A 242,941-nucleotide genomic window follows, 5' to 3' on the forward strand; every position below is an offset into this window, starting at 1 on the left:
AGCCTTGAAAACACAGTTTCCTAGAGGCTGTCCAAGAGAGAAAAGACCATTAGATCTCTCAAAAGACACAAACGTTTCCAAAATTCTTGTGGTGTCAGAAGTAACGACATCTTTCAAAAGACTTAATGACACTTTGTGTTTCATTATTTTTTATCTGATTTGATTCTGTGCAAGAGCTCAGTTGGGAAGGGAGTTTCAGTATGGTAATGATGTAACTAGGAAAAAAAGAAAGAAGCAAGGAAAAAACTTAATGTCTGTTAATACCTAAAATATTAATTTGAGTTTCAAGACCAGGAATGTCGTTAAAGATCCAGTATAGCTCTGGAGTATTGCTTTTCTGCTAGGCAGCCAAGCATGAAGATGCCTATTTTCAACTCTACTTTGCATGTCTACCACTGGGCAAGCAGGGCAATCCCAAGATGTGGCTGATTACCCGCCAAGCTGGCATAGTCTAGGCTGATCATAGAAACATCGAATCATTGAACAGTTCGGGTTGGAAGGGACCTTCAAAGCTCGTCTAGTCCAACCCCTCTGCCATGAGCAGGGACATCTTCAACTAGATCAGGTTGCTCAGAGCCCCGTCCAGCCTGGACTGGAATGTCTGCAGGGATGGGGCATTTACCACCTCTCTGGGCAACCTGTGCCAATGTTTCGCCACCCTCATTATTCCTTATATCTAGTCTGAATCTACTCTCTTTTAGTTTAAAACCATAAACCTTTGTCCTATCACTGCAGACCGTACTATTAACAAAAACTCTGTCCCCAAATGTGGGGGTCAGTTACCAGGAGCTGGAGAGGAAAAGGCAACAGAGTGACAGCCTATGACTGTGTAACTCTTCATTGTCACTGTTTTGGCTTAGATATCTTTCTTACCATTAGTTAGTGGCTAGGGTTTACTACCGAGATTTTTATTCATGTTCTGGAAGCAGGAGAATGGATTGAAGCCAGCTATGTTGGAGTACAGGAACGTTATTTTTCTTAGCCTGCGAGATATCTGTAATTCACTATTCAAGGTCTGTTACAAGGAGCACCTATAGCCCCTGATGTTAGCTCTTTAGATTAAGCTTAGCCAGCTTATGGTTTTATCTTTGAGTATCTACATATAAGCCACTGGTGTCTCAGCTGCGATGGTGGCTGTCACACAAGCACATGCCCTGTTGTCTTTATCCAGATACAACTGAGGTTGTAAACTCCCTTGGGAAATACGATGATGCAGGATAAATCTTTGTAAAGGCAACCTTTTCTGGTATGTTTAACAATATGAAGTCTGTCACATTCCTGCTCATTGCCGTATTTTTAAAATGTCTCAGTTAAATGCCACTGAAATGAAAGAGGTGAACATCATTACTTCAGGTAACATATTACATGAAAGACCAGTAATGTGTTCTGCCTCCAGGAAGATCAGCAGCCTCAGAAAGCTTGTTCTACTTCTGTGGCTCTTAGCATTTGATTAATTTAAACAGAAACAGATGTTAAATTCCAACTCTTACTCACATTCCCCAGCAGCACGTCTCCTACGCTGGGGCCACCGCCCCTGTCCTGAATGCTGGAGCACCCTGAGGAAGGGACCCTGGTGGCTGTGGGACTTTCCTCCTCAGGTCTATGTAGAGCTCATGAGGCCTGGGAAAGGGAGTCCCACAGCAGAGTCCAACCCATGCCAACAGCACTTCAGGGGGTAACACCAGTGTAGGTGAGCATGTCCTCTATCCCAGCCCCATGGCCTCTGAACAGGAACACTTCATGTCTTGGCCTCCATCACAGTGCCCTGGGAGAGGAGCGCGGAACGCGGCAGGGGTGGCATGGGCAGGCTCCTGTCCACCAGTGCTGTGCAAGGAGCAGATAAGGGACAAGGAGATAAGAGAACAGAGCGTTGTCTTCAGTATCCAGGTGGCCTGGAAGCCTGATCTTGTTGCAGCCCCTGGGAGATAACCTGCCATTTTTCTGTGCCAGCTGTGTCTGTCCCTGCCTGGAAAGTAACACCTGATTTATGCTACCTGTCTTACAGTGTCAACACAACGCATTAGGTGGATTTTTCATATCATATTTGCAAATATATAAATATTTCATATGTCATCCAGCCTGTGTTTTGGTCTGGAAAGAAAGAAGGAAAGCATTTGTTACGGCTGAGTATTAGTACAAACACTGTAGATTAGCGTGGAAGGAGATTTGTATTTCTAATTGTCATAAAACATCTTGTCTCCAGAAGCTTGCACTTCAGGGTGCCATACATTTTTATATAAATCAGTATGCTTGGACAAAAATCATAATTCCACTACTGGAAATGCTGTATTCTTGTACCAGCTGCCTCGGGCCTGACTGTAGAGAAACAGGAATAAAGAAAACAGCCCTTGAAAGCTCAAGATTTCTATTCTAAGAGCCATGCCAAAAATTTGGAGTGTTTTCTCAAAGTTACTACAATTGTTGGATTCTTCATACAACTGAGATGCAAAGCAAGTGCTGCCAATTCTTCTGACTCCACCAAAAATCTTGTGGTTATGAGACTGTCTTTAAAATGTTGAATTTCAGGTTGTTATGATTATAGTAAAATCTTGGACTGTGCTGTTTTTAAAGAAGCAAGTTTCTGCTGCCCATAGCTCCAGAAAAGAAGCTGCAGCTATACCTTTGGTATAAACAAACAATGCAAAATAAATAGTAGAAATGCGTCTTTTCTTTCAGTTTTTGTTTGTTTGTTTGGTTGTTGTTGTAATTTATTCTTTCTTTCTAAATCTCAACAGTTTAAAGTCTATTTTTTAATTTAGCATAGCCTGTCTGATGGTGCTTGGACACATGCCACCCACAATCCTGCAAACTTTGTGAGAATAGGACCATGTGTGCCCCATGATTTGGGGGCAACCACTGCCCATGTGGTTCCCTTCTGTCACCCGCCTACATCTCTAGTCATCAGGCTTTATACATCAACAGATGGTTTCAGCCTTGCCTTCATGGGCGTCTGGAGATGGACTGCTTAGCCGTGGAGAGGTCATTTCTCACCACTTACGAATTGTCACGTGCTGGAGTAGGTGGACAAGGAGGACATCACATCCGTGGGCTGTTGGGTTTCAAAAATGCTCCCACCACCATTTCCAGAGCATGACGAGAAAGAGATATGAGAGGATGCAGAATCTCTCTGAGCTGTGAGGTCTCTCTGATGGTCACCCCTCTCTCCCTTCTCCCCAGCACACAGTGGGACCAAACTCATTGTTTGAAGGTGCTAAGCCTCTGGAAGCAAAAGTGGATGGTATGTCCTGTGCGAAGAGCCATCTTTGTAGCAGCTGAGCTTTTACATCCAATCTCAATCAAATGGAACGTGGCCAGAGATGCAGGAAAATGCAAAATAATCAGGGAGAACTATGACCTTTATCAGCCTCAAAGGCTGAAATTATCATAGATTCTGACTTTGTGGAAGTTTGAGCAGATTCATCAACAGTGTTTCACCCACATGTGCATCAGAGCTACACTTCTGCTTCTGCAACAGGCACTGAGACCGTGGCAGTGTGCAGTCCCAGCAGTGGCCATGGGCTCCCTCCCAGCCAGGCCTGTTCTTCTGACAGCAGATAAAAGCCCGTGCCATGAACTGCGTATGCCAAATAGCACAAGAAGGAGTGCTGCCTTATAGCACTGCATCATTCGAATTACAGCTTTGCATCACCAACTTGATGATTAGATTTTAGCCCTGCCTATGCCTGTGCAATCTTCGGAAATCAGGAAAGTTTAAGAAAAATATTTTTTTCTTGCTTGCCTACTTCTGCAGTGTTGCAGGCACCTGCCTTCTAGTCACTGAAATGAGAGAAAAGTTCAGCTAAGTACTGCATTATCTGTACTACAAAAAGTTCAGCAGCTGTTAAGAAAAATTCAGAGATCAATTACTTTCAGGAAAAGAAATTATCAGTTAAATAAAATGCTTACCAGGTATTCCAGGAGTTTGTTGTTTTCTACATTCATGCCACTGTAGCTGCAATCATAGACAAGAGAAAAGCATCTTCACTCAGGATTTTTTTATGTTTTAAGGTAGTTAAAAGTAGCTACTTCCTTCTGCAATGGATTTCTGCTAGATAGATACTAGACAAAACACACTTTTAACTACCTAAATATTCTGTTTGTTAATGCACTGGTTTATTTATAATAGGCTTTTCCTTTTCTGAATCAGCATTTTAATTTTAAAAGGCTTTATCAGCTTCTGGTGCAATGGATTGTGGAAGTAATCGTAGCAGATGGACTTTGTTTATTCTAAAATCCTTCAGACTAGTGTCGAGCACTGGGCTAATATGTGCTTGAACCTTAAGGATTTTGTGTGCTTATGTGTGTACACGTGTATTCATGAATATAAAATTTTCACGCACACAGTTCCTCTGTTACAAGAATCTGGGAACAAGAATGAGATTTTGGCTACAGTCACCGCTGACAGGTGTTTGCTAGACTTAGTCTTGTCTGTCAGATTTTGTGCTGCAATATTAGCAGATTGATAGCTGGCAGCTATCAAAATACAGGTTAAATTAGAAGCATGAAAGGTGGATGTTACCTGAGCTGTCCACATATCTCAAACTAAACAAACAAACAAAAAATTTTTTTTTAAAATCTGTCTTTATTTAGTTAGACAAACTTGGTAACGGATTCAACGAGAAATTTCCCAGTGGGAGCAGAATAAAGTCAGCCCATCTGCCTTGGGGATGACAGAACAGGAAATTTTTCTCATGGGATCTCAGCATTTCCCTTTCCAGTCTCAGCCATGCCAAAGCAGCACTGAAGTGTGCAAAAATACAAGTAGGAGCCCTGATCCTGTCTCCTGAGCTCGTGCACCTCATCAGTCTACATGCCCAAAGTGGCAGTGAACCTGGAGGCAGCATCCCTACATGCTGTGCAGGGAGTCATCTGGTCCATGTCATTTCCTTTCTAGTTTTAGTTGCTGATAGAAGGAAAGTCGTTCTTTTTCTGAAGGATCTTCATTTTATTTGCAAGAATGTCATTATATTGCCTACCACTGTCACATGTTTAGCTGTAAATACAATTCAGTCAGGATAAACTATGTGCTATACACCCCGCCCTCTGTGAACTGTACAGACAACTTAGATGTCTTCTTGTTAGATGAAATCAGGAGAGATGAATTGTACTCAGAGTCACACTCTCCTTATTTGGCCTGACAATCAGGGATTCTTTAGGTTATGGGTGTCCTAGAAATAAATTATTAACATTTTTTAACATTCAGAAGGCTCGAAACTAGTTCATCTGGGTGCTTAAGCAGAAGATGCGTCAGCAGGAGACCCAACTTCCTCTCCAGGTTTGGGGAGGAGGCACCCAGCAGCCAGCACACTGTGCCAGTCAGCAGCTGGTCTCTTAGTTGGCAACAGCTCTGTCACACTTGCCTGCAACTTGTTTTGTTTGCCCTTGGCTACTGAACTGTGGCTTTTTCCCCAATCAGAGGGAAAGCCCCATGCTATAAACATGGGCTGAAGGCCTGGGACCTCCCTGTGGTGGGTTGACATGTCGTTGGCAGGGGATACAGCCCCTGTGAGGTGCTAGAGACGTGGGCAGCAGATTGTCACTCCCATGCCGTGGCAGCTCCATGGAATCTGTCACTGTATGGGTCCGAGTGTGCAGCGAGCTAACTGGGAGCAAGTGTCTCAGCTGCCCAGCCATGCACCAGGAGGATCAGAAACACCACACCCTGCCTGGGCTGGTGGATGGGGAGCAAAGCATCGAGGAAGCCTGCACCCAGCCTTGCACCTGGGAGTTGCTCGAGCTTCCCAGGGCAGCCTGTCCCTGTGCAGCCACTCTGGCCGGCCAGAATGCCCATGGCTGTTCCTCAGCTGTGAGTGATCACTGCAATGTGTTCCCCAAATCATGAAGTCAGGGCTGCTCCACTCAAATGACCATTGGTTCTCATATAATATTAACCTGTCAGCTCCACATGGGCACTGACCACTGATTGCAGCAGGCAGGATAACCAAAGCTTTAGCATCAAGAATAATTTCCTACTTTATTGCATAGCACTGAATGATGCATTAGAAAAGAAAAAGAAAAAGAAAGGAAAGGGAAAAAACCAGCAACATGCAGATAAGCGGTATGTTTTATTCCATAAATATCTGAAATACATGACACAATACCTGAACAGATATTTCTCTTCTCTGGAAAATAAGATAAAAAGATCTAGCACAGTCCTGATAGAAAAATATTTAATAAATGAGATCATTTCCAGTCAGATTAGTTACCAAGAGATCTGAATGTGATCAGCACACTTCAGACAAAGTGTCTGAGGAGATTGCAAGCATAACTAGAAAAGAGTAGCTATTGAAATGAAAACAAGCACAGCTCTTTCACAAGATTGTGATTCAAACAGTCACAGAAAAACATTACAAAATGTTCTGGGAGTAGCTCACACTAATTCCCATGTCCTAGCTGACAAATACACAGGAGCTGTAGATCTGATTCTTTATTGTAATTTTGTTAATTCCTTCTCTTTTAAAGAATCTCCTGTCAATAGTCATTCACTCATCACATAAATGTTTTCTCAGGAAAAAAAAAAAATGACTGCGTATTATCTCTTTAGAAATATGCTTGAAAGCCAGTCAAATTGCAGAGGAGGTAGAATTCTCCTTTTCAAAAGACTCAGTGATTCACGACTTTGTAACCTTCGACACCTGCAAACACAAAACGTTCTGCAGGTAACAAGTTCAGGCAGATATAAAACCTCACATATAAGATGTTCCCACAGTTCAAAAAGTGTACTTTCACACTAAAGAGCAATCACCCCAAATTGTTTCTTGCTATAGGCTCATTTCGATAGCTCTATCTCATTCAAGATAGTAAAACTAAAACCTGCCAGAAGTCAAAATCCAAAAAGCACCAAACAAGATATATGCTTACTTAAGCATTGTTCAGCTGATACACAGAAATAGCCTTTATGCTGAGGCATTGCATTGGTTCTGTTGTATGCACCCCAAATTACTAGAGGCTGGTGAATTTGCAGGAATTGGTCTCAGGTGGCTTTGTCATGTAGCAAGAGAGAATGCCCAGAAAGGGAAATTAGGGTACAGAGAAACATGAAGTGAGATCTACACTCAGACTGCCTTGCTAATGGTGCTTGCACCTCCTGGCTTGGCTGGACACTTCAGCCTGTGCTGTCACCCTCTGACTCTGCAACCTGTGGAGGACTGACAAGCTTCCTGAGAAGGGTCAGAAATTGATCTTTGGAGACATTGTCTTTCTTCCAGTCCCTGTTCAATGCCTTGCAAATACACAAGTGAAGGTACTGTCAATCACTCCTCCTGGCCAGATGTCTCCAATTCCAAATCCTGGCGTAGACATCATATTACCCTGGACTGATGGTGCAGTGCCCTGCCCCTGCTGCCTGCCCTGGCACTGGCTACCTACACTCGTGGGCAGAGGGTTTCACTATGAGAAATAGCTCTGGTGGACACCACTGATGGAGCCATGCCCATGCCTGTCCAGACTAGCATTGGGTGATTCTTCTTTCTGTGAACAAAAAGTAAATGTACGCTCCCATGTGTGGTTTCCCTCAGTCCTCTTATCACATATCTAAGGTGAAGACTGAACTCATAATGATGCCTATTTCTCATAACACTGCTCACAGGACTGAAAACCACTTTTGCGGTTCCTTAAGAAATATCCCCAAATATTTAGAAAATTGCACTGACTGCCCTAGAGATCGAACAATTCATTAAGAAAAGAGACAACAAGCAATGCATTTTTCTCATGACTCAGGAGCACAAGGTACCTGCAAAGCTGTCTGATGCTGCACCCCTCATTTCCAGCTCTATGGATGGACGCGCAGCTTCACAGGCTGGTCATACAGTGACAGCAAGGACTTTGTCAGCCTGGCCAGGCACCTGCAGTGGCACTACCAGTACTGCACTGCACTTGTAGCGTGTGCCAAAGGCATAAAGCAGAATATAAATACACCTGCCTCCTGCTGCTGTAAATTACACTTACATCTGTGCTTGGCATTTTGGCTCTCAGTAAATCAGCACCACCGAGGCAAGCAGCAAGCAACTTACATTTGAGAACAATTTTCCTGTCCTTCCTCTCTGTTGCCCTGACACTACAAATTGAACTTTGATTGCTTTTCTTTGCCTGTGTCATATATAACTCCGTGAGGCCTTGCAGACTCACATTGCTTGCTCTGTACAGTTGAATGCAGCAGGGACACACACCTGTTTGTTGATCAAGAGGGTACATGTGGCCAAGCACTTCCATCTGCCTCCTGGGACTGTCTTTTTGAAGTTGGCAGTGGCTGCTGCTAAGCAGAGCTCTGAGAAACTATGCAAGGTGGTGCAGCACAAGATACAGTCAGGTTTTTCTCCTTCACTGGAAGCACACTGACAGACTTACCTTGATCAGAGATTAACTTCAGGTTTTCAGGGGTTTTTGCGGGTTTTGTTTGTTTGGTTGGTTTTGTGGGGTTTTTTTGTTGTTTGGTTTGGTTTGGTTTTGTGGGGGGGTTTTTTGTTTTTTTTTTTTTTTAAATCTAGAGCAACATTAAGATTTTTTTCTCTGAAGCAGTCAAAAAGTTTAATATGTTACTAAGTTGCATGAAGCAGAAGTAACCAATAGTATTCTAGAACATGTTTTGGTATCACCAGATAAGCAATAATGACTATCATAAATACTGCTGAGATCATATAGTTACTCCAGAGGTCAAAAAAAAATACTAACAATTCGAATGATTTTAACTTTAACCAATTTATTCACAGTTCTTAACTACAAAATCTGCTAGTTCATTGCTTTGGCCAATTTCAAATAATGTTTTATCTGAATTTGAGTAATTGTGCAAGGGAAAAGAATACGTGTCTCCCTCAGCCAGTCTTAGGAATGAGCATGATGTTATTTCCAGGTTTTGTTTTAACACTCAAAATAATCGCTTAGAAGCTTAAAACTGTTTTAGAGTCTGAGATTCTCTGTGATGATTTGCAAAACGGAAAACACACAATTAATGTTATTTACTCAAAATAAAAATGTGATTCCTTGAGTTACACTGGAAAGATTGCTGAATCTACAGGGTAACTTCTAGTCAAGAATTTTCAAGAAAAAAAAGAAATGGCATCTTGGAAATGAGCCTTTCTGTCCTTCTCAGTTCATCTACCTAACAGAGATGAGGAAAGGTGTCTGTGTGACTGATTTCAGCCTGCTGGTACTTAGACTGGGTCCAATTGCCAAGTGCCCAGGCTCACTGCACAGGGAGAGGAGTGCTGGCAGAAAGGGCTGTTAAGCTCCAAAAACCCTCCAGCAAATTTTCTTCTCAGGAGGAGTGCTGGGGATTTTAGGTGTTCAGTGAAGTCATCAATAAGCTGGAAGAGAGATGAAGCTGTCTACTTGTCTTCAGCTGCCTACATCCCATACAGGATTTGCAGAGGAGAACAATTTTTTTCTTTTTGGATGCTTGCTATAGGCTTCCAATGCTGTTTTACCTGATAGACAGTGAGAGGACATGACAAATTTCTCTGACCTACTTTTAGAAAAGGTTTTTAATGTTTTTTGTTGTAGTATCAAAGTCTGGAGTTCAATGGCTCTAACTGAATTCTTTATCCTGCTGGCATTTCCACCAGGCTCTTTCTTACTCTAAGATCAAATCTTATTGCACTCCTTTGATATTTAACTGCATCCACTAATGATCTGCACTGATCTCCCCGTATTCCTGTAACGACTGCTCTGCTTCTAAAACGCTGTTCAAGTTGCAGCCAGGATTTGTTATCTATAACCAATTCTTGTTCTCCAAATGTACTATCATGTTCACATTGTTGTTAGCTCTTATACAAGCTTTGATCTAATCTCAAATGATACCAGCAATCCATGAGCTATATACAAACCACTTTTCTATGGAGCTGGTAATTAAAGGAACATTTTTTTTTAATATCACTGAAAGTGCATTGTAAAGCCCAATGCATAAAAATTATTTGATAGTGTTGGTGGTGAAGGACACATAGAAAACTTGATAGCAGCAATGACACTGCACAGTATAAACCTGTTTCATGTGCTTTAAAGAACACGAGCAAAGTTCAGTTTTTCACATCAAATCCTGTCCACTAGCTGGACTATATGTTATGCAATACCAACACTCTCCCCTCCAAAGTTCACAAGGCTCTTGCACTCATGTGGTATCTGAAGCCTGAAAAGTGAGTCTAGACAAATCAGCAGGAGCTGCTAAACTACAAATGGAATTAAGTGAATATAATATACCCTCAGAAATATAGTAGTGTAAGTCTGTTACACAGTATGGAGCCAGAGACCTGAAATGTACAGGTTGAGTGTTAAACCCAAGCTTGTTGAGGAGCTGAGTCCGGGAAGGGAGACTCAGAAAGATCTCCTTGTGTCCAGAGGCAAAAGCTGCTCTGCCATGGCTGCTCCTTGCCATCACCCATATGCCTGCTTGGGGGCTGTGCTTGCCTTTTGGCCAAAACTCTTGCAGAAATCTCCCACTGGCAGCTATTTAGGCAGCTCCTTTTGAACACGACCCCATGCTCTGAACTGCTTGCATGGCCACTTTGCCTCCAACTTGCTCCTCCTGTTGTGCAAGGAAAGCATCACATGTGCTGCCTAGTGAGGTCTGCCTCCATGAAGATGGGAGGAAGGAGCTTCAGAGCTTTAAGCAGTAGCTGAAACCCTTCTTCTAGACCTTCCTTGCAGTCTCTCCCACCTACTGACCTCGTATTGGAGCTTATATTGGAGCTGAAAGTGTTAGTAGAACTAAGCATCCAGGAGGATTTATTTAATTTAAGTTTGTTGAAATCATTTCAAGGCTTCTTTTATTTGAAAGCAAACAGAGACATATACATATTTTTAAAATCCTTATTACTACAGTCAGTGAACATATTTTATCTCATAGTTACTAGAATGAACTCCCTTTATAGGCAAATGAGTCATGAAGATAAATCAGAGAGAAAGGAAAAGACTCCATGTCTGTCTTAACACTGGCCATTGAACTAACAGATGTAATTAAAGACAAAGGCTAGTGAGCTAAAGAGATTAAAAATTAATTACCAGCATGATTTTTTTAGTGACACGTACTAACTTTGAGTTGCTTCCATCTATTTTGTTAGCATGAGTCATATATCTGAAGCAATGTTGCTTTCACACCTTATGAAAAAAAACAAACCAAACCAAACCAAACCAAGAAAACCCACACAATATTTTGTGACTCCCAGAAGATGTTCATCAAGAGTTTGTCTGGAATCTACTGGTGCTACTGTAGTGGAAATTAACTAGCTATGAAATTATAAAGATATTTTAAAAACCTTACTTTCTGAAAAGCTGTTTATGGGAAAAGGCTGGGTCCTGAGAAAAAAATGGGCTTATTGCACTTCACCTACTGCTTCTCATAGCACTATGTATGTGTCTTTTAATAACAGGACACAAACTCTCTTCACTCTGCCTATGGATGTACCGAACAACTATCTCCTTCTGCAAGAGCTGCCTGGGCCTGAGTTCTTCTGGTACATGGAGATTTAGGCTTTATTTCACCCATTGATGAAGCCTGCCCAGTGCTTATTAATATGATGTTCAAATTTTCAAGATCTACTTCATATAAACATATTTGACAATTTTGAAACTTATACAAAGAGGAGAGTTTGATGCTGTTGAAACATCAATAACGATTTTAGTCAGACCACACAATCATGCAGGGATGTTACTTTACACTTTTTTAATGAGATAATTCAGTTTCCTTCCCAAACTATCTTCTGAATTTTTGCACCCCATATGCCTAGGTATGTTGTGTTATAAAACGAAATTAAGAGTTGGAAATATTTTACAAAATGAAATTACTTATAGTATCTTAGCACACAGAAAATATTTACCTAAATCTTTGGTGGCTAAAAATACTTAAAATTTTATTCCATATTTCTGTGAAGTTGAATTATCTTTTGGTGGCCTCAGGTAGCGAGGCTTAATCCAGTGAGTAGGCAACAGGTTTCTCTGGTGAAACAGAAAACTTCATTGTGTGCAGCTGAGGGTATTCCCCTTTAGGGCATAAGTCTCAGCTTGTGTTCTGTTTTTCTATTCCCAGGTGTAGAGGAGCACTTTGAAATTTGGATAAATGCTTAAAATATGTTTTAGTAGATTTACCTAGGGACATTAAGGTCATAGTAGTTGACTTTTTCCTCATGGCTTTACGAAAACTCCTTACGTGCAGCTGCCTATCTATCCCATCCCCATTGAAAGTTTCTGGGTCCCCAAATGCAGTGCAGTGACATGAGTGACGCCTTATGCATCCTGCACTGCAGAGGGGACCAAGGTCTCTGGACTGGTGCAGGGGATGAGAAGCGATGAAGTGGGTCTAGTGCCAATGGGTTGCTGAAGGGCGGAAACTCTGCCAGTGATAGGGGCCAGCTCGGAGCAAAGCACTCCCCGCATGCTCCTCTGTGTCCCGCTGACCCCATCTTGCACTCAGAATGGACGCCACACCAGGAGCTCTGTTGGATGCTCGGTAATTGAAAGAATGGGAAACACAAGTCAAGGAGAGGAAAACCAGCAGATTTTCGTTGCCTGTATTTGTATTTCAGAAGATTTCCTGGTTGTGATTGTAAGGTAAAATGAACTAATCAAATATTAATAGCCATGGGTGATGATAATTTGCTTCAAGGTGTTTATTCATCAATTAGAGTTTAGCACAGTGCCTGAAATATAGCTAGCCAGGAAGCACGCAGTCGCTATAGTTTAAAATACGCCAGTAAAAATAAACAGTGATGAATAAAATTGTATATACAAGCATTTTTCATGCCAGTGAAGCCTGTTCTAAAAATCAGACTCGTTTTTACTGACCTGAAGCACAATGTCTTTACGAATTCCGTGCTGGGGCCATTTCAGTTGACCTAAATGACTACCTATTCGATGGACCAGAGAGAGGCAGGGAGATTGTATGAACATTGCCTAGGATGGATTTGCTGGATCTGCTGTGGGCAGGAGGCTGGACTGTCCCTTCCTTGCTGTTTGGGAATATGTGTTTTCTCTCTTTCCACTTTCACAAAACCCTTGGAGAGACTTTGATCTGGGGTTGGTTGTTTGGATTTTGTTCATTTCAGAGGAAAGTGCTCTCGAGCTTGAAACCTTTTATAGAACATAATTTTTTTATTATATTTTCTACTCATGGTGTACAATATTATGTGTATACACATGCTACATTGCCTTTTATAATTTCCCTTATTGATAAAGTCCTTGGAAAAAAAAATTAACAACTATGTAAACATTATTAACACTGTAAATTAATTGATGACCCCAAATTTAGCTTAAGATAGTCTAAGATAATGTACCAAAGTAGAAAACTGCCCTTAGAAAATATGGTATCACCTACAGCTGAGACTTGAAGTTACTTCATTACCATGCATGCTGTTGTCCAACAAAGGGACACCCAACAGAACCACTGAGTCTGAAGTATGGAAGAGTTTGGGTTATTTTTCAAAGTTTTTCATATTTCAACTTGATGTAATGCAGAGTACTAACCATATAATTGCCAATATTTAAATGTTTGTGAATGTAAATTTATGTGAACCAAGCTTTGCAAAAGGCTCTGATACTCTCTGGAGAGCTCATCTTTGTGCCTGCAGAGTAGAGTGCTAATCAACACAGATGATGAGTTGATGGCAGATATTTCAGCACGCAATAACTCTTAAAATCACATGTTCTAGGATATTTCAGATAAGCTCTGTTGATATCATTAAGATACAAGAACTACACGACTTCAGAGGTGGCTAAGTGGTGGCAATTATGATCTTAATAAGGACAATCAATCTTCTAGTGATAATGCATTCTTGCCTTAGAGCACTTAGGTTCTCTCTATCTACCTGTCAAAAGACATTCATGAAAAAAATAAAGAACTAAAAAATTATACTGTACACATGAATGTATGATAGATAATGTTTTTTATTTTGACAAAAACATTTTATTCTAATGCCAAGGATTTTCCCAGTGTTTGTGTTCCAATTTTCGGATGCATTGGCAAAATAAAGTAACAGTGAAATCAGGAAAAAATGTAAACCATCTCTGTCTTCCATCATGATTATGACTGATTTTACTCATCATTTGAGGTACAGATCAGATGCAAAATAACACAGAACTGTGAATACTGATGACATCACCTGGGAAGTTTCTTTATAGCGTATAAGGAACAGCGCACATTGGCAAGCAATTCTTTATTATTCAATTCTCTGAGCAAAAATTAACTTATTTCCAAATAAAATTGTATGTGTTTGGAATAGAATTTCCTTTACTGTGAAGTTCGCAATCTTTTTATTTTCTGCTGATTTCTGAGCACATTCCAAATTTCTCTTTGAAAATGTGTTCATAACATTTCTGAACGAAGGATCATTCCCCATATGACACATCACCTGTTCCCTTCCCTACTTCTTGCATTTTTCAGCGAGTCCTCAGCAAACCCTGACGGACCCAGCTGTGATGTTGACAAGATCTCCTTGATCATCTCCCGTTGGGTTCAATCTCATTGTTTTCAGGCAAGGCTTCAGCATCTGCTCTTTCCCCTCCCCCTTCCCCCCCTCCCCGCCCCCCCTCTTCCAAATCCTAGATGTCTGCAGATCTATATGAGTTAGAGGCAGAATTATTCCAAGGTCTCTTATTTGTATCACAGAGATGCTAAGGGGTCAGCAGTTACACAGTTCAGACAGCCACTGCTATGCCTGGAGGCTGCTAATGCCCAAGATAATCCTTGGTAGTCCCTTAGGTAGTTTTTCAGTCTTTACTCCAAGGGTTTAGGCATGCACGATGTGTACAATTCACACTTTGATGTCATCTCTCGTTGTTAGAACTGCTCCAGGTAAAACCACTTCATTCTCCTTTGCTCTTTAACAAGCCTGTTGCAGCTCCTTTTTAGCACTAGAGAATTTTTGGCAAGTTTATCTATCAGCAAGTTATCTAGATACACACACACAATTCCTGTTCTTATCACAAAGGATGTTCTTGTTGTTTTCCTCCAAACTTGGCTTCTGGATTATGAGGAAGTTACAGCTTGGTGGAACTTTTTATTCGTCAGATTCCTTGTGACCTGCTCACTGGGGCCAGTAGAGCCGTGAGAGCTCAAGAAGCAAAGACTTTTTTTCCCCAAAAAGCACAAATGGCTGTTGATGCATTGCATTTCCCATTTCAGAATACATATCACTCTCAGTCTCAGACTATCCCCTTTTGCCCACTTTACTCTGGTATGCAAGCAGCAGCGATCTCAGCAATAATAAACTTCCGTGTCAGTAGATGATTTCTCAGAGCAGCAGGCATCTTCTTGTTCTTCTTATTTGCACCTGGCATTTGCATGTCTGCAGCTAATGCAACACAGTTAATTAGCACTGTACATCTACTTCACTTTCTAAAGTGCTTATTTTAGAAGAAAATCCTTTATTCTGTCTCTCATAGAGGAGCCTGATGATTTCATAGATATTTCTGCCTTCAGTCACTGTTGTCATAGAATCATAGAATAGTTTGTGTTGGAAGGGACCTTCAAAGGTCATCTAGTCCAACCCCCCTGCCATGAGCAGGGACATCTTCAACTAGATCAGGTTGCTCAGAGCCCCGTCCAGCTTGGCCTTGAACGTCTTCAGGGATGGGGCATCTACCACCTATCTGGGCAACCTGTTCCAGCATTTCACCACCCTTTTAGTAAAAAAAAAAAAATCCTTATATCTCGTCTGAATCTCCCCTCTTTTACTTTAAAACCCTTACCCTTTGTCCTACTGTAACAGGTCCTGCTAAAAAGTCTGTCCCCATCTTTCTTATAAGACCCCTTTAAGTACTGAAAGGCCTCAATAAGGTCTCCCTGGAGCCTTCTCCAGGCTAAATAACCCTAACTCTCTCAGCCTTCCGTCATAGGAGACGTGTTTCACCTCTCTGATCATTTTTGTGGCCCTCCTCTGGACCCACTTGAATAGGTCCATATCTTGCTTATTTGGTACAACCCAAAAGTCCTAATTTTTTCACTGTAAGAAAGCCAGGGCATTTCTGAGGACACTGACTATGAAGTATTGCACTCTCATTCAATTCTTTGGTCATGTCCAAGTATGGTATATGATTGCGGAATTGGGCATCTCTCAGAACTTATATCAATATTTAACATGAAGTGGTATTAGGGTTTTCTGTAATTATGTGAACCATAAAGGTCTTCTGTGCTTACTTGGCAGGGGATGGACAGGCTCTCTATTTTTTCTCCTTAGCTTCACAGAGATGACATTTACACTTTGGAAATAAAAATTGTACAAGCTATAAAATGCATTAAAAAATCACAACCACCACGTATTTCTGAGCAGTAATAGTAGAAGTGCAAACAAAATTGGTATTTTGGCAACCAGTTGTTATTTCAGGCATTGTCTTTGGGAAACCACTTTCGTGCAAAGGTTGAGCCTTCATTCCCCAGCTCACGGACCAAGTGCTATTTGATCACATTACAAGGTGAGGCTTGTACACTGCTGCAACCTGTGACACTGCAGCTCCATGGATCTCCTCCCCTCCCACACTCACTGCTGGCATTCTTCCTAAATTTTAATAAATGAAAAGGTTTTAGCGAGTGTGGGCTGATAAAGCCTGAAGCAGTCACTGTCACCCGTCTGCCTCCAGCCCTTCTGGAGCACCCGGGACAGACTGACGCGAAACCCAGTCGGTACCGAGCCGGGCCCAGGCACAACGTTTACCTGGAGGCAGCGTCGGGCGGCTGTTTTCCCCCAGCGATCCCCGCCGCCTTCCCGCTCCGCCGGGTGCCCGCACCGCCCCGTCGGGCCGGGCCCCGCCCGAAAGCCCGAACCGGGCGGGGGGGCGGGGACTGGAGGGGCGTGGCTGAGAAAGACCCCTCCCCTAGGCGGTAATCATTGGTGGAGGCTGTGGGGGGCCCGCCCAGGGGCGGGTCCGGGGCGGGCGGGACGGGCGGCTCTGCCCGCCCCACAGAGCCGGGCCGGGGCTGGAGCCGCCGCCGCCGCCGCCGCCGCGGGAGGGCGGGAGGGAGGGAGCGACCGGGACGTGGGGCAGCGCCATGGCCGAGAAGTACGACGTGGTCGTGGTCGGGGGCGGCATCTCAGGTGGGTCCGGGGGGGCGCGGCGCGGCCACCGGGCATCCGACGGCCTCTCTGGGGTCATCACCCCGGGAGCGGTCCCGGGGCCCGTTCTGCGCCGGGGACAGCGGGGGGACATGGGTGCCCCCGGCTGAGCAGCGCGGGGCCTGGGGGCGGCGGGTCTGGGAGTGACTTGTTCTCGCGGCTGGCCTTGGGTGATGGTCTTCGGGGGCTTCAGATACATTGGAGGGGAAAAAAAAGAAAAAGGAAGAAATATCGAGGTCGATATTTGAGGACGTATCCTCTTCTTTTTGCATTGACGAGTACTTCGTGCTCACCAGAAGAGAATTCATAGGAAAACTGACTTCATAAATGTCCACAGGTGTAGGAGAATGCAGGGATACAGGCTGGGATTTCTGCATCACAGGAAATATGATATTTTTAAATTATGGGGGGTTTAGGTTGAGCTTGCAGTGCTGGTGCTTGTATTCTTTTGATAAATACTGCAGAAAGTCATCTGGGAATCTCTGTAAAAACACATTGGGTTTTGTTACTGTGAGCTGTACTCCATAGACAGCCAAATTCTCCTGATGCAATGGACTTGGAAAAGTACTTTCCAAAATACTATTCAGATTCAGGTCTATTTTAACACTAGCAAGTGCATTGTGGCTTCTGATTGTTGTCCTTAAAAATTAAGTAATTATTCTTATGGAACCTGATGATACCTAGGATGAGAATGTTGGTATGTTGGATAAAATCTGTGTTTGGTTTGTCCACCAGATAAACACTGTGTTAGCAGCTTTGGCCAGGTTTCACTTTTCAGGGAGTGTTTACTTCACTAGTGATTCAGAAAAGATGAGTTATTTGACTGAGTGACTTCAGTGATACTACAGCCATTATTGCTACAGCTAAAATTAGTTTTTATTAGGACTGAGAAGGTGTCCTTTAATCTGCAGTGTATTAATAAACAAACCAGCAAATTGTTTATTTAATTGCATGATTTCACTTGCGAAGACAACAATAATTGTTTAAATAATTATTTGTGATAGTGTAATTATATAAATAATCTGTAGTATCGCTGAACAGAAAGAAAGATTTTGGACCCAGCTTTCTTGCTTTTTAGTTTTACCAGATGCCTGGGTGTTTTCCTGCTAGCACAAGCATTTGGTCTTTGTCTTTAAGGTTCCTGTAATGCACAGAGTGCCCTTAGGGAATTACCACCCATACTGTGGGCAGCTCATGGCAACCTGATCTTAGTATGGTTATTAGGACTCTTGGGAAGCTCTTTTTCCGTTTAGGATACCTTGCTCCTCCAGCTTTCCAACCTATAGCAGTGTTTCGGAAAACGCATTGAGCAATTCTAAGTGATATCTTGCCTCACTGGTACAAGAATCAGTAAGATACTTCAGAACACTTACGCCTTGGACTAAAGCCTGGTGTGGGGTCTGAAATGGAGCCAAACAGGAAATTTCAAGGCGTTACAGTCCCAGAAAATTTGTCAGTGGTATTAGGAAGACAAATAAACATGTCACAGCACTCTTGGGGTACAGGAACATTTTTCTTGCCAATGGAAACCCTTATGTCATACCAGTGGCATAGAAATTGGTCTTTGCCTATTATGAATTAGAACTGACATCATTTTAAGAAAGCAGCCTTTGAAAAATGAACAATTAATGCTTTATTTCATAATTAATCCATCTTTGTAATTCCTATCAGCTCTTAGTTTGTTTTGCTTTTCACACAGCTTCTCTATCGTTATTGTTCCTGTACAAATACACCTACACCTCAGTTCTGTAAGAGGTTAGACAGGGCTGCTTTCTGGTCTTAAAAAAAAGTAATCTGCATCTACAATTTTGGTTCTGGTGAGACAAATAGTAAGACACACTCCGGTATGGACAGGGTTTTGCCTTCTAAATGTCTCTGACTCCAGTCTTGACTTGCTGCTGCTTATTTATCTGAAGATATATTTGAAATTGCCTCATCTGATAAGATTACTGTCTTCTCTCCTTCTACTATATTTTTAAATACTCATTACCTGATACTTGCAGGAAAGGATGAAAAACTTTGGCATAAACTGGTTCTTTACTAGGAACACATGAAATGTGTTTCAGGTATAAGCATGCTACTTGTTATATTGTAGGCTTCCCAGTGGTAAGATTGTGGCTTTTAAAAATATTTGTACAAGATTTGGAAAATGAAGCTCAAATCCTGACTGGCATCTCTGGAGATATCTATTCCTTAATTTGAAGCATGGTCATGAGAGCCAGTTTCTGTACAGCCTAAGGCACAGGTCTCACCCATGCTCCTGGTCTCTGTACCCACGTGTCTGTACGTGGCCCTTCACAGAGACACAGAACCCGCTCTGCCTGTAGGAAGCTGCAACCTGGGAATGGAGGGACCTTCTGCAAAGAGTGCTTCACAGCAGGGAAGCTCTTGGAAGATGAACTTGGCTCTGGTGGCATCTACTGCTGAGATTTGTCTGCTGTACCCCATGGAATCATGTCTGAACTGTCCAGATGGCATCAGCAAGTACGTTTGGACCCCTACAGAGAGGGAACTGCAGAGCTTAGGCTAGATTCCTCTTTTTATATGGGCGTGCATGTTAAAAATGTGGATGGTGGCCAGGAAAGCCCCCAGGCACATGTGTGTATCATTCTTACTGGATAGTGTCCCCTATAGCACAGTTAATATTAATTATAACATTTTATACTCAAACATATTAGATAAACTGATGCCTGAAGTTAAAGACTTTCCCTATACCCACGGGGGGTTCTTGTTTGTATGCCCTGAATATTGCTCCCATTTTCTATTTATAGAGGTTTTCTACTGAAATGAAGAGGGTGTTCTGGCTTGAATTGATTTTGACCTTTTTCTTCTGCATTTGCTTTCCTGTGCATGTTTCTTAAACACAATAAGCTGACAGCCTGTGATGTGCCATGGACGCTTGTCTGATCAGTTGGCAGGACTGTAACCCTGACATCTCATCAGACAGTCCTCTGATGCTTGGGTTAAGGGGCTACATTAGTTGAGGACTAGGAGATTGTCAACCTCTGTGTGGACTAACTACTGTATTGACAGTTTCCAGAAGCTGTCCGTTTTATGTAGCAAGTCACTGCCATACTTATGACACATCATCCCCGTCCCAGCTCCATTACCCATTCCCCAAGCTAAGACCATAATTACAGGGAAATTCAGATTTTGGCTCCATAGCCCTAGGATAGGGCATACCCGCTTGCTCTGAGACAAGACATGGGTTGTAAGGAGGTCTGGGATGCTCTGTCACTCCTTGGTAACTGCTCATTAACAACTGGGCAGCATTAAGTGCTTGGAGAGTTTTGACAGAAACCTCAGATATTTCAGCTTTTGAGATCTAGAAAATGGCTACTGCTTACCTGGAACCTGTAATTCCTCAAAACTTTCTAACTGACCTTATTGGGGCATATTTTCACATGGATAACAAAATGTGCTACCTCCTTGCCAAATTTCAAGTTGCTGCTAGAACTTCCAAAATAGGGGGAAAAAAAGCCAACAGTTTTCAAAATCAAAGAAGAATGATTGTTTCCTGAACATTTAGAAATAGCCAGCCAATTTTGACTAAGATTTTCCAGAGGGGAAAAAAAAAAAAAAAAAAAAAAAAGGATCAGCTGGAAAAATACACTCTGAAAATTCAAGCTTAAGTAGTTCAAAAGTTGACAAAAAAAAACCCCAAAACAATGTAAGCAAAACACCCCAGCTTTTTCAACATGAAGCTTATGGTACATTCACATGCCAGCCTCATCTTACACGTGAATTTCGGACACTGGAAGCCCAGTTTATCAAAAGATGGCATGGAGAATTTAAAATGTTTGTCTACGTAATGCAAACCAGAGACACGTCAGATAAGAATTATGTCCAGAAGCTTGTATGCAAGTATTTTTTGGAAGAAATTTCAGCACATCATGTTACAAACAGAAGACACAAAGGAAACACAGCCATAATTGAAACTTGCACTGCAGATTATCATTCTTTGACACGGGCAGTTCTTATTTCCAAATAAAACCACACTTGTTCTTAGCTCAAAACAGGGAGATCTGATGGCTCAACAAAATAGACACACAGATTTGCCAGCCACATGCAGGAAACAGCACTGTTTTCTGTTACACTTACAGAGCGGTCCCAGGGCCACAAATTGTAGGAGAATCTGGGTTGTAAAAATAGTAGTAATTAGTCTTTATATTGAAACAAAACATATGCTATACTATTAAGGGTTGGTTTTTTTTTTCCCCTCTTCATGGAAGAGCACTATGCGTTGGCATCTCCTGCTCCCTGGTATGTGATTGACAGCTCTACCACTTGAGCTACCTACGCATTGGCTGTAGTCTCTGAGAAAGACTGAATGATGAGGAAACGCAGATTTTCCTTGCTTGCTATAATGGCACCACAACTTATGTTGTATACTGCTCTGTTTGTTATGACAGCATGCCAAGCTGCTGGTGGGTGGTAGTGTCAGATAAACTGTCAAGTACACAGTTACTGGTAGAAGATATAATCAGCCCCACCTGTGTAAATCTAGGGTAGTTTTCAGTAGATTTTTTTTCTAGTGTTACTTCTAAATTTACCCAGAATTTGACTTGTAGGAATGTCATAGCTGTTTCCTAAAATGTATCCTGTGTTCATCTCTTTACATCTGCCCTGTGCTGGGCTCTGGCTACCCTGTTTCTTCCATTTCTTTCTAGATCCAAGAGGAAAGCTAATAATTGGTGATAATATTGTCACTTGATACCAGAAATTCCTGTAAGCCATTTTTTTGGGGATGCAGAAATAAATATAAATGTTTGACAGAGCTCTCAGTTCCCCATGTACTGCTTGCAAGCTGACTGCCGTTATGCGAATAGTTTACAGCAGGAACAAAACAATCAGACCCCTATATAAAATGTAATAGATGTTATGTACAATACTCACAAATAAGCAGAAATACCAGTTTCCATTTGCCATCTTCTACATAATATGTTCTAATCTTTTGCTCCTAAACATGCAAAACCTTATGATGTGGGGCATGGATTTTGGTTAAGACACTCCTTTGTGTTATGCTCAGTGCTAGATGTTTAGTTTTGGCCAAAATATGGTTGTGATGTGTTCATTATACAACCAGATGTAGAAATATTATTTTTTTCTTCATCTTTCATCATATTCTTTGTGTGGTTTTCTATGGCATATGCATCATTTAAAAACATTGTCTAAACCAGGGGGTACCCTGTAGAGTCACAGCGGCTTCTGCTCCTGAGTGAAGAATGTGTCAGGTTTGTTTCTGGCAAAAACACAGTGTACACTACCATGATTCATAGGTTAGCAAATTCAGAGCTCCTAAGAGAGCGCTGTAAACCTATGGTTTATCCTCGAGGAACAGATTTTGCACCATGCCTCAGGCTTAGGTGAAAGGTGTTGAAAGGTAGGAAAGAGTATTAGGTAGGAAAGAGTATTAGCTTGGTAGGTCTGAAGTTTTAAGAGTGTGATTTACTACAGCTAGCTAAAGAAATAGCCAAGTAGTTAGGACAGGTCTCTAAATATTCTAGTGTAACAAAACCAGGAATGGGACAGATATTATGTCTTTCCCAGGAATACCAGTGCTGATGTTCTTGATATTTGTGGTAATGATCTTGTTCAGTTTTGCAGCAACATTTTTTCACATACGTATTTAGCTGAAGATCACCAATTAACTGGCAAGAATTTATTCTGCATACTGACCAAAACAGATATCAACAGTTAGAAAATGTGCATAATTATCTTAGATGTTTTCATAAAGTAGAAGGAATCAAACCATCATCATTTTAACTGGTGCTACTCGTTTTAATATGTAAGGGGAAGGAAGATGCTCCATTTCTAACCCTGTGCTTATACTAGTTAACTTTTTTCTGCCTTTGTTTTGGGGGGCAGGAGGACAGTTTTTCTGGGGAAGAGTTGTTTACTGCAATGGGCTCCGGGCTTGAAAATCACAGTGCGGGGGTACGGAGAAGTAGATTCAGCCTCGGGATACAATTCCTTCTTCCTGCCCACTGTGTTTCTGTTAACATTGCCCATGAGAATCTGTCTTTGTGCCCTTCAGAACAAGGCTTGCGTCTGTTGAAAGTGTTTAGACAGTAGCACCATTGAAAGCAGTTAGAGTGGCTTCATCTCGGTTGGACAATGTACTCTGTAATAGAAAATATTTATTCTCTTTTGGTTGAAATATCTGGTGAATCAACTGGATTATTTTTGATGGGGCGGGGGGGAAGGAATTTACTAAAAAGAAATGGAAAACATTTACCTGAAAATTACAAAATAAATAAATGCAAACTCATCCCCGCTATCAAGTATTCTACAACAAGGATTGTGAAAGAACATATGGAAAGATAAAATACAGTTTCTGACAAACAGAAACTTAGTGATGTTATGCTATTGGGCAACACTGAAGTAGAAATGAGTGTAGACTTGTGATCTGCACTGTATATTCCTGCTGTTTTGTGCAAATTTAAGGGGCTGTAATTTAATCAATACGTTTTTTTCATTTTCAGTGGCATTTTTAAGACTTCAAATCCTTAGTCTGTCAAGGAAAACAGTTCTTTCATTCTTACTCTGTTGTTGTTGCCCATTAGTGATTTCTCTGGTCAGTTTGATGTAACTGAGTACATTTTAACTATATTTTTAAATTTATTTAAGTACTATCATGTGTACAAAAATGCCAATGAAAAGAAAATCGGAGGGTGGGGGAGAAGGAGAAGAAGGAGGTGAGGGAGGTTTTACCCTACAGTCATAGTAGAAATGTTTTGTGTCTCTTAATTGACAGGTTCATGTTTACTTGGCAAAGAGACTTCTAGTTGAATAATGAGAGCTGATTCAAAGGTGACTGTTGCCAGATTTAATTACTCAATTGTGTTTGGAAAAAGTTAAGTCTTCCATCAGGAAAGCAGTAAAATTAATTGGAACATTAGCATGCTGTTACAGTGGAACTTTAATAAGGATATATCAACAGTTGTCTCACTTTACTGATGTATTATGAGAAAAAAAAAGTTTAAAAAGTATTCCCCTGCTAAGATTAGAAAAATGTAGCGATTTTCCAGAAAGATTTTTTTTTTCCTTATGTTATTCAGTTAAAGCCTGCTAGAACAGTGCAATAATGGGTTAGTAGTTAATCACACAATGTAATTCTCCCACTCCATGTGCAGTATGGTGGATTAACAAGGATTTTACAAAGGAATGTTGTATTAATTTGGTTTTGGTAAACTTTCAACCCGATGGTGGGTGCATAAAAGGCAAATGCACTTTGTCAAAGAAGCTAGCAAGTAAGGAAGCAACGTACCTAGAAAACCAGCAGACAGTTACCTTTTCAGTAGTAACAGGTAATTTTCTCTGCATTTGTTTTGGTGTGCTTAATGTAATACGTATGTAGTGGCTTCAGTTTGAAGGGTTAAAAGGTTAATGGTGTCAGAATATCATCACTCTCCTTCACTGCCCTTCATTACCCTGTATGGCTACTGCTCTGGCATGTTTTGGAGATGCTCAGCATACATCATGTAAGAAGTGCTGTCTGGGAAAGATGCTGGTGATTTTTGCTTCCAGTCATGGTATGTCAGTGAATCTATTTGATGTACTGGATTTACAGAGCCTAGATTTTGAAAAGCAGAATCACTATACTATTACTGTAGAGTTACTATCACACTTTCAGCCTCACCTCCATCCCTGGAAAGGTGATGGAACAGTTCATTCTGGACATCATCTCCAAGCATGTGGAGGAAAGGAAGGTTATCAGGAGTAGTCAGCATGGATTCACCAAAGGGAAATCATGTTTGACCAACCTGATTGCCTTCTATGGTGGTATGACTGGCTGGGTAGACGAGGGGAGAGCAGTGGATGTTGTCTACCTTGACTTCAGCAAGGCTTTCGACACTGTCTCTCACAACATCCTCATAGGCAAGCTCAGGAAGTGCGGGCTGGATGAATGCACCGTGAGATGGATCATGAACTGGTGGGATGGCAGAGCTCAAAGGGTTGTGATCAGTGGTGAAGAATCTGATTGGAGGCCTGTAGTTAGTGGGTTTCCCCAGGGGTCAGTGTTAGGTCCAGTCCTGTTCAACCTGTTCATCAATGACCTGGATGAAGAGACTGAGTGCACCCTCGGCAGGTTTGCTGATGATACCAAACTGGGTGGAAGGGTCGACACACCAGAAGGCTGTGCTGCCATTTAGCGAGACCTGGACAGGCTGGAGCACTGGGCAGAGAAGAACCTGATGAAGTTCAACAAGGGCAAGTGAAGGGTCCTGCACCTGGGGAGGAATAACTCCAGGCACCAGTACAGGTTAGGGGCGGACCTGCTGGAAAGCAGCATTGTAGGGGAAGGACTTGGGAGTTCTGGTTGTCAACAGGTTGACCATGAGTCGACAATGTGCCCTTGTGGCCAAGAAGGCCAACGGTATCCTGGGGTGCATTAACGAGAGTGTGACCAGCAGGTTGAGGGAGGTTGTCCTCCTCCTCTACTCTGCCATGGTGAGGCCACATCTGGAGTACTGCGTCCAGTTCTGGGTTCCCCAGTTTAAGAAGGACAAGGAATTACTGGAGGGAGTCCAGCAGCAGGCTACGAAGATGAGTAGGGGCCTAGAGCACCTTTCTTATAAGACTAAGAGAGCTGGGTCTGTTCAGCCTGGAGAAGAGAAGGCTTAAAAGGGATCTCATCAATGTTTATAAATATCTCAAGGACGGGTGTCAAGAGGATGGGACGGGACTCCTTTCAGTGGTGCCCAACAATAGGATGAGGGACAATGAGCACACACTGAAGCACAGGAGGTTCCATCTGAATATGAGGAAAATCTTCTTTACCTTGAGATTACCAGAGCACTGGCGCAGACTGCCCAGAGAGGTTGTGGAGTCTCCTTCTCTGGAGACATTCAAACCCCATCTGGACACATTCCTGTGTAATCTGCTCTAGGTCAACCTACTTTAGCAGGTGGGTTGGACTAGATAATCTCCAGAGGTCCCTTCCAACCCTAACCATTCTGTAACTGTTCTGTAACCCTAGTATTGAGGCAACTTGGAATTACTCTCATAAACACTAGTCTGATAAAGGCTTCCTTAAAAATAGGGAAATATTTCCCACATTATGGGTCTGAATTGGGAAGCAAGCTCAGATGTCTTAAGTCCCAGTCTTGTGCAGTATCTGTAGAGTTGAACATTTCTCTCCTATGAGGTTGAGACATGCTTTGTTTTATTTTCCATCAGACTACATACAAAATTCAGTATTGTTCAACATCTCTGTTTCAGCCATGGTCTATGTCTGGTAGTCTGCAGATTGGCATAAATTCATCTTAGTTTCCTTTTTTTTTTTTTTTAAACTGTATATCCAGTGTTTTGATGCACTTGAAACTACTCTGCTTGATAGGATTATGACAATTTTCTGAAATGAAAGCAGCAGTAGTATGATCTGTAGCAGCAGTAATTCTGAGTCCTTGATAGCACTGCAAAATCAATAGGAACAGAGCTCTCCTGAATGGTGCCTTCAGACGGGGAGCTTGGTGTGAGATTGCCATAGAAACCCTTGTGGAAGATGTGTAAGTCATCTTGCCTTGTTTATTCTCATCTAATAACAAGTGAATTTCTACAGCCAGATACTTCAAATGAGACATGGTTTTGGCAGTCTCCTTTCATCTTTCTGAGGCAAGTAATCTATTTCTAATTCATAGAATTAGAGTAATATCTGGAAAGAGCATGGCCAGTGATTCGGAGTGGTTTGCAGCTTTATCTCTAGGCTACACTTGGAGGAGGTGGAGGAAGCAATGGGGCACAACAGAAGCCTCAGCTGTGACAGACATGTCTGTGGTGCAGTCATACAGGAATACACAGGTGCCTTTTGAAATACCTGGCATGAGTCTTGGCTGTGGCCTGAGACATCACAGCCCAGTACTGGATTTGGCCCTGTATGGCGTGCTCGCAGGTCATGGTGGATATCCACAATATCAGCCTTGAGAAAAGAAAGCTTACGGGAGACCTCATCACCAAGTTCCAGTATTTAAAGGGTGGCTACAAAGAAGACGGAGACTCTCTTTTTACAAGGAGTCACACTGAAAAGACAAGGGGCAATGAGTGAAAGTTGCTCCTGGGGAGATTCCGATTGGACACGAGGGAAATTTTTCACTCTGGGAACAATCAGCCATTGGAATAATCATCCCAGGGAAGTGGTGTATTCCCCAAGGTCAGACACTTTCGAGACTCCACTGTACAGGGTACTGTCCAGGCTGTGCTTTTGCCAAGAAAGGGTGGACCAGATGATCCTTGTGGACCTTTCCAACCTGGTGTTCTATGATTTTATGAATATCCTAGGGCCTTGTGGCTGGTATCAGAGCCGACATGCTCTGGAGGACTGTCGTTTTAGAGCAGCACTCTCACTACAGGAGGCCCTTATGGTATGAAGGTCCTGCCCTCCCCCTTGGCAGCTCCTGGAAGATGCGTGATGCCCTCTGGGGAAGTAGCGGAGGTGAGAGGCTAGCTCCATGTGGCCTGAGGGGAGCTGAGCAGGCAGGGACAGGGCAAGGAACCGCAAAGGAGAGGATCTCATTCCTTCCTGTCTCTCATTCTCACCCCATTGATCAAACAAATAAATGTTCTCTCTCTGGCATCCAGTCCTGTAGAGGGTACTGGAACAGCAACAGAAGTCTTGAAAATTCAAGTTATGGAGAAGATAAAGGCAAACTATGCCATCTATTTGGAGGTTAATTGTGTATCAAAAGCACATAGGCTTCACGACCTGTGGGATGCTTAAGATATACCTGTGGAAGCCCCTGTATCTGGTGCACTTCGGTCACACCAGAATGGAGCTGAAAAGTTGGGTTCAACAGACAGTTACATAGAGCTACTCCATGTGTAGGTGTTGTTGCTAGCCCTTCATTTTAAAAGAAACGTGTTTCCATGCTTTAAACAAAGAAACGTGTAGTAATAGTATTTTTTACCAACATATTTTGTCACGTTTTTATTTCTGAGTCGGGCTCTCTCCCAGTTGCCAGTGAGCCATCACTGTCCAAATGTATCTCTTGCCGTTTCCCAGTCTGTGTAGCTCTGAAGCCCTTTTTTGGGGGGGATCAGTGTCTACGGTGGCACTTGGGTTAACAATAATGAAACTAAAAACCTGTAAGGCTGTAATGCAAGAGGTACAGTTTAATAAGAAAACAGGTTAGAGAACCTCAGTCATGTTACAATGTGTTCTTCATCCTTTAGCAGTCCTTCTTTATTTGGGTGTATCATATAATTAAGCTATAAACCCGTAATAAGCTCAATTTCCAACCAAGTCCATTGCAACTGTTATTCTTCCTAAACAACCATGGCTTGAATATAGATACCGTATACTGCATGAAATGATAGCCTCATACAGTGAGGATTTGCATTTTTTTTTTCACACCTAGGCCAGATTTTTGCTGGTTTATGTTCCATAGGGTAACACACGAATGCACTGTGCATTTTTTCAAGACTTGTATCTACAGTAAACTTTCTTACAAAAGAATTACCCACTCATGCTGGAGTGCCCAGTGGCACTTACACAGAATAGAGAAATTCAGGCTTTTATTTTATACATGTAGAAAATCCACTTTTTTGTGACAAAACCCACTGTATATTTTGAAAAATCATTTTTCCTCAAATTAAAAAAAATATTTGTAAGAAAATACTGCAGTTTGTGTTTGCAACATTGTAGACTTGTGTCTTTTATGTTTGTATTGGGGACAAAGAGAACATTATCACTGAAAGGATTGAAGAATTTATTACAAAAAAATTGTAAAACGTTGTCCATAGACTTCCATGTAGAAAAAAAAGAATCAAAAATTACTGAAAGAAATTAGATCAATTTATAAGATGTTTGCTTCATTGACAAATGGTTTGCATTTAAAAAAAAAAAAAAAAAAAAACCACAACAACAAAAACCAGAATATTAAATAGATGGAAGAATTAAGTATACTTCTGCTGCAGCAGCAATCTAAATAATATGGTGCAAGGATGTAAAATTATTTTTAGATGAGTATGGAAATCACGTGTATGATTTTTGTCAATGTAAGACATTTGAACTTCCTCAGTTCTGGTTTCCAGTGAATGGTATTCCACTTCCCCGTTAAAAGCTCACATGCACAGAAGTTTATGGGCGATTCTGTATTGTTCTCAGAACAGATGAGTGCACTTAATGCTGCCCAGAACAATTCCTCTCCTCTGGTCTTTTCAGATGTGCATTCTCTGTAGGCTCAGAAACAGTTGTTTTTAATCACGCTTCAAGGTAGAACAATAAACATGAATATAATATTATTATTCCTTCCTGCAGGGTATCTTGGAAGTTCTGATCAATAAGGCTGGCTTTCATATACTTAAGGAGGGGAAACAACTCCAAAGAAATAATGCCTCAATGCCAAATTGGCCTGCAGGGCAATGGGATAATCGGATTTCACAAACTCATGATTGCTTTTTACAATTTCAGCTTGCATTTGTCAAAAGCAAGGAGAACTCCTGTCCAATTGAATTTTCAGTTGTTTCTAGTACCTGCCTCACAAAGTCCCATAATTAGATGATTTTTGCTGTGACTATGATTCCTTTTATAAAGTATCTACATACAGCCTGTTTGATTGCCATGGTCAAACCCATGCTTAAAATGAATCTTGACAGTGAAGCAGGCTTTCTTTCTGCATGTGAATGAGGACAACGGATAGCAATAGAGTGGAAAGTTGATGAATGAGAGAAGTTGGAAGCCTACTTTGCTGAAACATGCCTATTTAGTGTATTGTTACTTCTATCACTTTAGCGCTGCAAGCCCCACAAGCTGGTTTCTACCTTCCTATATGCTGCACAAATGAAGAATAAGATGTGTGTCCCTTAATAATTCTGTTTTTAAAATGCCAAAATGCTAACCCGAAGGAGGAAACTTCAGTCTGTGAATGCTACTTATGGAGACAAATAGTTATAATTGCAGCTAAGCAGCAGCCACATGATTTCTGTGGTAAGACACCATGATATGTTTCTGATTTCTCTCAGGAATTTTTGAGAACAGTATTGAAATCTCTGACTTTGAAGCTTTGGTTCAGTTTTTGACCATTAATGTGGCTGATTGCTGCCACTTGCTTTAAAGCACTTCCTCTTTTTCTGGTAGGTTTGTCTGCTGCCAAATTGCTGTCTGAGTCTGGGGTCAGTGTGGTGGTTCTTGAGGCCCGGAACAGAGTTGGAGGAAGGACGTTCACTATCAGGGTAAGTGCTTCATGAGATGCTTGACTCTCACTTGTGCTGGTCTACAACATGGCAAACATCACTCCTATCTTAAAGAGGGGCAAGAAGCAGGACCCAGGGAACTACAGGTCAGTCAGCATGAACTCAATCCCTGGGAAAGTGGTAGAGCAACTAATCGTGGACACCATTTCCAGGCACGTGAAGTACAAGAAAGTTATCAGTCAGCATGAATTCACCAAGAGAAAGTCATGCTTGGCCAACTTGATAATTTTCTATGATGAAATGACTGGATGGGTAGATGAGAGAAGAACAGTGGATATTCTCTACCTAGACTTCAGTAATTCAACACTGTCTCCTGTAAGATCCTCATAGAAAAGCTGATGAAGTATGGGCTGGTTGAGCAGACAGTGAGGGGGACTGAAAACCAGCTAACAGCCTGGGCCAGAGGATTGTGATTGCTGATATGAAGTCTAGATGAAGGTCAGTAACTTGTGGTGTACCCCAGGGATCAATACTGGGTCTAGTCCTGGTAAACGTCTTCATTAATGATCTGGATGATGAAGGAACTGGAGCATCTGTCCTATGATGAAAGGCTGAAAGAACTGGGACTGTTTAGTCTGGAGAAGACTGATGGGGGATCTCATCACCGTATAGAAGGCAGGGAAGGAAGGGTGCAAAGAGAATGGAGACAGGCTCTTTTCAGTGCTACCCAGTGGCAGGACAAGAGTCAATGGGCAAAAACTGAAACACAGGAGATTCAAACTGTCTGAATACTAGGAAACACTTTTTTACTGTGTGACCAAGCACCGGCATGGGTCTCCTAGGGATGTTGTGGCATCTCCCTCCTTGGAGATATTAAAAAGCTGTCTGGATGCAGTCCTGGGCAACTGACTCTAGGTGACCTTACGAGAACAGGAGGGATTGGACCAGGTGACCTCCAGAGGCCACTTCTGATCTCAATCATTCTGTGATTCCATTGGGTTTGACATCATTAGCTAGGGTAAGAGAGGGAGAAGAGTTCGCAAAGAAGACAGGTGTATCAAGTTGCCATCTCTTTTGTCACGTAACAGAGCTCTGTTTGGACAGGTTGCATTGCAATATATGCCAGTGGGCTTCTCTTGACAGGAGGTGCTTTAAAATTGGTCCCTAAGCAACTCTGAGAGCCATCAAATGGGATTTGGGTGCCTAACCAGAAGTGTGTAGTGCCATTTTGGCTGTCCTAGGATACCTTGCCTGGCCTCCAGCTGCAAGTCTTCTGTGGGTTATGAGTCAAATTTGTCAGCCTTGCACAGAAGTCTTGGATACCTTGGGGTGTCTAAAATGGTGTTAAACATCTGTATTAAAGTAATTGAATTCCACCCACATAGTCCATACTCTTTGTCTATGGCAGGATCTGTTCTGCCTTTACAGAGTGAAACTGTCATCTGAGATAATGAGTGTCAAAGCATTTCTCTTCTCATTTCTGCCTCACTTTGCATACTGTAAGAGGCATGGTAGCTAAGAGCCCTATAAGAAGCAGCCTGAGCACAGCTAGACGTCATTACAGCTCAGACATACATTTTAACATGGCTGAAAATTATCTGAAATAACACTCCTGCTTTTAAAACTGAACCACGTCTCGATTGCCATTAACAAGCAAATGAAAGAAACAAGAAGCCACCTATGCCACAGGGCAGCATAATACAGACGTTACCTCTGCTTCCTACCCTGGAAATAAGGGAGATTTAAATTATGTCAGATGACATTGCTGGGGAACCAGAGATAAACAGTGGTGTTTCAGCAGAAATCATTGTGTGTGAAACATGGAGCATAAACACCGTCCTTCTGTGACGCTGAGAATGCCTAGCTTAAAATGCTCACTATAAACAGTCTTAAAAAGAGTTACCATCTTGGGAAATCAGCCTGCTTGTAATAATATGCGTCCCTGAAACTTTTTGCTTTCTTCCTGCTTCCCAAGTGAGTGCGATGCTTGTCTGAGGGGTGTGTGGAGCACCTTCGGTGGCAGGCATGGCTGGGTCTGCTAGCCAGAGTGCACCAGGCTAGAGCCAAGGTGTGCCGTGCTGGAAAGGAGATTACTCTCCTTGAATATTGCAGTGCAGTGCTCAGCATTTTCAGCATTAAGCCTAAGTAGATATCTACAGAGAGAAAACAAGCCTTGGTGCTGGAGATGGTTTCAACTTGAGAAATGTTTTGCAATGACAAGAAGAGTAACATGAATGCTGAAAAAGTAGGGTTAGACTTAACTAAAGTATTGATTTGGTTGGATATTTCTTCATATTGTCATGTCTTTTGTGAGACTAAAAAGCCAATACTGAAAACTATAGTGAAATTTAAATGAATTAAACCCAATTGCACACATGTGCATTACAGAGTGAAGACACTGTGATCTCTGTGTCTGTCATTACAGAGCTCAATACTGCCTACTTTTATAATAAGTCAGTCAGTACACTTTTTCTCCTGTGCATATAGTTGCAGTGCCAGCCAGTATGGAATGATACTTTCTACTTCTAGATGTTTATATTGAGGAGCTTCCCACCTAGCTTCTGATTCCTGTATTCTTTCTTTTGACAGAACGATCAAGTCAACTATGTAGATGTTGGTGGATCATATGTGGGACCTACCCAAAACCGGATTCTCCGATTGGCAAAAGAGTTGGGTATTGAGACCTATAAAGTCAATGTCAAGGGCCATACGGTCCATTATAAGGGGGTAGGTATTGCATCTTTCATTTTGAGATACCTAAAGGTATGACTGAGCTTTGGAAGTCAGTGACAGTCATTAAGGAGGTTTCATTTAAAACTTGCTTTCAGTAATCTGGTAAGCACCTGCTTGAAGTGTTGTTATTCTATTTTAACTTGGAAGTGGGATCGATGGTACTTGTTTTCTTTTGAAAAGTGTTCAGAAAATTGGACTCACAGCAGTTAAAAAATTTGGGATACATTCAATGCCTGATTGTCTTTGGACATATCCTTTAAATAATTTTTTCCTGAAATTTGGAAAATAATTGCTCTGAAATAAAAGCTATATTTAAATAAGGAAAACAAAAATATCGTTGGATACTACTGAATGACGATACTAGACAACAGTATTATGGCACTAGCCTGGGAGCAGTGCAACATATTTGCCTCACTTATGTAACTAGATTCACAAAAGATCCCTCCCAGTCCTATAGCTTGGGACTCATCTTGCTTACAAGTGGATGTCTGGAAGTTGGACATCTCATCTGTGACTCATTGAGATTCTCTCTCTAGCTAACGGAGAGAACAGGCACCTCCCAAGGCTGGCTGCAAGCTTCACATTTGAGATGTGGGGCAGTGGAGGCTCAGATGACCACTCTGGAGTGTGTACTGGTGTGGCTGAAGTGATCTGGAATGAAACCTGTCTTCAGAGGAGCCCTTGTCTTAGTTCTTTAGCTCACCAAAATTTTGCTCAGGTCCTAGTCAGGACCTGCTGCCCAAACCAGTGCAGAGGGAGATGGATGGAGAGTGACGAAAGATCCATAGATATTAGGTACAAGCATCTGTCTCCATAACTCACAAACTACTTTCCAAAGACCATCACTTTTTTTTTTTAATATCCTTTAAATTTGGTACTGACGAGACTCTGGCAGAACAAGGCAGAACAACACCATATGATGGATCCTTAACTGGTTTAATTTTTGTTCTCACTTTTTCTTCCTAGGATTAGAGCGTGGCATTCATACTGCAAAGTTTTATCATCTGGTTCTGTAACCTCTCTTTATTGAGCAGATTCATGCCATGCACTTAAAATAGTCACATCTTAAATAATTGCATAGCCACTGCATAATGCTCAAAATGTTATTTTACACCACCTGGTGTAAAAATTGGTGTAATTCTATAGCAAGTGGGCTAGGCTGATTTGTACCAGCTAAATGTTTGGGCCACTCTATTTAATTTAAGCTCAGACATGGATCTCTTAGCATCCTAAAAGGCACTTATCTTCTGTATGTTAAAATAAAGGCTCTAATGGGTTACAGTAATTTAAGCCCTTAATCCATTTTGACACTGAAGCTGCAGCTTTTTTTTGTCCCACATTATATTATGCATGTCCTTTCTAATGACCATGTAATTTCCTAAGTCTTCTTTGAATTGGAAGCATGTTTCTAAGCAAGGGCCTGCGTTACAAGCTATTCAGCTGGATCACGAGCTGTGGATCAATTCTAGACTTGACACCATGGTTCTGACGGGCCAACCAGTGTTCCCAAGGAGATGTAGTCATTGGAACAGGGTGACAGCAAAGGGTTTTTAAGGTCTCCCAGCATGGACAGATGCCTTTTTTTTAGGGATCTGTTGTTGAACCCTCTCTTGCGTCCCACTTCTACAAGCCTATTGAAAACCATCTGTGCAGTCCTGGCTTTTGGCTGGGCTGGTGAGCGCTCAGGGCCCTTAGGGCTTGCACATTTTACTTACCCGCTGGCACACCGTTATCATGCTGTGATGGTGAGTTGGCCAAGAAGGGATTTGTGCTCTCCTGGCTATAGATGCACCGCTCATGTTCATTAAAAATGCTCCAGGAACCCCAACACCTGTGGTATTTCCTAGATGACCGAAAACGTGTTAACAAGGAGGTGATTTGATATTAAAGGATCATTGCCTCAAAATTAAATATTAATCTGAAAGATGTATGTGTTCAGCTTCTTGGGCTAATATGCTGTCAGCCATGGGCAAGCTGCTGCCTTTCAGGTTTGAAAAGTATTGCTAAAACTTTTCTCCCTGCCTCTTCATCTGCTGTTTCTGTCAGTTGATGTCTGTGGGGGATCGTGTAGCTGGGGCCAGACAGGAAGGTCTCTTCCCAATGGCATTTCCCCAAAATCTGCAATGTTGTGCGGTTTTGTCAAAAGTGAGAGGGAGAGTGTTTTGAGGAATGACTAAACATGGCTTTAGATTTTGTTGTGACAGACATTCAACTGTATATAATTTCCAGCATCCTCAGATTAAGAGATTTTTAGGCTCTTGTTTACCATACTAATCGATTCAGTTTAGCTGTTTCTGAAGATTTTCAGGATACTGCTTGGATTGAGTTGGGTCAAAGTGGAGAAATGGTTTATCCATCCTAGCAGCGGAAGCAGCCAAGAGAAAGTGGAAATCCCTGAAGGGATTTCATGACCTTCTTTGCTCTGAAAAGAATTTTTCCCATATGCGTGTGGAAAAATTCCATGTACTGCGAGCTTTAAAAAACACGTTGTTTCGTGTGGGCAGGTTTCCTTTATAGTTACAGTTTATTTGAAAAAATCCAAATATGTAACTATTGTTTATCTTTTTTTTTTTTTCGCTTGTTCATTCTTTCACATCAGTTAGCATGGTAACGTGGACTGCTTTGATGTCAATCAGGAATTTGTTTGTATCCTGTCGTCGTAAATCTGTAACTTCAAACTGTACATTTTGTTACAAGACCCAGACTTTCTTTCCAGCCGAATTGCTCCGCGGCTACTTCCCGTAATTCACCAAGAATGCTTTAGGACTGAGAAAAGGCAGATGTGCTGGAGTTCTTCTTGCCCAGAAGAGGCAGGTAGCTTTTTATTTTTACAGAGGTCCTTGAAGGTCATGCTGTGCTCTATTTTCACCATCTCTTTAGTAGAAGACCCTAGAAAGTAAAGGCATTAGGGTCTTGGTGTGGTATTAACTGTCTCACATAACTGCAGTCCTCTCACATCGATCAGCAACACCCAGCTTCAGTATACATAAGATTCGTAAATAAGGACTGATTTTTCCTTATTTGTTTGCTTACGATTTTCAGAGCAAGGTAACACTTGACAAAAGATGAGCATTTCTATGCAATGCTTCACATTGGCCATCTAGTCTTTTCTTTCCATTCTTTAGGTTTAAGATTAAGAGATTAGGGTGCAGTAGGGAAGTCTGTGACTAAGCCTGTGCAGACCTCCACAAATGTGCAGTTCAGACACAGGAATCACAGACAGTCCAAAGCACTGCAATGCTCTCAAGGCTAGACCTGTTCAAGCAGGTCCTGAGCAGGGAAGGATGCCCACTTGAGGACTCACACCGCAGGAAGCAGCTGCTCTCGCTGTGTGTCCTGTGCCCAGCCCAAGGGCAATGTAATCCCTGCTCTGGGGCTTGAGGGATGCTCCTCCTGTGCATCCTGATGTGTTGTTTGTCCTCAGCACAGTGGGCAGGAGCCAGACTTTCCTCTCTCAAGGCTGGGAAAATTGTCTGCTCCTCTTGCACAAATTGAAACTCAGGGTGGTGTCGCAGCTGGGGCAGTTTGGGCTTGATTCCTATAGTTATGGCTATCAGCCACAGCATAGCCCTGGGCAGAGAAAAGACAGACCTTGTAGAGCATGTCTCTCTCTCCTGCCTTCTTTCCGACCACTGAACTACAGTGCTTAGGGATATTGTTTCCTTTGGATTGATGTGGGGTAACTAATCCAGGCAGGCAGCAGGTCTCAAATCTGAGGTCTGCAGGAAAGTGTTCGACATACCAGGAAATAAAAAAAAAAAGTTAGATAAACTCTGTGGGCCAGTCAGGCAGCCTTGTGTTAGTGTGGGAGCAAAGCCAGTGGGTTATTTGCCTTTCAGTTAAGAAAACAGTAGTTCTCAAAATAATATACCCACAACAGTATAAACTTGTTTAAAAATGGAATATTGCAAGACCTGGCCTGCCTACAGTGAGCTTCTCTGTGAAACACGCTGCCAGAGCTCCTCTGCTTAGTAGGGAGACAATATTAAAAACACATGAATAACTTATCAGCCCCAGGTCATTTGGGCTAGATTTATTCCCTGCGGAAATACTTGTGCAAGAGAGTGAGTTGTAAAACTGATGTGGTTAAGGTTGGTTGGCTCATGCTCTCTGATGGACAATGGGAATTTCTCTCCTGGAATTTGTTGGAATTGGGCTTTCCTCTGATCAGCTCCCACCTCTTAGGTCCATCCCCCCTGCACAAGGAGTTAGTGCGCCTGTGAACTGTTTCAGGCTCTCTGAATTCAATTTTGGCCTCTTCCAGGTCTGTTAGCACTTTTGTATTTTTCCAGCTTTTCCTGCCCTTGGTCTCCAGGCTTACTGAAGTTATGGTGTTTTGAGTGCAGAAGAGAGCAACAAGTAGTGCAACTTTAGGCTGTTAAATATTGGTTGGCATTTCATAGTTCTCAGAGGATAAAATATGTTTTCCCATTGATCTTCCTGGGCTATGCTATTGACCAAAGATGTGGGGATAATATTTTCAAATCAGTAATGAATGGCTAGTTCTTATTTAAAATAGCAGATAAGTGAATATCCGATGTGATACATGTCATACCAGTGGCTGAGGTTGTAAGATATCTTGATCAGTTCGCAGCAGTTTGTGGTCCTGGTGGCCTACAATTAGTAGAGGTGGAAAAGTTGGAGGAAGATGTTAGGTAGCCAGGCAGTGGGCAAGTTCTCTCACCAGTTGACCCATCTGCAGCAATCAGGATAGTTTGGGAGTTTCTCGGCCTGTAGCTGTTGAACACAGTAGAGTTAATGCTGGGAGCTGGAAAAGCTGTTTGGTGCAAACCTCATCGCAGAGGTACTGAGTGCGACTTTTCTTGGGCTGTTGTTTCCAGCAGTATAAGAAATAGGTTTGGCTGAAAACAAGAGGAGAGAGCCTTAGAAGAAGTTACTTTTTTTTACTTTCTCTTTAAAGAAGTGTTTGGGGGTTTTTTAACTAAGCCTTTAATAGGAGAGGTGTTTGCAAGTTATACCACTCAGTACAAGCACAGTCACTATCGAAAAGCTGTGTGAAAAGAGCTCTCACCAAACAGTGAAAAACTTTGGGAAGTTTTTGCTGCTACTCCTGAACAGTGGGCTTATCTTTTCCCTTGGTCCCCTTGCAATATCGACATGACAGAACTGCAGTAATAACTTATTTTCACCTGTTGTTGGGTGGCCTGGCAGCATTGCATCTTATCTCTGCTTAAGGGCAGGATTCTTGGTGTTAAAGCACATCAAGGAAGACACAGTGATGGCACGTGCATTCCTGATCAGAATACAAAGTCTAGCAGTAAATGAACTTTGAAAGAGCGGTATTTTATTATCTTTTTGAAAAAGCAAAATGTGCAATAAAAAGAGAGTGATTGGCAATATAGTACTGCGTTTTATCAGGATTTCCTTGTTTGATACAGTGTTGATTTATAACAGTAAAAGCTGTAGCATGCAGTATATCTCTTTGCATATGTTTTTTGGTCCTCTTTTCTGTGGCTGAACACACAGTGCTCCAAACTGGCAGTGAGAAATTGTGCTCAAGGAAAAGAAAGAGGCAGTGTCATACAGAGGATTCCCTTGCTGGTAGTTCATAGGAGCACTTTCTCTGTTCTTGCCACGGCAGAAGTGTGTTTTGCATCCACATATGCACCTGGAGAAGGCTGGAGCAGCATCCGTTGCCCACCTTCCTCCAACACAGCTCTCTAAACCATAAAGAAATGGGCATAAAAAGAGAAAAAAAGTATGTGGTACACAATATTAAGATTATATAATCAGAAATACAGAGGTAATCAACCACCTCCATACTCATCCTGGTGACTTGAAAAGAAAACTCAACATTTGTTGGAAATTAAAAAAAAAAAAAAAAAGAACTTTAAGCACTTGGATCTCAAGCTGAACTAAGTGCTGAGATTGCAACCTTGTGCCACGCTTGGCCCAGAGCAGAGATTACTGTGTCCAGACTGAGCAGGAGAGTGTGTTTGCTGCTACCCTCACTGAAGATGGTGAGGAGGTAGAGCATAGAGTGGGCCATGGGCCTAGGTGGACACCAGAGCTGGGGCACCACTGCAGCCATCCTCTGGGGAGTGAGGGAGCAAGCGGTGTTGGCCATAGGAAGATTTACCCCTGTGCTCTTCTCTGCCTCGTTGTACCTGCCCTGGGGATGACGAAAGTTGAACATGTCAGAGTTTAGCTATTTTACTGCTTTTGTCAAATCTGAAAGCTCCCTATGGTCTCAGAATTTCACCCTGCACCTTTTATTTTCATTATGATCTTTGCAGAAAAATGTTCTGAAGAATATCAGAAACTCATATGCGTTGGCACACACATACACAATTGTCAGTGGGGAAGACCGATAAATTCTCTCTCACCACGTGTGGGGAAGAGGCGTTTAGCTTCTCCTTTGTGTCCCCCTGTCCCTGGGTCACCATCTCACACATCTGCAGCACTGCAGCCTATCGCTTGGTCTGTGACTCCCCCCTGCCAGGTGCAATGGGCTGGCACAGTATACATTGCCCTGAAAAGCACATTGCACACACATCTTAGCACCACAGCTCCTACCTGTTGTGGTCCAGCATATTTGCTGCATCCTGCCACATGACCTCATGCCAACTTTTGACACACCTGGAAGAGCAAACCTTAAAAGTGTCTGATGAGAAATTTGTCATTGGCTTGCATGGGGGAAGGTTCAAAGCAATTTAATAAGAGAAAATATTTCCTGCTCATCCGACCCTATTTCAGATTAAAGTTATCACAAAGAACCAGCTGCTGTTAGATTGTTTCGCTTATCATTATATCACAGGATTATCTGAAACGGTCTGTATTCCTGTTGCAGCTATGTGTCATACACATTGTAAGTACTGATACCATTTTGCAACTGTATGAAGTTTTTCATCCTGCAGCCCAAAACTTTCTTTTTGGCAATTTTATTTTTTTTTAGGCTAGGCTTCTCCTAAGATACTTGGCATAATAAACAGGTATGTTTGCTTTATATAGGTGAGGTGTACCTTAAAGGTGCTTAGATAGTTTAAAATGCATTCAATTTTAGACCCATGAAATTTTAGGATGCACATTTCAGCAGGCAGGCAAACATTAGATTCATTAATATGTAATAATGAAGAATATAATGAAGAATGCTTAGGAACAAGGAATATTACCTCCTTGGCCATTGCTTGAGTCTCCTTAGTCCAGAATTTGACAGCCTCCTCAGAAGAAATGTACCCCTCCCCAACCCCTCCGAATAAAAAAAAAACCTTATTGTCCTTTTTAATGTCAGCCCGTTTTTTGGCACTTGCACTCTCACACTTAGCTTCATGCATTCCATTGCTTACATGCATATGCAGGGGAAAAAAAAAAAAAAAAAAAAAAAAAAAGGAAAAAAAAACCCAAAACACTAGATCTTTTGGGGCAAAAGGTCAATCATGAGATGACTGAGAATTTTTTGTTCTTGAGTAATGAAGGTATGCTCCACTGTGTTTCAGTTGCTTATGTTCTTATATGTATTTTAGGGAAAGTCACGCTATATCACAGGTATTTCCCCTTCAACATGGAATCCCTTAGTTTATCTGGATTACAATAACTTGTGGAGGACCATGGACAAGCTGGGAGAAGAGGTAGGCTGTGAAAATTGCTAATGTTTCGTACAATGCTCGTGTCACCATGAGTAAATCTGGTTTTGTATTGATTTGTTTCTGCTAAGCTTTTTTATTCCTTCTTTAATATGTGTATATATATATACATACATACATACATATATATATAAATCCACCAGGAAAGATATCTATGTTGCATGGGAACTATCAGGAACAACAGGTCTTCCTTACCAAGAAGGGGTTGGATTAGATGACCTTTAATGGTCCCTTCTAACCCAAACCATTCTATGGTTCTATGAGTGGTTACAAAAAGACCTGGAGGCATCTAAGATATCTGAAAAAAAGGAAGTTTAACCTCAGTGTATGTGTTTTCTCATGCCAGGGCAAACCATTCCATGAGCTGGGAGTTGAGAAGGGTTTTTCCCCTTCCCCTGTGACAGCCTTTTGAGTAAGGATGATTCTTTTTTGTAGCTGCCTAAGTTGGGCTCCAGTTTGGCTTCATAGTAATTTTATTTCTAAAATTCTTAAACAATAAATGCCTTCAAAGTTCAAGCAGGACAACTGCAGATCTTCCTGTGTGCAAAAAGTAGCCCCTGGAGCATCATGCTCTCTTTCAGATATTTATCAGTTGCCTTATAATCTGGCTGCAGACCAGAGACCCTACCTTACAATACCCTTCAAGCATAACTAACTATATTCCTGCAAAGTTCATTGGGTTTATATGGTTTTACAGAATCAAATTTGTGCATGATACTACACTTTTTTGTCAAATAATACATATTTTTTAAAGATTCAAATACCTGATAGTGTCCTCACATCATGGTACTTACATGCAATGTATTATTATTAAGAATTTAACTGTCTAAAAATTATTTAATAGTATCTAGATATTTTTGCTCCCTCTGTAGTTAACAGAAAGTCATAGGGGCCTTCCGATACACATCTTGGAACTGACTGAATCTCTGACTGGAGAAAGACTTTTTCCTTCAACTGTTGGAGGACACCAAGACAACTACTTTAGAATAGACACCTCACTTCCAGACAGCTAAAGGCCAGATGAGCCCCAACATAAGGATATAGTTCATTGATCAGACAAAGCCAGATTTGGTGGTCATGGTACAATTCATTCCCCAGGTGTGAATAGAAACTATTCCCTTTAGTGAATTTATTCCAAATTTGCAGCCCTGTGCAGGGGACAAAAGCAACTCCTGGCCAACATATCCATCATTTCTGTGCAACTAACTAGTATTGACCAGGCAATGATGTAGTACTGAATAATTTATTGAATATTTTGCTTCTGTCTCCAGATTCCCCTTGATGCACCATGGGATGCTCCACATGCTGAAGAATGGGACAAAATGACCATGAAAGAGCTGATAAATAAGATTTGCTGGACCAAGTACATAACTCTTTATTCACTTTGAAATCCAGCTGCGGAATTATGGTGGCTCCCTGGCAAATTCTGGGGTACAGCTGAGTAAAGGTGGTGAGAGAGCAGGAGGTGTTTGAGATGAGTCTGGTCTTTGTGATGGGCTGTTGTCAGGCAGTGGGTGAGGACCTTTGGAGTATAAGGTGGCACACAGAGCTTCAGCTGGCTAGCAGGGGGGATTAAAGGCACTGGGGAACCCTGGGGTTTGCCTCAGCAGGCCCATGCACAGCAGAGTGACAGCATGTGCTTGTCTCACCATGCATTCATTTCCCTCAGTTGGGGAATGCATGCCTTTGTCTTTAGGAAGAGCAACATGTAAATAAAACTCCACTTTGTAGGTACGAATAAAGGTCACTTGCAGGCACAGAAATGGAGGCAGGAGGAAGCGAGGCGGCTTCCCCAGCCACACGGCAGGCTAGGAGCTGAGGAGTGATGTCCTCTGACTCTTGTCTGTGTCCTCTCCAGTGCAGTTATCATATGTGTCTGTCTGTACTGCATGAGTTGCATCACCTGTATCATGGATAGGACAAGAGGCAATAGCCCCAAGTTGTGCCAGGGGAGGTTTAGATTGGATATTAGGAAAAATTTGTTCACCAAAAGGGCTGTCAAGCGTTGGAACAGGCTGCCCAGGGAAGCGGTTGAGTCACCATCTCTGGAGGTGTTTAAAAGACATGTAGATGAGGTTCTTAGGGACATGGTTTAGTGCCAGTGTTAGGTTAACGGTTGGACTTGATGGTCTTGAGGGTCTCGTCCAACCAAAATGATTGTATGATTCTATTCTGTGATTCTATGGAGCACGCTGGTGCTACTGACGCACCAAGAGCAGCAGCCCCTGCCAGAGGGCAGCTGCTTCTCAGCGGTCACTCCATGGATGGTGGCAGGGAGAGACCCGAGGAGTGGGCAGTGCGCAGCCTTTTGCTCCGAAAACTGTGCCGCTCCTTGTTTCAGCAGCATTGCCTGCTGGGCCTCCAAAACCCTTGGAGAGAAAGCAGGCAGCCCAAGTAACCTTTCTTGTTGCCTTTCACCTCCCTGGCTGCTGCACTGCACCTCCCAGGGGCTGTCCTTGAATGCCGCCCAGTTCTCCTGGGCCTCTTTGTCCTACACGGTAATTTCCCACGGGAACCTGCCAAGCAAGTCCTTAAGGAGGATATGAAATCTGGTCTTCCAAAATCCAAGGTTGCAATTCTGCTGTTTATCTTACTCCTCTCGGGATCCTGAACTCCATAGTCTCATGGTCACTGCAGCTGCGGCTGCCCTCACCTTTCCATCATCTGGCAGGTCTTGTTTGTGAGTAGCGGGTCCAACAGAGCAGCAACCCTAGCTGGTAGGAAGATGGCCCAAGGTGTTGTATCACCTAGAAAACAGGTGATGTGTTTTATATGTCTATGAGGCACCATATTGTATGAATTAAAAAAAGGAACAATGTTAAATATGAGGTGACAACAAGTGAAAATACTCTTTTCTGCCTTTCCTTTTTCGATTAATTCTCTTTAAAAGGCAAAGAGACGTGTGCTCCTATGAGCACTTGTGTCCCTGCTTGCTGTACCAGCCCAGTGCAGAATACTGTAGCGCTCTCCTCCCTTGAAGTCAGCACCTTTTATTTGTGTGACTGTGCTCTAATTGCCCTTTCATTCTGACTGTGGTTTAGCACTGTGCCTGCAGCTTCCTGACCAAAGCTTTCCATTTGAAATTTATTTTGCTGGTTTAAATCTTGCTCCAGCTCCATGTGAAACAAGGTACAGCCATTTGGACTTTCTCTGGCTCTCTGTGGCATTGCAGTTTTCTTTACAATTAATTTTATGAGCCATTTGCCTCCAAACTCAGCTACTTTGAACTACCCTTTCTGTTACAAGTGCACTGACTGTTCCTCTTCTAGTTTTTACTGTTCCTTTTAGTCAGGGAGCCAGTGGAGTATGAGCGGAACTGGGTTTATAGCGATCTCCCTGTAACACACTTCTCTGCAAGACTGCTTCTACTGCCAGTGGTTTTGTGGCACTCCAGTTTTAATGGATGTGCTCAGCGGAAACACACACAAAAGCCCAGTAAAAAGCCATTTTAGAGCTTCAAGCCAAGCCAGATCTTTGCGCACACACAGTTAAAAACTGTACTGCCCTAAACAGAAAAGCTCTTCTACATTTTCTGTATTACTTGGGTCAAGATTATAAAAGAAGATTTGTTTGTCATGTGTCAGAGATCAGCACCTGCTGATCCTGGAGACCCTCTTCAGATTCCTCAGGCCTGAACCTGCTACAACCGTTCAGTGTCTTGGTGCTTCCAGGACTGTGGCAGAGGGCTCTTGCATGCAGGATGTTTTCATATCCTGGCTAATGAAATAGAGGTGGCTGGACATCATACCCAGGGAAGTGAGGTTATAAAACTTTATAAGTTACATATTTTGGCCCAGATAACTTGCACAGTTCCTCCCTTTAGCAGATGATTATAAATTCATGCTGGTTTATGAAACTTCGCCCAAGTCAAAGAACTTTCACCTTCTTTGCAAAATAATCTCAATTCTCTTACGCAATCTGTAGCCACAAATGAAATAAATGTGAATAACCAGGTCCTCATTTCCTGCTGCTGTAATTCTGTTTGTGTTCAGAGGACTTATTGTGGTAGACAGCTGACCCTCTTCTTATATTTGTGGCAATGATTGCCAATTTGGTTTCTCTGGGTTGTTTACCGTGTCTGATTCTTGGTTTCACAAAAGATCTACGCAGCAGTGTTACATGGGAGACGGAACGTCTTGGCTGCATGGCTAGTTGAGTTCCTCGGGGCCCATCAGACCTTGGAAATGATGTGTCCGATGAGCTCCCCATGGAGGAAAAGTGCAGAAGAGTTTCACTAACTGGTTACCAAATGCATTCTCTTGTTGAGAAAAATATTTGTTCTGATGAAAGGAATAGCAGCTGGGAAACTATTTAAACAAATGACTAAGGTGAAATCAGTGGGATTTCAAACTGAATGAGTAAACGTTTTGGGAGGGAGGGAGGTAGTGATACAAACCTGCTGAAACAGTCTCTCTACAGACTAAAAAATGAGACAGATACAAATCATCTTGGCTTTTCTGACTTCGGGAAAGCAGCCCTTGTCAAGAATAACAAAGAACACCCTGAAAGCAGTCAGGAAGTCACATTTACTCACTGCCTATTTTGGCTCCTGTGTCTCATGCAGAGCTGCTAAAGAATTTGCCACTTTCTTTGTGAACGTCAACGTCACGTCTGAGCCTCATGAAGTCTCCGCTCTCTGGTTCCTGTGGTACGTGAGGCAGTGTGGGGGCACATCCAGGATTTTCTCTGTCACCAATGGTGGCCAGGTACAAAATGTCTCATGTTCTTCCTCCTTTCTTGAAACCGTAAGGAGCAAGTGGAAGGTTGTACCTGTCAAAGCCCTGCAATTAATGAAAAGAGGATGAAACACCAAGTCCATGTGGCACCAGAGACAATCATGTCTTCATGGGGTGGAACAGCCCTGTTGGCTGACTCTCTACATTGAGGAATTTTATTGGCTAGGCTTTGGGATAAATTGGGACAATTTAATCAATTTTTTTTCTGTATTCACTTCAGCACAGCCCTTTTGTTGCTGTTTTGTCAGTTTTTTGCCAGTGTGCTTTCTGTGGGTTACTTAGCACATATGAATGTTTTCAAGAGTTGAAAGCAAGTGTACTTCAGAGTGAAATATGGTTTTTTGGCATTGAAGCCTCTAATAAGTAGAGTTGGAAGTAGATAGCAAAAGGCCCTTACTTCTTTGGACAGCTTACATGACAGCATGTTTTATGAGCTACTTCAGACTGTTTCTCACCTTGGTCATGGCAGGTGCCTGGTTGCCTGCAGAACACATGGTTTTCATGTGATTGTTCTGGATGAAGTTTCAGAAAAGGGGAGAGGGGGCTGTCAAAGTAATTTGGATGTGGTATGTCGGCACCCTTTACTAGCCTCCTACCTCAGTTAACACAGCCTCAGAAAGCATACACAGCATTTCAGACTTAAGCTACCACAACAAAAGTGAAGACAGTACTACACTCTTCCAAGTGTACCGGGATAGGGAGACATTAAGAGAGGTTTCCTGGAGAGATGCGAAGTCTCCATCAACATCAGTCCTTTGGGGTAAGAAGAGGCAACTATGTGTCACGAAGGAGGTAAGTAGAGCTAATGCTGCCCTGAGGTAGGAGAAGGACCCAAGAGTTTTCCTCCTCAGGAGCCTCTCCGCCACATTTACTGTCCCATGTCAGCAACTGACACTGCAGGAAGAATTAAAAATGAAATCAATCCCAAAATGCAGGTAAAGAAGACCTGTGGAGAGGAGAAAGCTAGCCTGGGAGGAGCACATCCTTTTCTTTGTGCCTGGGTGGGGCAAGCTGTCTTGGTTTCCACCATCCTTCCCTCTCCCTTTACCGCAGTCAAAATCAATTGAACAAAAATGCTAAAGCTTTCTGACTTAGCAACCGTGATGAGTCATATAAAACTTCTTCAGGCAGCCATTTCAGTCTTTCAGGACAAGACTCTGTGGATCCTTTCCTCCCTGCCAGTACCAGCATCTTATACGTAAAAGTGAGCTGCTTGATATAACACTGGTGGCTGGTAGATAAGAGAGAGTTAGTGCTTCCCCTGAGCCCCTGCACAGACATTGCAAGGAAATATGTGTCACAGATCGTGCTTTTTTCCAGACAGCAATGTCTTTCTGCCCTCTCAGGGGCTGATAAAGCTCGTTGCCTGCTGCACTTGAGGCCAGACCCAGTTATAGACCTGTCTTGCGTCTGGGCTGGTGCAGGCTTTTGCTGTAGAGATGCAAGTCGGTGTCTTTGTCACACATGAGAGCAGCACGGTGATGGATAAAATACTCAAAACCACTTTTTCATGAAGTGTTATATTTATACTAGCTAGAATACATGCATTATATTTGTTTCTTCTCTAGGTTTCAAGAGGCTTTAAGCCAGATAATTGAGGAAGCCATTGCAAAAGTGGTTTACGCAGCAATCCCTACTGATGCTCAGGTTTATGCCTGCACTCTTCTGAAAGTCTGAACCTCTTTGCGCACCCTTAGGATTTGCAGATTTGGCCTGGAGTTTCTTTATTATGAGCAGAAGTCATATTTAATGTCACTGTGATTAATGCTGGTGATTTTTTGTTTGTGTTTCTTTTCTGTTTGTTTTTTAGGAGAGGAAGTTTAAAGGGGGTTCTGGTCAGATATCAGAGAAAATAATGCAACGCCTCAAAGGCAGCGTTAAACTGGAGAGACCTGTGGTCCGTATTGATCAGACAGGTGATAATGTCATTGTGGAGACTCTAAACCATGAGATATATGAGGTAATTTGATCAGAATAAAAGTAGAGTACGCATTTAGTAGGGGGATATATCTGCTGTAGCTCTTAGCCAGATGTAATCAGGAAGTACGCATTTGTGTGCGTTTATTTCTCAGACTATGCTGACACTCTGTGAAACATGCTTTACGGTTATTTATGACTGGGTCTATTCTTGGTGTTCTGCTAGGTTTTTTTCTGCCATTACTCTGCCTTTTCTACCTTAACTTTTTCTGTGATTATATATTTTTAAATTTTAATTCTGCATTGAGACCATTTCAAAGAAAAGGAAAATAACATTTGTGTTCATGTCTAAGTTTGTGGTTTGCAGAACAACAAAAAAGACATTTTAAATGCCTTTAGTGAGATTTTGCCTCTGTGCAGTCATGCTGTGAAATGCTCCATCAGTACATGATTACCCACAGTGGCTCCCGCGGGGTGGCAGCTCCCTTCTGCACACAGAGCCCAGCCTGCCGTGGGGGTTCGTGCAGGACCCTCATCTCACTGGTGGCAGTGTTTGGAGGATATTTAGAGAAAGCTAGCAGAAAGAGAAGGAGTTGTTTGGCAGAGAAGCTGGTCTAAAGATGTCCTGAAGGGAGGACTCCCTCCCCCAGGGATTTTTAAACCCTGGAGTTAAACCACTGGCTTCTCCCTCCACTCAGCCAGAGTGGCAGCCAAGCTGGGGGAGATGAGTTTCCTGCACTCGGTGGCCCCACCGGCATGAGAATGCCTGAGAGCAGCAGCGTTTGTTGTGATATAGGGTCCCCCTGAGACCTGAAGCAGAGTTTCCTTCATCCCACCAGTCAGACACAGGACCTGCGAGAAGGATGGAGCATGTTCAGGGAAGCTGAAATCACCATCAGTGTTGCTTGTCTTGAAGTAGTATCCCGTAAATGTACACAGAAGTGATTTTATTTTTTTTTTAAACCTTATAATTTGGACAGCTGTGGGTCATATTTTCCTGGGAATGATAAAAGGCAATTTTACGTATGCCATATGATCTGTTTTGTCCCTTTTCCTCACCTGTCTCCAGCCAAGTTTCAACTCTGGTTCTGTAGCGTCCAGAAAGCTATCAAGAATCCGCTAACCACAAAATATGTTTTTCCCAGGTTTTTTGTTGTTTGTTGTTTTTGGTTTTGTTTTTTTTTTTTTCTGAAATGGCAGAATTATTTTGGTCACCTGGAAATATCTATCTGCAAAAGCCAAGTAGCAAAGTCTGGTGTGCGAAGCTGTTAGCAACTAGTAAGAGTGTCTTTTAAATGTGTTCTGTAGGGTGAGCTCAATGGGAGGCAGCACATTGTCTGTACTGACTGTGTTTTACATTTCAGGGCAAGTATGTGATCAGTGCTATCCCACCAATCCTGACGACAAAGATTCATTACAAACCAGAACTGCCACCAAAAAGAAACCAGTTAATTCAGCGTTTGCCTATGGGGTGTGTCATAAAATGCATGATGTACTACAGGGAAGCCTTCTGGGAGAGGAAGGGTATGTGGAGAAAGTGAAGGACTTGGGAACCTCATGCTATGCAAATTTTGAAGCTCTGCTGCCTATCAGAGGATAAATCCAAGGTGGGGGGGTTAAATGTGCAAAACCCCAAAACCAAACACACACAAAAGTGAAAGGTAAAGCTCCTTAGAAAGGAGAGCTTTTCCTCCAAGTTTGAGTACATACCTTGTCTGAAAGATGAGTCCAGACCCAAATAGGATCCTGAACCTCCTTGTTGCTAGCTGAGGATGGCCAACTGAAAGAACAAGCAAGGTTTCCTTGGGAAGTGTTGCTGAAAGCTGCAGTGCACAGAAGCAGTGACCCTGCAGCAGCAAGTCCCTGCTTCTCCCTGCCAGAGTTAAGGCAGCCAAAGAGAATTTACAGCAGATGACAAGGAGAGCTTAAGATGTAAGCAAGACCTTCCCCTGTTTTTAATCCTCTGTTCTACAGACTCAATGTCTCAGAGGACTAGAAAGAGTAGGTTAGCTTTTTGTTTAAGTCAAGATATTTTTCCATGTGCTGCAACATCATGTGTTTCTCAGCTTTAACTGATACCATTTCCAGAACTATTTGTACGAACAGATTAGTTTCCACTTCCTGTGTAATGATACTGAGAGTTGCACCGGATGAGAATATCTCTTAATTAAAAAAACACCATTTTGCGTATTTGGGGCATAAAACAGCCACCAGGATTAGAAAGAAACTTAGGCAGGTTTATACGTTGTTATCTATGTGGGATTTTTTGTGTGTTCATCTGAACCATGTACTCATGTGATACTAGTTTAAACAGCCCATGTTTCTGCTGCATTACTTTTATGTGACACCATTCCTGACAGACTTATCATCAGCAAAATCAATACAGTGTGTAAATGTGAGCCTGCAGTGACCAGATGTAATTACACTAGTTTTTGTCACTGCTGTTGTTTTGGACAAAGTTGCTCATGGAATGAACCATCATAGTTCCTGCTAAATCCATTTATTTTTAATGTTTATTGCCCCCAATATAGAAAGCCAAGGGGACTTGCAACAATCCACAGAAATTCCTTGCTAAGTAATAATGGAATTTTAATATGACTGTTATAATTCTGTGTACAAAATTTCCCAAAGTCAGAGGGAAGAGAGGTGAGAGACTTCCAAAAATACTTCAAACATGTAGGTATTATTGGTGATGAAGGAATTACTGTACAATTCCTTTTATGAATAATTTTCCTTCCTCATTACTATCAGAAACAATGATCTTCAACAGATTTCTCTGACAAAAATTTTGTTTCCTTTTCCCCCCTCAGGTTATTGTGGTTCCTTCATTATCGAGGATGAAGAGTCTCCAATTGGAATAACCTTAGATGACACAAAACCTGATGGATCTTTCCCTGCCATTATGGGGTTAGGAGCTTCTAGCCCATAATTACAGATGTGTATTTCTTTTTGTACAGAACCAGAGGAGGAGGAAGAGGGGAAATGGCCAGGTTACATCAGTGGTGCCCACTCCTGCGGTCTTCATAGGTGGAGGAGAGCACTTCTGACAAGCTTCTTGTGCCTCTCTAGCCTGTATAAGCTTTTATGTGAAGCTTCTGCTACAAATAGCCCAATACAAAGGAGACAGTTGAGGAGGAGTTACAGAATTCAGCTGTAGTTCACTTTAAGCATTCAGTTAATGGGGTTTTTTTGCTGTGGAGTAGATTTAGAAATAAATCCCTTTCCTACCTAGCTTTGTGAGCCTGTATTCAGCTTATGTTGGGCCTTGTGTTTAGCGCCTGGGCCAAAATGAAAATGCAGTTGTCTGATAAATCCTCATTTGCCTCCTCTCCCTGTTGAGCTGAGGCATGACAACGAACATCAGCTGGTGGTTGAACGGAGCAGCAGCTGTGTAGTGAAAAAAATCAGGATTCTGAAGAAACTGCCATGTAAAAAAGTTGTAGTTTGTACAAATAGATGTGAAAACATGTAACAGCATTGACTAGATTTAAAATAGGTTAAGCCAGTATAAACAAACAATCTTTACAAATGTTTCCACTGTAATCTGAAGTGACACTGCCAAAAAAAAGCCAATATAAATGTCAGGCAACTACTCCTGAAGTATCTGGCAAGGAAAGCTTGCCACTTCTACTAAACTGTGCATGTTTATGAGCATGTTCAGGGCATAAAAACTTCCATTACCTGAGAGCAATAAGCCTTCCTCAAACCCTATATGGCAAATAGTTTCCTATTTTCTCCTTGTGGATTTGTGCGACTTTCTAAAAGAGTACAGGAACATACTTCGTCCCCCAGGTATCAGCACTAAGGTCAGATGAGCTAACCACCGAATCTGTTTCCTTCAAGCTGAATAAGTATTAATCCCAGTTCTTACAGGACTGGTCCATGACGCTGTGTGGTGCTTGTCTGAGCAGCAAGCTCCCATCACTTACTAACACCAAATGACATGAGCAGTGATATGGCCAGCTGTCTGCAAGACTTCAAAAGCTCAAGAAAACTCAGGGTCTCAGGCCTTTTGGGTCAGACCTAGGTATAACAGAGTAGGCAGCGCAGGCTAGTTTGCTGGACACTGTCATCTTTCTGCCCACTTTGGGTATAACTTCGCTCTCCTGAGTCAGTGGGGATGGAGAGTTCATTCCCATGGAGCAAAATGAGGCCAGTGCTGGCAGCTTTGAAAACACACTTGAAATCCACAGATTTCTCGTCTGGTAGCTGCCAGGCAGTCCCCTGTGCCTGCCCCCTGGGAATGCGTGTTCTCCCTTTTAAGTAACGCCCCAGGATAGCCCGCACAGGCCTTTTCACCCATGTGACCTGTTAAATGATGAGGTACGATGCAAAAATGTCAAGCCCATTACGCACTGGTAAAATGCTTTGCCCATGTTTTCTTAGAGTCATTTCAAGCAATAGCTTGTGAACCACCTGGGGTGCTGACACTGCGTGATATTTGTATGCTGTATGTTTCTTTTCAGTTTCATCCTTACAAGAAAAGCTGTTAAACTGGCTCATCTCAGTAAGGAGGAGAGGTAAGAGTTCAGAAACTGTAAATATTTCAGAAAAAAGTCAGTTCTTTGGGATGCTTCCCCACAGGAATAAGTGTGTGGATATGTCTGTATATGCATGTATACACAGACTCAGTGCAACTACTAATACTGGAAACTGGGGCAAAAATTGAGATTTTAGCATAAACAGGCCAAGACGCTAGTACTAATACCCATCCAGGTATGGATATTTCTGAGTTTCCAAGTCCTACCCACTCCTCCATGTTGTGACTTATCAGCTCCGTGTCTCTACGTGGACTGAGAAGATTTTTCCGAAGATTTTCCCAGGCTGCATCCCCACTGAATGATGCTTCACCCAAGGGATAGAGGGAGCACCAACATGCGTAGTTTTGGGTGTCCTTCACATTGAGACTGGGTGATAAAACTTTTAAACTTATGTGTTTACAACAGCATGGTTTCTCCACTAGTCTGTGAAATGAAAAAACAGTACTTTCTAAATGTGATTTTTGGTACACATGCAAGTGAAAGAGGAGTCTTGCTTAGGAATGTGAGTTGTATTCTCCAGCTCATATTTTGTTCTCAGCTACAGTAAATTTGTAGGGATTTCATTGATTTATATTGCTTCTCTTCTAGTCTTACACCAGTGAACATGAGAATGAATTGGCTCTGAATCCCAAAATAACTGTACAAAGATTTATTTTTTCAGAGCTCATTGCCAAAAATCAACTTTCATTTCCCATTCCCTGGGTCCATTTTGGATGTCACATTTAGGCATCAGCATTTGAAATATGTATGTTAGGATAATAACTTGAAATCAGACTTGAAAACAGAGCCAGACCCAACTTGCCAGTGCATTGCAATAAATGTGATCTTTTTATAAGAAGAGCAATAGCTGAGAGGTTATTTTCCCACCTTTTTTTTTTTTTCTGACTGTGATTTTATTTTCATATAGGAAGAAGAAGATCTGTGAGGCATATGCCAGGGCAATGGGGATGGAAGAGGCTTTACATGTAAGAGATGAATGCCTGTTTTCACCTCTGTTGTACAGTAATGTTGCTCCTTTGTTGTGGAGGATGAAAGCAAAATTTCTGGTACCTACAACATACCTAAAGTTGCATGTTGTGCCATACAATCTGTACTCCCAAGGGGAGGGCAGCAGCATGTAGTACAAGAACAAAAGAGCTGCCAGTCTCACTCTTTATAAGAAAAGAGAAGGCAGTGCATGGTTTTATTTGTCCTGTCATTTCCCCTGGGAGGCTAGTGCTTCTGTAAAAGTGCAAAGATTTGTTTTGTGTGGATGGATAGCATTAGCCAGATGACATGGCACTCCTTTGACAGGTATCTTTAGCCTGTTTTTCCCTTTTCAAAAGAAATTTGTTCTTTATTTCCAGTTTCTCTGCCACTGTTTCACTCTCTATTGTTTGCTAATACTTACAGCCTGTGCATTATGAAGAAAAGAACTGGAGCATGGAGCAATATTCAGGGGGTTGTTACACATCCTACTTCCCACCAGGCATAATGTATTCTTATGGAAGGTAAACCAGAGAACACTTTGCTTTCTAATTGACATTTCGTAGCTCATGTATCATATTATACCTTATGCAACCAACTTACAGAGTATGTAGTATATTGGAGGAACTCCAACCCTCTTTCCGCTCCCCTACTCCCCAGATAACAAGGATCTTGCTATTGTCTTTAGTAAGAGCAGAGTTTCTCTTGTGACTTCCAAGGAAACAAAACATAGTAACAAAGGAACCTGCTAGAGTCAGGAAAACTTTCCCCAGTAGGTTACTTACAGTATTTACCACTACGTAGTATTTGCTGTAGTTCCCTTTATTGTTTTCTAGGGCCTTGAGGGCACACATCTTGGACAGATGAAGTCTCCACTGGCTGTGTAGGTGGAGCACAAGGTTTTGTTGAAGCCCATAGAGTCACACCACAAGGGGAAGACACAAAACCCTTACATTAAAACTCATTCTCTCCTCCCACTCAGCAAAGCCTCCCAGACCCTCCCACACAGAACTGCTGGTTTCCTAAAGGAACGTGCTAGATAATACTGATTAATACTACGTATATCACTGAAAAGCATGTGGAAAGCACAGTTCAGCACATAATAGGAACAACCAGACAAATCTTGTATCCGTAGCCAAAGAGCAGACTAACCATGTAGCACATCGCAGCATGAGTTCCTTAGCATGTCCATCGCAGAGTTACACGCTGCTTCTGTGCCAAGATGTACGTGGGAAGAAGTCAACTCATGCGTGGCCTCTGCTGTTGTAATCTATCTGAACACTTGGGTGACGATGGGGAGGCCTCTGAGCCAGGGACTCTGGAATCAGGCAGACAGGGGAAATCTAATCTGGGGCTTGATGGGAGCCCTTAGAGCAAGAACATCTTTCCATGGGAAAGGGCTTATGGCTGGGTTGACCAGGATGCTTGTGCAGCTTTGCACAGCTGAAGGACTGGCTTATATGACCCTATGGGCTGAATGCAACTCCCTGAAAGCTTCAGCTGCCGTCCCCTTTTGGCAGGACTTGCAGACAGGCATGTCCAGCTTCCAAATAGAAGCTGGTATTAGTGACCATCACTGCAAAAACATCATTCGCATCCCATTTTAATGGCAGGAAAACAAGAAAGCTGCCATGCAGAAGACATAAATCTTATCAGCTGCACTGCATTTCTGAGGACTGTTGGGATTATTCGTTATCCCAGCACTATAATAAGGCTCATATTATTTTGCACAGAAACTGGGCACGCTGATTTATGTCTTAGATTTTCTCTCTCTCAGATCTTGAGTTCTGTGTACAGAAGCAAGTAGGTGGTCCTGCGGGGACAGCTTGTTGCACCATGCTCCCCAGCCCGGGTGTGCAGGAATTCTGGAGAGCTGAAGTTGAGTGCTCCATCAAAGCTCATAAATCGCTTTTAGAAGGATCATTGCCTTCCTGTTACTTGTCATCTGACATTCTCCATTTGTTTTGAAGGATCATTCGCCAGCCCATTGACAGAATCTACTTTGCTGGCACAGAGACAGCTACCCAATGGAGTGGATACATGGAGGGGGCCGTACAGGCAGGAGAGAGAGCAGCCAGAGAGGTACAGACTGTTGGTTTGCTTTCCACATGTCTATTAAAAGGTTAAAAGGATTAAGTACAGCTCAGAGGGTCTGATTTTGTGCATCAAACCCTGTAACTGTGCGGAGACTCCTAGAATTGATGGGGAAGAATCCCAGAAAAGGATGTGAGCCAAGGCCATTTTTATTTTTAAACTTTACTTAGTTCATTATTGAATGAAGTGAAGCTGAGAATCTCACCTGAATCAGAACATTACACAGTGTGTTGCTGCACTGGAGACTTAAAACAAAGTTCATGCCATATACCTCATGTCTAGAGGAAAAAACCCGCGAACCAGATGCTGCCCTTAGATATACTACCATGATCCCTAGCAAGTTAATCACTGTATGCTAATGACTAATTTAAGTCATTACAAATGCTTGCAGCTATTTCCTGTGCAGCAATCTGGAAATCTGAGCATTGTTCTCATTTTTGATCTATCCCTCTGCTTCTCCTTTTACATGAGAGTACCGTTAGCTCGGCTTTATGAATTTGTAATGGGAGGCTCCGATAATGTCTAAATCTCCTCAGAATGACATGCGTTGGGCTGGGTTCCCAGTCACAGTGAAATCCCTTTGCAATGGTCTGGAGGGAGGGGAAAAAAGCATTAAAGGGTGTACGTTACAGTTATGACTGCTGTATGGCAGAGCTATACAGCCATTATTTAAGGGAAAAATCACCCTTTGCTTCCATTTGACAGAACATCATATTCACCTTATAATCTTAATTGCTTGCTCTGTTTCAAGTCAACTAATTTTTCTTTCTCCATGCCTGTGAGCAGTAGGTAGAAAGATGGTTGGCTTTTTATTCTGGAGACATTCATTTGCCCCTGAGAACCTTCGTGATTGTTAAAATCAGTTTATTCTCAAGAAAAAAATCTCTATGAGCTTTGTACGGCCTGAATAGCCAAGAGATAACTTCATAATTGTATGCTTTGAAAACCCCAGAATTGTATCTCTCCTCTTTCTAGTTTGTGATTCAAGCAGCACCACTCCTAACAGGCTTTGTGTCCTGAGTGCATGGTGGTAACCTCACCTTGCTCGTTCTGAAACTGTCATGAGAAAAATAATTTTTACTTGTACTCAGTAAGGAATTAAAATAAACATCTGGAGAAGCTATAGTTTGTATGGATTTCTGAGTGAAGTGCTACTTTTTATAAATGGCTCTGTGAAACTGTCCTTTTTTCCTTAAAACACTGGTTAGGCACATAGCCATTTGATCACCAGCTGTCTTATATTTACACAAACTATCAAAACTGCCTTCGTCTTCTCTCTCTGCTGATATAAACAGAGAAATTGTTATACATTTTCTGGTACAAAGCACTTTCAGTTAGTCATAGTTATGCCTTTTATCAATGTCACCTTGCTTAGACTTGCTCTGCTTTTCCAAAACTGAAAGTAGTGTGGGTTTAAATTTTTTCTCATGTGGTACAAATATTTTTTTTCTTTTAGATATTACACTGTATGGGCAGGATCTCAAAGAATGAAATTTGGGTGCCAGAGCCAGAGTCGAAGGTAAGTTGGACTTTCTCATTGTCACCCGGCCAGGCACGCACCCCTGCTGTCCTTGCGTCAGCAAGGTTTGCGTTGCTGATGGTATGCATTTTTTTCCGCTCATCTGAGGAATATTGTCACCCCTGTCTGAGGGGTGGATGGCCAAGAGCCAGGGACAAGGACCTTGAAACCTGGGGGACTGCAAAATGCAGGAAATTAGCCTAGTTCTGCCCAGTCCCAGGCCATGGTTTTAAGCCAAGTATAACCTCCTTCCAGTCACAAGTAACTCCACCTTTGCTGTCCTGTGGACAAGAGAAAATAAGCATTTCACAGCCCTGACCTTCATTCACCCCACCTGATCTGAACCTCGGGAAGAACGCGTGATTTTCCCAGCCTAGTAGAGGATGTTTGCCACGTCCCCTCTCAGATGGTGAAGTAGACCTTGTGGTGGCACCATCTCCTCTCTCTCCCAGGATGTCCCAGCCCGACCGTTCACCACCAGCTTCTGGGAGAGGAACCTGCCGTCAGTGCCAGGACTGCTGTGCCTGCTTAGCTCGACCGTGTGTTTCACCTCTGTGGCTGCTGCAGGGCTGTTTGCCTATAAAAAGGGACTACTGGTTCGAAATTAGTGGGGACCACATGTCCAGTGGAAGCTGCATACTCTCTCTTCTTTGCTTTTACCAGATGAGTGTTACTTTTGGAGAAAAGTGGCAAGGACATCTGGAAAGACAAAAGTTGTTCTCCTCATGATTTTTCTTTTTAGTACCGTAATTAATGAATCACATCTACTGCAGTTGCTACCAGTGAAACAGAAATAAATCAACTGTGAGGGAATTTTTCAAATGTACATTTTCCTTGTCCATTTATTTTGATTAGACATGATAATATTGATGGTATATTCCTAACAGAGGGAAGGCAAAATGCAGATCACGCCTCTCTCAAAAGTCAGAGGCCTTGGAGAATGCCTTCGTTTCCACTCACTGTTTTATTTTTTTACCACATGAGATAATAAATACCCTTATGTATTCACCTCAGTTAGCAGCTCAGAATATCTGAGGTTATTCTCATAACATCCCCGCTGCACAGAAGGGATTAGCATGCCAATCAGACACAGAACTGCCAAATTAATTTTCAAATGCATTTGATTAATTATTAATCATCGCAACGTGAAACTTAACCATGAGCTCGTTGAAAAGAGGTAATTAGCACGAAGCAGCTTGCTAAACAGCGAGAGAGGAAGCGTGAGTGGACTTTATTCTGCCCGCTACCGAGCAAACAGCCACGCTTATCTGTTCTGCAGGGCGCCTGTGTCGGTGCGGCACGGCCGCAGCACGGCTCTCGGTTGCTTCCTGGCCCAAGAGCATCCAATCCAATCCAACCCAGTGGTTCGCTGTTAAAACGGAGTGAAGTGAGTTTACCCAAGTTGAAGCCCCTCCAACTCGCAGCAGGTGCTGGCTGTTATTCTTCCGAATGGCAGCAGCTTCCTGGCTCCTGGTCAATTCACTGCCCCTCCTTTTGCTCCTAATCTATACCACCTTCCTCCAATAAGGACAAATATATTTGGGGCTTGGATTACTGCCTTGTAAATTACAGTAATTAGATGCATCTGTCTGTTCTGCTCTTATTATGTACATGACACACTTAGAATAACCACCTTAGTGTTTAACTGAAGTCTGGAATATATGTTTCACAATGTACCATCATTATATGCGATCTTCTTGCCATGAAATGTGAGCGTTGTATGTGTCCATGAACTCAACTGTCATTGAACATGGGTGAAATGTGCCTTTCAACGCTCCTGAAACCTTGATAAGAGGAGCTCTTCTATAAAGTTTTCTTCAAATTCTTTCTTGCATTGTTTTTTATGAGTTTGTGGAAGGTGCTGTTTCTCTGCACCTGTGTTAAATCACTAGGCTCACCACATGCAACAGCTCTGCTCAGTATGATCCATATATATACCGACAGAAATACCTACCTACCCAAGAGAATTCTGCTCCTGGACTTTGCTTCAACCACATTCATATGTCTGCTCACTTTATTTGTACAAAAGCCTTGTAGACACCATAAGTGCAGACCAATCTCAGCCTAGGTGCTGGTGGTCTCCAAAGCAGAAGCCCTTCCCAGAAGGAAGGGGAGCTTCAGGCAGCCCCTTGTTATCAGATGTGAGGAGGTGCTCACAGTGCCAGCACTAAGCACTGCACAGAAAAGGTTGTATAGACAGTATATGTCTCCTGAGCTACTCTGTTCTTTGTTTGAAGCCATTCTGTGTGAGGATTAACCAGCTGTTACCCGTTTCTCTGGGGGAAGAAAAAAAAAAAGCCTGAACAGATTATTTATAAGGAGACTATGTAAACTTTCAGCTTCAGCTTTCACATTTACCTTGAACTTACACATGCACTTCAAATTACCCACACTGGAAAGGAGTGAATAATCTCAGTAGGAAGCAGCAATGTTGGATTTTGAACATAATAAACTATAGTATTAAATGCTCTTTTAAAGGATTTTTTTGACAGGTCGCTTGACAGGTGGTTTAGCAGCCACCTTACTAATATTTTAAGGGGGCAGAAAAGTGACTAATGTGAATTGCTCTTTGACTCAAGGGCTTCCTGCAGAATGTTTTCTCCCCAGCTCCAGCCATTACAGAGCAGGGATTCCTGTGCTCGGGAGCACCCCTGTGCACGCAGCCTGGCACAGCCATGGTGTCTGCCCGAAGCCTCGGAGAGGGGGCACTGGCTCGCTCCTGACAAGCCTTTTGTGGCGTGAAGCAGTTCTGCACCGTTACACACTCCTCCCAGGGGGATATTTCCACTGCCTGAAAAACACTTTCCATAGCTGTTCAAAAATACTCATCCATACGTGTACTTGTGGCAGTTGGAGCCATTAATTTTTGTGCTCACTCAGAACTTGACATTTAAATTTCACAGCTTCTGTGTGCATGTGCAAAAGGCACCCCAAATAATCTGGAATACACCCATGAGCCAATACTGTCCACCTTCACTTTTCACCTTATCCACGCACATTTCTATTGCAATTTGCTAGGATTTTGAAGTGTACGTTCAGTTTGGCTGAACTAATCTCATACTGTTAAATAATGTTCCCCACTTCGCAGTGAAAAAGCACGTCTCACTGCTGTGGGAGTGGTAAGCAGCAAATGAAATGAAGGAGGTTGATAAAAAACGGCATTTCTGAAACTCCTGCAGCTCCCAGGCACCACGCTGCTGCAGGGAAGGGGCAGCATTTGTCAGAGATTATAGACCGGTTTCCATCCTGCTTTAATGCCCTTGCTGACAATCAGAACAATTTCCCTGTTTAAACATTAAACATTCAGCTTAAATATTAAACAGCCAGGCATCTTTCTTAAACCAATTTTGAAAGAGAATGGGACAGAGTTTATCACCGCTGACAACTCTCCAAGAGAGCCGCTGCCGCTATTAAAACCGTGAGGCTGAAGTACTGTGGAAATACCTTTTTTCTGCTGTAGACCAAGCAGAGTCCTCACCCGGGCCACGGGGTGGGAAAGCCTTTGGTGACCTTTTCTGAGCAGGGGTGCTCAGTGCCCCAGTTGGTGGAGGAAGAGCCCTGCACTCCCTTGGCAGAGGTGGGAGATGCTCTGTCCTCTCAAGGTAAGGGGTGAGACGGTAGAGGCCAAGGTCATCACCATCGGGGCGGGAACTGAATTGCATTCACATGCCTGGGAAGCGGGAAAGCCTCAGGTGAGAAGGCTGCTGTTGATTCTTGGAAATAAAGCAAAGATCAGAGCAAGCACCAGCAGAATGAGCAACAGAGGGAAAAGAGAGAAAAAAAAGTAGACTAAACCTCCATACTAGCAGTGAAATAGGAAGCACCACAGAGCAGACAGATCAGGCAGTCTGAAATAAGCAAGTGGAGATGATGCATGTGAGAGAACCTGCCTCTTTTTTAATTAAATTGCTGGTTTTGCTTACAGATACCACAGCAGCTTTGCCAAAGCCCCTCACCACATGTCACGTAATTGGCCTTTCAACACCTTTGAGAGCCACGGAAATCGGCACTGGGGTTGGGATAAGCCTCCTGTGAGACTCCCGTGCTTCCCACCTCCTTTCTGCCCCGCTGCCCTCAGCGGCAGCTCCCGCCTGTGCAGGGCAGCGCGGCTGCCTCCTCCCTGGCTGCCAGCTGCCATCAATCAGTCCCACGGGGACAGGGACCTTGAAACAGGACGGCTGCTGGGCTGTCAGGAGCCAGACAGTCAGTGCAGGAGGAGAGCCACCAGCTGGCTTTTTTGCACCATCAGCCCAGCGTGGCTTTCTGTCTCTCATCACCTGCCTGTCACACATCCCCAAAATGCCCAGCATGGGACCTGCAACCCAAACACCTCTGGCTGGAAACTCACTATATGAGATGTCTGGGAAAGGATCACCATCACGAGGAGAAGTGCTGGGCTGCAGGGGCTGCATGCTTTGGCTCAGTGGACATGAACTTCCCCCGGGTCAGGCAGCGTCCCTCCAGCTGTGCTCATCGCGCGGGGCAAGGAGGAGGCCAGACCAGATTCACCCGGGGTGCTAAAGGAACATCCAGCCTCAAAATCCACTCTGAGCAAGCAAGTGGTTGCAGCCTACCTTGGTCTCTTCAATAGTCATTCACCAGCAGTACTTTCCAGTCCATGATTGATCCAGGCCCCAGTTTCATGCTTGATCTCTTTTCCCAGGATCAAGCATACTTCCAATCACTTGCACAAATTAGCATTATGTAGTTGAATAAAAATATCACCCTGGGAGATATGCCAATGTTGTACAGTCTGACAGGCCGTAATGTGCAGGTTTCCCACCAGCTGGTTGCCACATGCCATTGACCAGGTTCTGTTGCCTGACAGCAGAGGCTTTCCCCAGCCACAAACCATGCTGGGAACAAGCTGGAGGCTGGTCTTACATTCTCTGCACAGAGCTCAGCTCCAATTCCTGACAGCAGCATCAAGAAATAGAAAAATGGACGAATCTCGAGACTCCTCTTCTCTGGAAACATTATTTTAGTCAGTAATTTTCCTCTGGGGCTGTTTCTCTTCCACAGAGCTGTTGGAAATAAACAAGTTGGTTTTTTTTTTTTTGTAAATGATCCCTGGAACAGTTGCTTTCCACACACAGAGAGAAAGCAAATTTCGTCTTGGTGAAAATCCAGAAGGGGAAATTAAATGTGCTCTTTGTTAGTGAACTGTAACTTTTTATTTTCACATTCAGCTCCTGGACTTGGCAATCAATGCTTTGGGCTCCAGTTGCAATTCTTGTTCTGTTCTTTATTTGTAGCACATGGCTTCCTAGTTTCTGTTTTCTGTTTCTTACTCTCTTTGGGGTTTTGGGGAGGTTTGGGGCTTTTTTGGTTGGTTGGGTTTGGTTTTGGTGGTGGGGTTTTTGTTTGTTTGTGGTTTTGTTTGGTTGGTTTTAATTTTATCGGGGGGGGGCGGGGGTAGGAGGGCTGACTCATGTAGCAGAGACAGAATAACCCAGGTCACAAAGGAGGAGCAGGGAGAAAAAGTTTCCCAAGTGAGAGACATTACTTATGAGAGGAAAGGGCAAGCGTAGGAGAGCGGGGCTGGACGCTTGCTGGGTGCCAGAGGAGGTCATCAGGGTTGGATGATGACCGAGCTGCCCGTCTCCTCTTCCAGGGATCCCAGGAGACGTGATGTACCCTACCTTGATCCATGAACGGATCAGACGGCTGTGAGTTTGCACTGCCTGTGACCTTACCAAGCACAAGATGATAATAAGGCGGACGTCCTTTGCCATTTCTATAGAATCATAGAATCATTTTGGTTGGAAAAGACCCTCAAGATCATCAAGTCCAATCATTAACCTGACACTGGTACTAAATCATGTCTCCAAAGAACCTAATCTATGCATCTTTTAAACACTGCCAGGGATGGTGAGTCCACCACTTCCCTGGGCAGCCTGTTCCAACGCCATCTTCCCACTGTCACTCTCTCTCTGTGAAATGTAACTCTGAGCTCTGCTGCCACTCAGTGCAACAAGAGAGCTTCCACTCCAGATGGGGTTGAAAAATGAAGCAAAGGATGTAATTACCACTTGTGTTGGGGTTAGGACTTCCATGGCCACACCTTTCATTTGAAAACTCCTTGGATTTTAGCCTGAGTACAACCATTTTCATCAAAACTTTGGTTAAATCCAGGATGTCTGGCCAAATTACAAAAAGCAAAGCCTAGCACTTGGGGGAGGGGACACAACTGGTAGCAGACACCAGCTGCAGACAGCTGTGCTGATGCATGGCCTGCAGCCCATCTGCTGCACAGCCACATGCTGCAGTGGGGCTCAAGGCTGAAATAAAGGCTGCCATCTCCTGGCTACATCATAGCAGTATTTTATCACCTCACAAACAAAAACGTGGAAAAAGCTTAACACTGTGATTTGCAGAAAGGTCTCAGCGGGTATTTCTGCACTAGTTCTTACCATTCCTGTTGGGTACCCAAAGTATTGAACTCTGGAATAGAAACACGTGAAAGGAAAGAGATGCAAGTGCCCAGCTTCAGACCCCAGTTCTCACCTGTCTCCAAACTCTGACATGCCACGTTGGAGGAAGCAGAGAAAGGCAGGCTCCATTCCTGCAGCCTCTGCTTCCAGCACTAGTCAGTCCCTGGCAGAAATCAGGGTGATGAAACAGCTGCTCCACCACCCCTCTGCTGGCGCTGCAAGACTTCCTCTGAAGTCTTCAGCCTTGTCTTAAGCCTTTTCTTAAGTCTTAAGTCTTAAACTTGAGTCTTCTGCTACTTGGCAGCATGAAGGAGCTGGGAGAAAAGTGTGAGCACAGATCCTAAATGTAACAGAATACTCCCTTCCTCTAAGAACGGGGTTTCTTTGGGAGCAGTTTGCTTTGCGGATGTAGGTAGAGGTGTTGGCTCAAATATGCGACCTCTGAAAAAAGCAGTCTGGCCAAACTCCAGCTCATAAAGAAATGATTGGGAAATAACATAGTTTCTAATTTAGTTTGATATTCTCATTACACTTTGGGCTGAATTGGCAAGTGGAAACTGGTGTAACATCTCCGCTCAATTTTGATTAAATGCAAGCATCCATTTCAATTGTTTAAGATAATGACTGCACAGCCCGATGGGACATCTCACTGCCTCAGACCTGGAATAGAAGTTTCTGCATCTGAAATGATAATGTAACTTCTGCCAAATGCAATGCTATTGTGCAAAGTGTTTTCTTACAACTTGGAGCATATGCAAATTGGGAGTCAACAGCCTGAGAGCCAATAAGGATGCCTCAGTGCATTATTAATACACTTCCTTTTCTCCCTCCCTTCCCATCCAAGCATTAGAGCATATTCAAGTGCAGTGCTGAATCTCATTAGGCAGTGGTAAAGGAGCGAATTGAGCCATTTGACAAACCCAGTCACCAAAAGACTGGTGTTTCTGCTGGGTACTGCTTCCTTAAGTGCTTTTTCAACAACGAGTCTCTGCTGCTGCAGGTAAACGGCACTCGTTGAACCCCCAAAGTTGCTATTGGTGTTCAATGACTTTATGCCCTTGGGCAGGTGAGGCTGGTCTGTATTTGCTCAGACCCTTTCTGCTGTAGGTCAGATGAGCGGATCACTCAGATGAGATTTATTTTCCCCCTCGAAATTGTGGGGATGGAGGGAGTCTACAGACTATGTGGATGCCAGAGTAAATGGAGCTGGATGGATATTGATTAATTCATTAGGGTCATTCTGCTACGGAGGAATTGTAAAAACTGCTAACAGAAAAACCCCTGTGCACATAGGAAAAAACAGCCCTGGGTGAAAGCTAATAACCCTTTACTTCTAAATTAGAAAAGGTATCTCTCACATTCTGTCAAAACACAGAGTGAGACTGTCTTTACCTACAATGGAAGTAAAAACTCAAAACAACTTTGTATCTTTCAGTATGGCCTGGAAGAATGGAAAACTGGGATGAGCTAGCATGGCACTGAGTAAAGACTCAGTGGAGAAGACCCTTAGTGTGTGTTTCACATCTTATCAAAGCTATTTAAAATTCATTTTGAGCTTTTTCTAGCCTAGCTTCAGAACAGCTTATTGTTACCGACTGTACAAATCATGCAGACTAAAATCAATTTACAAACCCTCTTACTCAGGTGTGTTTTTCTTAGTGCTTAACTTGGCACTCAGCTGCTAATTGAAGGCTTTTCTAGCAACCACTGCTAAATTCTGACTAGAATATCATGCCTTTGTTTTTCTTTCCAATGGCCAACAAAATCATTGTATATCCTGCCTGCATAAAGGACAGCTATGGATTAGCACACTACATATGCAGTTACCTATTAACATGCAATTTATTAAGTTGCACAACAGCAGATCCACAGGGCCTGCATTATCCTTGTTTGCATTTTGCCAAAGCTAAATATCCCAATAAAGCACTTAAGTGCCTAAGTGCAATCAGCAGCTGGTGGGAGGTAGAAGATGCCTGGTTCGGTGTCCAAAGCATGTCTGTGCCACCTGCGCAGGGCTGGTTTGGGACATGTGGCCTCTGGAAGAGCTGCCACCTTCTGGAGCAGCAGCTGGAGGCCAGACAAGGTGCCCTTACGGTTTCTGAAAGGCACAAGGCAATTGTGTTTCGGCTCTTAAATTGCTCTCTAGGTGGGCAAAGTATCATTCACTCTTTGAAAACATCTAACCTTGTTATTAACGTCTTTGCAGAACAAGTGAAACACATGCATTAGATAGGTATGAGTTAATCTCATCTATTTGAAACACGTAACTGAGATACTGAAGTTACAAACCCCATCAGTTTAGATATCCTCCAACACTGAGAGTGAGAGAGAAGGAGGTGTCCATAGGGCTCCTCTGGTACCACATGTGTTGAACCACCAGGTGAGGAGCCACTTTCTCCCCACTTACCCCACAAAGAAGGACCAGGCAGACCAGAACTGTGTCTTGGCAGTCCCATTGATGGAAGAACCCCAGATAAGGTGGCAGAAACTTGGGCCTTAATGCATTGGTCTAAATTAAACAGAAAGCCTCCCCTTGTTTCCAGTAGATACCAAACTGTATCTTAGTTCTGTAAAACCTGAGGCAAATTTTTGTTTCCATTCCTGGATTTTTTTTTTTTTTTGGGTTTTGAGGCAACTCTACAGGCCAAGGTACGTTCATCCTGTCTTGAGCCAGAAGGAAAAACTCATCAGTCCCTCAAACATTTCAGGATTTGTTTCAGATGAGTAGAATGGTATAATCATATGCATATACAAGGTGGGAGGAAGAAATGATCCTCAGTTCTCATACTAGAAGTTAGTTTTGCATTATTTAGCCAAATAATTTGCAAACACATAGCTGTTCTATCCTCTCCTAAACAATTAGAGGAATTTTTAATTGTTTTCTCAGGAAATCATATATCTTCTATTTCTTTTGCATTAATCTGTCCAAATTAATTTTCTGTACACTGGACTGCCGCAAATAATGAAGCGTTCCCCTGGCTAACATAGTTTCTTTTTCATGCACACTAAAAGCTTTGTAAATAAATTAACTAATAATAATAATAATAATAATATTTCAGTACCTCCTCTGGGATGCCACAGGATATGTTTGAACAAAGGGCAAGAGGTAGTTCAAGTCTGACCCAAGGCAGCAATGTTTAAGGGTCATAACCATTTGCGAGTTGCTCTGAGGGCCTGTGAAGTGCATTGCTGGTTCTGATATGTTTCTTAGGGACAGATGCTTTATGTATAGCATACAAAGGATTAGTTGAGGATATTTGCTTTCATGGTGGTTGTGTTCCTTTATAACTTGTAAGTAATACTGAAAGTTGAGCCTATACAAAGAGCACTGTGTGCTTTTGATGTGTTTTTCACATGGATGGTTACGCTTTTTCCAGTATTCATAGGCTGTTTTTGTGAAACACAGGTCCCCTCCCAAGGCCAAATTTGTTCTTCGGTTACATTATCTCTCTAGCACTGACACTGAGCTGCTGGATGAAATGAAGCCAGTGATTTTTGTCTTTCTCCTAGATTTTTTTATGTTTACACCATATAGTATTTGGTACAATGTCTGTTTCTTCCCATGTTCAGTTACAGCCACATACCATCTGCCCTTGACTCTTATGAGCAGCTATAAAACGTGTCTCTGCCTATACATGCTCTGGTAAACAAGGTGCCATGAGACGGGTACTTTCATGATGGGGACACTCCAAATCTACTTAAACTTAAAAATTTGGTTTTATTGCTGTAAGACAGTTGGCTGTCTGTAAGTCAGGAAGAATTATTGCCAAATGTGGTTTGATTTTTTTGGTGTTTGGTGTTTTGTGGGGGGTTTTTTGTTTTTTATTTGGGGTTTTTTATGGTTTGGGATTTTTTGGCACTTTTGGGGTTTCATTCAGGTTTCTTTTCCTTTACAGAGATTGCTTTACTGAGAGAAGCTCAATATATCTCACTGGCTTCAGTATGAAATTTGAAATGTTGTATTACTAAGTAATGCTCACCCTCACAACCAAGTCAAAAGGGGCTTCCACAAAAGAAAAGCCTCAAACAGTAAACGTGACATGACAATATTTATTGATTCTAATTAAGGTTAAAAAAAGTTCACAGCTGTCAGATAAAAATATCTGCAGAGACTATTGAAAAGGGAACTTAAGAAGGAAACCAAGGGAGACAGTCACCACAGAGGCACTTGAGAAAATGCTACAGTTATAAAAGGCACAAATTCATCACACACACAGCATATATATTCCTGCAAAGTGAAGTTACTTTTTTTTTTCAAAACACAGAGGCAGGCATCACTGAACACTGACCCATACACAACCACAGGAGACACGCTATAAGTGGCAGTCTATGACAATGCCTAAGCAATTTGACTGTAGAGCTACTTTGAAAGTAAAATGGCTTTGGCCATCTCGTTTTTATCTCTGTTGAAGAACAGACTGTAAGATCAAGGTGATCTTAAGGTTGGGAAAATGTGAAAGGGAATGTTAGTCCACTTAATCACAGGTCATGTTTATTTGGGAGCATTTGTATTCTGTGATTTAAGCGGGTTTGTTTCTTGCCTGAGAGCAGTGGCAGATCTGTTATTTAATCCTGGCTCCTTTTTGCATCCAAGTACTTTTGGAGGACATACAACTCCTTCTTCCTCAAAAATATTTTTTTTCATGTCTCCAAAAAAAATAATTTAAAAAAATCTTTAAATTTCTGCACTACTGTAAAGTGTCCCTCAGTGAAACGATAGTCTCACTGAGGACAGAGGAAGATTATTTTAATAGAAGTCCCTAGCTTCTCTTCCAGGCCTTGGGTTCCAGTGATAGATGCTTAGACATACACTTAATTGTGATTAAATATTTTTGTTTTATTGACAGCAGGTGTGCTATTTGAAATCAAGATCTGCACTGAGAAAAAAATATAAGGTACTAGTTCAAGGAAAGACAAGAGGCTGCCTCAGGTTGATCACTTCCTTGTTGTTATCAAGTAGTTCACACAATTAGCTTTCAAGTACTTTGGTTAACACAGATTTTTGTGCCGTGACTCTACATCCTTTACAATATACAGTTGTACAAGCAAGTAACCTTCTTTTTTTTTTTTTCCCAAACTCTTAAGAGCCTTACAAAATATACGTGATAACACAATCAGTTTGTAAGAGACAAATACAATTATTTCCATGATTGTTCCTATAATACATTTTATGAAGATGGCAAACTGATGGAACTTTCATGATAGCAGATTTCTCATCAAACATGTTAATAAATTAAGAATATAGCATGACTGATTAGCTGTTAAACGAGACTCTATTCCTCTCTTTGAAGAGCTGGCATGAAGGAATTTTAAAACCTAAGCCGGTGCTCACAGTTCCCTCTGCCCATGGGGAAGCAATTTGATTCTCTACCTACGTTCGTCATTTTTTCATCACCCTGGCATCCACATACACAAAGTACCACATATTCCTTTTATGTGGAAGATGTCGAGAAAACAGCAGCAAATCCTTCTTTCTAATCCCATAGTGGCGACAAGCTCCACAGTATAATAGCAGCAAGACACGGCTGTAAAGACAAAGAGAGCATTACAAATGATTAGGCAGTCTGGAAGGAAGAAGACAGAGACTTTCGCGTGTTAAAACAAATGTTGCAATTCAGACCTCCCAGCTCCATCAGATTTGTCTAGAAATCTCAGGGTATCTAAATTTAATTTGGCATTCGAAGTCACACTTATTTTTAGTTGTGGCAGAATAATATGAAAAATGCTTTTTGTGGTTTTTTCCAGTTTTTTTTTATTTCGAAACTAAGAATAAGAAAGGTTTATAACTATATACACTTTTTTTTTTTTTTTTTTTTAAATTGGCCAATCTCATAAAAGCTTTGGTTATGATTCAGTTCAGTTCTAACTATACCTAACTTCTGTTTCTCCTTGGATTTTCTGCCCCTGGGCACACAACATTTTCTTGTTAGACTGGAAAAAAACTTTGCCAGATTCAGGAGCAAAGAAGAGAAAGATACATTTTGGACATGAATAAAACCTATTTATCCTCATTGGTCTAACAGATCTGCTCCCCTTTAGAGACCTGCAGAGTATTTCTAGGGCAGAAGCAGGACTTGAATTCCAAACAGTTTTGGCAGAGGAATCATCTGCAAATGCAGCAGTTCGTTATATGTTAAGTATGTATTCACTGTCTAGCACTCAGAAATAATGGGCCAAGACTTTAGAAATGTCTTCCCAAATTTAGGTTCCTATGTTTATTTCTGGCCTGAGAACTGTCAAGGTTGCAAAAGCTCTAAACTCACACAGTTCCCATTCAGCTTTCGGTTCCTAATTCATTTAGTAAATAAATCACGCAGAAAGCAAGCCATGTGGAAGCACTCTGTGGCAGGCAAATGTCCCAGCCAATTAGTGCTCTATGCGACACAATGAGAAAGGCCATATGTACACTGCTGCACTGTTCTTCTGACTTGAAGATCTTTATGTCTGAAAAGTTCCCCTATGCATTTTAAAAGGCCGTTATGAGGATATTCATTTGTGATAAAATCCAAGCTGCTGCTACAAGATTTTTAACTGGCACATCAAGTTAAAGAGAATTAAACCTAAGGGCCAGAAACTTCTGTGCTGCTCACAAATATTACAGCTTTATAAGTAGTTCAGTGGAGTTCCCTGGGACTATTTGGAGAATGAATTGCTGCTCTGCACACACAGGATCAGGTGCTAACCCAAAATGTCTGCCTGAGACTAGTGATACAGTTCTTCTACCCTCTGCTCACACCTGTTGCTGAATATACTCTTATTATACTTCCCTCCACGGCTTATTACTGCAATGTAACTTTTTATAGATAAATCATCACAGGTGGAAGGCAGAAGGGCAGCAAATGGTCTCAGAAAAATTCCAGACATATAACTTTTCTCAAGCTTCATGTGCATCAAATGCCGTTTTCAGTTATACCTGGGACTTCATGTTTTGTGTCAGGCAGATGTAAAACAGCAGAAATACCTACAACAAGGTATCATGATGTTGACAGGTAGGCATCTAAGGCTTTGGTGGCTGGTTTGGTTTTTTGTTTGTTTGGTTGGTTGTTTTTTTTTTATTCTTTTACTTTTGTTTTATATTGTTTTAAAGGTACCAAGCTAGGGATGGCAGAAGCACTTGCATGTGACTATCCCATCCATGGTTTCCTCTGATCTCTCTATCATTTAGATCCTTGATTAGTTACCAAAAGTGCACAGTCAGTACAACACAGAACAGCAGGCAGATGTGGAAGTGCTAATCCCATCAGTATGGTTGTTAGGAGACACAAGCTCTGAATCAGCTAAGCTGTGTTCAGCATGAAGCAAATGTTGGGGGGCACGTGTGGTTTTTGTTGTTGTTGTTTGGTTGGTTTGTTTGGGGTTTTTCTGTTTTGTTTTGGTTTATTTTGGGATGGGGTTTTTTTAATGCTAATGCTACGTTTTCAAGTCCATTGTGCTCTACCAGGCAAGAGACAGCCTCAAGGTTTTCAAAGTATAAATTTAAGTAGATGAAAGAAACGAAGGAGATTAAAAACATATATCAAAGAGGTTGGTTGGTTTGTTTGGTTGGTTGGTTTTTATGCACAGCTTTACAACTTCCTGGCATAGGCAGAGGTTAATTTGCTCTCTTGGTATCTTAGAATCATAGAATCATTTTGGTTGGAAAAGACCATCAAGATCATCTAGTCCAACCATTAACCTAACACTGTCACTAAACCATGTCCCTAAGAAACTCATCTATGCGTCTTTTAAACCCCTCCGGGGATGGTGACTCCACCACTTCCCTGGGCAGCCTATTCCAATGCCTGACAGCCCTTTCTGTGAAGAAATTTTTCCTAATATCCAATGTGAACCTTTCCTGGTGCAATTTGAAGCCATCTCCTCTCATTGTATCACTTGTCACTTGGGAGAAGAGACCAACACCCTTCATGCTACAACTTCATTTCAGGCAGTTGTAGATGGCAATAAGGTCTCCCATGGGCTAAAACAGGACCTTGGAGACAAAGGGATGTCAGACAGGGTGAAAAAGGTTTGAGACGCTGTGTCTACACATTAGCACGAGGTTTCCTGTTCACGCCCAGATCAAACAACCTGGTCAGCCATACTGCTGCACACATTGGCTTTAGTCTGGAGCCCACCAGTTTTCTAGGCAGAGGAGATCTGATCCTGAACAGGGATGGACTTTACTTGAACTCAAGAGCTCTGCCGTTCCAGGCAGTGTGAACACAGCCAGGGAGCCCAAAATTCAACTCCATTGCCAAAGGCAGTAAAAACATTGTCATTCAATTCACTGTAGGACCAATATGCCCCTGGAAATTCTAACAACATATGGCCACACTTGCAGAGCTCAGATGGATAAATTTAGACCTCCACTTCAAAAGGTAGCCTGACTTGTGCCTTAGGTACTGCCTGGGCTCTAGACATGTGGGTGAAAAATAAAAACACTGAAAAGATCCTCACCAGCAATTCACGTGAACTACTTAATTATTGTTTAACCTATGGATTTCTTTTCTGAGTCTACCACAAAGGAAGGCAGAAATTCTTTGTTTACAACTGGATATACAAGTGCCTAGGAAGACCTGGAGTTCAGGGTCTGGTTCAGATATAAGTGTAAAAAGAACTGGAATTCGCATCAGAACAGGCTTCCTAGAAGTATTTTGTCACTTCTGTTCTGAGATCTGAATAAAAACCGCAAGGTTTTATGCTTGGCAGGGAATCCTAGAAATTCAACAACAAAAAAGTTAATGCCAGAAGCAGGCGTGCATTCAAGGGGTTCTTTTTCAACATGGATCCCCTTCCTTCACCTCTCCCCTCCAGCCTTTTCTCTCTGCTGCTTTCTCCTCTTCCTCAGTCCTGATCTGATTTTGGAGACAGGGAAGCAAATGTCAAAAAAAACTAAAAAAAAAAAAACAAAAAAACAAAAAAACCAAAAAACCACAAACCACAAAACCCACTCAAATGTGAGGCTTTGCATTGGCACCCTTTTCAGTTTCGAACCAGAAGTCCCTTTTTGTAGGCAAATAATCCTGCCACAGCCACAGAAGTGAAGAAAGTGGAAAATCCAATCAGCTTTAGCAATCCTGGCACAGATGGCAAGTTCCTTTCCCAGAAGGTTGTAGTGATGGGCAAAGCTGGAACATCCTGCAGGGAGAACAGCCATTATCAACACAACATCTCCACTGTGAGAGGTAGGATGTAAATCAAGAGATTCTTGAAGTAGAAACTGAACTGGGTTGAAGCAGTTCATGTTGTGAAAAAGCAGAGTGTATCAAATTTTTCTGGTCAGTTAAGGGGAAGAGGAAGAGACACACAGAAAGGATTCATAGCCCAGCGAAAAAGATCCTTCTGATCCCATGTTACAGAGTTGTCAAATAGGTGCCTTTTCTGAATTTCTGTCATATTCCTCTTTAGGGAGGACAGTTTTGGTAAGGAAAAGTTTATTGTGCTTTTGCTTTAGTGAACCTATATAAAAACAGACAACAAAATTTAATCATATCAGAAAAACAGAAAAAAAGTCCATTTAATCTACAGAAAGACTTACAATTGACTCAGGTTCTGGCTTCCAAATTTCACTGTCTGGGATTTTCCTCATAGCAAACAGTATCTGAAAACATATAACATTTTTCTAGTAAGTATCACTGAAAGGGAGAAAGAGCTTGCTTCAATTTTTGTTTTTAAATTGTATGAGGAAGGTAACAATTGACTACATAAATCTCTGTGTATTCAAATTCTAAAGAAAACTTGACCTTTCTACAACTCATTTGTGGGGGGCCTGATATTTAATAAGACATTCATCCTAGTGGAAAGTAGAAACAGTAACAGAAAAACCTCTCACTGCTTAGTCCGTGTGAGATATCAGAACTTGAGTAGTCCTACTGAAACAGGGTAATATGATTATGACTAGGAGTTAGGTATACACTCATAGCAAACCGAGATGTGCATAAACTGGCTACTGCATGGGCAAGCTGTGTAGCCAGGAGTAGCTTGGTTTGCAGATTTTACCATGGTGTAGGAAGAGGAACAGAATCCTGTGAGAGTGATGACAAATCACCACTTTCAGCCAGAGAAAACCAAGACTAAAAAAAAAAAACCTTCACAATGGAAAAGTAACCATTCAAAGTATCAAAGATATTAGAGATGAGCAGGATAGGAAAGATTATCTGAAATGATAGTCATGAAAGATAGCAAGATTAACTACTTCTACAGTAAAATAAAATTGAGGTGGTGATATTAATGTTTTTCCTATTTCAGGTACTTGTAGATTTAACAAGATTTGCCATCTTTTATGGTGGGTTTTTATTTTAAACAAGATTCACAGACCCTGTCAGCTTTTCAATACAAGAGAGTGAGAAACACCCTCGCATTGGATTTTAAACATATTTTCCTTTCACAAGTAAGTGAGAAAAGGGAAACAGTAGATTTTTTACGAGTCAAGCTCATTTGCCAACTTCCCTGCTGAGGCCTATGGAGGTTCTGCTGTAATGTTCTACCTCTGGAGGTTTTCAGGACCAAGTTAGGTACAGGCTTCACAAATGGGATAGTTTAGGGACAGTTGATCCCTGTATTTTGGGGCAAGGATATGGAATCTCCAGATCCCTTCCAGGCCAATTTCTGTTTAATGACTGCAGTTCTTAGCTGGAAGGTTCCCTTCACCTCATAGAACAAAGGTGAAATTTCTTTTGCTGCTCCATAAATCATAATATTCCCGAAAACAGTTGAGAAATTTGCAATTTTTTCAGAAGCAAAATATTTAAGTCTTTCTTTAAGGACTTTATGCAAGGCTGCCTCAATGACATGTCACTGTGTCAATGGTGTTGGAAACAGCTGAGGAAGGGACTGGCTTGGTCTGCAGAGATGCAGAACTGAGCTGTTCCTAGTGAGGCTAATGGCCATGATCTCTCAGCATGATGACTAACAAAGGGCTCAATTGGGAGAAAAAATGACTACGTGAGAATTCAGGATTTCTGTTAAAGAAGAAAGGATTTCCTTCCTGGAAACAGAGAAGAGTTTGATGAAATAGCCCAAGTCTGTCCTAAGCATTCCAAATCTAAATGCAAAACCTTCATCCTTTTTGAAGCCTATCCCCTTTGCAGGGATTTGCATCAAGATTTCAGAACACCTGAAGATGTCAACACTCAGTTCCCATCTCACTGCCAAACAAAAGATCTTCCATTTTCCAGAAGAAATTTGACAGTGTCCCATTTTGGGCTTGTGCCTGTACCTCTCTGGCTGCTCTTTCTCCAGCCTGTACAGCCCCCTCCATGTACCCGCTCCACTCTGTGGCTGTCTCTGTGCCAGCGAAATAGATCCTGCCGACAGGCTGCCGAATAATCCTGGAGGGGAACAAGCAGTAAGTCACATCAGCCATATCAGAAAAGATAATTTGGATCCTTGGGTTAGTATTAGAATAGAAGTGTTTTAAATAACAGCGAGCACTTAAACATGGTAACTTTGGGTGAGTTGAGCTGGAGTCTGCATTATATTTTGTAAAAATTTACACTGCAACTCTTTCAGTGTTATTTCTGGCAGTGAATCTAGTGCTCATAGGTATGAAGGACAATCAGCTTGAGATGAGACCTATTGTATCTCACAGTTTCAGCCAGTGTCATAAATACCAATGCGAGGCATTACTGGCACAGTATAGCATTCTGAAATACATCCCCATGATATCTAAAGTAATAAACAATTTTTTTAAAAGTAATTTTTAAAAAATTACTCTATTTTTGACAGAATTTGCAATAATTATCATTAAAATTACTTTAAAAACTAAGGCTTCCATATGCTCTTCATTACAATTGCTTTATTGTTCTAAGTTATTTTTAAATTGTGAAAGCTTATACTTCAAAAACAGGGCTATGCCACCACATTAAAAACTACGTATCTGAATCTGATAACTTGTCTGGCTAGTAAGTCTTTTTCTTTTTGGCAAATCTTATTTTCATGCAAAAACTTGTGTCAGAGAGGACTGTATACAATGGCACACTGATTAGTGTATTAAGACTGTACTGCCAAAAGGAAAGGAACAGGCCAGAGAAATCACTCATTACTGTCGATGTTGGCAGGAATTAACTCTCGTCAGTATTTATAAAATACCAGCTAAAGATGTACCAGAAACAGTAACATCAACCTCAAATACTCGAAGCCAGTTTTGTAAACATTGTGAAAACCTCCCAACTTCCTTCAAAAAACCTACTCAGATGTATTCACTGAATAATAAAAGTGAATAAAAACCCCTAATGATACCGTACTCATCCATCATAATGTCCAACTGAGACAAGTGGAAGGCTATAATATCTTTTTCAAATATTCCCCAGTGATCTTAAAGGTATAAAGTGAACAGTGACAGAGGATTTATGACCCTTTCTGAGGATATTTGTTAACTTGGTCTTATCTTACTACTCCAAAGCCCACTATAAATAGACACTGTACCTTCCATACTGAGTCATTATGCCTGGTGGGAAGTAGGCTGTGTAGCAACCCCCAGAATACTGCTCTTCACACCAGTTCTTCTCTTCATAATGCACTGGCTATAAAACAGAGACTAATTCACTGAAGGAAAGGACAAAGTCCTGAGGAAGCTAATAAAAGAACTGAGGAGACAGCAGAGGAGAATAGCATATGATTTGTTGCATGTCAACATCTGACAAGATGAGCACATTTAACAAGACTCTTAATGCAGCATGGATCCAACACAATAAGCTGTAATTTTAGACACTGCTAGCTATTTTTTAAAAAAACTAGATAATCTGGCCACTGTAGAACATAATCCTCTTAATCTGTCGATGTAAATTTATGCTTTCAGCACAAATTTATGTTTTGAGCCATTTAAAGCAAAATTAACCTCTAGTGTACACAGGTATAGTACTTGTAACATGTACATTGGATAGAAATATATACTGTTAAAAATGCAACATATGACACTTGCATGGTTCTGCATACAACGTCGTTGTGTTTTAAAAGATGTCATTTCAATATTGCTGTCTACAAATTTAACTTGCATAGAATTGCCCTTAAAGGACAAAGGGCATTGATCACATAAACTAAGTGTGAGATCACAAATCCTGTCAGTTATTTACCATTACAGGGAAGAGAAGGCAAGTGAAAGGCAAAAAGAAAACCACATGCAGCAATGGAGCCTAGCAACTAGTAATAGAGAAGAACCGTTATGCTCTACGTAAACTGAGGGGGAAAGGCAAACCTGTCACAGCTGAAAACAGTCGAGATGTATAGTGGCAAACACTGTGAACACTATACATGAATCTGGGCAAGAACATATCTGCCTTTTAACCATTTCATAAGCTCGTTCTTATCCTCAGTGTCAAACACAACCCAAGATATGACATAACCTCCTCTCTACTTCTCTACAGAGGGCAGCAAGCGCGATCCCATAGCAGGTACCTTTTCCAAAACACTATGCAGCACTGTGCTGGAGCATGGCGGCATCCCAGTTTCATTCTGCCCTTCCCCATTTCAACCAGTCTGACAAGAGAATCCATAGCTTAGATTGTTTGCTTACATGTAAAGCTTCCTCTGATCCGAGAACCTTTGCATAGAGCTCACATAGCCTCGACTTCCTGCAAGAGAAAAGCAATGTAAGACTTCTGTGTAATGAAAGAGAAAACAAACCACCTCTAGTATGACCTAGTTTCAAAAGAAAAAGTATTAATATCTGCATGAACTTGAGATTCCAGCTTTTTGGGATCTATCCTAATTGCTCAGCCTCTGGATCACTAGAAATAACTCACTCAAACTCCTGTGCTGCATAAGTGCTGGTTTTACCAGCATCTATGCAAGCTGTTCCCTTAAGATATGTCTAGCAGCCCAAATTCATATCTTATCCAAAGGTTCTCTAGGCTGTCAGGAAAATAAAGTAGTAAGACATTGCACTTTTTTTGTCTTGATGTATAGTCTAACTTACAGTTTGTTCCTACAAAGATCCAGGTACTGACAGCCTGAGGCTCTCAGGGAATCAGTACTTTATTTCTGTATCTATAAAATTTCCTCCTGTTTTAGTTTATGAGTCTATAAATCCATGAATATACTTCATTCTGTAGCAAACCCCAAGTACAGTTAAGTTTGTTCCTAAAAGCTTTTGGGTCTTACTGTTTACTGTTAGCCACACTGCGCCAATTCCCAAACACAAGAAGATCAAGATGAAATAATAGTTAACAATTGTGAAATACAAACCTGCAAACACAACACTGGAAAGATATTTACTTCTGGAAGCAAATCCTGTGCTCCACAGAAAGCCATGCTGAGCACAGAAATACAGCAGTCCCAGGTCACTAACTACCTGGGCTACACGTCAAGCTATATAAGCTTATGAGGAAACCACATCTATACTGCTCTATGAAGCAACTCAGCTATAGTCAGGAGCAGCTGAACTCAAAGAATGTTATAAGAAAGGAGATGAGGAAAGCCTGTGCTCTGCTTTTTCTCCACATGTGATCTGCCCTTCAGGGAGCCTGGAAATGGTAAACCAGAGGCTGGTAGGGATTCTCATGTACAGCCAGCTGCAGGGCTCCAAGAAGGTGCAAGGTCACTGCTGTTTGCTAACCACATTGCAAATACAGATAAAGTTATTTTAAAATACCTGTGCAAAAGAAAACATTAAGCTTCAGGTCAAGGGCATCTTCAGACTCTTAAGAAATTTCGACCTTGGAAGGAATTATTCATCAATAATAGGTAGTATTTGACAGGAAAAAAACCCAGAAATGCAGTTTCTAAAGGACTGAATTGTACCAACAGTAATCTATCCTGAGGTCATTCTCCCTAATAAGAATAATCCTTGAAGATGAGCTGGTCTCTGTGCAATGTCTGCACTTCTTGTCCTAGAACAATTTAAATAAATACTTATTTATGGATTTATGGCTAATGCTAGCATGAAACATTTGGAATATGCAGTGAGTAAAAAATCCTTATTTCTTGGTTTTGGACTCAGCTGTGAAATTGCTACCAGCACTAAATAAGAGGAATGTTATGCCTGGAGCTACCTAGGTAGGGTCCTGTTAAGAGTTACACTGTGCCCAGTGTGGAAGCAGCATACATGCAGACACTCAGCTCGTTTCACTGGCCTCTTATTCCAGAGCAGTGTGTGATGCCATCACCTTCGTTGCACAGCTGTGAAGGGCAGGGCACAGTCTAACCACAGTAATTGCCCATTGGCACCTGGCCTGGGAAGACCAGCTGGAAGGCAGCAGTGAGTTTTTCTTCCTTCAGTCTGGCTTCATTAAAATGGTTTCCATCCCCATGGCTGTTCTCAGCCATGATTTAGGATAGCTGCCATGGACTCTACATCCTACTCTTAATGTCCAAGCGTTACTGAAAACCTTACCCAGCCATCAACATGATAGACAGAAAGCCCAGCTTGTGTTGACAGGTGAGCAGAGCATCTCAGCGAGATGCATCCTCTGTAGGGTGCCACAAGAAGCCTGTCCTCAGAAGAGATCCCTCCCTGCAAACACCATAACCCCCATCTAAACAACACAAACTGGTTGCACTCTGAGTGTATCCTGGGAGAAGGTCCAGGCTTGTGCTCTGCCTCCTCCTGGACCATGATTTCCACTGGAAGGAGACTTGTGCTTATGTGCAGGACAGAAGCTGCAAGGCAGCCCAGTGGGCTCCTGCCTTGGTCGACTGTAACCAGGACTTGAGGAGCCAGAGGCACCCCTGCACCAGGGTACCTCTATCGGGTACCAACTCAAGCATATTTCATAACTGCAAAGTCCTTCCTAGTCTAAGGTTCATTCCTCAAAAGATAAAAGTTCAAAATCCTTCTGTTTACAACTTGGCCATAGTCAGCAGCAGAGTCAGATAATTGTGCTAATGACATTAACGTCCAGGGGAAAGCAACCTTTCCTTCATGGTGTCGTGCAAACTGCCAGGACAGCCCTTCATTTCACAGAAAGAGAAGCTGAAATACTGAAAATGCTCAGCTGTATCTAGCGTATTGGCACACAGCATAAGACACCATTTGGTGTTTATGATGGCTTAAAATGCTGGGCACACTGGATTTCAGAATACCTACGCTACTTTTATCATCAGCCACCTGCTGGGGGTCTATCTCAAAGCCTGAGTGCTGAGGAAAATGCTGACTTGTCCATTCCCGCCAAATTTGTGGTACCAGGCTGTCATTTGAAAAGACTGGGACATTAACAACCCCATTTAGACCCATTATCCACAGATTGCTAGACTACCTGCAAAGCTAATCTGAGATGACTATGCCTTCTATAGTTAAACTAGCTGTTACTGTAAAAATGTTTACTTGGACACAGTATTCCTTGTGACATGCTTTAAAAACAAATGTGTTTTCTCCATGTCAAAATAAGGCTCTCCTCATATCCACACTCTCTACTTTTAGCTTTAATTTGATCAGATACTGTGAATCAGTGTGATGGAAAAAACTCATTATTTTGTAAATTCTATTTTAGTAATAAACAAAAGAGCACCACTGTATGCATAGATTTATTTCAATAAGACAGTAAAAACAAGCTTCATTTGTGCCTGAAGGGCATTTTTTCCCTTTACTGAGGGTGGAGAGCTGGAGGCAGCTTTTTGACCTCTTTGTGATGCAGAAGTCTCATTCATGGCAGCTACAGCAACCCCAAGGTTACACTGTGTTACAGACACTGAAAGGATCCTCCAGGGTGATTAGAAAAAAAAAATCAAGCTCAAAGGCCAAAACTGTCCTTCTTACAAGTTTTCAAAGAGCTTGGTGCACTTGCAGGAAGCCAGAGAGGCCGCGATGGGGATGGATGAGAGTGGCCCTGAACGCTTTCCAGGGAGGGTAGCAGAATGTTTACGCTGCTTTTACAATTAGCAGCTTAGAGCAGTTCTTTTGCAAAAGCCACGTATAAGCAGAGCAGCCCAGCTGGAAAATGAGAACCGGGCCCTGAGAGTGTCCAAAGGGCAGGGGCTAGCTACCACATCTGCTGGCTGGTGGGAGGAATTTTATGGGGTCTTCATCCAAAAACACCTACAAGATCTTCTTGCTTAAAGTGACATGTCCTCCTACAGTTGCAAAGTTACAGACAACTTCCTTCAAATCAGTGCATATTTTTCCTGCTCTGGTGATTTGTAACAGACATTTTACTTGAATTCCATGCAGATCCCCAGTGTTTGTACCTACCTTTCTTCTTTTGTGAGACCTGTCAGTCTTCTACATTTCCGAGCAAGAATGAAGCTGTAGGAAGACCACAAACAATTTACTTCCATTATGTTACTACATTTCTTGCATTATTTAAAATGCCAATACCTCATGGTGGGGTGCTGTGATTCATAATATTATCTCTATCCAAAATATCCATTTCATCTCCCTGCATAATGTTATACGATCTGCCTGCTGCTTGCAGAACTCACTGTGAAAGAAACCACTCTGAGATTCAGGTTAAAATATTTGTATGAGCTGTTTCCCAATGACCTTAATTTTATACAGCAGTGCATGTAGGCGTATAGCAACATGAGATGAAGCCTGGGATTGAACTGTAATTTATTGTTAAATAAACTTTCTAAGGCTGATCATACTCAAACAAAACAAAACAACATAAAACCAAAAAAACAAAACAGAACAAAATATAATTCTAGAGAACAAATTTTTGGGAGGCTAAATATCTGGAGAAAACTTTACATTTCTGTAACCATCCCCTTTTTTCTTCTGCGTCCTTTCCTCTTCTCCAATTTCGTACTTTGCCACATAAAAAGGCAAAAGATGACCGTGAGAAAAAGAAATACAAAATTTCATTTTTTTAAATTAGCATTTAAATCATAGAGAGAATTTTTTTAAAAATAAAAAATCAAACATATTCCCCACACACTGATAAACTCAACTCTCTAAATATTTTTAAGTATTTCCCTTCAAAGGTAGAAGGTTTTATTTCAATTGTTGCCTCTAAGACAAAATAAAAAGGCATCGACTAGACACCTTCTACGTCTCTTACCCTATTATGGCAGGAAAGCTGCCATCAGGCTTAGTATCGTCAAGTGTTAAACCAATTGCAGCATCCTCATCTTCAATGATCATGGTACCACAATACCCTGTTAAGCACAAGGTGGAAAAGAAGTGAGGATCCACATATCCAAACACAGGAACAAGCTGACAAGAAGTTGCGAAATACTCAGAACTTGACTGGAGAAAGCCCTAAACAACCTGATCTAAATTCACTCTGCTTTGAGCAAGGCATGGGACTAGATAACACCCAGAGATCCCTCCCAGTCTCTATCCTCTGATTTTATGATTCTAACACAGGGAGATATGAAAACAGATGGAAGGAGAACAAAGAAAAAGTAAAGTGATCCCCCTCAAGTGACAAAGACTAGTGTGCTGCTCCCTTGCTGATCTGCAAGGCAGTGTAGTGTAGTGTTGCCTTGAGTCAGAGAAGTGCTAGATTCTCCCTAGAAGAGAAAGTTTAGATCTGAGATGTTCTGACAATTAACAATCTTTTTCAAGCATCTTTAAACCAGCAGGACAATCAAGGAATCTCCTGATGTTGAATTCATTATAGAAAAATAAATTATTCTGCAACCTGATTAGCAAGGTAATTATTAATTGCACAGAAACAGACTGCTCTCAGATACTGAAGATGTTCAAATGCCTCTAGCACAGTTGTTTCCATATATGACGTTTATGTCAGACATAGGAGGAGATATCAGTACATTGTTTTGAAAACACAAATGTTTTTGAAATAAGAGTTTGAGGAAAAAAAAATTGTTCTTAAAACAACAATGTGTTAGCAAAGCACAGCACACAAACTGTGGGTTCTACTAGGAAATGGGAGTCACCTCTTGCCAGTCCATCCCAAACCCAATAGCCACAATCCAGAACTCTTACAATAATTAACAGAGATGGAGACTGGGTGAGATTTGTAGACAAACACAAATGTGGACTCATTATAACCCATAATGAGAAATGGGTGCTATTACATTGCAGTTTGTCATATTTTCAGTAAGTTCTAAAAGAAGTCTGAGGAATCATGATAGAAGTATTCAGCATGTAAAGGGAGTCCAGGATGACTAGCCCAGCTGTCGGTATCTATGTGGAGACAGCTCCAATTAATCCTGCCCAGTGCATCCAGAAGGCAGAACTTTTGCAGGCTGATAACTGATGGGAAAAAATCTCTTTTCGTCACACATCACTTGCACCTTTACATTACTGCGCAAGTGGGAGAGACTCATCTCACACCCAGTTGCCACTGAAGGAAAAAGAGAGGACAGCAGAGAACAACCAAAGCAACAAGCAAGAGGCATGAGTTCCCCCTTCATGCCTACCTCCTTGTTTTTATTCCTCCGTCCACCCTCTCTTCCCAACCGATCTCTCAAGTTTCTCAAACAGGGAAAGGCAAAAATGGCATAGCAGTGTATGAAGTCTCCTTCTAAGGTCCAGCATCCTCCAAACACAAAGTCTACTCCATTACCATGTACCCTCTTCCCTCTCTCTGTCACTACTATACCATTCAATAAAAACACAATACCCTTCTTCCTCCAAAAAGTTTCCTTATAGTACACAATGCACTTGATGACTGAGCCCATGGGGATTCGGTTGATGAGCTGGTTTCTCACTGGGGGCAAAGGTGGGTTGAAATGAATCTTCAAACAAAGAGCTGGGGGAATCGCACTGATCACATATTTGCCCTGGAAAAGAAGCTACATGTAAGCCAAATGCATTCTCTACTACTTCATCCTAAGTATACTGCTCTAATGATCTTGGCAGACATCTGGGGAAGCTGCAGGGTGTATCTTCTGAAGCAATTTTGGGATTTAGCATAAGAATTGCAAAACTGAAACCTCACAAAATCCTGGTTGTTAAACAACAAACAAGCATTATATAAACAGCCATCTGTTCCAATGATGGGCACCTGCTCTTTCCCCAGCACTTGGAAAAAAAGCCAGTGGAAAGATTTTCCATGTTACAAGAGTCCTTCAGTCTTCCTTCCATCTGGACTTCTCTGTTACAACCTGGAAGCAAAGTCTGAAGTGTTTTTCACAGAGAGTTTACTACTAAGCTACATTCTTCTGTTCATCTTAAAACTATCCTTTAATTCAGAAGGTTACTGAATACTAGAAGAGATGTTAGTGAAGGAAAAGTTCAAATATGCACTTTGCTTTTCAGGCATCACTTTAAAGCTCTATCATTGCTATTACTCGGGGACAATGAGAAAGTGTGACTTTCTGTCACAGTCACTTTAATCTCTGCTGCAATTTTGTACAGGATTTTGGAGAAGTCAAAAACGAAAAGCTAAAGGTTTTCTAGCCATGCCAGAACAAACAACTGCTTAGTGTTAAAGGTTTCATTACCTCATATAATTCATGATCTAAGGTTTCCACTACAACGTGTTCACTCGACTGGTCGATGCGGACAACCGGTTTCCTCAGCTTCACCCGGCCTCCCAGGCGCTCCATTATTTTCTCACTGATCTGACCAGAGCCTCCAACAAACTTCCTCTCCTGAAACAGAGAAAAGAACAACTTGGCAAAGCAGAATCAGCAGAGTGGTGCTTATGAAGCACGTATCATGGCAAACGTTTTGCTTGGCAATCTAAACAAATCCCATTCTTCTGTTGTTATCAAACCATTTTAGGCAAGTTCATCAGTCTCACTTGGAAAACATATTCACATTCCTTTCTCTTTTAGTGAACTCCTCAAACACTTCTCATATTTGACCACTAGCCAAAAGTAAAAGTATCAGTAACCTCAGGAGAAAATCCCTTCTCATGTGGTCTCCAAATGGATTGCACAGACTGTGAAATATGTTTTCCAAGTGAGACTGATGAACTTTCCTAAAATGTGAGTCAGCAAGACTTCTGGAAAGTGCTGAAACTTTTAAACTTTTCTCTGAGTTCACTCTTATCTCTGCAGAAGTCTGTGCATCAGAAGTAGGAACCCTCGTCCTCATCATAAATAACAAGCTACAAGATGGAATCTTAGAGGCGCAGGAGCAGGCTATCCCTGTGTGCCGAAAGACAAGCCAGCGGGGAAGAAGATTGGCTTGGCTGAATAGAGACCTTTGGCTGGAACTTGAGAACAAAAGGAGAATTTATAACCTTTTGTAGAAGGGGCAGGCAACTCAGGAGGACTACAAGGATGCCGCGAAGCTATGCAGAGAGAAAACTAGAGTGGCCAAAGCCCAACCAGACCTGAGCCTGGCTACTGCTGCAAAAGGAAACAAAAAAATGCTTCTATAAATACATCAGCAACAAAAGGAGGGCTAAGGAGAATCTCCACCCTCTGGTGGATGTGGGAGGAAACGTAGTGACAGAGGCTGAGGAAAAAGTTACAGAATCACAGAATGTTAGGGTTTGGAAGGGACCTCGAAGGATCATCTAGTCCAATCCCCCTGCCAGAGGAGGAACACCTAGATTGAGGTTGAGGTACTTAATGCTGCCTTTGCTTCAGTCTTTAATAGTCAGACCAGTTGTGGTCCAGGTACCCAGCCCCCTGAGCTGGAAGACAGGGACTGACAGCAGAATGAAGGACCCATAATACCAGGGAAAATGGTTAGCAACCTGCTACACCACTTAGACATGCACGGGTCTATGGGGCCAGATGGGATCCATTCAAAAGTACCAAGCGAGCTGGCAAAGGTGCTCACCAAGCCTCTTCCCATCCTTTATCAGCAGTGCTGGCAAAGCGGGGAGGTCCCAGTTGACTGGAGACTGGCAAATGTGATGCCTATCGACAAGAAGGGCTGGAAGGAGGATCCAGGGAATTACAGGCCTGTCAGACTGACCTCGGTGCCAGGGAAGGTCATGGAGCGGATCATCTTGAGTGCCATCACATGGCACATACAAGATAACCAGGCAATCAGGCCCAGTCAGCATGCATTTATGAAAAGCAGGTCCTGTTTGACCAACCTGATCTCCTTCTATGGCAAGGTGACCTGCTTAGTGGATGAGGGAAAGGCTGTGGATGTTGTCTACCTATTGTTCAGTAAAGCCTTTGACACTGTTTCCCACAGCATTCTCCTGGAGAAACTGGCTGCTCATGGCCTGGATGTGCATACTCTTTGCTGGGCAAAGAACTGCTGGATGGCCTGGCCCACAGAGTTGTGGTGAATAGAGTCAAATCCAGTTGACGGCCAGTCACAAGTGGTGTTCCCCAGGGCTCAGTATTGGGGCCAGTTCTGTTTAATATCTTAACTAATGATCTAGATGAGGGGATTGACCGCACCCTCAGTACACTTGCGGATGACACCAAGTTGGGAGGGAGTGTTGATCTGCTAGAGGGTAGGATGGCCATACAGAGGGATCTGGACCAGCTGGATTGTTGGGCTGAAGCCAACTGTATGAGGTTCATCAAGGTCAAGTGCCATTTCCTGCCCTTGGGTCACAACAACCCCAGGCAGCACTACAGGCTTGGGGAGGAGTGGCTGGAAAGCTGCCTGGAAAGCTGCCCAGCGAAAAAGGACCTGGGGGTGTTGATCAACAGCCAGCTGAACTTGAGCCAGCAGTGTGCCCAGGTGGCCAAAAAGGCCAATAGCATCCTGGCATGTATTAAGAATAGCGTGGCCAGCAGGACTAGGGCAGTGATCACTCCCCTGTATTCGACACTGGTGAGGCCCCACCTCGAATCCTGTGTTCAGTTTTGGGGCCCTCACTACAAGAAAGACATTGAGGTCCTGGAAAGAGTTCAGAGAAGGGCAACAAAGCTGGTGAGGGGTCTGGAGCACAAGTTTGATGAGGAGCGGCTGAGGGAACTGACTGATTTTAAAATCTTAACAGTTTTAATCTATGGAAGCTTGCATCTTTGAGAAACCAGCTCTGGGCTACATATTCAGCATTAATTTGAAGAACTCTGCACACTTGTACAGCCAGCATTGCCATCTCCATGAAGTGGTAAGGCTTGCTTCAGCCTCATGACAGAAATAAGCATAGAGTAAAACTTTCTTTTTCCAATGTGAGTAAGCAAAGTATGTGTTCTAGCCAGAACTCAAAATGAAGTCAGAGTCAGGAACTAATACAAATCTACTGATCCCTGAGCTGATGCCTTCAGCACAGGAACAGCTTTCAACACTAGTTTTGCAAGATCCAGATTAACATGTAAATGAGTAGAACTAGTTATCAATGTGCTTCTGGCTCAAAATCATGGGTGTCTCAGTTGGCCCTCTAAACTAAAATAAATCAAACAGAAGAATGAAGTTAAAAGAGGGCCTGTCACAAGTCACAGGTGATGGCTGACAGTACCTGCCCTCCATTGGTTGTTGAGAATATCCTTGTTGTGCCCCCACACTGCTTCACGTACCACAAAAACCAAAGGGCAGAGACCTCGTGGGGTTCAGAAGTCACATCCACATTCACAAACAGGGTTGCAAAACTCTTGGCAGCACTGCAATAACACAAGAAATGAGTTCATTTAAAAACTGAAGAAGGGTGACAATCTTGTTCTGTAGTAATGGAGAGACTACCTTTGGCAACCTCTTCTTTCACTGAGAGCAAAGGATTCCTTAATTTCAGTTAAAGTAGGAAACAACATAAATTCCTCTTATGCAACATTTAAAAAAAAAAAAAGTTAATCAAGCACAGCTGTATTCCAGCAAAAATTAGTGCTCCAGGGGAAGCAAGAGCCAATGAAAGTTCATGTCACTTTATGCTACTAATACAAAGTTAGCTTGTCACCCTAGACTCAGGATTAAGGGAACCAAGCCCTCTTGTCTTCACTGGACTCCAAAACCACCACGTCCTCCCATGGTTCATGGGTTACATCCAAGATCTGCCACTCTGTTTGCACCTGCTGAATGCCTGCCCCACAAGCACGCAGCATAGGGATTATTCAACATTTGTCATAAAAAACTTAGGGATCTTGTCTAAGCTAATTATCTAAGCTCTCTGGATTAGTCAGCATCCCCTCACTGCCTGCTCCTCTACTGTGCTCAGGAACGGTGCTGCAGCTGGAACACAACAAGGAAAGAAATGCAAGTAAGAAGCCATAATTAAGGAGACAGCGTGTAAACATTCATGTAAAAGTCTGGGAAGAAAAGGGAAAGAATACTTTTGGGTGCTTAACTCAGTATTTTAAACAGTGTTCTGGTAGCCACAGAAGTGGAAAAGTGGCCTGTCTCTCAAAAAGAATCACTGTTTTATGTCCTCCAGTTCGTGCTTTTATAACAGCTCTACCAAGAACTACTCTATAAACCCATATGAGGTCTTGTGGTGCACTAAGACAGAGATAATTAAGGCTCAGGAGACATTCCTCCTGTTAGAAGTAAACACTTCCTCTGCCCTTACACTGAGGAGGAGTTTAAAGTGACATGAACAGGACCAGAAGATGCTCAGCTTAACTGTGCTGTGATTGACAGCGATTGAGATTCTATAGGTATTTTGTATGTCAGACATCAGGCAATCAATAACTTCCAAAACCAGTACAGAATCCATTTTTAGTTGCTTCTTACTTTTTTTTTTTCAGTTTTCTAACTTAAAAAAAAATGATGAAAAGTGAAAAGTGTCCCTCAAACATACTATTTCAAACAGCCGTAGATCTATACAGAAGAAAAGGCATCTTCTGCCCTTTCCAAAAATGCAAAGTCCAGCTGAAGAAAAAGCTGATCCAATTTCTGAAATGAAGTTGCATTCTGGCTTCATTCTTGACAGCCAAAAAAAATAAAGTATTTATAAATATTTGTATATTTATAAAAATATTTATCAATATTTGTCTGTATAAACACATACTGTAAAATATGACAACTCTGAAAGGTATTTTGTCTAATGGGAGAATTATTATATGTATTAGTAGATGCATTAATATTTCATAAGCAGAAGTTACTATATGGTGATTAAATTCTGGTTTCTGCTGCCTTCTCCCATTGCATTTCAATTCCCCATTTTCTCCTGGTGTTTTACCTGGAAATTGCTGTATGATTTCAACCAAGAGCACTCAGGGTACTTCCAGCATGCAACTCTAGCCAAAAGCAAATCTGTACAGTCTGTTAGATGAGAGGAAATAGCAGAAGATTACCCTTCTGGATCATTACCTTCCAGGGTGGGAAGTTTCTACAGCATGTTATCTAAGTCTTGAACAAATTGGGCAAATCAAGCTGAGATGCACATATAAAATCTCAAAAGCATCTTGGAATTAAGGGAGGCTGACAGCTATACCAATATTCAGGTAAAATGTCAAGTCTTGTTCCATCAGAGTTTGAAATAATATGACTGCCGTCATGTGAGCTATTGACTGGTGCATGGTATTTTGCTAACTTGTACAGCTCCTTACCAATCAGAGGTTCAGGTGGCCAGCAGAACCAGCAGCATATGTTTCTCTTTGGTTTTACTGGATAGGGATGGTGATACAAATGAGAAAGTCTTTCTATATGCTTTTTGCGCAATTGTCACTCTTGTTAAAGCAAAATAACCAGAAGATGAAAAGTTTTTGGACAAGAGTCTACTGTCCATTAACAATGATCCTGTTGCTCTCTAGAGGCTGGCTGAAGCCGTAAAAATGCCCCTGTCAATGACAGTGTCAGCTTGAGTGGGTGCTGGCAGGATTCTGCACTAGTGTTGGGTGCTTCGCAATTCTAAAGAGGTTGCTGTAGAAATCCATCTTCTTTACAGCGAGGCAGATTATTTTTTTTTTTTACTTCAGTGCAAAGAAAACCAATCAACCTGTTGTTGAATGGCAAGTAAAGAAAAATTGCTTTGATGTATACATAAAAACAGGAAGCATTTTCAGTTTCCCTGAGAGGTATGTAGTGCAGCAGTTAAACAATAGAGTGGTGGGTGTTCAAGTGATTTAGTGCTGTTTCGAGACAAATGTTATTTTTATAGCACTTCAGCAAAATCATCTGGTCCAGAAGAGAATAAATGTGTGTTGTTCCATCAAAAGTTTTATTCAAAAACCTGCTGTAGCCAGACCATTTTTCTCTTAGAAGTTAAACACACCATAAAGAGAGGAAAAGTGCATATAAGAGACGAAGGTACTACCTATGTCTGCAGAAGTAACTCTCCCCAAATACATTTTCCTTTAATCTTTATTTTAATCTAAAATGTCATGGAAATATAACAGAACACATTGTGTGTGTGCTGACAGGTGGTGTGGTCCATTATTATAAGATTTTCTGACTCCATTTCTTTAAAAACGCTATATTCTAGTGGTAGTTACATCTGTTTGCAAAGCAGTAACAGATATTTGGAGCTCTAAGATACATAAATATAAGGTATTATATTTTGTATTAAGGAGTTTCTTACTTCGTCCAGCAAGTTTTATCTATGAAATCTTTCATAGTCATTTTGTCCCATTCTTCTGCATGTGGAGCTTTCCATGGTGCTTCACTGGGAATCTAAGGGCCAAAAAGGACATTCATCAGCAAATGAATGAATGGCATAAGAAAGAGTCAACAAACACAACCAATCACAATCAATCTCATCTTTACATGGTAATTCAGCCTGCAAATTCCTAGCAGGTAATACAGTGAACCTGACAGAGGACGCTAAAAGTTTTTTGTTGTTTAAGTTTGTTTTTTTTTTTTAATTTAAGAACAATTTTAGAGTTAAGAACTTTGCCTAGAAAGGCAAAGCACAATGCTGGGAAATGTCTCTGAGTTATTACATATCTCTCCCATTCATCTATGCAAGTAACAGCAGCCTTTTCTCAAAGTCAGTTGATGGAAAACATACACTACTGGTAACAAATTAAAATGGCTGAGCTGAATTTGAGAGTGGAGAAGGGCATATGTTTGAGGTCTACAAGTCTCTTAAAATATTACTTACCCAATCATCAGGCAAAGTGCTAAATATCACAGGCATAAACCCTCATGTTCATATATCCAGAAAAAAACAAAGGTATGACTGCAGACAGCCTGAGTGGCACATCCTTCAGAAAAGCTTGCCCAGATGCCACCTATAACATGTACTCTGACCACGTACCAAAATGCGTGGCAAGATGCTGCTCTTCCACTACCAGGTTTGTTCAAGCTAGAGCAACATGGCCTATCTGCATCCTAGTCCCATCTTCACTCTGACCCTCATGGAGACAAAGCTGAGCTGAGACAGCTGCAATTCCTCATGCCATACCTCCTTTCCCATTTCATCCATGGTCCTCCAAAGGTTATTGTAGTCCAGGTAGGCCAATGGATTCCACATAGGAGGGAACGGACCTTTAAAGGGGTAAGACTTACCCTAAAAGATGAAAAACAAACAGAAACATCATAAAAACTAAATACAACCATAATCATGGCTTCTATGTGTGGGTAGCTGCACCAAATGGTTAAGTGTTCACTGGAAGAAAGCACAAGTTTAATCAATACATATAACAGCTTCCAACAGGTCATGTCTGTGTGTATACATAGAACAAGAGGCAGAGGGCACAAAATGAAACACAGGAGCTTCCATCTGAATGTAAGGAAACATTTTTTCACTGTGAGAGTGACAGCAGTGGCACAGGTTGGTCAGAGAGGTTGTGGAGTCTCCATCTTTGGAGATAATAAAAAACCACCTGGACATGGTCCTGGGCAATATGCTCCGGGTGGCCCTGCTGGAGCAGGAGGGTTGGACAAGATGATCTCTAGAAGTCCTGTCCAACCTCAACCATTCTGTGGTCCCATTATTCCACATGTGCAACTTAAGTTTGATACATAGTTGAATTAAGTCTGTTGTGTGCAGAACTGATGCTGCCTTGTATCTTCAAAGCTTTATATTGGCCACTTCTGGGCAACAAAAACTAATATCTTGTAGTCGAGTCACAAAGATCAGACCAAAAAAAATGAGATGGAACAGCATTGTTCAACTGAGATGAAAAAATGGCTATTTGTTATTGCAAAAGAGAAACATGTTACATTTTTTTCTCCTAAATGTTCATTAAAAGACTGAACTGTTAATTGTATTTGGTGGGGTGTGGTTTGGTTGGGTTTTTTTTCAGCGGGGGGGTGTTTTATTTTCTTTCCTTTCAAAATCAGACAAAAGCAGCTGTGATGAGATTTATTATACACTAAAATCATAGCTCAGAGACCTTCCTGGAAAAAACCTGGTTTCAGCTAACCTAAAAATCCTCAGCCCTACAGAAAATGTAGCATTTACTAATAATGACTCATTCTTCCAATCCAACACCTCTGGCCACAAATTCCATAGAGGGATAGTGTGGCCAATACAAATGTCCCAGTTACATCATTATCCGTTTAATAGTTAAATTTTATATATCTACATATCCACTACTAGATATTCAGAAAGTCTAGGTGAATTAAGAGTGGAAGACAGGTAATTTGTAGAGCTATTTTATTTGTATAGGATTTCCCTGGCTGACTATATGGATGGAAGCATAACAGCTTTAAAAATTCATAAAGAAATGCTCATTAGCATTATGTAGTCATTATTTTTTTCACAATGCATTTTGGACTCCATAAAACAGATAAACGATAAAGGCCATATTGTGTGCCACAGCTGATTTTTCAAAGCTTATATTACATTATGTATTTAAGTTGGCACTGTATCAGCATGAATGTCAATCCATAGAAGTACTAACTTCTAATAGATATTTGATGCAATGCCACACCAACCCAGCAGTAAAACCAAGATATTTACACTGGCTTCAAAAGAAATAATGCATCAAGATTTAATATTTAGAACCAGGTAACAACAACACTGTGTCTTGTTGATGAGAATTATCTGAAGACCACTTACTCAAATAAGTGTCAGGCTTGATTTGATTTAGTTTCTTTATTAATAATGTGAAAGAAGGAACAAAAAGCACATTATTCAAATCTGCAGGTATTTGTAAGCACCAGAAGAGACAATAAAAGGGTACAAAGCAATCCTGAAAGACTCAAAACTTGGTCTAGAAACAACAAAATTAAATATAATCTTGAAAAATGCTGGCAAATAAATTTGAAGATTTCTAATTCAAAGGGAGATATAGTTAGAAAGCAGTAAGGCCAAAAATCCAATGTAAGGATAAGAATAAGAGAATATTAGTTTACAAAGAACCCTTAACAGGTTAGAGAAAATGAAGAAGAAACTGCTTTTTCACCTTGTCTTTGTACAGACACAGGACTCTAATGGAATCCTTATCAGAAACACCTAGGTAATGAATGTTAGGAAGAAAGCAAAGTATGGGAGGAAAGGAATTATTTCTTTGGTACATGGACATATATAGAAGTAGTTGCAAAACAGCAGTTTCATTTTGCAGTGCTTTTGGGGAGAGATTATGGTTTGCAAACTGCCAAAACATCAATTTTTTGAAAGTTTTCAATCGGAAGTTTTGTTGTAGCCAGAGTAGATCTCCAGTCACTTCATGAGCCAGAGGTACCAAGGTTGAAAACTTAGCATTTCCGATTTAAGAATGTACATTACAACACATATTCACAAATACTGCAGAAAATGGAGGTTTGTGTTTGCTTTGGGTTTTGTTTTGTTTTGTTTTTTTCCATTCAGCATGGAACAAATGTGCATTTCTACAGCTCTTATGCTCAACCATCTGAAAATACATTAATATGGAATCAGAAAAACATATACCTGTAGATGGAGATTAACTCAGAGAGTTTGTTTCATCAGAAGCATTTGGTCCCGACAGAGACATGAGAGTACTATATGGAATCTCTTAACATGAAATTAATTTGGACTGGGGCACGCCTTCATATTCTGCTGCCAAAGGGCTATGAAAGAGCAGCAAAAGCTCTTAGACTGAGTACCTTTCTGTCCCAGCTAGTAACATCTGAACCATATTAGTAATCACTTTTTAGCTTTTCTGGACACACTAAAATCCCATAACTAACTCCTATGGCGACAAAGTCAGTTTTACTGTGCCTTCTTCTGAATGCTGGAGCCAGCCTTCACTAGTGCAAATACTGTACAGGTATTCTAAAGACAGAGCACTTCAGTTTGGTTCTAAGTACCTAGCATTTCCCAGATAAAGATTTGTGAAACACATATACTGCTGTGCTCAAGGAAACCAGGACAGCATCAGAATGGGTTATTCCAATTATTGATTTTGTTCTGAGCTTCCTGCTCTGCCAGAGGCAATCCTAACTGAGTTATCCCCTCTGAGTTAACTCAAGTCTTATGAATTCCCTGTGGTGCTTCCTCATGAGCACACAGCTAAGAAACACACACACTATATATATGTATATATATATTTAGTATTCTTCTATTTCACTGCATTTGAACTGCTGAAAGGGAAATCTTGGGTATGTCTCTTGTGCAGAAATCTGGGGTGACAAGTCTCATCAAGCACAAGAAGAAACTTCAATGTGGAAAAATAAAAACAATCATAAAAGTGATGGAGTCTCCTGTGAAAATTACTTTCAAGAGCTCCTAAGACATTACCTGAGGCCCCATCCTTATTTCCTACACAGGCAAAACTCCAGGAGCTGTCAATCAGAATTTTGTTTGAGAAGAAACTGCAAGACTAAGCTCTACATGGAAACAAAAATAGCAGCACCAGAGAAAGACTACACATATCTCTGAGTCGTCTCCAACAAACTGAAACATTTCAGCTCTACTTCTGTTGAATTTGGACTTTTGCAAAAACAATAACCTTATTGATATTTAGGCAAAATTTTCCTGTTTCTATTTTATTGCTGGGAATAGCATTCTCCACACCTCCTGGTGCTGTATAACCTCTAAATAAAAACAAGACAGAGATGAAAACTACGCTTCAAGATGCACAAAACATTTCCTTTTCAAATATTTTTTATACCTAAATGAGAGCAGTATAAAGACAGCAATAATAGCTACCCCTTCTGATCATTTGACCTAATATTTCAACACCAGTACTATAATGCTCAGAAGATTTTTGGGGGTTTTGGTTTGGTTTTTTTTTTTTTTTAGGGCTTAGTACTATTTAATATAGGCATATATATTTTTTAGAAACTTTCATGATGCCACTCGCAATGCTTCAAAAAGCAGAACAGCAGCATCAGCAGCTGCAGATCTACCTGCTATTGTGTGGGTCATTTGCTGCTTTGCTGCTCACAAAGGCTATTGCTGCACTATGGGTTAATGCATACTGAAAAAACTGAAACTGCAGGGAGAAGATTCATGCAACCCAGCTGTCTCAGGAATAAACAAACTGGGAAATGAGAAATCCAGTGTTTGACACAAATATTACAATTCCCAATAGATTTTCTCATCCATCTGTTTCATGTCAACCAAGGTTTGGCTTAGTTACACTGGACCCATGTAATGTAAGTAGTACAGAAATAAACTTTCTGCATACATCAGCCATGTTTCAGGTCAAATAGGTAAACAGTGGGTTATTATAGGGGGAAAAAAAACCCCACAGCATAGCAACTGAATATCAGCAGCCCCTTGAATATCAGCCCCAACAGCTGGGGGACATAGGGACTGGATTCCACGCATTTTGCTGGTTAGCTGAGAAAGGACACGCTTTGCCAGGAAATATCATCAGCATCTCAATGCAGAGCAGGATCCCAGGAGAAAGTCTGCTTTTGCAGGTGCAAGACAACTTCAGGCTCCCCTAAACATTATGTACCCAGGTTGTGCCCAGGTGGGATGCAGTGCTGTGAATTGAAGCCCCTGGTGCCAATGATCCATGCATTTTTTTATAGCATGGTATAAACATCTTGTACACATAGTCACATAGGTTTACAGGCATGTAGTGCCCTCTGCTGATTCACAGCACTGGTACATCACATACACCTTGTTCTCTCAGCTTAAAATCCTAGTAACGTCATTCGGATGAAGAACAGAAACAGGAAGATGCAAAGTTGTGAGAAGGAAAATGAGAAACAGAAAAGCATCACTTCAGGCTGTAACTCAGTACCTGTCTCAGATCCTTAGTTCCCCATCTATTGCCATCTGGAAAATTACACTTTTGCTTTGGGGTTTGGTTTGTTTGGGGTTTTTTTGGTTGATTTTTTTGGTTGTTGTTTTGTTTTTAATCCATAGCATTTAACAATATGTGTAATCATAATTCTCAATAAAACACAGCAACTAGCTGGACCAAGTGGTATCTCCAGCTCCTGAGAAAGATACACAGGCCTACTTAGAAAACTGTAACACCGTTGGGCTTCACTGAAGTTCCTTTCATTGAGATACTGTTCAGGAGCTCATATATTCATCTGGTTACTATACTGACAGATATCCGAAAGGTAAAAAGATATATAGGTTAGAAAATATAAATGCAGAACAAGCAAATCTGGATAACTAATGGTGCAAAGCCACAATAGTAAGACATGCTAAAATATTCTCTAAATATGTTTCAATATCTAATATGAGATCATGAGCTGTGGATGTCAGAGTGTTTTGTGAAATTTGGTCAGTAAAATAATTCCATTTTAAGTGTAGCGTAGCCAGAAACATTGTCTTAAAACAGGCATCCTGAAAAGGAATGGAGCTAACTGGGAACAATTTTTTTCTGCCGTATTATAGAAATAAAGTCCATCTTCACTTTGTCACAACATCAATCATACAATGGCTGGAATACTTATCTTATCTGAAAAAGGCAGAATGAGGGAAAAAAAAATTAAAAAAACCAACACTGAAGTGATTTTAAAAGGGAAACAGAGGTTCTGCTTTGAATTTAAAAATGACTATAACTATTTGTTCCAATCATCTTAGAAAAGAGTTGACTACGTCTCCTTCGTACTAGAACAGGATTTTTTGTTTTCAGACATAAAGAATCACTTTTACAAAAAGCATTCAGGTGTCTTATGAAACACAGATTTATAGGGACTTAATTTCTAAATATTCTTTGAAACTGGGCCTGTATGTGGCTTTCAACACCTGAATTAAACCTGCCAACAAAGTGAACAAAAAAATTAATAGAAAACTTCTCTGTATTTCTAGAATTAGTCTTAAAATATCCCTCCTTCCCCTCCCAAAAGCAGATAAATGGGCAAAAATAAATGAAAACAGGAGAAAAAAAAGAAGAGGAGTTTCATCTAGGAGAAAGCCGCCAAATGACCTCTGCTCCCAGATAACATAACCAAGCAGAGAGGGCACACACACTCTCTCACAACTAAAACACTATCTTTAAAGAAAAAGATAATGGTGGGCTCACTAGTTTTATTTCTGAGATACTCCAGGTTATTACATTTCTTACATTAAAAAAAAAGAGACTTTACATAAAATGTTACAAGTATGTGAAACCCAATATGCTCAGCCAGCTGTTTCTGTATGAAATATACATTCCTCTCTTTTTCTGTAGACCTCAATCAATTTCTCAAGGGAAACAAAAATTGGTTCTTACAATTGGATGCAATGGAAGCTTTTCTCCCAGCAGCCTGCGTTAAATAAGCTAGGTGGGAGCACAGCTCCTTTTCTTTATCCCCTAGGGAACAGACCAAAGGGTCTGGAAGGGCTAAGACTGAGGCAGTTTCTTTCCATTTCAATATCATTAAGAAATACATACTTTATTTCCAGCTCATTTTTCTTACTACTTTCATCCTCATTCTACTATTAGGTCACAGCTGTCAGTCAATTTTCCTGATCAATAAACTTCCCTTGCGAGAGCTTTCTTTACAGTTCCCTTTGACAAAGATCAATTTGCAGATTTGCTGTACATAATCCCTCTTCTTTTAGGCTGCTGTAATACAAATATTATCCATCTTCTAATTAAAAAGACCTAATTACAAACTTCATACTTGCAATTACTGCCAGGTGTCTGGCACAAAAAAGCGAAGATGACCCTTTATTTACAGCGCAGGTCTAATGAGACTGAAACAAGACCGGCCTTTCCCATACTCCTGCCAACTACTGCTCTTCCTTCCCAGCCTGGGGGATATCCCCTGTGGGACTCTGGAAGATGCTTTCACCAACTGCAGCCTATTCCATCCTCAGACTCACTTTTGAGGCTACCAGTGAGTGCGATTAATGACATAGCATCTTGTGACAGGAATGCCTGCATCCTTTTATGCAGTAAAGAGTCAAAATAACATAGATCTGCACTGCAGTAATGACACATGAAACTACCAAAGCCCTGTAGTAATTTAAGCATCTTTGAATTTTCAAGGCACCAGATGCCTAGCTTCTTAAAGATTCAGATGTATTCTTCTCAGTTCCCCAAGTTCTCACTTACAAATTGTCAGCAAGAAAGGGAAAACACAAAAGATGTGATGCCATTTTGCCTCGCTTAAATTGATGGCAACTGAGAGCCTCACGGACTTTTCATTCTCTGACTGTGTTCTAATTAAGATACAGAAAGAAGAATGAAAGCAGTTTTATCTAGTCTTTCAAAAATCCATTTAAGCTGTTACACTACATACTACAGACAATGCAAGGAGATACTGCCCTTAGATTCGCAGAGAAGCAGGTCAAAAGCTTAAACAAATCATATTGCTTAGCTTCAGTGCATATATCACTGATATCACAGAAGAAACACCACTAAATTCTATAACTTTTGATACAGCAGTAACTTCTCAAGCTGCTAATTAAATCCCAAGACAACTGGATCATCACATTTTTTATTCATGAACAAGACCACAGCAAACTGCGTTTTAATAAGTACAATAGTCCTGAAAATGAATGACACCCAAGAGGGCTGTAATTTTTTTTTTTTCTGCAGATCTCCTGTAGATAAGTATGTAAACAGCTAACAATAGTTCAGATCTGTGGTCCTAGTGAAAAGTATTGTGTGCATAAGACTAAATATTCACCTTCAGTGATGTGCTGCAGACTGGATTCACATCAGGATTCTCCCCAGGGACACCAATTGCATGTGACAGTTGTGCTAAACTTGAAGAGTGCACAACACGCATTTGCACGCCTCTAGCCAGTGCTGCTGGCAGAAGAATGGGTATGAGAAAACTCCATTCTTTTACAGGGAACTTAACTGAGGTAATGAAGTAGTCAGCAACTCACTGTCAAGAGCCTGTCCGGTGAGCAGGGAGGGGATGCTGCATGTTTCACCCAGTATTTTAACCTGAAAGGCCTCCCTGGATGCGCGAAATGCCAAGCCTGCCTTTTGGTGCTGAGGAAACAATTAGCAGGACTTCCCTCGATTGCCACCACAGGAGGAACGTTTCGGGTGTCAAAATAGCCAGCTACCTAAGCCAGCTGTTAGCACCAGCCACACTCTGCACTGAGACAACACAGAGATTAAAAGGAATAAATGTCACTACCACTTTGTAGCAACCATGCTATAATCTGAGGAGTTTCCAGGAACCCATGGAAAGTTCTGGTGGAAAAAAAATCTGGGAAAAAACTGACAAGGAGCATCAATGGCAGTGTGGGGATCTACCACAGGCTAGTGACTAGATTTTGAGAAACAAGCTTTATTGGTCTATTGTGGCCAGTAAGAGGAGTCTTTATGTTGCCAGGTTTTCATGCAAGAACTCCATCAGTGAAAACGGGACCAGAAGACCAGAGAGTGTTCAGCTGGCACCACAGCAGGACAAAGGGTAGATCATCCTGACTGTATATGAAGGAATCAAGTTCTAAAAGAATTATCTGGCAAAGCAGCCATATGAAGAAATGTTTCTTTACACAGATTTAGGGTAGCAGAGTAAACCAGCTCCACAGTTATCTTACTTAGCAAAGGAACCTGTGTTACATTTGATAACATCTGATTAATTTTTGGTTTAAAATACAAGAAATTTATGTGGCTATTGGGACTGCACAAAAGTGCAATTTGAATTAATCAAGAAAATATGTTGATAATTAAACCCTCACAATAATTGACATGTTTTCGTATTTCAACATTTATTTCCAGGGACTGTTACATGACAAAGGTAAAAATTGCCTGGAGTACCTGTACTTTGGTTTGTTTTTCTAAGATAAAAGCTGTCATTTTGGTAAGGAAAATGAACACCACCAATCAAAACCTGCAAATCTACCTATCTAAGGTAGGGCCCTGAATCCTCTCTTGGGCAGCTAAGGAAAAGTTTTAAGAAAAAAAGTTGTAAGAAATGTTTTACATCTGCTTGCCAGTCCAATGGTAGCACTGTTAGGAGATGATGACTTCTCATATAGTTCTGCTTTTGCTTCTTAAATCTGGATTTATGAATCTAACTTCACTTATGCTATTGAAAAGCAATGGTGTTCAGACAGCAATTTGCCTACCAAATACTACTGGCAGAGCTATGCTAATTTTCTCACTAAGGCTGATGAACCAGTATTTACACAAATGAAAAGAGCATACTAATCTCCTTTCAAACACCATGAAAAAGGCTGCTTAACAAGTAGAGGGAATGAAAAAAAAAGTAGGGCAAGAAATAAAATTTGGAGTTTCTCTAAAGATACGGCACACAATATAAGTGAGACCAAAAATAATCTCACAATAGAACATGACATTAAAAAAGATTAAACAGGAAAAAAACCACACAATGCAATCAAGTTGGTAAATCCTAATTAGCAAAGACCCACCCAGAGATCAACAAAATGCATTCTTTTCATTTTGTAGTACAAAGAAACTGCATATATTACTTGCATTAAAAAGCCTCTAAAATGAATTTAATTAGCTATGAAAGGCTTGATTTTGCCTTTGGGTATACGTAAAAACAGCCGCTGATTTTACAAGTTGCACTGTGATGCCTGGTTGTATAGCAAAAGGAGAATTAAAATCTTTAGGTCGTATTGCCTGTCTGGGTTCAGAGAGGATTTTGTGGTCCAGAATTTGATGACACTTGGCCACAGTCCCAAAGTTTAAGTCAGCAGGCAAATTCAAATTCATGTGGGGCAACAGACCTTTGTATATTTTGGAATCCGATCTGCAAGATACGACTTGAGAGTACTATTTAAATTTCAGGGAGCACACAAGAACACTGTCCATTTTCAGGGAACGCATGGGCAAGCCACATGGCTGAAAGCAAGAGATCTGTATGGAATGTATTACAGTTACCTGAAATACAAAAGGCTGAAGATTATTACACTGATCTGGCCACAAAATAATACATAGGATTACTATGTACTGTTCATCTTCCAATTCTTCAACTGCAAGTAGTTCTTCAGCTATGATAATATTTTTCTCATCAGTTCTACCAGAGCAGAAGCAATTGTGGACAGTTACCATAGCAAACCACTTTGAGTACACACTTCTTTCTTATAACAATTGTATGGGAAAAATATTAGAAAACATATGGCAGACCACCTTTTCTCTACTGCTGTTTTTAAATCTGTCAATGTTTTCTTTAACCTTCGATCAAACGCCAGCTACTATCTGGCAAATATTTTACCAGTAATTGCACAATGGCTTTTCATAAGCGTATAATGAAACGCAATGTTAATTTCCTCAGGACTAACATAGAAATTTTCCCTTCTGTGGGAGTGCAACAGTGCTCTATATTAGGAAAGTAGAAAGGATGCTCTTTTGGAGAAAGCATAGTACAAATACCGAGAATATGTGGGCCTTTTAACAGCTTTTTAACATGGCTGCCCTGTTTCAGATTTTTAACAGATTGTTTAGATCTGCCTCCACAAGAATGTTTGACTCCTAGAACCTTTTGCAATTACTGTTACAATGCCTTTTGCTACTCTGCATGTTAGTTTCCCCATCAGCAAAATTAGACTTAATCTCTTGCAATTCTTTCAGTCAGGACAATATTAATAATTGCCACTGGTTTAGGTAGCCCATCCTGAGAAACTTTCACCATGACTGAAGATACTTCTAGGACTTCTGACAGGGACTTTCAGACACCTTGGGCAGTGTACATGAGAAATGATCTGTACAGAACAGTCACAGTTGTACTGCTCATAACCAATTAAGCTTTTTGAGAGCTTTTAACTAAAAGCTTAGACCTGAACCAAGGTATCAGCTAACAGGATCTGTCTACAGGATACATATGTATATGTGCATGCATATATAGTCATTTGGATGAGTTCTTCATTACCAACGTATTTATTTTTTTCCGAGAAACTCAGATGATGCATACTTAAACAGGTATATTCCACTGTAGCAATGAGAGATGAGATCACTACAACTTGCCTGTCTATAGCAGCATGTTTGAGAGCATCTTACCTTGACATGGTGTATCAGGTGCTCAACTTCATTCACTTTATATGTCTCTATTCCTAACTCTTTAGATAACCGCAAGAGACGATTTTGTGTTGGCCCCACATAAGCTCCTCCAAGGTCCACATATTTAACATGCTTATTCTAGTTTATCACACACAACACACAAAGGGGGAAAGAAAAAGAAAAAAGATATATATTAAAAAAATATAAGCCTTTTGTAAACAGCATGCAACTTAAAAGAGCAACCCAGAGGAATTCTTTAAGTGAAACACTCCCAGAGCATTTTGACCAAGATTCCTCTTCCCATGGAAAACTTCAGTTATTTGGTAGAGTTCTGGTGTGGTGATTACCGAGAATCTCAGATAAGGAGTTCATAACCAGGCAGAGAAAGAAGGACAGAGTCAGAGACATCTGTGCAGCTCTTGCTCAGTCAGGCATCTCCCCAATGACTAGTTCAAAACAGACTGTACTAGGAAGTCGCACAGGTAAGATTTTCTAGTGAGCAGACTGGGACAGGGTCTCCAGAGTCGAAGTAGGGCAGAAGGTAAAGCAGTGAAGGGAGACATGCTGGTTCTAGTTCCCAGCCACCCCTGCCATTCCTCCAGCCTCCATGTCTCCTCACGGCACTTGTTATGGTTCAGCTCAAAGCTCTTCACAGCATAGTTCACAGCATAGCTAATCATGTTCTCCTTGCTGGAGGAAAGAACTGATGACTCCAGCGACTGCAGATCACACAGAAATATTCCCTCCCCGGCATCATGCCAGTCTTTCCCTACTCTTTCTAGTACAATATCAGGAAATTTCCCACCTGCTAGTGCTCTAGAAATATATGTATAATTATACATATGTATAGTATATACTATATGTATTTATATGTAGTATAGATGAGTTTGAAGATAATTACCCTTACGGTGAAAGTTCTTCCACCAACTCTGTCATTGGCTTCAAGCAACACCACATTCAAGCCTGACTCAGTCAGCAGTTTGGCTGCTGAGAGACCTAAAAAATAAAAAGAAAAACAATATAAAGGATACTTCTGTATGTGCACCCTACGGCTTTTGTGACTTGACATGTTAAACACTAAAATAGGTATACATCCAAATACTGAATTTTTCATTCAAACACTTTGCTGGAGGGTGAGGAATGTCCTGAATTTCAAAAGCTTTCATGAAACCTGTTGTGTCTGCTTTCCAGCTCTGAATATTTTAAAGTACATTAGCAAAGTTCCCATACAGTCAGGTCACAGGTGTCTTCTCCTGAAGAACACGTGGTCTGACTCCAAAGAGTGTGTGCTTGTGTGTGCCAACAAAAAGAAGCAATATGGGTAAGTATCCAGAAAAAAAAGTTTCATTCCTCATCCATTTTCTCCGTACACTTTTATTTCCACCTTTCAATTCTTGAAGCTGAGACACCAAGAAAGGGAACAAGGGGGAACACAGGAGAGAACATCTCATTTTAATTCTGATGCCATAAATCCTCATAATTACAAAGGAAAATATTAGTGCCAGACCCTGCAGCAAGTATATCGAACCACTATAGGAATGAAGGGAACTAGAAAGGGTGCACAACATAGAGGGAATACAGCCCACAACCTCTAAACTTAAGATCACCTCTGCCTTTCCTGTTGGCACATATAAACGGAGATTTGTATAAACGGAGGTTCTTATTTTGGACACATGAGTGAATTTCTAGTGGGATGGCAAGAGAGATATTCTAGGGGGTTGCATCATCCTCTTGAATTGGTAGGATGTGTTGAAGAAAGTTCAACACAGACCAGGCTAGAGGCCACACTCATACATCATAATTCAGCTATCCTTTCTGGCTCCCTGCCTTGTCACCATCAGAAGACAACCAGTTTCCTCTCTGTGTCCTAGTACAGGTTTTTGAGAAGGAGGAGTCCAAGGAGATTGTTCCAAGCATAAGGCAGCCATGGAAGAAATGGCAAAAGCACTCACAGGAAAAAGAGATGACCCAAGCTAGCATGACATGACTGAATGAAATGATAATGAAGAAAATATAGTAGCCCTGGATAGAGAAAGAGTATTAATGAGAGCTACTAGAGGTGCTACAGAACATCCTGGTTGCCAACTAGTGGCTTAGGAGTAGGTCCTGTTCCCAGGACTGCAGTAAATCTGTTGCACTATGCTAGTTAAATCACTTAAGCTCTTTGTTTCCTCATCTGTAAAAGAGAGACAATGGTGTAGACCTTTCTATCTAAAGGATTTGACTTTTTCTGAAGAAAAGCAGCAGATGTTACCATTAAAAGTTCATACTGTCCTGCTTTTATTTCTAGCTTCATAGGCTTATTTATCTTGGCTTTTCACATACATGTTAGTGAGAAAAACAGAAATGACACTGATAAAGGTCTTTCCACACTTCCTTATTGAGGAAATTATATTGCAAAAACATCTGGCTGTATCAGTGGCCTTGACTACACTCACAAATATTAGAGGATACTAAAGAAGAACAAAATACAGAAAACAGTCATGGTATGCAAACACAGACCACCCCTTCAAAAAACTTGCAAAAAATAGACAACAAAACTCCTAAATAAATATAGCTAACCAGTTAAGGGAAGGAAAAAAAAAAAAAAAAGAAAGAAAAAAGTTGCGCTTCAAAAGATACAAATATTTCACCAGTTGAGTGAGGATCAATAGTAGTTATTAATAATTTGCAGAGTGAATACATAACTTGAAGGCTGTCGTCACTGCAGGTTTCTGTTGGCCTATCATGCTAACAGGTATTGACTAATCCATTAATAACATTCAGTTACCAACACTGATTAAGGAATACAAAATTTTACTTTCTTTATTAAAATCTAATGAATAAATATTTCAGTACAGCTGGGAACAAAGGCAGTTCATTCCCGAGAGCTGAACAGATAGGTCTCGAGACTCAACTGGAACACAGTCGACGCACACAGGCATCAGCCCAGATACCACCTCCTTGTTTCCTTACGCACCTTTTATCCATGCTATTGCACCTACCCACTATTTACTCCCTACTGTTTATTTTGGGGCACATGCTACCTTTTTTTTTCTCTCCATACATTCCCAGATACACCTGTTAGAGATGGATAATAGTTTACTCTTTCCCGGTACAAATACAAAAAACAAACAAGCAAAAAAACCCAACAGTGTGGAGGGGAAGACTGGGCTCTTTAATACCTTGCTGCCCCATGCCCATCCTCCAGCAGATCAGATCTCTATAGAGGAAGATGTGTCCTTGGGGCTTCACTCCATAGTGGAAGTTGCAGTCTATAGGCTTCCCAGACTAAGCACCACCTGACCACTTACTCCTTTTCCAAGGCTGGTGATCCACACCCTTCTCTCACCTGCATGACAGCTCTCTTTTGGTCCAATATTTGCTGGAGAAATTATGCAAATGATTGCTGACAAAGGCAGGGAACATAGCCAACCTCTAGCTCCTCCACTCCCTCATCACTAACGGAGATGTAACTGGGGAAATCCGTGGAAGAAGTGAAGGCAGAGGCTCAGGAGAGTCAGATGGCACAGCAAAGGACCAGATTAGGTCTCATGGCATGCATAATGCAGGATAAGGCAAGACTGCTGTCACAGACACCACGTTACAATGCAATATTGACAGGCAGGAATGTTGATATTTTTGGTATCTCACACATTTGGAATCACAGTACTGTCACATCAACCCATACCTGTTCCCTGGAGCTGGACTCAAGATCCCAAACTGGGTCTTGAACTGTTATTATAGTAACAGCAAGAGAACTGGATGCTGCAGAGGGAGAGCTCCGAGTCAAAGTGATACAAGGACAGATAAGGTGCCAGGAACAGCAACAAAAATATATTAAAATGGAAATGAATACTAGCACATGAATATTGGGGCATGAGGTTGAGGTTTGCATTTCAGAAACTAAAAATTGCTGCAGGAAACTCCTATAAACCTCTTTTCTGGGCAAGAGTCAAAGTGGCCTCTCTGTGCTTAATACCCCAGTTGTCACAAGCAGAGCATGCAGGAGGTCTGTGAAGGAAAGCCTGGAAAGATCTGTCATACATGATATAAGATATAAACTTCTTGAGATGTTTAACCCTTCACAAGTTTCACACATTTCGGAACTGCCTCTGCCTTACCTCTCACGCCTTTGCACATCACTAACAAAAAGTAGATCTTCAACACTGTCCGTGTTGCTCACAAGCGAGGTAAACAGCCACATTCAAATGTTAAGTTCATCCAAAAATGGGACTGATGCTGTTGCTACTCTCATTTCATCCACAATGTTTCGTCACCCAGTTGCACCTTTCACACCTCCCCAGGAGCATTTCAAAAGACACAGATCTGAATTGCAATACAAGGGCTCAACCACTTTCATCACCACTTCGCAGAGGACAGCAATTGAGTCCAGTTTCCATTGCAGGTCAGCCTTCCCCAAGAGGCAGAGAGCCATCTATATAGCAGAAAACGTATGGTTAAGCAGCACCTGCAGCTCTTTTCAGAGAATCGATAGGCAGGTAATTACTGTAAACAACAAAGAAGCCAAGATGATCAATCTTATTTGAAGCCCCAGACAGAAAATACCTTTATGTTTAGAGGATGTTTAATCGTGCAAGCCTTCATCCGTTACCATGGCAACCCAGTACCCAACTGCAGCCACTCAGAGATATCAGTGAGAGATTGCCTCCCCCAGAATTTTATAAAGCAAGTTCAAGCCACAAAAATAATTTCTCCATCATGTAGCACTTCACATTTACACGGATCTTACTCAAATGTAATAATCACAAGAATTATTCAATCTTCAGTGACAACTTATTTCTTTCCTGTTTGACATCTCTGTACCTGTGAAACATCTTAAATTGAACCATTTCATTGAACAGGTTTGTTATAACCTCATTTCTTAGCATTAAAATCTTTCTTACATTAAGAGAACAACTAATTCAGATATTATTAATTTTTAGAAGAAAAAAAATCTTAAATTTCTATGCTAGGGCAGAATCCAAACTCACGTTTCGATTGACGAATGTGACAAGAGTTGCATTTTCCATCTGAACTGCATGTATTACAGGCTACAATGAGGCCCTAGAGTCAAATATAATACATCTGACTACCAAAAAAAAAATTCAAAGTAATTTTATAAAAAACTCATCGAAATTTTGTAACACCAGTCTGATTCTGCCTGAAATCAGCAAATTTACAGAAATATTCTTTTACAGAATCACACACAGAATCACAGAATGTCAGGGATTGGAAGGGACTTTGAAAGATCATCTAGCCCACTCCCCCCATTAGGAACACCTAGATGAGGCTACACAGGAATGTGCCCAGGCGGGTGTTGAATGTTTCCAGAGAAGGAGACTCCACAACCTCCCTGGGCAGCCTGTTCCAGTGTTCTGTCACCCGCACGGTGAAGAAGTTTCTTCTCAAATTTAAGTGGAACCTCCTGTGTTCCAGCTTGAACTCATTGCCCCTCATCCTACCATTGGTTGTCACTGAGAAGAGCCTGGCTCCATCCTCCTGACACCCACCCTTTATATATTTATAAACACGAATGAGGTCACCCCTCAGTCTCCTCTTCTCCAAACTAAAGAGCCCCAGCTCCCTCAGCCTTTCCTCGTAAAGGAGATGCTCCACTCCCCTAATCAGCTTTGTGGCTCTGCACTGGACTTTCTCCAGCAGCTCCTTGTCCTTCTGGAACTGAGGGGCCAAGAACTGGACACAATATTCCAGATGAGGTCTCACCAGGGCAGAGTAGAGGGGCAGGAGAACCTCTCTTGACCTACTAACCACCCCTCTTCTAATACACCCCAGGATGCCATTGGCCTTCTTGGCCACAAGGGCACAGTGCTGGCTCATGGTCATCCTGCTGTCCACCAGGACCCCCAGGTCCCTTTCCCCTACACTGCTCTCTAACAGGTCATTCCCCAACTTATACTGGAACCTGGGGTTGTTCCTACCCAGATGCAAGACTCTACACTTGCCCTTGTTGTATTTCATTAAATTTTTCCCTGCCCAACGCTCCAGCCTGTCCAGGTCTCGCTGGATGGCAGCACGGCCTTCTGGCGTGTCAGCCACTCCTCCCAGCTTGGTGTCATCAGAAAACTTGCTGATAGTACACTCAATTCCCTCATCCAAGTCGTTGATGAATATATTGAATAATACTGGCCCCAGAACTGACCCTTGAGGCACTCCACTAGATACAGGCCTCCAACCAGACTCCGCCCCATCGACCATGACCTTCTGGTTTCTTTCCTTCAGCCAGTTTGCAGTCCACCTCACTACCTGATCATCCAGTCCACACTTCCTCAGTTTAGCAGCAAGGATGATGTGGGAGACTGTGTCAAATGCTTTACTGAAATCTAGATAGACCACATCCACTGCTCTGCCATCATCTATCCACCTCGTTATGTCTTCATAAAAGGCTATGAGGTTGGTCAAGCACGACTTCCGCTTGGTGAAGTCATGTCGACTGCCCCTAATGACCCTCTTATCCTTGATATGCCTTGAGATGGCACCAAGAATAAGTTGTTCCATCAGCTCTCCAGGGATGGAGGTGAGGCTGACTAGTCTATAGTTACCCGGGTCCTCCTTCTTGCCCTTTTTGAAGACTGGAGTGACATTTGCTTTCCTCCAATCCTCAGGCACCTCTCCCATTTCCCAAGACTTAGCAAAGATGATGGAGAGTGGCCTAGCAATGAGTTCAGCCAGCTCTCTCAGCACCCATGGGTGCAACCCATCTGGACCCATGGATTTATGGATGTCCAGATTGCTTAATTGCTCCCTAACCCAGTCCTCATCAAAGAAGGCAAACTCCTCCGTTGCCCTGCCTTCCTCTGGGGCCTCAGGGGTACGGGGCTCCTCAGGACAGCCTCCAGCAGAGTAGACAGAGACAAAGAAGGCATTCAGTAACTCTGCCTTCTCTGTATCTTCTGTCACCAGGGCACCCACCTCATTCATCAGTGGGCCTACATTGCCTCTAGTATAAGTTTTGTCTGCCATGTATTTGAAGAAGCTCTTTCTGTTGTCCTTGACCCCTCTCGCAAGGTTTAATTCTAAGGAGGCCTTAGCTTTCCTAGTTGCCTCCCTACATCCTCTGACAATAGCCTTATATTCTTCCCAAGTGGCCAGCCCCTCCTTCCATGATCTGTAAACTCTCCTCTTCCACTTGAGCTTGCCCAGCTGTTCCCTGTTTAACCACGCAGGTCTCCTGGCTCCCTTCCTTGACTTCCTACGTGTCGGGACTACCTTAGCATTTACCTTAGCATTTCCACAAAAATTTTACTAGGAAAGAACATGATTGTAAGTTGCATCTCTAATACATCTCTAAATTATACCTCTATCTTCTTCCATTTAGTCATATTTTTTATAGGATACTTCTCTCATTCTCTGGTTGGCTAGAGAACCAATACACAATAGCAAGCCCATCAGCAAGATTTTATTTCTTGCTCAGGCTACACTCAATTCCCTGGCAGTGTGCAAGGGACAGGGTGGGTAACTTGGAGAAGGATAGATTATAAAGCTGTAAAATAATGTTTACTTCTGAAGGCATTCCCACAGGTCCTGATGTACCTTCTCTATTATTCACCACTTTATCATATTCCCCTAAGTTTATTGTCTCCCTTTTAAGAACGACAAAAAAACCCTTTTATCTCATATATGCAATTATAAACATCATCTACAAATTTTAAATGTAAATTCATGTAGAGGGCAAAGAAAGAGCCTCTAAGACACTGGCATTCACTTAATAGCTTCTAAGGTGGCTGTCAAAAATTCATTTACTTTATAAACTTTAAAATGTCTCTCTCTGACCAAAACTGTAAGTTGAACAGAACAAAATGCTGCCATCATCCTGGTACTGTACTTACTTGCAGGTCTTACTGCAGAACTTCCATGTCTCACACCTGGATTTCCTCAGATTCATGAAATTGACTGATATTTGTCTCTCCTCCTCTTTATTTATTTATCTTAACACCAAAGATATGTTTACAAAGTACTGTCCATGGTGGTTTTAACATTTGTAACAGATGCCAGGCACTTGAGACTCGCATACAAACATTGGCTGTACACATAGGTTAGAAACATCCAAGATTTACAAGAGACAAGGAGCTGATTTTTACCTTTGTTGTGCCTCCACAACTTGGATATACATCTGTGAACAAGCTCTGCACTGGCTTGGTTAATTGCTGACAGCATCCCCCTTGACAACACGTGTTGAAGCAGGGGCTAACACCTGGTTTTCCCCAGTGTATTTATTTGCAGTGTGGCAGCTGCACACCCAGTCATCCTCCAGGCAACCAGCTCAGAGCCAAAGGGCTGCTGTAATTACCTTTTAAATAAAGCCCAAACTGCTGAGTTTCTTGAGGACTTTTTCCTTGCTCTCAAACTGTTCAGCCACATCTAAATCACTGCAGAGATGTCGCATAACAGATGCTGCTTCACCCAGACCCAGAGGGCAGAGCATCCCGCAGGACGAGAGTCTGAGCCTGAGCACTCTTGATAAAGTCCAGGGCAGTAAAAAAGATGTAGCACAAGGTTCAACATGAGGAATTGCCACAAAATGCACCTTGAAAATGGCGTAATGACTCAGCTTGCTGAACAAGCACTGTCCTCTGCCCTGGGATGAATGAAGAAAATGTTTCACGAGACTGATAGCAAGAAAAGGAAACATATCGTAATTTATTATACATAAACATGTAAGAGTTGAGTTCAGGGTCACTAAGGTAAATGAACTCAAGTATTTCTTAACATAAGTATTCAAAAATATTAGTCAGATCACGTTTGTCTATCAACATTTAACATCTTGAAGTTGTTATTTTAGAAGTCTCAAGATTTGTATTTGTCTTCTTGATTTTGTGTCTAAGTCTCATTTTTACCAGAGGGGCCAGGAATTTAATTTCTTTTCTTAATGAAGTGATGAGTCTCACAAAAAAAAAAAAAAAAAAAAAAAAAAACAACAAAACACAAAAAAACCCTGAAGTAGCTGAAATGTTAAGAAAAAACAGCAAATCTGTCAAAACCTACACAAAGTTATGGAAGCCAGCATTGCTGTGGGATCACATCAGGAACACAACTTCCCTCACTGTTAGTTGTCTGCATACAGTAACCCTTACCTACCATGTCTGACTCATAATTTCTCAGAAATACATACAAAATGCACATGGCAAATAAATGAGATTGACCAAAACCGCTGCACTGTACCCAGTGAAACAAAATGCACCTGTTTTAAGACCACAGAACTTCTGAGGAGAACCCTTTTGTTAGTGGTCAGCACAATTCCAGCGTTTGACCCAGGATAACAGGAAGAAATGGAGAGGAGTATGGCCCAAGTAGTTGAAGTAAATTTTGGGAGATGCAGAAAAACACTCCTTCAACCCATAATAGTGTCAGGGTAAGTTTCTACCATCTAAAAATTAGATCAGTTGATGGAAGAACCTTGTTTGCTCTTGCTTAGACCTAATTACTCTCAAGTTCAAATAAAAATCCTCCCTGTTTATACTCAGAGTTCTCTGACCTCCTTTTAAGAGACATTCCAAAAACATCATTTAAGTTCAGTGCCACCAGCGCAATAGAGTTTGCATCCTGCTGTGATACTGATGAAGAGCAGAACCAGAGAATAGGCATGTACTTATCTGCAGCTAAGCAGCCATTTTGCACTGGTGGGTTTTCTCCTTCAAATCTTCCACAGTTTCTTTATTGCATTACAGTGTTATAAACTGCAGTTTAATAGCGTTGGTTTTGTTTGTGTTGACTGTTCTAATGAACAGAATCCGATTACTGCTCTGCCACTGAGTGATTGAACCTGGCACTGGTCACCTTTACCTCTGTCACTCATCATTAGCCAGCTAAAATGTTTTAATTGAAATAATGGCTTGAGACAATAATGCCTGTGAGGCATTATAGATAAGGACTGTGAGGAAAAAAACAAAAACAAAACCACCACACCACAACCATGGACTGGGGGTCTGGGTGAGTTAAGGTGATACAGCATTTTTGTAGCTTTCCTCTTGTGAAGAATACTATCCATTTATAAATTGAAGGGACATGCTCAGAATTTTAACGAGAGCACTACAACAGAGATAGCTAAGAGCACACTGCTTGAAACAGTTCACAACAGGCTGGCACAACACTGTCAAAAATGTTGAGCATGCACAAGAGAACAACAGTCAGTTTTCCTGCTTCATTGTTTTCTTCTCTGCAAGACAAGGTACACAGCACACAGATTGCTCCAAGAATTGCCTAGGTGACAATACTTCTGAAAAGCAAAGAGCTACAAGGACAATGAGCTACTGCAATCCGACAATACCTTATATTAACCTAGCCTCTCACCTAAATCCATATGTTTTCATGGGGAAGGCAACCTTCTAACTTCTCTAATTTGGGCTACCTTTACAAAGGTGCTTTAGATACCTCACTCAATCTCACAGAAGAAAGATATAAAGGTTATAGTTCAGAACCTAAAAACATCATAGAGCTGCATGTCTGTAAATTGTCACTCTTGGTTATTCTCAATGCCTCACCTCCATGTGCTGAACAGTACAGTGAAAGGTATCAAAGCAACTCTTTTTTGATGCAAGTTGTCTGACTGTGGGAGGGGATACTCTCTCTTCGTAAGCTGTATCACTGTGCAGCAATGAATGCCATTAAAACTAGTATTACTTGTCTACAACATTAGAGAATTTAAAAACAAACAAACAAACAACAACAGTTTCAGGAACCCTGAAGGAGAAATAAAAGCCATTATCAATCTGCCTATAAGTTTAAAATATACATTTACATAAAATATTTGTATAAATGACATAACACTTCTGCCTAGGATATAGCACTCTATGAGCAAATATAATTTATTTCTGTTAGCATTTAATTGTCTAGGTGAGGCAATGAGTTTTCCTCTCTGAGCACCGGTTCTGTAAACTCGCACCAAGGTTAGTATGAGCATCCCCATGAGTTAGTGCAACTTTACATGAACATAAGCTCTAGTACCAACTTTCTGTGATCTCTCCTCCCTCACAGTGCTCCCAGATGATTCATTTGCAGTATTTATCCAGCAAAAACCCAAACAACAACCAACAACCAAAAAAACCACCACACCACAACCCCAAAACACAAACAAACACACAACCACACATCCACATTTAGCACGTCCTTTGTTATGGCCCCAGGATACATTGAAGAGTTAAAGTTGATTGCGTTGTTATTATTATTATTATTATTTTCATTATCATTATTATCATTATTATTATTATCTGTAGTGCAGTATTATCTCACACTTTCAATGCCAGGGCCTGCTTTGGCTTAGGTCTTCCTTTTCAGCTAGTTTACAACCTGCCTCAAACCACAACAGAGGGAAGAAATGAAGGAGATAAAGATAATTGAAAGACAAGGTAGTACTACAACAAACATACCATAGCATTGGAAAAAAAAACTTAGCACAATGAACTGGCTGAGGCACTATATGGGTAGTTTACTAAAAGCGTGCTTTTAGGCATTATTATTACAAAGAGATATACAAGCAAATAGAATACCAGCTAGATTTACTCTGAAGAAGAGTTTTGCCTTCCAGACCCAGCAATGTTGGAAAAAAAGGCTAAGCTATGTCTGGAAAGTTTTACATAATTATGCAGCAGTTGCCTCAGAAGAGAAATGCTTGTCTGTTTTGCTAAGTCTTGCATGTTCTCAAGCAAAGAATTCATTTTTTTAGTCCTCTGAGAAAAGTCAATGCTCAGAACGCACGACCAAATAAAATATGTGAACTTAAAAAAATAAACGAACTATCATTCCCATATCTAGACATTAAAGAGTATCATGCAATTTCCCAGATTTCTAAGTACCTGATGACCCACAGGTATCAATCTACAGAAGGTCACTTCTCACAGCAGCTAGCAAAGCCCCCAGCAGAGCCACCATGCCCTCATTCTGCAGCTATCCATTTCTTTTCATGTTTTCCTTGATCTTCGGCTAAATATTTTCATGCAGTTGCACCTAATAATTATGGATTTACACTGAGCATATCTCTGTATTACTTTCAAATATCCACAAAGCTGTGCCCCAGTGACACTTTGGAAATTTCTATCATCACCATAGCACATGTATACAAGTAGGTAAGTGTACACACACATGCACAAGCAGGCTAGATACCGCTAGCTTGTAAGGATTTGTGAATATTTTATCTATTTGAACTGAAAAATGAAGATGAATCCCAACACTTACCAGCATCCTACACAACCACTTAAATTGCCAGCCAGCTTTTTGCTGATATCCCAAAAAGATCACTTCATTTATTGACAGGCAGCTCAGGATGAGTTGAGATATCAAAGGCTGAGAACATAGATGTCATTCAGAGAAGTGCAAAAGGGAACCACTGAATGACGCAATCTCCAAATGACTGTCTTCTCTCCATCTCTAAGTGCAGGCAGGAGAAAGTTCGAACTAAACACAGCATAAAAACACCAGTGTTATGAAAGAAAAAACAGTACCATTAGATTTGTACCATTCTGATATAATGTGTGAGGAAAAAAATAAGGTGAAGGAAGAGTATAGAGGGAAAAAAAGAAGTATCTGAGGTGTAAAATAAAATAACTTACAGTCTCTCCTAACTGTGCTCACTTTTTTAGCATAACTCACTGATTCAGCCTCTGGCCAAGCTAGCCTGATAAAAAAATCAACTCATATTGAAACAAAAGAGGCGTGTTGCTCCAACATTTAATGCGTTCAAACACAGATCTATCACTCAAGCAAACAGGATGCAAGTTTATATGCAAACTATCCACATAATCATGATGCATAGTACGAATCGGCTGTTTGATCAGCTGTTGCCATGTGCAGCCAACCGACTAGACTGCATTCAATGTTTTACATATGAATTATACTATCAAGATAAAGACCAGCTAGCTGGGAGGCAGGAGTCTACATAGGCACCTTTCCTTCCCCACCCCCCTCACTCTCAGCTGAGTTCTAGAGTGGAAACTGAAAAACATGAAGAAGTTGAAAGTAATATTTGTAAGATGAACAGGTTTCAAATGAATTAAAACTGCATGGAACTCTTTAACCACCTGAACCATGAAGTGACAAACAGTGGTCACCACCATAACCTAATTCTTGTGACTGGAAGATGCCAGAGGCTCTAATGAACCACAGCCAGACACTTCAGTGTCAAGCTAGTGTTAAAAAATAGCACATCTATGGTGTATTTTGCCGTATACAACCATCACCAGTAGTAGCTCATGAGGTCTCAAACTTTCTAGACTGGACTATCCTCTCTTCCAGAGATGGTCTGCACTTTGTGTTCCTCCATCCTGTCCCCTGTCCTCTCTTCTTCTACAGAACCACACACAGACCCCCTACAAAAAGCCTGATGCCCCTCATTTCCTTGAGCAGTTCCCTGTTCTCCATCCTCAGCAGCTAGTGCTCCTGATGCCATCAGGAACCCATCCTTCTTTACACCAAGTCCATGCAGTTGAGTCCCATGGGTGGGGTGGGGAGAGCAGCCCCACATATTTGCTAGGAACATCTTTCTGGCAGTGGGAGCAGCACAAAGAAAGACAGGGGAGAGAGGAAGAGATGTGGGAGAAGAAAAAGATGAGTTGAATTCCCTCAAGCAGCTTTGTCCCTGAAAATGTTTCACTCTCTTTCTCCATGCATGCCTGCTCTTCCCATAAATAATATTAACATGGTTTCTTGACTAAGTCAATGCAACTCCTCTGTGGCTCGAGGGCCACTTTCCAGTGTCTGTTTTCTACCTAACTTATTCAGAACTCAGGATCTCCACAACTGAGATATTGATGCTCATTCCTCTTTCTGTCCCCTCACAGCACTCCAGCCCCAAATACTGGTCATAATAATGGTTTGTGGAGAAAATACAGTTTCGAAAGGACTTCACATTGACATTACATTTAAGGAAGCTGTTTGAATAGAAAATTGACAGGACAGAACAGGTTGCACAAAATACAAGTGCATGAGGGGGTTATTTAAAAGAAACTAGACTTTCATGGTTTCAATACCAACATGCTGTAGTGCACTTGCATTGACCACTAAAGTCAAAACAAACAAACAAACAAAAACCACAAACAAGGTTCATACAACACTACATAAACCTTAGAATCAGTCTGCCAGGAAATAAAGCTAGTCAATTAGATGAAGGATGACATTTTGACAAATCATCTCGCAAGGCAGCAAGAACCTTAATATCTAACATAAGTCTACAAGGATGAAATAGGTTATCAGCCCAGAAAGAAAATCATGTTAAGTTCGAAAATGGCTATATAAAAATTAAACTACTGAAACTATAATGAGATGAATCGATTTTCCTCAAGAAATTGAAGCCCGGTTGAATTATGACTGATTTCAGAAACAGAACTGAGAGCTTTTTAAGTGCATCAAGACATTCTCTGTAAAGAGAAACCAAAGGAAGGTCTTCAGTCCGCTATGGCAGGGCTCAGCAAACTTTCATAACCACGCTAAACTTCATCATTGTATCAGTGCACACTGTGAAGTACCTGCTACAGAACTGAGACAAAACACAAAGGCAAGCAACTGCTGTTCTACGAAGGGCAGTGAGAAAATATGGCTTTTTATCCTTAAATAACAGAACTGCTCAACTATAGCTGTCAGTTGTGCTATAGAGAAAGAAATTGTGCCAGTGGGAAATTTGCCCAAATCACCCAGATTGTTTACACACACAGAACAGTAACTTCTGCAGAAGGAAAGTCTTCTCAATTGACTAAATTATGCATAAGACCTAATTCATTGTCATTAGCTGCTCTGTAAGATATGTAAATATAGAGCAAACTCTGCTGGTTTATGATACTACACACAGCACTGGAAGTTTACCTCTGGGACTACCAGGGCTGTGTAAGACTGCATTGCTCAGGCTGCCTCCTTCAGTAGTACAAACCTGCCTGCTTAGCTTTTTGCCAGACTTTTCCACCTTTTGGTAAGACCACCTCCACTCACTCCCTAGCTGTCCTTCAGTCTTCACATACTCCTGAGATCATGTCAGACAGCCTGAGCACACCCAGGATGGAGCCAGGGCAGTGGGATGCTCCTCACAGCCTCTGGGACTGTGGGCAACAGTGTTTGACCTGGACTTGTATCACTGTGGTGATGAACATCTTGCTGGAGACTGACACCATGGTCACTTTCTACAGGGGAGGAAACATGCTGAATTGTGCGTCTGTAAAATTACTCTTCTCCTTGATGGTGTCAAAGAGTAAAATCAGCAAATCAAATTCACAAGTACACAGAATGGGATCTTTTGGTAATCTCTTGTTGCTACAAGAAAATAAAAGAAAAAAGTAGTCAAGGAGAAGACACAGAGGATGGAGACAGATGATGTAGATGCACATCTGTGGTCAAGATGACCAAGTAAATTATTTTTAACCGAGTCTTCATGGAAGAAGAGCAGAAAATTGAAACACCGTTTCCATGTAGTAGCCTTTGATCCGCAAAATTAAAAGTATCCCAAGACAGCAAGTTTGCAGTGTCTATGTTAGCAAATAGTGCAGAATGGCAGAAGATCTGCAGAGTAAAACAGTTGTATCTGGAATACTCAGTACCCATACTGTATGCAAAACAGGGGCTTTATTTCAGACTAGCTGTTGTATGATCTTACAGGTTGAACATCTGTTTAGGGACTGGAGCTCAAAAGGTGAGCTCCTAGAGCATGACTTCCCATGTAGTCTCATGCAAAAAGGAATCTGATGCGTATTCTCTGAGCCTGCTCTGTGGTGCACACCATTAGAGCAATAACTAGGATCAATCAGGAGATTTGCTCAAGGTACACGCTTGATCCAAACCAATACACTAATGTAGATGGATACCTACCGGCACCTGTAGTGTGATTAGGTTCTAGTCGAGTGCTAGACTAGACTCTGGCAAATCTAACAAACTAAAAGCACCACTGCAGGTGGTTGCCCAAGTAAACAATGGACTAAACTTTTTTAAAAGAAATCTAAGCTTCTCCTGGGTCTAATCTTGTTTGTCAAAAACCATGCAATTTAGCAGTACAGATAAGAAAATGCTGTGGACTTTGCAGTTTGTAACGCTAATATCAACTGCCACCTATAAATTTGGGTTCTCCACCAGTTATTTCAAAACACCCAGGACTCCCTTGCACAAAGTTTTGCCACCCTAACTTACCCTTTTTCGTGTCTTCAAGGGCGGTTATCACATTTTGCTGAAGAGACAGAATGAACTTTCCCTAACACCACCCTTTTGCAATGGTTAAATAAGCTAATGGAAAAGCTTTTCTTAACGATGCATTGCTTTGAGCCTTGGGAAATGAGATGGCTCCTGTAGGTAGAACAGAAAGCTTCTTATCAAATCAACTTTCAGACCAATCAGGACGTATCAGTCAGTGAATTACAATAGTGTCCCCACTGCCTGGGCTACCAAACTATCTCACAACATAATGCAGCTGCTTTCTGTCCTGTTTGCTGTGTATTGCCAAGTTTTATTTTAAAAATCTAGAAGCAGAATGGTCGACTCCACCTACTCGGCTCATATTCCTTTGCAGTAGCTATGACAGTAGTTGTATAAAAAACGAAGAACCCCCTGATGGCAGATACAGAGATGGGTGATTGAAAATATGAACGAAGATGTTCATCATGTAAACTGATAGGGAAATGCCCTGGATTCCCTCTGCCTGAGTGCATCCCAGAGAGGGTGGTATCCCTCACAATCCTCCCACAGATGGGTCCACTCCATTTCATCATGCACAGCTATTTCATCCATACCCATATTTTGTTTGGTTTGGGTTTTTTGTTTGTTTGTTTGTTTTCTCTCCAAATGGGCATTACTATAGGAATATTGGATTGGTAATGTCCTCCAAAATATAGTGTCTCCTTTGGCAAACTATTTCTGTCACCAGTGTGTCAATTAATTAAGAAAATAAGCAAGTTTGATGACACAGCCTCATAGTTTTCACATAGATATTTCCATCCTCGTGCTTAAGGAGTCCTTGCAGGAAAAAAATAAAGCTCAGAGCAAAGAACCTGTCATGACACAAGCTCCAGCTCTAGGAGGGCCTTTTACATTTCTGGTCTAAATATTCTTTAGTACCATGCATACTACATACAGTGTGTGACAAAGTGTTTTCATGTAGCATTTTTAAGTCGGGAAATTTTCTTCTAAAATATTTATTTTTAATCTACATGATTCCCTAAAATTTCAAGGACTTCAGCAGTTTTCCTTGCTAAAGCAAATTCATCCTGTAGTAAACCATCCTGTTCCTCAAATGCCTCTTCAGAGAAACCACCAACCATTTTTTTAGACTTTAAATAAATTAATGAAGACTAATCATGAATAGATTTTCATTAAATAATGCTTATATTAGCCAATTCTTTATTTTTATTCTTTGCTTTTCAACAAACTAAGTGGAATCTTCAGATAAAACATTAGTCACTTCAGAGAACAGTGACTGTCAGGGTTGTGAAGGCCTCTGCACTGCTATTCCATCATTAGGGGTCTTTTTTTACTCTTTAAATTTTAAACCCTACTAATTAAATCTGGATAAAAAATGGGCAGAACTGCTGCCAAAGAGGGTCAGAGCACTGCAAATGGACTGCTTTTACTAACCTAAATAAATAAATAAACAGAAAAGAGAGAGCTGAATGGCACATCTGCAACACATTTGTTTGCATCCTCACATCAGCACAGCAACTCTTTGCTTCTTCTGTGCCTACCTGCTTTTCCTACGGCTGTCGGGGCTAACTCAAGCACACCTACTCTGAAGGCTACATGAGATTTGTGCTGTTCTACAGTCATGCACCAACTGATGCCTTCCTCACCTAAAGGCAGTAACAGTAAAGACTCAGTTGGCTGCACCTCGGGTGGCTCAAAAACAGTGACTTTCTGAAGGAACACACAGCAAATCAGGAGCAATAACAAACCTAGTCTCCAAAGAGCAATCCGGTTTAAAAATCACTTACTTCATTTTCCAGTGGACAGGAAAACAAATTTCTGCAGCAGTTTGGCACGTCAGCAGGAGTTTTCAATCAGAGCAAGGAGAGAGAAAACCCTAGTTTCATCACCTGATTGCAAGGTCAATGATTTACAGAGGAGCATGTTGGTAGAAGGTAGAGGTGAATCAAGAGTTATATGCAGTAGCTAAAGGAAAGTGACTGAAGAGAGGTGTTTAGTCATTAGTAATTTTTGCACATATATATTATTCCAGCCTCTGTGTGAGGGCATGAAATCAGAGTGCTTTGGAGAAGATTTGGTGTAAAAAGAAGCAAATATACAACAGGTTCCTTACCACCACCCTGCCACTTGCCACTATCTGCGAGCAGCAAAGAGTGAAGCACACAATTTAATATGACACAGCACTGCTTCTCTCTTCCAAGTGCTGTTTCAGAAAAACATGTGGGCTGTGCAGGCCTACCATGATTATATTCCCATGGCAACCATGAAAAACAAGGCTATATTAAAAGCTGTTACACTAACTCTTTCACTCCAACTCATTCAACAGAGGGAACTTGTAGCACTACTCCTGGACAAAAACACGCCACTGCAAATGTTTCCCTTCGGAAGGCATGAACAGATAGTTACCACTGGTTAATTTTCTGTAATCTACTTTCACTCTGAAACACAGGGCAAGTTAAAAATCAGCCATAACACTGTACAGAATAAACTGTGCTTTATAGAAAAAACATAATTAATTTTTGCTAATCACATAAATATACTTGAAACATTCAGTAATTATTTGGCGGTTTGTTATCTGAGAATCCTCCTTAGGAAATAATGCCAATTATTTTGTTTGCTACATTTTGTATGGCATTCAAATTGCATGCTGCATACCTTGGTGTAATGGTTAAATAGACATCTAGATTTATATATAAAGTGGAATTAAAAGTTATGTAAAAAAAGGATTAAAAAAAATATGTTTTGTAACACGTATTGAGTAATCTGCTTGCAGTTTGACAAGAAATACTACTTGGATTTGTGGATACATACATACTTACTACGTATTAAGGAGATTTACATACAGCATAGGAGCAGTCACACTGCATACCTTCCAACATTAACAGGCCAAAACCCAGCTGTTTGATATGTCAAAGGCACAGGAAAAAAAAAAAAAACAAAAACAAAAAAAAAAACCAACAAAACAACAACAACAAAACCCACAAAAAAGCAAACAAACAAACAAACCACAAAAAAACACCAAAAAACCCACAAAAAACACAACCACTACTGCACATAGACAATTTATTTGGACATGTGCATCTCAGAACGAAACACATGAGAGAGAGAGAGAGAGATTCACTCTGGGCAGGCACGGTGTTCTTCCAGCCAGGATTACATTAAAACCATCAGATTTCCACCCAGTGCAACAAGCCTTCCAGGCCTGCTGCCCGTTTCTGCCAGGCTGCTCATGCTCTCAAATCCATACCTGCGCTGAATAAGGAACTAGACATTTACTGCACAATTCAGCTGCTTTCAGGCATTTTTCCTTTATGCTTCTACTTGTTCTAAACAGAAGGCACCCCAAAATTTAAATTATTCTTTTCTGACCAAGGGCCTCTGTATATGTGAGGCACGTATAAGCCTCACCTGCCCAAATCTTCCAGGGGCTCCAGTAAGAATTACACAGGGTCAGGGGATGCTGGAACTCGACAGCAAAAGAACCAGATAAATAAAATAATAAAATGAAATGAAATAATGAAAATAAATAATAAATAAAATAAATAACTAATAATAAAACAAACACGATAAAACAGATAATGAAATAATTAATTAATTAATTAATTAATAAGCCAAATATTTAAAGACAAATAGTAAAATAGACAATAAACCAATAAAAGTCAAACATTAAAATAATAAAATATTGCCTGCAACATGTGTCATTCAGCCTGAATCATGGGGACTCTACTCAGCCAGCTTTACGGAGCTGGCTGGGATGCACTCGCACCTCGGGCTTCCCGGAGGAGACCCGCTCCGGCCGAGGACAGGCGAGCTCCAGCCCAGCCTCTACCCCACAGCCGCCGCCGTGATGCTCCGTCCGCCACGCCGGTACCGCCACCTCCCCCTGTCCGGGCGAGCCGGCGGCTGTGCGGGGCGGTGGGCGATGGCACCCAAACCCGGCTGCTCGGCGCCTCATGGGCTGACAGGACGCCCCGCCGCCTCCCCCAGGCCGCTGGACCCACCTGAGATGCCGCCCCCGACCACGATCACGTCGTATCTCTCGGCCATGGCGCTGCCCCCGCACCGCTGCTCGCTCCCTCCGGCGGCGGCTCCGGTCCGGCTGTCGCGTCCCTCGGGCGGGCCCCAACCCGCTCCGCCCCGCCGGTGGGCGACGCCTCCCGCCGCTCCGTGCGAGGCCGAAGGCTGGCGGGGACGCGCTCAGCAGCGCTCCCGGAGCTGTGAGGACCCGGGCGGGGCCCGCGGAGTGAAGGTGCGCACCCCGCTGGGTAAAGGTGCGCACCCCGCCGGGTGAGGATGCCCAGCCTCCCGGGTGAGGGTGCGCACCCCAGGGCGAGCAAGCAGAGCTGTCGCTGTTACCTCCCGGTGATGGCTGATCCCTCTTATTGGCTCTCACCCACAGCGAGAGCCATGTGGGTTGCCCTCATTTCTCCTACCTCCCAAAGGGTTTGGGGAGAGAGCATGCCCCTGGTTGAGGAGCGCAGGCCACGAGGTGCCGAAGCTGCAGGTTGGCTGGTCTCCTCTCCCCAAAGGCTGCGGAAATGTTGGAGGCTGCTTCTGTGCCGTCTGTGATCACCAAAGAGGTGGCAGGGGGGACCTGCGGCTGCCAAGGCTGGCAGAACAGAGCTTGGAGGACCAGTTAGGGCTTTCCTTGTGAGCATCTCAAAACAAGCAGCATGTTGTGGCAACCACAGTTTGTTCTGTGCAACGGTGCCATGCGTCAGTGCTCCTCCAGATCATCCTCCACACCAAGAGTTCCCTGCCAGGACTCCCAAGAGACTCACCCATAGGGAAAAGAACTGGCTCGTCTGGAAACAAAAGTGTCATCAAATTCATCTGGAGCCCTTAGGCTGGTCCCCTACACACCCAGCAGGGTTTCCCATCACTCAGGTTTCTACCTTGCCACGAGAGTGGCTCCAGGAGAACAGGCTTTGGGCATGGTCCGAGCATGCAAATATGTTTCATAAGGTGTACCTGGACAGATTACATCCAGCAGTCATGTCAGTCATAGCTGACCTTCCACACTCAACAGGCTCATGGCAGAAGGGGCCCAAAGACAGTTGCTCAGTCTGTGTCACTCTCTGTTTCCTGGAGCTGTACATCAGAAGAAACAGGCTTTGAGAGTATGGACAGGATTCCCTATCCCTCCTTCACAATATCTCAAGTGATAGTTTGTGGTGTACAGAGACAAGTGCACCTCTGATGAGAGTCATAAATATTGACTATATCAGGTTCAGTCCTGCCTATTTAGGGAGAATGAGAGGGGAGAAAACATAGGGGTCAGGAAGCAGAATAAAAGTAGGTCTAGATCAACTACCTGCAAAGCTAATAGTTATTCATGGTCCCATCTTCTCTTTCACTGCTGGCAACTGTTCTTGTTCCGTGCCATTCCCTGTGTCCTGCCCAGGCATTGCATGGCACTGTGTTAGTTGGCGTGGTCCAAACAGCACCAGGAGGTGTGCTGACAGACAGTGGGATGATCACAGGACACTGCCTGAGCATGTGTCCTGGACATACTTAGTTTGCTGTATCTTATGCACAGTGGATGATACTTCGCTCACAGACTCTAAGTTCAATGTCCAGTGCTAAGGCTCTGGCATCTTCATGACATCCCAGGATGAACTACCCTTTGTCTTCCAAGTATATAGTGTTCAAGGTCAGGTTGGATGGGGCTTTAAGCAACCTGAGCTGGTGAAACATGTCCCTGCCCATGGCAGAGTGGGTTTGACTGGATTATCTCTTCTCTGGGCAACCTGTTCCAGTGTCTCACTACCCTCACGAATAAAAAAATTCTTCCGTAAATAAAATTTTCAATATGCTTTCGCCTCGCTTTCCTCCCCATCTCTGCTTCATCTCTCATTCCCTAAAGAGGTGCTCTCCATAATTCTCCTGCCCTTTTTTTAATCCCTTTTGCAGAACTCTTCACCTGGACACCTTCTCTCCTTGTATCTTATCCACTCTTCTCCAAGCCATGTGTCAATTGACAGATGACATCCAACCTTTAGGATGAAAGCCCCCCAAAACCTGAAGAACTAGTGAACTAAACTCCATGCTTTCAGCATTAGAGGAAGTTTGGTTTAGAGGAAAGATCAAATTAAACAAACAACACCACCACCACCAACAATAACAGAAGAAAAAAAAAGAAACCAAACAACAACAACGACATAAAAAACAGAGAAAGAGCAATATCTAGCTGAAAGAAGTTTATCACAGCTCTCAGTATCTGAAGTATGAAATTTCCATTTGACTTACCTGGTATCTTTATTGCTTTGTGCCTGTTAGATTAATAATTGCAGTGATGACACCCAGAAAAAACATGCAGCACTTATCTTTCATGGAAATGCAGTTCCTCTGTGCTCATGAGTATTTTCTGGTTTGGCTGGAAGAAGGCATACCCAGAGGGGCAAGGGATGTCAAGAGTGCTAGAGACTGAGCCATCATCTGGAGGGTAAGGTCACTTCCTGGAATTTACAAGGAAATTCATGATAAGGCAAGGGACATGTGGTACTGTTTCTTTTTATATGCTTAGCAGAAAGTTGCATTTATATTATATTTCTGAAGTTCAGTCTGGTTGCTGGTAAGAGGGGAGATCGGGGTAGACAATGGGAGAAGAAAAAAGAGTAAAATCACAGAATCACAGAATATTAGGGATTGGAAGGGACTTCAAAAGGTCATCTAGTCCAATCCCCCCGCCGGAGCAGGAACACCAAGATGAGGCTACACAGGAATGTGCCCAGGCGGGTTTTGAATGTCTCCAGAGAAGGAGACTCCACAACCTCCCTGGGCAGCCTGTTCCAGTGCTCTGTCACCCTCGCGGTGAAGAAGTTTCTTCTGAAATTTAAGTGGAACCTCCTGTGTTCCAGTTTGCACCCATTGCCCCTTGTCTTACCATTTGTTGTCACCGAGAAAAGCCTGGCTCTATCCTCATGACACTCACCCTTTATATATTTATAAACATGAATGAGGTCACCCCTCAGTCTCCTCTTCTCCAAACTAAAGAGACCCAGCTCCCTCAACCTTTCCTCATAAGGGAGATGCTCCACTCCCCTAATCAGCTTTCTGGCTCTGCGCTGGACTCTCTCCAGCAGCTCCTTGTCCTTCCTGAACAGAGGGGCCCAGAACTGGACACAATATTCCAGATGCGGTCTCACCAGGGCAGAGTAGAGGGGAAGGAGAACCTCTCTTGACCTACTAACCACACCCCTTCTAACATACCCCAGGATGCCATTGGCCTTCTTGGCTACAAGGGCACAGTGCTGGCTCATGGTCATCCTGCTGTCCATCAGGACCCCCAGGTCCCTTTCCCCTACAATGCTCTCTAACAGGTCATTCCCCAACTTATACTGGAACCTGGGGTTGTTCCTACCCAGATGCAAGACTCTACACTTGCCCTTGTTGTATTTCATTAATTTTTTCCCTGCCCAACGCTCCAGCCTGTCCAGGTCTCACTGGATGGCAGCACAGCCCTCTGGTGTGTCAGCCACTCCTCCCAGCTTGGTGTCATCAGCAAACTTGCTGATAGTACACTCAGTTCCCTCATCCAAGTCATCGATGGATATATTGAATAACACCGGTCCCAGTACTGACCCTTGAGGGACTCCACTAGATACAGGCCTCCAACTAGACTCCGCCTCATTGACCATGACCCTCTGGCTTCTTTCCTTCAGCCAGCTCGCAGTCCACCTCACTACCTGATCATCCAGTCCACACTTCCTCAGTTTAGCAGCAAGGATGCTGTGGGAGACTGTGTCAAATGCTTTACTGAAATCTGGATAGACCACATCCACCGCTCTGCCATCATCTATCCACCTCGTTATGTCTTCATAAAAGGCTATGAGGTTGGTGAAGCATGACTTCCGCTTGGTGAAGCCATGTCGACTGCCCCTAATGACCCTCTTATCCTTGATATGCCTTGAGATGGCACCAAGGATAAGGTGTTCCATCAGCTCTCCAGGGATGGAGGCAAGGCTGATCAGTCTATAGTTACCCAGGTCCTCCTTCTGGCCCTTTTTGAAGACCGGAGTGACTTTTGCTTTCCTCTAGTCCTCAGGCATCTCTCCCATTTCCCAAAACTTAGCAAAGATGATGGAGAGTGGGCTAGCAATGACCTCAGCCAGTTCCCTTGGCACCCGTGGATGCATCCCGCCTGGACCCATGGATTTATGGATGTCCAGATTGCTTAATTGCTCCCTAACCCAGTCCTCATCAACGAAGGCAAACTCCTCCGTTGTCCTGCCTTCCTCTGGGGCCTCAGGGGTACGGGGCTCCTCAGGACAGCCTCCGGCAGAGTAGACAAAGAAGGCATTCAATAACTCTGCCTTCTCTGTATCTTCTGTCACCAGGGCACCCAACCCATTCATCAGTGGGCCTACATTGCCTCTAGTATAAGTTTTGTCTGCCATGTATTTGAAGAAGCTCTTTCTGTTGTCCTTGACCCCTCTCGCAAGGTTTAATTCTAAGGAGGCCTTAGCTTTCCTAGTTGCCTCCCTACATCCTCTGACAACAGCCTTATATTCTTCCCAAGTGGCCAGCCCCTCCTTCCATGATTTGTAAACTCTCCTCTTTCACTTGACCTTGCCCAGCAATTCCCTGTTTAACCACACAGGTCTCCTGGCTCCCTTCCTTGACTTCCTACGTGTCGGGGTGCTCTGATCTTGAGCTTGGTAGAAGCAGTCCCTCAATGTTAACCAACTATCTTGGGCCTCTTTGCCTTCAAGCAGCCTTGCCCATGGGATTTTCCCCAGCAATTGTTTGAAAAGGCCAAAGTTAGTCCAGGGTTGCAATTCTGCTTGCTATTCTGTTCCCACCACATGAGATTCTGAACTCCATCATTTCATGGTCACTGCAACCAAGGCAGCCTCCCACCTTTACTGCTTCAACCAGACCCTCCTTGTTAGTGAGGACAAGATCCAGCAGTGCACCTCTCCTAGTCAACTCCTCCACCATTTGCATCAGAAAGTTATCATCAATGCACTGGAGGAACCTCCTAGACTGAGGCTGGCTGGCTGAGTAGTCCTTCCAGCAAACATCAGGGTAGTTAAAATCCCCCATAACCACCAGTGCCTGTGACTGTGAGGCCACGCTCAGCTGCCCGTAGAAGGCCTCATCAACTTCTTCACTCTGATCTGGTGGCCTATAATAGACTCCCACAACAGTGTCACCCCTGCCAGCCTGCCCCTTTATTCTCACCCACAGACTCTCAACTCGCTCCTCATCCGTGCCTGGACAGTACTCTATACATTGTAGTTGCTCTCTCACATAAAGAGCAACTCCACCACCACGCTTGGCTGGCCTGTCTTTCCTGAAAAGGACACAGCCATCCATGACCACATTCCAGTCATGTGAGCTGTCCCACCATGTCTCTGTAATTGCCACCAGATCATAATCTCCTGACTGAACACAGGTTCCTAACTCCTCCTGCTTATTCCCCATGCTGCGCGCATTGCTGTACAGGCACTTCAGGGAGCAAGTTGAGTACACTGATTTCACCCTAGGGAGATGGGGGGCCTCCTGGTCTTCATCAATTCCAGCGTGCTGCCCCACTGATGCAAGCCCAGCTACAACCCCATCCCCCTTCAGATCTAGTTTAAAGCCCTCCAAATGAGCCCTGCTAATTCCTGTCCCAGCATCCTTTTGCCCCTGCGAGATAAACCTTTCCCACATATCACTGTCCGGACTGGTGTCTTATAAAACCAGTCGTTATCAAAGAATCCAAAACCCTGCCTGTAGCACCAGTCTTGTAGCCAATCATTTATGGACTGAATTTTTCTATTCCATCCCACGTTGTCACCCGAAAATAGAATGAGGGAAGAGAAAATCACTTGAGCCCCAGACTCTTTCACCATCCATCCCAAGGCCTTGAAATCTTCATTCCCCTCAGACTACGGGATGCAGCTTCCTCCACATCTGTCTGGAAAATCAGCAGTGGGTAGTAGTCCATTGGGTGCACCAGGCTGGGGAGTGCCCTGGTGATGTCCCTGATCTGGGCTGTGGATAGACGGCGAACTTCCCTATGATGAAAAGGAAAGGGCAGTGGTCCTAATTTATTTGTCTCTTGTCTGTGCACGTTTTGTTTGACCACTTTAAGTTTTCTGAATGTGAGAAATCAACCAATATACTTCCACACTTGAACTGGATTTCTTTCTGAGGATGCTAGTTTCAAGAAGTAGTTAGTTAGTACTTATGTTCATTTTGATGGGGTCAGCAATAAGCTGCATTGCCATATGTAATATGTTTAATGTCTCAGATATTTTGTGTATGAGATTTGGGTCTCATTTCATCACTCTAGTTATGAATATAATAATTGCAGTTAGGTGCTATATCTGGAACTGCAGTTCCAGGCAATTTTAGACATTCAATTCTATTTTGCACTGCTGAAGTCTGCTTTGATCAAAACCAATCTTTTGCTTTAAAAAAATATGAAAAATTGTGAAGAAAATTTACAGCTCCTCACCCCATTATTTTTCTGTTGCTCTCGTTCCATACCCTAGGTCTGCCCTCTAGATCCTTGTCTAGCTGCTTGTTTACTCTTTCTGTGTACTTTTAGATGTGATCTCTTTCTTGTTAAGGTCATACATGTACCGACTTCTTGCAAAAGAAAGTAGTCTAATGAGACCATCTACATTTTTAATTTTATTATTGCATTTCTATCTAGAAGATAAGTGAAGACAAGAACCTTTACCTCATTAAAAGTATCATAAATATCTCACTCTGAAAACAGTTTTTCTGAGTGACGCTTGCCCAGTCTGAAGCAGTGCTACATGATTAATCATTTATAGGGAGATATTCCTTATTTTTGAGAGAGGTGGTTAATGGAGAAGAGAGAAAGTGGTCTCTCCAAACAACCTGAATAAAAAGTTACTGGGAGACTAATGAGACTGAATTAACAGAAGATGAATTAATAGAGGATTTTTAGTTTCTACTCAGAAATACATATTCTTACTCTGATTAAAAGAATGTCTGATTTTGAGGATGGTTAAATCAGACCCCAAGACCTTTTCATATTGAGAGACACACAATTATCAAATGATGGTCAGAAATAATAGTTGTAGAGATTATTTTAAATCCCACATGAAACATTCAGAGTTAGGGAAGGCTATTCCAAAAGCAGAAGTGGGTCATTTTATTTGGACTATTGCTGAAGGTAGCTATGGTTACATCTATGTGCTCAATCCCAGGTGTCACAGATTGACAATGTCCACAATATGTAACACTTAGTCCTGGGATTCCTCTGGACCATATTTTCCCCCTGTGGAAGTAATAATGTCTTTTTTTTTTTTTTTTTATATGAATGTGTGAAACAGAGAGGGCTGTATTGCCAGCAGTTGGGATACGTGGTACATGCCCTAAAGTCACATGAAGGTCCATGGGGGTGTCTGAGGGCACGAAGCCCTCAAAGGGCTGTTGAGATATAACAGATCAAACATCTGGGTCATTAAGTCTGGTTTTCTGCCACCGTGGTCATATTATATAATCCTTCTGGTTAATAAATCTAACTTGGTCTAGAGCAGGCCAAATCTCCCTCAAAGCCAGGCTGGCAGTTTTTCTGTCTTCTTTCCCACAGTAAGTCCATTTCAACGGTTCATTTTTTCATCTCAGTCACTTCTGCTTCCAAAATATTTACACCTCAATGAATTTAAAGAGATATCATATTCCCCTTTCTTCTCTTCTGTTTGCAAGGTTGCTGCTTGTCAAGCACTTTAGTAGCCTTACATACTGGGGTACATATTTGCTGATCCTAACAGCTCTTTTCTGCATCTGTCTGGGTCCAAAAGTATCTATCTTCAACAGGTATGACTAGAATGCTATGAGTAATTCTAAGAAAGCCTCTTCAATGGCACAAAGGTTTGTTTGGTTGGTTTTGGTTTGTGGGTTTGGTTGGTTGGGGTTTTTATGTCTGGAAACACTTATTCTAATCATATTAGGATTCTGCTTCTGTTTTTTATGACCCCATTACTGCTCTTATCTCATGCCGTTCTAATTAATTATAGATGAAGAGTCTCCTACATGGATTTTAGTGCATTATCCTTTGAATGCATACTGTTAAAAGCAAAGTAGGCTTTTTGAGAAAACAGAACAACTGAGACCTTCCACATTTTCTCAGCTTGGAAGAGAACTAATCTGAGACAAAATACATTGTTTTCATAACTTTATTAGGCACTTATACAGTGTGGCAATGAGATGGCATAAATAGCTATGATGTCTGGTACAAAATCTACTGACAGTCCTGGATTAAATTTTGAGAAAAAAAAGTGAAAATTTGATGGGTCAAAGCCAAAGATCTCTGAATATACAAAGACTAAGAGGTAGAATTTAGGCACATGTTTCATGACTGTCTGGTCAGTGGCTGGTAAAAACACAGTATAGCATTTTAAATCGCACGTCCTGTCAGCTTCTCCTCCTTAAATAGCAATGCCCTTAATAAGCCAGCTTTTCATTGTTTGTTTTGTGTTACAGTCCCTCTTCATCATATTCAGTGGGAAAGTCTCTGCTTCAGAACAAGCCAGTTTTCATTGCTGAAATTTCCTGCTGGCAGGTAATACATGCTGACATCGCCTTTAATCGAGGTGGCAGAATGGATTCCTCTGTTAGCTGCAAGCTGTATTAGCACCTGCATTACTAGGTTGCTTCAGTGACAACTTTAGGATCAGAGCCAGGAATTCTTCTGAACTCTTGGGTGTGGATGCAAACTCCCACTGCGATAGGTCCATGTCAGAGAGCCCTGGGTGTTCATCCTACCTCCCACCCTTCCCCATCACTGCCACCATCTCCTACTGCACAAGGAGGAAGCCTGGGCACACAGGATAGATGGGCACCATGGCACATCCCAGTGGGTACCAGACCTTCATAACAGGTCAGTGCCCAAGGACCCGACAGGTTTTAGACTGTTTGATGATCAGAGGTTCAGGCTTAGGAGCACAGGTAAGACTAGATGCCTTAGGGCATCGCAATCACATGCAGAGAAACTATGTGAAAAGATAGATAACAAAGAGCTTGATTGTAAAGACCAAGACTGCATCTTCCATTGGCCATGAGATTGCATCTTCCATCAGCCATGAGCATACACTGAGACTCGGTGCTTTCAGGTATCTAGTGAATTTGGTGCTTGTACTTCATTACTGGTTTGTGATGGAGAACCCTTTGAAGGTAGCATGAACATGGCTTGATACCTCTCTAGTCTACAACCAGGTCATGTAATCCTTCAGGTTAGTACCCTTACGTCTGCTGAATACTGATATTACAGAAGACAGGCAAGTTTATACACATTTTCAAACATATATTTTACATAATTTCAAATTTCTCTGAAGAAATCAGTGCAGAAATTGTGAAAGCACATGTCAGTGCTTTTGAAATACTGTACAATTAAATGAGCATAAGTTCCATGCCAGGCTTTCCAATAAAAAATAACCTGCTGCAAGGAATCTCAGGAGATTGTTTAGTCTGTCCCTTTGCCCTACAGCAGCATCAGCCATGACCAAAATGTATCTTGATTAGCAGTGAATGTTAACTGGAGAGGCTAAATGTTAATAGCCAAGATTTTTAATCCATCATACAATGGTCTGACAATAATCTAGAGCTAATAAGCAAAAATTGAATATTTTATCAGTCAGATTCAATTCAAAGCAGGACTGATCATTAAACATAAAGCCTACAAGATTAAGCCCATTAGAAAAAATGATAAGTAAATGTAAACACATTACTCATGAGCACACAGAGCCATAGCGCAAGAACAGAACAAGGGTCTGAGTGCCGTGTCACAGACAGGCCAGCAGCTGCCGGGGGCTGGGGCCGGGGCTGTGGGTGCTCCCCATGGGAGGGCGGCATGGCAGGGCCTGGCAGCCCAGATCCATCCCACCCACAGCCAGGAGCAGCCAGGGGCACCAGGGCAGCCCCAGCACTGGGCATTGGTCATCTCCCTGAGGAGAGGGCTGGGCTGAGGCCAGGCAGTTGGGCCCAGCTTGGTGGGGCATTATGGCCAGGCAGGGCAGGGCTGTGGGGAGCTGGAGACCGGCCCTACTGTGGTGGCGCTTGGGCGGGGGCTGATGGCCCCAGGGGGTGACATGAGGTCCTGGGCTGCAGGCAGATGGGGGGAGGCCCGGGAGGCATACCTCAAAACACATTACAAAATAAAACACTTTCATCCTTGTGACAAAAATGACTGCCATATCCTTTGCCAGTAACCTAATCCAAAGAGCTCCTGAAGAGTGTTTTCTTACTGAATAATGGCAGGCGACCTTTTATTTTTTCTTAATCATGCTGTTCCTTCTGCTTTGCATCTATCGAAGTCACAGCACACCATTTCCATCTGTCACTTGAAAGATAGCTCCCTTTCAGTCTGGCTGCTGCCAGACTTCATCAATTCACTGCCAACTCCAAAGGAGCTTCTAAGTTTGCATTCCTCTGGTTCATTATTCTCTAATTCTGTGATTCTCCTAATGCCTGGTTCCCTGATTGTTACCTATGGTGAAATAGTCCAGTATCAGTGGCAAAACTCATGTTCTTCTGCAGGAAAAAATGCACAGGAAGGTACTCTGTAAGCTCCTACAGTGCAAACTTAGGAAAGAATTGAAATACTGAACAACAGGCTATCATGTATTGATATGGACGTTATTATCACTTAGAAGGCTATAATGTATGTATTATGTATTACTATGTGTGTAAACAGTAATGCTGCTGTGACTACTAGGGGGATGTCGATTACACTTCCATGTACACTTCCACAGTCCAAGATGCCCCTGTGTAAACTGAAGTGGCTTCAGTGAAGAGCCTTGAAAATAATAAATGGATTGGGAAATATGCGAGCTAGTGAAAAAACTAAATTTAAAGAGGAGGAGTTTAAGAGCTTATCATTTTTACAGGTGAGATTAATTTCGTCTTATGTTGACCATCTACACTGGCCAACAAGGCCCCGTCTCTGGGCAACGGAAGAAAAAGGTGGGTCTAGAGACTGATTTACACTATACTAGGGTAGTTTATCATGAGAGATGAGACAAGTTTCCTCTTGAGATGTCTGTCCCTCTCCAAGGACACCTAACTAATCGACTTAGACTAGATAAACTTTTAGATGATAAGAACTAGTGAAGTAAGTCCCACTCTGAGTATTTACCTAAGGAGCAAAGAACTACTGATAGAGTTCTTCAGTGAAGTTGAGACAAGTGCTAACTAATACTTCTAATCTAGAAGAAAAGGAGAAATAAACACAAATCTTCCCTGGAAACTTACCACTTGGTTATTTTGTAAAGACCGTAGGATCTTGTCTTCGTTCTTCAGAAGCAGCAGGAGGTTGTAACTTCAAGGTGAATTGGCTCCTTCCTCTTCTATGAAGGCTAGGACTACCTCTGCAAAGGTCTGTGTTGTCCTGCTCATTCTCCATGTGCCTTTCATTACTGCCCCTCAGTGCCCTGAGGCAAAGCTGATACAGCTTCCTGAATGGGCATGGAGAACCCCTTTACATAGAAAGATGAGGGCCTTGATAATCATTAATATCATAGCACAGATTTTAAGCACCCATAGACACAAACAGCAACAGCTGTATGCTGGCCCAGAATCAAGTTTTTATCTTACAATTGCCCTTTGCACTCTGTATTTTCTAAATATTCAAAATCCTGGCATTGCAAAGTGCTGAGTTTAGTCCGAATCTTTCTGTGCTATATCCTCTGGGGTCACAACTTGATCCTGTTCTGTGGGACTTTGGGTAGATTTTCCATACTCATGTTATTTCTCTTTCTATTATACGCATAGTTTTCATTCTTTCCAGGCCTAAACTTTCTCCAAAATATTTAATTACCCTATAAATTCCCAAGTCCAGTTCCTCATCAGCTTTTCATTTTATGCTTCCTCTAACTCATTTACATAAAAGAAAAACCTCTTCTGCAGAATTAAAAAAATATATCTGTATCCACTGACGAGATGCAAATAATTTTATATTAAACATTAAATATATAACATATTTAATATTGCATATATTAAATATATCATAGTAGAATATAGATCTAAAGATAAGCAGGACTTTTCATATTGTCTTTATGCTATTTTTTGTCTCTGAGTTCTTAGGTCTGTCTTCACTTATTGTCTTCCATTTTAAACCCTGCTTCTTTTGAAATGCTTGGTTATTTTAATAAGCTTAACTTGCAAAGGTGTTTTGTTTATATTAGCACTTCTCTACAGAGCAGCTAGAATAACTCATAAGTCTCTTTGTTTTCTGCAAAATGAGCTGCTGCATTCACTTTTTATTTACAGATCTCCTACAGAAGCCAATCTTCTAGTTTCAATGAAAAAAAATTATTTTGCGTTTAGGTACATTAGAATTTTAACTACTGTCACATACAGACAGTGAAAATAGTTTTCAGATAAACATATTATTCAATCTCCTCTCATGTTTCTCACTATCAGTATTTTGGTTTCATGAAGTAGCCAGCAGGTAGTTAGTCTTACTATGAGTTGTATTTAACAAAAAGTAGATTTTAGAGGAGATCAGTACTAGACAGGATGTTTTAAAATTCTGTTACTTTACAGAGATGAGCGACCAGCTGGACAGCACCAGGGGACCTCCTCAGCAAAAGGTGATCTACTTTCTTGTTGCTGGTGACTGCATTGAATGGAGTTTTCGGAGCTGAGAGGAACTTTAACTATTTCACCTGAAGACTTCACCTGGTTCTAGCTCTATCTTCATAAACTAGATTTGTGAATCAGAATATCATCTAGAATCTAGAATATCATCAACCATCTAGGTTGAGGCATGAAAACAAAATTTTGTCATGTTCAAATACCAGACCCTATTGTCTGCATGCTTGGGAGAAGGACTGCAGGGATCCTTCATCTTCTGTCAGTTATCATTTCAAAACAGATGGCAGAAAAAATCAAGGTGAGCCTTCTGCATTTTCTCTGTTGGGATTAAAATCTTGGTCCTGAGCCACCATGTGCATTTGATTGACTGCCTCCTTTGTGTATGCAGTGGCCATTGCTTTCTCTCGTGCCCTTCTGGGAATGGTTGATACCTGATGGTAAAATGTCAGATGTTTGTAACTCATCCTATGCAGGCGCTTGCAGTAGGGTACTCAGCAAGGCTATTTCCATCTGCTTTGCTTGTTCAGATAGGCATCCTTTTATTTCAAATGTTCTATTAGAACTCCAGATGATGTCCTGGGATCAGACCATGCACAGATGTGTCTGTACTCTTTTTGAAGTCTTGTCTGCTTCCCTAACATCCTTTTGTCTGTCTTGTTTTGCATTATTTTCTTCCGGTTCCCCACTTTGGCATGTCTGAATGAGCCTGAACTTCCTCAGTCTTTATTCCTGTTACCTGCATGTATCTGCAATATAAGCACAGTGGTCAGGGAAAATGCTATGATGCCTGTCTGAATGCAGTAGCACTGCTTACTGCTGTTGTTTATATTGTGCATATGGCTAGTTCAGCTGTGGGTTGGTCCATCTGCTATGTCTCTCTGCCAGTTTGGAGACAGGTCACAAAACAAGTTTCATTGTCTGCATTTTTTTAGTATTGCAGACCATGATGTGAGGGATGAGTTTATAGCCATCTACAACTTCTGCCACATTTTTTTTGTGTGGCTTATTGCTCATCACTGATGTATTTTGTGATCTTGTTCCAGTGACTGTCAGAGTCAGTGGAGAGATTCATACTGGTGTTAGGAACTATTTTCTGGCAGCCTGTGATATGGTTTTTATTGTTATTCTAAAATACCTGGGTTTGAAAAAATGGTTTACTTTTCATGCATGATTTTAGATGAAAAGAACACTAACGTGCAAAAAGTTCACTAAAGTTGGACAGACTTCTGTCTAAGCCACACAGGTTTCTAGAACTGGTACCTGTCCAGAGATACATGGACAAAGATACAAGAAATATCTCATCTGGTAATTCTTCAGCAAATAAATGTGACTTTTAAGTTATGTCAGTCAAGTGAAGCAATTGAAGCAATTGAAGCAATTCTGTCAGACAGGTCTTATGAATTCACAGTCATAAATGCCTTAGCACTGATGTAAGATTTTAATAAACTAAGTATATTTGCATACTTTCATTCTTGGAGAATATGTACAGACAATGCCAGAAAGAAATGGCCTTTAAAAATTCGTTAGTGATTTCAAATACCCTGAGTTCATTAGAATAGTCAGCATTTTGTCTAGGATTGACTGACCAAGAAAAATATCTGAGATAAGCAAAGTAAACACACTATGATTAATTAGCAAATATATGTGGCATTTCTGGAAAAAATCCTGACACTTTCATAGGAGACTCTGGGATTGTAAACATATAACCTTGGGGCTTGCCCAATGAAGGAATGTATTCTGAAGTGAGATTCTTCCGTGTACCTGTATCTTTTAAACTGGCACTCAGAAGCCATCTCCCCATGAACAATGGCTTCTACTGCATTATAAAATATCAGTCCCTTGGGAAACAGGTATTGGCTTTCCGCTGAAGAAGGTGTTTCACAGTGTGGATTAGTACTCCATTCCACAGCTGCCAGGCTCTGGGCTCTCTAGACTTGGTCGCATGGTGAGTGGTGAGAGATCTTGCAGAAGCTAGCTTGTAGCCACTGAATTGTAAACCACGGCGCCAAACTATTAAAACTCTCTGTTCTGCCCTTGAGCTGTCTCCTGGGGAAAGCCAGCACCATTTTCACACCCCTAGGAGATTAAAATGCTATTTTCTAGGCTGCAGTGTTAGTGCAAACGGTGTGCAGGGCTGGGCTGGCCAGTAGCGTCTGCATTTGCTTGGGTCCATCAAAGGGCAGAGATAAACTTGCAGGTATCACATGAGCTCTGTGTTGATGGAGAGCCAGAGAAGCCTCCTGAAGCCAGAATGGTGACTGAATTCACACTATTTCAGGCAGCTGCTACTGAACACATTGCTAATCCACGTGAGGAAATAGTGAGACTTTGGCCTAAGAAGTTGCAGAGGAACCCAGCAAAATAAGCAGTGCTGTTATTCACTTGAACCATCTTTCTGGCCACTCTGAGTGCAACAGACTCCTTCCAGGGAACTCTGCTCTGTCTAAATCTTGATTTATCTCTCCTAAGATCATGCCTGGAACTTCCCATGTCATGTTTTCCTTTGCATAAGCCTTTGTAAAGTAGACAGTGTTCATACCTCCTAAACTCTGCCATGAAGTTTTGTGTCTCGTTCTCATCTTGTGATATGGCAGTGTTGCTACACCTACTTTCACAGTGGTTTGTTATGCTTGAAGAAGAAGCTGCAGATGTACAAGACTTGGGCAATGAACAGTACACAGGGAACTGAGGGTAAAGCTTAGATCAGGAGTGTCAAACTCATTTTCACCAGGGGCCACATCAGCCTCACATTTATACGGTTCTAAAATTGCATTCGGTCCTTTGAAGGCAACCATGAGGCTGATGTGGCCCCCGGTGAAAATGAGTTTGACACCCCCGGCTTAGATGAAGGACTTTATGGTGACAGGAGGCTAAGATAGCACAAATATTGGCACAGGTATTCTACAGGAGTGCATGTAGTGACATTTCATTGATCCAGACATGGAATATTGTCATGACAGCTGTTTGATGTTGCTTGATTTCTTCATTTGGAATAGCTGTAATTTGTTTTCACTCACGTCTGAAAAGTATTCATGAGACCAGCCTATGCAAGGTGTCCTGAACTCCACATGAGTGTTGACCAGCGGCTGCAGAAACAGGCATGGCACCTGTGAATAGGACACACTCTAATAAAGGTGAGCACAGGGATTCTGTAGACCCAGAGCACAATTCCTCAGTGGATAATCATGCAGGCATATAGTAAGCCTTATGAGGCCAGGGCACTCACTGTTGGATTTGAGGACCTTTTTAAACTTGGGGATGTTGGAACCTGGCTCTGAGGTTTATATCGTAAGATGGCACTGTGCATTCAGTATAATATTTCCCCAAATGACCAAGGTTAGATAATATGATGTCATGGGAAGTAACTGTGTAATTTCTTTAAAAGAGTTTCCAACATTCACAGCCTGCTGGTCTTCATCATTCCACAGGCTGTAAAATACATCCTAAACAAGCACCTGTTCCAGAGGTAATGGTGTTGCTTATTTGCCAACAAATAACGTCATTCTGAATTTTAAAGGAAATTACTCTCCGTACACTGTAAATTAATCTTGAGGAACTGTTTGTCTTCAAAGCACAGTGTTCTGGAAGATTGTGGCAAGTAATCTGCCGATGGTCATGGAGCTAACATCACCTTCATAGTATTTTCAATTAAAAGTGTGCTGAAGATGCATGATTGCCTATAGAAATTCTGAGAGGTGACATGGTCTTCAGAGATTAAAAATGTGGAAATCACCAAGCAAAGAACACCAGACTCCATAACCTCTGGGCGTTATGGAGGAGTGAAGATAAAATGTAAATTAATATTAATGTCTAGAGACAGCTTAACAATAGGGCATAAAATTTAAATGATGTCATTAATTCCTAAGTATGGAACAACATTCTTTCTGAGAGGAATTGTTTTGATTATGATTAGAAATGTTTTAAAAAGAGAAGACTTTTCTGCTCATAAATGTCTGTCTTTCTTTGGCTGATGTGAAGTACATATCTCAGTTCTGTGCACTAGAAATAGTATAGGACTTGAATTTCTTACTGTGAAGGAATACTTCTAGCACTTCTAGAGGCAGGCTATAGCTTAAAATTCATACATGCCACACATAGTGTCATCCAGTTTATTTCAAAGCAGAGCTGTCACTGCATATATTCTGCAGATAGCATTAGTCCCATAAAATCCTGCAGTAATATTAGTCACAGACTTCAGCAATTTTAGTTGTGCTTCAACATCATTAGTTCTCTAAAAGAGGAATTCTTTATAAATACTTGTAACAGAAATAAACACTGAAGAGAAATATCATAAGACTAACAATCTGTATCATAGGCTTCATTATATGATAATTATTTCATCTTATTAGTGTTTTCATCTGTGTTCAATGTAAGACAAACTGTATTGTCACTACTTTTGAATAGGCAAGCAAAAAGGTGTTGTGTCTCTGCTCTGCTATGAAGTACGAGTTTGTTCTCTTTCTTGTGAACAGTGTGATCTTTTATTACATTCTCTTGACACTGGTTCTGTTCTAGCAAGATTCCTGTTCTTTTTCCAATATCTAATCATGCTCCCATCAAAGTATCAGTCTCTGAGGGAGAGGGAGGGAGGGGAGAAGCACATATGTTACATGCCAGGAGACAGAGAAGCTATTTTTATTTATAATGAAAGTGATAGAACAATGTGGTTTAAATGTATGAAGCAGCAAAATGGAGAATCTCAAGTTTTGTCAACAATTAGGTTATTTTTTCCTCTATGTGTCTAGCTTTGGTAGATTCATCTGATGCTAAAAAATGATTCATAATCCAGCAAAATCAGAAGAGCAGATCAGTATACAATTAAAAATTATGTTCTAGTTATTACTGTAGTTCTATGAAGCCTCAGAGCCTGAACACATGTCGTGTACTTAGATCTCAGTACAGAAAAAATTTCATTGCTGGCATTTGAAAAGGCCATGGCAATTAAATGAGATAGAGGCAAAGCGTTCTACTGGCTGGTGTATATTTCCCCGGAAGGTTCATAACCTTAGTGATATCAGGACAGATTATAGATTAAGTAGTCTTCAAATAAAGTATGATCATACCACCCTCTCTCCTTGTCGACATTGGTCATATTCTGGATCATAGTTATTGTCCAAAATGATCCACAGGTCACAGGTGTTCGTGAGCTGTAAAGTGCATTTGTGTTCTCCAGCAGACTATGTAACTGAAGTGTCTTCGTGACTGAAGGATTTACATTTGGTACAAAAAAAAAGAGAAGAGCTACCTACAATCATCCTATTTCCATGCTGCTTCTCACACTCCAACCAGCCTGTAAAACACAGCTGGATGATGCTGAACACCAGGCAATACCACACTACTCATTGCCTTGGAAGTTGAATGGTAGCCAGGGAGCCAGTATCCAGCAGGCTCCTGCTGCTGTCCGTCAGTGCAGGGAGGGGGAAGAAAAGTCACAAACGTTAAAAACAGAAAAAGCACGGTGTGGCACATCATTATATTGCATGATGAGGTACTGCAGAGAATCCAGAGGATGAGGAATTTGGCCTTGATCCTTCCTGGTGCAACTGAAGATCTGGTTTTGCGGGGTTTTGTTTGTTTTATTTTGTTGTTTGCGGGTTGTTTTGGTTTGCTTTTCTTTTCCCTGTTAGCTTGTCTTTGAATTCAGGAGAAGGTCTTCAGCTGAAAGTCTACTGTTCCAGGAGCACAGATAAGTAGGTAGGAAAGCAGAGAATACACAAACATAACTCCCTCTTCGGCTGGGGGGGTTGGGAGGGTGGAGAATAGAAAGAAAGGATAATCAGCTCTTTCTCAAAGTGGGAGTACTTGTTTTGATCAGTGAAAAGTGGGGTTAGCAAAAGGTGTCACTGTTGCAAGAAGTCAGTGAAGCTGCCTGGAAGCCTCTTGAATTGGGATGCCAGAGCTAGAGTGCTTCAGCATACACACAACAAAGCTTGCTCAGGGAAAAACTGAGGTTCCTCACACATTTTCACTTAACCTTTACTCTTTGCCATTAGCAGAGACTCCCAGGAGACAACTGCCCTGATAGTCAGTGTAGCTCCATGTGCCTATTCTCTGTGGAACCAGCATTTACTCTTTTTATTTTTTTTTATTGTAGTTACAAGTCATACCCCTATGCCTCACCACTACCTTCTCCACTCAATAGATTTTGTCTTGGGCTGTTTTCTGAGGTTTTGAACCACCTTTTTCCTTGTCTTTTGGCCATCCCCTTTCCTATACACCTTTGCAGCTATAAAGCCTAAGCCTTTCTGTTCCTTTATTCAAAACCAAGATATCTTACTTCTTGCAGTCTTTACACTGTAATTTAGAGCAGTGGCATATCTGTTTATTGCTGGAGCATTATAGTAAGGCAGGATTAATGTTGATACTGGCTGTGTCAAGAACCTGACTTCAAGCCTCAAGAGATTTCTAAGCCTCCTGGCTATGTGACAAGCATTTTAAGGTCTTTGGAAAGTGCAGAGTATAAAGAAGAACAGGAGTGAAAATGTAAACCAGGAGAAAACAAAATCAAATCAGTCTTAGAAAGAAAAAGAGGGGACGGGGCGCGGGGAGAGTAAAAGCAGATGCAGAGAGGTATGTTCAAGACTTTGGGTTAAATCTACCTCAGCTCTGCAGGCATCTGCAGTAGGCACTGAGAGCTCATGCTCATAGTTGCAAGCTAAAGCCAGATTTCCTCTTGCCAAAGAATGGTTAGAACAAATAGGCTACCTCAGCCTGCACTTCCAAATGTTGCCAGACCTCTGCAGGCTGTCCTGTTATGTGAAAGAAATTTGTGTTATATTTACTTCTTCAAAACATTGCAGCTCTGCTGTCTTTTTAGCTCAGCTTTGATGGCAGCTTGCGACTCTCCTTTTCTGCTTGCTGAGCAGAGGATCACTTTGACATAATATTTCTGTGGCAGCCTCTGCAATGAGGACACATGCCTTGACCTCCTCTGCTTAGTTTAGTGGCTCATTTTTTTTAACCCTCTCCTCAGCGGTCACGCATCATGAACTTACCCAAAAGAAAGATACTGTGACAAAATCGTTATGATGCACTGTTACACACAGGGGCATGGAGACCTGAGGAGATCACCTAATTCACTACACTGCTTGGAGGTAGGATTAAATATACCTAAATATTTATCTGAACTGTTCTTAATGGCACCTGAAGACATGTCTTAACAGTCATCTACTGCAATCCTCCAGTCCTTCATTGTCTTCTGTTTAAGAACCTTTTTGTCATTATGGATATTAGGAATTTAATCCCTACAGCTGCTTTTTGCATATTTTAATATTTTCAGCAGATTTTCCCTCAGGCTTCTCTAGGTTATACAACCCACTTCCTTCGATTCCTTCTTGTAGATTACATTTTCATGCCCTCTAATTATTCAAATTTCTCTCATCTATACCTGCTCCAGTTAGTGAACATCTTTCTTGAGCTCTAAACTGATCACCCTATTCCAGCTGAACCTTTACTAATGCTGAATAATGTGGAAGGATTGCTTCAGGTACCTCCTAGTATCACATTTAGCTTTCTCATAACAACATGATGTTATTGACTTATGCTCTACTGTGACCCACTGTAACCCCCATATGTCCTTCTGGTGAAGGTTTGTATTTGTACAGCTGATAATTCTTTCATGTCTGCTGCATCTTTCAGGTGTCCTTTCTGTTTACTTTAGGCAATACTTTCAATTCATCAGGATTGCTATGAATACTAATTTGTATTAGCAGTCCTTCCTGCTTAATGCCACAGTAAGTGTTTTCTGTTTTCCATCAGCTTGGTCATCAGTGAAAATATGAAGGGCCCCAACTCCCATTTTGACGGTGTTTACTAGCAGCTACTCTCTGAGAGCAGTTGCTTACTCACCTCTCAGAAGTTCCTCCCAGACCATGTTTCCTCGTTTTATTTTGAGGATATAACTGGAGAGACTATGTTGAGAGCATCCCTGTATATCCTATTGACCTCCACAGCTGCTGTGCGGTTATACCTGGATCTGGGTTCTTTGAGTTAAAAATATCCTTATTTTTTTGTGTGCGTGTGCACAGTATATTGATCTGTACCCGTGACTTTCTGCAATAAGAATGATAGTAAAAGTAATAAATTATAGTAATGGAATTGCTGTTTTCTTGAGAAAAGAAATAGCAGGTTGATTCAGCTTGCATTTTAAGACTGGGAGAGGATGCGTCTACTTATGCAATAGGTGTCTAACCCGCAGTTATAATCCACAGGCATCTTGTCAGGACAGTCAGTTCAGTCCGGAAGGCTGCTCGGCCTACCCAGAGGTGTACACTAATGTCTAGTCAGGTGGGGTGACTCTAGACTTAGTTGTCTCAACTGGACCTGCACCGACTGCAGCGAGAAGTTAGACATAGGCCTGATTCTGAGTGCCTTGATCTGTGAGCCAAATCCTACCTGCTAAGTTTTGTGTGACACACGGGGTAATATGCTGTATTCATTATATTCTAATCATGCTTTGGTACGCATTTTTAGAGTGCAGAAGAATACCAGCAAGAAGCGAAATATTTACAGTGCAAACAGGAGTAATGGTGCAACACTGGAATTTGTTATTGCTGATCTCAGTAACCACTTACAGTGGTGAGTAGTGATTTGTCATGTGAAAGGGATAGAGAGTTGTCCTAACCCTGACCTATGCTATCAACTTAAATTACTAAAATTGCGTACATTTATAGTAATTGGGCTTTATGCTGTGAAAAAAACAGGAGACTAGGGAGGAAAATAAAGTATTGACAGAATGAGAAGCACGCACCAGAAACACTGTTAGATTTTGTTTTCCCTTATAACCTGGTTTCCTTTCAAAACTTCTTGTCACATACATGAGAGGGAGGTATGGATATTGGTAAGAGACATCACAAAATGAGGAAGGATTTTTGGCACAGATGTAGTTTCAGCTGATGAAGTTTTGTCTGAAAAACAGCTCACTGAACAATTTGCTATTTTACAGGTATTCACAACCATCGAGGGTTTTTTCTTGCACAAGTAGAGAAAAAGACCAGGAATTTGTGAGAATCCAACTGAAATAAGCAGGCACTAAAGTAAGACAGAAAAGTAGCTCTGCAGGCTGCAGAATTACAAAGCCTATCAGGTTTCTGGCTTGGTTTTAGGCTTTGGGTTCTTTTGTTTTGTTTTGTTTTGTTTCAGAATGTCTCTTGCCCTTCTGGACTCTTCTTTGTCTATAGCATGGTTGCAGACAGTTCTTCCTTGGAGGCATTATTTTACATCTGGTCTTCTACCTGTCACTGATTCTCAGCTATAAAGACTTAAATATCATCTAAATATGAAGCTGAAGGTGGATGGCAAAAACTGCTCTTCAAAAGCCTTGGCTGTTAACTGAATATCTGAACTTTGCATCCCCTTTACTTTTCCCAGCTGCATAAACTCAGATGCTGTTAGGACAGACTCTCCTGGCTGAAGTTGTAGATTGGCAGTATCGACCTTGTTTGTCCCTGGCCAAACCTCATGTCATCTTACGTTAAGTGCAAGAAGCAAGAGCTCATAGTCATGGTATTTCACAAAATGTCATGAAATGACAAGAGTGTTAGAGCAACTCTGTTGTTAATATAAATGACTGCACCAGATGCAGCATCGGTAGAGGCCATCTGCACACTGACCCTGCAGCACAGGCTTACTCTAACCACCAAACTTGCTTGGGGCAGTAAGCTAGGAACAGTTTATAAATCTAATCTTTCCATTCCCTGCCAGGGCTTCAACAGGGCATTTGACATCTCCTGATCCCTCTTTGATATTCATGCAAGATCCCCACCATCCCACAGCTGGCAGCAGGACACACTCAGTGTAAAGTTGCTTTTGTACAAGTTTGCTGTCCCAAACATCTGTCCATCCCAGGAGGCTTGGGAGTGTAAAGACATTGTGGGCAAGATTTGGGGTTATGTCAGGCTCTTCCATCAGTATGGTATGATATTGCTGGCAGCTTCATGTGTAATAAGAAAAGTGGAATGCAGTGATTTTGCCTTTTCATGTCTTGCAGGTTTAAGGACCATTCCTGTCCCCTTCTGCTGCCTAGAGTTATCCCCTGGTGCTATCCAGGATGCTCATATTCTTCAACCTTCTGAGCTGACACAGGCCCTGCTTGTGATGCCTAGTATCACTTTTACAGTGTGAAATAAACATAGCTTTTACAAGCTTGACTTTGTTAGACACAATTGCAAGCCCTCATGTGTGACTTAATTGCAATCCACTGATTTGGGGTTTGCTGCTAGCATAAAGCTCTCTTCCACTTATTTCTGCCTACTCTGCAGCCTGCCTGATCTCACAGAAGGGATGGAGATAACTGGGAACCACACACTTTGCACTTGATGCAAACCTGCCAAATTTCCCTTGCTGAGCACAAAACTTGCGCAGAAGCCTGCATCTTCTTGCCTTCCACGGCACTTTGCTTGTGCAATGGCCCTCCTCCCCATCACACAGCCTCCGCACTGCTTTCCGCATCACAGAATCATAGAATGTTAGGGATTGGAAGGAACCTCAAAAGATCATCTAGTCCAATCTCCCCACCAGAGCAGGAGCACCTAGATGAGGTTACACAGGAAGACATCCAGGTGGGTTTTGAATGTCTCCAGAGAAGGAGACTCCACAACCTCCCAGGACAGCCTTCTGCAGCCACGCAGCAAAATGTGCCAGATGTATCCTCTGTTCCATGTGCCTGTGCCATACTGTGTCTCATTCTGGAGATGAAGGTCATAGAATCATAGAACAGAATCATAGAATCATTTTGATTGGAAAAAGACCCTCAGGATCATCAAGTCCAACTGTAACATAACTCTAGCTCTAAACCATGTCCCTAAGAACCTTGTCTAAATGTCTTTTAAACACCTCCAGGGATGGTGACTCCACCGCTTCCCTGGGCAGCCTGTTCCAATGCCTGACAACCCCTTCTGTGAAGAAATTTTTCCTAATATCCAATCTGAACCTCCTCTGGCGCAACTTGAGGCCGTTTCCTCTTGTCCATGGGATCCTTTTAGATTGGGATGTGAGGCAGACCTGCAGTGAGCTTCCCTGGCCATGTGGACCTACACAAAGAGTGTCTGATTCCATACTCATCCTGCAGTGGTAGCCACGTGCACACAACACCTCCAGCCCTGCTAACATAGCCTGGCCAAGGTGGATCCACCAGCAGCCTTATGTCCGTCAGCCAACACCGTGGACACAGGACGAAAGTCACCTTCAAACAGCTTCCGAAAGAAACCATTTTTTCAGCTTATGAGGAACCTGGCTATTAACCCGAGCTGTGAAAAACCAGGAGAGTAGCTTTGCTTTCCCGGCTCCTTCCTTGCAGGGCCGGGCCAGGTGGGCTGTGTCCCGCCGCAGCTGCCGCTGCTCGGCCCGGGAGCGGCGGTACGTGAGCTCCACCTAAAGGCTCAGCCCCAGCCCCAGCCTCAGCTCCCTCCCGGGAAGAGAGGAGGGAGCCGCAGGGATTTCATCCTGCCGGAGCCTCAGGCTGTGCTCCGCCTCCAGGGAACAGAGTGGGTTACTCAGCAAAATGGGGGAGCTGTCACGAAAGTCCTTTTTCCTCCATTGCAGTCAGGCGTGCTGCTGACCTAGCATCATTTTGTGTTTATCACCTTTCATTTTACTGTGTTCAAGGTTATTCATGCTGTTATTTTGTGTGACAGTGACGGCACTATTAGGTTGAAACACATAAAAATATATTTGTGAATATATAAAAGTAGATTTGAGTGTGTCTTTGTACGATTATCTTTTATATCTCATTGAAGGGCTGTAATTTGAATGATTTCCCACAAAGCTGTGGTTATCAAAGCTAGAAACTGTAGTTTTTCCCATCCTAGGAGTCTCACTCTCCCTCTGTGTGCGTGTGCATGTGTGTGTGTGCACACTCACATACACCTGTATCTATAATTACAGTTTAAGGGAAATAACACACATTAGTCATTAGTGAGTTTCCAACACCAGGTCACAAAACAGGTAGTCCCAGTCTCCCATACTCTACGGTGCCTGCAGATGAAAAGCCAGAATTAGCACGTCATTCAATCTTTGAAATAAGGTGCAAAAAAAGAAACAAGTCTTCAGTATAGAGGATGATGATGCCCGTATTTCTCCCCCGAGGCTGTTTCCAAATTGGAAAGTATAGAAGAAGAAAGGTGTACTACCAGCTCCTTATTGTTCGAGGCCTTAAAGGCAACAGCAAATATAAACAAAGAAACAACATGGGAGAAATTAGGAATCCCAGGGATGTGTTCTCCTAGTACAGAGACTCTCGCACTTCAAAGGGAATGAAATATCTGAGGCAGCAGCAACTCTAGTCCCTGGAGTGACAATATTTGAACATATCTAAATCATGCAAAATTAGAATCCATTTTAAGTCTGCACAGTCTTTCTGCAGCAGACCACAGGTTTCTTCTCTCAGCATCCCATTCCCAGCTACTGGGAGCATTTGAACAAGCTCTGTATGTGACAACGTGGAATGTGTATAAGTAGCAGTGGGATCCCAGCAGAACTATTGTTTCCACGTATTAGAACTGCAGGGTGGGTGAGAAGGAGCAGGACAGGCAAAAGGGCTAAAGAAAACTTAACTGAGCATAACGCTGATTTTTTTCTCAGTTAAGGGTGGCTGACTTGTGAACATCTGATGCTGCAGACTGCCAATATCCTGAGCAGGTGCGTCGCAGAACCGGATCCTTCCCTCCTTGCCTCCCACGTCTCCCTCAGGCAGGAGATGAGACTTTGTGGTGCTGGCCAGGGTTTGTTCTCAGTGAAGTTACTGATTACTCTCCTTTGGTGTGTGTAAAAGTGGAGTTAAGTCAATGCTGAGCACCTTTGAAAAATCTCACTCAGAATTCATCTAGTGTTTATTCAATGAAGTATTAATTATGGGATCTCTTTAGCTAAAGTAAATCCTTTACTGTCATTTCATCAAAGTGTAGAATAAGGTCTCTCAGTTCCCCCAAGCATCCTCTGCTGCATTTCATCCTCTGATGTGTTTTCCCACAGTTATAGTCTGGAGAAAAGAACTGCATTTTAAAATGAAATTCCAGAGATGAGGAATGGCACAATTTATAAACATCATACAATGTTGTTTAAGTGCAAATAATTGTCAATACCCTAAAGGGATCAAAACAAGAGTTGGAAAGATGTGCAATTTAAAAAATAAGAGACCCATAAAAAGTGCAGATGAAAAGAGTAAACATAGACATGTAGATCCGTATGGGATCACTCTGATCCCTTTTATACAAGGAGTTGCAGAACTTTATGTCAGGAATACGTATTTGGCTCCTGCAAGTGATCCCTGATGTGGCCACAGAGAGCTGCATTTGAGCAGCCAGCTGAGGGACTGAGGTGGATTTAGGTGCCTACTGTGATGTCTCACTTCGGGAGAGCAATCAGTGATTCAGGCCGCCTGCTTGCTAAATTTTGTCCATCTTGCAACAGGTGGTGAAAAAAGCCACTTTCCAAGAGCAGTAGAAAGGGCCTAGGAGAGGTTTTTGCTCTCGGGGAATGGTAGAAGGCTGAGGCCGAAGAGAGATGTCTGTGAAATAGAGCCTTGTTTTCTGCATAAATGTACATATACTTGTACATAGGAACATGGCAAAAAGATCAAAAGTTCGTACTTCTGGTAGTACCAAACTGCTCCTAATAAAGCTATGGGCCTGATAGCCCTTGTGAATGTTTGACTTCTGCAAAAATATATTTATTTCATTTTCCAAGAACAAAGCAGGCAGTAAGCATGCCATTTCAATACCTGAAATACTTTCAATGTATTTTCAATACTATTTGTATTCTATTCTGCAAATCCAGTTTCTAATACACTCAGAGAACTCCCTGGGATATTTTTGGCCTCAGAGTTTCCAATGAAAGTCTCTGTGACCAGCAGAGGTTATCTCTGCCTTTGCTACAGGAACTACCTGGGAACTCACATCTGCATAAAGTCGTTTGGCATACAGAAAGCTCAGGTCCAAATAGGAGCTGATCTTTTCTGCCTATGCTCACAGCATGCTTAGCTCATTCAGACTGCACTGTCTTCAGTGACAACCACGTCGGTGGTTGCACCACCTCCCTTTTGCGCAGCTCCTGGCATGGCAGCGTGTTCACCGGAGACAGTGGAGTCTCATTTCAGACCTCCCTCTTCTCAAACAAGGGTTTGATCCCCATGTCTTACAGAGCTGGGGAATTATGCTTTCCGGTGAGAGGACATTCCACCTCTCCTCCTGAGTATCAATCATTTTGGAGGCAGAACTAGAGCCAGCAAGACAAAGCCTCTAGTGCTTAAGGTAGAGAACTGGGGGAGATAAGTCCTGGCACACCACTTACTGCTGCTCCCTGGTTTAATCCTCATTTTATACAGTAATTGTCTGCACTACACGACATCAGTGCTAACCTCCATTAGGTTTTGTGTTATGAAGTCTTGCGATCTGTGTATAGCTTGCAATAGCAATTGTGTGTCGGAATGAAAACAGCCCTAACTCAGGATTAGCTCTTTAAATCTTCTTAAAAAAAAAAAAAAAAAAAAAAAAAGAGATAAATACATGGAGATTACATGGGAATTTGATTAACTGTTTTTAAAATTTTGTTTTAATGGGCTGTGCTGTTGGTCAGCATCTGAAGGAAGTACTAGTTCTGACTGGGACAAATGATAGATGTCCTTTTGTCTTTTCATACATGTTTTTGATTCCCAGACTGCTCTCAAGCGGTCTATTGAAAAGAAAAAAAAAAAAAAAAGCAAAATGAAACGTTTTGAAATATGCTTTCTTGGTGCAGGCCAAACAAAATTAGTTATTCTCATTAGTGAATTCTGATCTTCTGTATTTTGAGATACATAAAGAGATTTCTTCATATCATAGAACCATCAAGGACAATTTTCAGTGCATTAGCCTGCTTGCTAACATAGCTTGCAGACAAGTGATTACCTGTCCTCTTTCTTTTGGACCAAAAATAAAGATTGTGACCCTTTGCTTGCAAAATAAAAGGAATAGACTCACTATTTGGATTTCCAGCTGGCTTATTTGTACATGTGCAACACAGCAAACTTACTGGGCTGCTATGTTCCAACACAGCACTTCTCTAAGATTATCTGTCCCAATACCTGCTAGCTATAATACAATCTCTTTGAGGCAGCTGTCAGTTACTTTTACCCTGGATATAATATATTTTTTTTTCTGCAGCCCTTGTATTTTAAATAACTACAGAGTCAAAGAAAGTAAGACACACCCTCCCTGACTTTTTAATGGCATTTGGATTTTTCAGAAACACTTATGGCCCAAGTCAGAGGAAAAATTCCTTACTTAGCAGAACTGTGTTTCCTAGAGGGTTTAATCCTGTTTCAGACAAATTCAGTAAGAAACCACTGTCTTTAAACATATAGGAGAAGGCACTGAAAAAAACACTGAAGGGAGCTCAGAAGCATCTATTTTGTTATATCAGATCCTAAGCACTGAGTTGAGACACACAAAGCAACAGAGCATCGGACTATTCCCACAAGACAGTAACCTCTCATCTTTTATTTTTCTCCTCTTTCACAAAAACTTTATGGCTGCAATCTATACAGTCCTGCCTGAGTTTCAGGACTCTATGAAAGAGCTCCAAGGGCTTGTTGAATAGCTCTCAACTAAGGCTCATGTGAATGCCCAGCATAGGCTGTGATGTACCATGGATGCCAGTGAACTCCTCTCCATTATTGCCATGAGTTCTGTGCCAGTAGCTTATGAAAGCCCTGATAAAGGCCACTGGGGCACAGCCAGGATCTGTGGTCTGGTAGAAGGTCTGCAAGCTCAGAGGGGAAGGTGAGATGTAAAGAAAGTCAGTGGAGATATCCCCAAGAAAGCAGTGAGTTCTTCAGTTTTATGATTCATATGAGGCTTGAACCAGCAAACCATTTTTGTGTCTATGCAGCTTTAAACACTTAACAGACCCACTGAAACTGGGAGCAGAATAATTAAAACTTGCTAGGCCATGGGCTGTCTTACTCTGGCAAATCACAGGTTATTTCTGATAGGCACAAAATGCATTGGCATGATTAGACTTTTCTCACAAGTAAAAGGTACCAGCAAAGGTCTAGTGCTTCCCCCTGGTCCCCATGAGTGCAATCCCTCCTGCTGTAATGTAACACCACCACTGCTGGGACATGTGGCTTTCAAAAGCCAAGCTGGACTCAGAAACTTAATCAAAAGAAAAGGAGGTGTAGGATGGTGACAGTCTAAAGTCTGTATCCCATCTCATCTCAAGCAAACCAAAGGATGGCCACAGCTGAACCAGCCTTTCTTGGAGAGAAGATGGTGCCTGAAGCATGAGGAGCAGTGAGGGCAAAAAAGGACAAAGCCTTCTCATTTGAGTCCCAGTGAGAGGATGCTTTAACAATGAAAAAGCCCCACAACATTGTCTGGAAAACTAGACATTGCTCTCCCTGTTGTTCAGTTTAAGAAGCACTTACACAGAATCCTGACTTGAAAAACAGAGTTAAAGTATCCAAAGTGGTGTCAGGCTAAGCCATCAGGAAACCATTTAATCTTCAAGTGTCATTTAGACTCTTTCTCACCATGAGCCATACCTCATGGTTTCTACCTGAAGCCTCACTTTATTTTGTTTCAGCATACCTCCTGAATTTTAACATGGGTAGCACTCGTATGCTTCATTCAGTACTTAGTTGCTTAAAATACTGATAAAAAAGCATCAGAATATGGATTTAGAGTTGACTTCAAGGCATTTGGTTTTGAAGAATAGCTTCTCATTTTCTTAAATGTTAATATGAAGATTGCCTGACAAAGCCAAAAGGAGAATTTGAAAGTTTGATTCATTGTTTGATAGCCATTTCTAGCTATTTACTAGTATGTTTTGTCTTGTAATTCATGATTTCTATTATATTCCTTCCGTGCATTTATTTGACTCAACAGCTAAATTAGATAATGTTGAATTCACCTAAACATTTATGCTTGGCCTTTGTGGTCACAAGGTGATGACTTCCTTAGAGGAACCGAGCAGAAGTGGAAGGAATGTGGGGTGTGAGAGGGAAAAAAAACTTTTGTTGAGACCAATTTGAGCAGTTATAGCTCTGGCACTGAGATGGAGAGGGGATGTGGGAAGAAATACCACACTCTCACTATAAATAGTCTCTTTTTTTTTCTAAATTGGCTCAGACATGGTCTCTGCTCAAACCCTTCCTCTCTCCTCACCAGTGGACCATGATCAGGTCCACGCTGCTCTGCAGCAACCCGTCCAGCCAGCAGAGCTGCTTGTAGCCATGCAGGACCATCGTGAATTGTCACCTAAATTTCCTGTTACAGCCCCCCAGCATCCAATTTTGCACTGACAAAGGAGGCCAATGGCAGCACAGCCCAGGGGGGCTGGTGTGATGTTGGATATAGCAGTTTCCCTTAAAACATTTGCCATTCATCAGACAACTGCATAGCATTGCTTGTGTGCAGCGGTCTTGATAGCCGTGCTTAGAGGTCACGCATATTTTGCAGTATAGTTATTTGGTTATCAAACGTACTGCTGATGATTCGCGTAAGGACTGGAATTTTCTATATATAACTAGCAGTAGGGGGTGGTGCTTTTTTGGAGAATGGGATTTTTAGATGCTGGTGGTTGAAAGAGATTGGAAAAGGGATGCACATATGATCTTTCACATAAAGTAGTCTGGTGACAGTGCATGGCTCACACTCCCATCACTCAAGCTTTGATGTTTAGACCTTGCATCAGATGTGAAAAGAAAGATTGACGGTGCTGAAACAACAAGTGGTGTCTAATGAGCTCACTAAGGCTCATCACTTGTGGTTTTGACATATTAATCTGAGCCCTTCAGCTTCTCACAGTTTGATTCACTCTTTTGTTTGCCCACAGCTCTGTGTTGTTGGCAACTGGCCATCTCCAAGTCACCTCCATAAGACAGGGACAATCCTTCCCATGTACCACAAAACTCTCCAACCAGTGTCTGTGGGTGTACTTGGCCGTTATTGTTTTCCACTTCTGACTGACATCCATCCTACTCCAGGATTTGACTCGCGAGACCGGTGTCTGTCACCTGCCTGCCTTCACATCCCATACATATTCATCATGAGGAGTCAGTGGCAAAGGAATTTGGCTTTTCCCAAGCATCCACAGTAACTCCTGTGTAGACCACAGCATGACTGCCCTCCCTGGCAGACCTCGGAGACCCCCTGCAACATCAGTATGTATCCCCAAGCTGCCACATATGGTATTTGCTGCAGACAGTCTGGATGGCACTGAACAGATGGACTGAGTGGTGGACATGGATAGGACTTCCCTTCCTTATCATGGGGCCCTGCCAGACATTGCTGTGCAGGGGAGCTGCTCCAGCCTGTCCCAGAAAAGAACTGTGGGACTACACACATGGGTGCTACCAAGGGGCAAAAACTGCACTGACTCAGAATCAATGACTCTGAACAGCAAAGATGGTCTTCATGACTTCTAGCAAAAAAATGGCTTAGCTGGGTTCACGTGAACATCACAGACTTATTGCTGACTCACTGGATGTGTTGCCACTTAGGGAGATAAGAGCTGTAATATGTTATGTTGTTTCCTTGCAGTCACAAGAGACTATGACTGAACCTTCCTAAAACTGCATGTTAATGGAGGGACAGAGTTTCTCTAAAAATACCATTCCACAAATTGGGATCCTTTGTTATTTTGTGATCCTTTCATCCTATCAGTCACTGCAATTATTTCAGCTCCTGGGGACATTTCTTTCTGCAGTGGTCCTACACGGGAAAGCAGCTGATGGACTTGCTTCTTACAAAGAAGCTCTGGCTACCCCTCCTTCACGTATGGGTGAGGTCTGGGCTCGTACTTACCCTACCATAGCCTCCTACATCCTTGTGTGCACACAAAGGACTCATGGGCATGTGGCCCAGCCAAGAGCTGTACCATTCCTCGAGCAGCTTGCCAAGTTGGGTAGTGAGTCAACCAGCACCCCAGATATCAGATAATTGGGTAAATCAAAACACAGCCTTTGTGCTCCAGTGAATAACACTGGGACTCAAACTCTGCCTTAAACTTCCTATGTCCACATGAGTGTGATTCCCCTGTGTCTGGGATTGCATGTCTTTAAAAGGCAAAATAGTACTCATTCAATGGCATCAGAGCCATAGGTGAAAATAAGTCCTAGGCTTGGTCATTATTCTGGTGGCTTTGGTTCTGTACATCAACAGGTCTACCCAAGTTAAGAAAAGACTCCATTTAGTATGTGTCATTTTAATTTTCCATTAGTTTTTAGTGTTTGAAAAATGGCTTTTGTGACAGATGTGCTGTCACATTTCAAGGCTTTTAGAGGGAAATAAGTTTCATGACTTTGCAGTTCTCAGGAGTTGCTCAGCCACTGAATTGTGATGCTGCACAATGCAAATAATAATTTCAGCTGCAAATAATAACTTCAGTGGGCTAGGGCTGGGTAATCCCAGCCTTACTTTTCATATCCAGTTCACTTTTCAATGTTTTATTTGTAATCTCTGCTAAACCACCGTTGAAGTTATCCAGTGCTTAGCTGCTAGATCAGTGACAGATAACCCTTGCCAGCAACACAGTTTGTTTTGAAGACAAATATAACTAGGAGACTGAGAATAAATTGATAGGTTAAAAGGTTGTATGTGGGAATTGATGCCCATCCCCTGTCTGAACACCAACTTCCAGAGCGCAGTGCAGTCCTCTCGATGACTTTGCTCTCTTTTCCTCTGCTGGTCTTGGCCTAAAGTAAAAGCATCTCTCTGTAGTCAAAGTTGAGCCTGAAAAACAAGAAACTCACAAAAATATCCTTTCAGAAAAAAAGAAAGGCTTCTTAAAATCAAGTCCTTGTGCTTTTGTGTTTGTCATAGCCCGCACTTCAGTACTGGCACCATCCAGGGCCCCAGCATATTTTACACTTTAGCTCTCAGATCCAATCCAGCCTGGTTAGTCCTGTCGTCACTGCAATCGTATGCTGGGAGCATCAGCCTCACCTCGAGTTTCTTCTTGGGAGCCTTCACTGACACCAGCATCCCGGTCCCTCAACTGCTGTGGCAGGTACATCCCTAGGAGTTGCACTCCTCACAGTGACAGGAGAGGATGTAGCGGTAGGTGGCAGTGAGCCGCATGCCCCCCGAGCATCGCAACCGCATGGCCTTCAGCTTGGAGGTCTGGGGCCGGCAGCAGTGGCAGGTGGAGCGGAAAGGCTGCTTCAGGACGGTGCTGAAAGAAACCATCGGTTCCGAGCGCGATGTCTGACTGCAGCGCCCTTCACAGCGAGCCAGCAGCACCATCTGCGAAGGAAGACAGATGGGTTAGGAAATGTGCCTCAGTGACTGCCAGCACACAGGTAACACCAGTGAATGGGTATCTCCTTCTGTAGTCATTATCACTTAAAAGAATGAATCCTGATGGCAATTGCTAACGAAAAGGTATGTAAATTCTCTCAGTTTTAGGTCAGTCTGCTCCTCTAAGAAAGATAAAAGTGACTTGCAAAACACCTAATCAGAAACTACAGAGACTACTGACCTTGTAGTGCAGACATTCTGGAGCCTGCACAATTAGTTGAGTCTTGTTTCAACATATATCTTGAGATTGTTGGATAAAGAGTCCTTTAGCTGAATGTTGCTCATTATATACTAAAATTATTATGTAATCAATATGCAAATGTGTAACCAATTTGCTCTTTAGAACCGCCCTGAGCAGGGATCAGGTTTTGTACATAAAGGCTGTTACTTTTCTTTCTGACATGTATTTATTCCTGCATCCAGACTTGAGCAACTCTGTGATAAGCAATATCTCATCTCTGTGTGCTACAATTTGGCTTATTGTGCACCGGGAGAACAGAACCCTGGTTTTGGGACAACACATCCAGTCTGGGTAGTCTCATTTCACTTCCTGCATCTCCCCGCCTCAGGGAGGGAATGCAGCCTCACAGAGTGCATTGTCCATGAGCTGTGTCCAGGAGAGTGGAGGAGGTAACGTAGGCAGGAGGAAAAGCGAGTCTCCTCTTGGAGTCCCAGGCACTGATACAAGTAAGGACTTAAGGACTACAGGGCTTGGTTTTCTGAAGGCTGACCTCAGGACTCCAGATGATCTCAGCCAGCCCTGTTTTCTAGGCACACTGACTGCAACTATGACTTACTGACCTCAGATCTGCTGCATCTAAGCTGTTAAATCATCAGCCAGATTGATACTTTGACTGAATGTTTTCCAACATTTTGAGTTCGTGTACAAGTGATCAGCAGAACTAGTCCTCGAGAGCATTTTCTCAAATGCTTAGATATATAAACATATAAAGTAGAAGTATAAAGATGCTCAGTTTGTTGCTTCTTTAGAAGTAAATTTCTAGTTCACTCCTTTTACAAAGATCACCTTGAATACATATTTGCAATTATATATATGTATATATATATAATTGCATCAGTTGTATCTGCATAAAATGCACCACATAGCATAAGGCAATGAAAATGTAAACAAGATGAACTCGTTGCTAAACATGAGGGTTCACTAGTGAGGTTTTCCAAAAGCGGTGCAGGTTTCATGGTTCTTCTCCTGAGTTCACCAACTTAGCTGTTACCAGAGCAAGGTAACTTGCACAATGGGAGACACTAAAGAAGGAAAGCCCACGGTGAGTCACTTACTTCTCTTCCCGAAAACCTCTTGTTGAGCAGAGAAGAGGGATAGAGTCTCATAGCCCTATGTAAAACAAGGAAAGGCTCTTCTATAGCTCAAGAAATGATGTGGTTAGAAAAAGCTGTTATCATCTTGATAAGGGATAAGTGTTGGACGAGTTTAAACAAACTCATACCTTCATGGGGAATGAAATATTATTTAGGCCTGGATCATCTAGTTCTATTTAACCAACACCAAGTTCGAAATAAACTTATTGTATCATCCCAACAAGGTCAAAATGTGACAGAAGTGAGAAAGCAGGCAGTAAAACAGTCAGAAGTTTATCCTACAATCAAGGAAGAAAATTACATTTTAACCATTCTGCACATATCTCATGGTTTTTCCAGACAATCTAAAAAGAACTACAAATGTGACAGTAAATATTTTACAACATTACACACTTCTGAGATTCTTTCACTACACATGATCAATTGGTTGCAAATCTCGAAGTCTTGCAAGCAGGTATGCCAAATGTCTAATTTTGTCTTTAGTCAGTCATGAGGAAAGATGAAAGACAGAGAGAGTTTTTCTGGTATAAAGTAGGAAATACCAGCACTGCGTATGTCCATGGGAAAGGAATTGATCATCCATAAAGAACATAAAAATTGCTCTTGCAAGAGTATTTGCATGCCAAAAGGTTTGCTTGGAAATGTATTAATATGTTAACAAGTGCACTTAGTCAACACAGACAGATCACAAGGAAGATGTCTTAATGAGCTGATGATCTGGGGTTGGTACCATCTTGTTTCTTGGTTTAATTAAAAGATGGGTTCTTGTGGCTCTCTAATACATTTACTGTCCTTCATGATGGTAGCATAAATTCATGGTCCCCTTCCTGTGATACTGCCTACTCACAAGCAAATTCACTTCAACTGTTAGTAGTAACACGGTGGAAAAAAAATTTCAGTGCATAGTTGAGCCACATCCTGGATTTAGATGTATCAGCTACCTCGAGTCCATAAAACCAGTGACTTTAGTGTATATGAGAACAAGGAAAGGGACAATTATTACAGTGCTAGCAGCCCACTACTGACAGATGAAGATCTACTTTTGTCCCCTGATAAACAAAACTCACTTCCCATAGTGACAGGTGGGCAGCTGGTGAAGAGCTACACAGGTATCTAATCTTGCCTGTATTGCAAAGGAAAGACAGCAGATCGGCATCTTCCCCGCATCTTCCTGGCATCTTGACAGCTCTTGTTAGGTCCCTCACTTTGACCAGTTCACCAGCCTGTGTGCAGGCTCTGTCACAGGCTGTTCCCAAGGGTTTGGTGAAGAGGAGGGTGAGGAGTAATCTAACAGCAGCTGGCAACTGCTCAAAGAGGAATTGCAAAGACAAAAGAGCCAAACACTCCTTAGGAGTGGAAATAGAGGACATACAATGGCCACAAGTTGCTTTTTGGGAGGTTCAGAGGACCTCCAGAGTCCTTTCCAAATAACATATCATTCTATGATTCTGTTGTTTCAGCCCAAATGTGACAGCACACATGGTATGGTGAAGGTGACTTCTCATGGCTGATGCTTCTGGAGCTGAAATGTCTAGTCACTTCTGATACTGATAACTGGAGGACTTTCTATGGCACTCACCTGCTCCTGTATCTGCAGGTACTTTCAGAAACACCAGGGGAAACTAAACTAAACTAAACTAAACTAAACAACAACAACAACAACAAAGAGAACAAAAACCAAAACAAACAAACAAACAACAAAAACAAAAAACAAACCCAAACAAACAAACCCAAACCCACAAGGAACACGGTTAAGACTGCAGAAGAGTTGCAGCAGTGTAATAATAGGGCAGAATTACTTAATGTGCCAATATCTGTGTCTCAATAATTTTTTTATGAACAGCAAGCTTTCTAAAGAAAAAAACAGGCAATATTTCTTCCATATGCAACTGCATTTATAGTTGCTTAACAAGCCTTGCCATTAAAAACATGTTTTATTCTGTGGAGACTCTAATTTTAATCTCAAATTTTGCTCTCTACTTAGCTTTTTTAAGAGTGTGGTCAATATATGTATCAAGTAAAATTACACAGTGTTGGTTTTATGCTCTGGTTTTGCATTACAGATTAAACTTTTACAAATGGGACTGCACCAAGTCAAGCTTGCAGGATAAAAAATTTTCAGAGTTTGTATTTTGATAGCTTTCTAAACTTCTGGACTAACCTGAATTCCTCAGCACAACTTAACCTCCTCCTCGTAAAACCAGAACAGCACCAGTGAATTTTGGCATGTGTGCAAATGAGCTGGAAATAGCATGTACTTTAAAAGCTTTGCTTTGCCATTTAACCAATCACACCAGCTGCTTATTGCATTGTATACTACAGTGCAGTAGTCCATGTCTCTCTGGTCTGAATTCCTTAGTCTGAGGCTGTCAGTGGTAGCACTCTTCTGGCACATCTGGAGGAAGCACTCGTGACAGCCAATACTTGTGACAGCCAATATTGTAATTTAGCAAGCTCTGGTTGCAGTGGCAAGGTGATCCAGCACATCGAAGACCAGTAGGTCTCCATGACAGAGGTCGAGCAGACTCCAGTATGGTCAGGAAAAGCAATACCTAATGAGCTGACACAAACATTTCCTTGAAGTCAAAGGAAAACACTGTTTTTCAGGAACAAATTATCTTCTTCTATCCCTCCTTTGTGTCTCTTTTATACATTTTGTTACTATAATGGACTATGTTTCCAAAGATTTTGGAAACCTTTTTTCAACACCTTTGGAAACTTTTTTTCAACATCTGTCTAAGGTCACAAGCAAGAAGGATTTTAATGATTAAATTATATTGGGTGGATGTTCCCAAATGTAACAAAACTACTTCCCATGTAGGTACAACTGGCATTCTCCATTTTTTAACCAAGACAGAAGGCAAACGTAAAACATCTTGCAATTTCTGAAGCCATTTTTACCTTCTCTAATTCTGTGCTGCACTAGAAGAGAAAACATATGGAGTGGAAAAGGATGGCTTGGTGGAACCAGTGTATCATGCCAAAAAAGGACAAAGTCTCTGCTTGGCATCGTCAGTTCAAGCTTCACAATGGAAACTGGATGGAAACAAAAAAGTACCACAATTCCCACAGCTGCTCCAGAAGAACCTTCCATTTTTACTTGTTTATATTTTATCACAATATATATAGGAATGAATGTAGCATCTAATTTTCACTAGCGAGTCTAATATTGGTCTGTGTTTATATGCTAGATCCAGAACAGAAGCCATATGTCTAGCAGGATGATTCAGATCCCTTAGACCTTAAAAGAAAAAAAAAAAAAAAGGCTTGATCTAACAATCAGAGACAAGATTTCTAGGAAATGTCAAAATTATTTCACTTTGTATAGAAACTGTTTTCACTTTCCACTTCATGAGAAAGTCCATACAACTTGCAGTTAAAAAAACTGTTCTTGAAACCGTTGTGGAGTTTGGGAAGCCAAGAGATGTGATAATGTTTTCAAACATGATTTCCATTAAAGGCTTGATTTAAAAAAAAAAAATCACTGACATTTTTTCAGTCAGAATTACAAATGTTTGTGTCAACAGCTTTCTTCTCAAAGCTCTGTTTTGAAGTAATATGGTTTTCATTACAAGGCCTTCCCTATTCTCATTTCCATCAGTGCCACTCCTAAAGTCCTGATTGCTTTTCTGTGTTGCTTGGGATGTTAAAAAGTTGAGTTGTTGTTGGGTATCCTTCCTTCCTTTCTTCCTTCCTTCCTTCCCTCCTTCCTTCCTTCCTTCCTTCCTTCCTTCCTTCCCTCCTTCCTTCCTTCCTTCCTTCCTTCCTTCCTTCCGTGGGCTGTGTAGGAGGCAATGCCCTGAGCACAGAAGAAAACCATGGCTGGTGATGAGGCAGGGCCTGACCGTGGGGCAAGCAGGAGCGTGAGGAGCTGAGGGGCTGGGAGTATGGGGACAGCAGCCTCACGGCAAGAGCCCAGCTGGCCCAGAGACAGGAGGGTTTGGCTGGGGCAGTGGCCACCAGAGAGCTGGCTGTAGTGTGGGATCAACTGGAGGCAAAGACATCCTGTGGAAACCCACTGCAGCTGGGGAATAGTGGTGGGTAGATGAAGGCCCACAGGAAACAAGAGACCAGGACATGGCAACCCTTTGGCCCTGGGCCAGAGAAACCCCATCCTTCCTCCTCCAGGACTGAACTGCTTTAGGGGCTGGTCTGGAACCTGTTGTGTTTATCATCTTTTATCTGAGGCAGCCTGCCCAGGGCAGTTATATCCTGCATTCCTCACTGCCCTAGGGAAGTCAGTGATTGTTTCACATTTGCTCTTCTGCATGTAGAGGGACAGAGGGGGATCCTACCCAAACCTAGAGACCAAAGGGCCTCTGGGGGCTACCTACCATCTTGCCAGCCTTATGTACCGCAGCTCCTCCTGTTCTCTGGCAGTGCAGGGAGCCAAGAGCGAAGGCCAGCTGGGTGGAGCATCGCCCTCCTGGACCAAACCGTCACAGTAGCTATGGCTTCTCAGATGTAACAGGTGGTCTGAATTGCTGTGGGAGTGGGCTGCTGGCATCCCCTTGCCAGGACATAAAAACCACTCACTGCACCCACACTGTCCACCTTTGCCTCACACTGGAGTCAGCTGCAATAAAATCAATATCGCACAAACAGATGCATCTCTGCAGTTCTGTATGTTAATGTTGGATGTTTCCCAGATGCTAAGAAGGTCTAGTCTAGGCTAAGAGCAAAACAAAAGATCTCTCCTGAATCACAAGTAATACATGATTTTACTGTTTGAACTCAAGAGCAGTAAGGCAAAAGCCTCTGATCTCCCACCCATCTCCCATCACTCTCTTACCCAACACAGGGCTGGCAAAAGTGTTGGTGCTGGTGGCTGTTGCCTTTTGTTAATCCAGGGACGTGGGTGAATAGGCAAAACCACTTTCTGCAGGACAGAGGGATGGTCCAGGCGGAGATTGTACATCTGAATATGTGCTGGGTTAGCCAGAAAAAAATAGGACAAGATGAAAGGGACCATCAAGGATTTTCCCATTGTTTCTCCCCATTCTTTTTCTCCACTCAATGAAATAAATGACTGTAGCCTACATATGCAGGCTGCTAAACCATTTTAACACAAAACTTTTCAGGCCGGAAATCTCAAATGAAAGGCAGTCTTGTATTTCCTTCTGCTCCTAAGCCCTACAGTAAAGATCTAATTGTCATTCTGTATGAAAACAAAGGACTACCTTGACTTCAGCAAAGCATTTGACACCGTCTCCCACAGCATCCTCACAGCAAAACTGAGGAACTGTGGACTGGACAATCGGGTAGTGAGGTGGACTGAAAACTGGCTGAAGGAAAGAAGCCAGAGAGTCGTGGTCAATGGGGTGGAGTCTGGTTGGAGGCCTGTATCTAGTGGAGTGCCTCAAGGGTCAGTTCTGGGACCAATACTGTTCAATATATTCATCAATGACTTGGATGAGGGAATTGAATGCACTATCAGCAAGTTTGCTGATGACACCAAGCTGGGAGGAGTGGCTGACACGCCAGAAGGCCGTGCTGCCATCCAGTGAGATCTGGACAGGTTGGAGAGTTGGGCAGGGAAAAATTTAATGAAATGCAACAAGGGCAAGTGTAGAGTCTTGCATCTGGGTAGGAACAACCCCAGGTTCCAGTATAAGTTGGGGAATGACCTATTAGAGAGCAGTGTAGGGGAAAGGGACCTGGGGGTCCTGGTGGACAGCAGGATGACCATGAGCCAGCACTGTGCCCTTGTGGCCAAGAAGGCCAATGGCATCCTGGGGTGTATTAGAAGGGGGGTGGTTAGTAGGTCGAGAGAGGTTCTCCTTCCCCTCTACTCTGCCCTGGTGAGACCTCATCTGGAATATTGTGTCCAGTTCTGGGCCCCTCAGTTCCAGAAGGACAGGGAACTGCTGGAGAGAGTCCAGCGCAGGGCCACAAAGATGATTAAGGGAGTGAAGCATCTCCCTTATGAGGAAAGGCTGAGGGAGCTGGGTCTCTTTAGCTTGGAGGAGACTGAGGGGTGACCTCATCAATGTTTATAAATATATAAAGGGTGGGTGTCACGAGGATGGAGCCAGGCTCTTCTCGGTGACAACCAACAGTAAGACAAGGGGTAATGGGTTCAAGCTGGAACACAAGAGCTTCCACTTAAATTTGAGAAGAAACTTCTTCTCAGTGAGGGTGACGGAACACTGGAACAGGCTGCCCAGGGAGGTTGTGGATTCTCCTTCTCTGGAGATATTCAAAACCCGCCTGGACGCCTTCGGGTGTAACCTCATCTAGGTGTTCCTGCTCTGGCAGGGGGATTGGACTAGATGATCTTTCGAGGTCCCTTCCAATCCCTAAAATTCTGTGATTCTGTGATTCTGTGACTTGAAACTAACTAGGAAAAAAAATTAGTGATGTTTTTCACATTCTTTTTTCATTACCATTTTACAGCTTGATTCTTTATCTCAGGACTTCAAAAGTTACAAGTTTACATACTCTGGATTAAAGACTCACTTGAAAGAAGAGGCTGACTGGGACGATCTAAACTTCGAAACTAGCCCATCTTCTTGGTGCTGGTGGCTGAAACCTCAATGTGCTCCTTTGAATCTTATCATTTACCACATGTTAGCTTTACCATCATAGTATGTTTTTCCTTTTGAAAAAGTGAAAAGAGACTCAAGCACCTGTCTCTGCAGCCCCATTTCTGATGTACACACATGGATGTCTCCACATCTGTATGTGTCTGCAGCTGGATTTTGGTAGCAAGGAATTTTTGCAGAGAAAACCACCATAAATGGCTCATTTTAACAACTCTGCTGACACAGCACCCTGCTGTGAAGGGGTGAGAGAAGTCCTTACCTTTGAGCTACACTTGTACAGAGGGTGGCTGATGGAGTCGACATAGTGATGCCTCATACAGCGGCTGGGATCAGAGTCGATCATGAAGGAACTGTCTATTTTACTGTCAGTGTCTCCAATCATTGCCAGGAGCGAGAGCATGGAAATCGAAGCTGCAAGTACATGATTTCCCATTGTCGAGGAACTTCTCACTGATAACAGCAGAGGGAGGTAGAGTATTAAAAAAACTCCAAATTCTGGCAGCCAGTTCCTTTCCAGGATGGTGAAAAGTCTGGTTTAAGTCTTTTAGCTGTCATTCTTCTCCTTGAGTTGGAGTTTGCTGAGATTGTAATCCGTCAAAGAATCTCCTGCGTAGCTGGAATACAAACAACATAAATCACAATCCTGACCAAAGAGAGCTCTAGAGAAAAACAGACATAAATAATATTAAGGCACACAGGATTTTTTTAGCCAAAATACATGTTCTGAGTGAGCATCATTGCCATAGTAGGTAGATTATGTGGCATTAGGAAGGAGATGTCAAGGCATTGTTACTTTAAGCATTGCTCTGTCATTTTACTGTGGAGAATCTTTTGATTTTGAACGTCACAAATGCTGGAATGCCAATCTTCTTCACTTGGTGTTGCCCCTAATGGGTTCCCCTCGAAACTGGTGATTAGTAACACATCAGAGAATTCTGCAGATTGAAGGGACTGTGTATCCACTCAAAGTACCAAAAAACACACTTGGGGGGCAAAGTTAGGCTGCCTCCTGAATTATAAGTGGGAATTTCTGGTCCAGGCAGCACATGGAAAGGCTGGAGGCAGGCTGACTCTCAGCTCTAGGGGCTACGTGTTGCTATTCTGCAACCCCTGTGCTGTAAGGACATGGGGAACCCCTGGGATATAGAAATGCAGAGAGTCCAAGCCCAGATATTAGCAGGGCAGTCCCCTGGGAAATTCACCAACCACTGACCTGCACTGCATGGGGGACCTGCACCTACATCTCTGCCTGCCCTGCCCTCCCAAGCACCAAACTCAGACACTCAGAGGTGGGCATGCTTTACTTGCTTACTTGTCAGGCTGCACTTGCTCAATGATGGTGTCTTCCTTGCTAATGAAAGAGCAGCATCTGAAAAATACATTATATTCCGTAATATCCAAGTATCTCCCAGATATCAGTTGGGAAAAAAAATATACGCAGGTGGAGTCACACAGGTTGCCACTTGAGCATCTGGATTTCTGGCACATGTTGAAGACCAGGTGATCCCCCAGAAAACAGGCACAGGACAACCCCAGAAATGCTGCCCAGAGCTCTGTGCTGGCAGGGGAAGGAAGGCATTTCCCTCAGCTGCTTCATCACAGCCCCTTGATCCTTCTCACAAAGCCCATAGTCTCGAATGGGTGGTTTAATTTTCCTTTTACAACAAAGAGCTATAGCTTGAAAGGGTTATGAATTATCCAGCTAAATGTAACCTGATGAAGCAAAGGATAGTCATAAGTAAAGTCAAAAGTGTGAGGACTTTCTGAGGAAACATATGATAAAACAGTTCTCTAGTCGTGCAGAAATGCTCCTCAGAGCCTCTTGCCTATTTAAAGAGCAGATGTGTGCCTTTATTGCCTTATACAAGCCTCTTTCAAAACTGTTTTCTAGTTTGCTGGCAATGCTCTAAACCAACTGATACTCATCTCCCAAACAGCCTGAAATTATGAGGCCTCCCCATCAGTGTGCTTGGTGATTTGTGTATTTCTTTATATAATAACTTGCTCAAACGCTTTTTGTAAGAGAGGCGCATAGCAGTGAGAAACGCTTCCAGAGCTCATCCAAGTTGGGAGTCAGGATTTGTCAGGCTGAAGTGACATACAAAGTCCCCTGCAGAGAAGAAATGTAATTAGGGATGCTCTGTGTATTAGACATTTTTTAAAGCCTTTTTTGGGTTTCAAACTATTGTCCATGTGCCTAAGTGGGAAAGGGAAAATGATGTGGCTTTAATTTAATAGACAATATGGGTTTTTTTCCCAGAGTCTGACCTATGACCTGCTGTATTTTCCTTTAGCAAATGTTTTTCAGTTGATACGGCATTAAAAAAAAATACTATGTCTTTGCTGTATAAGGAGTTTGAACAGCACTAAACACTTAGGATCTTGGATACATTTATGCACAGTCTCATTCATGTCAACAAATATGTCTCAGTCATGGGAGCTGGGACAGGCTCCTTCCCAGAAGTGAACTGTACTACTGTGATTCACACAGATGATGCCCAAGGATTAGCTAACAGGAGTGATGCACTTTTTTTTTTTTTAGTATGTAACCTTTTACCTACATTCCTATTTTTCTTTATAAAGAGGCTGACCAAAACATGCTACTTGGCAAGGTCTCTTTCCAACATAGTTAATCAGTATTACACACCCAGTAATTCCCTCTCTGTCCAAATAAATTTACTTGATATTGGACGGTCCCATCTTATGTAGTATTACATCCAGGGATCCCCTTTTCCTGCTCTCTCTGTCCCACTGTTAATTTTGTGCTTCTACATCTTTCTATGGTTTTGATCAGTATGATTTAATACAGTGAGAGAAATCTGGAGTCCTGGCTCAGTTTTCAAAGGCTTATGTCTCTAGTTTTCTTCAGGAAATAATTGGATAACATAGAGTCTGCCTCATGAAGACACCCTGAGAGAGCTGGAAAGAAGCAGGGAAAAATGTGAGAAAAGGAAGACATCTGTACCTTCTTCTGGATAGGCACAGCACAATACAAAAAGAACTATTAACGCTTCCACAATCTTTTAAAATTGCCCTGATACTTCCCTGGCAAAGAAATGTGGCTTGCTTTGGTAACAGAACTTTGAAAGAAGAAAAAAGTACTGTTATCACATATTTGTTAGTAAAAAGAGAGACCACAGATGTAAACGTGACCCTTTTTTGTGCAAAAATCTTTTGTGTAGTTGTCAATAAACATACTGGCGAAATGAGTGTGTTGGTACTGGAAGCAGGACTGCAGACAATACCAGGCTGTTTGTACATGCTAGTATCTCCTGACACAGCTGTGTGAAATATACACCTACATTTTTCAAGTACCTATACCATATAAAATTGAGATATATGGTAAGAAGTCTCACAGGGGCATTTAAATGTATAGGAGTTAGTGTGTTGATTTTTGGTTGTGTAAAAATAGTCTAAATAATTTCGCTCAGGTACATCACTGTGATGAAGAATGTCGACATGGCATTTTCCATTTCCAGCTGATATTGTGCAATGGCATTTCACTTTAAATGAGCATTCCTTTTTTTTTTTTTAATAAAAAGGTTGTATTCCTTTTGAAATAGCGTCTGAAATTATAAAATCCTAGACAGTACCTGACATCAGGAGTGACTTAGGTAGCTTCCAGTCTATCCTTCTGTCCAAAACCAGAAGCAAATACACCTGTAATCATTAATAATTATAACTGTACTTATAATGATACTTTGTTTGATTTGGAAAATAATTTTTTAATCAAAATCAATAATTTCACGTATTTTTTTTTCTTTTATTTAAGCTGGTTTTTTCCTCAGTTTCTTTTCATGCGAAAAACTGGTAAACTGCTCACCTGCCAAGCTAACAAAAGGAAAGCTAAAATGCTTCCTCTTTACAGCATCCTGTAAAGAAAAAGATGCAGAGGTGACTTCATATTCTCAGGCTGAAAATTGGCTACAAAAATATTTGGCCTAACAGTGGATGAAAATCACTACTTCCCATTTTTTGCAGAATTCACTGATATGGGCATTACTTGTTGTTACTGATAGGCTTATAGCACCCTTTCCAAATAACTAGTTTTCAGAAATTCTTAGAGACATAACATAATAAAAGCTGTTACAGCTGTTACCTAAAACTGCTACGGCTGTTGCCTAAAAACTTCAGGGAAAACCAGAAGACATCCCAAAAAATGACCATAAGAACATACAATCCAAGACTGTATTATACATGGACATAGGGGCAGCTTTAGGATTATTTTTCCAACTTTATGTTGTTATTAACTGCTTTTTAAATGCTGACATAAAGATTTCTTATCATAGTCTTAATAACATTTAGAGAGTGGTGAAGGTTAAGATTTTGTTTTGCTTTAAGGACAGAAGAAATTTCCATCATCTGGAATTATTTAGCTAGTCACTTTGTGAGAACGTAAACTGAAATTCCCTTTTTGCTGTGTATCTTGGAAAAAATAGAGAGCTGAGCAATTCTCCAAAGGTCTATTGGATCTGCACAGCTTTTACCCTGGAAGGTAGGAAGAGAGCAATGGAAAAGCTCATTTATGGTGTAGTTCTACTTAGCTGTTCCCTATTCCTGAGCCCCGTGAATTAAGCATGCACGTATGTTCAGCTTGGCCTTCAATTGTTCTGCATTTTCCATGTTTGAGACTCCTGCTTGACTATGAGGGTACAATTCAAGTCACTTAATGCCTTCTACATTTTGGAGGCTGCCAAAATCTCCTTGGAGCAGCAGTGTGTATATATAACTAAGCCTGGCTTTGCATGCTGTGCATGTTTAGTAAACACAATTACTTGTATCCTACCATGTGGTTCTCTCATTCTGAATTTTTTATGTAAACAGAAGAGTTACAAGACTACTTAGTTTCTCCAAACTCCAGCCCTAAAATAGTGTCACTAACCATATACGTGCACATGTACGCATGTGTGTAGTTTGCTGCTCCTATTCTGACAAAAATGCCACCAAGACCTTTATGAGTCCAAAATGGGGTTCTCAAGAACTTCATATAACCTGCAAAAGTTTAGGCCCAAAAGATCAGGATTTGGGGGTTTTGCACTCCAAGATATGGACTGGAGTGGAAATGACCATGTTGGACAAACTACGCTGCAGGGTTACACCAGGGTTTGTTTTGCAGGGTTAACCCCCCCAGCCATAAGAAGGGCTACAAAAGGGGCTGAGGAAGGAGTCAGGGGAGCAATCTGCCAGAGCTGATCCCCAGCCCTGGGCATGGGGTAGCCTTGCAGTGTCCCTGCTGCCCTGGCCACAGTGCTAGCATGACCCATGGTGACCCATCACAAGAATTTGACGAGGGGATCTGCACTTTCAGGGAACTTGGGGAACCATCATTTCTGCTCCTGCAATGAGCTGCCAAGACCTCAGCTGGGAGACTCGCTGGGGGGCTCCTGTGTGCAGAGCTATCCACGCTCGACCACAGCTCCCAGCTGACAGCAGCAGCGAGTCTGCCCTTACTCCAGAGCTAAGCTTGTGAAGGGGTATCCCTCTCCTAAAATCATGTGTTGTTCTGTGTGTCCACAGCTCAAGTCTTTCTCGAAGGTCACACCTCTGCTGGGACACTAAAGCCCCTCAGAGTTTCTCTCCAGTGCTGTGGCCATATGGTGTGGTCTGCTCTCAGACTTCCTCCAGCCTCCATGGCACTCAGATGGCTTCCAGCCCACACAACCACCTGCACCATGCCCAGGAACCATTTGGGAAGAACTGCATGCTGTGGGACAAAATGGTACAAGTGACCATTTGAGCAATTAAGGAGAACAGTTTACGTAGTAGGAGAGACAACCTAAGATGCTGTGCCCTATCCTGCTTTCTGCTGAATCAACTCAGAGGCTTCATCAGGCCCAGTTTATGTTTTAGCTCTGTAAATAAATGTAGCCATCTTCCCATCTAGTTATTTCACTGCAGCCATTTCTATTACAGAAGGGAAGTAGCTGGCCTCCTAGATAGGCATTCAAAATCCTCACTCCGCTGTGCAACTGCCTTTCAAAACACCTGACGATGTCACATAGTGGCCATGCAGCAGCTGGGCAGCAGCAGGTGAACACAGGGAACTCCAGTTGTTTGTGAAATGCTTCTGTGCAGCATCTGAACAGGTTTCCTCCCATCCTGAGACAGGGCAAATACCAAAATAAATATTTTGAATGAGATCCTTACAGGTCTAAATAAGTAAAATGCTTCCCCAATGCCTTGTGCTAAATGAGAGTTTGCCCTCCTGACATCCAGCTGTGCTGGGGTTTGTCCCCTTTGATACCAAAGAGAATGTCCTCAACCATCATCTGGGATCTCCATCCACCCATTACACAGCAGCATGCATGTGTGAGGAGGATGCACAAATAACATGAACTCCTGGCCAGAGCTGGCAGCAGCTGGTGGGCAAGAGGAGAGGGGAAGGAAAAAGGCAGTAGGAAAGAAAAGAGGCTGAAAAGAAGGGAGAAGCCTCTTTGTCTGGTTGTCCACAGGAGGAAAGCACATCTGGTCCCACTGAGGCTGCTCTGTCCTACTGCCTGCCAGCCGGCCGACAACAGAGCACCATCCCGTAAAAACCAAGCGGAAAAAATGGAGCAGTCAGAAATGTCAGACATGCTGATAGTAGTTGAGAGAAACTCCTGCATGTCATTTTCTGCTGTGAGGCTTCACTATGTCTCTTAATATTTTGGGAGATGAATACCTGTGACTGTAAGCAGACTGAAAAAATAAGAAGACCATGGTATTTGAAGCATAAGAAACAACACAGTAATCACAGCAAATATAATGGAAGAACACACGGCCACAAGCACCCATGGGAACATCAGCAAGCATGGGATGAGCACACAAGGGACTGGTTCTCCAGGTTTCGATGAGGCAGCTCATGTAAGGTCCCTGTAAGTGTTCACGCAGCAGGGACCCAGTGCATGAGGTGGAACAAATTGAGCTGAATAGCACTTGAGCTGTCTGAGCTTCCCTCTCCTTTTGAAGTTTCCAAGAATATTTCCAGTCCTTCAGGTAGCTAGGAGAGGGGGAGAGCTAACAGCCAGTTCCTCCCGCTAGGCAATTGAAATAACAAACTCTAGTGGGTACTGCAAGCTGGCGCCCAGCCAGCAGACAGGCACAGGCCGACATGGAGAAAAGGTTTCTAACACACTCGCAAAGAATAACTACTGGTAGACTAAAGAGCGCTTGTATTTTTATTCTTTCCTTTTCCTGCTTCCAGGAAACTTTAAATAGATCAATTAAGGGCATATATGGGATCTCTCTCTAATGAGCTAGTAGAGCCATTTAATTGCGAGGCGATGCCAGCCTTGGAGTTTTTTTTATTCTTGTGTCTCACTGAATATCAGAGTAGTAATGATCTTGAGTCTGGGACAGGAACTGAGAGGAATAGAGTTTTCCACTTGCCCATCCAGAGGGTGCTGGATGGGATCACCCCTCAGTGAAGCACCAGGCGCAGAGCTGAGCTGCCTAAGGCCGCCCATCCCTCTCAGGAGGCAAACCAGCAAGGGTGACTGCTGGCTACAGTGCAAATATTCCCAGCCAAGCATTAGCTATAGGATTTGCTTCAGTAATTACCTCTACTTTAGTCTTATGACCCAATATGAGGCAAAATGACTCTTGGCCAAATTACAAGTTGCTGAGAGGTCGAGGGCAATTCGGGCATGTGTTCTTTACCTGTTGGAGTGTGTTACAAGCAAGTGGGCAGTTTTTGTTCTCAGTCTTTCAAGTATTTTTGAGAGAACTCAAAGGACTGCAGCCATCAATAGATGCAGGAGTAGGAATGGGTTTCTTATTCTTTAATACTAAGCAAAGACATCCCTGCCACCAGGACCAGCAAAGAGCACTATGCATGCTGGAGATAGCACATGATTGAAGAGGATGTTGCCTCTTTTATGACCATAGGGGCAAAATCCTCTCTTTTTTTATACACAGGCAAAATTCAGACCACCATCCAGATACCTCAGTCTCTGACGATTAAGGAACCTAAATATTTGGCTCATGTTAACAATTTTATGTCTTCTAACAAGAGGAACGGCTTTCTCTTAGGTCCCACTCTCTTTGAGCCGTGCTGCTATGACAGTAATGCGATTGTCACTGCCATGGTATGCTTAACCTTTGCCAAACCAGAGCTGAGGCATTAACTCAGATCTTCAACTCACATGTCTTAAAGGGCAACATAACCTGCACTGCCTCTGCAGTGCTGGACCGACACAGTTTGCAGCTCAGCAATAATATGCACATAAATGTGACAAGCGTAAGCTGTAACAATGATTGATGCAAATAAAGAAATAACAAAGAGAAGCTGAAAAATAGTGATGTGGTAAAATTCCTAGGAGCGGTGTCTCCACAGCATCAGCAGCCTGATACCCTGACACCAGAAGAAAGGCTATACTCATCTGTGGTAAAAAGGATCTCTGTGCCGCACAATGAAATTCCAGCAAACAGGACAAGGACTGATGGTGTCTGGAAGTAGTAGTGCCACTGCTACCCGGATAATAGTCTGAATCAGATTATGTGAAAAAAGAAGGAATATATAGATGACCAGCTGCTCGAAGGCTTATTACAACGTTGCTTTTATTGTTCTGCTAAGTTAGAGGTGGGGCATCAGAGGGATTCCTAGCATACCACTACTGAGAAATTTTAATATGTTCCACACTGACACATATAAAAAGGAAATAACAGCTGATCATAGTCAGCGGAGACTACAGCATCTCTTTGTATACATGCACAGAAGCATGGGCTAAGTGGGGTGGCCTTGGCCAGAGAGACTCAGGCAACCAAATTACCCTGATGCAACTAAACCTTTCTCCTGCCATTGAGCTGAGTTTCAGCAAAAGGGCTGTTGAGCAGGAAGAAAGACAGTAGGAAAAAAAAAAAAAGTGGACTGGGCACAGCCACACACCCCATCCTGAGATACCAGGACGTGGAGAAGGGCAGGGGAGCTGAGAGGCTGCACATGTAACACTGATGAAAAGAAACACATGTTTACACAACCGACAATGATCCGGTGGAACAAGATATCACAGAGGGCAAAAGTTTAGCTGGGCTCAGCAAATGAACCTGTTATGTATGGGAGGGTTACAGCCACAAGGGTTTTATTTTTAAAAAGTTTTTGGAAAGGTTGTAACTCTCAGGAGTTCAGTTTATGGGGTTAGGGAAAAATCCTTTGCCACAGATAGTTATCCTGTAGCTGCTTGCCACAGGGTCTCTATGTCTTTCTTTGATGTGGCCACTTATAGCCACACTCAAGAGGTGGATTACTTAAATAACATGAGACCGTGGTATGGTCTCATCTAGCAAAACTTTTCTAAAACTCAGAGAGACAAGTCTCTCTTCATACTCAGCAGGACATTAGAGGCAGAGGAATTTGTAGTATTTGCAATACAACTATCTAATATTTATCATAGTAATTACAATGGTAATACTTTGAAAAATAAAGGGATGTTTTTACCTTCTGCTTTCAGTTAAACAAATAATCTGCCAGACTTGTTGCAAAAACAAGTCTCAGTGGTTTCATGCAAGCTTTGCACCATAGAGAGTCAACTCTCCTCAAGGTTCAAGAACAGCCTTGAGAACTTCCTAGTGCACCTGAGAGCAGGCAAGCCAGGAATGGAACATAGTCAGCCCCAGGGAAAGCAGTGAATGAAGCTGACTCCAGGTAGATGGCTTTTGAGGACATCAGCTGTGTGTAGGTCAATACCGGGGGTATTACTACTGCAAACTGTACAGAAGACTGTCCATAACAAGTATCCTGCTCTGCAAGGAGGAATTATCAGCATCCGACCATAACCAGGTGCTGCACAGACTCAGGGATCCTACATGGGACACCTTCAGGTAGATATCTGAGCTTGTAACTAGAGTAATCAGCAGCAGCTCCTAATTATATGCCTTCAGTAAAACAAATTGCATTTTATTTTGTAAGCTTGAAATACCTATTCCTTCCACACTTGCTTTTAACTGGAAAATTTTAAACAACTCCTTATAATACCAATATTGCAAATAAGATTTCATTATTCTAGCAAGATCATGTGAACGTATACATGTCACATTTGGAACACCTGATTCAAACTGGTAAGTAACTACTCCTCAAATAGTTCTATTTAGGTCAAGGGAATTATTTGTATGTATTACTGCTCACAGATATGAGTAAAGTCCCACAGTCCAAGCAAAAGTGAGCATTGTTAGTAATTCAAAAGAAAAAAAAAAATTAGAGGTCCTAAAATGTAGACGTTCTTTTGAGGAGGGATAAATAACAGCACTGTGATTATTACAATGGCATTTATGGACTCCACCAGGCAGCTGGGTTGCTTCTATTAGACAATCACTTTGCAATAAGGAACTGATTTGTCTCCACTGTTGGTTTTAAATAATCATTTACTTGTCCTTTTCCAATACGCAGAGTGATCACCTCTCAGCCACTGGGACAATTACAAAGCTTTAGGAACTGTTAGTAACATTTAGCATATAGGAAACATTTTTTCATCTTTAAGAAGCTGCAGAAACCTTAACAAGTTACTTTTCATGGCAACTGTCCCAGGCAGAAACAAGTAAGATGTGTTATGGGGAGGTTATGGGAGAAATGTAAATTAACTTAAGGGGTAGGATAAGAAATCTGCCTGACAGTCCCACGAGAATTGGTCCACACACATTGTCTTGCAGATTCAGATTTGCCACAAGAAAAATAACCCCCACAACACGCACCCTGTGTGAGCCTGCTTTACTGGCACTACAGCAGTGAGCTAACAGTACTGAAATTGCTCTTCACATTGTTCATCTTTGCTACTGGATGCATTAATCCGAACTTTTATAGGATGAATCCACTCACCTGAATCCTATTGGGGAGACAGGGCTTTCTTCCTCAGCCGGGCTCTCTCAGGGCAGTGTCCACTCCCATGCCTCGCAGTTACACTACACTGACAGTTTGTCACTGGGCTCGTAACAGTGCAACTCTTCTTTTGTCCCAAAGACAGAGAGAACAGTTACGCTCGTGCCTCTGACGCTGAAACACAGTGAAATGAGCTGCCAGCAACTGAGAGAGCCTCCCTCTCTCCTTCAGCAGGCAGTCTGGGGTTCTGCAGCATCCTCCGGTGTCAGCTACCAACGGCACAGCCACGCTGCGTTATGTGTTGCGCTGGCAGGGTCGGCTACCTACTAAATATACCCCTCAGCCTTACAGCAAAGGCAAACATTGTGGCTTTCCTCACAGGTTTCAGCCAATCCAGAGTGTATAGTAAATCTGTCCTAATCCTTAACCAGTGCTGTCCAGTTTGTAGTAAATCTTCCCAGAAATCTGGATAAATAATAATGTGCAAATTAAGAGTGCTCCTGCGAAGCATGACACACAAAGCTAGAAATAAATATTGCCTGTTGTTTCAAATTATTCTAAGCACTCCGACAGATGACTGGCAAGGGAACAGCATGCGTAAGTAGTGATAAAAGTAAACAGTCCAGCTTTAAATTAGCAGGCTTTCCTGTGTCCATAGAACCCTATTGTAGTGGGACAAAGAGGGTGCTGGCCACATCGGCACTCTCTTGATGAATTCAGAGCAGAGTCCAGCACATCCATTCACTCCAAAGCCATACAGCTAGGACCAGCACAGAGCTGCAGACATGAGCCCAGCATGCTCACAAGATTAGGTGTTTAAGTTGCTCAGAAGCACACTGGGCTACCTGTTTGGCTGTGTACAGGCATCCTTCAGACAGGAGATATAAGGACACAAGGGAAAGGAGACACAGGTACTAGACCACATGAAAATATTTAAATATAAAGAATAGTACAAGGAGAACACGTCAGTCAGATAAACGGATTAAGCACTCAGTTTAATTCCATATAATACTTAAAATCTGGAGGAATCTCTTTTTTGTGTGCTTACCTTTGGAAAATGCACTGCTCCTTCCTCCCCTCAAACTCTTCATAGAGCTAAAAAGAGGTCCTGTTACTTTCAAATGCTTTTGTTCTTCTGTCCCTCTGTCACATGGCTTGCCTTTTATATTTGCAACACACAAAAGTTAGGGCTGTTGTTTAAGAGAGAGAGGGAGAGGGAGAGAGAGGGAATGTCAAATGGAAGAGTGCCATTGCAGTCATATATCAATCAGGGCAGCGGCAGCAGCAGCTCACTGGCAAATGGGAATTCCACAGAAATGTGAAGCTCTTGTTATCTGAGAAATCAGAAAACACCACCAGCCAAGCTCTCCTCTGCAGGGACTTCTTATTATTGGCAATCCAGGAAATAGAAGGAAATGCAGGCGCTTTTTTGTTTTTGTTATTGTTTCGGATCTGGAGATACGTACACTGTGGCATATGTAAGCTAGTGGAATATAAATGCTGAATCCAATTGCTTCCTAAACAAATACACTGCATGCAAGATAAAGCAAACCACTGAGAAGCACAGTAACAGAGCTGAATGAAGAATATGAAAGTAACGATTTAAAAAATTTGATATCTCTTTGTACTTGGAAAATATCCATAGACAAACTGTCTTTCCCCTAGATTGCTCATTGGTCTTTTTTTCTGACAGGTTTTTCTTAGAATTTTTTTTAGCTGCGATTGATCTCAGATATCCTTAATTCAAGCTGTACTGCTTTACTACAATTGGTCATCAAAGTCATCTGACATTCCCTGGCTCCCCAGTTGGGTAAGCAGTCAAGCATTTTTTTGGTATAAATATTTGTCTGCAAATCTGCAATTCCAATGCTTCAGATAACCTGCCTTGAAATTATGAAGTTTGTCTAAAATAGGATTGGAAGTTTGCTCACAGAAGCAGAGCTATTTAAAATTTCAAACAGACATTATCTTTCTGCTTTACCCACCTTGCTCTGAAGAATGGCAATTTTGAAAACGGTTATCCTTCAAAGCTTTTATACAAATATTGCATCTTTTATGCAAAAAATAATTCCTTGAGGGGCCAAAGGCAGACTACATCCACTGGAAAACCCCACTTAAAACCAGCACATCACAGCTCTGCATGCACTATACCCTCTTCTCTGCTTCCACAGAGGAGCACGTTTCACTTCCCTTTGGAGTGTCCCTGAGTTGTCCTGTGGCATTACGGGAAGCAAAGACCTTAGCTGGTTAATTAAAAAATAGACGACATAGCTGGCCATTCACAAGCTGGATCTGTTCAGAGACACTGGCCAGCAGATGGACGGGGTCCAGTGTCAATTGTGTTTGAACTCTAAAGGAAAGCTGGTATTTGATGGATGATGTTATTAGCTAAATGTCTTATGTGGTATAAGATCAAAGAACAGATGGAAATTATGCCATAAAAATAGAATAATCTAAAAGAGGAATGACTTGTAGATGAGTAAGCATCATGGAAACAATAAAGGAGACATTCTTTGGCTTGCTTTGCTACACATCCAGGTTTGGCTGGTGAGATAAACAAATGATCCACTTAGGACTAAGATTCTCAGGATGTGAATTTTGCTGTACATTTTTTCCCTCACATGCAATGTTTACATTGTTTTGCTTCTTAAGTCAACTCTGGGTTTCTCTCACCAACCATATGTGTACCAGCTCTCTGTCTCCCTCACAGATGCCACCACGGTTGCCCCGGGTGGAGAATGGCCAGAGCTCACCAGCATCTTCACCTCACTGTAACTGTGGGCTGAAACGTCACCAATGCTCTGGCACTACACTTTCCTTACACAGATAGACTGAACATAACAATGTGTGGGTTTTTTTCAATTTAGCCAACAACTTCTTTTAAAATGAAGGTTATTGGCCTTTTGGTCATTATGGTGCCAGGTTATCTCTCTTTTTCCATGGGAAAGAAAGTGTCTCACATATTCCAGTTGCTTGCACTAAGGACCTGCCATGTGCAAGACAAAATCCTGGCTAAGTGTCTCCTGGATTACATCCTCCAGGAAACAGTAGATATCCTACTCATGGTCCTTACTGAAAATGATGCTTAATTTTTTCACAGGTGCAGGTTAGATTTGTTATCATTGTGTCATCAACAGGGGACAATATCTGCATTAGTTATTTGTTGGGTGCTAAGCATAGTTTAAATACTCAACAATTGTTAACAATAGCTCTAATACTTTGAGAAGTAGTGCTCAGTGATTTTCTACCACGGCTACAAATTCCTAATACAAGAAAATCTGCAAATATTGGACTAAATTTTTTTTTTAAATTAGAAGTGGCTTTCAATTTTTTTTATTTTCAGGTTCAAGACCATGTTTGGCAGTAAATGGGCATTAAGTGGCAGTTAATTGACCTCACAGTCTGGTAGCTTTTAAACCAACCCTCTCATTTGTGGGCTTCTGAAAGAACTTACACATGAGCACAAACATAAAAGTAGAAGCATCAAATGTAGCCTCCCACCACCTCAAAAACACTATGGCTCATAACTTTTTCATAGCTGTTCATAAATCTCCATCCTCTCTCAACCACTGTGACTTAATCCTATCCATAAAAACAGTCATTTTAAAGAAACAAATAAAAGCAGAAAGCACAGATCAGAGCTCAGTTTTCAAAGATGATTGAACATCTGAGATGGCCCCAGATATTAGATAAGATTTCCAGAAGGTCTAAGATATCCTTCTGCCATCATTTTTGATCTGAGTTCCCTTCAGAAGGAGTTTATCTCACTTAGCAGTTGTTGCCTGAAAACTGAGCTTGGGTTCTCCCAGCAGCAAATGGAGAATCTCCATCCCAAATTACTTTCAGTTCAAGCTGGTTTAAGGTCGGCACCAATAACAGTTTTACACTCTGTGAACAACCAAAGATATTCTGCTGACTCAGTTGGACTACATACCTGTTTTTGTAAATAGGCAAAATGAGGTGAGACAAATCCCTCCCTCAAGGACTCAAGCTATAATTTTGAGGAGATGGAGATCTACCTCTCCATAGAGTTCTACCAGCTTTCCTGGTTCCGTCCCCATGAAATGCTGTGCAGACCTGCAACCCTAATTCACAGGTTTCCTTATTCCACCACTGTATGACCTACAAGACTCATGTTTGTCCTTGGAAAAGCTTTGTACTGCCAGTACCTGCAATTTGGTGGAAACAAGTTGTTTGCCCTGTTGGCAGCATCAAGCACTGTGTCGCTTCCTCAAAGGGCAGAATTTCACCTCTTCATAGTGTGTGTGCTGCAAAATGCATTCAGAATTCTGCAGAAAAATCCATCTTTTGTTTTCATCTGAAAGATTTTCCAGTGCTCCCATTTCGTAGTCTTCCCTGGGCAATTTTTACATTCTGAGACAGTGGATAACAGACCTCCATATCATCAAATGTACTGTCAGAACAGGCACTACTTGGTATCTGTGCTGGTTGTGTCTGTGAAGACCATGAATGGAGTACACGTGCAAGAACGATTTTAAAATGTAGATATATACTCATGCACAGACATAAACATGCACAGTATTGCTGCAAGCATTTAGAGTGTGTGGGATGTATAGAAATACAGTTCAGGTAAAGACAATGCTTTCATCCATTATTGAATTGATAAAGGGTAGTTTATATTCAGGGCTTGGCTATCAGTATTCTTTTTGTAGTTGGGAATGTAGGAAGAACGGAAACTATTGTAATGAAAGTCTGCAATAATAAGCAACATAATACTTATAAAATTAATATATACTTCATGCAAACAAGAGGTACCTGAATTATTAGTGTTATCTCTAATTTTAATAATCAAAATAAGTATTAGGTAAATAATATTCCCAGTAAATAAAATCGCACACCCACACATGCCAGTGCAGGACCAGGTGGCACAAAAGCCTGTTTAGGCACTCAGTTTTTTTCATCTCTTCTGTTATGCTGTTGTACATTCCCTCTGATTCAGTTTGCAAGGATATCTAAATACTTAAATGCATATATTCTTCTGTAACTTAAATGGGCCTCTTCTTTCAGTGTTTATACATATCCATGAATGTGTGTTGTTAAGGCACAGTATCTGGAAATGTTTATTCAGTGCCTTACACATGTGCCATTATTAAAGTAAGGCTCCCTTCATCTGGGGAATAAGACTGCTATGGAGAAGACTCTGAAAATTGCACCTGAACTATTAGCTTATTCATTTTACCACAGAAATCATTGCATAGTGCACAGTCTATTGCCTTTGGACTATACTCAGACATTATTTTGACTTGAAAATGTAGTTTTAGCAGGACCAGAACTTGGTGTCTCCCTGGTTCCTCCAGCAAGAAGCAGGAGCTGGTCACTGAGGGCTACCCTGCAGTGTTCTGCCTGCAATGCACAAATGGTGTTAGAGTATTGGTGCTTAGAAAAGACAAGGTAAAGAGCCTGACAAGGAACATAATATACCAAGGAGAGATCTTGAACAAAGAGTGTCTCAAACAGGTCTGTGGGAGAGAGGTGGGTGGCAGTCAGGCAGGGGAAGGTCAGCGTCAGAGATTCAAGTGCATGAAGCCACTGCTCTGCCCTCGTAACAAAAGTCGCTGCCTGTCATTAGTCACACTCAGGCTCCCCTGCACACACTACAGAGCCGTGATGAACAGGTTGTATAGGACAATCAAGAAGCCTGGGTTCCTACACATTTCTAAGCCTATGTACCTCACGGTTACCCACTCCAGTTTTGCCTCTATATCACCTTCAGCTCCCTGGCCCCTGCATCTCTTGATGATGTGTAATGTTCCACCTTGCCTTTGCTCTCTCCCATAGAATTTTCAACTGCTGTTAAAGCCCTTACGTGACTGCTGGCTAAGCAAGGGCAGCGTGCCCTCCATGGCTAGTGGGCACCTGCTCATCATCCAGCACACTGCGGCTCTTTGCCTTCTCAGACTGCCAAAATCTGGGTGCTTCGAGTTCCTTTGGCAGGACAGCAATAGAATGCAACACTCCCACCTAAGCACCACAGTTCCTCACATATCCCAGAACTCGTCTCTATTGTTTCAGAGACCTTTGCTTTGCTGTTAAAATTGGTTGAAATTGAACAGTTGGTAGAAATGCCAGTGAAAGAGACTAACATCAGGGCAGACAGACAAAAAGGCAACTCAATCCTATGAGAAAATCATAAATAAGAGTGTAAAGATGTCTTTTTTCTACCTTCAGACTGCTGGAAGGCAGAGTCTCTTTCTCCTAGAAGAGACTGCGGCAAACATAATCCTTGTGCCCATCACCTTTGGAGTGACTGGCTGCCCCTCTCTGGTCTCCCTTGACACTTCTTATGTCTAATGGAGAAAGAGGAAAGCTACCTTGTTTCTCTGAATCTCAGCAATATGGATCAGTAGTTTTGCAGGCACTTGTGAGAATTTATCTGCCCTTCCTGAAGTCAGATATCTCAGTCCCAGCTTGGCTCCTTTTATTGTCAGTGGAAACCATGAGTAGGTACTGCCCAAACGGCCGTGCACTCGCAGATGATAGGACCAGGTAGAATTGCCTTTTGGCGCTATCCATTTATCTCTATTAATAACAAAGGAAGCCAAGAGTCACTAGTTCAGATTTAGTCATCCAGCTGTTGGATGCCTTCATTAGGGCAGATGAATTCCACCTTTAAGGTTGTTTCAAATTATCTTGTAAGCTTATGCGGTAGATACATAACATACCAGATATCTATAGTTGTACATAGGTCAAAGCTAAATATCTTGCTTTTTTGCCAAGGCTGCAGGGGAAGTTTTGTGTCAAACAGTGTGGGATAATGACAGCTGATATGCAGTGTGCAATTTGCAGTGTATTTCTTCCATCTGATAGAGTCAGAAAGAGTCTCTCTGTGAAGACTTGTGGTCTGTTAAAAGCTTATCTGAGTATCAAAGAACAGTTATGGTCTGTCCTACAGGATTCCCAAACCACATCTAAAAGCAGACTACATTAAACGCAGTTTCTTGTAGGAAGGAGTTACAATCATGCTCCCCAAGTTTCCAATGTGGAGCTTGAGACCTTGGGATACAGTTTACCTGTGGTGTCTCTGGCAATTTTGCCCACAATTCTCCAGCATTTGCATCTCTGCTTCCCAATGTGGGTGATACATGGTGCACCTCGGGCACCCAAGTTGGTGTCTCTAACCCACCATTCCAAACCACCCATTTCTGCTGTTCCTGTCCCCCATGCTCCTCAAGAGGTCAGAGTTTGTCAGAAAGCCCTAAACAGCGTCCAGTGGCAAAACTGTCAGTCTTGTCTGAGTACAAACTGAGGGTCAGTGTTTCTAAATACGGTTTAAAGGAGTTTCCTCAGCAAAGGTCAGATCCTGAGGGCTTTCTTGTAGCTTACAAATTGCTGAAGGTCAAACTGCAGCTTCATTTCTAGGGTGGTTTGCAGGAGAGAGAAAAAACTCTAACTATGGCGGCAGGAGTATCTCCACTTAATTGAGAAGGGCATTGTTGCCTTCCTCAGTATAGTATCAGGTTAGGGCTCTGATATGAACATTTCCATAATGACAAAAACCTTCCCATGAATTCACTTAGAGTAGCAAAAATGGCTTGGCAAGACACAACCAGACACTCATAATGACAACCTTATTTTCTTGCAGTCTCCTGTCAGTATCCACATGGTGTGATTTTCTTGCCTTAAAAATATAATAAGTGGAGACATTTTTGTATGCTATTTACTATGAAAAATTAAAGCAAATGGATTTTTCTGCCACCCAGCTTTGTGTGGCCACTCCCTGTGCAAAATCTCACATTTGAAAAGGCAACATTAAATGAAAGTCAGTCTCAGCTAAACAATTTGGGTTAAAACTGCAGGGCAGCTTGCTGTATGTGAAGCTGCTGAGAAGAAATGCTATTTAGAGCAGGAAATTGGTGATTCATAATTGACATTAACTCCAGTTACCCTCCAATGTGCATGCTGTACTTCATGTGAAATTATTATAAGCAAAGAAAGGCCATTCCCTTGAGCAAGTTCAAGTTAATGTTTAGGAAACCATTTAAGTTATTATTAGGACAAAAGTCATTACAGTGGAATGGTCAGATGCTCAGACTGCACCCTCAGCTGCAAAACCCGTGCATATTAATACGTCTTTGCAAGTAGCTCTTCAGACATACAGCATTTTGGCCAATTCACTGAAATCTCAACTTCACAAATGTCCCCAGTCAATATTCCCACCTACTAAACAGGACCAGAAACAAGGCACTCCCTGTGGGCGGGTTTCTACTTGCATGGAAATCCATGCTAGTCTCTTGTTTTACACACACACGAGTCCCTTTGAACTCAGATGAACTCCTGGAGCGCAAGCGGTTTTTGGGAGCAGAGCCGCAAGGACAAGTCTGTACACGGCTGCATGTGGACCCTGGCTCCAATGCAATATCTGCCACACTGGCAGATGCCAACGTTGCAGAAGGCAGCTGACTGCAGTTCAGACCATAGGAGGAGACAGCCCAGGAGACAGATCCTCACCTAATAAGAGATGACAATGCTCTGTGGCTTTTGGTGCAACCTGTGACCTGGCACTAAGTGCAAATTTGCTGCCACCACTGCCTGGTCCTTGACAGCTGGATGTTCTGCCTTCTGTTCTCCAGAGCAGAGATGAAGTTCACAGAACTTCCTTCAAGTACTGCAGTTTGTTCAGTCCAAATGAACATATGAACTTAATTATTCCACCATAGTATAAACCTAGAATAAGGAATTACATGGATCTTATTATGGATTTTGATGTGAGTAGTTTGGGCATCTTATACAATTTTTTATGGGTTTTTTTCAAACAAAAGCAACATCTGATATAGAATATGCCTCAAATTGCAAGTGTAAATCAAAGGCAGACTTCAGGTAAAGAAAGAGATTAAAGACTCATACAACTATAAATTTAAACACCTTTGAAACTGAGAAAAGCACTTTAAAACACTGTCTCATTACTGCCTTTAGAAAGGAGTGATTTGGATTTCTCTCTACAAGGAGAGATGCTCTGTAGGCCCAATGCTATGTGTGACCAAGGACCCCATAAGAAAAGCCAGCCATTCTCCACAGCTAGTCAAGCTCCTGAGGCCCTGCTGACTTCAGGGGGATGCTCAGGGCACAGAGGGGTGACAGGTCATGGAAAGCCAAGGGATTCACTGTCCTCCTCTGCCCCAGCTTGGGCTCTGATGGGCAACACCACAGAGTAGCTTTTTGGGTAGCAAGGACAGCTTCGCACAGCTTCAGGAGTAAAACAGACTGAGAAAACATTCTTTGTATAAGCCTAGAGGTGACAAAAGACCTGACAGAGCTGAAACATGCTGGAGCTGGAAAGGACACCAGAAGAAGGTAAAAACTGTGATGCACTGAAAGTGAATACAGTAGGGGTAAGAGAGGTTGCCAGCAAAAGGCAGGAGAAAAAAGACATTTGTTGGTGTTTTAAAATAATTTTTAATTCTGCTGGGCAAACAAACTGTTGTAGAAATGAGTCCTTCAAATAGAGGTACAAAAGGCTTTCAGATAGAGGGTATAAAAAGGAAAGTTTGCCCTCACATGGCAGAGCCAAAGCTGCAGCTTTAGGAGCTTCAGGAGCTGACCCTGGCAAGGGCTTCCTGGGGCAGAGCCTGGAGGCTGCTGCATGAAGTAAAATTAACTCTGGAGACAGGAATTACAATTTTCCAAGCAAAGGAAGGCAACCAGAACAGAGTGAGGCCGATGAAAGGACAGGAAAGACTCTGAAACACCTCTGAAAAGAGCCCTGAAGTGGAAGGGCAAGTTAAGTCTCCTGTGTTGGGAGACACTGAAAGGCCACATACGATGCACATGCCTCGGCAAGCTGCAGGTACACCTGGCATTTGGGAAAAGATGCAAAAATTACAACAGATTACGTTGTCTGAGAAAGAATAAACATGAACCTATGGTGCACAGCATGGGCGAGGAGGATGGTGACAGCAGTGTTAGAGGGATGTGGCTTATTCAAAGGAGCCATGAAAAATGCTGTGGAAGAAGATGAAAGGACAACCAGACCATACGCAAATGGCAATAATCAATTTTCGGCTGGACAGAGCTGCACAGGCTGATAAGGTTTCTGACAGGGTTACGAGCACTGAAAGAAAAGCTACAGGCAGCATAAGGTAAGAAAAGAAAGGGCTCAGAAGGGCTGTTCCCCACTGAAGGAGATAAAGGCACAGGCAAATGAAAGAGAGAGTTTATGCCAGTGTCAGGGATTTTTAAAATGTCACATCCTTGATCTCACCCGCAGGGCGAATGCACTGGAAACAAAACAGTAGTGGAAAAGGCTGAGGGACTCCAGGGAGTAGAGACGGTCTCTGCAAACTGCAGGACAGAGCACAAAAGCGCCTCACCCTCCCCATCCCTGCTCCCGGAGGGTGGCTGGAGCCTCTCACTCCCAGCCTGGGGTGAAGGCTGCAAGTGTTCTGCCCTCAGAATCAGCAGCCATCGGACAAACTCAGCCCTGGAGGGACTCCACATCCATCCACAGGATGAAATGTCGCTTCCTTAGCAAATCAGGAAAATGAAGTCAGTACATGAACAAAGCACATTTTCCTCTCGTCGCAGAGGGGACTGGCTTTTCAGAGATGGTTGATACCGCACACTACACACCCTTCACCTGACACACGAAGTAGTGCTCTTGGGCAGAAGCCAGCATTGAAACACAGTGTGCATTCAGCATCCTAGTTTCAGAGATGTCCTTACCTCACTGCCATTGGGTCAGTGATCAAAACTGGAAGAGTTTCTCAGGAAAAGAAACCTCTCAAGAAAAGCCACCTTTCGACTGCATAAAGCTTCCTGGTTTCCATATACAGTCTTGTTGTCTTAAGGGAAGAAAATCTACAGATCTCAGCTTGGGAAATGGCTCAGCCTTCCAGGGCCGTTGCAAAGCTAACAATGACTGCCAACTCATAAAATCATAAAATCACAGAGTCATAGAATCATAGAATCATTTTGGTCAGAAAAGACCATCAAGATCATTGAGTCCAACCATTAGCCTAACTCTAGCACTGAACCATGTCCCTAAGAACTTCATCTACATGTCTTTTAAACCCCTCCAGGGATGGTGACTCCACCACTTCCCTGGGCAGCCTGTTCCAGTGCCTGACAACCCTTTCTGTGAATAAATTTTTCCTAATATCCAATTTAAACCTCCCCTGGCACAACTCAAGGCCATTTCCTCTTGTCTTATTGTTTTTTACTTGGGAGAAGAGACCAACCCCCTCCATGCTACAACCTCCTTTCAGGTAGTTGCAGACAGCGATCAGGTCTCCCCTCAGCCTCCTTTCCTCCAGGCTGAACAGCCCCAGTTCCCTCAGCTGCTCCTCATCAGACTTGTGCTCCAGACCCCTCACCAGCTTCGTCACCCTCCTCTGCACTCTCTCCAGCACCTCAGTGTCTTTCTTGTAGTGAGGGGCCTAAAACTGAACACAGGATTCAAGGTGGGTCCTCACCAGTGCGGAGTACAGGAGGAAACTCCATGCAACAGAAATCATGTGCCTGGCAGGCAGAATAGCACAGCAAGGGTGCAGGCAGGTCCTGGTAGAGCTGAAGTCATAGAATAATAGAATTTTGGGGGTTGGCAGGGACCCTAAAGATTATCTAGTTCCAACCCCACCTGCCATGGATGGGGGTACTTTCCTCTAGACAATGTTTGTCAAAGCCCCATCCAACCTAGCTGATACATCTATCCCAAGAGACAAGAAAAGGATCCAAAGTATCCTTGGGATGGTGACATGTATGAGGAACCTACCCACAGCACCAGCAAGCTCCCAAGGCTTGTGGGCAGCTCTAGCCAGTGCACACAGTGTGTAAATTTAAACAAAGGCTTTGTGAAAGAGGAAGAATCCTTGACCCTGCATTACTATGAGAGTAAGCTTAAAACAGAATTTATCACAGACACTTCCAAGCAAAGGATGAGAGAAGCCCATGCCTGGAGATTTTGAGTATCATGCACAAGGTGCCTGTCCATGGCCCCAAGAGCAAAGGAGAAATCCCATCTGGATGTCATTGCATAGAGTGCAGGCTGCGATTGCCACAGGCACCGCCCAGTCTGTCACCCCACAGACAGCAGTTCAAGCTGTTGGCCAGAATGAAGGCACTAGGTTTTCCTGATACCAAGTAAGAATTAAAGGGAAAATTTTCAGTCTTAAACCTTTGAAGGTTGAAGGACACAGGAAGGGCAGTAAGGGTCTGGGCATGTTGCTAACTAGATAAAGCTTATGCAGCAAGCTCAGGTGTGGTTTCCTGCTGGTCCATGCTCCATAAGTGTTAGCCCACTCCTTGGCTCTCATCTGGGCCAACCCAGCTGGCTGCCAGCAAGAAAAACCTCACAGAGAAGGAAATAGGACTTACTGATGTTGCTGTGAGCCTGGGGCCTTGGGGCTTGGATTCAGATACATTAACTGAAAACCCTGGGAAAATAAGTGGAAAGACTTGGGGTTTGCCACATATATTGTACCTGATGGAAGAATACCTGACAAGGGCACAGCCCATGGGGACAAGTCAGACCTTGAGGTATGGGTGTGGAAACTCAACCAGCCATCCTTGTAAGCCTCTACTCACTTTGTCCCATTGCAGCGGGCTGGGGCTGAGGACCACAGCTCAGGATAGCAGCTGGGTTTGCTGCTTCCTAACAGCACCCATGCAGACATCTCAGGCAAAGCCAGCATCTTCACTTGACACTGAAAGGCTCTTCAGAGGCTCAGCAAGCACCAGTAACTATATGGCATTAACTTCTGTGTTGTTGATTCCTCCTAGTTATGCTTATTGTTTAACCTGGTAGGGATGCTCCTGTAAAAGCTAGCTGGAACTATGGTTCAGAGTTGCATACTTCCTTGCTGGGCTATACTGATCACTTACAACTCAGCCACTACATGAACAAATACATGAATGAAGTAACAAAGTAATTATACAGGTCTTTGCCAGGTTCCCTGGTTTCTGAACTGCACTGATTTTGCTGTGGCTGCCAATAGCTGTTCACTGTGGACTGGCTTAGTCAGAACTGGCCCAAAGCTCTTAAAAAATCTCCAGTTATTCACCCCTTTCTCAGCTGTGCCTTCACAGTTCTCTTGACTGCACCCAGACCCTGGGTAGCTACAACCTGTGCAAGATTAGTTTGGGGTTGCAATCTTCTACCAGCCTGTAACATCCATTCACAGTGACTGTAAGAGATGCTGTGGAACTGGAGTGCCTCAAACTGCTAAGCATATGCCCTCTATTTCAAAAGATTACTCTGGAAAGTAAAGTGACAAGGCTGTAGCCCTAGTTTTCAAAACATGAGGGCTTGCATTAGTTCTGTCAGTGAGACTCCTAAATTTACACCAGCTCTAAATCTATCCTTTGGGTTATACAGTTATAGTACCTAATTTGGTAATTTCAATACTTGAGCTAATAAATCCAACTAACGTGATGGAGCAGTTGTATTGTTTTGATGCTTAAAACACAGCACAGTAGGATGATTTCTCATGATAAGTTTGAGACGGAATCATGGCTGTGCTTCAGGCTTTCCAAAAAACCTCCAGAGTTTGGGGACATGGTAGTTGCAGTTCCTTGTGCTGTTGTTCAGCACAGAAAAGGGATGGTCAGTCCATAGGAACTGTTGCGATTTTGCTCTTCTGCAGTTATTGTTCTGGCTTAAAACAGATGGCCTTCCAAGTTAGTTATCAAAATAGAGATACACTCATAACCAGCAAGACTGTTTTAGTGATGCTGAACTGTATACGACAAATATGATACAGATGCAGCAGCCACCGATCAGATTGTCACTGCAATGGAGGCACTGTGAACTGTGCATGCAATTCCTGTACCTCAGCCTTCGTTATCAGCACTGCATTCACAGTGCCTGCCTGAGCTGTCCATCCCCAGATTTGTCATCTGCAAATAGTCACGCAAACTCATGCATGTAAGGAAGCAGGTCAAGCCCATTCCACTATATGGAGGACCAGGAGCTGTAGTTTAGACAAGACCAGCATTTTTGGTACTGTGTCTTCTAAAGCTGCATACAGCATGATTAGATAACATGGCAGGAGAAATACCCATCCGATACATCCAAATCTCTCCCCTCTTGACACGGGGGGTAAACTGCAGCTTCCAGATCTCCCACAAGACTGAAAAGTCATGGTGAAAAGCCACTCCAAAAGTCCTGTAGTGCCAAAGCCCTTGATCAGGAGTGCTTCACCACGATGGCAGAGCAGCACGAACACCAGCTCCAGCTGTGGAGTGCTCACAGCCACGAGGATGCTCCCAGAAACAGTCTGCACCACAAGTTCGGCTGCTCCTCACCACCAGCATCTGCTGCTGGCCACTATTGGAGACAGGGTGCTGTTGGGTGGACCTCTGCCTGGCGCAGTGCAGCCATGCTTGGGGTTTTGTGATTGATGTGGTAAGATATGTCACAGCATGGCATAGCATGGCACAATAGTTTAGTGAAGTAGATGAAGCAAATGATGAAGTCCAAATGAGATGGTTTTGCTTCTTCAGAACAGAACTTCTCAAAATTATTAAAATCAAGCCTTCTGATAAAGAAAGGCAATATCGTGGTTTGTTGATTTTGTTTGTCTGGGGATTTGGGTTGTGGGGTTTTTCTGAGATTGTTACATTTCACAGAACATTTCATTTGCATTTATGATGTGCTTTCCTGGAGAAAATGATGTTGTGATGGCGCAGCGAGCAGGGTATTAAAAATGGAATTATTTCGAGGTTACAGCTGTAATAATCCTCCCGCGACTGCCTGCATTTGGGCTGAAGTGAGGTGGTTTGGTCCTGAAATTATCGTAGCCGCGTGCGCTGTGTTCTGTGTTGTCGCGTGTGTGCTACAGTTTGTCCTGCGTGAATGCCTTAAGCAAACACAGGACCAGTCAGGGAGATGTGATTATAAAAGGCAGCTGGAAATAGATCGTTTGAGAAGGAGGTTGGATTTGTTAGAAATAAAGTGGTTGAGGGTGGAATCGCTACGGGAGGAAAAGCGCACGCGTTTGTTAGAACAAAGGAGATGGTGTTCGTTAACCCGGGCAAGACCCCCACCTAGGGCTCCCCGAATTCGGAAAGTAATTGCAAGCCAGGGGCACCAGTGTGTAACCGAGGACTGGGACGGAGATATCTGGGGAGATTCTGAAAAGAGTGCTGATGAGGAGGTGGAGACAAAGTATGTGCGTCCTCTCATTAGAACTGAGACCCGTACGGGACCACGGGGTGGAAAACCCCCCCCGAGACGGCTTTATCTGGACGGCTCCGCGGCGCCCCGGGAACCTGAACTCGGCGACTTGCAATCTAAATTCTCACACAAGCCGCGCGAGATACAAACTGAATATGTTTATCATGTTCCACTTCTGGGGGTTGATCAGAACGAGGAAGTTGTGGGCTTTTGGGAACTTGATATGTTAAGTGATAGTCCGGGCGGCTTCTTCCCCGACCCCGGGAACGAGATGGGAACAAAAGAGTTTGGAGAACAGGCTGCGAGTCTCCCCCCAGGCAGCTCCCCCCGCCACTGAGGAAGGTGGAAAGACCGACACCATTAGTGTAGGAGGCTTGCCGGAGCTAGTCGAGGGCGTTCAGGGGTCTGAGACAGGGTTACAGGGACTTCCCCCCACCGTGGCTGCGCCGGTAAATCCGACCCACCTCCAGCCGCTTGAGCTGCCGAACGCCTTAAAGATACATGTCCAGTCCCTCAGGGAGAGAATCCAGGAGGACATTGAACTTAGTAAGCAGAACCCCCGAAATCCTCCTGCACATGTATTAATCTGGGCTGAAGTCTTGCACAGTTTAGGTAGCATGTGGGTAATGAAGCCTTGCTTTGTGTGGGACCCCGGAGGTCACACAGAGAAAACGAGTCGTGAGCGTCCCCCACTCCGCGATCGCGGAGCGGAGCTGCCTGTGGCGCCCGGCCTCGCGAGTAAGCCCCGCACCGAGGGAAAGGAAAAAAAGCAGAAGCTGCGGCTTGGGATCTGGACCGCCCAGCCCGCTTAGTAGCTGATAAGGGTGCTTAGAATTTGAGAGCCGCGGGGCAGAGGGAGCTGCCATTAGGACCTTACAATATACCTCTGCACTTTTGCAGCTTAAGGGACCTGCTGATATTAAGGTTTTACAACTTGCTCCTGCTTTGCTGCTATCTAAATAACCAGCATTCCTAATATCCCCTGCTGAATGCAGCAAAATGAGGAATTATGGAGGTCATTAATGATCTTGAAAAAAAAGATAATCAGCCACACCCATTCTTCCTGTGTCTGATGAACAGTGGTGATTAACAAATATATGCTTTTCATGATTCCCCTCCAAGGGAGGAAGACAAAGCACAATTTGCTTTTCTCCAAAATCAGGGCATCTTGCCTTGAGAGGCTGCTAACAGACAAAGGGTCACCGCCCCCCCTCCTTGAGGAGATGGCACAGAAAGCATGAACAATCCTGACCGCTCCAACATATGGACGGGGTGGAAGAAGCTCCAGCTGAAACTGGGTGGTGGTTAAAGTCAGTCTTTGGAATGAAAATCACGCCAAGGCGACATCATTGAGGAAGATTAGTGCCTGCGTGTGTAAGCAGTTGGTCTTAACAGAACCCTGTTACCTGAAATGTGCTTTTAGAGTTTTTGTAATGCTGGCTTGTCATCTGTACACTATACAAACTCTATGCATGATGTTGCATAGGCTCCCTAAACAGAATGACTGTCCAAAGCCAGACCATATTACACTTGATCCTATTGAAGGAAAAGGTGTATACTGGAAGCTGTGTCTACATCCTGAGCATCTGGGTGCCATCACAAGAACCACTACAAGGACAAATAACAGAGGACGCAGGGGCAATTGTTGCCATACTGGGGACCAACTGATAAGAACTTTCACTGTATTTGTTTTCTTCATCAGGATGGCTGGGCATTAAAACTCACCAACAGAATGCCCCCTTTGACTTTGGAGGCAAGAGGTGACTGCACCACCACTCCAAAGTGGTCTGTCAGATCATGACTGTGGTCACGGGGTGGATTGTGTTGGCAGTTGCACTTTCCCCCCCACACGCCCTGAGCACTGGTGCGGCAGTTGCTCTGGCAGCTGCCCATCCCCCTCTCAGAACTGGGGCCTTCAATGGGCAGTTAACGGCTCTTTGTGGAGACCCAGAGTCGCTGGGCAGGGTCGTCAGCAGAGGAGGGGCCCAGAGCGCCCACAGCCCAGAGAAGCCGAGAAGCTTCTCGATGGCCCACACTCGGGGGGGAGGGGCGCAGAGAAGCCGAGAAGCTACTGGAATGCCCACAGTCAGATCTGAGCAGACTATAAACGGGGTTCCTGCCGGAGACCCCCTTTGCGTGGTCTCCTCGGAGCTGCGGGTCTGTCGTGCTGCCGGAGTCCCTCCCCTTAGACGGAGAAGCCGTCTGAGGTAACCTCCCGGGATTGGGAGCGCCTCACCTCCGCATGTGGGTGAGTGATAAATTACTGAATATACGCTTTAATAAGTCCTTGCCTGGTAGGCAAGTGTACCTTCCTCGTCTGGGGCAGACAAGTGTAAGTCCTGGCCGCAGTAGGCTAGTGTTTATCTTTTATGGGCAAAATGGGGCAGAGAGGGCTCTGGTTCGTTTTCTTGTGAGTGCGTATATGCACGCTGCGGATCCTCGTTCTTATTTCGCTGCATCCCAAATAATTTCCTAATCTAATATCCGAACCTTTATCTTATGTTATCAGAGTGCTAGGCCACCTAAACTTGTATTTGGGACGCCTCCATGACATGTTAAAAAACAGATTCTCTGTAGTTGTAAATCAAATCCATTTATTTCAATGGCTCAGTCTACAGAGCATGAAAGGCCAGCTCTATCTATCCAGTTTGTAATAAATTGAAGAACATTTTTGTTCAGCACAGCAGTCTCAGACTACTCATAACACTCAAGCACTGATGTCTCTATATAAGCAGTTTCTTTAATTACCATTGCCAATTCTGATTTTCCAGGTCAAGGCAGGCACCTTGCTAAAACACTGAAATCATTTATCACCTGTCATGAAGAAGAGAGTTTGTTGGCATCCTCCTGTGCAGGGAGAAATGCTTGGATGCCAAAGTATTCCATCTATGGTATAGTAAGAAAAAGCAGCACCTGCTATGAAGTTTGGAAGACTTTATAAAATTTAATGTATATACATTACCATCTTGTCTGATACAGGAGCATCACAGAAAATAATAAGAAGCAAAAAAAAAAAAAGTAACTGTTTTGTGGCAGTCACAAACATATCTAATTTATGACAGAGAGCAAATAAGATATTTTCTCTTCCAAATAAACAACCCCTCCCAGGAGCTGTGCAGTGACTTCATTTATATAGCCTTAAATGAAAACACTATCTGTAGTCAACAAGTCTACATAATGCTACCAAATAATAAAATACAAAGATCCAGAAGATCTGATAAACCTGTTTGGTGATTCTGATGTGTACAAAGGACCAGAAATCTAAAAATAAGAACTAAATCCACCAGTCAACAGCTAATTCATTTGCAGATCTTCAGTTGGTAAAGTTCGACCAGCAGTAACACCCCACCACCACCCCCAGATACACAGGAATGGGCAGCAGCAGCATCTGGAGAGAAAAGCTCTAGTGCTTATTACCACACATCACCATGTCCAAGTCCCTCTTGATGACCCAGAGTTACAATCCAACTGGTAGTGGGTCCCAAAAGGAAACCAAAATCCTGCTTTTCATTAGCAGTTTCTACATGGGCAGGGGCCATCTTAAAAAAGGGGCAAGGAGAAAAAAAGTGGTTGGTGCCAGAGGAAGCCAGTGAAACGGGCTTGGGTTTTGAGGCTGCAGTGGCAGCGCGGCTTTGTAGCCACTGTGCGGTCTTGGTCCAGATACAACCACTCATGGCTCCCAGAGCATCAGGATCTGGCACTTCCACTCTTTTATAAAGACAGCACTTCTGTAGGGCAGCATTTTTCAGGCACAGACCGAAGACATATTAATTGCAATGACTTGGGGTGTTCCCTTGTCATCCTTGCTGTGTCCCTCAAATTGTTTGGCTTTATAGCCAGGGTTAGGGGGTGAAGGTCCTGGATAAATAACAAATCCCTACTTGGCATCACGCATGCTACAGCACTCAGAGGTAAGACACAAGCAGGGGCTTGTGAATCTCATTTGAAACTTTTCATTCTTCAATTCATGCAAAGGAAGGCAGATGAACCTCCCCTTCAGCCCTTGTGCAGGAAAGTCTGTCAGAGCTATGGTCTGGCATCATGCTTCACCCATATGAAGAGGTGGGGGTTTGACAGGGTCAGTTGAGAGCATTGATCCCCGAGAATTTACCTCCCAGCTGCAGCCTTTGTACCCAGTGTTCTCCCCAGGGACACACAGTGGGGTACTGCCACCCACAAAGTCATGGGGCAATTTTGGCATCTGGGAACTGAAACCACATGTGAGAAAGGAAAATGCAAGGAGGTGGTTGGAGCAGCTCTGACTTGTGTTAGACAGCAGTGGGCTTTCTCAGGAGGGCACTTGTCCCACAGCGCAGGAAGAGAAGTGAGAAAAGCACTTATGTCACCTCCCAGCACATCCATGGGTTGCCTGCACTGTCCAAACACCAGGGACCAGAAAGTGACTGTTTTCGGGGGGCTATGAGGTCTGGTCGGTTTGAAGGAGCAGGTCATTTATATACAGGACCGGAAAGGCGGGTGCAGGGTTGGAAGTTTTGAGGAATAGTTGTGCGACTCTTTTTCTAACTTGGTCCATCTTTACTACTATATCACTCCCTTTCCTAAAACAGGTTAAAGCCTTTAGATCAAATACAGAGATGAAATAATTTTTTTTTCCTCCTTTGCCGGCTAACTGCAAAGTCTGTACACACAGATCAATGCAATGTACAGTTGTAATTTAGATTCAAGTACAGTGCCAGTAGCTGTTACCAAGGGTTACTCAACCCTGAAAAGCCTACTTTTTTTCTTGTTTGCTTCCCAAATGAAGACTATGTTTCAGTCCCTTTTTTCACGGGGAAAACCAGCTTATCTGTTGCTCTTTTCTCTTTTTTTTTCTACCCTCAATAGTGAACCCCAGCCTTAATGCAAGGATTTCAAAGAAAGTCAAAGTGATTTTTTTCATGCTAAGAATTTGTCCTGACACTAAACATTTTTAAATGTCATCTTCCATTTTGTTATGTAAATTTAATTTATAAATTAGTTTATAAATTGAATTATCCAAATACACTTCTACAAATTTGATCTCAAGGAAACAAATCCAAGCTGCTCTATTTCCTTTGCCCTATTTCTTGCTTTCTATTAAAGTCTGAAATTTGTTGTTAGGACTTCCTGGAACTGGAACAAAAACTATTCAACTTATTGCTGGGTCGGAGAGCGAAGTGTTTGGTGGGAAAAGGGTGGGGAGGTAGTAAGAGCAAACAAGGCAAAAAAAAGGCTTGTATTTACTGAATCTCTAACTTTCAAGTGTCCAACCAACAACTGGTATTGCCAGCCAAGCCAAATATTTCTACATTTTCTTTTGACATTTGAAGATTAAATAAACCATATTTACGTGCGATAGTACCAGCAGACACTCGACTCCAGTCTCTCCCCACCTCTCCAGGACTTGTCGCCAAAGTGATACCATGGAAACAGCATCGCAGAGATGGCAGAGAATAGGTGCCTGTACAGGAGACCACTGCTATTGACTGATCTCCTGATTTAAGGGAGCACTGACAAAGTGTCCAGCCCTGCTTGCCTTCTATAAGAGCAGCTGCCGTAGCTCTGCATGTATGTGCTTTTTATCTCTAGATTTGTATTTTATTTACCCGTTAAAATTTTAGGAAGGATACAATTAAGGATACCAGTTAATGATCGCTAGTTTTTTTACAAAGTAAACAGGAAGCGATTGACTGTGAGTATCAAGTCCAGAGTGCTTTATTGAGGTGTGATTAGAAAAACACTAAAAGCCTACTTAAAGGTACTCTACTTTCTAAAGGCTTCTGAAATGTGTCTGAGATTGGCTTGCAAAAGCAGCATATTGACATTGCCTTTATTTGTCATTTACCTTTTGATCCTGCTTCTCGTGGCTACGAGTTCATTTCAGCAACTTTGTTTGATGGTAGGGGAGAACATCCTCAAGGCTTTCTTTTTGCTGAGGATTCCCACCCTATATGGAAAATGAAAACAGATACGTGTCAGATGTGGTTGGAGGCAGGAACAAGAGGGAGGCAGGGATGGACAGAGGAAGGAAGAAAGAAAGGAAGAGAAAGAAGGAAAGAAGGAAGGAAGAAGAGGAATGGGGGAAAAAAATGAAGACAAGAAAGTGCAAGCTTTTTTACAACGTTGATTTAACATGCAGTCTGAGCCAAACCTGTTTTACAGAATATGTTTCCTTGGGGGCTTATAATGCAACTACTACAGAGAAACCAGCATGATTTGACACAGCGTGAGCTATTCAGCAGCCTGCTAAAAATACGAATAGCTCACAATGACAGGAGAATCAAACTGTAACTGCCTGGAATGTGAGATTATAAAATGTGAGATTATAAAATATCACGATCCAGATTGAAATTCAATATATTTGTTGAAGTTGACAGCAAAGGCACACAGACTATTGAAAAATAGTCAGTGCATTCCCTACAGCTGCTAATAGCGGCCTTTGGTGAGGCAAGAAGCTGCAAGTTTAAAATAAAAATAAAGAAAAAAATGGGGGGCGGCGGGGGGAGGGAGGAAGAGGTGCTTCTCATATCAGTTCAAAGTATTCAAAAATTGAAAATGTAATGGGAAGCAAGTAGTGAAGAGCCAGCCCTGGAGGAGTGAACAAAGGCCACTGTAGTCTGTAACACAGATGACTCAAAGACAAAAGGCACATTACCCTTACTCAGAGGGGTCTTCAGAGGGTACTTTGCTGGAAGGTAATGCCCTTGCAAAGTCTATGCTCCTTATGGATTGCACTATTCAAAGGGATTTGCTATCAGAAACTCTCAGACTAGGTAATTTTACATGCACCAAATTAAATATCAAAGAGAGAACTAGCCAGCCTGCCAGGCTAGCCACAAGTGTTAGTGGAGGTAAGTAATAGCACTAAAGTAACCCTATTCAGGTAAGCAGTTAAACAAATGTTTATACTGAGCACATGATTTAAGCATTTACTTAGGTGATTTAAAACACTGAGGCCAGATTAATGAAATTCAACTGCTATTCATCCCACCACAAAAAAGTGTCATCCATAGCATAGATATGAAAGCAAATAAGATAAAAGGCAAGATGAAATAAGAAAAGAGGTGCTACTTACCTGTGCTATGCATTTTGTCTTTTTTATGGAGCCATTTGTAACCATTCCTAAGCATGGTTTGTATTAAGGCTGGATCAAAAATGACGCCTACCATGCAGCTGTTTACATCTGGCTCACAGGTGTTTGACTGGTGTTTGCCAGGAGCAGATGGATGCCTTAGAGGGGCCTTTTAGGACTGAGATGCAGAGCCAGAGAGGCAGAAAGGGAGACAGTCTTTACTGTTCCCTACCTCAGTTATCTCCCTACTAAGCCTCCTGTTATGAAATACAAGTCAACTTGAACAGAAATACTGGTTGGAAAACTCTCCTGATTTTCCTCTAAGGTAGCGAAAAGTATAGTAGTGAACACACACAGGAGTACAGGGCAAGTTAACTAGAAAAATAAAAAGGAACGTTAACAATATTGCATGGCAATTCAGGTAAAGCCTCCAGCAACAGGAACTCAAGGTACAGCCCTTGGCTGCACTGGGCTTGCAGTGTGTCCCCTGCCCCAGGGGCCAGAAATAGGTGCATTAGATGTCAGATTCTCCTAGCTGCCTGGCAGTGTGATTTTGTGCACACACTAAGGAGAACAGCAACTCCAGAGAGCCCCGGTGCTTCCTTCTGTGGACCTGTAACTGCTCTCCTTTTGCTTTGTATCCTGGAGGGTCAATTTTTAAAGTAAATGTTGCTGTTCTCCGAGTTGCTCCTACGGCTGCAGTGAGGAGGCAGGAGGAGCCTCACAATTAATCCAGCACACATTAAAAACCCTCCTGTATGATGAAAACCATAGCACTTCCGTTCCCCAAAGGCTGAGCAGCCAGTCCCATTTTTGAAAGCCTGTTCACCATCATCTGCTCAGAGCCCAGATGCTAGGTCTGACACTAGGCAAACCCATCCAAACCTGTCTGAAAAGCAGGACTTTTTGCCCACCTGATAATGTGAAGCTGGTGAGAAACACAGACTGCAAGGAGGACGCACCACCACATCTTGCCTGCATTTTCCCACCCATCATAATAGAATCACAGAATCATAGAATGTCCTGAGCTGGAAGGGACCCACAAGGATCATCGAGCCCAACTCCCATCCCTGCACAGGACAACCCCACAGGTCACACCATGTGTCTGAGGCCTTGTCCAGTCTCTTCTTGAACACTGTCAGGCTTGGGGCCATGACAGCTCCCTGGGGAGCCTGTTCCAGTGTCCACCACCCTCTCGGGGGAGAACCTTTTCCTCATGTCCAACCTAAACCACCCCTGGCACATCTTCCTGACATTCCCTTGGGTTCTGTCATTGGTTGCCGGAGAGAAGAGCTCAGCGCCTGCCCCTCCTCCTCCCCTTGTGATGAAGCTGTAGCCCCATGAGGTCTCCCCTCAGTCTCCTCTTCTAAAGGAGTGAGAAGAAAGCTATGGGGCAGGAGGATGCAGGAGGCAGAGCAGGAGGAGCAAGCAGGAGTTCACCCCCTGCACTACCAGCCTGGCACTTTCAGAGCCAAGTACACTGTGGCTTTGGCAGGAGAGTTTCATTCAAATGGAACAATGCAACAGACATGGGTGTAACAAAGAGACCTTTGTGAACATGACTGGCCTGTGGCACAGGATAAGGACTTCTGTTCAGGCTGGCTGCCTGGAATATGAAGGAGGACAAACAGCTTCCCAATTCAGGGTAGTATGACTGAAAATCCCAGTATATCCCCCGAGCTCCCTGCCTGTGCAACTCCTCAGCCGTGCAGCAGCTTCTTCCTCCCCAGGAGGATTTGAGCAAAAAAGAGGGGGAGATGCGGGAGGTCAGGCAGCTCTTTGCATGCCTGCACACTGCATGCCTGCACACGTAGCGCTGGCAGCTGGAGCTTGGGAGCTCCGGAGGCCGGTCAGCTGCCTGGCTGCAGGCTTTGGGAATCTCCACGGTGCACAAAGGTTGCACTGAGACAACAATCCTGAATCCAGTGCTTTTTCTCTCCTGAGCCAACAACACACCAAAAAATCCATCCCAACTTTGGCAAATCAATTGTTTCCAACTTTCCTGAAGAATTATCACAAGGCAGGGAAATTATCCTCAGCCCTTCCTCACACAGAAAGCTGAGGATTTTTTCCATGGGCTGGGTAACAAGAAAAGCACCAAATTACCACCATTCATGCTACCACAGCCAAGCACTACCTGTACAACACCCCCAGTGAGAGTGTTGGAGCCTCTCTTAAGAACCCACGAAATAAAATATAGTCACCGATTCCCAACCCAAGCACACCACCAAACTCACCCACTTCATCCCTGACCCCACAGGTTTGGGTTTTTTTTCAATAAGTTCAGGCCACAGGCACATAGTTTACCCCAAAATACACCAACTTCTTTATAACCAACTTCACAGAACATTTTTCTTTTTAAATAACTATGTCACCAAGCCTATTATTTAACCAACATTCAGAAATCACATGCCCACCACCTGGATTGGAAGTTTCTACTTTGTTTTCAGTTCCCATCGCAAATTCAGTAACCAGCAATGCCATCAAGTTGTCTTTGAAATATTCTTACATGTCTATCAGCTGCATGGGCGTTATCATTAGAGAACTGATACCCTGAATCTTCCATGCACAAGCATGCCTGCAGATCAACACATGTATCTCCACCAAGCTTGTCAACCACTCAAAATATATTACATTGCTGTGCCTTAGAGCAGACTCTCGGGGCCGCTAGTCTCTTGGAGGAGAGCAATGATGGCACTTACTTCATTGGTGTAAGATTGTATTTTGCTTATCAAAGAAACCACACTTACCTTACAATGAATGTGGAACCAGAAGCTTACTTCGATGCAAAAAACAAACCCCTCAGTTTTCACATAATAAACCCTAATGGGATCTGCATGGAGAATCAGCAAGCAACCACAACTAGCATTAGAAAACCACATGTTTTGAAAGAAATTTCCCCCAACATCTAACTTCCCAACTTTTAAATAGTCCCCACCCTCAACAAACTCATAATCAAAAGCAGAATAAATGGAACTCTCCCTTGAGAAATGAACTGCAATGAACAGGAAAAAATCCATAAGGACATCTTCCAGCCACTGCCATGACTGCCCTCTGAGCAGCCCCACTGCAATCCAGGGAGCCTTCACATGCTAGTCATGAAATGTGACACACACTACCCCCATGCGCTACAGGACTTATGGAAACTATGCAGTTGGACAACATTTATGTGCTGGAGTGAACTCTGCTGGACTATTGATAAAGGATCATAGCATCCGGTTACCACACAGAAAATATTTTTCACTAAATGTTCCCTCTGACTTCTTGGAGGGTCATCCTAAAGGGCGGCATCTGATACAACTCCAAAAGGCAATCCTGAAAAGGAAAATACTTAACTCTACAAGAGTAAAAGGAAGTTAAGGACTTAACAAAGTCCCTGTATTTAAGGCATATATTGATCTTCCTTCTGTCTAGCTGAATGATGCTTATTCCACATGGGCTGCCTGCTGACCTGTTTCTCCCCTGCTTTGCTCTGAGGGAATAAACATGTTATCACCTTCCCCTTGCTAACACCCTGTCTTGACGCCCCCCAGGCTGTAACTGCCCTTTTTCTCTCAAGTTGACCAGTCAGCTAGCACAACTCTGTTCAACAAAGAGTTATTTGCTTTAACTTGTGTTTTGTCTGGAAAATGCTGCTGCTGTTTTCTGAGTCCTGAGGAAAGACCTGTGTGTCCACCAATTTGCCTGGGTTTTTTTGCTTTTTTTTTTTAAACATCAACTGGTCTAATGAAAGATACTACATCTGTCCACAAGCCTGGTGAAATGCATGTTATTGCACTGACTTTGCACACACTTGAGCTCTTCACCCCACGACATTCTTGCTGTGGGAGAACGTGCCATGTGAGTGCTACAGATCTGCTTCACTGGGCCACAAGGAGCAGGGCTCAGGTGGTTGTCATGCTCACAGGCCTGCACTCAGCGAGAAAGGGAAGATACACTTAAATCAGATAGATGTGGGTAGACATCCATCAAAAAAAAATTTGGAATGGAAAGCAAAGTGCACCTCAGAGAGGTGGGGCAAAGACCCTTCTCCCACCTCTTGGATCACAGGGAAGCTCTGCCCACCTCCAGGAGCTCAGTCATGGGGGCCGTTCCTCATGGCACCCATGGTGGTGGTTGCTCTCCCCACCATGCCTATCCCAGTGTCAGTGCTCCCTATGCAATGCTCAGCTCTGCCAACTCGACACACCAGCCATGGACCCAATCCTGTGCCAGAAGTACGGCAACCCCGTGCATCCAAGGCTGTCCCCAAACTTCGGCACCATTTCGCTGCAGAAGTAGCTTTCCTGAAATGCATGTAAGATGTGGTGTTCTAATTAATTTCAGGAATGTGCTTCTACCAAGGATTAAGTAAAATAAATGTTATCTGGTTTCACCCCTGTTTTCATGTTTGCATATACATACCTATCTCTAGCCCTGTCCAATGCTTAGAGCTGCCAACTGCTCCTAGGTATTAGAGTGTCTCAGTTTTATGGGGTCACTCTTCACTTTTCAAGAGCCTTTTCTTTAGATGGCTACATCTGCCTGGGTGCATTTCCTTGCTAAACTCACGGATACCATATATAGAGTTACAGTTCCCTACAGAGGCACTTCAGAGACCATCCTTGCATTGCAAAGAAGCAATGCTAAAAAAAAAAAGGTCGTATCTGAAGAATAATAACTCCTGCAAGACTTTCTTGGATGTGCTAGCGAGCTAAGGGTGTCCAAATATTTTTTTTCTGTGAGATGTGGGTGAACTGTCCTTCAGCTATTTCATTCATATTTTATTTGAGCATATTTTCTTCTCAGTCATAATAACACAGCTTCATCAAATATTGCTTTTCCAAGTAATTTTTGCTTCATTTCCAAGCTACTGCTTCACTAACTGGTTCAAATTTTCCACCAATTCTCACTGATGCAGAAAGGTGCTGTGCCAGAGCTCAACCTGTGATCTTTAGTGAGGCCAACAGTGCAGATTTCTAGCGGACAATGTTCTTCATCTTTCCCCATCTAAAACTTGCAGCCATGATATTTCCTGGGCTTCTGCATCTGAAAAAACTCCTGTTGGCCCTAAGGGAAGAGGCTAGCTCTCATGCTTGGGAGACCGGGATGTGCAACATGGCTTGCTTGCAACCCATTTTGGCGTGCTGCAAGGCAAGCATGGGGGGCTCCAAAACGAGGGGTCTTCTTCAGTCCTGTCAGCAGAAAATACTGAGCAGGTGGTGCAAGTTCAGTACTGTCCTCAGTGATATGAGTACTTCCACCCTCACATCTGGTTTTCATTAACTGGGTCCCTGGCACTCTCTTGGTTTATGTCAACAGAGAGTTTGGCCCAGCAAGTAAACATTACTGTAAAAATCACAGGCAGCTCTTGAAAATAGCTGTGGATAGGTTACATATCTTGGTTCAGAGACAGCTCCTCTGCCGCCATTGAAAGCTTCAGGGGGGTTACAGCATGCACTCAAGTAGGCAAATTTGCACATCACTGCATGTAGCTCTGAGAAAACTCCCCAGATGCTTTTTGCACAGGACGTGTTTGAGAGTGCTGGGAGTAGGATGTTGTAGGTGGTGCTGAATGAAATTGTCTGCCATTGTTTCCCTTGGAAAAGGGATGTGAGGACACACAGACTACCTCAGTTTCCAGGCTGGAGTAGCAGCTACTGTTCACTACTGCCCAGACAACCTACTCTTGCAAAAATAACTTGTCTCATTTTGAATACCTATAAACTCTGTGTGTCAGGATCCAAATGAGAGCTACGTGGATAACCCTGCAAATATGAGACCTAATCAGTGTACAAAAGCATTTGTTGACCCCATCACTGAGCCAGTGATTTTTCCAGCAGCCCAAACAATGGTGCTTCAGGGTGCATTATAAAAAAACCACTCGTCCCGAACCTTTCAGTTGCAGCTGCAGCATGGTACTTTCCAAATGAGTTGCAGGTGCAAGTAAGTCCCTTTGAATTTCTCTTTACCGGCCTTACATGAAATTCAGCTACAGGTCAGCCCTTGGAGGTGTTTGTGGCAGTTGCAGAGGGTGAGCAGTCAGCAGTGCAAGAGCAGAGTGTTTGCTCCCCTTTCCTTCCACTACCTCCATCCGGCTGTCTTCATTTCTGAGTGATGCATGCCAAGAGTAGTGCAGAGGAGGGGAAAAAACTATTTCTTGTGAAAAAGCTGGCTTAATGAGCCGCGAATAGAAAATTTGTACCTGCAAGTGGTGCAAGGTGGAAAAAAAAAAAGAAAAAATAATTTAGAAAAAAAAATCTTATCCAGTGGGTCTTGAGAGCTGTCACCACACCAGCAGCAAGTCATCAGAGCCATGAAAAACATTTCCAGCCCCAGGACATTTCAGGACATTGACAGAGCAGGCCAGGCATACTCGCTGCTGTCCAGCCATGCACTCAGGAAAGAAAGGATCCCAGTTTCTGACAAACAAGCCCTGGGCAGGGCGCCAGCTGCCCAGTTTCTGAGCACTGAGAAGGGGGAAAGGCTGCTCCTCTGAGAGAGGCTAGACCCAGGGGTGTCACTGGCGATGGAAAGACTTAACCCTTCCAGGGTTGCTCTTGCAGAGAGTCACGGGGACAGAGAAAGTGCCCAGGCAGGTACCAAGACTCACCAGAGTAACAAATCCTGACTTGCACAAGCCAGTGAAGCTCACTTTTATCAGTCTTTGCCATCAAAGGTCCTTATGCATGAACTTCATAGCAGACAGCCATCTGTTCAATAATTTGCAGTAAATTTAAATTTTTTTGCAATCATTCAATAAGACAGAGAACAATTGTACCATCCCCAGACATTTAGACAAAGGCAGTTACCAAATTTTACAAGGCGGCGTTGCAGTCTCTGTTGGTCTTATGGAACAGTGTGGGCAACACTGCCCAAGAGGGTTGTTTAATGTTCCTTATTCCAAAAGCTATGCATAATCTTGAAAAAAACATTCAAGAGCCAGCTTGTGTAGTGCTGCCAATTTGCTTTTCCTCTGCAGCCAAATGCAATTGATGCTAAACCTTAGATGTCAGTTTTTAAGTCTGTTTCCCCCCTCCCTCCTCGTTTATTTGTTTCTCAGATGTGTATGGGCGTGCCTTGATTTTCTTACTTCTTTAACACATCCACAGACCACCCGTCTGCTGCCTTACAGGCCAGCACAATGTGTGTACTACAGACTGAAAAGCACTTCCCTTTCTGAGCCTTAGTATGATGAAACACTGAGGGTTAAACTGCAGCTTTCTATCAAGAAACAGCAACTGTAAAATCCTAAGAAACTATTTAGCAGGACACTTCTAACTGGTTATAAAGGTAATAGTAAAAAACAGAGGGGAAAAAAATATTGTCTACTTCAGAGAAAATGCAAGAGAAACTTTCTCAAACTACACACCCTTTGTAGCAATTTCGTACATGCATGAGGGGATTGATGCAGTCTCAGAGGATTGCACTGTGGTTTACCAAGGGTATGGAAGAAAATGCATGACTGGTTAGTTTGTTGGGTCTTGCTAAGGGACAAAAGGCCCACACAGTTGCTACAGCTATGAAGAAGTAACTTGAATGAGAATCAATGCTTGATCCCTTGTTGCATCCTACAATTAATCTAGTCCCCTCTGGATGGTCTGGGTTCCTGACCTTCGTCTCTGCTGTTCCCCAATGCACTGACACCATCTTTTCACGTTGCAGAAAGTCTGCTTGAGGGTCATCCATACATTATGGATGATTCACGCCTTCCTGAGCTGTGCTTAAGAGCCTCTGCGTTCGCTGCTCAGGAAAGCTCTGCACATGACCCTGTGCCCCTCTGTGATTACCCAGTAAAACCCTTATCCTTCACATGAAATTATGAAGTTACGTGGCTCCAAAAATACACAGTGCCATCTATTTCGGAGCTGTGAACCTTGAAGTATCAGCTGGGTGAGCAGGGAAAAGACTGTTTTCCATTAATATACAAAAATAATTTCCAGGGTGGAAGCCTATGCAGAGTAACTTGGCCTAGAGATGCCCATGCACCACTTTTCTTTTAAAAGCAGATTATTCTGGTTTGAGTGTTGCCAACACAGCAAATTTGGGAAGAATTAAATAGAGGCATTGTTTCATCCCCTTTTTAAGTGGTTGATAGAACAAAATTTCAAATTGCTATAGCAACAAGCTTAAACAATACCTGGAACTCGTCGATATTTATCCTATGATCTGATAGTGTTTTGTTGACTGTGTTACTCTGCAAGGCTACGGCATTAAGTCAGAATTTTATTCTTTTAACATATGGTCCCTAGGAAAGAGATTTTCTCTTGTGCTTTGTGCTCTGCACTACAGTTAAATGCACCAAAAATAAGATTCTTAAAGAAAGGCATTAGTTACCTGTGATTAAATCCCACAGCCTAGGTATGGATTTAAAATTTATGGAAATAAAATTTTAGACATAAAAATGAGGTTGCATAGATCCAGATGAGTGTTAATGAGTGTGAAGGCCTGTAACAGTAATGCGTTTTTTTACTATTATTATAACATGTGTTTATCTTTACAGAAGGCATCTGTAAAAGGTATAGCACGGGGATTTAAGTCATGAGAGTAGGTGCAAGTAGCACAGGATTAGGTGGCTGTGGGACCAGACTAAGATCAAGGAAATTATGTCGTTCCCAAATTCAGAAAACTCAGCAGTGAATCTCAACGGGGAGATGGGGGGAGGGGAGAACTACACCAGAAGATGTTTTAAGAGAGGTGAACACAAGGATGTTCTTTTATTTTTTTTTGTTTTAGTGAACTCCCTGTGACACCTTCCAAAAGCACAGCAGAAGACAGTGGCTCTGTTGGCCAGCTGAGGCATCTCCCCCAGACCCATGTATGGAGACCTATCCCTTGGGGGACAAATTCAGCTCTCAGAATTACACAGCAGATTTTTACTTCTTTGCAGCAGCCTTTCTTCCTATGACACCACTTTTGCAGTATGTTGAAAAGCAGCAAACTGCTTTTTGGGAACACATGGCTGATTCAAAGCTGGTCAGTAAGCATGTGTAGATCTACCTACAGGACTGGCCATGCACTCATTGCATACTGCTGACGCTCCTGGAAATCCCAGGGAGAGTGCTCCCAATAAGCCAGGTGCAAATTAATTTCGAAATGTGAGATTCACTAACTGAGGGCAAAGCATGGTACCTGGATTTAGAAAGGAAGAGAAAGACCACCTGGGGAATGACAGAGCAGTCTGCAGAAGTCTGGTACCCCGAAAAATACTCAGCTAAATTATCAGACAGCCTGTAACTCTCAAAGAATAACAAGGGGAAGGGAAACAGCCAACGAGGATTTGTGAAGAGCAATGTGGCCTCGAGACCAGGTTGGATGGGGTTCTAAGCAACCCAGTCTAGTGAAAGGTCTCCCTGCCTATTGTAGGAGGGTTGGAACTAGATGATCTTTAAGGTCCCAACCCAAAGAATTCTACAATTCTATGAATCTATGAAATTATGTCAAACTAAATGAATTTCCTTCTCTAGCAGGGTCACAGGCCTGATGGTTAGGGTTATGCTGTAGATATGGTATATCTTGACTTCAATCAGATTTTCACCAGCATGAGGCTGGAGAGGACTGAGCAGCACTTTCACAGACAAAACTGGATTTTAAAGCAGTCCTAATAAAATAAAATTAAGCAGATCTGAAATCAGCAGGGTGAAACTCAGCAAGATGGATGCGGAGGGCAGCATTCAGGAAGGAAATCTCGGGTGCCCGGAAGGACAAGCTGGTGAGGTGGACTGGGCTGCTGTGCAAACTGGTCCGGGGGTCAGAGCCAAGCAGGGAGCGAACATGAGTTGACAATGTGATACTGTTGGAAAAAAGGCAAATGTCATTCTGGGACATGCCGGCAAGCACTGTAAACAATTAGTCTGCTCTGCTCCACATCGAGGAACCATGAGCAGCAGGCCTGTGCCCAGATCTTGGCACCAGGCTCTGCAGAGGATGCAGGCAGACAGGGACACATAGGAAAGAGGAGTAAGAAGAACTGCAAGGGACTGAAACTCATGTTTTATGAGGAAAGATGAAAGAATAATTCATTTAGGCTAGAAAAAGGGTTCTGCCATAAATACTACTCAGAACAGTATTAAATGCTAAAATTCACAGACTTGCTGGCACTGGGTGACTATGCTGGGATTCTTCAGGAGACTTCAGGCACAGAAGTGGGGAGGTGGTGCAAAATGTTTAGGAATGAGCAGGCTACCAGGGGCAATGCAGATGTGCTTGGGCTTGCTTCAGAGCAGGGAATGGTCCCACTGATGTCCTGGACCACCCGCCTGCCCTCCCTGTCATAGCTTTGCAGTCCCACCCTGTTCTGGACCAAGATCTGAACCCACCAGAGCTACCAGCTTCCATGAAAACTGCTCTGAACTGACATTGCTGGTGAAAGGAGCAAAGAGGACCAAGTTCCATGCCCTACATTTCAACATATTAATTTCTTAGGCGATGTTGAGCCCCCAAGGATGCTGTCATGGGCTTTGGGCAAACAGGGCAGCAAGGACAGGACCCAGCTGTCATCTGTCTGCCACACGGCACCCCAGGGGGACAGGGCGAGCATGGAGCAAGCATACTCTACTGAAAAAGAAACAAACAAACAAACAACAACAACAACAAAAAGACAACAGCAAATAATTCCTGGCTATGGAGCCAAGGGGGTCTGCAGATGGGTTAGCTCCATAAAAAGAGTAAATCTACCAATGGAGAAAGGTTGGATGGGGGGTTATTGCTGTTGTTCAGGACTCCTACAAACAGATGCCAGTCTCGAGGGTGAGGACGGGGTACCTTCCCCCAAGCATCACTGACTGGGGTTGTCTCTGCCAAGTACCACTTGTTTTGGGGTTGGAGGGTGAGGGGGAAATCACATGTGTCTCTGGAAGTTGCCAAAACCATGCTTGTTTGCCTTTGGAGAACCAAAATCCCACTTACTTTCCCCGTGCTTCACATGACATGCCTCTCTCCATGAGTCTTTTTTTGAAAAATTGCAAAGCATCCATGAAGTTTTTTTACTTTGTTGCTTATGATAAAAAGTTCACGGTATCACAGTTTGGCTGGGTACTGCGCTGTACAGGCCAACATGCCCAGTGATTTTCTCACTCTCACAATGCACTTTGGCTGCTTTCATCAACTTACTGTTTCCAGACTCATTTTCTGAGCAGCTGTCCTCTATAATCTCCATTTGGGTCACGTCAGAGAGAACCACTACCTTCTGACACTGGTCCAGCCTGAGGCAGGTGTAAACCTTCCCCACCTCCACAGCACAGCTCATACCAGAATACTCAGGACTTTCCATGAGCCCCCCAGTAAATCTGCAGAATCAAAGACGTGATCTTACCCAGGGTAGAAATTACTTTCCCATCAATGGACATGATTTAATGCATGTATGCTACATTTTTTAAGTCATGCAAAGTGTCATATTTTACTAATAGTACATCCTTCTGGGACTGGAGGGTTCCCATTCCTACATGGAGAAGGACAAAGAGAAGTAATTTCCTCAGTGAACTGACACACACCCCCTGCCCTCATCCCCACCACTTCTTCCTCATAGAGACCAAGCAGACTTTACTACCAGCATTTTTGAGAAGGGAAAAGAAGTATGTGACAGTGCTTTTAATGTCTGCTGCTTTTCCATGCCCTCCTCTGTGTTTTTTTCCTGGGGCTGTACATAACCTCCAGTGAAGAAAAGATTTTGAGTAACCCTCTGAAAATCCTTCTCCACTGTGTCCAGGAAGCTAATCCTGGTGGGACAATACCAAGAAACAAAAACCACTGTGGGCTTCCTAGCCAAAGGAATACTCTCCAGTTTGAGCACGCATATCCATGGATAACAGAGATCAAAAGCAAAAACAAACAAGCATCCATCTCAGTTATCTTAATTAATACAAATGCAGACTCTCAAAAAGTCGTTATGTCTATTGACTGAGGTGCCCCATTGAACTCCCTGGGGGTCGGGAGTCCGCACAGCTGCTTTGACAGTCCTGGCAATGCTACTGTATTCATTTTCTCAGTTATGAAACACTGTGGTTGCCCCAGGCTTAGTGGGTTTGCTTTGTTGCTGCATTACAGCCGTTGGACTTTACAGTATGTTATGCAGAGGAAAAACATAGGGGACCAAAATTCAGCAACTGAGGATCTCACCCCATGGTATGCATTAATATGCCAGAAAGAAATATGAAGATGACAGAAATATTCATACCCCATTTTATGAGTCTTCTGTTCCCTCATTTGCTCTCAAATGCAAGGCTGTCACAGAAGTGCTGGCTCTTCAACAACCAACACTGCAAATTAAAAAACAAAAAAGGAATGTTACTAACATCGACATATGTTTTATCACAAGTCTTTGCAGAGCAAATATCTTATAATATGTGCTGCACATAAAACATTATTATGTAAAATAACATGTATCCTGTGTTTTCAATAGCTTTCTGCATAACCTCAGAATTGGATGGTAAAAGTTTTTTGCATAAAATATTTTAGGTAAGAGCCCATTGAGAGATGGAAGTTTTCCCACAATTAAAAATGCTAGCTGATCACAGCATTCTAGAACTTGTTCACTTGGGGCCTACAAACTTATTCATGCCAGGTAACCCTAGCAGATTCCACGATTCATGTAGCTGCATGGTAGATGGAATTAATACTTCAGAGAAAAACCTTCCCTAAAGAGGCAGGGGACACCAGTGTTTGTTCTTTTTTTTCAGTACAAGATTACCCTAAAAGGATGAAGAACTAGAGGTCTGCTGTAAGACTGAGAGTTCCTGCTAATTTCCTAACAGTTGCATGTCATTAGTGAATCACACTCATTATACAAATCAGAAGCAGGTAACATCATGGTTTCTGGCTGGACAGACAGGTGGCATTTATGGCTGTAGATTTTTCCTGGAAAGTGCTGACACAGATCAACAAAAATAAGTTATAATTTATGTTTAATGTTGCCTAATTGGACTGGTAAGAAAAATAAGACTTTAAAAGCCCTAAGTGAATAAACAATTGAACGTTCATGTTTTAAGATGCAACGCTACGCTATAAACTGAGTTCCAGCTTCACTTCAATACTGCGTATTGTTCTATTTCAGGCACAATAAGACATTTTGTTCAGCCACAAATTATTTTTTTCACTCCTCTGTTCATCCAAACCACTGAATATTCTCATTTTGGGGCAACCTGAAGTTCTTTCAGTACTGCCAATGAACTGCAAAAAAACCCCCTTGTTAGCCAAGGTCTGTTTGCAGGTCCCATGCTCTGTTTTAATCCTTCAATGCCTCTCTGTATTTTCCAGCAACTGTGAGTGTTTCAGGCAGAGCATATGTGTATGTTTATCTGTAAAATAAATTCTGGCACAAAGCTTTAGTATGATGGGAAAAGCTTTTTGATTTATGAGACTGAAAAACTGCTTTGCTTTGTCTTGCTTCTTCAGTACCTGGGTGAAATGTAAGACTAACTTAAAGAGGACTTAGGAAGGATATTTTATTTTAATTTAGGATTATAGTCACTTCAGCTAATGACTTATAAGAAGACCGAAGCTTAAAGACGCGTTTTCTGTTTCTGTCTGAAATACGAAAAACCCCTCAAATCTCATCTTTGTTCTAGAAGTTTTACTGATGTTATGGATTTTTTATTTGTCATATCTTACACCTGCCCGTGGAGTCTCAGATGGTTCAAGTCCTTAATGGTTACTTCTATAAAGAAGCAGTCATTGAGTTATGTGGGTGCTGACAGAAGCCAAAACCAAAACTGTCTGTTACCATAACAAGAGACACATGGAATTAATATTGGGATACCTCTTCAGCTGGAGAGAAATTCTAGCCCAGAGAAGAGCAATCCATCTGACTAAGAAGCTCTTCCCTTACAGCTGCCCCATGGTCACTCTCTGGTTTTCGTAATGTCACCACTTTCCCAGTTGCCCCATGATTGTAGCATCTTCCAGGAAAGCAAAACTTAGGTAATTTTTTAAAAATTTGTCAGCCCCAGCAGCCACATGAGATCTGAGGCAGTGCCAAGGCTTTGGGCCCCAAGAAGTTAATAAGCACCAGGCCAGGGCTTTGCTCACCCAGGGGTTGCACGCAGATCAGCTAAAGCTTGTCTTCGTATCTACGCCTGAGTGAAACAGCAGCCCACGTGTGCCTCATCCCCCCTCCCACCCACTGGCAGTGTCACACTGCAGCTCTGCGGTGCAGTGCCTCTTGGTCACCCACGTCCAAGCTGCTGCTCCAAGAAGCAGAGAAGGGACAGACCAATGTCAGTGCAGGGTGGTGAAAAACTTGGCCTTGCAGAGAACCACCCTTTACAAACCAGAGCAAGGCTGATGTTAAAAGAAGAGGCTTGGAGGATGGCTCCTGTGAGAAGGGGAGGGTAAAATAGAAATTAGGTATGTCTCGCCTAACCCTTGACCCCTCCAGAGCATATACGTTTCACAGGGTATTTTGTACATAAAAATGGAAGGTGAAAAATAAGCAGTTTTTAAGTGCTGGTGCCTGGCAGCATCTGTGATGAGGTTGTCTGTACTGGATGTCTCTCTCAGCTGGGCAGCTCTGCTGGGAATGGAGATTCACTCACTCATCTCTTTCACTAAGAGATAAAAACAAGCGCTGAAAAACATAACGATATCTCCTAAATGGTGATTCTGACATGGAAAATACCTGATGTGTGTGTCAGGTATTCCCAAACAGCTCATGTTCCCCTGAAATAGCCAACAGAAGTAAAGCAGCAGATTAAAATGGGATGTCTGAACAAAACCTGCTTTCATAGATGTCATCATAGAATCATAGAATAGTTTGGGTTGGAAGGGACCTTCAAAGGTCATCTGGTCCAACCTCCCCGCGATGAGCAGGGACATCTTTATTTCCCCTAACACCCTACAAACCCATGTTTGTATGGATACGTGCTGTGGACAAGCATTTTCCTTTCTCTCTGTCATGGCATCAGTGACTGTAAGGGAAGCAGAGTATATTTTCTTTTAATCCAGCTCTTCCTCTAGTTTGACTCCAAGGTTTACAGAGCTAAAACATCTTCATTTGTCTTCCACTTACTTTTGCCTTGGCAACATCAGCTGCGGTATGAGAGCGTAGGCTCCCCAGTGAAATATGGTTGCAGGTCTGACTTTCCCATCTTTCAGACTAAGATCCCACTTCAGCTACTAGTAAATTCAGTGGGAAATGTGTCAGATATATTGGTTACAAAATTTGCTTTATTTGTGTTAAAAGTACTTGAGTTTAATCCTGGTTTTATGAAAATCTGTAGCAAAGCTCCTGATGTCTTCTGAAGGGCCAGGCTTTCACTAACTGGGGTTTTTCTAACAAGAAGATGTACAATGTCACTCAAACAGGAATATTTCTGTCCTTACTATCTCCCCTCCTAGGAAAAGTCCTACAAACATCCTCAAAGTGCTACACAGCTGGCCACAGATAGGGAATTTATCTGCCATTTCTTTTGATGAGGCATGAAATAAAATTTAATTGTTTTACTGCCTCAGAATTGTGCTGGCTGCTCAGGGGTGGCAGGAGAAAAAGCCGTATTGCCATCCAACTCAGCAAGCCCGACTTTGAACTGATGCAGCAAGCACATAGTGACTTCTTGGAGCAGAACTGCACATTATCATTTAGCTGGATGAATGCATGAGACAGAAAAGTTGTTCTTGATTAAAAACAAATTTTGAGCATGGCAAGAAAATGAGTAAGGATAAACAGATTAAGTGTGATATGTCTGAAGGCTTCCCACAGTATAAAAGCCATATGTGGGAGGCATGAGCCTAAAATTAAACTCCTAACAGTGTGAGTTAAGTTTTTTGAGAGAGGCACCTGACACAAGCAGTGGAGGAAACTCTGAGTAATTGGTTCACTGGGGGAGGTTCTCACTACTTTCCCATGATCTGCACCTTCTTTCTTCTGCTGCGCTCATCCAAACAGGAAAACTCCATTCAAGAGTCAGACCAGACAAGCTGGCTTACATGTCCCTCCAGCCCTGCTCATCCAAAGGAGTCCCCGTGCAGAGCCGAAGCAGCTGTGGGCAGCCCCAGCTAAGCCATGACACATTCAACGCCAGCCCAAGCCTAGGCTGGAGCTGGTATGAATGATGAAGTCAAGTCAATCTGCTAGCAGCCTCGTTTTCCTGTGCTCAGCCAGATAAAGCCCCGCACCACAAGCTTGTACAGGAGTCTTTTTAAAAAACAAGCAACAGATTATTTTTTTTAACCAATCACAGACTAATTGCAACAAGCAATTGCTTGGGACAACAAACAATTAACACAGGGCCTTCCTTGCAAACAATGAGCTTCTGGTTGCTATCTCTGTGGTCGGCATTGTGGTCTATGACCTCAACTCCCTCACAAGCAGAAAGGCAGCATGGCATGTTTCTAAGCAACATAATTCTTTTCTGATTTCATTCGATCGACAAAACTGATTTCATTTGAGGCTGCTAAATTTTGTTTGCTTGGTGATGCTGCAGCCTGGGCTTCCACAATGAGCCTAAACTTCTGTCAGGAATGCCGTCTGACCTTTTCATTGCCCGGGAGCAGCCAGCATCCTCGGGGTCCACATCACCTGCCACCCTTTGCCGTGTGGCCGGCATTCCCGCACACATCCCTGGAGGCTCCCCACTCATCAGTGGATGTGAGGGAGCCTACAATTAGCGGGAACCCAGCATCTCCCAAGGCTTTAGAACAAACCGCTTGCACTGCCACTCAAACCACATTTTCCAGTAACTGTGCAATCAAGCAATCATTCACCCAGACCAAACTCAATAGCTGCCTGTTGCTTTTGCTTGCAAGCCACTCGACTCTGCTGGTTTCTTCCTGATTAGTCTTCTTTACAGACCCAAACAACAACATCTTCTCTTCATTGAGGAAGAAATAAACCAAATCCAGTCAAAGTACATTTGTTAGTGACTAGGAAATTCTGATGTTTTGGGGTCTCCCCATAATGCCGAAAGCCCAATCTCTGCTGCTCACCACCTCGACTCCAGCCTTTGCAGAAGGAGCCCGCACAGCAGCTCAGAGGCTTTTCCATTCCCTTTGGGCATGTGCAAGCAGTGAAACTGCAGATGTTCCCACGGCCACTCTTGCTCCCACAAAGACCTGCTGTGAACATGGAAGAAATTCCTGCTCAAGTGGAGCATGCAGGGCCTACACATAATATTTTTGGCAAATTAAAGGTCCAAATTAACTCCACTGAGAGAACAGTGGTGGGGAGACCAACCCCAAGGGGCCACTACAGCTCCCAAAACATAAGTGAGACTTGCCAGTCTTTTGTCATCAGATTCTTTACCAGTTATATAGTTTTTCTCTTTTTTTCTTTTTTTCTTTTTTTTTTTTTTCATAGGGGAGACTGTCTACTTAGGCAGGGTGCAGCTCACTTTGCCCATGCCTGGCTCCTGTTTTCATAGTCCCAGGTTGTGGAGCTCAGAAGGATGCTGCACAGCCATGGGAAACAGCACCCTGGCCCACGCGCTGCAGCAAAGTCAGCTCCAATAAGCAAATGCAATGAATGGATTTGTTATTTCAAGCCATTGGCCATCCCATGTCAGGCATGAAATTGACAAATGATTGGGAAGGGGAGCTTTTCCTCTTCTCCCTCTGTGGAGGAGCTGTCTTCATCCAACTCTGCCCCGCTCCAAGATGAAGTAATTTTGGCTCTCTCTGTTTTAGCTATTAGAGATAACAAACTCAAATTTCTTAGTCAACCAAAGGCAAAACTCTCTTTAGCTCTTTGCTAGCCTGTATTATGGCCTCATTTTCACTGCACCCTATGCTCCTGGTGCGAGTATGTGGGTCAGCAAGACACAGAACCTGTTCCTACCTGAGGCAAGTTACCTAAAATTGATGTTGTGGAAGGGCAAGAGGTGAAATTCAAACATTATTAGTAGCATTTCCATAGAGTGCCCACACAACTGTCCATAGGAAGATGTAATTATCACAAAGGATAACCACGACAGACTGATGCAAGACAGTGCAAGGTTTTGCATTGTTGTTTACAGGCTGCACTATAAACAGGGCCTGAAACACCATGTGCACCCACGCTACCACGCAGGAGTTACAAGGCAGTCCAACCTGAGAGTGCACCTGAAGGTTAGTTTGGGTTTTGTTTGGGTATTTTTTGTTTATAATGCGGCAGGGCAAATCTTGCCTTCAGAAACACCAAGTAATCATAAGGTAGTTGGTGGGTATTTCTGACTGGACTAAACATTGGGAAGAAATCCACCAGCTGCATGCTACATCTGTGTAAAATGTCTGTGCTCAGCACTACCTGGAGCTGGATGCCTGTGGCTCTTTACATAGGCATCCTTCTAGGTTTTTAATTTGGGAGCAGAACCAAATGTTAGGGACATGCAGACAGGTCATCACGGAGGCAAGAGTTATTTCACACATCTCTCCTAGTTATATCTATTTATTGAGGCTGGCCACAGCAAAGGCACTAAGGGAAAGATTTAACTACTACTACTCTGTTTCCCCGAAAATAAGACCTATCCTGAAAATAAGCCCTAGCATGATTTTTCAGAATTTCTGAGGATGCTCGAAATATAAGCCCTACTCCAAAAATAAGCCCTAGTTAAAGTTCATTAAAAAGTCAATTTAAATAGTGTCCAGGCAGCTATTCATGTAAAAAAGTAGTAAGTTTTGGAGCAAAAATTAATATAAGACCCTGTCTTATTTTCGGGAAAACAGGGCAGAAACCAGGAGCCCCAGCATGCTCCAGAAGCCAAAGGGAGCATGTCTTTTTTACCATCTATGTTGCATCTAAAATCTTCTTATACAGGTGAGTGTGCCTTCCTCTATGCTACATCATAGATATAGCTGGGTAACAGATACACTATAGTTACTAGAAACCTGATTCTTTAGACTGCACTTCCTCAGGCAGATAGCAGAAGCCTGCTACATGATGAAGCATGCAACCAAAGCATCATAAATATCTGTTATTCACTGTGACCTGCTCTAGGCCAAGAGAGTAAGAAATATTTTTCAAAAGTTATCCTGAAAATATTGTTGATTAATGAATGCATTCAAAATAATGAGTTGTCTTGGAAACACATTAGAAAGAAAAAAAGAGATGAAATTCATTAGATTGATTTGCGCTGACAAATTATTAGCCCGACTTTGTCAAGCAGTATTCTAAACAAAAAGGACTATTTAATCTGTTTTTCTTTAATTTTCCTTAATTTTAATTTTAACTTATTAATTTTAATTTTATTAATTTTAATTTTTATTTCCTCTTGGTTTCCCAGTTGTAGAGAGCACTTTTTCTCTTTGTTCAACCTTCAAAGAATCCTTTTTCATTAAAAAAGTTGATTTTGAGTTGGCTAGTGTGAGAATGACTAATTTCCATCTACCGCACTCATCTTAATCACAGTGGTCAGCCAAGATTTGGAATCCAGAAGATTGTCTCAAATTAAGAAGATAATAAAGCCAGTTGGTTTATTGATAGCCTCTGTTTATTTATCAGATTAGAAAATAAACAAACTAACAAAAAAAACAGATCTGTTTTCCTGAAGACAGGAAGACAGGAATGATCAACATCAGCCTTTCTGGATGGCAGCTGTTCCCAAAGCACTTGGTGAGAGCTGCTCTACCTATTCATCCTCATCACATCCTTCCATGGTGGTCTCATGGTGGGCTCTCTCATAAACCTTAGTTCTCCCCCAAAAACCTATTTATCCTTAAAGTACAAATTCTTGAGCTAGCTGTGGCTTCACTGAGTGTTGTAATTTATATAACTGTTGTCTCCTAAAATGATATCACCAAAACATGCGTTCTGTTCCACCAAGAAGTTGACAGGATTAGCTTTATGGAGATCTAGAGAGTTACATGTTTAAGATATCAACAAAGGTAGTGGTATATTTAGGTGTCAGCTCAGGCAAATTTAATTTGCTCAGATTTGTTTTAGCCATATAAATATGCACCAAATTATGCATGCGTGTACACAAGCACACCTCCCACACACAGTTACACTGAACCAATATATGTACATACTTATATGAACACACAGAACATATTTTCCTACAGTTACACCCATATACACCAAACAGTCGAGTTCGTAATTTATTTATTTGCTTTTCTACCACCAGACAGAAGCTTGTAGATGTTGAAAATCTGCTAAATCCAGAAGAGGAGAAACTGATGGATGCTGGGCAGATTAAGATGCCTACAGCTGGTGAGGAAGCTGAAAGTTTGTGGGGTTGCTGCTGTCAACCCGTTGTGTTTGGCAGGACAGAAAGGAGAGGAGATCATACACTGATGTGCCCCATCATAGGAACGTTAACAAAAAAGGAAAGAGAAAATCCTTTTTCCAACAGGACAAGACCACCCCTCATCAATATGGTCTTAACCAAAACTGTCCTCTGGGGAAAGTCCTCCTGCTGTTTCCCAGTCTGTTTCCCTCCTGCTATGAGATAGCTATAAGATTTTATGACCAGCTAATGTAGTCCAGGATGGCAAATGCCCATATTCCTCACTTTCCCACCATTTCTTTTCTCTGTCTGAAGGAGTCAGGGCATGGACAAATCCCATTGACGTAAATGCTGTGGTGTAGCAAGAATGTTTGCCACCAGGCATGCTCTGGAATGACAAGTATGCAAGAATTAACATCTATAACTCTCCATAAACATTGAGGTTAATCTCCAGGGTTTACAAGACTCTTTAAATGTGTTTTAATAGGACAATACGCTTTACACAGGACCCATCCAACACTTCACATTTCAGCGAAGTTTACAAGAAGGTAAAACGGGCTGGGGTAATAGTTCAGATGTACAGGCAGGGCTCTACTGAGAATGCCAAAGTCAAAATAATAAATGGATTTGCAAGTATAATACCTTCCCAAATGGCTGAAGAGCATTCCAAGGCTGGCAGGACAGTCAGAAAGGAAGAGCTGCGAAAATTGCATTGTTCCTTTTCGAACTCTGAACTCTAAAGAAATGGATCAAATCACCACACATTGAGTGCAAAATGATGGGCTGGCTTCAACCTGCACTCTGCGAGCCTCACCCAGCTTGGACAGGACTCTGCTCCTTGGGCAGTCCTGCTGAGGAGACCAGTGCTGCCCACAGTTCGGGGTTGCTGAGGATGAGTAATGGTTAATTAAAACTGAAGACTATGTGGACATCTGTGTGGACATCTACTATAGGAAAGGAAAGCTGAGGCCCTGGCAAAACCTGCTCTTCTCCACTGAAGACAAAAGCTTCCTTCTAGCTTCCCAAAGCCACGTGAGATTAATCCCGCCCTGAGTTTATCTGAGCCTTGGTTGTCTACTTGCATCAATAAACTCCACCTCTGTGGTCAGAGCAAGCCGTTAGCCCCAAGTACAACTTGGTTTCATTTTGGAGAATGATTTTTAAGATGACTGGTCTCAGTCTCACCATTAGTATCCAACAAAGACACACAAAAGGTGGAATAAGCCTTTGCTGATAGATGACAAGTTTGGTTTGGGTTAACTTATTATTTTTGTGGTTTTCATCCAAAAATGAATATCAACAAGAAAATAAAGGTGGGAATTTCAAGAAATGACACATTTCTGTTAAATCAATATAAAAACAGCCAGACTATCTTAATAAAAATAACAAATGAATTAGGCATTCAAATAACAATGACTTCATGTTTCACTTCTTTATCCTCATCCTAATTATCACAGAACATTTTGCCAACCTAGACTCTCTTTCCATGTCTCTGTAAAGACCTGAGGGGACTTTTCGGAGGAAGCCAGCCAATATTGTAGCTGCAGTTTTTATTGTCTCTGTTTATCACTTGGGCCAACCCCGTCAGAGTACGGGTAGATTGGCAGTAACAGGATGATTGCTTCATTATAATAATTCAATCTGCACTGAAACAGGGTGTCTCCTGTGCTACGTGAGAAACAGCTAGAAACCTTACTTCATAAGCAAAATTACCACTGGCCATTTTAAAATGCCAAGAGCAGCTATCATTCGATTGTGGTTTGGCTGGTTCTGTTCTCTGGTGCAGGGGCTGCAGTGGGCTGGGGAGCCTCCTTCGCAGGAGGGAACTGACCTTCCTGGCATGCTGGAGCAAAGGGGTGACAAGCAAGAGAACATTTGACCATTCTTCCAGCACAAAATCAGAAAGTTCAGGAAAAACATCCTTATAGACCAAGAGAAGACATTCTATAATTGCTTGTATAGCAAATTGGGACCAATTTTTGCTCCTTTAGAAACATAAGCTTGACCTGGTTGCTATAGCTGAAATCTGGCAGGAAGATTCCCATGACTGGAATGTTTAAATCAATCTTTATTGCGTATTTCAGGAGGATCAGCTGTGCAAAAGCCAAGGAGGACTTGCACTGTTCATGAAAAGTGTTCTGGCCTGCTTTCAAGTTTTTAGCAACTCTGGAACAAATTTTCTTATACTGTTATGGATTATGTCCTCAGAAATGGTGTCTGAGATGTGTACCACCAGTATCAACTCCAATGCCAACAGGAAAGAGTGAGTTCAGCTCCCTGGATTATGATGCATAGGGACAAAAAACTGCATTGTCATGGGCGCTACAGCCTGTGTAGTACGAGATACCTCCCATTGCATCTATCAACACATTTATGGCATGTCCAGACATACAGAAGACATAGCATGACTTAAATACATGCAGTGTATTATATGTATTGTGTAAAATCTGGTGTGCAACATACCACCTGAATATTTTTTTCTTTACAGGTTACCAGCAGATCAGACAGTGCAAAGTAGTAGCTGCATAGATACAAGCCATCATGGTTGGATCATGTTTGTTGGGATCACCATCATATGGCCCCAGCCAGGATTAGGTATTTTGAAAAGCCTGGCTTCAGAAAACTGAAAATATCATGAGGAAGAATTTAAATACAAAAACGCAGATGGCCGACAACTGCTGAATGACAGCAGATCAGTGATGGCTGATGTATCCTGGTTGGTAAAGAACTTCTTTCACCACTAAGTAGCTATTGGCATCTGATAAGGCTTGAGCTTGGTCAAAGCTTTGGTTATTGATGGCTATTCATACGAGGTCTCTCTGAGGTGGGTCCTCTGGTGTCTAGGAAGTTGAGAACCTGTACTAAAGACTTTCGTCCAGAGAAGTCACTAATTAAAAAAAAGAGTACATGAGTGTTACTGAATATGAATTATAGGCTGTAAATTATAGCAGCATGCTAAGAAAAGGACACAAGCAGACATCCATGGTCAGCAGGAGTTTTAAAAGTATGTTAGCTACAAACAGGATCATCACAAAGGTACCACATTGCTTCTAAACGGACATACTAAGACTGCCAATAATAGATCCAAAGAGGTAAAAATGTTGAGTAAATATTTCCCACTTGTATTTTGGGAAAAGTCAGATAATGTATTGCATCTTATGTAAGAAAAACAATCCTTTCTTTTATAACAATAATTTCTGAATGTAGAAATGTTTAATTGGCAGTTCCTGAATAATTTTCATCCAAGAGGCAAAGATGTTCACTGAACCCCTGCTGCTGATTTTGAATAAGTCTTGAAACACTAGAGAAGTTAGAGATGTGAAGGAAAGACAATGTTGTGCCAGCACTTAAAGAGAGTAACTAAGATGACATGAATAAATATAGGCCTACGAGCCTGATGTCAATCTGAACAAAATAACAGAATGGTTATTTGGGGACTCTACTAAGAATTAAAGGGGAAAAACCAGAATTATATTGAAATCATCATGAACTTAGTAAAACCAGACCTTATCCAAATTATTATATGATGTTGGACCATGTACAAGTTTAACTGGTAAAGGTAATGGTGCTCATGTAAATTATACTGTTGGACTATTTTACCAACTGATAGGACCTCAAATAAAACTGTCTTTGGGGAATGAACCAGTCTCATGAGCTAGGTTCTTGGCCCTTCACTCTTTAACAACCATTCCCTGCTGATGGAGCTGGCAAATAAGACAAAGACTGGGAGGGACTGGTGAATGGAGAAGATGTAACAGCTAATCTGGGAGATGGATCCAGTTCACTCCGTAACTGTGACACAGCAAAGGAGGTCAGACTTACCAGTGAGGAGACTGGTGATTCTGAAGAGATTTCCAGATCCTGACAGAAAGTCAAATGAACATGAGCTCCATGTCTAAAGGGGCCAAGACAGCTTGTGGTTTTGCAAAGCAGGGTCCATTAAGGCAAAGACGTCCCCTGTGCTTCACAATGGTGTGATGGGTCCTACAAGTGTTGCAGTGTTCAGAAGAAGGGTCCTGAAAAATAACGCAGAGGATTCAGAAAAAAACGTACTAACTTAATTAAAGGATAAGAAAGCATGCCTTATTCTGAGAGACTCAAGAGCTCAATTTATGTGACATGTCCAAAGGAAGGCTCAAGGATGACTTGATACTAACAAGTTATGCCTGCATAGACAGCAGAGCTTTCACAAAGATGGACTCCTTCACTTGTTGGACAAACATTTAACAAATCTCATGGTCTGATGCTGAAGTTAGATTTATTCTGACAGAAATAAGACACTGGTTTTCAGAAGGGAGAATAAATAACTTCCAAAATTACTCACCAATAGGCTCCTTGTTATTGATCAGTTTCTAAGAAAGCTTGGAGGATTCCCTAACAAGGAAAAAAGTACTGTAAAACATTGAAATCAAGAAACTTCAAGCAGGAAGAGAGCCAGGTAAGTCCCATGGGTTGTGTTAAATGAAGATCTGTCTGGAAGACCCTCAGGTCCATTCTGACCTTAAAAAATCTGAGAAAACAGATTGTCAGTGATGATATACACTTTCAGTGAGTCTTCCATCCAGCATACTTTCTCATCACTGGGACAACTAGGAAGACCTTTCTTTACACAATAGAGTGCTCAAACATTCTCAAAGTTACTGTTCGCTTTTACCAGCTAGAAGCTCTTACAGATAGACAAAAAATAGACCTCTTGGATAGTGCAGCTACCATGTTTACTCACTGTAAAGCTTTTCAACAGTTGTTCTTTTAACCCTATCTTGAGAGTGTGGCAATTTTCGCATGCTAATAGGACTTACCGATCTTGCAAATTAGTGAACATTTAGTAGCAAGGATGGTAGAAGTTCAAAACCATTTATCCCATTTCTTCAGACTCCTCAGCTCCTTTTGTGGCCTCGTAGAACTTTGTGCCGACCAATTTTATGAGGAAGCTGGATGCATCTCTTGTGGCTTATTAAGAGCTGATCTGATGGGAAGCACCTCTGCGAGCTGCTCTGCTGCAGTCAATGGGAAAGTTTCCATTTGCAGGACTTGTTCTTTTAGTTCGCGTGGCCTCAAAGCCCATCAGTTTGACGACATCTAAAGTCTTAAATCTCAAGTCAAGCAAAATCGTCATGGTTTTCCCCCTTTTCCCATTAAAATATTTTGAAACTACCAAGTTTTCCATGGCCTTTTCCCAAAACCACAACCTGCTGCAAATTCAGTTAAAAATAATTCCAAACTTAACCCAGATTAATAATGCTCCAAATTAGAATGGCCAAGTTTTGCAGTTTAACAGATTAAAAGCTGTCAGGTTTAATGTCTCTTTGTGAACATTTTGTTCCACTCAAACCACAATCCCACAACAAATTATTACCGCCAAACTAAAGCTATAAAAAAGTCCACCTTTGCATTTTGAAAACTCTACAGTTTAGTGGAGTTCAGAACTGCAGTTTAATTTAGTCCTGTTGCATAAAGATGGGAGGAACCTGCTTCTAGATCCAGAAGGCTTTCCAAGTCATAGCCCTACCCAGATCGGGATATTTGGACCCATATGCTTTTGTTTGGATTCTTCACTATTTTTTCCTTAAAATGGAGGGTGTGCTCAGATCATCTGCAAGTGCTTCAAGCTAACATGTTTTCAGCCATTAACCTCCCTTTAGCTGAAAATCATTGCCCCTTGACTGAAGTGTAATATCCAGTCACAGTTCCTCACCAGTGCAATGTGAAACAGGTTTTCTGGCTCACCCTCATGGAGAGGAAAGAGATGAGAAGGGTGAACACCTACAAAGATGCTAATTCAATTGTTTGTGATCACGTTGGCTACCCCCTACATTTTTCCAAGGTTGGTTTCTTCCCCCGGCTTCTGCATTCTTTTCCCTAGGTACGATATCTGGAGACAGAAACATGGGCTGATGATGACTGAAACCACATTCCCCTGAACAGGATGGCCCTTGCACTTTCTAGACCAAAGTACTCTCTGGGACTGTGCTAAAAAAAGATTTATAGATTTTAATCTCCTCATAAGGTACGACTGTTAAGTACTCTATAATATATAGAATATAATATATAGGAATTTATTTAGTACTTTTTTCTTATTTCATCTGTCAGAAGATTGCCATTTCAATTATTTATTAAGAAAATTATGTTTTTCAAGGTAAATGCATTACTTTTGTTATCTGCTTTCAATTAGCTGGGAATTCACTGTGTTCAGCCAAATGTCCATTCATCAACAAATTCCAGATTCCTGGCAGTCTGAACAAATTCCCAATTTTCTTCTTTTATGGGTAAAATAAGTAAAGATATTCATGCCTCATACTAAATTATGGCTGGGGTTAGAGTAGCCTGGAGGGAGGAGAAAACAACTATGGAAGGTCTCAAAATATATTAGTAGATGTTTTGATAGAAGTAGAGCTAAAATATTTCACAGCCTTTTTTTCTTCAGGTGCTTTTCCACATTCACTAGATGCCCTCCTGCCCTCCTTCATGAGTAACTCAATGAACTGAGCCGGTCACTCTCCAAAATGCATGCAACAGGTTGATGAGACCATCTATAGCTGCAGGGCTTTGCCTTGCACAGGGACCTGCAAAGTAAAATACATCCTGCACCACTGCAACTCTTCATGTCCTGTTCAACCCTTCCAGCCAGTGAATTCACATTTTCAGTACAAGGCGGTGCTGCAAAGTGGCTTCACCAGCGTCACAGGCTGACCCAGGGCCACGTGTACACCCTGGAACATTGAGTAGTGAGCAGGGAGAAGCACAGTGGCCATCCGTGTGCCTGGGCAGGACAGGGTCCAGGCTTCTGCCTCAGAAGTATCCCGGTGCTGGTCCTCCTTTCTCCTCTTGCAAAACAGGGCTACTTAGCTGTGGCCTAGACAATTGCTGCCACAGCTACATGGCTTGCAAGACGTCAGATGGTTTCTCAGCCCAGCACCACTCTATGGGTGTAGCTGTGTCCATCACAGCCAGTTCCCTCCCCAGCCAGCTGCTTGCTGGGAGGACAAAGCCCCAGGCTGCAGCATGAGGGCTGGGCTTCTTGTAGAGGGCCTCTTCATCCTGAAAAGTGAGCAAAAGTGCTTTTTAAAATGCAAATATGTTTTTTAAAATGCCTCATGTCCAAAGGCACTTTTGCTACCTGCTTGCAATTGACACCTCACTTGGTGCTGGGCCAAAGCCCTTTACAAGGAATCTTCTAGGCAAAACCAGGAGAAAGGCTCTGCCCCTGCCAGCCTGGGGATGGAGGGCAACCAGAAATGCTGCCCCAGCCTCTCTGAGTGCTCACCACAGCTCTGAGCTCAGCTACTCTCCAGGCACTGCTTGGAGGGGTACTTCTGCGTGTGGTGTGATTGGCCCCAAGCCATGGGGAGAGCAGAAGAGATGGTTGGAGTGACCCCACTGTCCTGAATGTCTGCATCAGGCTCCTTCATCTCTGCAGGGCATCAGGTCACATGCCCGACGAGGTCCTGGGCACACCACAGCTCCCTGCTGAGCCACGTTTCCCTCCCAGAGGGCAAGGAGACGGGGAGGAGGGTAACTTCCCAGCAGGGAGTCAGGACCTAGCCAGGATGCTTGCTGGGACGAAGGAGCTTTGCTGTGAGATAGACTTAAAATATAAGTAGAATTTAAAGCTCAACTTTTCCCTTCCAAACTGGGAAGATTTTGAGTCATTTTAGTAATTCATTTTATTTCTTCCTTCTTTTGTTAGTGAAACTGCTGTCTCCCCTGGCTTCCTCAGCTGTTGTTGCCAAAAATCCTCTGTCCTGGTCATCACTTATCCATCATACAAAGCCATCTTGGTTTTGTGCTGCCCTTTTGTTTCCTAGCTCAGCCATCACTGACTGTCTGATTATGTTTGTTTGGTCACCTCCTCTTTCCTCATTTCCACTCACAGTGGATACTTTCTGCTCCTTTTGTTTTCTCTTTCCAATGATTTGTGGCCAGTAATGCTTTTCTGTGGAGCAGGACTGTTTGGCCTTTCTCATCATATTCAGGTGTTCATAGGTCTCTCCATCTCCTTGCACACTCTGAGATTGTGTTCTCCTGTGCACCGTATTTTTCATCATGTCACCACTCTGCTTCTTGTTCCCCAGGCTGTGCAGAAAGCTGACTGTCCTTACGTGGGCTGACGCTTTTCCCACCAGGCGTAGGAGAGGCAGGAAGATGAGATTTTTTTTTCCTTACATGATTTGTGTGCATCTTAGCCAGACATTTCTCTCCACATGGCAAGATGACTAGGCTGATGTTTTGGAATAAAATCTGTGACACCTTCACTTCTTGGTGGCACAAAGCCCTGAGAGCCACTTTGCCATGCAGCAGTCTGCCAACAGTGACTGCTCCAGCTGAGGGCTCTCCCAACAGGCAAAACCATCATCACCTCTTCAACATCTGTCTGAAGTCCTATAGCCCAGGCAACCATGAATTCATGTGTTTATTTTACTGGTAGAATACACCTGCAACTTAAATATTGCATGATAAGCAGATGTTCACTTCTATAAATTGAACAGTGCACAAAGATTTATAGACCCCAGAGGCTCAGATCTAGTGAGTGAGAGCCAAGGTCACAACTGGACCTTCATATTCAATAAATCTTGACATCACTGGAGCATTGGGGGAGGGGAGGAAGGCATCGTTATAGACATATAACAATTTTTAAAGTATGCCAGTGATGATCTGCAAAGCAGATGTAAGTCAGACTGACTTTGATATGTTAAACTGACCCTTCCAGGCAAAAAATGAAATAACTCAGGATTTGATTTGAAGTCACATATGGAATATAGGAGTGGAAATGGTGATAATAAGCCCCTGTTCATACGAGAAGCAGAGGGAAAAAAGACTCCATTAAAAAGAATAAAGTTTTTTCATGCTGTGGGAAGGACACTGTTGATATAATCATTGGTGAATTTATTCGAATTAAGGTACTTTAAATGACATATCTGTGCTGTATTTTTCTTTCATGCAGTGCACTAATGAAAACTACTGGTTTAGCTACAGAAAGACCAAATTGCTGCTTGAGCAGAGTAGGTACCCACTGCACCCCGACTGTGTCTCTCAGCTCTGGAGGCAGACCTGGTGCTGCGGGGTGCATTCGGAGGCCTGGTAAAGAAAATAGGTTGTCGGAATTAATTCAGACTCTAACATCCCTTCAGGCCCTGGTGTCTTTGCTGGAGCTTTAACCACAGGTTGGCAGCAAGGACAGAGGAGAAGGGAAGCGAGGCAGTATGGACACCCTGCACCAATGTCACCGCAGAAGAAAGAGAGGTTGGAAATTGAGAGAGGGAGTGTTAAACGCAAGGAGGGAAGTTTTAAATGGGCACCAAAATATTCTGACATGGCTGCGTTTAAGCTCTTTCATATGGGCAACTCAGTACCATTGCCTTGTGACAGCTGCAATAAGACAGCACTAAGTCTGTAAACAGAGGTGGCTGAAACACCAGAGGCAGCCTGGACCGACCCCTGCCAGCCCAGAGCCCAGCCTGGGCCATGAAGCCCTCCAGAGAAGTAGTACAAGTTCGTCTACTCCAGACTCCACGCCATCCCTGGTGACTCCCAAGTTAGTGCAGTTAAAATTACCTTTCCTCAGCCGACCCGCCCTTGCAGGACGGGCTGGGAAAACCGGAGCTGCCACTGATGTACATGGGGTGTACGTGACGGGGTCCTCCTGCACCCCCTCCACCCTGCGGGCACCCGTCCTGCTCCACACCTGCAGCTTTGTGGCTGCCCATCATGTTTTAAAACAAACAGTTCAACCGGCCCATTGAGCAATCCACAGTTACAACAAAAACCCACATGGACGTTTCCAACAGGCAATTATAAATTACAGTGGTGTTTTGGTGTTTCTGCCTTTCTGTTTAGAGTAACTCATAGCAATTTGTGAGAATCATCTAACTAGCAATTTTTAGGAACTTCCAAAACATGTAGTTCAGCCAAAAGCAAAGCAGAAAATACACTGCCAGTGAGGAATTCCCCAGATACTGAATAATAACTAATAATACAGTTCCCCATTACTGTAGAGGATGGAGTCAAAGAAGAGAACATAAGAGGCAGACAAAAGAAAACAAACATGATAATGTTGTACTGAGTTTTTTTCTCATCGAGCTAGATATACATGTGAACATGTCCCCCAAATTCATATATCTGAAAGTAGACCTGTCTGAAGCAGAATCAGACAGGAAGATGTAGCATTTGATGGCTTCTGTGGCAATGGAAATGAACATTTTGGAGCCAAAGTTATCACTAGCTGCCAGATACAATATTTGCAAATTAGAGTGGTCCCAAATAAGACTGTGGGATGTACCCTGGCTGCCAGCTGTAATACCGATGAATAGTCGTGTCATCCGGAATGTATGACAGTCTGAAGCACCAGCTCAGGATTTTCAAAGTGCTTGCACAAGGATGTTCTAGATGTCCATGGACAGATACCTGCATGACCTCCTGAAAGGAAATCCAGTAGGAAAAGCTGGAGTGAGGCCAGGGTGGCTGTGGCCCAGACCATTACCCTCTCTTGCTCTCATCCTTGGTCCAGTTTTTCACCTCTGTGCACAGGGCTCATTTTAACTCTCACACCCATGTGTGCAAGACACAGGCATATTTTGCTTCAGAGGATGTAATGAAGCTTGTGATATGTACAGGCTTGGAAAAAGCTGCTGTAACAATCTGATGTGCAACAAACCTTCTGTCAACTGGTCTTTGATGACCAACAGTGTGTTTTCTGCACCCAGATCCCAAGTTACAGGATGGAGGCAGAGGGAGTGATTACCTGTCCCTTTGCCACCCAGCAGCCCCAGCCAGCAGCCCCCTGCAGTCATCCCAGTCACCACATCCCCTCACCTGGAGATTTTTTCCCCATGACCACAAGCTCCAGGATCATTAAGGAAAGGTATTTCTCAATGGTTTCTCCACTGCTCCTTGTGAAAGTCCTACACAACCAGGGCAAGTGGGAAGTGTTTACACTGTCTGGCCTTTGTTACGATATCTTTAAACACTGACTCCAAAATAATTCTGATTTCCATACTAAACAAACACATTGTGGCTTCTTTACTGGTGAGGCACAGACTGTGAATTTCCCTGTCTTGGAAGTTGCAAAAGACAGCTTTGGTATCTACAACATCTTTTAAGGGAGCTCCTGGCATCCTCAACGAAAAATTAATTTAGGTAAATCAATATTCAGCTTCACTGTCATCCTATATCGGTCCAGGCTGCAGGTGAAAGTGAGTTTAGCAGTTACTATTTATTCCTAGCTGACTACTAATCCCATTTCCCATAGCTGAAATAAGGCATTAAAAATCAAAGTAATCTCTCACTGAAAAGAAGACATTCCTAACAGCTGTATCCTTCAAAGGCTTTGGCCTTTTCTTTCTCCTTACCATCTCTCTAGGTAGCCCTCTGGGACACATGGTTATGTGGGATGCCAACTGCTCACTATTCATCATGGCCCTGTTCTCCAAGGGCCCATTGACTTTCAATAATTTATCACTCGTTGTTTTGTGTGTTGCTGCAGAAATAAATCAGAACTGGGAGCGCCAGATGCTCCCGCATCCCATTGTACTGTGTTAATTTATTAAAAAGGGGTTTTCTCAGCCCAGCCGTGGGGTGCAGGAATCTCCTCCACAAGCAGCAGTGAGGACAAGGGTTAAGGCCCACCGAGCCAAGGGCGAAGAGTGTTGAGAGAGAGACTTCAACGTGGAAGCACATGAGCTTGGAAACCCTCGCAGGGTTAGCAGGCGGACGGCTTTCCAAGTAGAGTTAGTGGTGATAGCTCTCCAAGAAAAATACATTTAGTCCTTCAGCGTGTAGCTGTTCTTCTGGGCTCACAGTCTCTTTTTGTTTCTTGGACTAGGTCTCACACCCGGATACGGCAAGTAAATATCAAGCCATAAATCACATATTCGATGCTTGCTTATCTTTCCTCAAGGTTGTATAATATAATGGAAAAGATCAAGCATATGCAAAGCTATTTTATGCTGCACATGCAGAGTGCAAAGGGCCCTGGGTCTCTTCCAATGACCCTGCAAGAATGATAGGCCTCCTGCTAACCAGAAGATCTATTTTTCTGAGGCATCACACAAATCCTCTCATGGATTGAAAAGTTTCTGCTGCTCTTGTTTTCTTTAATGCTCTTGCAATACGGCTAATTAAGCATGTAATGACCCTTCATTCAAACCTTCTGCACTTATACATTATTGTAGTTTCATCAGATGTGCCTCTGGCAGAACAGGAAATGCAAATTTCCTATGTTCCTTCCCAGAGTCCTGAGAACACATCAACAGCTTTTTGGTACTTACCACCCTTGGTCATTTCTCATCTCCCCTTCAGAAGGGGAGAGCCGTGACTGCTAATACATAATCTTGCCTCTGACATTACTGCTGGAACACCAGCTTGACCCCATCTGGAGGACAGGAGGGTGCTGGGACCTCTTGAAGTGCTGGGACCTCTTGAATTTCTGGGACCTCTTGAATTTCTGGGACCTTGTCCTTGAAGTCCAGCAGCACCCAGGATTCACACTCAGTTGCAGCATTCTCTAACACATCAGGGTCTGAAGTCACACCACTGGTACTCTTATAAAATCAAGTTCAAGTTACTTGCAAGGGGAAGAGTCAAACCGAGAATGTATGATTCTTCCAACTCCTCAAAACACTGTTCAGGGTCATTTCTCTAGGACGGTACCTACCAAACAGGAATTGTATAACGGGATAGGAACACACCTAGCACCACAGGTGCATTAGCAGCCTCTCTGCTCATCTCTGAGTATGTAAAAATGGGACTTTAGAGCATTACATAAATAACTGACAGCTAGTTTTTGGGGTGGCAGCAAGAAAACACACTTTCTTGACACCAGCTCCTTTGCCAGGTTTCAAGTCTTTCCTGCACCTCCAGAGGGACTTTGCAACCTTTACGGGAAAGAGCTGGCCGGTGGGTTGTAAGCCCCCACTTCTGTCTCCATCCTATCCTCCTCCTTCTCAGTTTCCATTTGCATTGACGTTTTCCCTAACTTGTAAGCTAGGGAAAGATATCCAACGTGCATAATTCTAGAGCTGAAGTTTGCCAATATTATGAGAAAGCATAAGCAAGAGCTTATAATGGGAAGTGTTATGCAATCCTGTCTTTACTGAAGGCAAAATCCCCCACTGTGCCTGCCACCAAGATTAATTCCAGATTTCCTTAGGTTCTGTGACATATACAGGGCCTGTCCCAGCAGCTGCTAAGCACTATCGGGTCTAATGCTCTTTCAAATCTCCCAGCCTTAGTATCAAGAGCATTATTCTGAGGAGATTTTTTCCTGAAATCTTCATGAGACGACATTGGGAAATCCTGATTAGTCAGTAAGACCATTGTTTATCCTCCTGGTAAAACACAGCTTCCGCTAAACCAGACCCTTTCTCTCCTTGAAGATAAGCAAAAGTTAGCAAAATTACTGTAAATTGTAAGATTACTGGTTAAGGTTGCAGGAAAATGCAATTTGCAACTTAACTCTGTTTTCTCTCATTTACAGCGTTCTTCAAATGTCTTCTTTGGCAATGAAAACATTTGTCTCAACCTAAAAGTGAACTTCGGATGAGGGGGAGTCTGAATAAAACCCCTACAGCTGCTTTTGAATTATCCAGGAAGAAAAAAATGCGTATTTCCCAATATAAATATTATCTTGCTTTTATTTTGGTTTTTGTTGTTGCTTTGTTTTGTGGGGGTTTTTTTGGGGTTTTTTTTGTTTTTTTAGTTCAAGGAGAACATTCAGTTTACTTAGATTATTTTATTTTATGTAGATGTCAGCACGGCACATCTGTATTTCTCAGCGAGACAGAGGAACATAAGAACCGCTCTGCGAGGTCAGGCCACGGGTTGGTCCAAGCCCGTATCCTGCCTCCGACGGTGGCCGGTAGCAGATGCTCAGAGCAAAGCACAGAGGAAACAGGACCCGAGCCCAGAGGCCTTCACTGGTGTCCCCGCTGAGCTCTCAGTGCTCAGTGGTCACGGGCCTTCCTGAGTCGCAGCTGCAGCTGGGCCTCTGCGTTTGACAGTGACCTGCTTCTCTCCGAATTTGTCTAATCCCCTTTCTAGCCCCTCTACCCTCTTGGCCTTTGCAGCTTCCTGTGATAGACACAGGCACGAGGCAGCTACGCCGCCTGTGAAATTAATACTTCCTTGCCTTCTTTTTAAACCTGATCATGTCCTTGGAAGACTCTTAGTTCTTACATTACGAGAAACACTGAATAGGCTCTTTCCCTGAATAGGCCTTTTTTCATAAGCTGTTTCATTACCCGACCCGTGCAAGCTTGGTCATGGCCCTCCTCATTCTTGTTTTCTTCTCTCTGTACCTCTGGCTCTCCTGCATCCATTTTAGGGTTGTTGAAGCACGGCATGACTTGGACTTATAATTCAAACATCAACTTCCTTTCCTGGTAGCATCTAGTACTTAATTTGCCTAATTTTTACCTCCATTGCTGAGTAGCAGACAATGCTATCCTGAAATTTTCCATCCTTATTCCAAACTTCTTTCTGAATGGCAGCAGCTAGTTGTTGGATAAGCTACAGTAGTCACTTTGTTGCTTTCCCTCCGTTCCATTACTTTACACTTTCTCCTGCCATTTTTTCTCCCAGTCACTCAGCAGTGTGAAATCTTGCTGCAATTGTTTGCTGTTGGCTCTTCTGAAGGGTTCTGCATCATCTGTGAGTGGAGTTAACTCACTATTTATCCCCTCTTCCAGATCTTTGGTTAGTACATCAGAGTACACCACATACATCTACAACATTTTCTAGACAAGAGCAGGTCTGCAAGAAGACTCAGGTCTTTTTCCCTCCGCAGCTTCATTTTCCAGTATTCCTGGGGCAAAATATCATTTTTGGAAAGCTGGACATGCTTCATCGGTGATGTCTTGCTTAGTCACATACTTACTGACCTCTGCAAAGACTGCCAACAGAGTTGCAAAGCCCGACTTTCCCCCACAGAAGCAACATTTCTCTCCTGCCACCATCTATCTCACACACAGGACCCATCCATTTCTACCAAATTAAATTTGTGATATAATTTTCAACACCTTGCCCAGTATAGCAGGCCAGCACGTTCTGAGGTTCATTTTTGAATTATTCTAGCTATAGTTATTATATTTGGAATAAAAGGTTCACATTTGGGGGTTTATTAATAATTAGGACAACAAATATTCTCTGTAGATGAGTTCAGTTATCTTCGCTAGTTTCCATGTTAAAAGCGTAACAACTTCTACAAACTGGCCCAAAGTATGCCCACAACTACTTCGAAAGTTGCCCTCATAAATAAATTGTTATTTAGCTTTTGCACAGCAAAATGCAATGGCAGCTTCTTCCTCCGTAAACTCCATTTTTGTATTCACAATTTTGCTCCTAAAGCCTCTGGTGGGTCAAACATACTACAAGGCATCAAGTGAACATTCAGAAGTTGTCATATAGTTTGGCATATGCAATTAATGCTGTGATCCGAGTTCACAACTAATTAGAGCCCTCTTACACTGAGAAATGCATTAGTATTATTTCACCTCTATAATTTCAGTTACATTGGTACAGCTTTCCCTGTACACACTCCTTTCCTGGAATAATTGTGCATATTTGTTGATGTTTTAGCACATTTTCCTTCAGCATTATTACCTCCAGCTTTACAAAGTAGAGATTTGCATACCAAACCGTTCTAAAATGTAGTCAAAGTATAACATAGGGTAGAACTACGCAAGTTTATATTTGACTTATCTGTCTGTCTTACACACCTGAGTGCATGTGTGTGCATAACACTGCATGAACATTCATGCAGACATTAGAGAAGGTAAATCCATGAACAAAGGTATATGTACAGGAATTGCGTATTATTTCAAAAACTGCTATGTAAAATCAAAGAGGTAGAAGTTACCTATAGCAGTGAAGGCATCAAGTATTTAATCATGAACATAATTACAAATATGAAAGCACTGTCTGCAAAATTAATGCAACCTATCAGGTGCTTTAAAAATAGGCTCACGCTTAAATATTTCACCTATCCAAGGCTTCTGTGGGTGTCATCACAGTACCACCTAGGTAAACAAATGTAGATTAATGGAGGGAGTGTGAGTGCTTTCACCTCCCTCCCTCAAAATTAGCAGCACCACCACACTGTGCATTCCCACATGATAATACATCAGAGCTGTGCAGCTCTGCCTCCACCCTTGAGACAGTTCAGGGCTGTGTTTGCCTCTGGGTAATGTTAAATTTAGGGCTTACATTTCAGGACTACTCATCTTCACTTCGCAGCTCTCTCAGCTGCAGTATATCATTCACAGGCCAATACCCTGAACCCACAGGGGGGATATCCCATGTGGCATACACTAATTTATAAATGAGAATGATATCTGAATGTATCACATTTCAGTGAAGAAAAACAAACCTTATGGACTCTTTTAAGGCTGTGATAAATTAGAATGTACACGCTACAAATATTTGTCTTGCACCCTTATTACAGGTATTTCCTTTTCAATGGTTAATTTGATTAAGAGGTGTCCCTTCGGATTAAAACTTTGTAAGATGGATATAGTTTTCTCCAAAGCATAATTCATTTTGAATGAAGAGAGGAAAACTCATAGCTCCTGAACTTATTAATAATGATCTTAATTAAAATACATTCCTGTTTTCCTTGAACACTTACGTATGTTACAGGATAGCTGGGAGGGGAGGCAAGAGAGATTATTTTTGTTTTCATGAAAAGGACCTGATCCCAGAAACACTGTGGAACACATATAATGAGGAGTTAGTCACAGTGATTTCTTTGGCAAGGGAGAAAGGCAGAAACAAAACCAACATTGACCCAACTTTCTGTCAAAGGGGGAGACAGGGATGAGGGAGCCAGTGAGGATCATTCTTCTCTCCTGACACCCAGGAATGCATCTCACTCCAAAAAAGCCTCCCTGTGCTTGCCAGCCTGTGGCTGTGAAGGAGACTGAGGACAGGAGCAGTGGTGGTCAAGGCTGCCAGCAGCAGCTCAAGGCCCAGAGAGGGTCACACTCCTGCATGACCCTGGAGGCTGTGGGGGCTCCCTTGTGTTCCCCTCTCTGCGTGCGGCAAATTGTCACCCAGCACAGGACACTGGGACCCCAGGAAGGCAAAACGCACAGAAGCCCCCATCCCAGTTCAGCTGGCAAGTTCTGGGTGAGAGCAGCTGTCCTCTGAAGACATTACTTGGGCTGTAGACCCAAAAAGAAGAAGGGGAAGACAAAGTCCACAGGAGAAGGTGCTATTTAGGGGTTCAGAGGGTCAGGATTTTGCCCGGGGTCTGCCATGCTAATCTTGAATGTGCCATTTTGACCCACTTCTCAGGACCCCTTCCTGACTTTTGTCTGGCCTACTTCAAGGGCAGTATCTCTGGATCACAAGTTGACTCCTGCTGTGTCTGTGCAACAAGACAACAAGGCTTCACACACAAGTTTGCTGACATACAGGCATTACAGAGAGATGAGGACAAAACTGCAGCTGTTTTTGCAAAATATCCACTTTGCCTGTGCTCACAGAGCAATTCCTAGAGTTGTCCATTAGAAAATTAGTCCCCAGCTCAGTGCCTACAGAGGAGTGAGTGATTTTGTGCCTGATGCTCTCTTCAAGGGAGAGTTTAGACATACATATATTTGGGAAATGCACCTATTTTGAGAGGCCTCTTCTTCCACAAGGGTTAGTGTTTATGACTTCCATCACTGCCTCTGAGGGATGATTTTAATGATACTCAAGGTTGAATAATAGAAAAAGGCTTGTCATTTCTGTTCCTCCTTAGAGGAGAATTTTCTGATAGTTTTTTTGAGCATTGTGTCAATAACTCCTGTCATATTTTCTCTCATTACAGAGCCTACAATGCACTGCTAACAAACTTATTAACAAAACAAGGGGCACCACTGACAGAAAAAAAAGGCTACTTAGACATAAATATGAAGTCTAGTGAAACATCTCAAGCATATAAGCTCAAACTTGAATCATTGCTCCAGTTATAACTGAAGGAGTTTCTCCACACATTATTCAAATCCATGTTGATGCTGTTTTGCTTCCCATCCCCTTCCAGCACCCACAGAAACCTCTCTGCCAACCTTAAGACCCTTGGTGAGATTCAAGCCAGAGCGTTTGGTCAGTGCCAGGTCTTACATCAATGACTGGCACCTCTTCATGGCTCACATGTCCCACTTTTACAAGAACAATTACAGCCATGCTGTGAGTTGAATGACAAAACTCAAAGGAAAATGAACTTGAAGATGTTTCCCTAGCAACTGTGTGCAGCAGTGCTGCCACCAGTTCAACGTTATAGCATCACACTTTAAATTGAAAAAAATACAGATTGAAATCTTTACCACTTCAATGTCAAGTGCAGCCTGGCAGAGACACAGCTTTACTTGGTCACACCGGTCTGTACCCAACTCATAACTCTGGCTTTCACCTTATCTGGAAGACCACTCCGGACAAGGAACAGCAACAGCCATGAGCGGAGGTTCAGGCATCATAGCAACCTCAGGAGCTGGCCCCAAAAAAGAATAATAATTTAAAAAAAAAAAAAAAATCAGTATTGTTAAAAGAAAATAAACGTTGATAAATGTCGGTTGATTATCTCTTGCTCTTTCCCTTCCTGATCCTTCTCACTACAACAGAAGTGTAATTTCAGCATATGCTGTTTAACAAGTCGCCTTCAGCCATCTGACATACATTGGCTTTCTTGAAACAAAAGCCATGAGTTCCCAGTGGACAAAGCCAGACTTACTCCCCTGACTGTAATCATCTTTATGCAGCGAGCCTTGCTCAGTGCTTCTTGCTCATCCTTCCTGAAACGGCCTGACTCTCAGAAACAACGTGCCCTGGTGCCACCCACCCTTTCTTTCCTGGCAGACTCAGAGGTCTGTATTTTCTCTCCACCACATTACCCAGAGCAGACACAGTGGGTGAGGAAAATAAGGGGAGGGAAGAGGCAACAGTCCCATTACTATCCTAATAAACACACCTATCTTTTGCTTACATTACCACCACTGTTTTAACTGATGTGGTCCAGTCCACTGCATAAGGCCAGTTTTTCATGCTGAATCCTGCATTATTATCTTCCAGAAGGACTGTAACTATTTCCCTCAACAATGCTATTCTGGTTTGAATATTTAGGTACATAGATGAAAGGCCTCTATGACATCATACTGTAAAGTCTCTTTGCACTGGTACAGTATCTATTAGTTGCACTTCTGAGACAAATGCAACATCGTACCATATGACTCCAAAACCAATTTGCACTCACCTGTTCTGGAAACATCCTGTTCCATAAACTTGGGTTCCACCTTTTGGACCTGAAAGCACAGAAAATGCTCCCTAGAGATGGTGAACCAATTACTTTCCTTAGCCGATGCATGCTCAGCATCAGTAACATGGATTAAATTAGCAATATTAAATAAAAAAATTGCATCTCGCACTGTGATTTATGTCCTGCTTCCTGCAATACAAGAGGCCTTTGGCACACTGAGGCAGAGACGCATCATATGCCGCCAGTGGGACATTTTTTATAAAAAGACTGTGAGGGGAGGGAAGCGTTCATCAACATCCACGCATTAGCTGTGCAGCTCTTCCTCCTGCTTGTCAGGTGTTAATACTCATGCCATTCGTTCTTTCTATGGCTCTCCATGCACCATTAGTAGGAAAAGCTTGGCCGGGGACTTTGCAGGGTAGGGCTAAACAGCCTTAGAGTATCCAAAAGCTTCAGCTGATGAAGCAGGAGGAAGACTATGCAATCATCCTGACACACGAGAAAGAGAGCACTGCTTCTTACCCAGGGAAAGTGGTAGGTTTGTGCAACTGGGAGGAGCAATCCAGGAGGGAAAAGAACAATCAAAAAGCTGAAAGCCCTCCTCAGTGAGGAGGCAATCCTGCAATTGCTGGGCCTGCTTTGGGAAAATAGCCCCCCATTGCCTCCCAAGCAACATGCAGGGGCTTGGGCAATCCACGAGACCCACAGTCACTCACAGACTTCAAATGATGAGTTTTTAACCCAAGAAAAGGGCCTGATCCCGCTCCTTTGAAATGATCAGGAACCTCCCAGGAGGCTTTGGAGCATTTCATAACTGCATACAATGGAGTCAAAGCCTGAGAAGTCCAGTTTTCTTCTCTATAATTCAAGTAACAGCCCACCCATATACTTACATTGAGGTGTACTTTACAATAATGACAAGTCATTAATTCTCTTCTTACAAGAGTTTCTTATGAAATCCCCTCCATTGACACAGGATGATAGAGATTAATATGTCAGGCAGACAATATTACAGGCATTTTTCTGTGATGCAGAATCTCAGATCCTATCCTGCTCATCAACATATTTACATGGCATCAAGAACGTTCTCTCGTACCTAGGAACTATGCCTTTTCCCATCCCTGTGCAGCCTTGCTAGCATTACTTGCAAAACCTCCCTACTCACAGGCTGCAGCTGGCACAGGAGCCACCATTTGTCTTTCCTGTCTGCATGAAGCTTTGATCCAGGCTCTCATCTTCATAGGACCCAGAGCACAGCTCCTTCTGGCTCTCCGTCCCACCAGGTGACATGAGCCAGAGCTGCTAATGCTGCGGCCACAGAGGAGGTGGTGCGACCCTGTTGTGAACGGGTGATACAGATCACTTAAAAAGCCACTGTCAAAAGTATCAGCAAAAGGGGTTTTATTGTAGAAGTGCGACTTAAAGTTTGATGGCAAGGTTCATTCTTTTACTGTACTGCACAATCATTTGAACAACGATTAAAAACTACTAAGGCAGATTCAAAGTTACCAAGACAAAATCAAAGTTACCAAGACAAAAATCAAAGTCACCAAGACACAAATCAGAGTTACCATACTACAAAGTCATATGTGGTATCGGTCACTTACCAAAGACCCGATGTTGATGAAAGGTCTCTCTGCCTGGAGGAGCAACCTTGAGAGGTGTCCCAGCTCAAGAGGAGATCACTGCTGTACAGCCACGCTGCTGAGCAGTGAGAGCTCAAAGAAAGCTCACCTGGACTGTCATATTTATGGAATAAAGTGCTTGGCTTGTAGTCAAATCACATGCAATGGAAAAGGTAGGCGTGAGGCTCCTTGTACCCATAACTTTCTTTGTTCCTTGACAAATAAGTCTTGGAAAAGCCACTCGCTATTCATGTGTTAATCGCATGATCAATGTTGCAAGCTCATAGGCACTGATAGGCTCACGGTGTCAGTCTGCTCCTTTGTGGCTTTTCAGAGAACAGCCTGGAACTAGAGAAGTTCTTGGCCTGGTTATAATAGAATTACGCGGAATCACAGAATCACAGAATGTTAGGGATTGGAAGGGACCTCGAAAGATAATCTAGTCCAATCCCCCTGCCAGAGCAGGAACACCTAGGTGAGGTTACACAGGAAGGCGTCCAGGTGGGTTTTGAACGTCTCCAGAGAAGGAGACTCCACAACCTCCCTGGGCAGCCTGTTCCAGTGCTCTGGCACCCTCACTGTGAAGTTTCTTCTCATATTTAAGTGGAACCTCCTATGTTCCAGTTTGCACCCATTGCCCCTTGTCTTATCATTGGTTGTCACTGAACCACCAGTGGTTATGGCCTTTACCTCCTTTGGAACCCGTAGCAAACTTCCACTAGTTTGGTTAAGGACTTGAGTGCATCTGTCACAGACCCACATGGCTGCCTACCCGCAACATTGCATTTTGAGCTGGGATCTGCCCCAGTCCTAGGATCCAGCTGTTGCAGCTGAAGCATGTGGACTACCCTGAGATGAGTTATGGATTTTGTGTGTAAGGGTAGGAAAGCAGCAAAGCAATTGCCCTTTCCCATAAAGTCAAGTCAAACCCCGTTCCCACAGAAATCAACGGTTGAACTGTCAGGATCTCAGCAGGGATGGTTCAGGTCCTTTGTGATTGTCTGCCTCCTAAAAGGAGTTTTGCTTCATTAAGAGGCTGAGCCTTTCTCATTCGAATCTTTGATTAGCTTCGGGTCTTGGGTTGTCTTCATGATGTGGTTGCCAACCAGGAATCAAAAGGGGCATCTCTGAACCTGCTGTGAGGCCATGAAACTTTACTGAGCGAGCATTAGATGGAGGGTGACAGGGAGTGGGCAGGTACGTTCCTGGGGGAGCGCCTGCCTGTTTGGTACCATTGTTATGGAAACGTAAAACTTCAGGATAAACCCGGAAAGCCAGTGAAATGCAAATGGCATGAAGCCCAAGAGGGACCGTATTTGCTCACTACTCACCATACTTCCACAGAACAAAATGTCTGAGTTGCTGCCTTTCGTGAAAATGAGCTTTCCTGGGGTCCTAAAGGCCAAACTCCCTCGCAGGCTTAAAGGTCAGGAATCCAGCAGCGGTGAGGTGATAGACCCTAATCCCAACAGCCACTTCAAATGCTTACTCTGGAAACAAACTCTCACCAAAAAGTGGCAAACCAGAAGACGCGATGCAAGAGCAAAACAAATGAAAACCATGTGTTTAGTCCCAGGGTGAGTTACCTAGTGGGAGAGGGAGGGCAAAAGCAGTGGCTCTGTTGTGTATCTCCAGCTTTTCGCATCCATCTGAACCCAACTGGCCAGTCATGACAAAAACTTTGCACATTTTGATGAACTCAGTATGATTTTAACAACACAGGAAGAAATGTCCTCCAGCAGCAAAGTAAGTGACCAGATAGAGGTGGTCCATTGTGCAACAATTTGCCAAGCAAAACGGCACCCTACCACAATCCAAAACAAAACTCTTTCAGACAAAGGAAAGGTTCATATTTTCTTGCAAATGGCTTAATTAATCATTTCCCTCAGCTCCAAATGGAAAGAGGTTTGAGATACAAAAGCGCAGCTTGTATTAACCTCTGGGCAAGCAAGTGCTCTTCCCTAAAATTCATTTAGCTGTCAAAATGGGGAAAAAAATGCCAGCAGCAGATATTCAAAAACTGTGAAGTCCAGGCACTTTGATGAAGCTTTTTCTTTTTTTGTAAAAAAGAATAGTAATAATAGAAAAGTACACTGAAACTCATCTCTAGAGAAGATTTTGTTCCCATTTCTCCAGAAGGGAGGGGCGGTGTGAGGATACCAACACGCAATCCTTTCATGTAAATTATTTCAAATCAAAGCTCTTGTTCTTGCCTGAAGAAAAAAGCAGAATGCATCACTGTTGCCAGACCACCTGGGACACAGGGAGGAGAGGAAATTTCCAGATGGGTTTGGAGACAATTCATTTATATTTATACAGCCAGATTTTTTTTTTTTTTTCTGAGATAGCATTTCCCTTTGCTCTATCTAGACCACCAAGAATAGGGGGAGGCACAGAATTCCTATTGCATTAATAGACCTGGTGCTTATGGTTTTGGCTTTTATGAACTTGTGGGAGCTGTTTATTGAGCCATAAACTCTACTAATGGGGATATTATCTCTAAATTAAATAAGTACTGCAGTATTTGGGTTAGTTAAAAGAAAGGTTCAAAACAGTTACACGCTTACAGTTTATCTCAGTTACCAACATAATCCCATAATGGGAATTTAATTGCTAATTGCTAGCTTATATTGCAGAAGAACTACAATGACAACACACAATATATAGCCTGTATAAACATGTCCAGACAATTCTATATTGCCTGCTTTCACTGCTACCTTCTCATATGGAAGGTTTTTTTATTACGATGATTAAATTCCTAAATGCCTCAAATTAGGAATTCCTCTCTGTCAGAAAAGCATTTCCACCAGTGCTTCATTTGATGTATTTTATTAAGCCTTGTGCACACACTCCAGTGGCTTTGTGAAAAAGGGACAGCCTCATGTGTATGCTTAAATACTTTGCTAAAATAGCTTCTCAGAGAACTCTAACAAGAGAAGTCCTAGTTCCATTTAAATCAGCCCAGGTTTTCCTGGAGTGAAATTTGACCAAGACCCACTGCCCAGAGCCTGAGTCGAGCTCACTAAGGACAGTCAGGTCCTCCTGCAAAGTATGGTCCTGAGCTCCAGAATGCCCCACGAGAGGGATCGCCTGCACAGTCAGCATGTAGCGTGGACTCATGGCCTCCTCTGCCCAGTCTGCCCAGCTCAACCTGTACTACCCACAGCTGCCCTTCCTACACCTACTGCACTCACTGCAGTGTGGCTGCAACCTGCAGCAAGGCTGAGGAGCAGCCAAGTGGTCACCATGCTTGACCTCCATGCTCCTCTAGCAGTGACGGTAGACCTCAAGGGTGGGATTCATCTCCGTTGACAGCAATGCAAATATCTACATCTAGCTGGTTGTTTTAAATCCCTCCACAGGCAGCACAGAGGGAGGGGCAGCGTGTAGGTATCATGACTCCTGTAGATATTCCTGTAGGCTGGTCACTCCCCGGAGGTGCCCATTGCACTTCCATCCGCACATAAGGGATCCAGAGAGCCAGCGCAGGTGCAGACATCCGCACTGTAGACATCTGCAGGTAAGGGACATAAGGCTCACCCTTAAACCTCATGCTAATTTAGAGTAGGCTGCATCCCACCTGTGCCACAGCAGCTCTGCAGAAGGTCTTCCTCTCGTCTTTCAAGACAATGCCATTCTTCCAACAGATTTCCCTTCAGAAGTGGGAGCTCTCTCAAGTACTGTTAGGTGATACAATGAATTTTTGCTGTTACAGATCACTCCACCGTGCTGCTTGCCAGGGATCTGCATCAGATCTTGGGGAAGTTTGTGAATCAGCTCCTTTACTGCTATTCATTTGTAGTTTTTAATATGAAACTAGCCTGACCAAAGAGAACAAAGAAGACAGGCAGCTACAGTGAAGAGCGGATGAAGATAGCTAGTTTATTTGTGTGTAATACATACCAGAGGAAACATCCAGATGATTCAGAAATGCCCAGCTGTGCAGAGAAACAGTTTATATAATCAATCCATAACCTTAATATATTATATCTATATTAACTTCCTTCCTCTTCTTGGTTATGCTCCCTCACTGGTTTTAAACTTTACAGGTGAAACTGGCAGGGACACGGACTTCCCTCCACACCCTTAATCTGGCTTGCTTGACCGTTGCCTAAAATGTGAGTGCTGCTTCCGACTGGGTCTCAGTCACCACCCTAAACAAGCAGCAAGAAACTAATTCATAGTAAAAAGTAACTTTTAAAAGTCTTCTTTCAAGATAGTCTTCTCTCAAATGTTATCCATACTGACCTCTAAAACAAACAAAAACTTTAAAAATCTGACTGAGCTCAGATTGTGGCAGTTTTCCTCCTGATACTGTAACTTCTTCACAAACATGCTGCTGTTTTGTTTTTCTCATTGTACTGCGGCTTGCTGGCTGAGCCACCTCAAAGAGGAAGAAATGCTGCAAGTAAACATGCAACGGAAAAATTACTGAGGGTACAGGACATTATTTCTTACAGAACTAATGTTTCCCTCCATGTCACTGAACAACCAACATATGACTACAAGATGTTAAAAACCGGAAAATTGTTCTAATGTTTAGTTCACTGTCTCAAACCATGGGAACACACAGAAGGGCCCAGCAACCAAGAGACTGGTGAATTACTATCAGTGATATATGGACTGCTGTTCTCTGAATGCTGTCCAGTGACTGAAAACATCCAACGTTTTGGTTATTGTGGAATTAGGATCCCTGCAGTTTTCCCACAGAAAGTTCACATTTGAGAGGCAGAAATGTGTCCTGGGCTAAAAGAACAAGCCAGAGAGAGAAGATATAGGAGTCAACTGAGCAAACTTTTTCTGTGAAGAGCTTTCCTGCCATGAAGTAGGATCAACTCACGACAGCACAAGAGACAAATGCAGAAGGAGGACTTCGACATCTTTTAATTTGTGTAGATGAACATCTGTCTGACATTGGCACAAATGGCTCTGTCTAGAAAAATACAGTAAATGCCTGTATGATGGGCAGGACACAGGAAAATATTGCCTGGTGAGGAACTTCATCTTTGTCCACAGATTGTCTATGGCTGTTTGTGGCTACCACGTCTGAGGGGACCCATCTGCTGGTGACCAGAGCAGGCACTCTGCATGGGACAGGAGCAGCAGCTGATGCGAGGTCACGAGCTGACAAGCCCCCACCTGCACACAAGGACTGGTCCTCTTTGCTGTTTGCAGCCTGGCCAGTCGCTTGCAGCAGCAGCTATTCCAGAGAACCTGAAGTCTCTTGTTCTCAAATGCCAAGTTGAGGAAATAAAAATGAGCACTGAACACGCAGCAGACCCCAGCAGTGAGATGGGGAGCTGGTACTGTAATGTGAATCTCTCTGCTCCTGCCATGGACAGCACAGATACTTGTGGAAAGAAGATATCTTTGGCTCCTCTACAGAGATCGAGAGCTGAGATTAATGGCAACTGTGAGGGCTGCCTTCCTCTTCATGCAATGCATGCTTTAAAGCTGTGGCCTCCTGCCACCTTGAAACATAATATTGTGGTATTGTCTTCATTCAGGCCCCTCATCAGCAATGTGAAAAGAGAGAAGAAGCTGGTGGTAGGATTAGAGGAGAGGTTGAAATATTCTGGGCAGCATATGCTGTAAGTCACATTATACCAAGAGTATTATTCGACTGCTCATTGGGTAGGGCTTTCCCTTCTAGAAGTACTGCTGCTTGTAAAAAAGAAAACCTGGTGAAAAGTGTTTATAACACCTCAGACAACAGCATATGACACACTGTGAGCATGGTGACAAGCACTGAAAATATTTTTCAGGCCCCGTCTGCCCTGCTCCTAGAAGATCCTTTTGTGCTCGTCAGGGTTATGTAAGATGCATGGGAAAAGAGGAGAAAGAGAAGTTAGAATAAAAATTCAGAAGGGTATTAATAAACACAGTAAAATTACTGTCATCAGGTGACCCATCTCAACCTTAGAACTGAGTACTTTAGTCTTGGAAAGCTGTTTGAGACCTTCATTGTTTTAGAAGAGAGAAAGCACATTTTGTTGTCCAGTTTAAATTCATTCGTGGCAACTTAGACCCATTTGTTCTTAGACCACCAATCTTCTTAACTGAAACAGATTATTTTCCTCTCCTGGCCATAATATATTTACAGAGGGAAGTCACGTTATCTCTGAAACTTCATTTTATTTTGCTAAATAAGCCATGACCAGACCATGATTGACCAGACCTATACACAGGGTTCCACATGTAATTATGAGATTCTATTTCTTGCACTTTTTTTTTTTTTCTGAAAAGAGGGTCCTCTTTGTCCTATACACTTAAAAGGAAAACAAACTACAGTGAATTTCACATCTCTAAAAGCTACTTGGAAAGTTCTAAATATTCAGAGTCACTCTTCCCTGGAAACCATTGGCTGTACAAGATTTCCACAATTGAAACATGTCCTTCTGAAGTCTGGAGAACATTAAGAATTTAGAAGAGCAACTGCATTCATGTAAAGTGTCAAGCTCAGTCTTGGTGGCATGTTGTAAAAATCTTCAACTTCCATCAAACTGGCTTCAAACACAGGTTATTGTTGTTCTGGCTTCTGACACTATCCCTGTGGTCAGACATTTTTCTTGTCATGTAAGGAACAATTTTCCTCTTTTGATCACAAAGCAGTACATGGTCTTGTCTACAACTTGGAGCACTTTTAAGTTTTCACAGTTTTCTTTGTAACACTCTGGACACAGACCATCGCTTTGCCATTTTATTGCAAACATCTTACTAAGTAGCAGCAACACATGTAATTGTGCCTTGCCCCAGGTCCTTTTTTCATTGTCAATAAAGGTAAAAAGCTGCCAAAAGCTTCATATTTTGCTAGATGGTGGGAAAATAATTTCTTCTTAGGAGCTAGGGGGGTTAGAGAGGAGACATACAATTAAAATTTTCATTTACACTATCATGCAAAAGTGCAGAAGGTATTCCTAAATGGAACTGTAATTCTAAAAGCGATCTCAAAGTTTCCAAAAAGATAAAGTTTTACTGAATTAAGTTATTCTTTAAACTATTGTCTTTCCCTCGGTTTGGGGATTTAGATACGTTAAATTCTCATCCTTCTAAATCAAACATTTCCTCCCCAAATTTCAATTTCAGATTACGGAAAGCTCAGAGTTGTCAGTCCACCAAGTGTGTGAGCATCCCAGGCACCGGCAGAGGTGCGCTGGCTCACACCTCTTCCCCTGCGGAATCACCGCGGAGGAGTCAACTCCCCGCTCCACCTCAGCTCTTCCATTCTTTAAACGGGGGTAATTACTTCTCTCACAAAAGCACGCAGTAAATTCAGATCTAATCATGGCTTTGAGCTGGCATAAGCTTAAAAAGATACCAAAAATGCTAATAGGAACTGCATTTAGTCATCATGATTTTGAGCAAAGAGAAAGGCATCAATTAATTTTCGAAGGGCAAGTACTGTTCTACTGCAAGAAAGCTGCACGCTAAATTGTACTGAAACACCTTCTCTCACACATGACCCACCCAAGTAAACTTGGGTGGCTACTAAGCTGAGTCACATTCAAAACAAAAAGCAAAGACTGATAGCTTCCGTGCCATGCCTGCAAAATATTTACTTCTACACTGAAGGCTATAATTATCTCTGACACCAGAGCAACTTTATACTGTGCTAAAACCTTGCTAGTATTTCCTCCACAAAATAACAAGCTTTAACACAGACAGTACTTAAGCAT

The 242,941-nt window shown here is 42.5% G+C and overlaps 3 protein-coding genes across 9 annotated transcripts; 1 reads left to right on the forward strand and 2 right to left on the reverse strand.

The window, feature by feature from the left end:
• Nucleotides 1–16,918: 16,918 nt before the first annotated feature.
• LOC136002538 (amine oxidase [flavin-containing] A-like) lies at nucleotides 16,919–73,825 on the forward strand. 4 transcript variants are annotated; one of them, XM_065657695.1, is made up of 15 exons: nucleotides 16,919–17,015; nucleotides 30,112–30,206; nucleotides 32,757–32,894; nucleotides 40,385–40,489; nucleotides 41,776–41,867; nucleotides 45,069–45,210; nucleotides 47,051–47,200; nucleotides 48,522–48,681; nucleotides 49,968–50,064; nucleotides 51,624–51,677; nucleotides 52,606–52,663; nucleotides 53,091–53,188; nucleotides 54,635–54,746; nucleotides 56,215–56,277; nucleotides 73,781–73,825. In XM_065657695.1, exons 1-15 carry the CDS (start codon nucleotides 16,970–16,972, stop codon nucleotides 73,808–73,810), a joined length of 1,440 nt encoding a protein of 479 aa, XP_065513767.1. In that variant the 5' UTR covers nucleotides 16,919–16,969; the 3' UTR covers nucleotides 73,811–73,825. The 4 variants fall into 4 exon arrangements, with proteins under 4 accessions (XP_065513767.1, XP_065513757.1, XP_065513740.1 ...); XM_065657685.1 differs by lacking the exon at nucleotides 73,781–73,825 and adding an exon at nucleotides 72,939–73,004; XM_065657668.1 differs by lacking the exon at nucleotides 73,781–73,825 and adding an exon at nucleotides 56,730–58,102.
• Nucleotides 66,748–120,687, reverse strand: LOC136002554 (amine oxidase [flavin-containing] B-like). 2 transcript variants are annotated; one of them, XM_065657720.1, is made up of 16 exons: nucleotides 120,617–120,687; nucleotides 101,416–101,510; nucleotides 100,515–100,652; nucleotides 89,681–89,785; nucleotides 88,856–88,947; nucleotides 85,862–86,003; nucleotides 82,977–83,126; nucleotides 82,154–82,313; nucleotides 80,624–80,720; nucleotides 79,816–79,869; nucleotides 76,204–76,261; nucleotides 75,117–75,214; nucleotides 73,909–74,020; nucleotides 72,229–72,291; nucleotides 71,668–71,828; nucleotides 66,748–68,236 (listed from the first exon to the last, which is right to left on the reverse strand). In XM_065657720.1, exons 1-15 carry the CDS (start codon nucleotides 120,660–120,662, stop codon nucleotides 71,673–71,675), a joined length of 1,566 nt encoding a protein of 521 aa, XP_065513792.1. In that variant the 5' UTR covers nucleotides 120,663–120,687; the 3' UTR covers nucleotides 66,748–68,236; nucleotides 71,668–71,672. The 2 variants fall into 2 exon arrangements, with proteins under 2 accessions (XP_065513792.1, XP_065513784.1); XM_065657712.1 differs by having other exon boundaries at nucleotides 71,642–71,828.
• A 30,748-nt stretch (nucleotides 120,688–151,435) lies between these two features.
• On the reverse strand, nucleotides 151,436–173,251 carry NDP (norrin cystine knot growth factor NDP). 3 transcript variants are annotated; one of them, XM_065650254.1, is made up of 4 exons: nucleotides 173,172–173,251; nucleotides 172,124–172,297; nucleotides 161,594–161,948; nucleotides 151,436–153,400 (listed from the first exon to the last, which is right to left on the reverse strand). In XM_065650254.1, the coding sequence occupies exons 3-4, from the start codon at nucleotides 161,765–161,767 to the stop codon at nucleotides 153,173–153,175; spliced, it is 402 nt and encodes a 133-aa protein (XP_065506326.1). In that variant the 5' UTR covers nucleotides 161,768–161,948; nucleotides 172,124–172,297; nucleotides 173,172–173,251; the 3' UTR covers nucleotides 151,436–153,172. The 3 variants fall into 3 exon arrangements, with proteins under 3 accessions (XP_065506326.1, XP_065506334.1, XP_065506344.1); XM_065650262.1 differs by lacking the exon at nucleotides 173,172–173,251 and adding an exon at nucleotides 162,647–162,703 and having other exon boundaries at nucleotides 172,124–172,499; XM_065650272.1 differs by lacking the exon at nucleotides 172,124–172,297.
• Nucleotides 173,252–242,941: the final 69,690 nt, after the last annotated feature.

This window comes from Caloenas nicobarica, chromosome 1 (genome assembly GCF_036013445.1).
Source record: "Caloenas nicobarica isolate bCalNic1 chromosome 1, bCalNic1.hap1, whole genome shotgun sequence".
In the NCBI taxonomy this organism is placed as follows: domain Eukaryota; kingdom Metazoa; phylum Chordata; class Aves; order Columbiformes; family Columbidae; genus Caloenas; species Caloenas nicobarica.

Coding starts and splice junctions, on each gene's coding strand:
- LOC136002538 (XM_065657668.1), top strand. CDS start 16,970: ATGGCCGAGAAGTACGACGTGGTCGTGGTCGGGGGCGGCATCTCAG. Junction 45,211..47,050: donor CTGTCACCAATGGTGGCCAG/GTACAAAATGTC, acceptor TTTGTTTTTTAG/GAGAGGAAGTTTAAAGGGGG. Junction 50,065..51,623: donor TCTTTCCCTGCCATTATGGG/GTTAGGAGCTTC, acceptor GTTTCTTTTCAG/TTTCATCCTTACAAGAAAAG.
- NDP (XM_065650272.1), bottom strand. CDS start 161,767: ATGGGAAATCATGTACTTGCAGCTTCGATTTCCATGCTCTCGCTCCTG. Junction 153,401..161,593: donor TGTACAAGTGTAGCTCAAAG/GTAAGGACTTCT, acceptor CTTCCTTCGCAG/ATGGTGCTGCTGGCTCGCTG.
- LOC136002554 (XM_065657720.1), bottom strand. CDS start 120,662: ATGGCCGAGAGATACGACGTGATCGTGGTCGGGGGCGGCATCTCAG. Junction 83,127..85,861: donor CAACAACCAATGGAGGGCAG/GTACTGTCAGCC, acceptor TCTCTGTTTCAG/GAGAGGAAGTTTGTTGGAGG. Junction 76,262..79,815: donor GGTCTCACAAAAGAAGAAAG/GTAGGTACAAAC, acceptor TTTCTCTTGCAG/GAAGTCGAGGCTATGTGAGC.